Source organism: Dipodomys spectabilis, unplaced genomic scaffold (assembly GCF_019054845.1).
Source record: "Dipodomys spectabilis isolate Male_0828 unplaced genomic scaffold, ASM1905484v1 ptg000302l, whole genome shotgun sequence".
Lineage (NCBI taxonomy): Eukaryota > Metazoa > Chordata > Mammalia > Rodentia > Heteromyidae > Dipodomys > Dipodomys spectabilis.
The window spans coordinates 29,830-251,398 of NW_024870979.1; the positions used below are offsets into that span (position 1 = coordinate 29,830).

Sequence of the window (221,569 nt, forward strand, 5' to 3'; positions counted from 1 at the left end):
CTGGGCCTGGGCGCTGTCCCTCAGCTCTTCAGCTCAAGGCTAGCGCTCTACCCCTTGAGCCACAGCGCCACTTCCGGCTTTTTTTCTTTTTGCTTATGTGGTGCTGAGGAATCAAACCCAGGGCCTCAGGCATACAAGGCAAGCGCTCTACCACTGAGCCACCTTCCCAGCCCCCTATAGTAACAATTTTTTAATACACTCAAAAACAATAAACAAGGTTGAGATCTGGAAGACCATAGATCAAAATCAGCCCAGGTAGAAAAGTCTGCAGGATTCCATCTCCAAAATACCCAGCAGAACACTGGGCTACAGGCAAGTCTCAAGTAGTAGAGCACTAGCCAAACAAGCAAGCTCGGCTGGATTTTAGTGTCTGCCTGGACGTGAAGAGTCCAAATAAGGAAAGAATCGAAGACGGTGATTATCTGGGTGCTGGTGGCTCACACCTATAATCCTAGCTACTGAGGAGGCTGATATCTGAAAATCATAGTTCAAAGCCAGCCCAGGCAGGAAAGTCTGTGAAACTCGTATCTCCAATTAACCAGAAAATCAGAAGAGTCACCATGTGGCTCAAAGTGGAAGAGCACTAGCCTTAAGTGGGAAAAAAGCTCAGGGACAGTGCTCGGGCCCTGGGTTCAAGCCCCACAACTGACAACGAAAAGAAAGATGTTGCTGAACTATCAACCAATTCACTTTCATATCTCTTTCCTACTCTTCCATTCATTTGCTGAACATTGGGTTGAACACTTACTCTATGGCAAGGCTTGTGCAAAGAATTAAGAGTGTTAAAAGGTGAGTGGAAGAAACAGTATCTGCCCTCAAGAAGCTCAGAGCCCAGGGCAAGAGAAAAGCAAATCAAGTGAGCAGACAGCTGTAACACTGACATGAAGACAGGTTAGAAGCAGGCCTGCACACAGAGCATCAGGGAACAGGGCCATCATTCCTGCCAGGCATGTGTGGCCGCCCTGAGCCTGCTCGCTCTGCCAAGGCTTCAGAGAAAGACTGGAAACCTCCACCGCCCCAGGGGGCCACCACTGAGGTTAGAGCTCTGGTCCCTTTTTAGGCCTTCCTCCTAGGACTCTGCAAGATCGGGCTGAGAATCCTGGATGTAGGAGCTGGAAAAGATCATTTAGTCCTCACTTCCTTATTTTACTGATGAAGACACTCCCTTGGCCCTGTTTCTTTTCTTCATACCTCTATCCACCTGATCTGCCAACAAACCTGAGCTGCTTCATTAGGAAGTGAGTGGTAAACACATAATAATGGGCTGTTGAAGTTCTAGTCCAGTGTTGAGAGCTGGGGAATGACTTCATGTGTTTTTTCCTTCTAGGATCATTTATATTTTATTACAGAAAAAAAATTTAACAGCCTTTGATACAACAATAAAAAAAAAAAAAGAAAAGAAACCAAACACCTACTCCCAAAGGAGCACATGCCCCCAGGTGGAGAGTTTGGGTAAGGGCAGGAGAGTCCATGCTTCTCAAATTTCACTCTGGGAACACAGGCGGTGTCCTCTTGACCTCTGAATGAGGCTGGAGGTATGCGTGGGCCGGAGAGAAATAGCTGTGATAAAGAACAGACCCTGGAGAGACGACAGACAGGAGCCTTAGAACCCTCCACTCCTCTTTTCTAATATTGGCATTTGAAATCTGTTTACAAGTCATGTGAGGAATGTGGACCCTGATTGGGGTCATAAACCCTGTGAAGAATCAAATGACAGGCCCTCTGTCCCCCTGAGCTCTCGTGGAAGCTCCGGCTGGGATCAGCATCCACTGGGCTGGTTCACCAGGTTCCCGGTCCTCTGACCGGCCTTCGTACCCAGCACTGTATGCACTACAGGTCCTGACAAGGAGGCAGAGAGAAATCCAGTTCACATTCAATCCACGGGGCCCTGAGATGTGGATGTGGCCTGATCAACAGCAGCCCAAAGAAAGGAACACCTGTTGTGCGCTGTCTAGAAACAGCATAGATTAGGAAAATCGACGCCTGGAAATGCCAGCCCGTAATTTACAGATAAGCAGGAACTAATAAATAGCTTGGTTAAAAGTAAATAAACACTGCTTTCTTTGCTTGAAATGTCACACTCATTCATTAAGCTGCAACATTTAGTGTAAAGGGAAAAGGTGGGGGAAGGTAGCTCTTTTTCTCCCCTTGCCTGATTGCCCAAGTAATGAGCGCAGCTAGAGAGCTGAGCCGGGCAATCTGACGGAAAGGCATGGTCCTAGGGGATGGGAGACAGGAAAACGACTCCCCTGGACCCGTGATGCTTACCTGTCTGGAAGGGGTCACTGGCAGGTTCCAGCTGGTTTTTGTTTTTGTTTTTTGTTTTTTTTTGGTCGGTCGTGGGGCTTGAACTCTGGGCCTGGGCGCTGTCCCTCAGCTCTTCAGCTCAAGGCGAGTGCTCTACCACTTGAGCCACTGCACCACCTCCGGCTTTTTTCTTTTGCTTATGTGGTGCTGAGGAATTGAACCCAGGGCCTCATGAATGCAAGGCAAGCGCTCTACCACTGAGCCATCTTCCCACCCCCTCCATCTGTTTTTTTAAGGGGTGCTTAAACATCTATGTCAGAGTCACCCAAGGTTAATTGCAGACCAACTTTGAAATCCCTGCGCCCAACTGATAAAACTGTGCAAAACAAAAATGACTAAATATCCCAGATGTCTGAGGAAAGAGAACACTTACCCTAAGGTGTATTTGAGCCAAATCTGCTAACCTATCTTTAAAAACAAGAACAGTTCTATATGTCTCCGTCAGAGCACCCCGCTCTGCCTGTTGGAGAGTGGCTTTGGTTTCTGCTTGCTTGCTCAATGAATCTCTGCCACACTGCCTTACAATGGTGACTTGTCCAGAAATTTTACCCTACAATTGGAGTCAAGGACCTGGAACAAAATTCTGAATGGGTGAGGGAATGCTGTCCCTAACTGTGAAGGCAATCTTTAAGATGGCCTTGCTCAGAGAGCACACTAATTATTTGGGCATGTAGGCAAGGTCAGAGGGAGAAAGCTACTCTTTACTCCCCTTTTTTGTTATCAACGTTTTACTAAGTATTGCAGTTAATGAGTCAATGCCTACAGGCTCTCAATCAGGCTCAGCACCGTCACCTGTCAGTCTGACCAAGGTGAGTCCTGTTGCTAATAGGGACAAAGGCACGAGTGGGTCAGGACCATCCAGCCACCTCTTGCTCCCTGGGGGTGCACAAGACCAAACCGATGTCCCTGGAAGAAACTAAGGAGGCTCAGTCTCTTGAGGGGTGCAGGTGAGACCAGGCAAAACAAAACAGGTACTGGATTTTTTTTAACACAGTGGAGTCCAGGAAATGTTCACCCTCGCCACTTTCATTCCACACTGTACCAGAGCCCCAGATAGGGAAGTAAAGCAGGAGAGGAAGTGAAGGGATTCAGAGCATGCTGCCTCAAATGCACACTCATTATATTGACCTTAAGGCAACTGGGACCCACGCAGGAAAAACACTTCACCTCTCCTTCAACTATCTAAAATAAAGTATAGCCAGATGTGGTGGTTCATACCTGCCTCTACCAGAAAGGCAGAGATAGAAGGATCACTGCTTGAGACCAGCCCAGGCCAAAAATACCCCAAAATATTAGATCTGATCTTACACACACACACACACACACACACAAAGTTCGTCAAGGTGGTACATGTCTATAATCCTAGCTATGAGAAAGGCAGAGGGAGGAGGATGACAATTCAAGGCTAGCCTCAGGCAAAAAGAGACCATATCTGAAAAATATACAAAAATGACAAAGCATGGATAAAGTGATGCCTAGGAAACACAAGACCCTGTGTTCAAACCCCAGTAGTGCAAAATAGACAGATGATAGGGCATACGAGAGGGGGGGAGGGGAACGAAAGGAAGGAAGGAAGGAAGGAAGGAATGAAGGAATGAAGGAAGGAAGGAAGGAAGGAAGGAAGGAAGGGAGGGAGGGAGGGAGGGAAGGAGGGAGGGAGGGAGGGAAGAAGATAGGTAAATAAAGTATAACTTTTCCCTTTTGTAATGAAAATTTACATTTATAAAGGATATTTTCATTAGCAAAACTATCTGTATCAGGAAGAAAGCTAATGTGAGACTTTCATTCCCTGGAAGTCACTAACAGCAAGGCAGTCATGACTAACCTTGTATTTCTTCCCTCCTTTCCTAACTTACTTCTCCAACCCCCAGAACTCCAAGCCCCTATTCTGCTCAGTAACTCAGGATAATGTAGAAGCCTTAAGCATCTAGCTATTTCCTTGACTTTCATATTTTTATGGGATTCCCAGAAAATAACCACATGATTAAATAGTCTTTCTCTTATTAATCTGTCTTATGTCTAATTAATTCTTAATCTAGTCAGAATGGGTAGGAAGAAGCAATTTCTCCTTCCCTGGTGTAATAATTGTACAGGAAGAAGTAAAACCATATTTACTTGAAAGAGATCAAGGCTCATTATACTCAAACTGACATGTTGAAATGAAACCCCTCTGTACAACTAAAGATAACAAAAATAAACTTAGTAAAATACTGTATACTTGTAGATGACATAATTATAGACATAGAAACTATAAAGTAAATCAAAGTATAATTAGTAAATTCATCAAAGTCATGGCTGGAAATTCAATACAAAAACTCATCTGTGTTCCCATATACTATCCCAAAACATTGAAAATGGAAAAAATAATTACTATTTGTAACAGCAATTGAAGTATAGTTACCTAAAAATAAATCTGAAGGGGAAAAAATGCCTACCCTCTACATTGAAATTTGAAAAACATTTTTGAGAGAATAAATGAATTTTTGAGACAATAAATGAATAAAGAAATATTCCAATAAAAAGGAGGAAGAAGATTGGTGTTAGTGGCTCATGCCTGTAATCCTAGCTACTTAGAAGGCTGAGATCTGAGGACTGTGGTTCAAAGCCAGTCCGTGCAGGAAAGTCTGTGAGACTCTTATCTCCAATAAACCACCAGAAAACTGGAAGTGGCTCTGTGGTTCAAGTGGTAGAGCACTAACCTTGAGCTGAAGAGCTCAGGGACAGCACCCAGGCCCAGAGTTCAAGCCCCTGGAGTGACCAAAAAAAAAAAAAAAAAAAAAAAGGAAGGAGAAAAGGATGTGCATGGTGACAAAGTTTTTATTGTCATACCAAAACTCTTGAGACCACAGGCTTTCTGAAGTACAAGGGTTTAACCAACCAGAAAAAGGATCAGATTCTGGAACAAGTTTCCACAAACTACCAGCAGCAAGACTGGGTACCAATTGAGATACGTGCTAGAACAAAAATAAAAACTTTTTTTTTTTTACCTTTTTTTTTTTTGGGGGGGGGGGTCTGGTCGTGGGGCCTGAACTCTGGGCCTGGGCACTGTCCCTCAGCTCTTCAGCTCAAGGCTAGCGCTCTACCACTTGAGCCACAGCGCCACTTCTGGCTTTTTTCTTTTTGCTTATGTGGTGCTGAGGAATCGAACCCAAGGCCTCAGGCATGCAAGGCAAGCGCTCTACCACTGAGCCACCTTCCCAGCCCCAAAAATAAAAACATTTTTAGTAACACAAACTTGTAGTAAAAGGCATAAATTGTTAACATCAACTCTCCATTGGCCATAGACAAGGGCCAGATGCCACGAAATGGGCCACCCTAGATAGAAAAGCTGGCAACTTCCCTTCTCAATAGAGAGATGGACCTGGAAGTTGTTAGCCCAGGCCTGATGGGAAGCCTAACATACATAGCACCCAGGCAGAGACAGCAAGGCCCTACTTCACAACATCACCAGCAAAAAACAGGGCTGGAGAGGCATCTCTCAACATTTGAGCCACCTGTCTAGCAAGCACAAGGCCCTGAGTTCAAACTCTACTACCACCAAAAGGAAATGAAGAAAAATGTCTAAAGAGACAACACAAGCATCAGAATCTGGCTCAGATATAATATACATTTCATTGATGATAATAGAATTACTAGAGAGGGTTTTTTTTTTGTAAAGATGCTGTACGGGGTGGGGGGGGGGGGGCTACAGTTACATGAGTAAGGCAATGAGTACATTGCTTGTCAAACATTGCTACCCCCTCCTTTCCTTTAGAGAAGGTTTTAAAAATAACTGTGACCGATAGGCCTAGGGTAGTGAGGAAGGTTCATAACATGCAAGAATGGAAGAGAAATAAAAGCAAAGTTAGAACTCAAGGTGTAGTGGCTCCAACCTGTCAGGTCTGGCCAAAACTTATCCCATTACACCTATCAAAGAGATGAGTAGTGGTAAAGGGTGGGGGGGAAACACAGAGATGCATTTAATGCATATTGCCACAGGAATAAGGAGAGGAAACATTCAGCATGCAGGCTGGAAGGCCCGCTAAACCATTTCATACACTACTGGGCAGACGCGCCTGCTTCTCTCAGACCCCATCCACTGCCGAAGGCCCTTCTGCCTATATTGATAACTCTGTGTAGCCTCTGAATAATGTGGCCTTTGGCAGAAAAGAGGATCCCCAGCCCTGGAAGGAAGAATTGGGGCAGGAGCAAGCAGTATGTGTAATTAAGTAGTGCAGGTGAAAGGGGTGACACAGTTGGTCATCCTCTCAGGATTGGCTTTGTCACCGGAAGAAAGTCACTGATGCCTGGGGGATAGATCCCACTGGGTCACAAGGTATTTATCCATCAGGCCTGTGTTTTTCAGAACCCAAGGTGACTTCAGGGGAGAATGGCTCAAAGACAGAGGCAAATCCAGGTGCTGGCGGCTCACGCCTGTAATCCCAGCTACTCAGGAAGCTGAGATCTGAGGTCTCAGTTCAAAGCCAACCCCAAGCAGGAAAATCTATAAGACTCATCTAGAATTAACCACCAGAAAACCAGAAGTGATGCTGTGGCTCAAAGTGGTAGAGTGGTAGCCTTGAGCAAATAGAGCTCAGGGACAGCACTCAGGCCCTGAGTTCAAGCCCCACAAGTGACAAAAAAAAAAAAAAAAGTGCTCATCATATTTTCAGTTAACATGCAGGGCCAGGTGGAGAGTCAGTGCTTTTCCTTTTAAGCAAAAGCAGTTTCTAAGTACCAGTTATAAAAGAAGGAAATGCTAGAAGTAGAAAAATTAAAAGGAAAATGTCTTTATGAGATGAGCAGCAGACTAGACACACTCAAGAAGGAGCAGTGAGTGGTAAGCTATGTTGAGAGAGTCCTTCCAGGCCAAAACACAAAGGAAAAGGCAAACACAATTGAACAGGTCAGCCATGTAGCATGGCAATTACAAAGAGGCTAACATATACTTAACGGGAGTCTCAGAAATGGAATCAGATAAATAAGCAGAAGGAACACTCAGGAATCCTTGAGAGTTTCCTAGATTTAATGACGGGAAGATCAGATAATGCCGGACATGTCATACTCAAACCCTAGAAAACCAAAGACAAAGAGAACATCTTGAAAGAAGGCAGTAAACACATACTTTTTAGGCCTAGATTCTACATGTAGGGTAAAAATGGCATCTGACTTCAGAACAATGTAAACAAGGCAACAGTTAAAAAAAAAAAAAAGTTAAAACAAAAATCTCCACCATGCCAGAATTCTGTATTCAGTGAAACTGTCCTTAAAAAGTAAAGGAAAAATAAAGAGTGGCTCAGGTATGCAGAAACTAGGAGGATCTGTTGCAGAAAAAAATGGACAAATTTAAAACAAATAATAAAAAAGCATAATAACTAGAAAACAGTTTTCAAAAATATGAACATTTACTTTCAGTGTACATATTCTGAAAACGCCAATTAAAAGACAAGAGATCTAAGAATGGATTAGAAACAAAACTGAATATATGCTGTTTATAAGAACTTCTCTTTAAATATGAAGGCAGAGTGGGAGAAAAATCTGCCAGCTCTTTACTGGACAAAGTGATTTATATCCAAATTATATAAAGACCTCAAAAATTAAATACCAAAAAACCCCACAATGATTCAATTAATAAATGGGCAAAGGAATTAAACAGTTCTATAAAGAGTACAAATTACCTAAATAAAAATAAATGTTCAACATTCTTAGTCATAAAGGAAATATCTGAAAGGATATTGAGATTCCATCTCACCCTTGTCAGAATTGCTCTTATCAAGAAAACACTGTATCTGCCAGCTGCTCATGCCGAGAGTCCTAGCTATTTGGGTGTGATTGCAGTTCCAGGCCATTCCAGACAGAAAAGCTTCTAAGACCCATTTTCAATGGCAAGTTGGAAAAAGTGGTCCATGCCAGTTATTGCAGTTATGATAAGAAGCCTAACAGAGGTGTATCATGTCCAAGAACATACGAGAGAAGGAAGTGAGACCCTATCTCACAAATAACCAGAAACAAAACAGGGCTGGAGGCATGGCTCAGTGGTAAGAGCCTTGCCTAGCAAGTGCAAGCCAGAGTTCAAACCTCAGTACTGCCAAGAAAAAGAAAACTAACAACAGCAAATGCTGGCCAGAATAGGAAGGATGGAGAATCCTCTGATACCTCTGCATATATCTGAAGGAAGATAGCTTGACATACAATAGAGGTGCCTATGCAATCATGTTTATTACAGTACTACTTTCAAAAGCCAACATATGGAATCAGCCTAGGTGCTCATCAACAGATGAATGGATAAAGAAATATGGTATATATACACAATGGACTTCTATTTAGCCATTAAGAAGTGAAATTCTGTTGTGTGTAGGAAAATGAGTAGAACTAGAGATTATCATACTAAATGATAAACTCAGATAGACAAACATTTCATCTTTTCTCAAGAAAACATGTAGAATCTAGACCTAAAAATCAAATAATGACCTGAACGTAAAAGAAAGACTGTTCAGTGGAGGGAATCAGTAGGAGGGCAGATAACAAAAGGAGAGGGTGACAGGGAAGAGAGCATGACTGAGTTATGTTACATGCATGAAAGAATACAGAGTAATGAGCTGAGTGCTAGCAGTTCATGCTTACAATCTTTGCTTCTTGCAAGGCTGAGATCAGGAGGACTGTTGTTCAGGGCATACATGCAAAATCTCTTCTCAACCCATAGCTGGCCCAGTAGTACATATGTATCATTCCAAACTATGTAAGCAACTAAGACTGAACAATTATGGTTCCAGACCACCCCAGGCAGAAAAAAATCCCTAAGGCTCCATCTCCACAGAGAGAAGCTGGATGTTGCAGTATGCACCTGTAACCCCAGCAAAGACTGGATACCTAAAGTAGATGGATCACAACTCAAGCATGTATCCAAGAGGGAAGCAAGACCCTATCTCAAAGATAGCCATAAAAAAAAAAACCCAAGGCTAAAGGCATGACTCAAGTAGCAGAGTGCCTGCCCAGCAAGCTCAAGACCCTAAGTACTGCCAAGAAAATAATGAAATCCACTAAAAAAGTGTAAAAACAAAAAGGGGTACAACAGATAAAAAAGTCATAGAAGGGGTAAATATGATCACAGTGCATTATATGCATGTGAAAGGGTGGGCAAATACAGTCATAATAGTCAACATGGAGCTAGGTAACGGAAGGGATGGGTGGGTTGGGAGAGATGGGGAGAATGATAGAAGGGTAACATTGATCAAGACACACTGTACTCAAACCCATGTGTTGGACTGAAACCGCTTTGTATAACTACTTAAGATCATAAAAAATTAGGAGTGTTAATATTAACTCCTGGCAAATGTGTAAAGTAGCTGTAACTTTTGCAAACTGATACATTTGGTTAGCAAATGTTTACCTGTCATATGAGACAAAAACTCCTTTTTAAGTATATGCCCAAGAAAAAGCAGTGAGTTTACTTTCACCAGAAGACTATATGAATGTTCACAGCCATTTTATTTCACAGTGGCCCAAACCTAAAACAATCCAAGTATCCATCGATAGAACAGACTGTTGTATACTCATACAATAGACTATCAGCAATTAACAGTCTATAAACTAATGATGTATGCATTAACATGGATAAATCTAAAGACATTACGTTGAGTGAAAGAAAATAAGCAGAAAAAAGCACACTGCTTGATTGAGAGTAGATGAAGTATAAGAATGAACAAACATAATGCATAGCAATAGTAGTCTGAATAATAGTAACCTCTAGGTTACAAGAACTGACCTGGAAGAATTAGGTAAAAACTTGTGGTGATGGAAATGCTTCCTATATTGGCCTGGGGGCTGATTACTCATGAATTTCTATGTAGAAAGTTCACTTAGCTGTCAAGACTCCACTGAATAGTTTATTGGGTGTAAACTGTATCTCAGAATAATATTAGTAAAGGGAAAGGAAAAGAGAATGGAAATAAAATTAGTAAAATGAAAGGGAAAGAGAATGGAAAGAATTAAAGAACGGAGGGAGGGAAGAGGAAAATGGGACGGTCACCTTAATTTATACAAGTGTTAAATCTTTCAGAACTGTGCTTTTTCAAAAAAAAAAATATTATTCTAAGTTTAGAAACAAAATAACGAAATCATACATTGGACAGGCACAGACTGGGCGAATATATTCCCAGTGTATAGGTGTAACGAAAGATTGTCCTCCAGGACATAAATTGCGATCCTACCAATGGTAGGGAAATGGGAGGTGAACCAAGTTAAAAATGGACATTAGGCAGATGCGCATGGCTCCCGCCTGTAATCCTAGCTACTCAAGAGACTGAGATCTGAGGATCACAGTTTGAAGCCCACCCCAGGCAGGAAAGTCCATGAGACTCTTATCTCCAATGATGGAAAAAGCTAGAAGTGGCGCTGCAGCTCAAGCGGCAGGTAGAGTGCTAGCCTTGAGTAAAAGGAGCTCGGGGGACAGGGGCCAGGCCCGGAATTCAAGGCCTAAGGCCCGCACACTCACACACACTCACAGTCACGCGGGCATCAGACCTGAGCAATGTGCAGGGCAGGGAGGGAGGGAGGGAGGGGACGAGGCGCACGCGCGCGCACACACACACACACACACACACACACACACACACACACACACGGGCATTAGACCTCAACAACGTGCGGGGCAGGCAGGCACGGACGGAGGGGACCGAGGGGACCGAGGCTCGAGGTCACTCCGGGCTCCGTCCGCACCTTAGGGCTGCGGTGTCCGCCTGGGCAGACCCGGTAAGCCAGGCTAAGCCCCGACGCGCGGGAGACGCGGGGCCGGCTTTCCTGGGCTTTCCGGGGCTTTCCGGGGCGCTCCTCCGGGAGTCCCCGCCCAGCAGCTCCGGCCGGGGCCAGGTCTCCCTCCCCGGGGCTCGGCACCCCATCTCCCTCCGCCCGGACCCCCGCGTCCCCAGGGGGCTGTGTCTGCTCGAACGCGGGCCTCGGGAATCGGCGGGGAGGCCGAGGGACGAGCCTTCCGCCGAGACTCCATCCTCCTCCTTCGGGAGTAGGGCCGGTCCACCGCCGGCGGAAGCAGGTGTGGGGCGGGAGCGCCCGCCCACCGCGGTTGGTCCCGCCCACCAGTGCTGGCTCCACCCACCGCCGCTGGCCCCGCCCATCCACCTGTGCTCGGCTCTCCGCTCCCGTGCAGCTGGCTACCGGATACCCTCGCGCGGCCGGCATTTATACTGCACTATTTTGGTCGCGTGCCCTGATTGGTCGGCCGCGGTGATGTCATACTCGCGGGCCGGAGGGAAAGAGGGCGCTTCCGGTAAGTCAGCGGGGCGGCCATGCGGAACTACTGGCGGCCTCCAAAGGTGACCGGGTTTACTCCCACAGCCGCGGCGTGGCCTGTCGGGAGTAAGCGTTGTTACACTTTTAACACAAGGAGCCTTTGTGTCCCCGTGGGGCTCCAGATGCCAGAAACAGGTGCCACGCACCTTCCTAGAGGGGAACCGGAAGCCGCCTGAAGTGCTGGCCACTTGCCCTCTGCTTGTTGCTGACGCAGGCCTCTAGGCCTCCCGGGCCTCCTGGGCCGCACACGCCTGCCAGCTTCCACCCCCAAACGCGCTCCTCCCGCCTCCACCTGGATCTGCCCTGACTGCCTGTTGGTCAGGCAGCATCACTTCTTTTTAAACAAGATGTCTTAATGTCTCAGAGTGATAGACAGCTTTCGAACTTCGGTGAGCGTTATTGAACAAGTGCCAAGTGTGCGTCACCCAAAACCCTTACAACACTTAAAATGACAAGCACAAAGGGCCATTTGTATCCTCCTGAGAACAGGTTGGGCTTGCTTTGAAGTTACTTTGTCGGACAGAACAGCAACTTTGAGCCTATGTCTAGCTTTGACTTACTCCAATTTTAACCTATACTATTATATTTTTGAGTAAAAGTGCCAGGATGAAAATGACTATATTGTTTATATAAGTAAACACTATCTGCCAGGATGCACAAGTTGATCATTTGTGCCCATAAATAATTACACTTAAATCATCAGAAGTGCCAAACACTTGAGCTTATCAATCACCCACATACTGCATGCATAATCCCTCACCTGGGAATATGATAGGAGAAGTGTCAAGCACACTGACTTGTCACCTGGTTACCCATCACAAATCTCATTCAGGAGAATTGACAAAACAAAGGACCTCTGCCTCTGTCTCCAGGCTCCCCCTTAAGTTTCTCCTGCCCATGACACACACAAATTCTCTTCCATCCACACTTGGAACTAAAAACTCTGTACCTTGAACAGCTTTTCACCTTCAGTTAATAAAACTTATCTGTCTTCCTATAGAGACTTTTCTTACATCTTTTATTAGTTCTTTGCCTGTGCCTTCAGTATAGACCCTCTGAAGTCTGCAGCCTTTTTCACTTTCTTAGCCATTCATAGATGTGAGTAATCTGTGAGTGATATGAGAGTTAGCAAATATCAGGATAAAAGAACATACTTGTAGCTGGGAAGGTAGCTCAGTGGTAGAGCGTTTGACTTGCATGCATGAGGCCCTGGGTTCGATTCCTCAGCACCACATTAGTAAAAAGAAAAAATATGGAAGTGGCACTGTGGCTCAAGTGGTAGAGCGCTAGCCTTGAGCTGAAGAGCTGAAGAGACAGCACCCAGGTCCAGAGTTTAGGCCCCACGACCGGACCCAAAAAAAAAAAAATACTTGGTCAATAGCCCTAACAAGGAAATGCAATGATACTAAGAAAATTAAAATCAACAAAATGGATGTAACTTGTGGATTCAACAAATTCTGACATTATAGAAAGACACAAGCATGTCCATCTACGTTTCTGACAGCTTGATCATATCACCTCTGCTCCAAATTAGCTGAAAATTTAACTTGAAAAGGTTCTATTAATGTGTTTTGCTTCAGGCCAGGATATAGTTCAGTGCAAAGTATTTGCCTATCAAGTCCAACGTCCTGTGTTCAATCTCCAGTACCAAAAAAGAAAAGACAAAAAAATAGTTTAAAAAAAAAAAAGCCAAAGCTGGGTGCCGGTGGCTCATGCCTATAATCCTAGCTACTCAGGAGACTGAGATCTGAGGATCACGGTTCAAAGCCAGCCCGGGCAGGAAAGTCTGTGAGACTCTTATCTCCAATAAACTATTCAGAAAAAGCTGGACATAGTGCTGTGGCTCAAGTGGTAGAGTGCTGGCCTTGAGCACAAAGAGGCTCCAGGACAGTGCCAAAGCCCTGAGTTCAAGCCCCAGGAACAGCAAACAAAAAGAAAGAAAGAGAAAGAAGGAAGAAAAGAAAGGGTCTTCTTTCCTTGGACTCACAAATAGCACCCACAATCATAAAACCAGTAAAAATCCTGAGATTCTGGAGCTCAAAATCTTGAATATCATTTGTATTTTAGTGCAGAATATACATATTTTTTTCCAAAACTTTTAAAAGGTAAGTGTAAACAACACCAATAAAAATGAGCTTTTTAAAAAGTTCTTACCGTGTGCCAAGCACTGGAATTGCTTATCGGGCATTTAATTGAATCATTACAAAATGCTCAATGCTTAGATACTATTACTAATCCCATTTTGCAGGAAGGGAAACTCAGACCCAGAGAGCTTGCATAACTTCACATTAGCATTGACAATGCCAGAATGTCTAAAAAACAAGGTCATCTGGCTCTATGTACCTTAACTACGAAGCTCTGCAGTCTCTTCTTTTGTCTTACATTCTAATATCATTTATTTGTTTCCAAATACATCAAGTATACTGTATGAGTTCAAGGGTTTGATCCATTTGTCAAAGACTTTGCACCCTTTAAAACATTCTTCATATCTGCTGAATGGATACATTAAGACACCTTTGTTTCTTAAGCAGTTGGTAACTTGCCTACTATAAGAACAGCACAGTTCAAAGTACTATCATCATAATGAGTAACTGCTGTTTGTTTTCCTCAGAAAATGGCAAAGTATTCCAGAGCTCTCCTCACAATGACTCTGACTACAGAGGTTGCTTACTACCTGACCTTCTGTCCCAACATAGTGTTATTAGAATCCCAGAAAAATGCACAGAAAAGCAGCAGGGGAGGGGAATGGCCACACCAGACCAACCCATCCTTTTCTCGTGATCTTGTTCCCTTGTGTCTCCTTGCCTTACTCAGACTGGCCAAAAGGAGTTAAGAAAGATATTTGTCCTGCTGCTAGTTTAGGAAAAGATTTAGTAAAAGGGAATTGAAGGGTCCCTGGGTTCTTAACAATCTCTACTTTCCCAGAGAAACAAACTATATAAGACATGCAGAACAAAGTTTCAGAAAATATCCTAGATTCTGCTCAGTTCCCGAATTTGGAGGCAGAACTGTTTACAAAGTGGCCTCCCTTTGATTCACTTGGTTGATTAGGAACCAGGAAGCAAACTGATCATAACAAGGACTTTAAAACCTTTCTTTCTCACATTTTCCTGGGAGAGCTGGGCAAATGTCCTGATGCAAGTTACACATACAATGGCGACATTGCCACAGGAACTGCCTGGGCGTGAGGCAACCTGGATTGCATCCCAGCCCCCTGTCTGTCTGATGTTGTGTGGAATTCCAAGCCTCTCCCAATTGGTTTATTTGCAACCTACTTTGCTTCGAAGATTCAGTGAGATGCAAGAAGTGTTTGCATTCATAACATGCCAATAACCAAAAACATTGGTTCATTTATGTCCCTTCTCCTGAATGGTTAAAAAGAAAAACACTTGTCTTGATTATTAGATTCTTTTTTCTCTCTTAAAGAGATAAGTTCCTTGTACTAAGTTTCATAGTCAGGTAGCAATTTATAGTAAGACTTAGTTACCATCTATAATTTCATCCTTACTTAAATTTGTTGTTGGTGGTGGTGGTGGTAGTGGGGCTTGAACCGAGGGCCTGGGCACTGTCCCAAGCCTCTTTGTGTTCAAGGCTAGCACTCTACCACTAGAGCCACAGTGCCACTTCCAGTTTTCTGGTGATTAATTGGAGATTACACAGACTTTCTTGTCCAGGCTGGCTTCGAATGGTGATCCTCAGATCTCAGTCTCCTGAGTAGCCAGGATTATAGGCATGAGCCACCAGCACCTGGCCACTTTTAGAACACATTAATCTATACTTTGAAATTTATTAATCTTTCCTAAAACTTGTATGTGAAATTAACATGAAATATGTAATAAGTTATTAGCTTTAAAAACAGCAACATGAACTGAGCACAAAATGTAATAGATACCCAATATGGCCCAATACAATGGGTTTTTTTTTTGTTGTTGTTGTTGTTTTTAGTTGGTTGTGGGGCTTGAACTCAGGGCTTGGGCACTGTCCCTGAGCTGCTTTGTGCTCAAGGCTAGCACTCTACCTCTTGAGTCATAGCACCATTTCCGTTTTTGAGTGCCTAATTGGAGATAAGAGTCTCACAGGGACTTTTCTGCCTGGGATGGCTTCGAACCACAACGCCTGGCCAATATAATGGTTTCAATTTTCCTTTTAACTCCTGCCATTGCCAGGATGTGTTTGGTACAGATTATTTTTTGCTCCAATAAAAAACTAGTGTTGAAAACCTGCCTTCCTTGGGCTGGGAAGGTGGCTTAGTGGTAGAGTGCTTGCCTTGCATGCATGAGGCCCTGGGTTCGATTCCTCAGCACCACATAAGCAGAAAAGGCCGGAAGTGGCACTGTGGCTCAAGGGGTAGGGCGCTAGCCTTGAGCTGAAGAGCTGAGGGACAGCGCCCAGGCTCAGAGTTCAGGCCCCACAACTGGCAAAAAAAAAAAAAAAAACCTGCCTTCCTCAGTCTCTTTACTATTGTCCCAATGCAACATCTTCTGTCAACAAAATTGAGGACCCAAATAGTAGCTAGGAGTGAGAGCAAGTGAGCCCAGCCTCCACCCTGGAACCTGAGTCAACAGAAATCTACATTTTAAGTGGCCCATGTGAAGCATCCCTCCATCCCAGCTTCCACCAAGCCCTCCAGCCACCCTCATTCAACAGATAACTCTCGGTCTCTTTCTAGGTCCCAAACATACACAAATAAATGTGAGGGGGTGACAGTTCCTGCTATGGAAAGGAACCCAATTTAGTGGGGCTGAGGGATGAATAGGCAATCGATGCTCCTAAGTGTGTTCTGGGGTGAAAGGATGGAGAAGGTGACAGATTGTAGGTGACTGCAAGCCTAAGGGCTCAGGGACCCAGGGTGTAGGAGGATGAGACATTAATGACTTCAGGCCTACACGAAAAGGCATTTGGCCCCATTCTGAAGGCAGAGTGGAGCCAAGAATGGGTAAAGAGGTTATCAGGAAAGAGACTTCCTGTAGCCAGAGAACCAGTTGTACCATGGGGGGAGGGATCCTCCAAAATAGTTATACTGTCCCTAATACTTGCCACAAGGTATTTTACTATCTCTACATCCCCCAGGAGGTGAACTTCAGGTGAATTCATGGAGGTTTGAGGAAAATCACTCTAGGGAATTCATCTGTCATTGTTAAGTAGTAAAAAATGACCCCAATAGTCTGGAGGACAATTTCTGCATCAAATATATACAGTGTTCTACTACAGATACACGTGGCCAGCTGTCTCATAAGTGCACATTTGAGGATTTTCTTTTTACTGGCACTGCAAAATATAGGATGAGGCTCCTTACTGGCCCCTTGTCACAGGATCTATAGTATAGAATGCTAAAGTTATTAAAGGGACACTTCCTAACATAAACAGTATGGGTAATATCAAGGCAGGTTTCCTTCCAATGAATCAGGAGAGCATGAGAATTACATATGTGGAAAAAAATACCTAAAGATCAGTTCAGAGGTACAGCTGGGCCTAGGTAGACACTGGATACTATACTCCAAGAACAACTATCTCCTAAGAGTAACTGATTCAAAATCCATTAGAATGATATTCAGAAATAATCATAGCCATTCACTGTGCCTTCACTGGAGAATTTCAATTATTCCTTGACAGTAAAACTAAGAATCGGACCATAACCATCATTTGAACAAGAGGGCTCATCCTGGTAACATTTGACTGCAGAATCACAGAAATGCATGGCATATAAAGTAAAGCTGGATATGATAAACCATTCTATCTCCAGGAGGAGGAAACATTGGGAACATTCAGGTAGCCTTGGGAACAACCTTCTTCCAAAGTGTTGGGAGAAGTGAGCCTTGGCCAGGCTCACTCCACTTCTGATGACTGGGAGAGCCTAAAGTAGTGAGATCTCAGTAACAATGAACACACCTAGAACCAAAACCTTGGTGTGTAAAAATCATTCTCCATTAAAAGGAAACAAGGCTCCCTGACTCTGCAAATGGGTCAGGGGAAGTGAACATTATTTGGAATAGTTGTTGAGCTAAAAAGTCAGGAAACTCTAAAAAAAAAAAAAAATATGTCTTTGAGCCGGGCGCTGGTGGCTCACGCCTGTAATCCTAGCTACTCAGGAGGCTGAGATCTGAGGATCGCGGTTCAAAGCCAGCCCGGGCAGGAGAGACCGTGAGACTCCTATCTCCAATAAACCACCAGAAAACCGGAAGTGGCGCTGTAGCTCAAGTGGTAGAGTGCTTGCCTTGAGCTGAAGAGCTGAGGGACAGCGCCCAAGCCCAGAGTTCAAGCCTCACAACCGACAAAAAAAAAAAAAAAAAGTCAGGAAACTCTCCCTATAATGGCTATAAATCAAAAGGACACGGAAGACAACTTAGATGTGCTCCCACTGGCTAAATCTGGAATTATTTAAGTATCAGAATATATAATGTTAGGAGAAGATTATAAAACCATTGAATAAGAATCCATGAGTCCACACTGAGATAGGTAGATGATAGATAGATAGATAGATAGATAGGATATGTATATATGGAGATGATAGGTAGATAGAAAGATTGATAGCATTGACCTTCAGTAGCATATCAATCAATAAATGTAGATTGAATTATAGAATTAGAAAATCATCTCTTGGTAGCCATCAAAATAGCAGTTAGTTTAAGCAAGATAATTCAATGGTTGCTAAAACTATTAACTGAAGGTTTGATAAGGAATGGGATTCAAATGTTTTCAAAATTGTCCTAATTATTTAAAATGTCCTAATTGTTTAAAAATGAGAAAATAACTTAGTAAGGGAAGAACCTAACAGATACCACCTGATTCAAGTGATCAATGTTAACATTATTAGCCAGTTACAATGCAGTCACAGCCAAACCTGATTTGGACCACACAACTGGTCCCCCAAATGGCACAGCGATGGCATCAAGAAACTATAAGGCTATTGGTGAAAATAACACATAGTTTATCAAGAAGCCTAAGAAGGGCCTCAAGAATATCTAGCCATCAATGCCAGAGTCATGAGTTACCAAGACCTCATCAATTACAAAGAACTCAAACCCAATATCCACAAAGGCTTCCACTACAAGGTCAAGAGAAAAAACATGTCGATGCCCCAGTTACAAGACTGCCACGTCCCTAGTGTCTCAAGCTCTGCTCCAAGTCACCTCACCAAGGTCAGTTCAAACGCTCAGAGGTCAATTCAGCTCATCCTCCACGCATGCTACAGGGGTGCACAGCATGCTGCTCTGCCTCCACCTGTCTTCGCCCCTCATTTCCCTTTCAGTTGTCCTCAGTGGCCTGGAAACAGCCAACAGCAGGGATCACATACGACTCGTCCAGGGAGAACCCAGGCGGAGACCTCAATTGTTTCCATTTGCTTTGTTTATTGCATGGCAGGTTGTTGGCTAAACACACAAGGGACCTCAACTCAAAAACGCATCTATGGCTGGAGGCTGTAGCCCTTTTTGGGTAGGCAGCTAGGAGCCTCCCCACAATCTCACACCCCATCCCTCACTCCTTCCCCACCCCTCTCCCCCACTCCAGAAAAGGAGAGTCAGATGACATCTTGGATGGCCCTGACCTTGTCAGACTGGGACCTTCCTTGGGAAATTCTCAGGTAGGAGGGGCTCCTGGCTACTGTAAACCTTGCTCCCTGAGGCCACTGTAGAAGCAAAGTTCTCTCTGAGAGGCTCCTCGGAAGGATGTGGAACTCCCCAGGAGGCTCCCAGGGGCCCAGGAGAGACAGGGAGTAGGGTTCTGTGGCAGTGGGGAGGAGGAGGGAGGCCCCACGACACAGTGGGGGAGGGTGGCTTGTGTTTCTTCACATCTCCACTGGGAACATCTCTGAAGAAGCAAATCAAGAGTTCAAGGAGTTTCACGACCTAATAACAACACATAATGAATTCAAGTTTCCACGTACAGATCCATCTGAAATAAACACAGAGCATTGCCAACTGGCCCCAAGATTGTTTGCTTTGCCCTGATAAAGAGGAGGGGAAAAAACCCACAGGCATGAAACTGCCAGTAACTTTGGGAAGTAAATCACTGCTGTTTAGATTAAATCTGGCCGTGCCAGCCAGGCTCCTAGCCGCTCCTTGGGAGGCCCAGCCCAGCTGGTGCATGGCATTGCCTGATACCTTCTGGCCAATTTATCTCTGAAAGGGAAAAAAAAAGCAACTGTCCAATTTCACTGCCAGTGTCTCAGCGCCTCTATTCATACAGCTCTTACTTCCCATGGAGGATCAGGCTGGGACACAGGTATCAATGGGAGACTACTGAGCCTCTACCCTGAGTCTCATTCCACTTCCGCTTTTACTTACACTTCTTGCTGTATTTTGGCGGAATCTGGAGAGCTTGTCCTATGGACACATTTCCACTTGTTTGGAAGCTTTTTAAATAATTTTCCTAACTAAAACACTCTCCTCAAGTACCCTAGTCCTCTCCTGTCACCACCCACAGGCATGGGCAGTGAGGTTCTTTCCTCGGGGAACAAGGCCTTTCAGCCCTGTGCTCAGAGGCCTGGTGGCCTTTGTTTTCCATCCATGCCAATGTCATGCCATTACCAGACCTGTGGCTCCTTTGCTGAGGCTAAAGACACGGTGAAAGCATCCACAAGGATTGCGCGTGGAAAATGGGAGGGTGCTCAAGTACTCATTCTGCCCCTGTGGGAATAGGGTTATTCCTGATTTTCAGAGAGGGCTGAAAGTTAGTGAACTTCCTTGGTCTCCCAGCTACTGGCAAAGTGCAGTCTCCAAGGCTGACTTAACCCTCCAGCCTTCCTCTTCCCAAAAGTCCTTGGCCAGCTGATCCTGGACCTCGAATGGGGGACAGTGGCTTGCCACAGTGGGAATCATCAGGTCACCTCACTTCCTATCAGAAGGGATCTGGGGTGTCATCATTCCTCTTCCTACACGGACTTACCCCAGAACCCAGATCCATCTCTCCCTCAGGAAATCACTGTCCTGGTATCATGGGACCAAATCCCTCCCAACACCCCTCTGAAGTTCTTGCCACTCAAACACTGGCCCATGTCCCATGGCACTTCCTGGTGGAAACAGAGCATCTCAGAGCATCCGAAAACCCACACTTGAACACGATCCCTGGTGGCCCCCACACACCTGGGAGAAGTCTGAGTCTTCCGGTATACCTTGACCATTGAGTATCAAGTTTCCTGTCATTCTGGAGTTGTTTTTGTAGGGATGTTGTTGTTGCTGTTGTTGTTTAGGGGAGGGTAAGCGGAATGATGGTCTGCCTGAATCCCTAAGACAGCCCAAATTGCACACTTGGACTGTCTCCACTTAGAGTAGCCCTGGTGACTGAGGTTCTTGCCCCAGAGTGATTCACCACAGCCCTGTCAATGGTAGCGCAGGTGTCAGCATCACCCCCATGACTCCAGGGCCTGTTGGGTCCAATCTTCTCCAAGCCTTTCACTGAGGTCCAGAGGTGCATAGACCAACCCTTGTTTATGGACTTAGTGGGCTCAGCTGAGGTTCATAGAAGAAGTGGCACACTGATGTTTTTAATGTAAAAGAACCCAGACCCCACCCTGGAATTCTGCCCAGGGCTGCCTCTCACAGTTCGGGTGTCCCAAGTGCACGCAGAAGGCCCAGTGCACTGGGCAGCACAGCCTGGCTGAATCTAGAAGGAAGCCACCTCCTGCAGGCTCTGGAATTTCAGAGCCCCGCTTATAAAAGACTTTACAGGGAATCTCACGGTCATTGCCAGCCTCTCAGTCCCTGCCCCACCGTGCTTCCCCAGAGCTGTCTGTCACTGCCTCTTAAGTGGCTCTCTCCTTATTTAATCACCTGTTAACTGTGCACTGGCCCTTAAAGGAAAACCAGGTATTTGCTCTTTCTCACTTCCTGTGGGAAGGGCAGGGTCCACTGGACTGCTCTTCAGCAGTTGCTGTGACTCACTGTGGGCGGTGGGCCTTTTGCACTCAGGGGGGTGATGCGTGCCATCTTTGGACGCAGGTATGGGTCATTCCTCTGGGTCATTCCTCCAGATAAACAGGAGCTGTGAGAACACATGCTTGCTATGTAAAACCAAACAGTTCCAATGTGTGTGTGTATGTGTGTGTGTGTGTGTGTGTGTGTGTGTGTGTGTGTTGGAGGTGTGTGTGTGTGTGTGTGAGGTATGTGTAATTCTGCCTGCTTCCTCTCATTCCGTGGGAGCTGAGGACCCCTTCCATGCTCCAGCAGTGTGGGCAGGACCAAAGCTCAGAGTGTTCTGTCCCTAATGATTATTGGCTCCTCTCCCAGGGGGCAGCCCCTGCCCTGCAGGGAATGGGTTCTTAATGGGTGTTCCTGGCAGCAGAGCGTCTCATGGCTCCCTGTGAAGTCCATCCCCAGGCTTTCAGTCAAACGTGGGAGCAGCCTCTCTACAGGCCTGGTTCCAGGACAAAGGGAGTCCTCAATGCCACATTCGTTCTTCACCGACTCACTCACATGTCCAAGACTCTTGAACTTGATCCATATGATCCATCAATCCCAGCCCGGAGCCCAGTCAAGGAGAGGCCAGCTGGGGAGGACACTGGTTAGGTAGAGCTCTGCGTTAGGATTGCCGTGCCCTCTAGATCTCAGAGGCAGAGCCCATGGGGCTGTGAGTTCTGGAGTTGGCCCACCTAGGACCTGCCACAGACTTTCTCTAGAGGCCTGAGACAAGTTACTTGATTTCACCATGGTCTCCTGCTACAAATCTGCAATAGATGCAACAGCCTCGTAGGGTGGTTTCAAACCACAGAGGGAATGCTCACTGTAAAAAGCTTGGAACAGCAGCCAACACACAGAGACTTCAACGAGTGTCACCTGGGAACGCAAAGCAATGCGAGAGTGGAGCCAGGATGGGTTAAGGGATATACTTTGACCCTCTGAAATCCAGGAGGTAAGGTTCCTCCAAAGATTTTCCTACACTGTGGAAAGGAAATCACACCTGCATGTGTCTGACTTCCTGCTGTACAATACATTTTCAGATGATGGCCTAGGATGGTAGCAAAACCTTTACTGCTTCCGGAAACAGAATGGCTTTGGGGAAAATACCAAGCCTGTGAACTAGTAAGCCCAAGTACTTGCTTTTGTGGGACAAAAGGGGTGCTGGGGATTGAACACAGGGCCTCCAGCATGCTAGGCAACAGCTACAGCTCCAATCTAGTACTTCCTATTTTGAGAATTAATCCTATGATCCTAAAACAAAGAGAATATTATTAACAGTCTGAATTGACACCTGAGAGTTTCCATTGAAAACTACCCAAAACATATGCTTTTATGAAGGAAAGGAGGACTTTACATTTTGTACATATAGATTTCTGTCTCTGCTGTCTGCCTTCCTCTGTGTGTGTGTGTGTGTGTGTGTGTGTGCATGCGTGCACCTGTCAGCTGTACTAAGGCTTGAACTCAAGGCCTGAGCCCATCCCCTGGGCCTTTTACTCAAGGCTGGTGCTCTATCACTTGAGCACAGCTCCACTCCTGATGTTTTTTTGTTGAAGATAAGAATCTTTACAGACTTTCCTGTCCAGTATGGCTTGGAACCACGATCCTCAGTAGCTAGGATTACAGCTGGTGCCTGGCAATTGGTGTCTTTTGTAATACCTTTACACCAATCACTATACTACGTTCAGATCCCTATCTTGAGCCTACTTAAAATCCATCAGAAAATGCAATATTATGTTAATAATTTGTACATTTATTCACTGATACACTTCAAATTAAAATTTAATTGTAATCTAATTCTAATAAATGTCCATTCTAATTCAAATGTAGTTCAGATTCCTTACTTATTCTCCACTGTTGCCAAGTCCTATGTTAGATGGATGGAAGTTATAAAAAAAATCCTTTCTCAAAGGGGTTAACAGTGGTCAAGAGCATTGAATATTATGTTAAAAGTGATAAAAAGAAGAAATAGAGACTACAATGCAGCCTTACCTCAGGATTTGCTAAGAAGTTTGACATTATGAAATCCATTCTTATAACATCCCCAAATGTAAGCATGTTCTCAGGCCCAAAGTACTTTCACAACTCAATCTGGGTTATTCAGAGGTCTTGAGAGAAAGGCTATTTATCACACACAGACCACAGTCAGACAAGCAAAATAAAATAAATAAATAACAATTTTTTAAAAAACAAAAACAGCCAAGCAATCATTCAGACATCATCCGACATGAGAAATCATCTGGAAGCAGCTAGTCTTCTCAGGCAGGCAAATGATTTACAGAGGTAGCAACGTAAAAAAAAAAAAAAAAAAGTAGAATAGCATTCCCTCTCAAAAGCACTGTTTACTATAACACAAATCCTTGTGAACTCTTAAGTGCACTTTTCCTACCAAGAAAATAATCTGCTTTCCTTAAACAAAGCTTACTCTACTTCTTCAGAGGAAAGGAATTGTTGTCACATAAAACTCATTGCCTAGCAACCAAACAGCGACTCATCACACCTTTCTCCCAGCCACAGACACGCAGCCCCACCCACTTGCAGGCTTTTTCCTCTTGACTTACAAAGTACAGGGTTCTTTTCTTAGGGCCTGTGGTTGGCATTGCTGGATTTTAAGATTTCATTTTAAAACACCAATCAATGGGCGCTGCCCATGACATGCTCAGCATTTCATCGCCTAGTCACAGACTCTGGAAAAGTCAGGGCATAAAAAGAGGGAGGACATCTGGGCAGGATCTCCTTTCCTATCCCAAGTAGTGTAGCTGCTGCACTCCTTTGTCTCCTATGAGCATGGCTTCCACACTTCTATAAAATGGAGTCATGTGACCTAGTACTTACTTTTTATTTATCATTATTAGTCATGGGGCTTGAACTCAGATCCTGGGCACAGTCCCTAAGCTTTTTTGTTCAAAACTAGGGCTCTACCACTTTGAGCAATAGTTCCACTACTGGTTTTCTGGGTGGCTAATTGGAGATAAGAGTCTCATGGACTTTCCTGCCCAGGCTGGCTTTGAACTGCAATCCCCAGATCTCAGCCTCCTGAGTAGCTAAGATTATAGGCGTGAGCCACCGGCACCTGTCACACTTCCTTTTCAGAATCAAAACTCATTGGTAAAACCCCAACTTCTCCTCAATGCCAGATTCTTTCATTGCCTGGTGCCTCTGAACCATGAGTTACCCGGTGCACTTTCAAATGTTGTGTGTAACAGAACCATTGGACACTGTGTTTGGAAGAGAGTTGCTAACCAACATTCTATAGAACAGAGTGTATTTAGAGATATGACTCACAGATAAATTGCTTCACCCCACGGACCTCAAACTGGGTGTGCCATTTGCTGCCAATTGACTCAGGAATTAACCCTTCAAGGTATGGGAAATTCCACTTACCTCTCTCTCCGCAGTCTCAAACATTCCTTAGGTGCCACAAGGGTAACCCCAGGAGAAGAGTAGCAGCCAGGAAAGATGGCGCTACACAGGCTGACTACCTTAGCTCAGGACAACATTCACTGCACTTCCATGGGTTTCAGCCCTCAAGAACACTGCGACAAGTATTAGTAGTTCAGCAATTAAATCTAAAGTCAGGAGTATATCTTTCATCTCTAGTGATCCAGGCACTTTTATATTCAACAAGAGCTCAATATTCCTTGATATTAAACATGTCATCCCATTCCATTCGACTTATTACTTTTTTTTCCTTTTTTACAGTGCTGAAAATAGAGCCCAGGGCTTTATACATGTTAGGCAAGCACTTTACTATGAGTCTTCACTTCCAGTTCCTGCTACCCTTGTAAAAACAACATGTGACTTTCCTTGTTAGCTTTCCAAAGTCATAGAGCCCTTATGTTAGACAAAGGGCTGAATAAGAGGGAGAGATCTGTAGGCCCACATCTGTGTATGTACACGTTCCTACTAAGTGTACAAAAATGTCCTCGTGCAAATAAGCAGTGACATCAATTTAAATGCATTGAGCATCAGTCATAAGGACACACTCCCCTAATTGCTTCGTGATTTGGTGATTTGTCATTTTCTTCTACTCTTCTTTTCCTTTCGTTCAGATCACTTTTCACTGGAGTGCAATGACTCATGACAATAGTAAAGGCAAAAATATTCCATCTTGACTCTGAATGTTGTATAGTATGAATACTGCTCACTGAGGGCTGACGATTTCTGTAAGAATTAGGAAGAATCTGGAGTCAAAAGCCAGGCTGAAGGATGAGGAGAGGTCTAAGGATCAGTTCATTTCTCCACCACAGAAGCACCCTGCTGTGGTTTTGGTGGTGTCTCTATGACCCATGATGGGGTGAGACTCCCCCCCCAGGACAGAGGGGCTCAGATCCAATAGGAGACTTTCCCTGAAGATCTCTTATTCTGTACCTATCAGTTATTCTCATGTCTCTTTTCCATAAAGTGTAGAACTCTAACAGTCCCTATTTCTAGGGGCTTGTACAAATTTAAAAAGATATCACTGACTGGGGACATAGCTTTGTGGTAGAGTAGCTGCCTGGCTATCTATAGAGAGGTCCTGGGTTCAATCCCCAGCACCAAAAAAAAATAATAGTTATAATGATTTTAGAATATGGCTTGTACTCTGAAAGAATTGCTCATTAATAATTATTATTTCACAGCTTGGAATTATCAAGTAAACTCTTAACTTTGTGAATGGAAATGTTGGCCAGTTTGGCTAGTATTTGAATATGCTAGAGCCACTGTAACAAAATCCCACAGACTGGATAGCTGCATAAAAGTCTGAGATCAAGGTGTCAGCCAGGCTGGTATATTCTGGGGTCTCTGCCAGGCTTGTAGATGGCCATCTTCCCCGCTGTGGGGTCACACGGTCTTCCCTCTTCTGTTATCTATGTCCACACATTCTCTTCTTACAAGCACACTAGCTAGCCTGGAATAGAGCCTGCCCTGATGACCCTGTTATAACTTAAGCCTCAATTTGCTGGCCTTATTTTCAAGATGCAGTCACATTCTGAGGTCTAGGTCTGGTGCTTCAGTGTATGACGTTTTTTCCCTAGGTGAGAGATATAATTCAACCTATAACAGTTTGGAAAGCCTATCTACTTTGGTTAGACCTTTTCTAGAAAATGAGATAATCTCTGAGGAGACTAGGAAAAGGAATTCTCCAAACTCTCTGCCTATTGTCACTCCATTTTCCGGGGTGTGTGGCACAGGAGGGAACTAGCTGGCACCTAGCACAGCTGCCCTGTTATTAAGCAAGTTCCTCTACCTCTAGATGCTGCCATGCGCACAGTACCGCATGCTATCAGCTGAATTGTGCTCCCCAAATGTGTAAGTCAAAGCCCCAGAACTTTCAGGTATGATCTATTTGGAGACAGCCTTTATAGAGGTAATGAAGTTCAACATGAGGTTATTAGGGTGAGCTCTGATCCAGTAAGGCTCATGTCAGAAAAGGGCAAATGTAGCCCCAGAAATACACTTAGAGGAACTGGATGTAAAAACACAGGAAGATGTCCATAAGCTCTAAGGCAAAGGAAAGCCTGGAAAAGATCCCTTTTCTCAGCCCTCAAGAACTTTTACACCTTGATCTGGCACTTCTAGCCTCTTCAATGGTAAGAAAATTAATTTCTGCTTTTCCAGCTATCCGATCTGTGGTGCTTGGTTACAGTATCCCCAAAAAACAAATCTTTATTTCTTTGACAGTCATTTAATCGACGACTATAGTATGCTAGGCCTGAAGGTGCAGTGAGGAATAAGATACATCTCTCACCTTTAAGAAGAGTGCAGGCTTTGGGAGTGAGCTCTTTGGAGGAAATAATTACATTAAAAGTTGTTGGAAAAACAAAGGAGGCAACAATGCTGGATAAGAAATGCACTCATTTCCTTACTCGTTTAATTGTAAACTCTCTGCACAGTATTTTCACAATAAAAAAACTTAATTTAAAAAAAAGTTGTTGGAGTTCAATGTGGCTGTTGCTTCGTTTCTTTGAAGGTAGGACATATGCTTTTGGGTTTTGCTTTAATTGTGTGGCAAAGTACTGCATTTTGCTAAGGAGGAACCATTCTTCCCAGGGTGGGGAGGATTCTCAAACTCTCTCAACCCTCCCACCTGACTACCAAGGTCCCCTGATTCTCCATCCCATCTAATGACGCCCCATACCCCCTCTTAGATGAGAGAGCTGGCTGGAAGACAAATCAGATCTTGCCACAGCCCAGTCCCTGTTCAGCCCTCTCTGGCTGAACCAAAGCTTCCCGTTTCCCAAGGAAAAATCAAATCCTTCAGTGACTCTTGCCTTGTGTTCACCTGTCTCCTCCACACCAAGCTTCTTCTACCACTAGAGACTTGTGAAGCTCCTCTTCCCTCCTCTCTGCGCCGGCTTCATCTACCACCCTCCAGATTTCATTTATTCACCATCTCTTCCAGAGAGCTTTCTTAGAGTGCCCTTAAGTACCCAGCTTAGGGAAAATCTCCCTCAGTGTTCTCGTACAGCATCTACATCTTACAGCGTGTGAAATTTTTCACATATTTGTTTACTTCTTTAATGACTCTAAGCTCCGTGAAGACAGGCTTAGATTCACTCACTATGATATCCTTACTGCTTGGGTACACAGAAAAAGTTGAACATTTGAATCACTGAATAGAAACATGAATGAAACAACCCTGAGCCCAAGATATTCCACCCTGCAAAACAGTTACAGTATTTGAAAAACAGTGACATATCAGTGAACGCAGGCGAGGTCAATGCATACTTGAGTACGATTATAGAAAAAAATTGTACAGTTGCTTATCATTATGAAGATTTTCATAAACATATTAAATTTCTCTATCGCTCTCTAAATACATGTCCTGAATATTTACTTTGAATTTTTACCACTAAAAATCCTCTCGTTCAAGATCTTTGAATACTCCTATTCCTTTTTTTAAATAACCAGAAACGAATCAAGCAGTGACAAGCTACCAGATGTCATTGCTAGACTAAGGATTTTCTAGACTTTCCAGGTTTTATTTAAATTAATTGAATGCTGAATGAAGCTGAAGGAACTGTAGGGCAAAGGTGCACTTTCCATGAGGTCTGTAATTGACCTATCAAACATTCAATGTGCTGAAGTGGTATAAAGAGGATTATGAGTCCAGAGGCCCAGCCTTGGAAGAGGCTGTAATCTGCCCCGGCACAGGTAAGTGCAAACAAATACTAACAGGGCAACAAGATAAGTTAGCAGAGGAATGTGCAAAATGCTATCAGCTTCCCACAGCCAAAGGAAAATAGAAGACTTACACAAGTATCTCAGCCTCCCACCTTTTAGTAAGCATTAACACCTGGAGAAGGAAATACACCAGATAGAACCAGACCTAATCACAACAACTGTCCATTAGCAGGACAAGTAATTTCATTGAGATCATTCTTGACTCTTTAGACAGAGTGAGCTAGCAAGCTTATGCTGTCAGCTTTGGAGAGAAAAATCACTTCTTTTGTTCTTATTTTTTCTTCTGTTTTTGATGCATTTTTAAATGGGTCTCCTCATGGCTTTTTCGTACAGGTATACATTGTACTTGGATCATATTCATCCCGCAACCGCTCTGCTTCTCCTACACACATGGTTCCATTCTTCTTCCCAAAGAGACCCTCTTCTACTTTTTTTTTTTTTTTTTGTAGTGGGGCTTGAACTCTGAGCCTGGGCGCTATCCCTCAGCTCTTCAGCTCAAGGCGAGCACTCTACCACTTGAGCCACAGCACCACTTCCGGCTTTTTTCTGTATATGTGGTGCTGAGGAATCGAACCCAGGGCCTCAGGCATGCGAGGCAAGCGCTCTACCACTGAGCCACCTTCCCAGCTCCCTCTCCTACTTTCTTGTCCTTTCAGTCTGGGTTTCCCCATATGAGAGAAAACATTCAAAGTTTGTCTTTTCCCATTTGATTTATTTCACTTAACATGATGATCTCCAGTTTCATCCATTCTTCTGAAAAGGATATCGTTTTATTCTTCTTTATGTGCAGCTACAGAGCATTTTCTTCATTCATTCATCAGTGTCGCGCCTTTAGCTGATTCCACAGCAAGGCTATGCTGTGGCTAGTGCTGCAGTAAGCACGGCTGCTCCGACGTCTCCATGAACATCCTTCTGGTGCGCGTCCATCATCTCCTCTGCTCTTCTCATGACCTTCCTTGCGCTTGTCCTGTCTGTGCCTCCTGGACTGTAATTCTTGTTTCACTTTGTGGGTGATCTTTTGGCACTATGTTCACTCAGGCCCCCTATACCATCTCACTTTTGAATGAATACTCTTTCTTTTTTTAGGCCAATTCTAGGACTTGAACTTTGGGTCTGGGTACTGTCCCTGAGCTTCTTTTGCTCAAGCTAGTGCTCTACCACTTGAGTCTCAGCTCCATGTTGGCTTTTTCTGTAATTAATTGGAGATAAGAGCCTTTTTGAACTTTCCTATCCAGGCTGGCTTCAAATCATGATCCTCAGATCTCAGCCTCCTGAGTAGCTAAGATGACGGGCATGAGCCACCAGTACCTGGCTGATTTCTATTCTTTCAATTACCAAAAAATTGCAGAATTTTGAGTGGTAATTGGGCAGTCAGCATCCTAAGTTCACGGCTCAACTTTTCACTTACATTTGAGGCATATATGATGTAGTTAGGTAAACAACGTAGAAATCCAGGTAAGAAATATCAATGTTAACCACTGTATGCTGATGCTATTTGAGCTAAAAGTCTGATGTTTCATTAACTGCTTTTCTTCTGACCTCATTTAGGAAAATTGTTCTGTGAAGTTGAACTGTCTATTGCTAAAATACTTTTTAATCCATTAATTTCTGAAACAAGAGGTAAAACTATAATAAAGTATCTACTTCCATCCTTTTGTGTTTTATGTCATTACTTAATAAAACAATGTTTCTACGAAAAGTCAGCTATGGAGGTGGACCTGTAGGGTGAAAGAGAATGTCTCTGGTCACAATGTGTGTGCCTTTGGACCTCAACAGTGAATCCTTGGCTAATCATCTGCAGAGTTATATGATAAGGCAACTGATGATTTATTCATTCATTCATCATTCACTTAATTAATGCTTACTGAATGCTTTCTGAACTGTCCTGGGCCTGAGGGAAAGAACAGAGAACACAGCCCACGGAGTACTCTGGTTTTGACTTTGTACTTGTCCCTCTTCTGTCTGCTTCCATGGGTGAGTGTTCTAGAAAACAACACATAACCATAAATACATGAGCAAATCAGAGGCATGCTTGTAGAATTAAGTGTGGGAAAGACACTGAAGTCAAGAAGGAGTTGAAGCAGATGAGAGTTCTGTTGTAAACAGAATGAGTGAAGAAGGGTCTGAGGAAATCACTGCTAAGTAGAGGTCTGAGAGGTGAGGAATGGAGCCCATAAATGTCTCAGGGAGGAGTCTTGCAAGCAGGAGAACAAAGCCAAGGCCCTGGCCCTAGAGAGGACCCATGACCTGATGTCTAGAAACTTTCCTTCCTATTTTAATCACGCTAGAAGCAACATGTCTACATTCATTGTAGGAGACATCAACCATTTCTCAACTTTGGAGTAGCTTCTTGCTTCTTCACAGTTATGAAAACTCAGTCTGCATTTGTTAGTCTGGAAACTTTTTGTGTGTTTATTTTCTACTCTTTGATACTTTCTAGTAGCTGGAGCGGGGGTGGGGGAGTTAGGGCAAAAAGCTAATGAGAAAGAAAATTTGTTGGGTGGCATCTTGAAAAGACTTTTAAAAACTAAGAGTCATGGGGCTGGGAAGGTGGCTCAGTGGTAGAGCGCTTGCCTTGCATGCATGAGGCCTTGGGTTCGATTCCTCAGCACCACATAAGCAAAAAGAAAAAAAGCCGGAAGTGGTGCTGTGGCTCAAGTGGTAGAGCGCTAGCCTTGAGCTGAAGAGCTGAGGGACAGCGCCCAGGCCCAGAGTTCAGGCCCCACGACTGGACCCAAAAAACAACAACAACAACAACAAAAAAAAACTAAGAGTCAGCCAGGCGCTGGTGGCTCAAACCTGTAATCCTAACTACTCAGGAGGCGAGATATGAGGATCGTGGTTCAAAGCCAGCCCATGCAGGAAAGTCCATGAGACTCTCATCTCCAATTAATCGCAGAAAAAGCTGGAAGTGGCACTGTAGCGCAAGAACTCAGGGACAGCACCCAGGCCCAGAGTTCAAGCCCCAGGACTGGCAAAAAAAAAGTCAGAGTCATTTGACCAAGACCTTTCAACTTTGCCCTTCCCCCTCTTCTTAGCTGGGGTTAAGAAAGACAGAATGATAAAAATGAGGTGGGGTTAATCAAAGCACACGTTATAGATACGCATGTAAATATTACAATGGAACCCCTTAGTTTGTCAAGAAAAATCTTAATAAAAATAAAACAACAGCTTAATTTTATCATCATATACCCTAACAATACAAGCAATATTAGAAAAATGAAATTTTTAAAGAATTAATTTAGTTGTCTAAGTTACCTTCTTTTAATATTATCAAACCTTCATATCTATATAACACAAACTTATATATGTACACACAATAAATATACATATATGGATGCACACATGTACATATATATTTTCATATATGGATATGTATATTTATAAATACACATATACCTAAATATATATGAATACATGTTTATAATTGTTATATATTTCTGATAAATTGAAGGTTTTATTACTAACCTACATAATTTCTTTTGTTACTTGTGACAATTTTTTTGCTTAAAGTCTATGTCCTCTGACAAGTGTATGCCACATTCCAGCCCTAGTTTTGTACAGGTCATTTCTGAGATAGGGGCTCGCTTCCTGCTCAAGTGCACAGCTGGACTGTGAACTGCCTGTTATCTACTTCTCAATACCACACACCACCATGCTCCACTATTGGTTAGAAGGAGTTGCAGGGGTACACCCTAGCCGACCTCCAACACAGTTCTCTGGGTCTCAACCTCCAAAGCAGCAAGGATTATAGGAATGAGCCACTGGCACCCAGCACCAGCTCTCTTTTGGTTACCATTTGCATGATGTGGCCTTTCTATCCTTTCACTTACATTCTGTGTGAAAGTCTTACAGATAGCATCTTGTTGGACCTACCCATTTGTTTTCACCCATTCACCTGTCTTTGATTTCACCCATTCTTTGATTGAGGAGTTCAATCAATTTACAGGTAAAGTCATTACTAATGGAAGGATTTGTCTTTGCCATTTTGTTCACTTTTTTTCTGAGCTTTGTAGTTATTTGGTTCTTCATTATTTCTCCTGCTGCATTCCTTTGTGTTCTGTTGATTTCCTTTGTGGTGACATGTTTTGATTTATTCTCATTTCCTTTTCTGTATCCTCTGCAGGTATTTTCTTTCTGATTGTCCTCTGGATTACACGGAACATTTTATAACAGTCTCTGTTTAACTGATAACTACTTAACTTCAGTTTCATACAAAAGCTCTGCTCCTTTAATCCCCATGCTCACTCTGTGTCACAACATGTTACAAATGACATGTTTTGCTATTTTATGTCCATTAACAGTTTGATAGTTACAGCTGTTCTTAATGCTTTTAGCTTCTAAATGCTAAATCACAAATAAAAGTGATTTGCATGCTACCATTGTAGAATGATAATGTTTTGGATTTGGCTATCATTTTTGCTCTTGGCGGAACCTTTCATGTTGCTATGAAAGAGGGAAGATAGATGTTTTCCTCTTCATTTTTGCAGTGCTCAAAGTCCTGATAATTCAGCAATCTTGAAGACTTCTTGTTGTTGTCTTTACATATATAAATAATCCTTCCCTCTAAGCTGCATCATTTTTGAGGGGCCTTGGGCTCTTCCTGGGTTTTGTTCCCATAACTTGAGGTCAAGTCTCTGAACCTAGCAAAGACAAATCCCAACCTTCGTGTATTTAAAAAAAATCCTAACAGTTGAGAGTCTTGAATAAATTACTCTCTTCTCAGCTCAAGGCTCTCTTCAATCACCCCAGAAGCCTGTCAAAATGCAACATCTCTGAAGGTCCACTGACAGCATGCACGTGGCTGGACTGCGACAGGCAATCCCCTCGGGAATTCTGAAGAGGAAGATTACTGAGTCTGAGGTTTGAGAGCAACTTGGCAAGATAGGGACACTCCGTCTCAAAAGAGGGAAGGGAGGGAGGGAAGGAGGGAGGGAGGGAGGGAGGGAGGGAGGGAAGGAGGGAGGGAGGGAGGGAGGAAGTAGAGGCCTGGAACCATGGTGATTTTTTTTTTTTTTTTTTTTTTGCTGGTCATGGGGCCTGTACTTTGGGCCTAGGCGCTGTCCCTCAGCTCTTCAGCTCAAGGCTAGCACTCTATCACTTGAGCCACAGCGCCACTTCTGGCTTTTTTTTTCTGCTTATGTGGTGCTGAGGAATCCAACCCAGGGCCTCATGCATGCAAGGCAAGCACTCTACCACTGAGCCACCTTCCCAGCCCCCATGGTGATTTTTTAAATCACTTTACCTCTTAGAAAGATCCCAGACTGGAAAGTCCCTCGTCTAACGCACCCTATGTGACTCAAATAGAAACCTAACGTACAAAGCATGATGCAATTGCACTATACAATGAGGGAATTTATGAATGATTTTTTTCTTTTTAGTTTACTTCAGACCACAATGTTATAAATAAGCATAAAGGCTTGGTGTTGAAAATATATTGAGGTGGTTTTCTAATATGACGTCGGGTCCTCCTAAAATATCACCATGGGGTTACAAGTTTTATAGGTGTGGGCAACTCCCAATGGTGCTCTCTCAGCCCTGGCTGCCATCCAAGCTACAGGTGAAGTTTTAGGTACTTTCTACTGCACATTAAAAGCTCACCATAGCTCCTACATTTGCCATGTAGCATATTGGTGAAATTATAGGATAGCTTTTGCCAATAATTATCTGGGTTTCTGAACTTAAATTTCAGCATTTTTACAACATTATGTTCAAGTTGTATAGCTCACCAGATAGGATCATTCCATGTCATGCATTGCGGTTACCTTACCTGAGTAAATGCAAAAGCAATAAATAAATAAATACAGTATAAGAAAGGAAAACAGAGTCTTACAGTATTGGCCAGCTAGTTTTGGTAGTTGTTATTTGTACTTATGGAGGGTTTTTTCTTTCTTTCTTTCTTTCTTCCTTTCTTTCTTTTTTTTTGGTTGGTTGTGGAGCTTGAACTAAGGGCCTGGCCACTGTCCCTGAACTTTTCCTCTCAAATCCAGAGCTCTACCACTTTAAGCCACAGAATTATTTCCAGTTTCCTGGTGGTTAATTGGAGATAAGAGCCTAAGAATTTCCTGCCCAGGATGGCTTTCAAATGCAATCCTCAGATCTCAGTCTCCTGAGTATCTACAATTACAGGCATGAGCCATTGGAACCCAGGCCAAGCTAGTCTTGGCCTCCTGGGCTGAAAAGATCCTCCTGTCTTAGCCTCCAAATATCTGTGACTACTGCAGGATAGAAAGTGAATGTAGCCATGAACACATGCACTGGGGCCCTGTGCACTAGTTGGAGCTTGGTTACCAGGAATTTCTTCCCTTCTTATCCTGCTCCCACAGCAAGAGAACTTCTGGCACTCTATTTACTGCCTCCAAGAATGTGAGCTCTTTATTCTTTGACCTCACACTGTGTACCGGTCTCTTGGGTTATCTATGTGCATCTACTTCTGAGCCATCACTGCTAGAGAAGAAAACTTAGATTTAACAGGAAACTGCCTGTGTCTGGCTGTGGGTCTCCATGACCACTGATGTCTGGTTCTTACATGTGTGGTTCCTGGATGAAATTCCATCACCGTCTTGAAACTCTGCTTCCTACTCTGGTAGTCTCCTTGCAACACAGTTTCCCAATAAACCTCAAGGGGTTGAATGGTTTCTAGGGTAGAAGAATTCATCTTGCTCAAGACCTAAGAAGAACATATGCCAAGTCAGAAACAAAGGAAAGGCGAAGAAAAGAAAGTCCTCAAAATAAAGGCCTGTCATTTGGGATGTTAAGGAAATGTAGAGGATGAAGTGTGCCACGTAAGACCTGCAGCAGATGAATGTGGAACCTTAGTTTCTTATTTCGAGTAGTAATTAGCAGGTATTTCTCACTCCTTGTATAAATGAAAAGCAAAGCCAAGCCATGGAAATGCTCTGCAGCCCTCAGTGTGTTCTGCAAATGTCTCTTCCGAGACAGGCAGCAATGGCACAAAATACTAACAAATGGCATTTTTGTAGTGTCTCTGATAGGACAGATTTTTATCACTCCACACATGACAAAACACTGGTCACTGAGGTCATCTAGATCAAAGGCAGAGTTCTGTTTCAGACACAGGTTTTTAATTCAAACTGCTGGTCAGTACCCGCCTGTCACCTTCTGTCTGCAAAATCTTGGTCTCCACAGAAAGCAGAAAGCCACAGGAGCATGATCTCCAGTTCTGTGTTTTCAGTCTAGCCTGAGATTTATTGAGTCAGAAGGATGCCTGGTTCCTCTACCTCGGACTCTCAGGCATGTATGCATGAGCATGCATTTACATGCACGTGCACACACGCACGCACACATACACACACATATACATTCTTGGCTTCACAGTACAGATACTAGGGTGCAAAGTCCCTGCTTGTTCCACAGGGCCAGCCAGGAACTGAGCTCTCCCTGCAGTCAGGGCAGGGATGGGACTGTCACAGAGTGACTTCTGCAATTCCCACAACTCTGGGGACAGGCTAGGTTCTCTGGGACTCCCCAGCCACTCTTCAATGGCTCAGCTGCAGCTGCCAATTACAGAGTGACTCCTCCTCATTTAGAGGGGGCAGTGACATATAGTTAGTTACTAAGTACGCTGTGATCAACATACAACATGAATAATAATAATTGCAATTTCCTTTTTTTTTTTTTTTATCGGTCGTGGGGCTTGAACTCTGGGCCTGGGCGCTGTTCCTCAGCTCTTCAGCTCAAGACGAGTGCTCTACCACTTGAGCTACAGCGCCACTTCCGGTTTTCTGGTGGTTTATTGGAGATAGGAGTCTCACGGTCTCTCCTGCCCGGGCTGGCTTTGAACCGCGATCCTCAGATCTCAGCCTCCTGAGTAGCTAGGATTACAGGTGTGAGCCACCAGCGCCCGGCTAATAATTGCAATTTCCTGAGCACTCATTGTATGGCTCAAATGGACTCTAATAAATATCACAATGATTCTGGGTATTGTAGTTATCTACAGATTGCTTAGAAGTCTTGCTCAAGTAGATACAAAAAAGTGATGCAAACCCCTATCTGTCTCACTTCAAAACCTCTGAGCTGTTGGTATGGTGAGAGGCAAAACATTGTATGCAGCTAACTCTAAAACCAGCTGCTGTGCGTTTCATTGTGTTGGAGTCCTCACCCCCAGTTCTTCAGAACATGGCTGTAGGTAGCAATCAGGCTCTTGCAGATGGAACTGATTAAGGTAAGATGAGGTCACGCTGGAGTAGAGTGGGTCTTCAATCCAACGGGACTGGTGTCCTTACAAAACATGAAGCGAGGCCAGGCACCAGTGCCTCACGCCTGTAATCCTAACTGCTCAGGAGGCTGAGATCTGAGGATTGTGTTTCAAAGCCATCCTGGGCAGGAAAGTCCATGAGACTCTTATCTCCAATTAAACACCAGAAAACTGGAAGTGGCGCTGTGGCTCAAGTGGCAGAACACTAGCCTTGAGCTGAAGAGCTCAGGGACAGTGCCCAGGCCCAGAGTTCAAGCCCCACAACTGACAGGGGAAAGAAAAGAACGAAGATAGAGGGGGAAGATGTAACACAGGCAGTGAATCGAGGGCTGCTGAGACATGCTTGGAACTTGGGGTCCACAAGACACTAGACAAAGCAAAGAAGGTGCTTCCTCTACAGTTTTCAGAGGGAACATAGCCCACGCTTATCCTTCATTCCAGAATTGTAGTTTCTCCAACTGTGAACTAATAAGTTTCTGTTGTCTCACCACCCCCACCCCCACCCCCACCAATTTGACACCTTCCCACAGAGGCCCTAGAACCAGATAGATTAGGAGCAATGAGCTGGGTTTTAGTAGAGGCCCACAGCAAGGGGGAGAGAGGCTCAAGTAGATGGGGGTGGGGGGAAGACCTAGAAAAGGAAAAAGAAGAGCTTGCCAGTTTAGTCCTTGTTCTTAAAGGGACAGCAGGATTGGAGAAGTGAAGGGTCCAGGTCTCAGGGGCTGGAGTGGCCATCCTGGCAGGAGAGAGGGAGAGGCCATGGGTCTGAAGTGGGAAGTATAAGAAGCAGAAGCAATGCTAGACCGTGCATGGACATGAACTCTCCACAGGAGATTCTGGGCAGGATTTGGGAGCTGGGTAGTTGTCAGGCTGTGTGCTCCTCAGCCTGGTTCAAGGAAGAAACCCTCCATTCATGTGGCCAGTCCTTCCCCTGGGCTAGACTTCTTCCCTGTCCTGGTGTCCTTCCCCATCCTGGAGGGCCGGGCCCCTGGCCAGCTCTCCACTATTTTGTGCCTTGCATAGAATTGGCATTGAGTAAAAATGAAGAATGCTTGGTTAAGAAAACAATGAGCAGGTTATTCTGTCAAGAATGACCAGGTTTAGGCTATGATATGAAAACAAGAAGCCACACTAAGCTAAAAAAACAACTACAGAATGGGAGCAGACTTTGCCAGCTGTATGTCTGACATAGGCCTACTACCCAGAATATACAAGGAGCTTAGAAAATGAAATCTCTAAAGACTCAATAACCCAATTAATAAGCAAGCAAAGAAGCTAAACAGAGGCTTTAGAGGCAAAACTAGCCAATAAACACATGAAGAATTGTTCAGCATCTCTGGCCATAAAGGAAATGCAAATCAAAACAACGTTGAGATTCCATTTCACCCCAGTAAGAATTGCTATCATCAAGAAAACAAACAACAATCAATACTGATGAGGATCTAAGAACAAAAGGAACCCTATTATACTGCTGGTGGAAATATAAACTAATGCAACAACTATGGACAGCAGTTTGGAGATTCCTCAAAAACCAAAAGATAGAACTACCTTTCTGATCCAGCAATAACACTCTTGGGCATTTATCTAACAGATTGCAAGTCAGAATACCATAAAGCCCCTTACACACCCATGTTCATTGTTACACTATTCACTATAGCCAAAGTATGGAAACAGCCCAGATGTCCTACAATGGATGAGTGGCTCAAGAAATAATATCTATCTAGATGTAAAATATCTACCTAGCTATCTAAAGAAATTTTACTTATCTACCAGGAAGAATAATATGTAATGTTTAGGGATGTGAAAAAAAATATTTTAAACAAGTATGTCAGACTCAGAAAGATAAATTGAAAGTTAGATCTAATTTATAAATATATACAGAACACACCTACAGGACCATACACATATATATGCAAACCCTGGGAGCAAAGCTCAGAAGGGGCAGGGAAGGATATGGTGTTACTCTTTGGAACAACTAACTCACCCTTTAACAAAATGAATACCTGGAAACCAAAGCCTGTTTTGTCACAGGGGAGTGGAGCACACGGGGAGAGGGAGAAGTGGATGGAGAGAGGAAGAATGGGCAAAGGCATAATATTCAATATGCATATGTGAAAAGGAGCCAGGCAACTTGAGAGGGTGGGTAGTGGCGCTGGGACAGGTGGGTATTGAGAACTATAGCAGAGCTGACATTGATCAACATGCATTGTACTCAAAAACTGATGTTGAACTGAAACTTCTTTGTTCAATTACTTAGGGTAATCCTTTTTTGCGTCTGTGTGTGCCAGTACTGAGTTCAGGGAATGGGTGTTCTACCCTAGCTTTTCTGCTTAAAGCTGGCACTCTACCACTCAAGCCACAACTCCGCTTCCAGCTTTTTGACAGGTAGTTAATTGGAGCTCAGAGTCTCATCGACTTTTCTGTCCAGGGTGGCAATCCTCAGATCTCAAACTCCTGAATAGCTAGGATTTTAGGCACAAGCTGCCAGCACCCAGCTATGAAGATCATTTTTTAAAAACGAAGCAAATGAGATTTTGCAAAGAAACAACACATAATGCCAAAGCTAGATGTCCCTGAGCCATGTCATGGTACTGGGCTCAGGTTGGGGCTGACAGGCATACCTCCATCCTGGAGCTACGGAAGCTGGAAAGCAGGCTGGGAAAATAGTGTAGGGGGTGAGGAAACAGACATGAGTGCGGATGTCAGGGATGAAACCCGAAGGTGTAGGTGGGAGGAGAGGAAAAGAGAGTGAGCCAGGCACCTGTTTGCCGGCTGAGTGGATTCTTAGGCACCTCCAGGAGTGACTTGACCCTATGGCCTGTCTGGGTAGAAGTCACAGTGAAACAAGAGCTGTCTTCTGGCTCTCGGAGCCACTAGGAATGTGGTAAAGGCAACTCTGCCTAGTTATTCACAGGACACATGGGTGAAGCCGTCATCTAGGCCAGGATCCCTGGCCCCTGGGTAACAAACAGGCCCCTCTCCTATACATAGCGGCTATCTTCTCTTTGTCAGTTGTCTAAGCTAAACAAGTTCCCAACCTTACTAACCCAGGAGAAATGAAATGACAACCTGACTTCTATCACAGAAAACATGCACTCTTTAAGGAACCCTTCACATTCAATCATCAATAAATAAGTACAACATTGAGACAAAAATTAAGCTAATTATATCTGATGGCACAGCCCTGAGTCAGACAACTGAGGCAGACCCTGGAGAAGAAGCACCAATGTCTTCAGGGAGCCATGGCCCAATGCCTGCCTTCAATTAACCCACAGGATTGCATCCAGTTCCTCAAGCCTGCCAGACAAGCCCTCACCACCCCAACCACACCTCAGTCCTTTTGTGTGCGGTTTGTTTTTGAGCTGGAGCCTCGGTCACTTTGCCTGAGCTGGCCTCCAGCAAACGTGAGATCCTCTTGCCTCTGCCTCCGGTGTTGCTGGGTTTAAGGCCTGCATGCGTCACTGTGTTGTCTCTGAGGAGTATCTTAAACTGGGAAAAAGGCAGAATGGCTGACGATGGACAGCCTGAGAGGAGACTGGATGGAAGGGCAGCAGGAGGCAAATTTAGATAGATCAGAAACAAGGCAGAGATCGCAGCTACCAAGAACATTGGGATAAAAAAACCCTCACCGGAAAAAAAAAAAAAAAAAACCCTCACCGGTGGAGAGCACCCTGGGGAGTCTTTTAAGAAGCAGCTTCCATTTGTTCCAGGCCTTGGGAGATAGCTATATGGCCCAGATGTAGCAATAAATGGGTGATCATGCTTTTGGACACAAGTGAATGAATGGAGCATATACTGCATTTTTGAAGGGTCCTAATAAATATCATTTCTCTTTCCAATTCTGAGACTAATGAGAGAAAACCCCAACACTTTATTGCTGACAAGGCAACCATTGGAGAAGGGAGCAAGCTATGAGCAAGCAGACAGCCCACACCTGCACGGGGGAAGTGGGTGGGTGTGCAACCTGGCCACCCTACACCAGGAGCATGCATTCCCCCAGGAGCATGTGGTAGAGGAAGTCTGCTGTGACATATGAGGCTGGAAGGGGACAAGCTGGAGACCCAGAGAAAGAGCACGCTACACCGGCCCAGGTGAGTCATTCTCCACTGAAGGGAAGAGAGAGGCTCAACCTCATGGGCTCTCTTCACCAGGAAAGAGATGGTGAGTTTCACCCTTCCAGGGAATCCCTCAGTTGCCAGTTCTAAAAAGCTGTGGCCGGGCTTTTTAGGCTGCAAAGGAAAAAGAAAGAGTGCAGCTAGAGTGCTAGCCTTGAGCTGAAGAGCTGAGGGACAGTGCCCAGGCCCAGAGTTCAGGCCCCACGACCGGACCCAAAAAAAAAAATAAATAAACTTCTAAAAAAAAAAAAAGAAAGAGTGCAGCTGAGATGGTAAGACTGGACAGTCCTGAGCTCCAGGAGATTCACCAGACCCAGTCCGTCAACATTCCTGTGGACTTTGCCTCCTCCCTGCCCCCCGCCCCCAGGTTCACACCGGCCCCAACCCAAGGAAGCAAAGAAAACTACTCAGATGACATGAGAAACGGCAAAACGACTTTTTGATTAGGAGTGCACTGCTTTACTCTATCTTTCTTCAAAAGAATTGCAAAACCAAAGGGAGCTGGAGAAAGGCTTGTGCCTGAGGTCCCAGCTTCGCTACAGGCAGAGGCAGGAACAGAAACACCTTTGCCACCAGATAGGTAGGCCTTAAAAGGAAGCCAGTGGCCCAGGATGATGGAAACTTAGTTTGTGGCTGTCATTCCACCAACTCGGAGCAGGTTTTGCAAAGGAGGATGGGACACACAGATGAGACTGGGTTATCCGTGTCTGGAAGCAGAATCCAGCTCTCCCAGCAAGGAAGCATGCAGAAAGATGGAGAAAGACACTGTACAGGGCACACTGTATACACAGCACAGATACACTGATACAAAGACACTGATACACAGCACAGATTGGGCCTGCCAGGAAGGAAGAGACCTGGGCCGGCTGCTCAGGGTTGTATACAACACATCTAAGGGGAAACAGCTTCCCCATCCCTTAAGTCCACGGCCTTCAGTTAACAGCAGTGACAATTCCCAAAACAGAAAGTGCAACCACAGACTTGCCTTTGTGTGTGCAGAGAACAGGAGAGCTTGTGTGGACAGGCCTTCAGCCAGTACACATGGCTCCTGCCAGCACCCCATTCACACGGGGACGGCCCCCTCCCATGCAAGCCCAGGGACTGCATCGCACCCAGCTCACAACAGATGCAAAAGCAGCAGCCGCACACACACCCTGCCTGTGGAGATGCCCGTCTGGCTTGCAGAGTATGTGGATAAAAAGAAAATGAACTCCTGGGCAATATTTAAGAGCTGGATGATTCTCAGTAGAAATCAGAATTTCAGGCTTTTCTGAAAAATGAGGTAGGTGGCAGGATGGGGGTCCATATTCCAGTTTGGAGGCAGCCCTCCCAGCCGCCCCAACTCTACAGGGTCCCTGGGTCCTTCCATGTGCGTGCTGTGCTGAGCATCCATGACCATTGCCCGGCCAGGTCTGAGGTGATTGCTAATCCTCATGGTTCACGGTGGAGCTGGGCCCAGTACCGGATCCTGAAGCTGCCGCCAGCTCCACCGCCCAACCATCCACGAATTTACACACTGCTTAATTTCCGGGGTCACCTGAGGACCTCGTTTGAGGAGCTGGCTTGGAGCTGTGGATTGGCACGGAGGCCACACTGATCTCATACAAATGCAAGGGAGGTCGGCTACACCCCAGGCAGCCAAAGGCCAAATTTCAATGAAGTGTAAACTTGAGGGGCTCCTCAGAGGTCATCACCTAAGGAAGGCAAAAGCTCAATAAAGACGTGCAGAGTGAAGGACGCAGAATGAAGGACGTGCAGAGTGAAGGACGCGGCGTGTGATTCAGCTGAGGGGGAAGCAATGCTCAAGATGTCATCAAGATGAGTTTATCCTGGTGGAGGTCCTTTTGATATTCAGCTAAGATTCAACCAGGTCACAGAACACTCATTATATGCTATGGAAATGTGTTTGCTCAGGTATTAAAAAAATATATATATATTTTACTTTTGCCAGGCACATGTGGCTCACACCTGTAATCCTAGATTCTTAGGAGGCTGAGGATGGAGGATCAAGGTTCAAAGCCAGCCCATGCAGAAAAGTCCATGAGACTCTTACCTCAATTAACTAGAAGGGGGAAAAAAAACAAACATAAGGAGAAAGGTGGCTAAAAAAAGAAAAGTGATAGCCGGGCGCTGGTGGCTCACGCCTGTAATCCTAGCTACTCAGGAGGCTGAGATCTGAGGATCGAGGTTCAAAGCCAGCCCGGGCAGAAGAGACCGTGAGACTCCTATCTCCAATAAACCACCAGAAAACCAGAAGTGGCGCTGTAGCTCAAGTGGTAGAGCGCTCGCCTTGAGCTGAAGAGCTGAGGGACAGCGCCCAGGCCCAGAGTTCAAGCCCCACGACCAACCCAAAAAAAAAAAAGATGATTAAAAAAAAAAAAGCCAAGTGAGAGTTCAAGGCCCTGAGTTCAAATCCCAGTGGCAGCAGGCACACACAACACAAATAGGATTTTATTCTTAATTTAAAACATTTTAAATATTAACTATCAATCTCTAAGTTTAGAAGTCAAATCTCCAGGACCCAAACATCTGAGTTCCCACCACAGTGAGAAGCCAGGGCTGCCCATTCCACTCCATACGACTCACTGGGCTCTACCATGTGTAAGGCTGCATTCTAGAGACTGACACAGGAACATGAACAAACACTGGCCTTTCTAGAGGGGAGGGGAGGGGACAGGAGAGGAGAAGAGGGAAGGGCCAGCACAGGGAAATTCATGACTTTTAAATAGTTCTTTATATTCCACAATTAAACACCTCAGTAATAACATCTTATGCAAGTGGATTCTTTTTCGTATAAAACATTAACCTTTGCATAAGCAAAGAGACAGCATCTTTAGAATAATGGTTGTTCCTGGGAGGACTGGTTTACTAGTTTATTACTGCTTTATTTCTTTTCTTAAAAATCTGAAGTGAGCCAGGTGCCAGTGACTCACATCTGTAATCCTAGCTACTCAGGAGGCTGAGATTTAAGAATAACACTTCAAAGCCAGCCTGGCAAGAAAGTCCTTAAGACTCTTATTTTCAATTAACCACCAAAAAGCCAGAAGTAGAGATGTGGCTCAAATGGTAGAGAGCTAGCCTAAATCTAAAAAGTTCAGGGACAGTGCCCAGGCCCTGAATTCAAGCCCCAGGACCACCACCACCACCACCACCACCACCACACACACACACACACACATAATATCTGAAGATAAGCCAGGTACGGCAATTCCCACCTGTAATCCTGGAGCTTAGGAAGTTGAAGCAAGAGGGTTGAGAAATCCAGACCAGCCTAGGCTACATAGCAAGATTCTGTCAAAAAGAAAGCAACTGGGGCTGGGAAGGTGGCTCAGTGGTAGGGTGCTTGCCTTGCATGCCTGAGGCCCTGGGTTTGATTCCTCAGCACCACATAAACAAAAAGAAAAAAAGCGGGAAGTGGCACTGTGGCTCAAGTGGTAGAGCGCTAGCCTTGAGCTAAAGACCTGAGGGACAGCGCCCAGGCCCAGAGTTCAGGCCCCAGGACCGGACCCAAAAAAAAAAAAAAAGCAACTGAAGATAATGGTACCACTTGTTAAATCAAGATAGTAGCTACATAGTTATCTACTGAATGACAGCTGGAGACTGAGAGCATACTAATTATTTTTTTAATTATAAGGTAATGCATTTGTGGTAGTGGAGAGCAGACATCCATCTTTTCCGGAAGACACTATCTCTAGGAGGTCAGTCTACTCCCTGAGCTGTACTTTGTTCCCTCAGGCTCCTGAGGAATGCACTCTGCATACATGACCCTGAGCTCTGCCTCTTGCAGTCCCTTTTCCCGCCACCCCCAGCTTCTGAGTCACAAGAGAACGGCTCATCACATTTGACAGAACTGCACTGAAAACGGAAATGGATGTCATTTAATGAATGAGTCTAGGAAGGTTCTAAATACAGACATAAATAATCATTACTATGATTCTGGGGTTGATGGTTTTTCAAAAGGCTGCAAATAAAAGACACCTTCCACTGAGGGGGGGGGACTCACAACTGTAATCCTCGCTACTCAGCAGACTGAAACCTGGAGGGTAACAGTTTGAGATCAGCATGGACAGAAACATCTGCTAGACTCCATCTCCAAAAGAAGTTGCAAAAGTCAGGCTGGAAGCATGGATCAAATATTAGAGTGCCCACCAAATAAGAAGTCAAAATCTGAGATCCTGAGTTCAAAACCCACTGCCAGCTTCTTTAAAGTATGTACTAATGATTAACCCATGGACTGCAGTACAATGTACAGAAAACTAACCAGAGTACCTAACTGGTAGTGTTCATTCACTTGCTTACTCAAGAACTATTACTTTTCTTTTTGCTTGTGTTTTGGGTTTTTTGTTTGTTTGTTTGTTTTGTTTTGTTTTTGTCAGTTGTGGAACCTGAACTCTGGGCCTGGGCGCTGTCCCTCAGCTCTCCAGCTCAAGACTAACACTCTACCACTTGAGCCACAGCACCACTTCCAGCTTTTTCTGCTCATGTGGTTGCTGAGTAATCAAACCCACGGGCCTCATGCATGCAAGGCAAGCACTCTACCACTGAGCCACCTTTCCAGCCCCTTTTTTGTTTTTGGTTTTTTGGGTTTCTTTTGAGACACAGTCTTTCCCTGTAGCCCCAGTTGGCTTGAAATTAGCTTTGAGCCCAGGCTGGCCCTAACTTGTTGCCTTCCTGCCTCTGTTTCCTAAGTGTCTGGGATTACAGGAGTATATTGCCATGCTCAGCTAAGAAATATTTCTTGAACATGTACTGTGCACGAAGCATGGTTTCAGTGTGAGCCCAGCAACAAGTAAGATATCTGGGTGCTTCAATCCTTGGGGAGAGCAAACAAGGAATACCGAAATAACTACAGAGGTGAAAGAGACCTAAGGTAGTGGATTAGGCAGGGGTGCAATGGGAAAAGGAGGCACCTCGGATGGACAGCTGGGAAGAGCTCCGGAAGGAAGAGGCTCATGGGCAAAGACCTGGAAGATAAGGAAAGGCCAGGCTCACAGAGCTGGGGCCATACCTTGTAGGCTGACAGATCATTGAACATGAGCGGAAATGGGGCTGACGTGTTCGCCAAATGGAACCTCAGGCAATGGGAGCTGAGTGGCAGCACTGGCACTGGGGTAAAGGGGTGACAAAGAGTAGATGCAGCTGGAGAAGGAGGTTGCTCTCAGGGCCAAGGCAGTCTGAGTCCAAATTCCCAGCAGTGTGAGAAAGACTCAGTCTGCTCTGTTCTGGAAATGAGGCTTTGAGATCGGCTGGACAGAATACCTGGGGTAGAGGGGAACGTGGGGATCACGGGAAAGAGAAATTAAGGTTGACTCTAGATCTACTGTCAAACCACAAGACGCATAGCAGGGCTGCGAAGGCGGGGAGGTTAGCCGCTTTCAAAACAAGGAGCAGAGGTCAGGGCTGGGCGGAACGGAGCCTTGGGTAGCCTTGAGGTGATCAGGAAGGAGAAGACAAAGGTAAAAGCTGGCTGGGCAGAGACCCAAGAGACCAGGGAGGAGACACAGGAGGCCAGAGGCCAGAACACAGCCACACTAATGTCAGGATGTGCCAAGGGGCGCCAGAAGATGTCCAAGACTGAAGCAGAGTCTGGCCCCTGCATTCAGCAGAGCAGAGGGAATAGAAATATTGACAAGGGAATTTTGAATCCTGGAATGGGACCAATCTACTTAATCACTTCTTCCATAAAATGAGGATAACAAAACCCAGGAGGCTTAAGATTCCTTCTACTTCATTCACTACATTTTGAAGCTAGGAAAAAAAAAACATTTTTTTCCACAAAAGAGAAAAGCAATTAAGAGATAGAAAAAAAATCTAAACAAAGGAAGCTATGCTTTTTTGGAGTTGTTAGTCAAACAAGTTGAGGGGTCATTAGTACTCTCTTACATAAAAAATTATTAAGAATAGTTATGCTAATTTTTAAATAAGCCAAGGAAACAATAGAACAGAACAGCCATGGCCCATATCCTCCTTAACATGTCCAAACTGTACCACGATATGCCCGTGAGGCCCCACTATGGTATACCCAAAGCTATACATACCATCTAAGTAGAAACAAGGGACACTCTCCCTAGCTCTCTGTCCTGTAGAATCTCTTTACAATTATTTCTAGACTGGAGACAGCTGAGTGGCAGCTACCAGGCTGTCTGAGAGCTCAGTGTTGATTGCCTTCTCTCCACCCTTCCAGAGTCACAAAGAACTGATCAAAGACATCAGGAATGTGCTCAAGGAACTTCCTAAAATTCCATGATATAGGTATTTCTTTGGAGCTCAGCCAAGAAAAGCTGACGGTAGTTTAAAATAAATGTTTCAGCTAGGCACTGGTGGCTCACACCTGTAATCCTAACTACTCAGGAGGCTGAGATCTGAGGATCAGGGTTTGAAGCCAACCTGGGAAATCTTATGTCCAATCTGAGAAACTCTCTGTCCAACAGGCAAAAAGCCAGAAGTAGAGATATGACTCAAGTGGTAGAGCATTAGCCTTGAGTCAAAGAGCTAAAAGGCTCTGAATTTAAGCCCTAGTGTACACACACACACACACAAATATTTCAGCTCCATCAATGAGCTGACCACAACAGACTACTACAGACTACTACTTTGCTAAGTGTCACCAAGACTGGTGAACCTCTCCAGCTGTCCTTGTCTCTGGCCCCAGATACAGGCCCCATGTGGACTCTTCTTCCAAGGTGAAATGCTGACATATGACTAGAACCCCTGGTCTTGTCAAGGACACCTCGCAAGCATATAGTTCCCTCCTGCATGTTGACTGTTCTTTCAAAGCCAGGGAGGCTGGAGATTGTCACACTATTTGTGGACATTTTGTCACTGCTTGAGATTATCCCGGCACCGGTGTGGAGACAGACAGGCTGGGGGCTGATCTGATAGATTGCACTGTATCGGTGGATGCCACTTCCTGTGCAGTGATGCTGTGTCTAAACTGAGATGGTGGCCCGGGGCAGCCCCTCTCAATGTGCTTCACCTTTGTGTCCGGAACTCCAAGCCAGGGGCCAGGAGCCCTTTGCCTGGTCTACGAAAAACTGAAACTCTGAAAGGAGTGAGTCAAGGTCAACCGTTAGACTAACAGGAGGACAGCAGCCAGCTCCCAGGCCTCTTCCATTCATCACCCTGCATTAGCAAAACCATGACTTTCATGTCAGGGAAAAGCTTGGCCAAAGAAGGGCGAAGAGAGCCTCAAGGTAAGCAGCGTGGAGCTCTTGTCACATCCTAGAGTCGTAAGTTCTGAAAAGCAGGTGTACATCTGTGGTTCTTTTTTTTTTTTTTTTGCCTCTTTTTATTGTCAAAGTGATGCATAGAGGGGTTACAGTTACACAAGTAAGGTAATAAGCACATTTCTTGTCACCAACCTTGTTACCCCTTCCCTCATTTTCCCCCTACTTTCCCTTCCCCCAACTCCCCCCCCCCAAGTTGTACAGATCATTTCCAACATACTGTGTTGTGTATGTCACTGTTGCATTGTTCCCCCGTGTCCTTTCTCTCACCATCTTGTTGTTCCCCTGCCTTTCCCTAATTCAAATAAATATATATACAATACCCAGGATACCAAAATCATATACAGTGGTAACAGGGATATACCCATAGGGGGAAGAACATACAAAAGAAAAAAAATCACATAGAACATTAAAAACAACAAAGTAAAACCTCTTGTGATCATGTCTACACATAGAGCTCCCTTATGACCCAGCAATCCCACTTCTGGGCATTTACCAAATGATCACATCTGCAGTTCTTAAGGACACAGATTCCAGGTGCTATTACCTAGGACTCCTTGAGCCATAATGTCGGGGGGAGGGGGTGGCTCTATGAGAGCTTAAGCCTCACAGAGCGTCTTAAAATCTTATAGACTTCCTTGAAATTTAGACCTTTTCTGGTGCTAGGCAGAGGGATTTAACTTCTATCTACGGCAGGTAAAAATAAGTGATCCTTGAAGAACTACATTTTTGCAGGGACAGATATGTGCCCTGCTTAGTAACATGTAATTATAACATGTAATGCTTATGGAAATTATGAAAGAATATATATGTGTGGGGCTGGGAAGGTGGCTCAGTGGTAGAGCGCTTGCCTTTCATGCATGAGGCCGGCCCTGGGTTCCATTCCTCAGCACCACATAAGCAGAAAAAGCCGGAAGTGGTGCTGTGGCTCAAGTGGTAGCATGCTAGCCTTGAGCTGAAGAGCTCAGGGACAGTGCCCAAGCCCTGAGTTCAGGCCTCCCAAGACCAAACATGTGTGTGTGTGTGTGTGTGTATGTGTGTGTGTGTGTGTGCACACGCGCGCGCATGTGTTTTACATGACAGTGAATACAGTGAAATATGTATGGTTATCTCCTCTGTGTAGATGAAGCACAGGAGACAAAGGTCATATGCTTGCTCTAAGTGATCCACTAGAAAATGCTAGCACCAGAATGCAGCCTTTGTCCAGTTTGCCTCTAAACGGTGCCATCTTTTAATTTTAACTACATAGGGTAAAATGGCCATGGGTCATTTTTTAGAATTCTTCTACAGGGTAAAGTTCAAAAATTCTCTAAAGTCTAGGGCCATTGCTACTTGGAACAGCATATGAAAAGAGAATATACTGGGCAGGATTTTTTTGTTGTTGTTGTTGGTTGTGGGGCCTGAACTGTGGGCCTGGGCCGCTGTCCCTCAGCTTTTCAGCTCAAGGGTAGCACTCTACCACTTGAGCCAACAGCACCACTTTCAGCTTTTTCTGCTTATGTGGTGCTAAGGAATGGAACACCCAGGGCCTCACGCATGAAAGGCCAAGCGCTCTACCACTGAGCCACCTTCCCAGCCCCTGAGCAGGATTTTAAAACATATATCACAGGCAGGTGCTACTGGCTCATGCCTATAATCCTAGCTACTCAGGAGGCTAAGATCTGAGGATTGTGCTTTGAAACCAGACTAGTCAGGAAATCTATAAGACTCTTATCTCCAAATTAACTACAAACACACACACACAAGCTAAAAGTAGAGCTGTAGCACAAGTGGTAGAGCACTAGCCTTGAGCACAAAAGCTCAGGGGCAGTGCTCAAGCCCAGAGTTCAAGGCCCAAGACTGGCAAAAAAAAAAAAAGAAAATAGATTGGAGATGTGCTCTATCAACAGAGTTGGAAGCCAACAGTGGCTCCAACTGGAGATAAAATAGTGGAGTGGGTGTGTCAGGAGGAATAAATCCAATCTGAAATGTTTTCCTTGCAGAAGACTTAAATATCTTCCATAGTTCCTTCCTATTGCACTTAAATAAATACCTACATGGGGGCGGGGCAGGGCAGGTTAATACATTGTACTTCAGACATAAGAAACAACTATTAAATGTACTCATTACCTTACATATGCCCTCTGTACATCATCTTTATAATAAAGGCAAATAAAAAATAAAAAGAACACAACTATGAACTTGCTTGTGTGTGTGTGTGTGTGTGTGTGTGCACGTGCTGGTACTAGAGCTTGAACTCAGGACCAAGGCTATCCCTCAGCTTTTCCAATCAAGCCTGACACTACCACTGGAACAAAATCTCTATTTCTGGCTTTTTTCCCCCTAGATAATTGGAGATAAGACTCTCACAGACTTTCTGTCTGAGCTGTTTAAACCCTGGTCCCCAGATCTGAGACTCCTGAGTAGCTAGGATTGATTACCTGCATGAGCCACCAATTCCTGAGAACTAGGAACCTTTCTTAGCCACTCACCACTTGCAAGAGCATGGTGAAAAGAAAAGAGTTTGTTGATACAAATGACCCTTTATTCCATGGGGTTTCTACATGAGTCAACAATGAATACCTTTTGTTTTGTAATTTTAACCAGGTGTTGGGAACACGAAGCTGACTACACAGCAGGGATTACAGGAAGGCAAATACTCAAGCTTTCTACAAACATGGTTCAAATTCAACTAAGCCCTTCATATGTCTGGATAGTTTGAAGATCCTGACAGTTATCCTTGACAAAAGGTAGAACAAGCACCAATATTTGTGACTAAGGAGAATGAATGATCATTCACAGATGATGTAGCCTGCTAGTATTATGCTCACCTTTGGTCCTCAGCTCCACCCAGACCTGCCCCCCCCTCCCATCCTGGAGTTCCCTCCATACAGCTGGCCCCTCCCTCTCTCCACCCAGACCCACCTGGACTCCCATCTACCTACTTCACTTCCTACCCCTCAGACCCTCCTGCTACCTGGATGGGGATGAAGGCCACGTGCTCCCCTCCCTCCTTGGGGGAAATATGGCTCCTCTAATAGACCTTCTAATAATCTTTCTCCTGTGCCTGCCTGCCTCTGCGTGGTCCCTTGGGATGCCTGTGTGGGATCCTCCTCTTTCATAGCCTATTTTTAATTGCTATAGAAAAATTAATAATACTAATTATACTGGCATATGTGAATGGTGCAAGGCAGGGTTTGCTGTGATAATTCCATGGTTGGATATAAGGTACTTTGACTAAAGTTCACTTTTCTGTTAAATTCCCTTTGACACCACTTCCTCCCATTCCTCATTTCCTGTTAAATACTTGGTTAGTTTTCTTAAGCTAACTTCATAATACCCTTTAATACCGTCACTCCACTCCCTTCCCCCAAAAAATAATTCCCCCTTTTAGCCCAAGTCTCATTACTATTCCTTCTCCTCCTCATCGTCAGTTTAAGTCTGGATTCTACTTATGAGTGAAAACATTGACTATGTGCTCTTTCCTTTCGCTAGTCCTGGGGCTTGAACTCGGGGCCTGGGCGCTGTCCCTGGGCCTCTTTGTGCTCAAGGCTATCAGGCTCTTGGCTTGAGCCACAGCAGCATTTCCGGCTTTTCCCGAGTACAGTGGTTTTTCTAAGTAGTTTATTGCAGAGAAGAGCCCCTCAAACTCTTCTCTCCGGGCGGGCTCCAGCTCTCAGCTACGGACGCGCCCAGCTCATATGTGCTTTGTTATAAAGTTGGGTTTATCTCCCTCCACACGATAAACACCTGCATTAGAATGAGAAGAAATGCTTGGGGAGAAGGGAAAGGATGCCATCGTTCAGAGAGACCCCACTGTGACGACGGGACAAAATGCCAGGGCCTGCAGCTGGGAGAGGTTACAGGTGCAGGTGTGTGTGGGGGGGGCCAAGAAGCCGTGGCAGGTTGCGCACCACTGTCCACTCAGAACCGTGCTCAGCTCAGCACTCCCCGTGCACAACTCCATTTAATGTATGCGGAAGATGCTACCAGTGTCTCCATCCTACACACTGGGGGCAGTGCCCGAGAGCACCGGTCACGCTCGGTACCGGGATAGAGTGCTTTTGTACTGTCACAGGCTTTTTACTCGGCTAATCCTGATTACAAGCAGCAAAACGAGTCAGCTTTACAGGCGAGGAAACTCAAAGACCAAAGGAACGAAGGCTCCCAGTTCCCTGCCGGGGACCGGAGGCCCAGCCTCAGCCCAGGCCCGTCACCGCACCCGCCCGGCGGGCGGGTCCGGGCTCTGGGCAGTGCCGCGCCCGCCCGCCCCGCTCCCGCGCGCCCCCGGGGGGCGGAAGCTGCGCCCCGCCCGGCCGGCGCCCCACCCACCACCCAGGTCTACCGGTCGCCCGGACACCGGTCGAAAAGGAAAGGAAGAAGCCCCCACGCCAACGACTTCCGTTTCCAGAATTTCAGAGGCCCACCCCACGGGGCACGTGCTCGTCGAGTCCCCGAGGCCGCGGCCCGCGCTTTCCCGGGACGGGCGGGGCGCGCGGGGCCACCGCGGTCCAGCACGGCTTCCAGGGCCCGGCCCTCCGCCCCAGCCCAAGGGCGACCCGGCAGCCACACCCCGAAACGTCCCGGCCACAGCCGGACGTCCGCCCGTGGGCCCAGGCTGATTTACGTTTCCGTGACTTCCCCGGGTGCGGTGCGGCCCCGACACCTGCAGAGCCCCCTGCCGGGGAGAGCGGGATCGGAAGTGGGGGAACATGGGTCCGGGGCCCCGCCGGGGGCCTCCGTGGGGACGCTCGGACGGCGGCCGCGCTGGCCGGGCCGCACGGACGGCACCGGCTGGCGCGCGCGCGGCCGGGGCGGGGTCCCGCGCGTTCCGGACGGGGAGGCCGGCTGAGACCCGACGGCACCGCCGCGCACCCCCGACCCGGCCCGGCCCCGCGCGCCTCCGCCGCCCCGCCCCGTCCCGCCCCGCCCCGCCCCGCCCCGCCCGGCCGACCCGGTGGGCGGTGACTCACCCGGCGCCGCCCGGCTGCTTCTTAAGCCGGCGCGCGGCGCTCGGCGGGGCGCGCGCCGGGCTTCGCTCTGCTTTGGGTTCGGCTTACGTCGGAGCGGCGGCTGTTGTGCAGAACCGAGCTTCCGGGGCGTCGAGGCGTCCCACCTGGAACCGAAGATGCCGAAGCCAGTAAGTGATCCGGGCGCGGGGCCCGGGCCGGGTTTCCCCGCCTGGGACTCACCGGCGCCAGGTGCGGGGCGGCTCGCGGCGGAGCTCGGACCGGGTCGGCGGGAGCCGAGGACACGCGACGGCGGTCCTTTAATTAGCATCCCCCCACTGGGGGTCCCCGGTCCTGTGTGGACACAGTGAAGGAGCAGACGGCCGCTCGCACGCCGGGTGCTGTGTGTGGTCGCTGTCGTGCCGGCCGGGGCAGCTTTAAAGTTTCTTTTCCCACAAGCGCAAACCGCAGGGGGACGGCGGAGCGAGCTCGGCGCCGCTTCGCGTGCCCGGCAGCGCACGCCTTCCCGGGGCGACGGAAGGGCACCGGGGAGAGGGGGGCGGTGACTCACCCTCCGGGGCCCGCAGCCGGGGCGCTGCCCCTCGGCTCCCCCCGCCCGGGCGGCCCGGCCTTGATCGCCGGGGAATGTGCTGGTGGCAGCGGGATCGCTATCTATGAAAGGGTTAGCAATAGACCTGAATTGCTGATGGGTCAGCCCGCGAGCGTGATGAGGAGGCCCTGGCCGTGCCCGGCCCCGCTGGGCCCAGACTGCTGTCCTGGCCGGGGAAGAGGGCGGGGGGGGGGGGGGGGGGGGGAGGGGGGTACGATTAGGAAGTGGCACTTCTTAGAAAGTTGTATGTGTGCCATCCACGCTGGTGAGCTGGTGTCTAGACACTAGCCAGAGGTTGCTATTGTTACTATTATTATTGAATTTTGAATTGCAAAGGAGAAAATATCAGGACTCCATAATATGTATATATATATATATATATATAATAAAAATATATGAGGCATGTCTAGTTTTTCAAGGCTGGCTCTTGATCAGTGCTTATGTGTTGTGGTGGTTTCTGTTAAATTTTGTGTGCTCTGAAGAGAGTTCTTCATTCGAAGTCTTGTTTTAGGCTAGGTTAAAGGAATTATTCGGTCACTAGGTTAAGAGAGAGCCAGTATAGTTTGAGGAATAAGTTATATCATCACAGAAAGGCCAGGCCGACTGTTTTGGTCCTACACAAAGTTTTTCTTGTTCATTTCAAAGGTTCATCCAAGCCCAGCAATGCCCGTGGTATAAAACTACCCTAAACTCAGTGCAGGCTGTGCACAAGATAGCCAAGAAATTCGTCTCCCTTGTGCCCTTGTGAATTCACCAGAAACTACAGAGCTCCGCTGTTAAGATAAAACACAGAAGGAAAAAAAGAAATCATGAGCCTATTTGCCATCACAGCCTTTCCTTTTCTCTTCTTCATCAACTGTAATCTTTTTTATTCCTTTTTTTCTGTTTTTGTTATACTAGTAAAGTATAACTTAGGTTAGCCATTTTGAGAGTACAGTTCAGTGTTGTTAACTAGACCTTAAACAACCCTCACCACATTGACTCCACACTAACTTCCCATTTCTCCATAGCAACTGCTATCCAACTCTGCCTTATGAATGGGCCACTCCACGGACCTCATGTGGGTGAATCTGAGGGGACTTAATTTTAGAAGACTTGGTCTTCAGGGTTCATTCATGTTTTGCCATGTTGCACTGTGTGTAGGAATTTGCTGTACATTTTTAAGGCTCTTATTCACTGTGGCAGCTATGTTTGAATTTCAGTTGGTTTTCAATGTCTTTTTTTTAAGTTGGTAAGGCGTAGGAGCTGTTTTCTGCAAACGTCTGACATGCAATGGCAGTTGTTGGGTTGAGGAAGGAGGGTAGCCATTGCCAGGTGTGTTTCAATGCCTTGGGAGACAAAATAACTTTTTGAAAGGGTATCTTAGGCATAGTATTGCAAGCTAGTTATTACAAAGGTACAGGTTTCAGACTTCCTTGAGAATTCTCCTCTTAGCTAAGCGGAGCCTGAGTGTTGGGGACAGAACACAAATCCTGTCAGAACCACGCCGTGGAGAACAGCCCAGCTGTCCAAGGCGGTTACCGAGGATCCAGTTTGCTGATTTGGTGTGGGCAGTTTGGGTTGGTTTGCTTTCCTGCCTCAATCAATGTTAAGTGACATCCGCCCAACGAGCCTGAAGAAGCGTCCTTTAAGCAAAGCGTCATTCATCCCCATTTAGCCCAAGCTAACAGTTTCTTTAGGGGCTTTGGTGGGATGGGGCATTGCACAGAATTAAGGGGCCATCACAAGTACAGCCCATTCCAGAGGGCTTTTGAGCTCCTCCCTGGTGACTGAGTTTCCTCGGCGAATCTGTAGGTGGCTTCTTCGTAGAATAATACTCAGGTGCTGTGCTTTCCCTAGAGTACCACTTGTGAAACAGATTAGCATCTATTCGTTCCGGGGGCTGGGAGGGGGGCAGGTCCTGGCTCGTGGGGTACTAGCAGCAGCTGGAGCCCTGGCCCAGGCTCCGGCAGAGGGAAGGCTGTGCTCCGGCCAGGTGGGGCCAGGAAGGGGCTGGGCCGGGCCGCGCCCGCGCGCCTGTCGTCTCGGTTTCCCATGGCTGCTTTGGGTCCCCATTCAGTGGGGCTGGTGGACTTCGAGGAGGGCAGCCAGGTGCCTTCCCAGCTCCTCTCCGGGACGCCCGCGCCGGGGCCGGGGCGCAGCTGAGACCCTGAGCCCCGCTGCGGGGCCCCACCCACCCACCTGGGGGCCGGTGTCTCCGGAGCTCCGCCCTCCGCTCCTTCCCCGCTGGCTTCTCCGGATTGGGGCCGGGCCGAGACAGGAGCAGGCCGCTGGCGGCCAGGAAGTGAAAGGTGTTGGTTGCCTTTCAAGCCAGGTCTCTGAGCAGCCCCAGGGGAAGGAGCGCGGGGCCTTCCCGGTTCTTGTCTGCCAGTGGTGTTTCTAATGTGCGAGGTTTATCTTCCACTGGGAAAATACTGTGTATGTGCTCTACCCTTTGCCAAATGTGAACGCCTTCTTCTTCAGCTGTTAAGGGGGGAAGGGGGATCCTGGAGATCAGACCCAGGAAACTAGACCAGTGCGCTACCACTGAGCAATGTCACTTCTGAGACAACCTGACCTCTTTGGGAAAACGTGCCCTTCCACTGAATATTATAATAGGGACAGCATTTACTGGCTACTCTGGTAGGTTTCTAGGCCCGCCTCCTTCGTTGAGGAGGACCCGGGGGATGCATTTCCACCCCAACCCCTCCTTCACCAAGGGCAGATGGTGAATTAAGTAGCTAAGATTTTGGCACTTGGGGGTGAGAAATGCTGGCTAGGGTTACTGATCTGCCATCACCAGGCTGTAAAGCATGATGAGTATTTATAGCCCACCCGATAGTTCCAGCGTTTAAGGGAGCACCTGTGAGAGGTGGGGGGGGGGTCCCCAAGTGGCAGGCACAGAAGTAGCCCTGGCATGGTGGAGTAGCACTGTTAGTCATCATGGAGGAGCCCTGGCATCATGGATCGGCCTGGTTGTGGCACACACGTTAGCCTAGTAAATGCAGCCTTGTGGCTCTGGAGGTTGATTGGAGGGGGTGGGAGCTGTTGGCAGGAGAGACTGCCAACAACTAAAGCCAAGACTAAGACTTGAAGGGAAGTATTGGGAGAGAGCAACTCCAAGTAAGTGTACGGGCTCTGCCTGGGAGGAAGTGGGAGGAGTCAGGGTTCTGCTTAGAAACCTGCATGTCTGTAGAGAAAATCAAGTCAGGCCCAGTCATACTCAGGCATTTTTATCTTAACTCAGAATTTGACCTTCTAGAAAGCAAATCAGATTTTCCTTTTGCAAACCTGTTCTCTGTAACATGAGAATGCACGGGAGCAGGAGGTGGCAAGACTACAGCCCAGCCAGTAGCCCTCTGAGTAGCGATGAACCACGGTGATGGCCTGGGCAGTGGAGGTCCAATTGAACAGCTTTGGTGGTAGATTGGATGCCCAGGACTGAGGACAGTACCCATGCTGCCTTCCTGTTTCTGGTTTGCATAAGTGACTGAATGGTAGAGCCACTACTGAGATAGAGTCCTGGAACAGGGCCAGCTGTCTGGGACAGGGGAGTCCAGTTCTGCATGCATTAATACATTTGTGGCTGGTGGATGTAAGAGGTGCCTGTCGTCTTCAATGTCCGGCTTCACCTCTACGATGCTATTACTGGTATGTGGATCGTGATGAGATTGGAAATGAGGAGATAGCAGGATTCTCAACCCCACAGAGACAAGGCTTGAGATGGAAGGGGCCACTGCCTCTGGCTTGAGTTTCTGCAGGGTGTGCCCTAGCTTTGATCAGTAGTGTGTCAAATTTTGGCTCTTGGCTTTATTTATTTATTTATTTTTCTGTTGGCTTGTTTTTGTTGGTGGTATTGTTTATGCCTGTAATGGGGTTCACACTCAGGGCATTACATTCTCATCTGGCTTTTTTTTTTTCTTTCCCAATGCTAGAGCTCTACCACTTCTGGCTTTTTGGTAGTTAAGTGGAGTCTCAATGGCTTTTCATGCTTGGGCTGGCTTTGAACCATGATCCTCAGATCCTCAGCCTCCTGAGTAGCTAGGATTACAGGTGTGAGCCTGATTTGGCTCTGCTTTTAAAGGGGAGAAAAGACGCCAGTCCTCATTCCTCACCTCTCTTCTGTTCCACACCAGTCTTCTTGTTAGTCACTGCTCTGAATGAGAATGTTGTAATTTCTAACAAAAGTTTCAGTAGCTTTGTTAATCTGTAGTTTAGTGGGTTATAATTCTTCTTTCATTTCCCTGGTTCTGGGATTAAACCCGTGACCTCATACTTCTTAGGCAAGTGCTTTACCACTTGAGCCACTTCCTCATCCCTCTTTTGAAAAATTTTTTTAAACTTAAGATTTTGTGTATCTTTGATAATTTGGCGATTCATAAAATGGTTCATCATTCCTACTTTCTCATATTACTTAGATGAGTCCAGTCTGTAATCTAAGACAATAAAGTTCAGTCTTCTCTCAAAATCAGGAATGCATATGAAGTTAGACCCTATGTTTTACTTCATTTGGTAGTAACTACATTGGGACTCTTCAGCTACTCTAATTATTTTTTAATATAAACATTATATGTGTGTGCTACCGCAAATTAAATACACTGAAAGGTAGCATTATTTCCCTCTTAATGTATATATCATCCATGCCTATTGACATAAGGAATGAATATTGTTATTCCAGAGTTTTGTTTTCTTTTGTTTTAAAGAATCAAAGAAGCCAGGCACTGATAATGCACATCTGCTAATTCTAGATACTTAGGAGGCTGAGATAGGAAAGCCAACTTGGACAGAAAAGTGTGTGAGACTCTTATCTCCAATTACCCAGCAAAAAAAAAAAGAGTTGTAGCTCATGTGGTAAAGCACCAGCCTTAAGCAAAAACGCCAAAGGAGGATGTGAGGCCTTAAATTCAAGCTCCAGTACACAGAGGGGGGGTGGGAGAGAGAGAGAGAACCATTGTGCTGTAATGTGACTTAGAAACTTTTTACTGAAATAAATTATTTATAATGTATATTTTTCCAACTAAACCCACAAAGGACCATGAAAGAATAATTTCATAATGTACTATTTGTGCCTGAGCAAGCCTTGTAGTGAATCTCAACTTGGGGAATAAAAATGCTAAGTAAACTAGGTTGAAGCGGTGCTCATCTCTGAAGACCAGCTTGTCTTTGCCTGCTGTGAATGCTGGTGCCCGCATGCTTTTCCCCTGGAGGTGTCCTACAGACTTTCAGTGTAACTTGTAGCTAAAACTTTTGAGTTTGTGTTTGCCGGTGGCCTTCACAGGAAATGCTTATATTGACCTTATCTCCGTGGATTCTCTGTGTGTTCTAGTTGTCACAATTCCTTTGTCACTCCTGGACTTCATTCTCCTGAGTCAAGCTTGGTCACACCCTGTGTGCTCCTTCCAGGACCTTGAACATCAGTAAAAATGGCGTCTACTTTAAGGAGTTCACAGTCTAAGGGAGTAAGTGAATGTGTAATCGAAGAACAGCAGTGTAGCAAGAGAGACACAGAAGCAGATGGAGTCCGCAGGACTGCCTGTTGGCAGAGAGCAGTCGAGACTCAGTGGGCTTCCCAGAGCAGAGGGCATTTCTGGCAGAAGTCTGTTCCATTTCCCTTTCTTCCTGAAGCCCTTTTTATTACCTGCAGATAAAATGGCAGTGCAGTTGCAAAGGGGGAGAAAAGCCTCCTTACTATAATTACCCTTTTAATCGAACAAACCTTAGAAGCAAATAAAAACATTCTGACTTTGGCCCAACTTTTATTGATAAAAGTAAGAGAGAAACCAGCACTGATGGCTCACATCTAAAATCCTTAGCTTCTTAGGAGCCTGAGATCTGAGGATTGCAGTTCAAAGCTAGCGGAAGCAGGAAAGATGATACTCTTCTATCTAATCAACCAGCAAAAAGCCAGAGGTGGTCAAGCACCAGTGGCTCACACCTGTAATCCTAGCTACTCAGAAAGGAGATTTGAGGATCACAGTGAATCCAGCCTGGGCAGGAAAGTTCATGAGACTCTTACCTCTAGTTAATCACTACAAAGCTGAAAGTGGAGCTATGGTTCAAGTGGTAGAACACTATCCTTGAGCAGAAAGCTCACAGACAGTTCCCAAACCCTGAGTTCAAGCCCCAGGACTAGCACAAAAAATAAAGGTGGGAGAGGAACAGATTATCCTCTGTTGGTCAGACTACACAAATCAGTACAGGTGTGTCAGACTTTGCCTGTCCTTTTGATAATTTTGAAGTCACTCTTGATGTAATTAATTTCACTTTGCATTTTTGCCCTAGAGAAAATCAATTTAGCATTGGCATCTCTGATAGTGTGAATAACTGTTCTCCCTTAAGAAAGGGGCCAGCAGCTACGGTTGTGGCTCAAGTAGTGAGTTCAAACCCCACTAATACCCAAAGGGCAGGAAAAGATGTAGAGGAAGAGGCAGGTATACTGTCATCTGCAGGGTAGCATGGCTGTGACCTGCTTTTCTAATGTCTACTTGATAAGAACATTTCTTTACATTTTTGAAGGATTGTTTTAAGGCAATACAATACAACAGACTTCAAGGAAGGGCTGGAAATATCTATTCTGTGCTTCTTTATAGGAAATTAAACAAACAAACTGCCAAATCCTGCTTTGAGAGTAAAGCAAATATTATTAAACTTTCATTGTAACCACATGCATATTTTATGGGTAGGCTAATATTTGGGAGGAAAGTCACCCTATTCGTTGTTTGTGTTGTTGGTTTTTTTTACGCCTGTTATCAAAGAGCAAAGACTCTGTTTTGTTAACCAGCGTGCTGAGAGCATCCGAATCCTGTCCTAGGATGTCTGTTATACGAATTGTCACCTTGCAGCGGACATGATTGGCACGGAGGTGGAGGTAATGTGTTTCATGAGCCTGGATTCTGTGGCTGTTCTTTGTTACATGGTGAAAGTGGCAGTATCTTGTGTCACACTTGCTAAGCCATCATCTAATGACAGATTTCTGGCATATGCTAAATGTAATTTGTACCTGTATTGAGCAGAGAGGAGATTGTTATATGAATGAATTGCTGTTTTTATCACTGAAAGTATACAGTCATATTTTGGCATACTAATATACCTGGATATAGACGATTGATAGATACATGCATAGATATATAGATACATAGGCACAGATACATGAGTTTCTGGGTGCTTTGTGTCTCAGTCTTGTGTTTTAGACCATCCATCTAATAATCAAGCCCATCAGCACCTACCCTTTGTCCTTTCTGTTAACTTTATAGAACATATCTCTGCCTATAGTTGTTTTATGCTTGTTTATTGTCCCCTGGCTTTCCTGGCTGCAAAGTAAGAGACTAGGTGGTTTAAAAAAATACAAGAAAAATGAAAGAAAGCGGGTGCTTGTGGCGCACTCCTATATTCAGCTACTGAGGAGACTGAGATCTAAGGACCCCGGTTTGAAGCCAGCCTGCACAGACAAATCTGAGAGACCCTTATCTCCAGTTAACCTGATGTGCTGGCCTTGATTTAAAAATCCAAACAAGAGCACAAGGCCAAGAGTGCGAGGCCCTGATTCAAGCCACCATATTGACATGTACACACAAATTATTATCTGTTTCTAGAACAAACTTTAAACACCCCCTGCCTCTCTGGGTGATCTCCGTGAGTTTTCAAACACTTTCTCGCACCAGTCTCCAAGAAGCTGATTTTGTGCCTGGTCCTGGTGTGTTCTACTTGCATCTACTGAGATCTAATCTGATTAAAAGCTTTGCCATCCCATGTTAGTCATTCTTGCCCTCCAACTTAGCTTAACGAAGTCATGCAGGAAGTAGGCTGTACCTCACTTTGTGTCCCTGGCTCTGACAGCCCTGCAGTGTGTAGAACGTCCCTTTGCAGGTTTGTAGGACCTGGGGTATAGCGGTGACCTCTAGGGCCTTTGAGGGGATTGGACTTGCTCCCCTGCACATAGTTGTCTCAACGGATGGCAGACCAGTTTCTAGCCAGCCAGCCTCCAGGCTTACTTCGAACCTTGATCATCAGATCTCAGCTTCCTGAGTAGTTAGGATTATAGACAAGAGCTACAGCTACAGTGGTAAATTAGTTTGAATGAGCCAACACAAACCCTTGTGTTGTAGGATGATCTTCTTCCTTGAACTTGTTTGTATGTAGATTTGGCAGGCAAGGTACAGGTGCCTGAGACTCTTGCATGGTCTTGTAGATGCTGTGGGGCAGGGAAGTTGGTTGGGTAATAGTCTGCCCATTGCTCAGTTGCTGCATTTGTAGGTATCTTGCACAGTATGTCGTAGAAGGAAGTCCAAACCCATCTCCATGCTCTTAAAGAGAAAACAAAACCCACATCAGAACTTGGAACATAAATGTTAGATTGAGATCTGCCTTTGTGAAATAATACATGACCATGTCTATTAACTTTCTCATTAGTGTGCTATATTATCTTCCTTAGATAATTGAGTATTTGCTGATGCAATGCATTGCTCTTTGAATGAGACTCTTTAGTGGAGCTCAGATGGAGAAGTACGGAGGGAAGATCTTATTAAGAACTTGGTTGGTCAGCCGGGCGCCGGTGGCTCACGCCTGTAATCCTAGCTACTCAGGAGGCTGAGATCTGAGGATCACGGTTCAAAGCCAGCCTGGGCAGGAAAGTCTGTGAGACTCTTTATTTCCAATAAACCACTAGAAAGCCGGAAGTGGTGCTGTGGTTCAAGTGGTAGAGCGCTCGCCTTGAGCTGAAGAGCACAGGGACAGCGCCCAGGCCCAGAGTTCAAGCCCCGCAACTGACATAAAAAAAAAGAATTTGGTTGGTCAAAGCAATATGCATGCCTTATAACTTGGATCTGAACAGATCAACTGTGAAAGGAAATTTTAAACAACAGGGAGGTGAATGAATATTGGCTGAGTTGTAGATGTCAAGGAAATGGTCGTGCTGGCAGTAGGGCCATGCGGGCCTACCTCTGTTAGTGCTGCCTGTGTGCTCACGAGTTCACGAGTGAGATATTAAACGACAGCCTTAAACCATGAAAGAGCTGTAAGAAGAAGAATGCAAGAGAGGAGTTGAGGTGGGCAGTTCAGGTACCTGTTGCTTTCTTTCTTGATTTTTGTGAGTTCAAATGCCCTACAGTAGAGTTTGCTTGTTGAAAGCATTTTACAAGCCAACTGGTACCCAGGGCCCGTGCCTGTAATCCTACCTATTTAGGAGGCTGTGATCCAAGGGATGGCAGTTCAAAGCCAGCCCAGGCAGTAAGACTTCATCTCCAATTAACCAACAAAACGCCAGAATGGAGGTGGTAAAGCACCAGCCATGAGCAAGAGCAAGAGCCCATGAGTTTCAGCTTCAGTACTGGCACACACAGAGAGAGAGAGAGAGACAGAGAGAGAGAGAAGCATATAAGCATATTACAGGCACACAAGCCAGAGATGCTTCCTTTGCACTTTATGAAATATACAGTGTTCGAGTGTGAGGGGCTTGGCAGGACACAGTCCCTGATCTGGGGAGCTTGTGCCCTCCCTGGGAAATAGTGAGGGGTTCTCCATGGGTCCCAGAACTGAAGAGTAGCACTGCAGAAGAGTGTTTTCCAAGCAAAGGAGTAGCCGATCTAATCCTACCTGGGCCATCACAAGGCAGTAGCCTAGGGATACTCCAGCTATTCCATTATTGCTCTATTCCTAAACTTGTGGGAATGGCAGGAGGTGCTGGGAGCCAACTGGGAACAGGCCATTGTTTTAATAGCAACTTTAGACTTGGAAATTAGTAAATTAGGAGCTATCTACTGAGTGGGGTCTTCGGCAGCCATTTTAGGAGGTCCCAGTGTGTACCATCAGTGACCTGAGCTGTGGCTGGGAGGGAGGGGAAGGGGGAAAGGGGAAGGGAAGGAAAATGCAGGAGTTGGAGTGGGGGTGGTCCTGGGGCTGTGAAGTGTACCCACCAAGTATTTATGTACATAATTACAATTTCCTCACCAGTGAAACAAATAGTACTTGATTGGAACAAAGTATAAATGGAAGAGTTCTTTAAAAATATATATATAACCAGTAACAGTGGTTTCAAAGTCATTTTGCTGGAGTTTGCTTATTCAAGTGAGTTTTGTAAGCTTATGAATTTAGTTTGGATTTTAACAAAATAATAAAGCTATTGTGGCCTTCCTCTAGTTATTTTTGATAGATGGCAAAAGGACTATGAGCAAATTCAAGTAAATCTTGTCTAAGCTCCTTGTAGGAGAAATGTTTAATATTACAGAATATCCCTGCTCACATGATCTTCACTGGATTTATCTCCGAGATAGCACTAGATTTAAGTATGACTTATTTTCTGTGTGGCTCAAACAACAGGTTAGCACTGGAATTCTGTTGTGTTGACATTTCCATTGTTTCTCCAGCTCTCAGCATCTCACTAGTCTGGACAAGACTTCTAAATTTACAAAGAAAATAGTGCACTCTGGGTGCATAATGAATTCAGTCTGCCTCCTTTAGTTTCCTATGTTTTGTGAGCCTGGAATTAAAAACCAACAAGGTGTGTAATAGCCGTCTTTGCCCTGTCCTTTATTTTTTTCTTGACAAGATCCTGAGTTTTGTGTATATAATCAACTCCACATTTGAGCGCACTGAGTTGGTAGGGAGCCTGTGGGGCATACCTAGTAAACCTAGTCACATGATCAAGACACAACTTTATTAGATAAAGAGAAAGTGACCTTGAGGGGAAAACTCTTGTCTGCTCTGAGGTGGGGAGAGGAAGATGTAGGTTGTTTATGTTTCTGGAAAGGGTAGCTTTTGCAGGTATTCTTTATATTCTTTCTCCTTTCTGAGGAAGAGTATTGTCTAAGAATAATTCAAGTTAAGTTTCCGGATTGAGTTTGCAAAGGCAGTGGATGTCATTTCTAATGTGGAAGAAGTTTCATGGAAAAAGAAGGCTGAAAGCAGGTGTAAGTAGAGGGGCAGGTCAGGAAATATTGACCCAGGGTGAATTTGCCGCACAGACATGGCCCGTGGGGTGACCTCAGGAGTGATCTTGGGGTGAGTCTGGGCGAGCACTGAGGTGCAGCTTCTCCCCGCTTCTGGCAGCAGTGTCTAACCTGGGACCTGCAGCTTCTCCCCGCTTCTGGCAGGAGTGTCTAACCTGGGACCAGGCGTGGAGGGCTCAGCACCTCAGAAGGCCGGGTGTTAAGGGGGAGGGATCCGACTCTTTTTAATGTGAATGCTCAGAAAGTTCCTTCTTCTAGGGAGGTGATTTTCTCGGATCATAGTGAGTACAAACAGGACCGGTTGGGCTGCTTTTTGTGGTGTTCATTAAGCAACCTTGGCTGACTGACAAGAAGCAGTGGGTAGGGGGCAAGAACCAGCTTACTGTCAGGCAGAAAGGAGCTCTTGAGAAGGACGTGAGACCCTCCGGCATGCGCTGAGGTGAGGGGACAGCGTTTGTCTATTTGGACTCACAGGTACATCTATGAAAGAAAAGTTCACATCTTTTTTACTCTGGAATTTAGAAATACCAACTTTTTCAGTTCAGTTGTTTAAAACAGCCCAAGAAAAAAATCTTAAGAATAGCATTGAGAGTTACACGTGTAAATACTTTTGATTAGCAGAAATGGAGAAAGTTGTACAAACATTTCTGAGCCTCAGTTTCCTCATTCATTGAAAAGTGGGTTGGTAAGCTGGGCGCTGTAATCCTAGCTACTCAGGAGGCTGAGACCTGAGGATCACAGTTCAAAGCCAGCCCAGGCAGGGAAGTCTGTGAGACTCTAATCTCCAATGAGCCATCAGAAAAACCAGAAGTGGCACTGTGGCTCAAGTGGTAGAGTGCTAGCCTTGAGCTGAAGAGCTGAGGGACAGCGCCCAGACCCAGAGTTCAAGCCCTACAACCGACAAAAAAAAAAGTGGGTTTGCCAGGTGCCTGTGGCTTATACTACAGCTACTGGGGAAGCTGAGCTCTGGGGATTGAGCTTCAAAGCCAGTTTGGGTAGAAAATTCCATGAATCTTTTTATTTCAACTAACCAGCAAAAAGCTGGAAGTGGGAGGTGTTCTCAAGTGGTAGAGCACCCTTGGCTATGAATGAAAAAAGCTGAATAAGACTCAAGTTCTGCCGGGCGCTGGTGGCTCATGCCTGTAATCCTAGCTACTCAGGAGGCTGAGATCTGAGGATCGCGGTTCAAAGCCAGCCCGGGCAGGAGAGACCGTGAGACTCCTATCTCCAATAAACCACCAGAAAACCAGAAGTGGCGCTGTAGCTCAAGTGGTAGAGTGCTCGCCTTGAGCTGAAGAGCTGAGGGACAGCGCCCAGGCCCAGAGTTCAAGCCCCACGACCGACAAAAAAAAAAAAAAGACTCAAGTTCTGAGTTCAAGCCCCCAATAGTCTCCCTCTCTCTGTCTCTGTCTCTGTCTCTGTCTCTCTCTCTCTCTCTCTCTCTCTCTCTCTCTCTCTCTCTCTCTCTCTCTCACACACACACACACACACACACACACACACTTACCAGGTGAGGCTTACCTACTGCTTGAGAGATTGAGACAGGAGGATCAGGAGTTTGAGACCAGCTTGTGCAACTCTGGTCTCACAAAAGAAGACTGTCAGACCAGGACAACCTTATCCAAAGCAGTACCCATTTGGAGGCACCTACAAATAGTTCTACCTGGTCACTGCTTTGGTTCTATTTAAAATACATTTAGGTAGCAAATCTGACAGTGTAGATAGACCACAGCTGGTTGTTCCCTGTGATGAACGCACGTGTAGGCCTTCGGCTCTACATCTTAGCCTCGCCGAGAACTGGGGGTTAGAGTGGCAAACGGAGTTGGGAAGAGGAAGTGGTTGGAGTCCCGTGTCAGTTTTCATTGTGAAGTTTCTTACAGTACTGTGTACTCTCTATAACATGAAATTAGTACCAGGAAACTGGACTGGACAGGCCCACCCCAGGCCAAGGATAAAATGTATGGATTGTTTTGCTTTATTTTTATTCATTTTATTTTATTTCATAATTAAATCATTTATTAAATTATTTAATAAATGATTAATTTAATAAATTAATGGGAGATAAGAGTCTCATGAAGTTTTCACCTGGGCTAGCTACCAACCGTGATCCTCAGATCTCAGCCTCCTTGAATAGCTGGGATTACAGGCATGAGCCATTAGCACTGGGCTCTGGTTGCTGTGCTTTAGAGGAAGGAAAAAAAAAAAAACTTGTCAGTTAACCAGTATTCAGAATGCAGTTATGAGGCATTTGTAAATAATTGGATATAAATGTGAATCTTGCAAAAATACATTCCCCCGCAAAATTTCCAATGAACATTTGTGGAATTTGGTGACCTTACTTTTTGCCAGTCCTGCTGGCTCTGAACAATTTGAGACAGTGACTGTTCAAAGTTTCCTTTCAATGAAAGTTTATACTATTTCCTAAACCTACAGAAAGGACCGTACTTGAGGTGAACTGAGAGGCTCTAGTTACAGCCAAGTAGTTTTTCAAGGAGTTAAAGTTAGAGAAATCGCTTTTCATTAGTGATTAGCACCTGGGCAAATACTAACCACAGTGCTTTTAAACACATCCTTCTCAAGAAGGAAGTGAGGAGTTGGGGGTAACAGGCAGGATTGGCTTTTAATCCAGAAGGCTCTAAATTGTGGTGGGTTGATTTAGATTTGTGTGTGTATGTGCCCAGCTGGCTTTGAACCCACGATCCTCAGATCTCAGCCTCCTGAGCAGTTAGGATTATAGCTATGAGCCTCTGTTTGGAGATGTTGCTCATTTAGTGAAAAGTTGGCTGAATTTCTGTGTTACTCATCTTTTCTGTGTGATTTCCATCAACATCTTTAGCACAGCAGTTCTTATTTTGGCTCTTTCTAAAAAGAATAACATATAACTGGAGGCATTAAAATGAAATGTTTAGCTCTACACTTACTAGAAACCGTAATAATGTAAAACTTGGTCAGTGGAGTTCAAGTACCCCCTGTTTTATGTAATGTAGTGTCTTATATTAACAGTCATTAGGTTGTAATTTTTCACATGTAGCTTTTGAAAGTTACCGTTTGTTTGGGAGTAGTAGATAAACAGTGGTTATCTTTTAAGAATTCAACCATTGCTCTTATAGATCCTCAGAAGGAAGGGCTGGTAAGAGGGAGGAAGAAGAGCAACAAAAACAAAGCCAACCCACAAAGAGTCTACCTGCCAGCGGGTGAGAGTCTTCATTTCTGGACCCGGCCGGTTATGGTTTGCTGAGTTATTGGTAATGTGTTGCAGAAGCTGGTGATTCGTTAGCCAGCCTTGGTGGAAAAGGACCACTGTGTGTCCTAAGACCCTGTGATGGCTGAAACGTTGTTGGCAGAGATGTGGTTTGTGTCTTCCTCCAAGGTTACATGGAATCAGGATACAGAGGATACTAAAATTGCCCTTCTGGTGTGGGTTTGGTGAAGGAAAGCCATCTTCAAGAGCGATGTGTGGGAATTCGAGACACCCGAGTCATTTTCCAGCGGCGGATCTTACTAGCAGCTGTGAGTGCCTTGGTCTACACAGCAGGAGCTGGGACTTTCTCCATCTTGGCTATGCTAGTCGCTCTCCCTTCAGCACTAGACTTGGGAGATGTAAATTGATAGACCTTTTCCAATGGCTGCGTCCTGACCAAGTCCAGGAAACGGTGTTAATCAGCTCTCCGTGCTCCGGCGTGAGCCTCAGAGGTCTGGAGGAGCTCTGGGAGCCGGAGCCTGCCATGTTTAAATGGTGGGGAGAGGGTGGGAGGCCTCCTAATGCCCAGCGTTATCAGACATGATGGATGACCCATGTCCTTTGGCAGCAGGAACCAGGTGTGTGTGTGTGTGTGTGTGTGTGTGTGTGTGTGTTTGTGTCTGTCTATCTGTCTGTCTGTCTGTGTGTCTCAGAGGGTGTGTGTTAGCCAAGGTGGGAGAGGGGGGAGCATTGAGCCAAACAAGTCTAAGATAGGAAGGAGGTGTTCAGATAAAGAAAAAAGTGTTAATTCAGTTGGGTTTCTGTGGCGGTGTGCTGGCAGGGTTGTGGTTAAGTGGGGAATGCAGACTAAGTAGGTCCCCTGGGCTATCTGAGGAGGGGCGGGGTCTGCAGGGAGGGTACTGGGAGTTCCTGGCTGTCACCCCTGCTTTGGTGGAGCTGCTCACTCAGGGCCATGATTGCTGCCCTCCTCCCACCCCTGCCTGGTAGCCGAGATGGAGGCCCTGGGTCACAGGTGCCTCGCTGCTGGCTCCTCAGGCTTTTGCTTGGAGGCCGATACTGCCTTCCTAAGGAGATGAAGAGCTTTGAACAGAAACCCAACTTGACTACTAAGTTTTGAGGTTTTGAAAATTACCCTCATTTTCATGTTGGTTTCACCCTAAAGATTTGTTGTTGTTGTTTATTCAAACTAGACTATCTAGGCTCATATGTTTTTCTGCTGTATCTATCTGCACCAAAGCAACAGGGAGCAAGTTAATAAAATATGTAACCCAATGTCCATGAAGTGGCAGAGCAAGGCATATACATCCGCGCGGTGGAATACTATTTGGTAGAGAATGGAGTCAAGAGCTTATTTAAGCTGCAATGTGAATGAACTTTGAAAAAGTACTAAATGATAGAAGCCAGTCCATGAAAGACCCACATACTGTAAGATTCCAATTATATGAAATACTTAGTATAGGCAAATCCGTAGAGCCAGAAAATATTGGTTGCCAGGGCTTGAGGAATTAAGAATAATGGGAAATGGCTGCTAGTAGGCACCACATTTCCCTTGGGGGCGATGAAATGTTCTAAAACTTGCAAGATATGGTGGCATATGCTTACAATCCCAGCACAAAGAAGGCAGAGGCAAGAGGATCAGGAATGCAAGGTCAGCCTGAGCTCCATAGAATGACCCTGCTTCAAAAACAACAGATTGAAATAACAACAACAAAAACCTACTCTAAAACTGTACAGAACTGTATAGGTTGCATAATCCTGTGATGTACCAAAAACCTCTGAGTTGTCCAGTTGCCAATAAATGAATTTTATGATATGTAAATTTTATTTCCATAAAGCTGTTATAATAAACAGCACTAGTAACTCCGCATGAAAATGAAACTTCTGTATTGTCTCTAGTCAGTTGAATGAGCCAAAACAGCATCTGAAAAGAGCTTTTTGTGATTGTGTAGCTCTCTCTTTTGTGAGAGAACATTACTACATCCACTTCCTAATCAGAGCAGTACGTAAGCATTCAAAAGATCTTATCCAAATATTTGAAAGCTGTTAAAAGTTGCTGAAGTGGCACCTTCGGAAGAAGGCTGGAATGTTGGAAAACAGCATTGGCTTTTCAAATGATAAAAGAAGGTCATGCTCTTGGTATAATCTCAGCTGATTGGATAGGTCTACAAAGACCAAGTTTTGCTTGAATACAGGTGTGATAAAACAGGTATGATAACATAGGAGTGAACCTCTTATCACTGAATCCACTGCCAGAAATTCAAACACTCAAATGCTGCCATTCATATTTCCCTTTCTACCCTGATCCTTGAGTATGGAAGAAAGCCACTACAACCGCCCCCCCCCACCTTTTTAAGCTACTAAAGTTAAATCAGGTTCTCTAAGGGTCTCAGTCACTTCGTGCCAGTTTGGATCTTGGATTAGTTCCTTCTCTCTGATCTTTTATTAAACTTTGCATTTACTCTGTGAAAATGGGAATGTACAAGAAGTCTGAAAGTGAGTTCAAATTCTTTCAGGAGAAAAGACATTTCTAGAGGAAAACCTTAATGACTACATTTATTTACCAAAAATGAAAAAGCAAACAAAAATAATGGAAGGTGAGCCAAAAGATAGCAGTCGCACAGGAAATCTAATAGTTCATTTGTCAGCTTAGTCTTTGTTTCTCAGATTCTTAGAACCATGTTAGACACTTCAACTGAAGATTCAGAAGTCATTCACCAAAGTGTATTCTGGACAATCCTGCTTCTTTGGGGTGTTCTGTGGAGAACCCTCCATGGGCAGAAGAGCCTGTGAAGCCCAGACTGGTCCATCTGCTGTCAGCCAGTGTTCATCGACGTAGCAAACCCAGGAGAAGGCTTTACATAAGAAAAAAGAGCACTGGATTGGAGGTGCCACTCAGTTGGTAGAGTGCTAGCCAGTGAATGAGGGAGGGTCTGGTGAGTTTGGTTAGAAAATGAAACCAAACCTTGATATATGGCCACAGATCTCCTCTCCCCCATAAATCTGTCCTCTTCCCATAAATGTCCTCACCTGCACAGCCACTGCTGGGAGGGCACTGGAAGCCACACACGGTCATTTTTAGAAGTTGTAGACTATTCCGCTTGGGAGATCCTCATTGCCCCGATGGCTTCTGGCCACTTCGTTTATGTCTGCAAGGGTGGGATGGGGTGGGAGCCGAGAAGGAGGGCTGGTTGTCCTCAACAGCCCAGTGCCTGGCCAAAGAGGACACTGGGTTTATTCTGCTTGAACAGGATGAACTGTTAACGAGTTGACTCAAAAAGCAAAACAAAATCGGATTGGGTTTTAAAGACTTCAGTTCTGGCAGTGTCAGGAGAGCTCAGCCGCTGCTGTCTTCATCTGTACCAGGAGATTTGTCCATCTGGGACATGGAGAACAGGCGTGAGCTCTTTGTCCAGAATCCTGGCTGGCCCCGATCCTCCCCCTCCGTCACGTGCACCCCTGAGTAGGCCGCCCCCCCCCCCCCCCGCACCAGCCCCAGCCTTGCACCCAGCTTTTCAGAACCGGAAGGAAGCTACACCCTCTTTTCTGCAGATCAGGTGACAGAGGCCAGCGGCAGGGAGTGTCACCCACTTAGTGTCTGTACTAAAGTACAGACCCCATTTTTACAACCCAGGTCTTCTGCCCGCCATGTTCTAGCCTCTGTTCCACTGACTCTTACCTTTGGCTTGTGCTCAGAAGCACTTGATAACTCAGAAAGACGGATTCTGGACTGAGGCCAGACACGCCAGCGTTTGCAGAGCTGCTCTGTTGAAGCCTGTCTGCCTTGGCTCCCTGGTGGCCATCTTCTGAGCAGGAGATCCCATTGCCCTGGGTGCACAGTGCACAGTGTCTACACCTCCTGGTGTGCAGTTGGTGTTTGTAGACTGAAGGAGCCTGGGGCTTGGGCCTGTGGAACATTCAGGAGCAGGTATTAAGGCCTTCTGTAGTTTTGAGCTCAGCAAAGCTAGAGTAAGAACCACAGATAACATGTATTTAAGATTTGTAAGAAAGGGGTGGGTAGACTCAGTATAATCAGATTTCCATTAACTTCATTAACTAAGGCAAAGGTAGATTTATGTGTTAAGTCCTTAAATATGCTTATGTTGTTGCCTGGTGCAAATACCTATGAAATGAGTCATTTTCAATAGTTTTTTGTGTTATGCACAATTTTGCTTGTTTTACTGACCAAGTTGTTTACGTTTTGTTGTTGTTGTTGTTTTAGAAATAAAATTCAAGTTTGTCTCTATTTTTGTTGACTCTTTTTTTCCCTTTAAACATAGACCAGTAGCATATTCTTTTTTTATTCATATTTTTTAATATTATTACTATTTTTTTTAACATGAGAAACTCACCTTTCCCGCTGGTGGGGTGTGAGGGGGAACTCAGCTAGACTGGGGCCAGAAAAAAAAAGTAGGAGCCTTTTTGACTTAAATATCATCAGTATGAAAAATACACATGAAGCTGGGAGCTGGTGGCTCACGCCTGTAATCCAGCTATTCAGGAGGCTGAGACCTGAGGATCACAGTTCAAAGCCAGCCCGGGCAGGAAAGTCCGTGAGACTCTTATCTCCAATAAAACCACTAGAAAACCGGAAGTGGAACTGTGGCTCAAGTGGTAGAGTGCTCGCCTTGAGCTGAAGAGCTGAGGGACAGCGACCAAGCCCAGAGTTCAGGCCCCATGACCGGCCCTCCCCCCCCCCCCCCCCCCCAAAAAAAATACACATGAGCTCATTAGACCCTTGTTTATTTATTTATTTATATATTTTTTGGGTCCGGTCGTGGGGCCTGAACTTTGGGCCTGGGCACTGTCCCTCAGCTCTTCAGCTCAAGGCTAGTGCTCTACCACTTGAGCCACAGTGCTACTTCCGGTTTTTTTTTCTTTTTGCTTATGTGGTGCTGAGGAATTGAACCCAGGGCCTCATGCATGCAAGGCAAGTGCTCTACCACTGAGCCACCTTCCCAGCCCTCGTTTATTTTTTGTTTTTTATTTTTTGAGGGGTTCAGGTATCTTCAGTTTTCCTGGCTTGGATCCAAGGCAAGTCATTCCAAAACTCTGATTGTATATAGCTGTAGAAAAACTCCATTATCATGCTATGGAGTACTACTTACCTGAACTTACAAACTTCCATTATCAGTAGTATAGTATGGTTATATCTAGTTCCTTACGTGTTTTCACACTGTAATTCCAGCTGTGACCTCATGTCTCAGCTTCAAATGGGCAGAGACTGGAAGGGAGACAAGAATCATTAAATTACCCTTAGCACCATCACGAAGGTGGTTGCATTATGGGGGGGAGGGGGGCGAAGAAATGAGCAAAATGAAACTTATCCTCACTATTACTTCCCCCAAACCGGTGTTGTCAGTATTGTTAGCAGTCCTGCAGTGTGCACTGCCATTCTTAGGGTAGAGTTTAAGTGACGAAAACTGTAGTGTGCTGGCTGCTTTCAGAACAGGCAGCTTGCTAATGGCCAGCATTGTTGCCTCCAACCTTAGCTTGTGTCTTGGATTTGTAGGCTGGTATTTATGAAGCTGGTAGACTTGGGTCCTTTGTGGGACCATCCTTATGCATCAGAAACATGAAGTCTTGTTTTATTTGTGGCTCTGTTTTATGTTTGTTTTTAATGGTTTTGGGGTTTTAAAATCAGGCCCTGGCACCTGCCGGGGAGATGCTCTACCACCTGAGCCAGAAGCTCAGCTCAGTTTGTGACATTGTTCCAAATGCAAGCGCCAGCTTGCATTCAAGTCTCTGAGTCCTTCCTTCCTTCCTTCCTTCCTTCCTTCCTTCCTTCCTTCCTTCCTTCCTTCCTTCCTTCCTTTCTTTCTTTTTTTCTTTCTCTCTCTCTCCCTCCCTCCCTCCCTCCTTCCCTCTCTCCCTCCCTCCTTCCCTCTCTCTCTCTCCTCCTTCCTTCCTTTCTTCCTTCTTCTTTCTTTCTTTCTTTCTTCTCTTTCTTTCTTTCTTTCTTTCTTTCTTTCTTTCTTTCTTTCTTTCTTTCTTTCTTTCTTTCTTTCTTTCTTCTTTCTTTCTTTCTTTCTTTCTTTCTTTCTTTCTTTCTCCATGGAATCATAACACCAAAATATTAAAAAGGAGAGTTGAGATTCAGATGTGTTTCCTTATTTGTTAAAACTTGATTTAACCCTTGTGTTGTATGTGTGTTGATAAATTTTTTTTTTTATTTCCCTCCGCTCCCCTTCCTGTTGATAAAATTTTTGTGGAATGATCAGCCCAACTAAAACTTGGCAAAAATCACTTGCCATGTTACTGCTGCTGTTTGGATTAAGTGCTTACGGTAAAAGTGGATTGATTTCCACTTCTCTGCGGACCTTAATTTTTAAGAAGTGTGCTGAGTGGCTGCTGTCAACCTCAGTAAAACCACGCATTGTATTTTATTGCTTGTTTTCTTCAGAGTTGTGTGAACTTTTTTTTAACGTCCTGGGGATTTAACTCAGGGGCATAAGCTTGCTAGGCAAATGCTCTTCCACTTAAGCCAAACATTTGTCCTTTTGGCTTTCAGTTTTGGATCGGAGGTCATGCACTTTTACCCAGACAGGCCTCAGATCTCAATCCTCCTACTTTTCTACCTCCCAGTGACTAGAATTACAGGTGTGAACCACCCATCCATCTTGGTTGTTTGTTTGTTTGGTTTGGTTTTTTGTTGGTACTGGAATTTGAACTCAAGGCCTCATGAGTAAGCACTCTGCCACTTGAGCCACACTCTCAGCCCTTTTTGCTTTTTTCAGATAGGGTCTTATGTTTGACCTAGGGCTGGCCTCTGACCAGGATCCTCCTACTTAACTAGCTTGGATTATAGCTATGTGCTCCCATGCCTGGCCAAGTTGTGTGAACTTGGAGTCAAATAGGAACCCAATTCAGAACCTTAAGCTAATATATTTTTCTTCCTTATTAATGTGCTTTATCAAGCTTGGAAAATGTTTACTATTGTCTTCTCATGATACTTAACTGGCTTTGGAGGTATTGTTTCGCTGTCCTAAATTTGGAAGTGATGGAGATGCATTCTAAACTCTTCTTGGCATTGAGTCTGGTCTTTCCTGTTTATTTTAACCAGGCAGTGGCTTGCAGATCAGTTAATGTGGTTCTTTCTGTTTCTCAGTGGGTGAAGAAAGACATGCCCCTCTGCCTGGCCCTGACACGCCCCCTCCCCCCCCCCCCCCCCCAACCTCCTGACGAGCCTGACGTGCCTGAGTGCTGTCTCCTTGTTGGTTTCTGTGCGTGTGTTATTGGAACTGGACTTGTTACAGAAATACTTGACTGGAACTGGCTGGCTTTCCCATCTAATACATGCCCTTAGAGACATCATTAAAAGAGGTCCTTGTTTGAACTTAGGCTTCATAAGATCTACTTTATTGAACTAAAAAAATAAATAAATAAAAAATAACCCCAAACTTGCTAGCAGGAAATGAAAGAAACGAGAGTTTGATATTTTAATATGATTAAAAACCTTAAAACATGTCTACTCATTTTTCAGTAAACCTCAATGTTTACCATGTGAACTTGGGGAAAAGACTTTTTGTTTATAAAATATCCAGAAAATGGGCTGGGAAAATGGCTCAGTGGTAGATCGCTTGCCTTGCATGCCCGAGGCCCTGGGTTCGATTCCTCAGCACCACATAAGCAAAAAGAAAAAAAGCCAGAAGTGGCGCTGTGGCTCAAGTGGTAGAGCACTAGCCTTGAGCTGAAGAGCTGAGGGACAGCGCCCAGGCCCAGAGTTCAGGCCCCACAACTGGACAACAACAACAAAAAAAAAAATCCAGAAAATATTGCCTTTGCTATTTAGTAGTAATGCTAGCCAGTAAGCTGTTAAGGTACCTGGAAGTATCTCTGTTTCTGCAGTCTCTTTTTTTTTTTTTTTAAGCAGTGCTGGGGTTTGAACTCAGGGCCTGGGCATTATCCCTTAGCTTTTCCACTCACCACTTGGGCCACAGCTCCACAACTAGCTTTTTGCTTGTTCATTAATGAGCAGAATTCCACAGACCTTCTTGCCTGGGCTGACTTTAAACGGCAGTCCTCAGATCCAACCTCCTGAGTAGGAAGGATTACAGATGTGAGCCACCAGCCCCAACACCTGACTCTTGTTACTGCAATCTTGCATGTTGGGAGAAATGTTTCAGAAAGGCTTATTCTGTTGCTGAGGTGGAAATGGACACGTGTGTGTGTGTGTGTGTGTGTGTGTGTGTGTGTGTTGACTCTAACTGGTCCTGGGGCCTCAGTGAGCCTGTGTGTGTGTGTGTGTGTGTGTGTGTGTGTGTGTGTGTGTGTGTGTGTGTTGACTCTAACTGGTCCTGGGGCCTCAGTGAGCCTGTGTGTGTGTGTGTGTGTGTGTGTGTGTGTGTGTGTGTGTGTGTGTGTGTGTGTGTGTGTGTGTGTGTGTGTGTGTGGTGTGACTCTGACTGGTCCTGGGGCCTCTGTGAGCCAGCAGTAGACACCGCCTGTCTGTCTTCATGACATCTCTACCCATGTAGTAGGGTCCAAGCTGATGTCTTTCCAGCTCTGACCATTTCCCCTGTTCAGTGATGGAAGCCAGCATCTCTTGATTTTAAGTGTTGGACAAGCTGCTGTGTGTCTGGTGTTTTCCTTGGGATAGGTCTGAGTGGTTTGCATGTGCTTTTGTCAGTTCTGGGTTTTCTCAAGTGGGAAATTTGAAAACTGCTTCAAAATCAGTTTTGCCTGTTTTTGTTGTGTGTTGGAGGGGATTGTTTGTGTTTTTTAAATTTTGGACATAAGAAACCTTGTTAAGGGGCTCCCATATCCTCAGATTGTAGATCACCTTAGCTCCTGTGACCCTTCCATCCTAATGCTACTTCTGTTGTACCTTCTCTTGTCTAGATGGATCCTGCATATTTGCATTGCTTGAAAGTGTACCATTTTGCTTTCCACTTCTTTTAACTTGAGAAGCAATTTACCTCATTTCCATGGTCTATAATTACCATTTAAAATAATACCTTTACTATATCTAGAATAATGTAGCTGTACCTAATGATAGATTTTATAATAACAGTTTCATAATATCCCATCCCTTGTGTCTGAGGCCATTGGGCCGACATTCCTCTGACATTTGGATGGTTTCTAAGGGTGTCCAGACCATGGAACATTTGCCTGGTCCTCTCTCCTCCACTTTCTGTCTCAGTGTAAACTACACCCCATCGGCCTCACCTCACATCGTGAGGGTCAGGAGATAGTGTGTGGAAAAACACGAGACACTTGTCAGACAAAATTTTTTTCTTGTTAAAGAAAAGGCTCCTAGCCCTACGTGTGAGAGCCCTTTATTAAAGCAAAGAGGTCACGCATTTGACCTTGGCTCTGTGTGCTTGTTCAGTCAGGGCGTGTGGAAGGTGGCTTATGACTGGTCTGGGCGTGGGTGTGGAAGGGGATCCCCAGCTGCCATGCTCCTGCGGAAGTCGAGGTCATCAGAGCAAAGAATGTGATGTGTTCTGTTCTGTCTTGCAGATCAATGTTCGAGTTACCACCATGGATGCCGAGCTGGAGTTTGCCATCCAGCCAAATACCACCGGAAAGCAGCTTTTTGATCAGGTTGGTCTCTACGCCTTGAGAGAGGGAAACTTTTGTGCAGCCTCCAAATCATTGTTTGCTGAGTGACCTTGATTTGCCCACTTGATGCAATAGATGACAAAAAATCATCTTTGGAAAGGAGAAAATGGCATTCGTGATAGCATTACAGAACACTTTAAAGGACGGATATTTTTGTTAAATATTAAGATACTTGGTTTGTTTCCTAGCAGCAACTGTTCCAGACATAGTCATTTCTAATGGCTCAGTCTTCCTGAAACAAGCTGGGACAGAAAGCCATTCCTGACAGATTTTATAGCTTTGGGTCACAAGTTGGCAAACTTTTTTCTGTAAAAGGCCATACAGTAAAAATTTTTAGGCTTGTAGGCCATGCAGTGTAGGTTGTAACTGTATAATCTTGCCATTGTAGTATTGAAAGCATCCAGAAACTTGTGAATGAATGAACAGGGCCTAGTTCCAGTAACACTATAGAGGGACAATGACCTCCCTCCTCCCCCACCCTTCACCATCTAAAAAATAGAAACCATTCTTATCTTACAAATAGTCAGCAGACCAGATTGGACCAACTCATCATTCCTGGATGTCTCTGCTTTATTTAAAAACCATCTCTGTGGTTCAGCTTTGCTATCCCAAGCACCACAAGGAGGGCGTGCCATTGCCTAGCAGACAACCCTGGAAAGACTCCAGAGGCATTGGGCTCTCTAGTCTCTCCTGTTTATATTTTTATTTGTGTGTTTATGCTTGAATTCAGAGTCTGGACACTGTTCTAAAGCTTTTTGGCTCAAGGCTGGCACTGTACCACTTGAGTCACAGCTCCTCTCCTGGTAGTTTGGTGGTTAATTGAAGATAAGTCATCATACCTGGATCCTCAGATCTCAATCTCCTCTCAAGCAAACACTGGAAATGGTCAGCCAAGCCTGTAGCCCAGTGTGCTGCAGAATACTGGTTTCAAGTGAGACGGTTCACCAGCATGTTTTTTGTTTTGTCAGTCCTGGGGCTTGAACTCTGGGCCTGGGCACTGTCCCTTAGCTCTTCAGCTTTAGGCGAGCGCTCTGCCGTTTGAGCCACAGAGCCACTTCCAGTTTTCTGGTGGTTCATTGGAGATGAGTTTCATGAACTTTCCTGCCTGGGCTGGCTTTGAACCGTGATCCTCAGATCTCAGCCTCCTCAGTAGGTAGGATTACAAGCGTGAGCCACTGGCGCCCGCCACCAACATGTTTTAAATGAGGGAGTGATGCCCTAGCTCTCACTCCGTAGTTGGTTTTAGAAAACCCAGACTTCCCTCTGGCCTTTTTGTTCCTCTGCCCACCTTCATTGACTCGGAGACTTGAGACTGTGGCAAGGGAAGTAGCACAATGCTCTGTGCTAGCCCGCAGCTTGGTGACTGGCAGACCCCATCATGCAGGGCCTCACTGAGGTTAACAGCATGGCCCACGCCACTGGAGTGACCTGGTGATGGCAGGCAGGTGCCTCTGCGCGCCTGCCCCTCCTGCCTGGAATGGCAGAGGTTGAATGAGAACACCGGGCCACCACGAATTCTCCGATGCATTTCCATGCAACAACTCCAGGCTGTGAGCAGGACCTACTTTACTAGGATAAGTGTGTTCTGCTCAGGGGCAGGAGTCCAGGAGGCAGAGGAATTTCAAAGCACTTGAACCAGAGCCTGCTTCCCTGAGAATCCTGCTGGCTGCAGCTGTGCCTGCACTCAACCCCCACGCCCCATGTGAAGGGCTGGGAGGGCAACCAGGGGTTCAGAGTCTCCAGGTGCCTTCATCTGGTCTTAATCCAATCTCCATCTCCTCCAGAAAGGGAGCACCCGGTATGCAGGGCAGCTTTTGCAGCCAAGCCGTGGTGCCAGGGTGTGACCAGGGTGCCAGGGCGCACCCTGAGCTGGTCCTGCAGGATGGCCGTGGTCCGGGCAGCCAGACAGTCACTCCTCTTTAGAGGTTGTCCCTGGGTCTGCCTCACATAGCAAGACTAAAGACATGTACTGCTGAATCTGAGGAGCAGATATGTACTGCCTGGGCTGGCTTTGAACCGTGATCCTCAGATCTCAGCCTCCTCAGTAGGTAGGATTACAGGCGTGAGCCTGTACATATGAGGCTGAATTGAGGTCTTTCCTAAGTGACAGTCCCAGACAAGTTGCGTGGAGCCCGCTGGGTGTTGTATGGCGCAGTGGCCTGTGCAGTGGCCTGGCTTCCGGCATTGGCTCTGGACCCCAGGCTGGCAGGTCCCCCAGCCATCCTCCCAGACAGCACAACCGTTCCCTGTGAGTGAGCGGTAGGAGGAGCATTCTGAAAGCAGAGAAAGAAACCGCAGGACACGAGGAACAACTAGACCGGAGTGGTAGAGAGACGTGGTGGGCCAGGCTCTCCCAGGTTGTCTTTTCAGGGCCAAGTGGGAGAAGCTCTGGCAGCCATTCTCCCGCCTCAGCCTGCCCATCCTCTTAGTGCCTCAGCGCCAGGCCCTGCCCACCCCGCGGAAGCCCCCAGTGCCACCACTCAGGACTCCAGGCGGGAGGCCCCCTGAAAGGTATCTTGGCAGCCAGCTGCCACATAGGGGCTGGACGAAATTACCACCAGGCCTCCGGCTCAGCCATGGAAGAGATGGTAGCTGGTGCTCAAGGTCAGGTAGAGCCGATGTCCTCTGTCTTGTTCTTCTAGTCCTGTCACCCAGACCTCTGGAGATGGATCTGAGTGTTTCGCCCCCTCTCCCCCACTATGAATAGGCCTGAAAGCAATGATAAGGGGCGTTGTGTGGGAATGTGGGGTTTCCCCCAAAGGGAGGGTCTATGGGATGTTTTTGGAATGCATTGATGAAAGGATGGTTGTTTTAATTCCAGTGTGTCATTTTGAGGTTACCATGGTGATAGAAATAAGGCTCAGTAACAGATAGGGAGGATCATTTCATGGGAAGTAGATTTCTCTAGTGAAGATGTGTACTAGGATAGAGTGCCGGGGTTGGCTTCCCACTGAGAGCGTGGGGGTCCAGAATGGTTCTGGATGCTGAGATTGGTTCCGGCATAGAGCAGATGCAGGAGGGAACCCAATGGTCAGTAGGTGCTGAAGGGCAATGGAGAGGGTGGTCATCTGGGCGGGAGCTCTTACCGGCTCCTTCAGGACTAGGCTGAGGCTATGGGTGGACCTGAGGGGGAGGACCTGATTAGAGTGAGCACCTGTTCATTTATGCACGCGGGCCTTAATTGCACACTTTTTGACGGCCTCAGATGACAAGGGGCAGGTTGGCAGGAAAGAGGAAATAAGCAGGATCGGGTAGACCTGGTCTTGGCTCTCTCCATGCTCGGCTGCCATAAACACAAACAACCCGGGAGCAGAACACTGTGCACGGCTGAATTTCCTTTCTTCCCGTGAGGAAGAATCTTAGGTGTAGTCCATTCTCCCTGTTGGGGTGGAGGAGTGGAAGGAGAGGTTGAACAAATCGACCGTAGGCACTTAATAAAAAGGTGCTCAAGAGCATTCGTTAGAATCTGCCCCTGTGGACGGCGAAACGGTCTAGGCCAGGTGTTTATTGAAGATTGCAGGGTTTACCTTAAGCAAATACCTCTCGTGTGGTTTCTTGTGTTCAGCCCTCTTGCTCCTTCAACATGGTATTTGAAGGATAGTCATGGTTAAACATTTTCTAGAGGATTTACATTATATGCCTTGGGATTTAGAATGGTGTGTCCAAGCTGGAGGACTCACTTCATGTTCTGCATATCCAACTGTTGCTGTTTATTTCCAAGACATTCATGAGAACAGCCCGCAACAGGTGTTCTAGGGAATGCACCACAGGACACAACCCTGTGTGGTGGTTGTGAAGTCCTTGCTGTTGGGTAGACCGGGGATCCTACCACAGCTCTCCCAGAATTTCAGTTCCAGAGGCCTACATGGCTCTGTTGTATCTGTAGCCAAGCAGCCAATCCCTGCTTCCTGCCCTCCTTCCAGGAACCACTACTTCCCTGCTCCTAAGTCCCATTCCTGATTGCCAGTGGTCTTTGAGGCTCTGGTGACAGCAGAGAGCTCAGGCATTGCACCGATCACTTCTGGCCACTTCCCACATGGGCATTTCTGATGAATGACACACACCTGTGCACACGGATTGCAGCTGGAACGGGTCCCACAGTTCCGTGCTTTGCATTCAGACTTTGGAGGAGTAGGAGAAAGAGTTAACAAGATTTAAAGATAGTGATGAATGCCTTTGCATGGATGACAACTTTGTGTGGCTCAAAGGCCACAGGAGACAGGGCAGGACAGGCATAGCTAGCTGCTACAGAGCTTTTCTGGGGACAGCATGGCTGCCGGTGGCTGTCCCGTTTCTCATGCCAGGGCCTCTGTCTCCCACAGGTGGTTAAGACCATTGGTCTCCGGGAAGTGTGGTACTTTGGCCTCCAGTATACAGACAATAAAGGATTTCCTACCTGGTTGAAACTTGATAAAAAGGTAAGGCGGGGTTAACTATTTACAGGCTATTAATTGGAGTTTCTCTGCCCAGAGCACTTTTAACTCTTTTGTCTTTTTGGTTCCTTTTTATTTGTGTAAAAGTTTTTACAGGCCCGAGGGCTGCAGGTTTCCAGTAAGCCAGGACAAGGGCTGGAAATTGGATCCTGGCCTTCCTCCCTGCTCCCCCCTTGTTGGGTGATGGTTAACAGCCTCCCTTTTAGTTGACCTTCGTTTTGTGGGGTTTTTTCCAGTGAGATTAATCTTAGAAACCATGAATCACCCTCTGTGTTGTAAGAACCTGTTATTGCTTTGTTTGAATATGTGATAGATTATCTTCCAATTCCAAAGATTGAGTAATTCCACTAACAATTATAAAGAGATGCCATCAGCTGAACATATGCTCTTCCTATTCCTTTGAAAACTGCTTTTTCTCCACCTGGCCCCACCCTGTCCCACCTTTCTGCAATGTCTTGAGGATCTGGAGGAAGTGTGGCTCAGTCCCAGAGCCTGGGGCCAGGCTGACAAGTGGGCAGTTCCAGGATTGCTAGACGTAGGAGAGGAGCACCTGCAGATCTGAGTTCTGTGGGACTGACAGGATCGTCTGTGGACAAGGGCTGGGAAGGATAGCGTGGCCCGTGGTATAGCTTTCCCATGGAGTGTGGTTGCACAGTAGTGCTTCTGACTGACCTTTTTTTAAAAAAAAAAATCCTGAGTGCTAAAATGATGAACTTGAGAACAAACACTATGAACTTCAGAACGGACACCTGTCTTCTGAAATCCGTGCTGAGGACCCCTCGTGAGTCACTCACCAGCAGTCTGTAATGACAGCTGGCTTGTGTCACACAGGTATCTGCTCAGGAGGTCAGGAAAGAGAACCCTGTCCAGTTCAAGTTCAGGGCCAAGTTCTACCCCGAGGACGTGTCTGAGGAACTCATCCAGGACATCACCCAGAAGCTGTTCTTCCTGCAAGTGAAGGAGGGGATCCTCAGCGATGAGATCTACTGCCCCCCAGAGACAGCCGTGCTCCTGGGCTCCTACGCTGTGCAGGCCAAGTTTGGCGACTATAACAAAGAAATGCACAAGTCTGGATATCTCAGCTCGGAGAGGCTGATCCCTCAGAGGTGAGCAGAGGTGACCTGGCCCAAGTGAGCACGGGCATCATCCCTTGTGGGAGAGGGCTGTGGAAGGGAGAGCCTGACAGGAAGTGGGGGACACTCAAGGTCAGGTGCTCCTTTAGGCTGGGGGTTCTGTTCCTGCCCTGAGGGCTCTGGACCTCAGAAGTATTGAGCCCCAGCCTCCTCCACGCACTGCTATTCCTCAGAGGACCAGTGCATTTCTCTGTGGGACCAGACAGGTGACTCAGTCACTGGCTTCTCATGACCTCCATGCCTGGCTCTGTGTCTCCCTCCTTCAATCCAGAGTCATGGACCAGCACAAGCTCACCAGGGACCAGTGGGAAGACCGGATCCAGGTGTGGCACTCGGAACACCGTGGCATGCTCAAGTGAGTGATGGCCAGAAAAGGCCTGCGTTCTTCTCCGAGCACCCCACGTAGTGCTAGCCTGAGGCCTGAGATGAGGTACCCCCAGCCTAGCCCCAAGTGGCGGGGCGGTGGCTCCTTTGTGGGTGGGGAAGGATTTGGTTTGGCTAGAAGCCACTGAACCTTCAGGTCCAAAGAGCTCCATCCCTTTGCTTAAGAGGAGAGAACGTCTTGGCGATTGCTTGTCTGTGAAGGCGTGGTCAAAGTTTCACTGTCTGGGGACTGGAGCGTTGCTCACCATCACGCTGTGCTTCATCTTCCTTCCCTAGAGATAATGCTATGCTGGAGTACTTGAAGATTGCTCAGGACCTGGAAATGTATGGAATCAACTACTTTGAGATCAAAAACAAGAAAGGGACAGACCTCTGGCTTGGTGTTGATGCCCTGGGACTAAATATTTACGAGAAAGACGATAAGTGAGTTGAAGTTTCTCTTTCTCTTTAGCTGGTGGAGCAGCAGACCTGGAAATGGACAAAAATGGCAGTGATTGCTGGGGGTGGGGACGATTAAGATATATATATATATATTAATTTTTTATTTATTTGTTGTTGGTCGTGGGGCTTGAACTCTGGGCCTGGGCACTGTCACTGAGCTTTTTTGTTCAAGAATAGCACTCTACCACTTTGAGCCACAGTGCCACTTCTGGGTTTCTGGTGGGGTTAATTGGGCTTAATTTCCTGCCCAGATTGGCTTTAAAACATGATCTTCAGCTCTCAGCCTCCTGAGTAGCTAGGATTACAGGCGTGAGCTATACCCCGCTATATATTTTATTAAATACTTTATTGTTTTTATAAAGGTGATGTACAGAAGGGTTAGCATTTCATAAGTCAGGTAATGAGTATATTTCTTCTTGTACAAGGTCAACGCTTCCTTCTTACTCTCCCAGTTACAGGTGTACGGATTGTTAAGGCTCTTGGACTGTGCTGTAGCCATCTTGGTGGGTGGCCCAGAGGTGAACTCTGTCAGCTACTGATACCCTAGTCTGCTTAGGCACAGGAAACCTGGAGGGAGGGCTGGTGGGACAGACAGCAACCTTGGGACCCTTGGAGAAGTGGGGAGAGTCACATCTGGAGAAGACTCCCTCCTTCCCACTGAGGCCCCCACCCCGGCTGCCATAGGCCTCAGCCTATACCTGGCTCCTTCCCAAGCAGACCCCGGACTCCTGGCTAGTGCTAACCATCCAGCCAAGACTATTTCTAGATGATACAGCCCGCTTGTATGAACAATTAGCTAAATCTCCTGAGCTTACACAAGGTATCTAATTGCTTCGCGGGAATTGCATTATTTGTCAGTCATGGTCAGTTGAGTGCAGAGCAGTTTGTAGAGGAGCCTCTGGCGCAGGGAGCTGCCGATGCTGTGGTCACTGAGCTGCTGCCTGCCTGTGCCTTCTGTCTACCAGGAAACCCATCTGCCTCCGTGAGGACAAGTTTCCTCAGAGGAAAAGCCTGGATTTTCTGTGCTCCCAGATGGTGTCCCTGACTTAAGCAGTAGACACCAGTGTGGACATGCTGGCCTGTAATCCCAGCATTCGGGAGCCAGAGGCAGGTGAATAGCAAGTCCTAGGCCAACATGGTCCACGGGGCAAGACCTAGCTCAAAACAAACCAAGAAAAGAGGGCAGTAGACACCACCTCCCAGGCAGGACAAGGAGCCTTGGGCCCCTGCTGTGAGTGTCTCTGAGCTTTACCCGCCCTGCAGCCCAGCCATGGCTCAGGGACAGGCAGTAACCAGCAAGGATCTCAATGCCCAGCCCTGCGGACTGTACATGGTGCCCAGCTGCCTAGACTCCTGGGATGTACCTGAGCCTGTGACAGGCAGTGTGTGTGTGTGTGTGTGTGTGTGTGTGTGTGAGTGAGTGTGGGTACTGGGGCTTGACTTTGTCATTCACATCTGGTGCTCTTCCTTGAGCCACAGCTCCACTTCTAGCTTTTTGGTGATGAATGGGAAATAAGAGTCTCATAGACATTTCTGCCCACACTGGCTTCAAACCGTGATCCCTACATCTCAGCCTTCCCAGTGGCCAGGAGTAGCTAGGATTACAGGCATGAGTCACCAACACCTGGCTGTGGCTCTCATCCGGATCCCCACCCTGGCCTGGTGCTGTCTCTTTAAGTGACACTCCTGTCTCCTCACTCTGTTCCAGATGTCTCTTGCCTCAGCTCCCCATGCCTCACATTCATCATAAAACCTCCTCTGCATTTGGGGGCGGGGGGTGGGGGGTGCTGCGGCTGCAGCTGCCTCTGACGCAGGATATGCACATAAAGAATCTGCTGCGCCACAGCAGTATGCCACGGTGGACAGAATCACGCAGCACCAAGTGACGTGCTTGTCAGGGTGTCGCAGCAGTGTGGCAGAGGTAGGTGACCCGCTGAGGGCTTGCAGCCTGCGCCTTCTGCCTTCAGTGTGCCAGAATTTGGTAGAGAACCCAAACAGTCTTACGTAAAGGAACCAGCCTCCAATCCTTCCTGAAGACCCCTGCTTTGGAGGAAGGGGTGGGCAGCTGCAGGTATGGGGTGTCTGAGAGCACCCTGTGTCCTCCTGAGAACTGTGTGGGAAACCTCCTCAGTCTTTGAACTCCTGAATGGCTGGATTTTGTAACTGAGCCACAGCCTCGACCGTCCAAACAGGTTTTTCCAGCTGCAAGGAACAGCCCTAAGGCAGGCCTTGCTGATGTCAGCCTGCAACTGCTCCAACCCACGGAACTGCGCAGCATTTCACCAAGTAAAATCGGAGCTCGGAGCCCCTTGCTCCCACCACCCCAACCCAGCACGCCCCTGCCAGCTCCCACCTCCCCAGTCTTCACCCCACAGACAGCGCAGGGCCCTGGATAGCTCCACATCTGGGCTCCCTCCTTCCATTCCCAGTCACACCCTCTCTTCAAAGGAAAAGCCCTCAGGTGGACATTTAATCAGCTGTCAGCCCCCCCTCCCTCTGCAGAGATATGGACCATGTGATTTGAGGCATAAGCAGGAGATTGTTCTGGAGGCCTGTGGACCCCAGCGCTCTCTAAATGGTCTGGGTGTTGAGTTGCTCTTTTTACCAGTAGAACTAATGGTGAGAATTAGATAGTCTTAATACATTGTTCATGGAGGAAATCTGATCCATCGAGTGTGTAAATTGAGCTATAGGAGACGCCATGCTCCACAAATAAACCACCACATCTTGATCGTGTCCTCTTTGGAATTCACCAGGCTGTGACTGGAAGATTCTCCTGGGCTCTCCTTTCATGAAGTATATTCCCATTCTGCCAGAGTACACAGGACTCTAAGCATTTGACTCCACCCCCTCCCCCATCCTCTTCCTCCTCCACTCTTTCCTCTTCCCTCCTCCTGCCCTCCTCCCCCCTCCTCCTGGAGGTAGACAGGTGAGCATGCACAGGCAAAGAGAGGAAGTCCAGTGCAGCTGTACTGCAATTCTACCTGATACTCTCTGCCCAGACAGAAACTAAAAAAATGGCCGTTCCGGAAGCCAGCCAGGGTTATGAGCTCTACCCCTTTAAGAGAGGTAATGCTGGGGAGCTTGGGGCCAATGAGGACTAAACCTATTGCTGGTAGACCGGGAGGTACTCAGACCAGTACTCAGGAAAGTACTCAACACAGCACTTGCTGAATCACATCTCTTAACTCCATATCACTGTAGCTCTCCAGCTTCTTATTAGCACACTGCAGAGTAAATTGTGGCACCGGCATGCTTTCCCTGAAAGGAGAGCACAGAGCTTACTTCTGCTCAGTAAATGTTGAGGTAAAATTTAAATACGATGAAATATGATTGTTAAAGCTACAAGGATTCACACTTTTTTGCGGGGAGGGTGGCCTAGCAAGGACACTTCAGGAATAAGTCCTAGGTAGACCATGTGCATCCGGGTGGTGTATACAGTCTCTAAAAAGAGGAAGGGGGCCCTTGTACTTTCATTTTCCACCTATAGTTAAAAATTAGTAGGAGTTTAGCTACTCAGGAGGCTGAGATCTGAGGATTGCAGTTCAAAGCCAGCCCAGGCAGAAAAGTATCCATAAGACTTTTATTTCCAATTAACCACTCAAAAACCAGAAGTGGCACTGTGGCTCAAGTGGTAGAGCACTAGTGTTGAACACAAAGAGGCTCAAAGACAGTGCCCAGGTTCTGTGTTCAAGCCCCACAACCAACAACAAAAAAAAAGGAAAAAATTAATTAGTGGAAGTTCTCTAATCAGAAGTGAGTTGTAGCTTTCATGTTTAGCTCTCATTTTTTGATTCTGCAATTATGCCTATGAGTGGCTATGGATTTTTATGAGGTTTTAAAGACAGCTGACTCCCGCCTCTGATCCTGGCTACTGTGCACAAATTCAGATCCAGAGGACCACAATTCAAAGTTAACTTGGGCAAAAACGTCCTCCAGACGTAATCTGCAAAAATCTAGGCTGGAGGTATGGTTCACGTAGTAGAACACAAGCCAAGCAAGTGCAAGGCCCTGAGTTCAAACCCTGGTAATGGTGGGAGAAGGGTTGGGGTGGGGGGAGTCACACTTCCCAGACATACCAGGAAATGGGCTAGAAACTGATGTACCCAACCCTTGAAAGAAAGATGCCTGTTAATCTTAGAAGTCCACGTTCAGGCCAGAAACTGTTTGGAGAGGTCTTCTAATGCCAAGAACCAGAGTCCAGAGCCTGACCTCCTGAAGCTTTGGGAGTTGCAGCTGGTGTGGCCATGTTTGTGGCTGTGGATTGAGCAGTGATCACTTGGTCCATAGCATCGCCCTGGGAGGCCGGAGGCCAGTGTGCCAAGCAGCAGCGGGCTCCAGGGTTCCTCACACAGCCTTTCTGTGTGAGGGAGACGTGAGCCGCAGAGCCCTGCGTGATCAGGCCACAGCCTGTGTTCCTTCCAGGGGCCCTGGGACCTGCCAGCAAAGCCTCTAAAAAGTCCGTATTCCATCCATGAAGAGAAAATAACTGAACCAACGCCCTGTGTGTTGGATCGCCAGGAAACGTGTCAGTCAGCTGTGTCTTCCAGGCATTTAGTGCGCATGTCAGGACAGAGCTGCAGAAGAGGCTTTGACAGGCCAGCTGGTCTGGCCAGTGTCCCGCGTGCCTCCTGCAGGCAGATGGTGGCTGCTGGACCCTCTGCAGCCACCGGGCAGGCTGAGGCCTTTTGCGGCCTGGTGGTTACCATAGCCAGACCGTCCCTACCCATCAAGCTTCCTTTCAACCTGCTAGTCCGCAACAGGTCCCTGCCCCCTCCTGCTGTGTCCTGTGGGAGGTGACACGTGGCTCTGCTTGGATGGTGGTGTGGGGGTCTCTCCTTGCTTCCAGAGCACTCTTGTCCCCATTGATGGGGGTGGAGTGGGGAGAATCTGGTTCGCAAGAGGTCAGCAGGGCCACAGGGTGACCACCGAGGTATCCAAACACTTTATGCCTGAAGCCATAAAGTGGAGACTTAGCACCGTCCCAGCCCTGAGGCGGTGGGGACTATTTAACAATAGGTTAGCATTCATTCTTTATACAAATTGAGTTCATAGAAACTTGCAAATCTCAGTCAGAACAACGGAGGACATATATTTATATGAATCTAACCATCCCAAACTCCCCTTCTTTTTTTACCCTCAGGTTGACCCCAAAGATCGGCTTTCCCTGGAGTGAAATCAGGAACATCTCCTTCAATGACAAAAAGTTCGTCATTAAGCCCATTGACAAGAAGGCACCTGTAAGTTCACGTGGATTCCCCACGGCGGTTCCCTAGGCCGGGGCTTCCTGTCCATACAGCTAAATCAGTTAATGGAAGAACAAATAGTCAGACTCCTCTGTGCTGAGCGGCACCCGCAGTCGGTCACTGAGGGCCAGCTCGCTGGCCGCTGCCTCAGGAGGTCTTTGTGGAGACCAGGTGTCTACAGAAAGCTAGGTGTGGTAACCGGAGATTGCATATGGGGAAAAGCGCATCCTAAGTCACTGGCCTTGGCCAATGGCAAGCATTGCTGCCCCCATGGCCCGCCTGGCTTAGAGAATGTCTGTGTGGAGAGCCAGCCGGTGCCAGCCTCGCTCCACTCCCCTCGCGGAGAGCAGTGAGGCCTGCCAGTCTGGGAAAGCAGAATTTGACTTTTTTGGGGGGGCGGGGGAAGGGGTAGTGCTGATACTGGAGCTTGAAATCAGAGTCTGGCCGCTCTCCCTTAGCGTTTCCAATCAAAGCTAGCACTTCACTGCTTGAGCCATGCCTCCACTTCCAGCTTTTTACTGGCTAACTGGAAATGAGTCTCACAGACTTTCTTGCCCAGGCTGGCTTTGAACTGAGATCCCCAGATCTCAGCCTCCTGAGAGTACAGGTGTAAGTCATGGGTGCTTGGCTCCAAATTTGACTTTGAATTTAACCCTAGTTAAGAAAAGTCCCACCCGGCGCTGGTGGCTCACACCTGTAATCCTAGCTACTCAGGAGGCTGAGATCTGAGGATCACGATTTAAAGCCAGCCCAGGCAGGAAAGTCCGAGAGACTCTTATCTCCAATAAACCACCAGAAAACCAGAAGTGGAGCTGTGGCTCAAGTGGTAGAGCGCTTGCCTTTAGCTGAAGAGCTGAGGGACAGCACCCAGGCCCAGAGTTCAAGCCCCACAACCAACCAAAAAGGAAAGTCCCACACATATCCTGAGCATGGCTGGCCCCCACAGCTCCCTCTGGGCCCCCAGCCCTACTTTCTCTCTGGTTCACTGTGCCCCTGACACGGGCATTCCCTGGTCTGTCCACATGGGAAGAGGAGCCTCATACACAGGAGACTGGCAGCTAGAAAAGGACATAAAGATTGTTGCAAGCTGCAAAGACCAGTGCATTATGGGAATTTATTTCACTCTTATTTTGTCAGCATGTGAACTTTTAGCTGATATTTGGGATGTATACATGACTGTAACGTGGTCAGAAGCAAAATTGGACCTTAAAGCCTGCCCTGAATGTTACCAGAATTCCAGACATAGTGTCCCATTGCCTCCTGGCTCCCCTCCTTGGGCTAAGAGAGGCAGACAGGGCTGTGCCCACACCTGGGCGGGTGAGGCCCCTTGGGACAGGGCCCCACTTGGCATGGTCGCCCCACTTGGAATGCCACATGGTATTGCTGTTTAATGAACCCCTCCTCACGGAGGGGTCCTCCTGGCATCATTTTAAATCAGCAGGTCTTGCTTTTACTGTTCTTTTATGAAAGCGTTTTCTTCTTTATTGAAATGTGTCCTGCTGTTCGTAAACTCCAGACGATGCTCCATGTGTTGAGGCACCGTTCTTTAAAATTAACCTCATATTTAGCACAGACCCTGCAGCTCCATGGAAACGGTTCACATGCTGCAGCCCGGCCAGCTGAGGGTCCTGGCATGCCAGGTTCCACGGGCAGTGGGGTTGGCATGGTTAGAAGGCACGAACTCTGAAGTAGGTGGGTGTGCTCTCCAGTGTGATGCTACTAACTTTAGTTTCTGGAAATTTAGCTGATAGGGAATATAAATCTTTCTGGGCTGGAGAGAGAGAAAGAGAGAGAGAGAGAGAGAGTGAGTGTGTGTGTGTGTGTGTGTGTGTGTGTCCTGGTGTGTAAAGCTTTAGCTTCTGACCTGCTAAGAATACTTAATTACAAATTCCAGCAGGCGATGACAGTTGCTGTGTCCTGCAGCAGGCCTGTGGGAGACGTAGAAGAGCACGGGCCACTGCCAGCTGCCTCCTGGCGCCTGACAGTGAGGATGCACACAGGGCGCAGACAGGCACGAGTGTACATTCCAGTGTAGGCACCGAATGAAAGCCAGGCAGATAGGAAGCTTCCTGGTGGTAACTCTCACCAGGCTGGTAGGATAAACAGCAAAGCAAGCTAAGCGGTTGAGGAGATGGGAAGAAGTGGGTGATGGGTTCGCGCCGGTCAGTCAGGAGCCCTCACATGACACAGCATCTGTGTGGGGGCAGGAAGGCAACTGGCACTCTCCACACCACACCAGGGCTGCCAGTGGCTCTGCCTGCCCCCCGCTTTCCCTGGAAGCAGGAAACTGTGTGTGTGTGCGTGCATGCGTGTGTGCGTGTGCGCACACATGTCTGCTGGTACTGGACCTTGAACTCAAGATCTGGGTGCTGTCCCTTAGCTGTTTCACTCTGGGCTGGTGCTCTAACACTTGGGCCACACCTCCACCACACCTTCTGGCTTCTATTTTGGTAGTTAAGAGATAAGAGTCTTAGAGACTTCCCTGCTCAGGCTGGTTTTGAACCACGATCCTCAAGTCTCAGCCTCCTGAATAACTAGGATTACAGGTGTGAGCCACCAGCTCCTGGCAAGCTTAAACTTTCATATAAAAGATAAAAAGGAGAACCTGGTGGTGGAGGGCACAAGGGAGGTGTGGGAGATACTTTATCTGGTGCAGCCTTATGGAAAGCACCAGGGTCCGGGTGTCTTCTGCAGAAAACTCACAGAATCTGCCCTAGTGGAGCTGGGATGCTCCTTTGAAAGTCAGCTTCTCACAGTCACACAGCAGTTTGGGGCCTTTTTTTTTTTTTTTGGTCAATCATGGGTCTTGAACTCTGGGCCTGGGCGCTGTCCCTCAGCTCTTCAGCTCAAGGCGAGCACTCTACCACTTGAGCCACAGCACCGCTTCCATTTTTCTAGTGATTTATTAAAGACTCACAGCCCGGGCTGGCTTTAAACCACAATCCTCAGATCTCAGCCTCCTGAGTAGCTAGGATTACAAGCGCGAGCCACCAGCGCCCAGCTGGGGCCGTTTGTTCACCTCCAGTCCCACGGCCGTCACAGCCTGCCCGGGTGACCCGTGAAGGCTGAGGCAGCCACCCTGGCCTTCCGAACATTCTGAAGCAGTGGCCCGCTTAATCACTTGTGGAGTGTTGGAAGGTTTTGGCCAGCCTTCCGCCCAGCTACATCCTTCAGAGCAGCCTTCTCCAGGCCCATCTCGGGGATCCCTGCCTAGACAGTGGAGACAGGCCCTGTGGGGAGCTTCTGGAAGTCATGCTAAGACTTCTATCAGATGGTAAGGGTCATGGCTTACTCTCTCTGGACCTTCCCTGGTTTACATGTTTAAGACACAGGTTGCCCACCAGTGTGGAAATGCTGCCTGCGCCCGGTCTCTTCATATTGTGGCTTTGCATAGTTTGGGGATTTGGACTAAGACATTTTTGTGAAGTGTTTTCTTTTTCTTTCATTTTGTGCCTTCCCTGGGGCTTGAACTCAGGGCCTGAGCACTGTCCCTGAGCTCTTGTGCTCAAGCAGCACTCTACCACTTGAGCCAGAGCTCCGCTTTTGGCTTTGTGCTGGCTGATTGGAGATAGGAGTCTCAAAGATCCTCCTGAGCAGGCTGGCTTTGGACTGCAGTGGTCAGATCTCCGCCTCCTCAGTGGCTGCGATTCCAGGCGCGAGCCACCAGCTCCCAGCCTCTTTGTGAGTTTTGATTTTTTTTTTTTTTTTGGGGTCCGGTCGTGGGGCCTGAACTCTGGGCCCTGGGCGCTGTCCCTCAGCTCTTCAGCTCAAGGCTAGCGCTCTACCACTTGAGCCACAGCGCCACTTCCAGCTTTTTTTTTTCTTTTTGCTTATGTGGTGCTGAGGAATCGAACCCAGGGCCTCATGCAAGCAAGGCAAGCGCTCTACCACTGAGCCAACTTCCCAGCCCGTGAGTTTTGATTTTTAACGTGAAGTTAGAACGTGGCCCCTTTCAAAGGCAGAGGAAGCCATGTCTCCACTGTCCCCTTCCCCTGCTCAGCAGCCGTTCCCAGTTCTCTGTGCTGCTTTCCGGTAGTGTATAGGGATGTGTCTCCAGGCAGAGGTAGGAAGATGCTCAGGTTAGCCTGCACTTCCAACCCTTGGCCCTTTCTGATTGATTTTTTGTTCTACTCAACATTTCTTTGCAAATCCCTGTGCGTCAGAATGGAACCTCATTGGGCCGTGTGCCTCTGAAGCCGTAATACAAGCTTATTTTCTCTTGTGTAATAAGAGATAGGTGGGTAATAAAAATTCCTTTTTCTCCCAGCTCTGCAGACTCCTCCCTGGGAAACCTGATGACTTAATAACCAGTGTGTGAATCCAGAGGGGAGCCCCACCCAGGAAGTTCAGGGGTTCCAGCCTTGGCCTCGGCCTCCCACCCCGGGCTTCTGGAACTGATGAAAGACTGGGGAGCTTCACAGGCTCCCCGGGGCGTGTGGCCTGACTGGTTGAGCGGGCTGTGCTCTGGAGGCCTCTGACTGACACGGCCGTGGGGTGGGAGGCTGCGGCTTTGCTCGGTCCCCTTTCCCTGGCGCACACGGTCAGGATCTGCACACACTGGGGCGCCGCCACGGTCAGGAGGAAGCTCATGCGTCAGGGGCATTTCCACATGCCAGTCGTCCTTCTGTCCCTCAAGTGAACTGTGGCAAGGACGAGGCGCTGGGAGCCCCATGGTCTATAACCCTTGCCCTAAATGCAGGCCACAGGGTCCCTGAGAACTTTCCTCTCAGGAGGAAAGCCTCTTCTGGTATCAGGTCCATGAGGGGCCACTTGGCATGCCTTGTTGTCTGGGCCGCCATTCAGGTCCTAGGTGTCACCGCTGTGTGGTGACTGACACAGAGGCTGGGCCATGGAGTGAGAGGCTTCAGAGCCTGGAGCTCGGGCACAGCAGCGGTCATCGCTGCCGCCCAGCACCCACAAATAGTGGGCATTGGTTTGGGCTTAGAAAGGTAAAGCTTTACCTGCTCTCATGGAACGAGACAACAGAAGACGGTGCTGTAGTGACATGTGTGCTCACAGTAGCCGCCACCTTGGCCTGGGAGAGCAGGCAGGGGCAGGGCTGCAGTCCTTGCACAAGGATACTCGCAGGAGAAGGGCGCTGGCAGGTAGGAGAGGGTCCGCTCAGACGCACACGTGGTCAGCACCTGGGTGCTGCAAGGCCAAGACATGAGCTGGGCTCAGGAATCCGAAGCATTCAGGGTCAAGGTGGTGATCTGGCCCTGTGCTCATCGCCATACAGGAGGGGAAGGTTCTAGCTGAGGAGAAGCTAAGTTAGTCCATGCCAGAATGGGTGTGGAGGGCAGAGACCCTGGCTGGAGAGGACAAACACGCCCTGGGTTTCCCAAGGCGGATTGATGGCTCTCCTCAGAAGAGCCAGTCTGTGATTGGGTGTGTGTAACACGAGGAGCTTACACCACCCGCCAGACTGGCACACCCTGCCACTCACAGGCCACACGCAGGCATGTGCATGCTGGCCCCTGCGCCCTGCACACCAGACACACTCCCTCTGCATCTCCCAGCACTCCGGCTCACAAGAAGGGGTGTTTCCCGCCCCTGGCCCCTGCCATGTGTCCTTTTAGAAAGGTCTAGTAGAACCTGGGCATGTATAGCCTGGGGAAGGAGGCTGGGTCTGAGGCGTCGAGTTCTCTTTGGCAGGACTTCGTGTTCTATGCGCCCCGCCTGAGGATCAACAAGCGAATCCTGCAGCTGTGCATGGGGAACCACGAGCTGTACATGCGCCGCCGGAAGCCGGACACCATCGAGGTGCAGCAGATGAAGGCGCAGGCGCGGGAGGAGAAGCACCAGAAGCAGCTGGAACGGTGAGTGGCCCGGTGCGGGGCGCCATGGCCTGCTGTGCCCAGCAGTGCCCTGAGGTGCCCTGACGTAGCTGTGCTGTTCCCGGTCGGACGGGCCTCTCACCAGGCCTCCAGACCCGGGGCATCAGTGTTCTTAGGGTGTTGCTCTGAGCCTGGGCCGTGTCTGGCAGAGGCCACCCCAGAACACCACTCAGCTCCCAGCATGACCGAGACATGGCACGCCGGCAGCCCCCACGGGAAATGCCCACTGCACCTGCCCAAGCCTAACCTCCCTGTGCCTCTGTCTCCTCTCTGTACCAGGCAACAGCTGGAAACGGAGAAGAAGAGGAGAGAAACTGTGGAAAGGGAGAAGGAGCAGATGCTGCGGGAGAAGGAGGAGCTGATGCTGCGGCTGCAGGACTATGAGCAGAAGACCAAGAAAGCTGAGAAAGGTCAGGAACTGACTGTCGCCGCACCGTGGGGTTGCTGTGGGGTTGGCATTTCTGTCCCACCAAAGGTCAGGCAGGCCGGCAGCCAGGGAGGGCGTCCTTCCAGAGTGCATGTGTCTGTTTAACACAGCACCCCAAAACAGAGGCGTACAAAAGAGAATAAGAGGAAATGATCAATGATTTGGGTTCAAAAATAATTCTTGAGTTTGGCACCAGGACTCCTAGCCACTCAGAGGACTGAGATCTGAGGATCTCAGTTCAAAGCCAGCCTGAGCAGGAAAGTCTGTGAGACTTAATCTCCAATGAACCCAAGTAAGAGCAGGAAGTGGAGCTGTGGCTCAAGTGGTAATACACTGGCCTTGGGCAGAAAAGCTAAGGGACAGCTGAGTTCAAGTCCCAGTATTGGCGTGTGCACACACACGCGCACACACACAAAGTCATTTTCCCCTTTATTTACTTCTATGCAGATTATTTGCAATTTTCCCACCTTTTGAAATAAGTGCCAAAGTACCACCATCATCCCAATGAGAACATTAAGATTTAGCAAGGGGGAGTTGTCAACCTGTAGTCGGTCCGCAGGGAGCAGCCGAGCTGTGTCTCCAGTCAGCTTGACTCAACTCCCTGGCCAGACCTCACTGCCCATCGACAGCTGCCCACAACCCAGCTGTTCCTCCAGCCAGTCTGGGTCATGTGATCAGCCTGCCCTTGAGGGGCTCTCATTGTAGCTAGATTGCTGTCTGCTAGAGCCTGGGAAGAGCCTGGCAAGGCCTGTGTTCTAGGCAGCGCCCCGGTGATATGGGAGCCAAGGTCAGACCTGGCCGGTGAAGGGATGTCTGACCAGTTCCACGCAGCAGTTTCTAGCCATCTTGAGGAAGTTGTCATGGAAGCACAAGGACTCCCGAGGGGAGGCTCTTGGTCCAGCGAGTGTGGTTCTCCTGCCTCCCCTGGGGTGGGGACAGAAAGCCAGGACTGTGAGTCCCTGGCCCGGGCTCGAACCGTTCACTCTGGCCTCCCCTTCTGCACAGAACTCTCGGACCAGATCGAGAGAGCCCTGCAGCTGGAGGAGGAGAGGAAGCGAGCGCAGGAGGATGCGGAGCGGCTGGAGGCCGACCGGGTTGCCGCACTGCGTGCCAAGGAGGAGTTGGAGAGACAGGCGCAGGATCAGATAAAGAGCCAGGAGCAGCTGGTGAGGATTGCCTGGGTTTCAAGACGCTGAATTATGGAGAGACTGACTCTGGGGATGGAAGAGGCGACACCTGCCTTGCCGTGGCTTCCTCTGCCCCTGAAAGCGGATCTGCTGCAGGCGATGGCAGCTGCAGGGCAAGGGGCTGGGGCCTCGTCCGCAGCCCGTCCGAGGTGGCCACAGGTGTCCAACAACCCTCGGTGACCGTGGGCGGCCCGGATGGAACCCGATGGCCCTCAGTGGGGGAGGGGCTGGCTTAGCTCGCCACAGGAAGGCCGTTGGCAGACACTGGAGAATTCTCATTCACAAATAGACTGCCTCAAGCGTTCTAGAAACCAATTTTGCTTTGTCTTTTCTTCCCAGGCCGCAGAACTGGCGGAGTACACCGCCAAGATCGCGCTCCTGGAGGAGGCGCGGAGGCGCAAGGAGGACGAGGTGGAGGAATGGCAGCACCGGGTGAGTGTGCGCCTCGCGGAGGCCCCGGGTCCGAGGGCACCGCTGGGACTGCCCCTCCGCGCGGGCTGGGGGCTTCACAGCCCTTCCTGATGCCAGCTGACCTCGCGCAGTAGAAATCGCCGAGGAATAGGCCCAGCCTCGTACTCTTGCGTGGGATTAGCAGCCGAACAAAGACCTGCTTATTCCTTCCCACCACCTGAGCGTTGGGCCAGGATCGGAAACTTGTTCGACATCCAGTCTCCTGTGCCCCCGTAGCAGGGTTGAGGTGGCTGAAGTAAGACCTGGCAGTTGGAATTTGCTACACAGGACCTTGCACGACTCCATACGGGTGCCAGGCTGGGCCTGGTGTTGAACAGTGTGGCGGAAAGGGGCGCACTTCTGAGCCCTGTCTCTTTACTGCAAAACAGCTGTCTCCAGCTCGAGAGCCCACCCTGTGAACAAAAGACCATGTGTGCGGCCCCCAGGCAGATTTGATCAGCTGTAGCTGTAGTCAGGATGTTCCCTCCCTGTGGTTCTGCCTGCCCCGCAGGACGGCCGGGAAGCAGCAGGTCACATCATGGACCCCATAAGCCCTCCCCCACACTCCCTACTGCCTGTGTCCTCTGCCTCTGGGGTCCCTGCCAGGTGCTGCTCCTTCATTGTCTTCCACCACATTTCCCAGGCCCCATTCCGGCTCACCAACCTGTGATAAGCAGATGAGGCGCAGCTCTCTCCGTACTGCTGGCGGGGGTGGTGGGATGGGCCTGTGCCCTGGGTCGCTGCAGGACAGATTCACGGCAACAGATAAGGAGGTGCCTGAAGTCCAGTCGCTCGGGGAGAGAGGAGGCCCACACCCAGTGCTCCTGTGCCTCTGCGGGTGCTCATAATGGGGGGTTGGGTTCCTTTCTTGCTAGGCAGGCCTGAGTTGGGCCACACGCCCACCCCCTTTGGGCCTCTGTTTTTATTTTGTTTTATAATATGGATAAAGTCTCATGCTTTTCCACAGTCCAGCCTCAGACCCCAGTCCTCCGACCTATAACCTCCCACGTAGCTGGGCGCACTGGTGTCTCGCCACACCCAGCTTCTTTGTTGAGATCCAATCTTGTTAACTTTTTGCCCAGCAGGCCTCAAATGTCCACCCCCCGAGCAGCTGAGATTACAGACATCAGCCATAACACCCAGCTCTCCCATTGTTAGCATATGTCAGGATTCTATGCAGATGAAAGGGGGAAAGGCGACCCGAAGAGATGTCCAATCTCTGCCATGTGTTTGCCATGTGCCGTGGACGGCAGGGGGGAGCTCAGCCTGTGGGACTCCCCCGAGTTGCTTCTGAACCCCTTGCTCCTCCGAGGGGACCCCACCTCGTAAGTGTCTACCCCTCTCCCACCATGCAAGAGCTGTGGGGAGGAGCTCGCCTGTTATGTCATTTGCTCCCCAAAGGCCAAAGAAGCCCAGGACGACCTGGTGAAGACCAAGGAGGAGCTGCACCTGGTGATGACCGCGCCGCCGCCACCGCCGCCCCCGGCCTACGAGCCGGTGAGCTACCCTGCCAGTTACCACGTGCAGGAGAACCTGCAGGAGGAGGGCGCCGAGACTACCGGCTACAGCGCCGAGCTGTCCAGCGAGGGCATCCTCGATGACCGCAACGAGGAGAAGCGCATCACCGAGGCCGAAAAGAACGAGCGCGTGCAGCGGCAGCTGCTGGTAAGCGAGGCAGCCCGGTCCCCCCGGCCCCGGCCCTCCGGCCCCTCCAGCCCCCACGTCCCTGACCCTGGCTGCTTCCCACCCACAGACCCTGAGCAACGAGCTGTCCCAGGCCAGAGATGAGAACAAGAGGACCCACAACGACCTCATCCATAACGAGAACATGCGGCAGGGCCGGGACAAGTACAAGACCCTGCGGCAGATCCGGCAGGGCAACACCAAGCAGCGCATCGACGAGTTCGAGGCCATGTAACGGCCGGGGCCTGAGCCAGAGGCCCCAGGCTTTAGCGTAATTCAATCTAGAAACCCCTCCGTGTGTCCCGGGGCCCTCCAGGGGAAGTGTTCAGGGCCAGGAGCCCTGAAGTCCCCGGCTTGCTTTCCCCCACTTGTATCATAGTGCCAAAGAGGCCTGATTTGTCTTATTGTTTTCGTTGGGGTTTTTGTTTTTGAGTTATTGAATCCCTGCCTGTTCTCTACTTGGAGCAGGGCAAATGGAATTAAGTTGCCTGTAAAATTCTGCGTCGCCTCTGTTGGTCCATGTGACCCAAGTTTCTGTATCATTAAAGAAAACCACGTCGTGGCTTCCCTCTGTGCCATACTGCCTCTGGTTCTGAGACGAGCTCAAGCCCCTGTGCCCTTGGTTTCCAGGAAAGGTCCATCTGCATGTTTCTGCGGGGAGGGAGAAAGTTATTTTGGAAATCTGAGCCTATACCACTCCTCCACACAATGATTCCCTTCTTCCAGCATCCGCTGCAGCAGTTCGAGTCTGCAGTGGTCATTCACAGAGAACGGTACAGGACTCTTGATACACTGCGATGTTAGTCTTCTTCATAGAATATATCGTTGGGCTTCTATACCTAACTCATTCATGATCAGCTCTAGGACATAGTATTTATATATAAGGGTTTGTAACATTAGTTTTTAAAAGGGAAAGTTTTGTTCTGTATATTTTGTTACCTTTTACAGAATAAAAATTACATATTAAAAATAAAAACACAAAAACACATGTGACCATGGCACCGGCTCTGGAGTAAGAGCGGAAAGCCACAGCCTGCTGGAATCACAGCTGTACAAATTGTTTCTTTTACTGTTCTTTGTACATATAACCACACGCGTCCAATACCTAAGCTGCTTGTTCGAAAAATGCTGTTGCTAGATGATTCCGACTCCAGCCATGAAGGGACTCTGACCTGCTTCCATTCGTCCACACTCCTGAAGGACTATCAAACAGCTGCTCTCCCGAGCCCAGCTCCTTCCCCCTGCTACCCTGTGCGGCCTTCCCAGTCTGCGGGCGAACGCCAGCCTGCAGGTGTACACAATAAAAGCTCTCCTAGGCACCGCAGCCCAGGGTGTCTGCTTGTGTGGGGGTGGGGTGCCAAGGACTTACCAAGGGTTCTCTGCAGGGCCCCCAAGTCTGAACATTTATTGAAATCTGACCGTTTCCCCGTAACCCACCCAAGTCTCATCTGTGTGATGCTCTGGTCCTTGCGTATACAGATGTGGTGTGGACGGCGTTCTAGGCTCCTGGGGTCTTGTCCAGCAATGGCCCCTCAGTGCCACCAGCGCGCACCCCAGCACGGCAGCCTGGAGCTTCGCCTCAGTGCAGGGTGAGGGTCATGTCTGTCCATAAATTGGGGCTGGAAAGCACTTTCTGCCACCGAAGCTTTGTCTGAGAACACGTGCCCGCATCGTCAGCTGCACCTGCCTCTGTGATGTTACAGACAAATGAGCGTGGGGGTGGGGAGGACCAAGAAAAGTCTTCCTTCTGACTGGAAGCTGTATAATAAAGCTGACCACAGATGACTGAGAGTGACCCCACCACAGCCCCGCTGATAGGAAGTACACGGCATTTCTGAGGTCTGGGGGGGAGGGGAGTCAGCACCCAGGGCCAAGGCTGTGGGCAGAGGGGTCACAACAGGATTCTGTAGGGGGTGGTGCTTGGTCAAGCTTCCTTCCAGAAACTTCACAGTCTTGTTTAGCAATTCTCAGTGGGAGGCCGGCGGCCTGTGCACAGGTGTGGGGGATGTGGCAGTGTGGGAGCTGCTGGCTGCTGGGGCAGAGTCTCCCCACAAGCAGAGGGCTAACCCCCCTCCCAGCAGACCCCGTGAGCCACACTGAATAGTCCTTTCTGATTTGTCATTTGTTTGGGGTAAGGTATTTTCCTTTCAGAAAATAATCCTCTTAATGGTTGACACCAGCCACAAAATTAGATTCTGTGCTTGCCCACTTTAAGGCCTAAAACTTTCACTGCTTTAACAGATGTAAATCTGATTTAAATTGCCCACATACTTGGCTGTATTACCGTTCTGTTGCCGAGTTAAACCTGCATCTCGGGATTCCCATTTAGGGCAGTTTAGGCAATTTCAAAGCTAATGAAGTCACTGCCACCGTAGACTGATTTTTCTCTCTTCTCATGACTGCAATGAACAGCAAAGCTGTGGCCCGTTACTGGATAAGCACTGGGGACTCAAGCACGTACCTGAGCCCAGTCTGGCTCTGCCCAGCAGGCGGTCGCTCATCCCAAACAGGGCCTGGTCCCAGACAGTCAGCTCCAAGCTGGACTGCCTCAGCTGAGCCGGGGTTACGCCACTGAACACAAAGGAGTGCTTCCACTGCGGGCAGGCCTGCTTCTTGAGCACTGGTGACCTCAGCCGCAGTTTCTGTTGGTCCGGCAGAGTGAGGCAGCTGAAGAAGGGACACAGGAAGCTCTGAGCTCCGTGTCCAGCAAGCAGCCTCCCCCCTTCCCCAGTAAGACCCATGACCCAGCGTGGACACGTCCGACTTAAAGTGAACGCTCTAAACCAGCCTGGAAAGCTCAAGGTCTGGCCTCGGGCCCTCACAGAATTTCTCTGAATTTAGGTCAGCGATGAAGGCTGCTGGCATCCTCAGTCTCTCCTTCCCACCCATTGGTGATAGAACCCATGAGGTGGGCACTGCCCGGGGACCGGGGCTCTATAGACTTGGGATCTCATTTTGTTCCCTTCTCCTGAGGCAAATACATTCTGAAAGCCCAACTCTCCCAAGGCCTGACACAGAAACAACAAGGTTAGGACACAGGCTTCTGTGGGGATGAGGTAGGCCATGACTTGACATTCTGTCAGCCACTGGTGGTCTGCTCGTCAGTATAACTATTGGTGCTTGCTTTTCCGTCGGAGAAACCAACACACTCGTAACCTATAGTAACTAAGAATGAAATGTGGAGCCAGGCGCTGCGGGCTCACGCCTGTAACGCTAGCTACACAGGAGGCTGCGACCTGAGAAGGGAGGTTCGAAGTCAACCTGGACAGGAAAGGGTGAGATTCTTATCTCCACTAAATTACCCAAAAAGCAGAAGTGGAGCTGTGGCTTGAAGTGGTAGAGCAAAAGGTCAGGGACAGCACCTAGGCACTAAGTTCAAGACCCAGCACCAGACGGAAAACAATGTGGAGCCATCACAGAGTGGTTTGTCCAATTAAGTGAGGAAATACTGACTTGAACCCACTATTCTTTCATACTTGATTTCAAAACTGATCGATATAAAATAAGAACTGGTACGATCTGAGTTTCTGGTTAAATGTAATGACTATATCCCATGAATTCTTGGATACTGGACTTTCATAGGAGAGCTACAGTAAGATGAAAATTTAAATGCCCTGTACTTTCTGGTATTTCCTACAGGTTCTGGGACTGGAGTACAGAATCAGTAAACCGTATTACCTCTACTAACACTTACCCCTTAACAAATGAGTTTAAGCTCCCATCTGAGCGCACAGGTAAATTCTTGGCTCCCAGAACCACCAAGCAGAGTTGACCATCAAGGGTCAGCTGATCTGTCCCTGGAAGGAAAGACAGAGCTTCCGTCAAATGCATTTCTCCTGATACCTTGAGCGGGTAGTACCAGCTCCTCAAAGCCGGCCATTCTGCCGGATGATGGTATGGCCTCCACCCCAAGAGCAGGGGGAAGGGGTACACGGGTCCTGCCCATGCACTGCCTGCTAAGTGGTCAGCGTGATACCCAGGTCAAGGTTTCTAAAGCCCTAGGAAGGCAGGAGCTGCAGAGAGGGCTGGGAGGGAGGGAAGATGGAGAAGCTTTAGTCTGGTTGAAACCAATGGTTCTGGAAATGAAGAACCTCAGCCTGCTGCCACAGAAGGACAGATAGACATGGCCACGGGTGCTGGCTGCTGGTGGCCTGTGAGATGAGAAGCAGAATTTCCTCTGTTTGCCAGTAGCAAGTCACTGAGCAATGCAGCGGAGCCGTGAGCTCTCCCATCTCCCCTCTCTGTCCTCAGGTTCATGTGCGTCACATTAGCTAAGCCTCTGTCTACGGTGCTCATGTCACATTAGCTAAGCCTCTGTCTACGTGCTCGAGGCTCTGTCCTTTCTCACTCAGCCGGCTAGTCCCCTCTGAGCCCTGGGATCCAGTAGCTTGCGAAGCCCTGGTGGTTTCTGAAAAGCCAATGCCCCCCATGCGACACACACTGGCGTTTCCCTTCTGGCTGTCCAATCTGCCACTTGAGGGAAGGCAGAGGGAGTCTAGGAGCCAGTGTCTTTACAGTGTGTGAAGTGGGCGTGAAGGCCTTGGCTGCCATGGTCCCTCACATAGTGGTTTGGGGACATACACCACCCCCTTTCCAGGCTGCTTCTCCATCACCATGTGAGTTCCTGGGGCACCCAGGATCTGCAGGTGGTGGGAAGGAAATGCTAGGAAGTCCTACAAACCTGTGCCCACCTCTATGCCTGCCTGCCTGCTTGCCTGCCAGGCTTTGGGAACCGAACCATGACCCAGACAAGTGCTCAGCCGGCCTGAGGTCACCTACCTTCCTGAGCCTCTTGGGGCTTTCTAGGCCCCGCAGGAAGGACCAATTTAGCCCGGACAGCAAGTTCTCCATTATTCTGAGGAACATTGTCTTCGCATTTCTCACCCTGTGGGAAAGAGGCAGACTTCAGAGGCGGGATCCCGCCCCTCTTCACCCCTACCTCCAAGCCATCCAAGAACCTCCTTGCTATTCTGGTTGCCTCAGCCGTGTCCATATACCGCCCCCCCCCCCCGCTTCCCCTGCAAAAGCTCTCGGGCCTGCAGAGCCTGGGGTGAGGCGGGTATGGGTGTGACACACAGTCCTTCTCCATCCTTGGACTTATCTCGGCATGCTCACCACCCCCTGTAAGCCACCGCTGACAGGGGCCAAGAAGCAGGCCGATGAGAGCAAGCCAGCCCTAAGGAAAGCTGTGCACAGATCTGAAAACAGTAAATAAGATCTGGCTTCCCCACCCTCCACCACCCCCCCCCCCCCCCGCCCACCTCAGCCATTCCATCCAGGTCATTAGGGACTCGTGCCAAGGTTCACGGTGAGCACTGGAGTTACAGAGCTCACAGATTGTGCCCCAGCCCAGGACTGGACACTGAGCTCTCCCGGCTGTGGGTGTCTGGCAGCACCTTGTCCTGACCCCCTGCTGAGCCCCCCCACCCCACCCCGAGGCAGCTTCTCTGGTCATGAGTCATTTTGCCCACATGTAAAGAAGAGCCCAGGGAAAGATGACCCTGAAATCCAGCCAATCTTTCACCCCAGGATGGGCACAGCAGGCTGAGAAGGATCCACGCACAGTGGCCTATGGCTCTAGCATAAGGAGAAGCTCTTGGTGATCACAAAGGGCCCTGGTTCCTCAGGAGCCACGCAGGCTGGCCTGTGTCCACGCTGAAGCGTTTCTGCCTGGTCTGAGATGCCCATTGAGATACAGCCTCTGCCATCCTGCGAATCTGGAAATCAGATGCCAGCGCCACAATCCTCTGCTGTCAGAGCCCTGGGGTGCAGGGCCTGTGAGCCACACCGCATTCAGTGTTGAGCCCTGATTTCTTAGCTGGCCCGGGGAGGGACACTGTTGAGATTGGCACACTCTGCTTCCGACCTGCTTGCCTTAGGAAGCTCTCTAGAGGAGGCCCCATCGGACAAGCCTGCTGGTGAACTGTGTAAGCCCAGGCCCACACCGGATGCTGCCCACAGAGGTGTTGCAGCAGGAGAGTGACTTTCACAGGAAGGCTAGCCTCACAGACATCACCTTGGCCCAGAGGGAATACCAGCAGAAGGCCCGCGTCGCGCTGTCCTCAAAGTCCCACGTGGCCAAAGGAACGATCACTTCGCCAAGGAATGCCCTCCGAGCCAGAGCGCCTAAGTGCCACACGGACACCTGCAGCTTCCGGGTGGCCAGCTGGGAAAGGTCTATGTGATACTGCAGGAACAGAGCGGAGGTGCTGAGTGGCGGCCTCTGGCCCTGCTCCCCGGGCTGACAGGGGCAGTGCCCCCCACCCCCACCCCATCCCCAGAGCTGGCTGCAGCTTGGCATGGTATGGCCAAGCTGCCTGGAGTCGGGGAGGGCGGAGGAAAAGGGTGTGCCCTCTGCCCTCTGCCCAAATTCACCAGGACCCCCACCCACAGCCCGGTTCTGTTCCCCTCCTAGGACCCACTTCTCAGTACAAGGATGGAAGCCCTAAGATCTGAACTTGCACCTGGCCCAAACCATCCCCAGCCAGCGCCATCCTAAAGTAGTAAAAGCTAGGTTTAAAAAACATAATAACGTTTGTTTGTATCTACATGTGTCCTGCTGGTACATGGGCTTGAACTGAAAGACTGAGCACTGTCCCTTAGCTTGTTGCTCAAGGCTGGCACTCTACCACTTGAGCCACACCCTCACTTCTGGCTTTTTGGTGGTTAATTACAGACAAAAACCTCCCAGACTTTTTCTTCCCAAGCTGGTTTTGGACCTCCATCTTCGGATCTCAGCCTCCTGAGTAGCTAGGATTACAAGTGTGAGCCACCGGAGCCTGGATGTTCTGTAAGAGTCTTGAGGACCTGTCTGCCTGAGGCTGCCTGCAACCTCAATCCTCCCACACCCAGCTTCCACAGTAGCCAGGATTGCAGGCATGAGTGCACAGTGCCCCACTCAGAAAACTTTTGATGATCGATTTTGTGACCTTCAACTTTCTTGTGCACTTTTCTCAAAACTGACTGGAGACTGCTGTCATAGCTCATCATTTCCCAGTCTTCCCTGATGCCCGAGGTGGCAAAGCCTGGGGAAATGTGAACGGCTGGTTTGTGCAAGGCTTTCAAATGACCGACTGGCTCCCTCACCCCCATCTTTTCCATCCAGTTCAAGTCTGGCCTGTGTGGAGATGCTCTGAATATGGACTAGAGCCATGATTCTTTCAAACTTCCTTGCAAGAGTTTTCCAGGACTACAAACTACTCACAACAGGCTGAAGAAAACCCACGGGCAAAAACAATTGTGGGTGAACAAATGCAGCCGTGGTCCTCACTAAACACTACATTGAAAGTGAACTTCCAACTTATAGGTGAGGAGGGAAAAACTGAGAGAGAAAAGGGAAGGGGTGTCACTGTCCTAAAAGACACGCACTCATCACCTGAGCTATGGACCTGCAGCCCCTCTGTCCACCAGCTTTATAACAATAAAAAAATTAATTGTGATTTCCTTGAGCTTCTGTGTGCAACTGAAATTAGATAGCTGGGGTGTGGTTCAAGTGCTAGAGCATCGGCCTCCCAAGTGCAAAGCCCCGGTTTCAAACCACAGAAACCAAAGGAAAAAATTCCTCAGAAATATGTGCATATGGTTAAAAAACACACTTTTAAAATTATATAATTAGGGCTGGGAAGGTGGCTCAGTGGTAGGGTGCTTGCCTTGCATGCAAGAGGCCCTGGGTTCGATTCCTTAGCGCCACACAGGCAGAAAAAGCCTAAAGTGCTGCTGTGGCTCAAGTGGTAGAGTGCTCGCCTTGAGCTGAAGAGCTGAGGGACAGCGCCCAGGCCCAGAGTTCAAGCTTCACAATCGACCAAAAAAGAAATTTATATAATTAAGTTTGTCTAAAATAGCCTTTAGAAACCTCTGTCTAGCATAAAAATACCTCATTAAATATTTAATGATGGAACTGGAGGTATGGCTCATCTAGCAGAGCACCAGCCTTGAATGAAAATGCTGGCTGAGCCCCAGCCCAAAAAAAGTATGATGAGTAATTTTAGGTAGCAACTTAAAATGTGTGAGGTGACATCGCTTTAAATTTTCTCCTAGTGGGCACGTGGCTTGGCAAATAGCCACATGACTGGCCTAGGATGGCTTGCCTGTGTGTGGCCCGGCTGCAGCCAGCAGCATGGACAGACGGACGTGTGCAAAAGAGGTAACAGAGCCTCTCAGGCCCCAGCCACACCTGCTGAGTCAGAGCTCATAACTTAAAGAAACAATCCCAGAGGCTTCCCCGGGGGCCGCCCGGGGGCCCGGCTTCCAGTGAGGCTGCTGCAGTCCCAGCTCTGGTCGGTAAGCGAGGATTCCAATGCCTGCCTCAGTATACAGACAGCCCTTGGCAACAGCAGGGACCCAGGAAACAAACAATGGCTATTATTATTTAATGAACTTGGGCTCTGTGCCAGCTGCCCAGATGGCCCCTGGCTGCCAGTTCACAGACACCCCTACTTGCCAAGGAAGACAAACAAAGCTCTCTCTTCTTGCCAGCAGCAGACAGCAGAGCTTGTGGAATACCTAGTTCTGGCTGAGGCCCCCAGGGCTGGGCTGCACGTCTGGCTGGGGTTCCCACAGCCAGCTCTGTGCCCAGGCCCAGTCTCCCTACCCCAAATCAGAGCAGAAGGCCTGGGCTCTGCCCTAAACCTAGTCAGATTTCTTAGCATCAAAGAACACGGGGGGGAAAAAGTCCTTCATAAAAAAAAAAAAAAGTTTTCCTTCATATGTGGAAGTTAGATCTAAATGATAAACATATGAAAATATATGCAGAATCATAATTAACAACATAAAAACCAAGAAGGATCACGTGTTGTTGGGAGAAAAGGTCAAGAGGAGCGGGGCACAGGAATGGGGAGAGGAAGGGTAGGCAATGCTCAATGTACATAGGTGAAAATGAAACCAGGTAAATCGAGGGGATGGCTAGAGGTGGGAGAGATGGGGAAAAAGACAAAAGCGCTGACCCTGATCAAGATGGTTGCACTCACAAGCTGAAACCACTTTGAGCCAGTTACCAATGGCTCACATCTATAATCCTAGCTACTCAGGAGGCTGAGGTCTGAGGATCACGGTTCAAAGCCATTCCAGTCAGGAAAGTCCTAAAGACTCTTATCTATAATTAACCAAAACAATATCAGGAAGAGGAGTTGTGGCTCAAGTAGTAGAGCACCGGCCTTGAACAAAAAACCCAAACGAGAATGTAAGGACCTTGAGTTCAAGCCCCAGGGCTGGCATGCATGCGCGCAGGCGCGCGCACACACACACATATACACACACGCGCACACACACACACATGCGTGCGCGCGTGCGTGCGCGCGCAAAAAAAAAAATTACTAGAGTTTTTCCAGTACTGCAACCATAAGCCCTTGTACTGAGACCAAAAGTCAGTGGTTTCATCTTTGGGGATTCCCACCTGACATGATTCAGATACTTCATCATTTGACCCTTGCTTGCAACAAGCAAAGCCAACTCTTGAGCCACGCTGTTTCCGGGTGTTAGGCTGAGACTCAGAGGCAGCCCAGGCTCATTTTTGTCATTTCCATTTGCTCAGAAACCATTTCTCAAAAGCCATTCTCCTCCAGTGGAGCCTGCGCTGTCCCTGTACAGAGGCCTATTTGCTGGCACCAGCCGCTGCTAGGCAGAGCCGTGGAGAAGCATACAGGCGTCTGCACTTACAGGATGTGGAAGAGCCTTGTTGAACCCGGACCCTGTGCCCAGCTGGGTTGGGAGGACTCAGCTCAGGAATAGGTGCCCAGCAAGTACCTTCAAGGTCTCCTCAAAGGTTGGGTCTGTGGTATTCTTTTGGACTCCAGTCTTGCGTTTTCCCCGGGAAGATCTGTCGGGCAGTAGATAGGTTTTCACATACCTAGGGGGCAGATGCAGGAGGACAAACTCAGAGCTCAGCATGGGGTAGCCAGAGTTGAGGGGGCAGAACGCACATCAGCGTTTTCTGCACTCTGCTTCCCACTGGGCCCAGCGACGCTTGTGCTGGTGGGCGGCTTCTGCTTCACACAGCTCTGCCAGAGGCTGGCTATGTGACCTCCCAGAATATTTCTGCCTCTCCTGCCCTTTGATGAAAACGAGGGAAGAGAGTCCTCAGTCTGCCGGGATGGCCGGGCCAAGGACCCAGCTCCCTTCTCCCTCTCCACTGATCACTGCCCTCTAGCACCCCAAAATAACGAGGAAATGGAAAGCTCAGGGAACCTCAGAATCGCCCCCTCCTGACTTTGGAGGGTCCTGAGTTTTGCTGCTGTTCTGTTTTGTTTCAGGACCTTCACTTTAGCCTCATCTTTTTTTTGCTTTACGTTTTTTCTCGCTCTCTCCCTATAATAGAATTTTACATTTCTAGCTAGGCCAGGCTAGACACGATCCTCCAGTCTATGCTTGACACATAACTGGGGGGGCATGCACCGCATCCAAGCCTCACACTGGTTGAGATGAGGTCTCTCAAAATTTTTCCCCTGGCTGGTCTTAAACTGTGACCCTCCCTGAGCTCCTCTCCCAAGTAGCTGAGATTACAGGAGTCAGCCATCACATCTGACAGCCTCTTACTTTTGAACTTTGATGTAAATAACATCATTCATATGTGTTCTTCTATTACTTGTTTTTTTTCCTGAATATAATACTGAAAGTCATTCACAATGCTGTAGGTAGCCTCATTGATTTATAATCCTGTATATTATTCTACTACATGAGTATCACAATTTATTATCTTCCCTTTTTGCCTTTTTTTTTTTGCTTTTTGCCTTTTAGGTGTTAAGTTTTTGCAATTACAAGCAACTCTGCTTATGATGACTATCCTACATTCTAGTTGTAGCTGAGCAAGAGTTTCTCCAGGCATAAAACCGAGAATGAGAGGGTGTGTGCTTGTTATGTAATGTACAGAGCCAGAGAACTTGAACTCAGGACCTTGCACATACTATGTAAGTATGTGACCACTAAGCTACACCCCCAAGCAGTACATGCCCTTTCAACTCTGCTAGATCATGCTAAGTGACTAATATAGTATGAGACTACTCAAGTTTTCTATTTCATCTCATATCAGCTCAGTTAATTTATGCTTTTTTAAAAAAGTATCCACATAGAACTGGAGTTGTGGCAGAATGTCAGCTATGAGTGAAAAAGGGTCTAGGAACAAAGAAAGTTGATATGAGCAACAACCTATTGCTTTACCCACCATTGCTCTTTAGCTTGGCAATGAAAAAAAAATGTAATGATGAGGTCCTTGCCTTAAAGCTATATGCAGAATATTCAATGCCAGTTCTGATTTGAAAGGAGCTTATTGTTTGTTTGCTTACTTGTGGCACTGGGGCTTTGAACTCATGGCCTCCCCTTAACAGGCAGATATTCCATAACTTTAGCCATTCTCCCAGTCGAGAGGGGGGAGGGGAGGGGGAGGGGAGGGGGAAGGGGGTAAAGGGGGGAACTCTCTTAGGAGAAACTAGAAAATGTATTCACCACTTTCTGATGGCACTGGAGTTCCATAGACACACAAAAGAGGCTGTCGTGTTAGTTTATTTTCCCTTTTTTGAAATGCAAGCTTTAACGGCGGAGCCTTGCAGTGCTCAGCACATAGTCTAACTCTGGAGGAAAAGGCCAGCAGAGATGGGTGGGAAAGAAGAATGTTCACAAATATGCTACTGTCAAATTCTCTATAAGAAAAGTCATCATAAATGATCAAAAATAAGGAATAGCTGGGATGGATAGCCAATGGAGAACTTTTTCAAATCTATTTAAAATAAGTGCTTTGGGGCTGGGAAGGTGGCTCAGTGGTAGAGGGATTGCTTTGCATGCCTGAGGCCCTGGGTTCGATTTCTCAGCAACATATAAGCAAAAAGAAGAAAGCCAGAAGTGGTGCTGTGGCTCAAGTGGTAGAGCACTAGCCTTGAGCTGAAGAGCTGAGGGACAGTGCCCAGGCCCAGAGTTCAGGCCCCATGACTGGACCCCCCCCAAAAAAGGGGAATATAAATATAAAATGTGTGGTTGGGTATTCATGGTTCATGCTTGTAATCCTAGTTACTCAGGAGGCTATGATCAGAGGACCACAGTTCAAAGCCAGCCTGAGAAGGAAAGTCTACAACATTCTTATCTCCAATAAACTACTCAGAAAAAGCTGGAAGTGGCACTGTGGCTCAATGGTAGAGCGCTAGTATTAAACAAAAGAAGTTCAGAGACAGTGTCCAGACCCTGAGTACAAGCCCCAAACAAGCACACACACACACACACACACACACACACACACACACGCACGCACACAAAAGGTGCACATCTCTGTTAGTGATCAGGGAAATGGATATTTAAATACTATTTAAATAGTGATGATATTTCATATCAGTCGGGGAATTATTTAGTCTATGAATTATATATGAGGCAAGATTTTAATGTTGTTATTCCTTTTTTTTTTTATTTTATTTTGTTGGTCATAGGGCTAGAACTCTGGGCCTGGGTCAGCTCTTCAGCTCAAGGCTAGCACTCTACCACTTGAGCCACAGCACCACTTCCAGCTTTTTCTGTTTATGTGGTGCTGAGGAATTGAACCCAGGGCTTCAAGCTTGGGAGGCACGCACGCACTCTACCACTGAGCCACCTTCCCATCCCTAATGTTGTTTATCCTGTATGGAAGTCTTTCAACTTTCCAACACCATTTATTGAAGCCTACCTTTCCCACCGGCACCCCCACCCCACCCCCGAGTACTGGCTAGTAATAGCCCCTTGATAGATTAAATGTTTATGTTCCACTAAAATTCACAAGTTGAAACTAAAGCCCCAGTGTGAGGGTCTTTGGCGGGAGCTCTGGGGGTGATTCGGCCTGAGTTCAGACTTCAGGAATGGGATGAGTCATCGGAGAGCAACCCCGCACTTTCTTCCATGTGATGACAGAAACCAATGGGCATCCGGAAACCAGGAGCTAGCCCTCAACAAACACCAAACCTGCCAGCACCTCCCATGTGCCAGCACCCACAACTGTGAGAAATTAATCTCTGTAATTTAAACCCACAGACTTACGTTACAGTGACCAAATGGTCTAAGATAACCCTTGACCAATCAACTCCCATAAATACTAAGCTCTAGCTGGGCTTCTGATTCTGTTCTGTCTCCCAGTGTGTGGACAGCACAGCTTTACTGATATTCCTTAAAGCAAGTCTTTTATGATCATCTTAGATATTCTTGGACTTTCCCTTTTCCATATAAAACTTGAGAAATCTGTACATAGATCATCTTGTACTAAAACTTTTTGAAAAGAGACAAAACTTACGGATTGCATTTTCTCTTCTTTTCCTCCCCATAAGCAAGATTCTTGCAGGTCCTGATGCATATTTCTAAAGAATGGGTTTTAAAGCAATAACGCACGGCAAATTCTATTTCTCCAGTGACATTGACATTGTCAAAATTACCCATCTCCGTGCAAGTGCTGTTGATGCTAATTAAGCTTCCCTAGAACCAAAATGACAGATATAATAATTATTACTTCACAGTACATTTTTTGGCAGTTCTGATTTCAAGGTATCAAATATATCACAGTTCACACAGAGCATGCGTCCTCCCCATAATGCACCAGCTTGTGCTTTGCCAAAGTAAGGGGCCACCTGTTCTAACTTAAAGAGATGAGGTCTCCTGAGAAGACCTTGTCACATGAGGGTCATGGCCTAGCAACAAAGGCTGTCCAAGCCCACTTGTTCACACGAATCACTGGCAATGAGTCAAACTATCCTGTGCAGTTCTACAAAACCTGCGTCAGGACCAGACTGCATCCCTGTCAGGACATGAGGCCCCCACCAGGTGTGGAGCCACTGGCCGACACTGGAAATCACACAGACCTCAATTCCCATGCCAGCTCATTAGCTCTGTCAAAGTCTTACTGGGGAAAGTAATCCTTGTCCCTCAGGGTGGTGGCCAGGACAGAGTGAGGCTTGTGATGTGTGCAGAGGTCACACTAAATTGTGTTTCAATTTTTATGGGTACCTAAAAATAAAACAAGGAAACTGCCATCGTAAACCGAGGCCCTTCGAGCTTCGAGGATGGGTAGAGATGAGTAACACCAGATGTCTGTGCTGAAGGATAAAATAAACCACCTTATCACTATTAAATTTGCTCTCACAACTGATACCATTTGCATGAGATCAATCTCAGTGCTGATTTTACAGAACAGAGAAGCCTAATTGGTTTCAAATTCCTAACTAGACCTGCCACACTACAAAACACCAAGGGAAGAAGCTGAGAAAGTCTCTGGCCAAGTTTCAGAACTGCTAAAGAGAGAGAGAGAGGCAGAGAGAGAGAGAGGCAGAGATAAAGAGAAAGAGAGGCAGAGAGAATGAGCAAGAGAAAGAGAGGGGGGAGGGAGAGAGAGAGAAGAGGGAGAGAAAGAGAGAGGCAGAGAGACAGAGAGGCAAAACCAGACCAACAACTCCTCAGAAATCCTAGAACCTGAATGCAGCCAGCCACCCCACACCCAGTTAACTGCTGGTTCTGAAAATTGTCATCTGCCAATGACATATGACTGCTTTAAAAATGTGTACACAGTGAAAACCACACAGGAAGCTGAGACAGCATGAATGAGGAAGGTAGGCACGTGATTGGCAGAAGTAAGCTGTGGGGGCGGGGAGGGGAGGATAATGAGGGGGATGAATGGAGATCCGAAGAATTCCCATCATTAAAACAGCACTCAGCCAGGCACAACTACTCAGGAGGCCGAGATCTGAGAAACTCTGGCCTGACAGACAAATCCATGAGACATTTTATCTCCTATTAAATTGTAAAAAGCAGGAAGTGGAGGTATGATTAAAGAGGCTGACCAAAAAAGCAGAGCAAAACAACACAAAGCACTCATCTTGGGACTTCACATTGAACTGTGTTCTACCAACTTCTCTGCCAAGAATAAGTTGAAAGTTGAATTAAACAACCAAAGTGCTCCAAGACATTGTGGAGCTACCAAGACAACCAGAATGCTAGGGTCCAAGATGCTAACGAGAAGAAAAGCAATCGAGGTCCTTCTGGTGCTCTGAGCACCTTCTCCCACAGGCATTTGTGCAAGGAGCCAGGCAGGCAAGTCCACAAGACTCTTCATTCCAATTAAGTGCACGCTCACACATGCACGCTCACACATGCACGCACACACACACACACACACCCCAGAACTGGTAGAGAACTAGGAACAGCACCTCAATGCTGAGTTCAAGCTTCAGGACCACCACAAATAAATAAATAAATATTGAAGTTGGTGAAATGAAGAACTCTACAAATTAATTTAGGATCATACATAGCTGATTTGAACACAGGAAGATAAGTCAATAGAAAATACCTAGAGTGGGGGCTGGGAAGGTGTCTCAGTGGTAGAGCGCTTGCCTTGCATGCTCAAGGCCCTGGGTTCGATTCCTCAGCACCACATAAGAAAAAAGCCGGAAGTGGCACTGTGGCTCAAGTGGTAGAGCACTAGCCTTGAGCTGAAGAGCTGAGGGACAGTGCCCAAGCTCAGAGTTCAGGCCCCACGACCGGACCCAAAAAAAAAAAAGAAAAAAAGAAAATACCTAGAGTGAAGCTGGGCACTGGTGGCTCACGCCTGTAATCCTAGGTACTAAGGAAGCTGAGATCTGAGGATCAGGATTCAAAGCCAGCCTGGGCAGGAAAGTCCGTGAGATTCTTACCTTCAATAAACCACCAGAAAACCAGAAGTGGCACTGTGGCTGAAGTGGTAGAGCACTCTTCTCGAGCTGAAGAGCTAAAGAGCTAAGGGACAGTGTCCAGGCCCAGAGTTCAAGCCCCACGACTGACACCCTTCCCCCAAAAAAACCTTAGAGTGAAAAGAAAATACACAGAAAATATCTAAGTGAGAAAACAAGGTGAATAGAAAAGTGTGAAAAATATACTGTACATAAAGAAAAAGTATAATATACATTTGAAAAATCATAAAGAATAAAAATGGGGCAGTGATGTATTTAAAGAGATCAGAGCTAAGAATTTTGCAAAAACTAACAATGACAATAAACCTCAGGTTGAAGAGTGAAAAACATTTTTATAACATGGAATGACACATAGGCCATCAGAGTAAAATTACAGAAAATCAAAGGCAGGGGCTGGGAAGGTGGCTCAGTGGTAGAGCGCTTGCTTTGCATGCATGAGGCCCTGGGTTCAATTCCTCAGCACCATGTAAGAAAAAAGAAAAAAGCCGGAAGTGGTTCAAAAGCTGGAAGTGTGGCTCAAGTGGTAGAGCACTAGCTTTGAGCTGAAGAGCTGAGGGACAGCACCCAGGCCCAGAGTTCAGGCCCCACGACCGGACTCCCCCCCCCAAAAAAAATCAAAGGCAGAGAAATATTAATGGCAGAGTGGGGGGAAGATACATTACCTTTGACAGAAGAAGACATACTACCTACTGCTCAAGAGAAGTGGCAAAAACCAGAAAGATCTGACAAATCCCAAAGCAATCACTGGAAGAGGGAATGGAGGCAGACCATAGATCAGGAAAAAAATAGGTAACACGAAAAGTAGAAAGCAAGTAGGTAAGACAGATTTAACCCAAAATATATCAGAAATTACTTTAAAAATACAAGTATTTCATAATGATAAAGGAGTCAACCCACTTGAAAGCATGAACGAAGCATAAATATAGGAAAAACTGACAAATAGTCATTTTTATATACTCTTCTTATAAGTAAAACAGATAAATTTGTTAGTAAAGGTATAATTGACTTTAAATAATACAACACACCTGACTTCATGCTCATTATAAAATATTCCTCACAGCAAATGAAGACTTATAGGCACTCTAACAAAAAAAAAAATTGCCACAAGGACATAAAACAAGTCTCAGGGTTGTTACATGGATTAAAACAATAATGTAGATGAAATTCTGAGCACATTGCCTACCTGACCCAGAAGCATTTTAAGGAGGTAACTACTATCGGTTTGTTGTTTTTCTTGTTTGTTTGTTCATTTCGCCAGTCCTGGGGCTTGACCTCAGGGCCTCAGCCCTGTCCCTGAGCTTCTTTCACTCAAGGCTAGCATTCTTAATACTTTGAGTCACAGCACCATTTTCGGCTTTTTCTGAATAGTTGATAAGAGTTTCATGGACTTTCCTGCCTGAGCTGACTTCAAACCACAATCCTCAGGTCTCAGCCTGCTGAGTAGAGAGGATTACAGGTGTTAGCCACCTGTAGTAGCCACTACTATCATTATTAATAGTATTCGTATTGATGATAACATGTATGTACATGATGGTACTTGAGTTCCACAAACTGAAAATGAGAGGCTAACTTTGTTACTCCCCACACTGACAGATAAGGAAACTAGAACTCAGTGGGTTAAGTCACTTGGCTGAAGTTACAGAGGGTTAGGACAACCATCCAAGACTCATGACTTAATAACATTGACCCTCTAGGTACAAGGAAGCTCAATCCTTCATGCCATCATCTCTACATTATTTTAAATCAAGATACTTTAAGTGCTCATTTATTAACTTCATAAACATTTCTAGAAGACTTCCTAGGAACCAGACACTGAACAAGGTGTTGGAGGAAACATGGAAAGCAGAAACTCCCAGTCCCTAATCCCCTGGAGTTTAGTCTAATGGACGAGATGGATCTTGCTAGACAAAAATCCAGCTAGAGAAGTAGGGACAAAAACAAAGGCAACCTTGAAAATAGGAAGAAAAAGAGTAGATTCTGAAGGGATGAGAGGTCAGCAGTGTTGGATGCTGGGAAAAGGTCAGGTGAAAGGAGGTCAAAAGTCATGACTGGACTCTGTGATGTGAAGGTCACTGGTGGAGGGTGAAGGGGTGAGACCCCCATCAGCAGGGTGGGCTGATATATGAATGGAAGAAAAAACAAAGGTATGACAAGTGACAAAGGACTCTGGAAAGTTTGGCCAAAGAAGGAAGGGGAAAAAAGGTAGCTGGGGAAGAATGGACAGTTATCCAAAATATTAGAAACCAGGATACAATAAAGCCACCAGTACAACCATGTTCATTGCAGTACTATTCATCACAGTCAGGCTATGGGATCTGCCTCGATGCCCTTCTGTGGATAAATGGATCTAGAAAATGTGGTATGTATACACAATGGAATTTTATTCATCCATTAGAAATGATACTGTACCATTTGTAAAGAAATGGAAAGACCTGGAAAAGTTATATTAGGTAAAGTAGGCCCAGAGAGATAAAGAATATGTGTTCTCCCTTGTGTGGAAGCTGGATTTACCCTGTCAACTTATAAGTAAGTGTGTTGAGTTCTTATGTGTGGAAGCCGGATCTACCCTGTCAACTTATAAGTAAGTGTGTTGAGTTCTTATGTGTGGGAGCCAGATTTACCCTATTAACTTATAAGTAAGTGTGTTGAGAGGTATGCAAACATTTACAAGTACATTAACTGACATACAGTAGATTCAAGAGATCTCAAATAATGGAATTCCTTAGGCAAAATCAAAGTTCAGCAAAATAAAACACCAGGAAATGGGTATTTGAAAGGGGGTGAGGTGAGATCTAGGGGAAAGAGATGGACAAATGAAGAGAAGAGCTGGGGCAGGGGGATGCAGTCAAGAATCCAATGTAGCCAGGCACCAGTGGCTCACGCCTGTAATCCTAGCTACTCAGGAGGCTGAGATCTGAGGATCACGGTTCAAAGCCAGCCTGGGCAAGAAACTCCATGAGACTCTTATCTCCAATTAACCACCAGAAAATCGGAAATGGCACTGTGGCTCAAGTGGTAGAGCACTTGCCTTGAACTGAAGAGCTTAGTGGGTCAGCGCCCAGGCCCAGAGTTCAAGATCCACAACCAACAAAAAAAAAAAAAAAAGAATCCAATGTATATCCTACAAAATTAAGAAGAGGGAGGGAAGAGGTGGGGATGGGATGGATGAGAAGATAATTATATTCATAAACTGCTTTGTTAAATGGCAACTCCTTTGTACAACTACTTAAAGATAATTATAACAAGAGAGACTTTCACGTGTTTGAGGCCGAGAGAAGGATTCAGCTGAGTAAAGGCTGAATATATGAGACGCGAGAGGAAAGGCAAGAGAATAAGGCACCAAGAGAGCAAGCGAGGACAGGATCCAATGCTCAGAAAGGAAAGTGGATGGGAACAAAGGTGGAGGGAGAGGCGAAAGGGCAGAGATGAGGCAGGTCGGGAGAGGCTGACCCAGTGGAGGTGATGCCCCTGGGAACCCTGGGAGCTCTGAGCCTGCGGAGACCACCGCCCTCCCCTTCCTCAACACCCTGGGGAAGTGGGATGAGCCCCCATGACCCTAGAGCAGACCCACACAGGGGCAGGGGACCCTCCCCATGTGGTGAGGTGGGCAGTGACCCAACCAGATGCCAGAACCTGAGACCCCCCCAAAGGAGGGGGACCCCTCCCGTAAGCACTATAAGTGGGCCCCGCTTCTCACTCTCTTACACTGAAGAGCCTGTTGATTCTCTTCCTCCTTTTCCTCCTCTTCCTCCCCCTCTTCTTCTTTCTTCTCCTCCTTTCTTCCTCCTCCTCTTCACCCTCCTGTTCCCCGTTCTCTTCCCCTCCCCCCAAGCATGTGGACAAGCCCTCAGATGGCAGCCCTCCCTGCTTGGAGAGCTGGTTGGGAGCCTGTACCACTCAGCAGTAGCTGAGAGGCTTTCTTCCCTCACTTCCCCTGTCTCCTTCCACGTTCAAAGAAGCTTTGCCTCTGCTCCCACTTGCCCTGCCTGGGAATTCTACATGTGGAGGGACAAAAGGGCCCCACACTCTTAGACAGCCTCAAGGTCAATTTTGGAATTAGGAGGATAAGGAATTCCAACCTGCCATTTTCCCTTTCTCTCCTGCTCCCTTTGCTGGCTGCAGTAAGAAAGGAAAGTTCCTTGTGGACGAGGGGTGTTTGCAAAGGCTGGAGAAGCTGTGGACTGGTGACGGAGAAGGATAGACCTGAGCCCCAGCATGTGGATGGCAGGGCTGAGGATCAGGCTGTGTGCCTGGCTCCTGGGAGCACAGTGGTTGGGGAGAGGGGTGAAGGTGCACAGCGGGGCTCATCTGGGTTGACTCCCAGAATCCCAGAGCTTCCAGGAAGCGCTGCGGTGACAAACAGAGGTCAGGCCGCTGGCTGGAAACACACCCAGCGGCATCACCCGTCAGTGGCTGAGCTGGAGGGGCCTCTGCTCTTCCGGCCGCGCCTTTGGGCTCTCTTAAGTCCACGGTTCTGGGCGGTGGGAGAGGAAGGGCTCTGCCCTCGGAGGACAGGAGGAGAGCAGGGCTCACTCCTGTCAGCTGCCTTCCTCCTGAGGTAACTCCCAATTCCCGCAGCAGGACCCTGCAGTAGTTCCAGTCCCCTCCACCCAGAGCCAGCACAGGATCTTGGAGCACACTGAAAATACGGAGCCGACCCAGAGTCCGGCCTGGAAGAACGGCCCTGAACTCAGCCTGGCTGCCTTCTGTGAGCCAGGGGCTCTCTGGGTTTGAAGGAAAGTCAAACCCAGGCAAAAGCAGCCCCTGGGCAGGCTGGGTTCTGCTTGACCGTGAGCTGAAGGTTGCAAGGTCATTCCCTTTTAACACACGCAAAGCTCCATGCCTCCCATGTCACAAAAGCAGAAAACTGGGAGCTACCTGGAACCACAGCTATCCTTCCAAATAATAATGGTGACGAATGGAGAGGGGAAAGGTGGGAAAATGCAGTCATTATATTCAATGTACATAGGTGAAAATAAAGCCATGTGACTTGAAGGTATGGTTAGGGCTGGGAAAAATAGGGAAGAATGATGGAGTAGTAACGTGGAGCAAGATGCATTGTACTTACAAACATGTGTGTTGAATTAAAACTCCTTGATACGACTATTTAAAGGAATTTTAAAAACTAACAATAAGCTAGGCGCCAGCTACTCAGGAGGCTGAGATCTGAGATTCCCAGTTCGAAGCCAGCCCAGGCAGAAAAGTCCCCGTGAGACTCTTATCTCCAATTAACCACTTAAAAACCAGAAGTGGTGCTGTGGCTCAAGTAGTAGAGTGCTAGCTTTAACCACAAAGAGGTTCAGGGACAGCCCTGAGTTTAAGCCCCACAACCAACGATCGATCGATAGATAGATAGATAGATAGATAGATAGATAGATAGATAGATCGATCGATCTTGAGAAGAACACACAGAGCCATGAAAAACTGTTCACAATAAAGTGTGTCAAAACCAGCCTTGAAGTACAGTGAGGCTTTCTCCAGAAATACCATGTCTAAGTTCTACTGTCGTGTCCTAATTTCTCTCACAAGGCAACTGTCTATCCCTGTCCTTGCCTTTCAACCAAGTTTTATGTTTCTGGTTTGGCTAGTTTTGCTCTGAATGCTGGGAGTGAGACGCAGGGCTCTGGATTCGAGGCTGATGCCCTAATGCTGAGCTGTACCCCCAGCCCATCTGATATCCTCATGGCCACACGACCCATGTCAGGACTATTAGGACAAGACTCACGTGTCTCAAGCCTCCAGAAAATAAAGTGTTGGGTGTTGGACTCGAGGGAGGAGTCTCCTGCTTCAAAACAGGGCTGGTCGAGTGTTTCAGATCTTCTTGATGGAAAGGTTTCAGAATAGCTGGTGCACTGGCCTTCTGCAGAGGAAAGAGCAGAATTTCTATTACAGTCTACTTCCCCATCTGACTTCGCTCCAATATGGCAACTCTAGCCGGGCGCTGGTGGCTCACGCCTGTCATCCTAGCTACTCAGGAGGCTGAGAACTGAGGATCACAGTTCAAAGCCAGCCCGGGCAGGAAAGTCTGTGAGACTCTTATCTCCAATAAACCACCAGAAAACCGGAAGTGGTGCTGTGGCTGAAGTGGTAGAGTGCTCACCTTGAGCTGAAGAGCTGAGGGACAATGCCCAGAGTTTAAGCCTCACAACCGGCAAAAACAAAAAAAAAAGGTGACCCCAGCAGGCACTGACATGTAGAAAGGGAGATGTGAACCCACACACCCCTAGGGCTTGGAGGCAGACATCAACCAAACTTATATTCAAGAACATGATGGGTTAGATTAACTATCTATTCATAAAAGTCTTAATGATCATATTTTAGCCTTCACCATGATAATGGCCATTTCCTCTCAGCTCTAAAATGCTCATAAAAATGGGAGGAAAATCAAAATTTACTTGGCTAAGAGTCCGCACTGCTGTTGTGTGTACCCCTGGGCTTTCCAACTACCGGCCGTGTGGGATGATTTGAACTCAAATTTACATTAATTGAAATAAAATGAAACTCAGCTCCTCGGCTGCACCGACTCATCTCATCGGGTTCTTTCAGGAGCCTGGTGCTGTGTCCGGCCGGGCCTGGCTCAGGAGGCGGGCAGAGGACGGAGATGAGACTCGCTACTTACTGCAGAGCGTGTGCACAGGTGCAGCAAGGCTTGGGCTCTCTCACACCTCGCCTAAAGGACAGTCTGGTCATCTTGAGTGGAGCCCACGGCTGCTGGGGGCTGCAGAGGTCCTGGCAGCTGACCAGAGTAACCATGACACCTGTCTAGACTGGCCACTTTGAATTCTCACCCTCTTTTCCATGGGCCTCAGAATAAGTGACTGTTAAGGTGTTTCTATGAAAGGAAAAGGACATCTACAGAGGAAACAGTCTGGAAGGCTCTGGAAAGACACAAAGGTGGTCAGGGCAGAGGCACCAGAGGACTTGGGGTACCCTGGAGGTGACATTGACGGCCGTGTCTGACTGGCTCCGTCTCTCCGTCTGGCTCACATCTGGCCTGGGGCACGTGGCTAGAAGGTGCTTCTCAGAAGTCACATCGTTCTGGGACTTGGAGAGTTCTAGAAGGCAAATAAGGGGGTGATAGCTGGGAGCTGAGCACGGCTGAGACCAAGGGGAGCCCTCTTCTGAATTCCCCGCCACCCGCGGGCCCCGTGGCTGGCAGGACCAGGCGGCGCAGGCTCAGGGTGCGGGTCCCCTGTGGGACAAGGAGACCACACAGGGTCTCGTGCTTTTAATCAACTTTTTAACTTCAGGTTAGAGATCTACCCTTTGCGCCACATCTCTACTTCCAGCCTTTTGTGGGTTTAATGGGAAATAAAAGGTCTCACGGATTTTCCTGTTCAGGTTCGCTTTGAACCCTGATCCTCATATCTCATCCTCCTGATAGGATTATGAGTGTGAGCCACCAGAGCCCAGCGAAAGCACCACATCTGGCTGCGAGACCTCAGGGATCCCAAGGCCCGCGTGCTGAGAGGCTTCCGTGAGGGACGGAGGCTCCAGGCCAGCCCTGTGTCTGGCTGAGACACTGCCACACGAACCTCTGTGCGATTGTGAGCTCTTGGGCCTGCCCAGCCTGGCAGCGGGGCTGTGCGCCTCCTCCTACGAATCCCTGACGTGCTTCCCCCGACAGTCACACAGCCCTGCCCCTCACGGCCGTCATCCAGAAACCTCTCCGGAATCTTTCTCTGACAGCAGCTAGAAAGGACTCACATCTGTCTTCAGCCTCCGCCAGGCTTAGACAGGCTGTGATGGGCTCTCGTTTCTGACTCTGGGGGAGACAGCATCCCTGACACATCTACTCAGGGCCTACTCCAAGGCCTGTGCCCATCTGGCCCCTATTCAAGTTCATAGCTAAAGGACCAGGGAGAACTTTCCTAAGTAATTTTGGTTCTGACATGCAGACGTGTGTCTGGGTACAATTAGGGAGAGAGAGAGAGAAAGGAACAGAAAGTAAGTTGGCTCGTTAAGAAGCAATGTCACTGGGCACAGGTGGCTCACAGTGGTCATCCTAGACACTCAGGAGGCTGAGATCTGAGGATTGTGGTTCAAAGCCAGCCTGGGCAGGAAAGTCCATGAGATTCTTATGTCCAATTAACCGCCAAAAAGCCAGAAGTAGAGTTGTGGCTCAAGTGGCAGAATGCCAGCCTCGAGTGAAAAAGCTCAGGGACAGCACCCAGGCCCTGCACCAGCAACAGGACGAGCACACAAACACAACACACAAAACAACAATGTCCTCTTGCTCTGCTGAGGCCCTCTCTGCTGCCTCTCCTACACGTGTGGGGCTGCAATCGCCTGTCTTCTTCCTCACTGCCCTGGGCGCCATCTGCAGCCAGCCGCGGCCATTCTTGGCCAGCTCTCTCAATCCTGGGAGACCAAGACCTTCCTGCACGAGGATCACTGGTCCTGGAATGGCCTAAGACCCTCTCCGCCAGTCCTCCCCACCCCCGCTTCCCCACGCAAGAAAATAGAAGACTTACTCAAAACCTGAGGAAACTGAAACTAGCACTAGTGCAGGGCCTCGTGCCCCTCCCGGGCGGCACGTGCCGCCCCTGCCTCTGGAGCACAGCTCCCAGGCTTCAGTTGACTTCCCTTGCCTGACGGAGATGCCGCTCTGCTTCTGGAGATCTCCAGCCACGTTCCACCCATGGCTGAGCGCTAGCTGTCCACACAGGTACTGGGCAGATGTGCAGAAGAGGCTGCAGGCTATCCCTTAAGTGCACCTTCGTGCACCCCTGTGTGTGTTCAGGGCCACGGGCCCAGGAAGGCAGTGCGCAGTGTGACCCCAGTGTCCCCTGCCTTTCTGACTGATCTCTGGGGCTGAGGGATCTCAGGGTGGGATGACTCCAAGGCACTGGCTCCACAGTATTCATGCAAGTGGGAAAGTCACACAGTGACTTGGATTGGAGGCGGGGCTGAGCATCTAGGAAGATGCAGAGAAACTCGGACTGGAACCAGGCTGTGGTGGGAAAGAGCCAGCTGCGCTGCATGACCCTGACATGGGCCACGACCCTGACAGGGACCGCAGGGAGGGAGGGGTGGATGGAGGACACTGTGACAGACAGGCCCAAGCCACACCCCCTGCTGAGAGACCGGACAGGCACTCACTGCTGCTGCTTAGCAGAAGAGCGGGGCTTGGATTTCAATTGTCCTCTTGTGACAGGGCTTGAATAGAATACAGACGACTAATTAAAATCAAACCTTGAGATTGTCTCAGAGCCAATACAGCAATGAGACCATCCACAGACACCTGCAGGGAAAAGGGTGAGAAACAGAAGCTCGGAGAGGAGAAATGGGTGCCCAGGATCCCTGGCTGCTTTTTATTATTTATATATCACATATGTATACATAGCATATATATGTATATATAGCATATTTGTATATATATGTTTATATTTCCCCGTAGGGCTTTTATTGATATGATAATTACATAAATGTTACTGATCCATCTTAAAATAGATCTCCCTAGAAAAAATTATATGTATATGCAGAAAAAATTACACAAAATTAATGCCTAAAGTTCAGATAATTAAGAATATCACTACATTAAAACACTATTTTGTTTAGGCTTTGGTAGAGATGACACAAGTAACATTAGTTTTAGAATAAGACTAATTGCTTAAATTACAGCAGTCTTCTATCTAATAGATATGCTTTTTTAGCTAACAAAATCTCTGCAGTTTAAATTATCTTTTGCCATTTAGAACAAAATTTCACAAATGACTGCAGAAACTCTAGCGATGTGCCCGCTACGCTGGCACAGGCCTACAATCTTCACATTTGGAAGGCTGAGACAGGAGGACCTCAAATTAGAGGTTGGCCTTGGCTACAAAATGAGACCCTGGAAGGAGAGAGAGACAGAGACAGAACAGAGACAAAGAGAATAGTGATGATGCATGCTAAGCTTTTCGTTCTATAAAATCTAAGATGCAATAAATTAAGCTACTGTTTAAGGACATTGTCTAAACGCCCGGCTAGCCTGATATCTTAGGCAGCATGAGAGAAATCTGTCCTCTGGGATTTGCATATTAATAGAAGGAGGAGGGAAAACACATCTCTGAGCAGAAAAGACACTGCAGCGAGCGCTGTGATTATTTGGATGTGCAGATGTCCTGCAAACAGAAGGACAGACATTGTACCAGGGAGGAGAAGAGAATGGACCAGAGCCCAACAGATATTGGGCTCCATGGAGCTCAAAATGTTCTGATTTCGGATGCACTGCAGTGTGTCTTTATGTTTTGTTGTTGGGCCTCTCGAGTCTAAATCTGCCAAGCTCCTTTGTTTGTGCTGCTCAGCTGGGCAGGTACAGGCAAGAGGAGGAGGAATCCAGCCAGTTGCAGGGCTGAACCGACATCCTCTCCCCCACAATGACCCAGAGGCTGCTCTGAGGGTGAAGACAGAGCAGCCTGGCTGCTGTGCTTCCCTGGGTCTCCAGGGACAGTCTGGCCCGAGGCCCCCTGGCTGCCCACACGGCTGGGAAGAACACCACTTACTTTTCATGTGGGTGGTAACAGACAGAAACAAATTTTCCACCGACTTATTAAATCCTCTAAACTGACCAAGTTCATGTAACTGAAACAGAAACAGGAGAGAGAACAAGTTAAACCACCTGCATTTGTCCCTTAGTCCCCAGGCTGCCCCTGCGGGTGTGGTGCTCAGGCTGTGCGAGTGTGAACGAATACAAGCGTCTCTACAGGCGGAGACAGCACAGCCCCCCAAGAGGGGGCGTCCTCTTCCTTCCTCTCTGCGTTTGGGCATCTTCTTTAAAGGGGGAGCACTATCAATGAGCTGTTCACAGATAACAACTGCCTCTTAGAGGTGAAAGGTTATACTCACATAAATTACTTGTTTAACCTTTTTACTTGTTTAACAGGTAAATTACTTGTTTAACCCATCCTGACTCCACAGACAAGAGTGCCAACATGGGCAGAAGGCAGATGACATGGGGCAGAGGGTGGGATAAAGCACAAGATGACCAGGGTGGAGATAGGAAACTCCATCTCCCACAGCAGGAAAAGAAACAACAGAAGGAGATCACTTCTTTCTCCAAGTCTCATTTGACCATGCATCCAACACTCCATCCATCTGCACATCTACTGTCCATCCATCCAACCACATGCTGACCACCCAACTATCCACCCACCCACGGCCAGTCCACTTACCCAGTATCTATCTACCATCCATCATTCACCATCCACCCATTATCAACCATCTACCCATCATTCACCATCCACCCATTATCAACCATCTGCCCATCATTCACCATCTATCCATCTGCTGTCCACTTATCCATAGATGATGACTAATCAACTACCCATCCACACGTTTTCTATCCATTTATCCATTACCCATCCACTGTCTATCTATCCACCCACAGTTACTTTGACCATCCACCTATCCATTCTCCCCTACACTGTCAATCCATCCAATATCCATCCAACCATCCATCTATCCCTCATCTGACACTGTCCATCTAGCTACTCAATAAATATGTCTCAAACACACCACCAGCTTTAGAGATTTTAAAATATCAAGGAGAAACTAGAGCAAGTAGGTCACCCCTGAGCCTCAGCTGGAAATTTAACACCTGGCACTTTACAGTTTCCAAGTACTCATGAGGAAATTGTTGTTTGACTTGTCACAATAGCCTCAAGAGACAAGGCAGACAAAATGAACTCTTTCCACCATTCAGGTTGGAAAAACAGGTGGCTCTTCCAAGACTGCACAGTTAATTTCTTTGGTCAGTAACGGTGATGTTCTACTTTATACAAGGACTCAAAAACACACAGAAGACACATCATCATTCCCAAGAGCACCCACACTCACACACACCTATATGCAACCTGTAAGGCTCTGCATACCTGCCTGCCAATCCAGACATTCAAGGCACATGAAGAGTTGAGAACCAGAGCTGATGACAGGAGTGAGGGGAAGAGGGCAGAAGATGGCCAGCTGACAATGCTCGCAGTACATTGCCACAGCCCAAGAGTGGAAGTGCTTCCCAATCTCCAACTGCGCCTTTGCTCTCTGCCTCCCGGGGAGTAAAAGTTAGATTCCTGGGCTCCGAGGCTGTTCGCCCAACTCTGTAACGTCCTTCCTCCCTTCCCTCCCTGGCTTCCCACCCAGAGGTGCACAAACAGACATGTTACCCTGCCAGGGTTGCCACAGCACTGGTTCTCACTGAGAGGTGGTGGAGTTGGAGGAACCACAGAAATTTTACTGCCAAAGAGAAACATAGGGGTAAGAAATGGGAACTAGGTAAGATACTAGTTTACAAATATACAGCTGTATCATTGTTATATTTCATCACATGCTGAAAAAGTAGTACCTGGAAGACGCTATTGATGATACTTTTATAAACCCATAGTAATCAGATATGTGAATTATTGCCAGCGTCAGGGCTGGTGGGCTTCAGCATTTTGGGCAGAGAGATGTTCACATCTCTCAGACCAATATTCGATACCAGAAATGTAGACCCTACAAATACCTAAGGTATTGGACACTGCGTAAGGTGTCAGAGATATTAATGATTAATAAATGATTGATTTAGAATGTCATAGAATTGCATACAAAAATAATGTCTCTCCTGGTGCCAGTGGCCTACACCTTTCATCCCAGCTACTCAGGGGGCTGAGATCTGAGGATCAAGGTTCAAAGTCAGACTGGGCAGAACAGTTTGTGTCTTAATCACCAAAAAAAGCCAGAAGTGGAACTGTGGCTCTAGTAGTAGAGCTCCAGCCTTGAATGAAAAGCTTGAATGAAAGGGACAGCACCCACACCCTGAGTTCAAACCCTAGGACTGACACAAAGAAAATTTCATTTCCTTAGAACATTTCAGGAAAATTTGAGAAACAAAATAGAACATGGAGTGAGAAAAATACTGGTAAGTAGAAAGTTTCTTATGAGACTCTGCAACCATCTCTGAATCTCTTGCAGGTGATTTAGCCCTTTAAAAAAAAAAAGAAAAGAAAAGAAGAAAAGAAAAAGAAAGAAGTTACATTCCAAAGCGCTGAGTTCTGTGAACCATAGATTGGTGAGTTCTTTCAGGGCGTCCTCTGGGCTCGGAGAGCCGGACGCCCCGTCCTTGCTAACACTCACCTCAGCCTCTGATAAGATCGCAGGAGCTTTGCCCCGACTGTCTCCCGTGTACCTGGAGGACAGATGGATAAAGGTCACTTCCCAGTGAGATCGAATCTGAGGTGACTCAAATACATGAAGCAGTCAGCGAAAATCATGTTCCCAGATCGCTTGTGACTAAAATAGAGATATTTCAGGGTGATAGAAATACTCAAAACTTAAGATTTTGGGCTCTCTATTTCCTGAAAATCACTGGTTTGTACGCTTAAGTGATAAATTATGAACAAATTCCACTAACCCTGTTGTTTATGTAATACAATATACACACAGAGATGACAAGGGTTAGAAATTACTATTAGGCTTTATTTTTAATCATTAAAAGTTGATGTGAGATTAAACCTGAGTAATTTGAACAAATCTCCAGGCTTTGATTCATCCTTTGGAAACATTTCATAATTCGCATGAATATGTTCTTCTAAATGCTCCTTGTGATGAAGATTAAAACAATCTCTTTAAAAATGTAATCAGCTTATTTCTACTTGACGTGGCTAATCATTTCCTAAATCAGACAGCACCTGACACATGACCCTTTTAGTTTCAAGGATAGAGGTTTGTTTGCAGTAGTTTTAAGACCTTGGAAATAAAACCCTGCCTGTCCTCAGTTCTTGAGCCCACAGGGTTTTCCTAGCCTGCACACAGCAGAGGCCAGGGCTCCTGCTCAAACAAGCTTCCAGAAGCCCAGACCCTGCCCTGGACACAGCCTGACTTACTAAGCCAACACGCGATGGGTAGGCTCGCTCTTGCTTCATCTGCCTAGGTTTTGCTTCATTCCACAGAAAGACCTAGTATTAGCATCATTTCCAAAGGACATTGGAGAGTATGACAATGAGCAGGCTATGGGGGAAGGGTGCACACCTAGCAGGAAGCCCCTGAGATCAGGCCCCAAAGCCCACTGCCCAGGGCAGCCCTGGTCCTCAGCCCTTCCCCACGCTGGCCTCAGGACAGGAAGCCTGGACACCCTGTCTGACACTGTGAGTCTACCTGCCTGAAGATGCATTTTCAGGGCTTCACAAGGGGGTCTCCTTGATTCTGAAGCCTCACCCCTTTCACACACACACACACACACACACACACACACACACACACACACACACACACACACACACACACACACAAATACTTCTCTAAGGCAGAAAAAAGGCCTCACCCAAAGCTGCGAGCTAAACTAGTAGAACAAGCTGAGAGGCAAGAAGACAGCGTTACAAAAAGTCAAGAGTCCCAGTGCACCCCAGTCCTGGGGTCAAGACAAAGGAAAGACAGTGAATTCTGGGGGCGAGCCCTGGGGTCTGGCTCCACGGGATCTCACGGGGCTTTGTTGTCATTTTTGTCCTGGACTGCCACAGCAGTGTCCCCTGAGACACAGCCATGGAAACCCGACCCTGCCGCGGCCCCGCCCTTCGCCCTTCGGGGCTCCCCACTGCCCTCTTGCTGCTGGAGCCCAGGCCCCACGTGGCGTGGCGCCCACAGGTCCTGCCCGCGCTCTCCACGCCCTGGTGGCCTTTGCCCTTTCCACCCCAGAGACACCAAATTGCTTCGTATTATCTCACTCACCTGGGTGTTACCTGGCCTCTGCTCCATAATTAATGTCTTCCCCACCTCTCCTCCTCCTCCATCCCCTCTCCCTCTCCCGAATTCCTACTTCAGGCCCCCATCTCAGACCCTCCACTAGAAAACCCCACCTGGTGCCTCCCCCTCCCCCATCCTCCTTCCTTCCTCCCTGCCTTTGACCCCTACAGGTGACCTTGCTGTTGCATGGCTCTTTGCTGCCCCCTTCTGGCTTGGCAGGCTGGGAGCGGTTCTTTCTGAAAAAGGCCACACAGAAAATGGCCCCACTCCTCCAAGGTCAAGGAGCGGCCTGGCTGGGCTCTGATCAGACTCTGCAGACTCTGCCATTTAACGTATCGGATATGTCTCAGATATAAATCGTTCACAACCATTTAAAATGCAAACACAAACACAAAATATTCATTCTTAGGTCACAAGATAAGAAAGGAAGCTGGGTGCTGGTGCACTTGCCTGTAATCTTAGCTACTTATGAAGCTGAGATCCAAGGATTGTGGTTCAAAGCCAGCCCAGGCAGGAAAGCCCACCTTAGCTCCAGCTAACCACCCCAAAGCTGGACATGGAGGTGGGATTCATGTGCTGGCCTTGAGCAGAAAAGCCAAGCAAGAGCACAAGGCCCCAAGTTCATACCCTAGTTCCTAGCACCAAAAAAAAGACATGAAGACAGGAAGTGGGGCATGGTGGTCCCCAGGGCTGAGTTTTGTTGAGAATCACCGGGCGAGGCTGGTCCTGTGGACACGCTGAGCTCTGTGAGCCCGTGAATCTCTGCTGTTTGAAGCCATGAACTAGCAAAGGTTCTTGCCATGTGTTGCTCACCCCAGCAAGCTACAACAGAGCCCCTCTGCAATGAACCCCAACCTTCCCATCCAGGGACACCTGCACGCCATCCTGGGGCCTGGTCGTGAGCCTCTCAGGTGCCCTGTGCCCCCTCCCCCTCCTCCCCACCCAGAGTTTCCTCCACCCACTCCCCTTCCCCAGTGCCTTCAAGGGGCTGTTCGCAGGGTCCCGGCCTGTCCTCACCACAGAATCATGTGGTGACCGAACACACTCACACCGACTGGACTGCAGGCAGCTGCGTGTCCGGCTCCCTTCTGCTCCCCTCCCTGGATGTGACACCTCTGAGGTTGTGGGCCACAACATCTATGTGTCACAGTGTCCTCCCTACCCAGAAGAGGGCTTGGCTAAAACAACACTGATAGTAATTAATACTATTTTTGTATATGTGCATGACCTGAACTCAGGGCCTCACACTCTCGTGGCTTTTGCATTCATGAGTGGTGCTCTACCACGTAAGCCATATCTCCAGTCTGGCATTTTGCTGATTAATGAAGATTCAGAGTCTCTTTCCATTTTCTATGTAGACTAGCTTTGAACTGCAATCCTCAGATCTCAGCCTCCTGAGGAGCTGGGATTACAGGCATGAGCCACCCATACCTGGCTAGCAACCAACAACAGTAAGCACAGCCTCATTTAAGCCATTCCACCAAGGCTGAGTTCTCTACGACTTAGCTCATATGCCACTTCATTTGTTCACATTAAGTGACTGTAATACACACAGGCTCTTCCACAGAGATAAGGATAAGAGAAACACAAGCTCTGCTCAAGGCTGGAGGTGGAAGAAGGTGCCACTCAAACCACTGAAGGGAGAGAGCAATCAACAGCTGGGCTTTTGTTCAAACCCAATCCAAATCACTAGACAGCTTCACATCATTTTTGCATCTAAAGACACAGGCACAGATCCACACAGTAGCTCTATGCCTGCAATACCAGTTAAAAGAGAGGCATAGGTAAGAAGGTCCTTTTTTCTTTAAAATAGTTTTTGTTATTCTTTTCCATTCCATTTTAATTATCTTTGGTGCCAAAACTGTGGCCCCCTTCTTGCTCCCTCACCTCTCTCTTCCCCTTCATCCTTTCCTCCCTTTCTCTCTCTTTTTTTTTCTTCCTTGGCACTAGTGCTTGAGCTCAGAGCCTTACACTCTTGCTCAGCTTTCTCGCTCAAGATTGGCACTCTACCACTTGAGCCACGCCTCTGCTTCTGGCATTTTGCTGGCTACTTGCAGGGAGATGAGTCTTGGATTTGTGTTCCATGCTGGTTCTGACCTGAGCATCTACCTCTGCCTCCTAAGTCACTAGGATTAGAGGCATGAGACACTGGTGCTCAGCTCAGAGTGCATTTTCAGTCTATTTTAGCCCTGGGAGACGTTCTGTGCTAACTCAGCCCTGAGGCTGAGCCCAGAGCTTGAGCTGAAAGACAACAGAGTGCTTGCTCCACTTAGAATACACAGTTCCTATTCCAGGAGGGAAAAAATGAACAAGGACAGATTTATAACCTGTATTCCTCATGCCCTGGCCTTCCCACGCCAGGCAGCCCTGGCTGCAGGCAGGGAAGTACCGTGTGGCCACCCCAGGGGCATCTCTCCAGGAGCTCTGTGGAAGGGGTGCAGTGCCTCTCTGGTCCTCTTTGGGAGCTGGGAGCTGAGAAAGGCTGCAGGGCTCACATCATGGAGCAGCCAGAGAGGTGTAGGTGGCCAGGACCCCAGGGGCAGCCCCTAAGGACCAGGCCTCCACCTGGGAGAGGAGTGAGCCTCCCTCTCTGTGCATGCCCATCAACCAGTTCTGGTGAGCACCGTGGCCACCGGGACTTTGCATAGCCATGGACACTGACTCTGCCCACTGCAATCCAAGATGGGCTCTCAAGTTCCTCCCTTCAGGGGCAACTTAAAGAAACTAATTGAAAATATAAATTAACAAGATAATAGTAGCTGTAAAGCTCCCCAGACTTAGAAGAGATGGACATCCAGCAGTGTAAAACCCAAAGAGGTTTTTCTGAAAGGCATTGTTTAGACCAAGCTGACTAAAGTTAAAGACAAACAGTTCTAAAAGCAGAATTTAAGAATGCCAAGTCACACACTAAGGAACTCCCTTGCAGGCCAGGAGAAAATAGGTTGGTAAAGTCAAAGTATCAAAAGAAAAAAATGCTATTCAAACATTCTATACCCAGCAAAACTATCCTTCCAAAATGGGGAAAAAAAACAAAAACAAAAACAAAAAACAAAGCCTTTCTTAGACAGGCAGGAACTAAGGGAATTCATCACCACAGATAGACCTTATGAAAAACACTTAAGGGAGGCCTATAAAGAACAGACTTATGCACTTCTACCAGACCAGCTAGGCAAGAGAGAGAAACAAAAGGGAAGGAAGAAGCTGAACTATCCCTCTTTACAAAGAATTGGATGTTAAAGCTAAAAATTCCATAAACACACACACAGACACACACCTTATTAGAATGAATTCAGTAAAGTTGCAGGAAATAAAGTCAATATACAAAGAACTCTACGCTGAGAACAATAAAACATGGGTGAAAGAAATAAGAAAACACGGAAGTGGCACTGTAGCTCAAGTGGTAGAGTGCTCGCCTTGAGCTGAAGAGCTGAGGGACAGCGCCCAGGCCCAGAGTTCAAGCCCCACGACCGAAAAAAAAAAAAAAAAAAAAAGAAAAGAAATAAGAAAACACATGCAAAATGAAGGGCTTCACACACTCGTGAACTGGAAGAATGAATACTATTATCTTTCCTGCAAAGCAAGCCACAGATTCAACGCCATTCCTACTAAAATACAGCAACGGTCTTCACAGAAAGAGAAAACAAAATCCTAAAACTTGTACAGAACACAATAGACTCTGAACAGCCAAAGCAACAATGAACAAAACAAACCAAGATGAAGACATCACAACACTTGACAAGTCTAACAGTAACACAGACAATCCGGTCTTGGCATAAAAACATACAGATCAATAAAGCAGCAGAGAGAACCTAGAAATAAATCTGTACATTTATAGCCATCTAATTTTAATAGTGGCACCAAGACTATATGCTGGAGACAAAACTTCTTTAAATAAAAGATGCAGGGAAATCCCACACACAGAAGAAGGAAACTAGACTCCTGCCTCTCACCAAATGAGAAAAGTGAACCCAATATGGTTCAATGACTTAAATGTTATACTTGAAACTAAGAAACTACTAGAAGAAAACAGAGAAAATGAAATATTAGTCTGGACAAAGATTTTTTTTTTGCATATCACCCCTAAAGCACAGGTAACAAAAGCAAAAGGAAAAAAGAAAAGTGGGATCATATTGATTACAATGTTTCTTCATAGCATACTAAATAATCAGCAGAGTTCAAATACAACCTACAGAATGGGAGCCCTGTGTCCTCAGCAACTTGACTTCATTTCATTCACGAGGCTGAGTGTCCTCAAAATTCCTGTGATCTGATGGGCTATACCATGCTGCCCATATAAGAAGATAAAACTCTGAAAAATTGGCCCTGGAAGGGGGCAAAGTTATTTTCCATCATAATAATCATCATCATAGATAATGATCCTAGGTAGGTGTACCATGGATCACTGAGAGAATGAGTGGGAGCTATGTTAAGATTTGGTCTTCCTAGATTGTTTTATTTCCCCAATAATTACTGGTAGGGTGAAAGCCTGAGTAACTGGCTTGCATGATGCATTTAACCGTGTTTAAACCTGAAAGGTGTTAGTACTGAAAACTGTCAGCTGTCTGATTTTTAAGCTTGAATAGCTGGCAATAAAACTGTAAAAGAAAAAGAGAGAAAGGAAGGAAGGGAGGGAGGAAGGAATGGAGGGAGGGAGGGAGGGAGAGGAATGGCGAAAAAGAAAAAGTAAAATATGTGCATTTATTGTAATGAACCAACAGAGGGCACAATATTATATCCTTAGCAGGTGCCAAAAAAAATGAACATTTCTAGTTCCAGTTTTCTAGTTATTAGAAACCTAAAATAACACACAGCATAACTGCTCATTAATCTGACTTCCTCATCTATAGTTCTCCAATTTAGAGTGCATTTTAAAACACTCCTAGAGGGACCTGTTGGACATTGCCTCGTGGACTGTCCACGCCTTGCGGAGTCAAGGCCTCTGAGTGCAAGCCCGGGAAGGTTTGGGGCTTCCTGACACTTGGGGGTCCTGCGAAGGTCCAGTGCAGCACAGAGAAACTCCCACTACAGCATATAAAGAAAATGCATAATTAAGCTCCTTAGAAAAAAAAAATCCAGTATATAATCAGTAAAATAATCAGTAGATTATTTTGTGCCCTCTCCTTGCAAAGTGGAAACTCCTCGGGCTCATTTTTGCTTTTTCTCAAATGTTTATAATGGTTGGGAAATTAACACAGTAAACAGTGCCACAATGAAGCGTTCTATCAGTGTAATCCTTACTACTCTGGAGTCTGAGATCTGAGGATCAAAATTCAAAGTCAGCCTGGGCAGGAAAGTCTACGAGACTCTTACCTCCAGTTAACCAGCAAAAGGCCAGAAGTGGAGGTGTGATTCAGTTGGTAGAGTTTCAGTCTTGAGCAGAAAAAGCCAAACAAGAGTACAAGAGCAAGCCCTAGTACTGACACATACATATAAAAATAGTGCCACAATTAATGTCTATGATTCTTTCCTGAATTATTATTTATCTCTGTCTACTTTCAGGGAGATTCTGGAAACATTTATCTACAATAGCACATATCTAGGAGGACTATTAAAAGAGAAATAGGAGAAGCAATAAAAAGGAAGTTGACAAGTGGTAGAGCGCTGGCCTTGAGCTGAAGAGCTGAGGGACAGCGCCAGGCCCAGAGCTCAGGCCCCACGACCAGACCCAAAAAAAAAAAAAAAAGTTGAGTGATGAGAACAGAATGGCTGCTGGGATTACTTCAATCAACATTAAGCTCCTCTCCAGGAGAAGGGTCTCGCTTGGCGTGTGTAGCGTAGTCACTCAGTGTAAACCTGACCAGCGCTCCTGCCAGGGAGCCCTGAAAAGAGGTAGCAACGTGCTTGCCTCTATCTGCTGTCTGGGCGCCATGTTTTCTTCCAGATTTCAAATGAGCTTGGCTGAGAAGCGTCAGGTCCCGCTCCCCCACCCCATCAGAGGAGTCAGGAAAACCATCCAGGGGAGAATCTCACACCAGCCAAATCTGCAGCTCAACCGCCAGCGCTGTCCCTAAAGACGAGGCTCACACACACACTGACTAAGGTAGGGGCTTGATACAGCATCACGCGATGACTTCCAGGATGCTGAAACCCGTGCTTGTGGAAGGGGGGGGTCCTGAGAGGGGTGGGCAGACAAATGGGGAGAGGAAGCTGGGCGAGTGCTGTCCTGATATTCAATGTACATATGTGAAAATGGAGCCCGGTAACTTGAGGGGAGGGGGGGTTGGGGGAGGTGGGGGAGAACGTGGAAGGAGTGACGTGGATCAAGATGCATGTCATTTAAAACAGTAACAATAAAGACAGACCTCTTGTGTCCATATCTTGGGGTTCATTTCACTTAGCATCAACTTATATAGTCATCTGTACATGGTTTTTTGAGCTGTTCAGCTCATCTGATAAGATTATCCTATATGGATGCTAATTATTGCAAATAAGGGAAACCATGGGACCTAAATTTCTTTGGGACTGGGTAACTTCACTTAATATGATTTTTTCCAAGTCTTTCCATTTCCTAACAAATCGGGTGACACAAACTGACATGCTGCGTTGGACCTTCTTGCACAACTACTTCAAGATAACAGAATAATGATAACAAAGAAGATAGAAAGAAATGGTAAGGACCATCAAACACAAGGCTTTCCTTACCACCAGCTGATTTGGGGATAAGGTTAAATGGTCTATTTCTCTATTTTAACTATGACTAGCAAATGTGTTTCAAGTCACCCCATTTCCTCTGAGTCAGCCTGAGTTGTTTTTTGTGTTTGTTTGGTTTGGTTTTGTCTTTCATGGGGACTGAACTCTGGTACTGGGCGCTGTCCCTCAGCTCTTCACCTCAAGATAGCGCTCTACCCTTTGCACCACAGCGCCACTTCCAGCTTTTTCTGCTTATGTGGTGCTGAGGAATCGAACCCAGAGCCTCATACATACAAGGCAAGCGCTTCACCCCTGAGCCACCTTCCCAGGCCCTCCGCCTTTGTTTCCTCATCCTCTCCCATTAGGGATGAGGAGAGCCACCCCCTGGCGTGCTGCCTCCTCTTCAGGGTGACACAGCCGTGTCTGGGGTTTGTCATGCTTCCACACAGGCATCTGGGCGACCAAAGCACCATCTGTTCTCTCTATGGTTTAGTCTCAGCTTCCGATCACTTCGCCACGTCATGCTCAGACGTGAGTACCATAGCATATAACTTGTTAAGTTTAAAATTCCAAGGCCTTCACAGTTTAATCATGACCTGAAGGAACCGATGTTAGCCAATCGGCTTGTCTCTTGTTCTGCTTCCCAGTTCTCACCTTACAAAACCAACTGTCCTGCTCTTCGCAGGGAGGCAGAGTCTCATTTGATTTGTGTGGAGGAAGCTACCCCAAGTCCCAGATCACAGTGAAAGCCAATTAAATCTAGGATTAAATGTGTTGTCTAAATTCATCTTTTGACAATTCTAAGCCCATAAGGCATTTTAAAAATAAAGCCTCAGCACCAAATACATTAAAACTAGGAATCACATTACTTTTGTAAAGGTTTTAAGAGCACTTACCTTCAGTTGGAAATTTCTTGGCTCGTTCCTCGAAGAACCACTCTCCAGTTTTTATTTTCACATTTCTGAGAAGCAAGCAGAAAAGAAGCCTCAGACAGAGGCTTTGTATTTGGTTCCAAGAGATGTGGAGGTTATATCACAAAATACTAGTCTTACACAGGACCAAACTTTTCTGCACAGATTCCCCAAAGTTCCAGAGTCTCCTGGGCCAGCATATTTTACCCTGCACACAACGCATATATGTGAATGCAAGCCTATTGGTAGATGCTTGTACCCAAAATATCAAGTTTTAATATTCCTGAATAAATACAAAAAGCAAAAACAAAGTTGTCACAAAATGACCAATTTACCACATTCACAGTGGAAACCAAGGGCATGAGGGAAAAGCTCAGATTTCCCTCAGAAAATGACCTTTAAGTTAATTTTAGTTTGTGTTTGCCAGAATATTTACCACGAGCCAACAGAGCAGACCAAACTGAGCTGGCTCGTGGGAGGACCTTGAGCCTGGAGTCTGGGGCTGATCTTCTGCGATGGAGATCCGAGGATGGGGCCCGAGGGGACCTGACTCAAAGCCTAGGCACGCACAGGGCCCTTCATAACCGGAAACCGAGGCACCCGTGTGTTTCACTCCCCATGGTTTCTACATTTCTACATCTCCAAGAACCTCAAAAAAATGTAAACTTCTTAATGTCCTTTTAGGATATCAAAGGGAAATTTCCACAAATATTATAAACTGTACCCTTAAAATAGTGTACCATATGAAAGCCGGGCCACTGGTGGCTCATGCTTGAAATCCTAGCCACATTGGAGGCTGAGAGGTGAGAATCACAGTTCAAAGCCAGCTTGGGCAGGAAAGCCTGTGAGACTCTTAGCTCTAATTAATCACAGAAAAATCTGGAAGTGGTGCTGTGGCTCAAGTGGTAGAGCATTAGCTTTGAGCAAAAAGTTGCTTAGGGACAGTGCCCAAGCCCAGAGTTTGAGCCCCAGGACCAGCAAAAAAAAAATAGTGTACCATAGGAACCACAGGTGCTTGTCCTGAGTAAAGCCCTGGGTTTAATCCCTAGTGAAAACAATCAGCCAATGTTTAGCGACATTAACTGCAAAAACACCAGACAAAGCAGCTTGCAAAGCTGAAAGCAACGTGACTTGTCTGTACGCGTTTGCCCAGCTGCTAGGTAAATCCCGGTTAAATGTCCTTCTCTGGTGGTTCCTGTCTGTAATCCTAGCTAATCAGGATGCTGACTTCCGAGGATCAAGATTCACAGCAAGCCCAGGCAGAAAGCTCCATGAGACTCCTATCTCCAGTTAACCAGCAAAGAGCCAGAAGTGGAAGTATGGCTCAAGTGATTGATCACTGTCTTGAGTGAAAAAGCCAAGTGAGAGCTAGAGGCCTGGAGTTCAAGGCCCAGTACCAGCACCAAATAAGCAAGACCTGTGTGCAATATAGTTGAAAACCTCATTACTCCAGCTAATCCTGCAGCGAAGATAGCAAGCTGCGAGACAGCTTCCAGGAGAATAAAATCGTGAGGTTTGTCATAAGGTCAGCTGATCTGATTTCAATGTTCTTACAGGAAATAAAAAGACTGATTGATGAGATAAGCTCCTAGGCTATGAGAGGAATCAGAGGATCAAGATGAAGATAGAGAGATGTTTATCAAACTTCTAACAACACTTCTTGCAAAATATTAACTGTCCCCCTCTACACAGCCTCAGAAAAACAGCAGGCATCCCCTCTGACACATCTGTGCCAGCACAGCCCCAGGGGCTGCGGCCGAGAGTGAATGGATATCTTCCCCCTACCAGCATGTTAAAGAGGGATCCAAGATGCATGGCGTCCAGGGCAGAGTGTAATGTATGCCACGCCCTCCAGGGACATAGAGCTGGGGGTTGGGCACCCAGACACCAAGCAGAACTGTACTGAGAGGAGAAGCAGGGGTTCAGAGAGGGGCTCACCCTGGTGAGCTCGCAGCCCATAGTAAGCATTAAAATGATATGGATAAAACATTGTATAGGACAGAACACTAAGGCCCCTGAGCCATCTGCAGTCCAGTGGTCGCAAGATAGAGGCCGTGATTCTCAGTGTGGAACATCTAACTAGGCAATGAGCTAAAGGACAACTCAATGCAACCTTGTTTAAGGCCCTGACTCAGAAAATGGGCAGGGCCCCATGTATCAACCTATAGATCTAAGCTGAGGCCATGAGAAAGACACAGGGCAGGAAACACAGCCCTACCCTGGAGGCTGGGGAGACGAGCCAAGAGCACCTGGCAACAGACCATCTGCAGGATACACCTAATGGGCAGGACTCAAGGAGCCGCCACTCAGCCAGCATCACTATGGCAACCAGAGGGAACTCCCAAGAAGTAGCCCATGTTCACAGACATGGCAGACCTGCTTCTGTGAAAAAGAACCAGAAAGATCTTAAGAAAAATGCAGGCCAGCATGAAGAAATGGGACAGAATAAAGAAAGATTTAAGAAACCATCCACACCGAAGCAGTGAATTCTGTGTTGCCACAGTGAAGGGGAAAACAGTCTGGAAGGTTCAGAGTGAGCAAAGAAAAAAAGCCATGAAATAATAAGGGAGAAGGCAGTACAAACAGAGGCCAAGGCCAGCTCGCTCATGCACAGTTCTTCGCTAAGCAGCCAGGACAAGTGACACTCAAGAATAACTGGATGTAACTGAAGAAGATGTTAGGCAAACTCAAGGGGCTGAACGATCTGCTCCAAGTAATTTTCTTTATTTCATAAAGATCAGTGTGACGTGACTTCTCCCACACAGATATTAGAAACTGTTTTTAATGACAGTAACACAGTAGTGCATAAAATCCAGATGATAAAAAATTTAAAAATAGTCTTAGATGACTCTATGTAATACCAAATTTCAAAAGACAAGGATGTATTTGTTGAATTTCTTTTCTTTTTGGAAATGCTGGAATTTGAACCCAAAGCCTTGAGTTTGCTAGGCTAGTGCTCAACCACTCAAGCCATTCCTCTAGCCCTGTTTCAAGACAGGATCACATGATCTTTTCTGCCTAAGCTGGCCTTCATCCACAATTCATCCTTGACTTTCAGCTAAGATTACAGGCATGAGCCACTGGATTGGCTCTCTATTGAATTTCTTAATTAAACGTTGGGACCTAGGACTAAAAACAAACTCAGTGAGGTTATTATTGCAGGGAAAGCCACTGGAAAGGGCTCACAAATAACACAATGGCTCCAAAAGCATGGCATCCATGTGGCCTTGTCAGGAAAATATCCTGCAGGAGGTATTTTCATTAATTGAGAAATAAATTGCAGTCAAGAAATTATAGGCTGAGAAATCATGGATCGGCAATAAGCCCTGGAGTTGGCTAAAATGTAGAGTTAGTTTAATAAATTAATTTCTATTAATAAATATAAAACAAAACAGGTATTAAAATGTGGCAGGAGATGCCCTATAACATGGCAGGTGCAAAGGGTAAGATTGGCCAAATGGATGCAATCAGGAATCCAATATTGTCACTAGGACTGCCACACATCAGACTCTTCCCTGCGCCCCTCCAAGGGCCATGTGTACACTGCTTGTGTTTTACCAGGGACCCAGAACCCCACCCAGGCTCCCACAGCCAATCACCACTCAGGAGCTGTCTCTAACATCCACTTGCCTGTCTCTGTTCTTCCAAAGCAGCCAGCTATCTCCACCTGACAAATGCCATCAGTGCAGAACTCCTCAGCTGATTTACACACTCAGCTGACACCTTGGATTCCTTTTGGGATTCTTGCTTGCCAAACCCAATGGCTTGTCTCCATTCATTCACTGGATAAAGAAATTCCCTAACATCGTCCACAGCTCCAACACATAAAGAGCTATAGAACCAAGTCTCCTAATCTCTCTTTGCCAAACACACTCCTGGCCTCACCCCTAACGCAAAATGGAGGTAAAGATTTTCTTCCTCTGAGCAGGCTCCTTGCCTGACCAGGCCCAACCACATCCCAAGATTTCAGCCATGACTTTCCAAAGCAGTTAGGAAGCCCAAGTGGAAGTATGGCTCAAGTGGTAGAGTGCCAGCCTTGAGCAAAAAAGCCAACTGAATGGTCCTGAGTTCAAGCTCCAGTACCTGATCAAAACCAAACTAAAACAAGGGAGAAGCAAAGGTATCATAAGCAGCATCAATATCCTTCACTAGGTCCCAGAATATAAGAGGGAAGAAGTCTAAACTTCCTTGTTGGGTTCTCAAATTGTATGGTGGCCAAGAGGGGCCAAAGCTAGAGAGAAGGCAAGCATGGTGAAGAGACAGAAAGCATACGTTGTTATAGACTAAACTCTCTCCCCACACAGCTTCCGGTGTTAATTCACTCACAGTAGCCATTGCAATTGCCTTAAGCATTTTGAAAAACATCCTTATTTCAAAATAAGGAAGCTGGGGCTTTAAAAATGATCCTCAGTGTACTTAGAAGGTCAAGTTACAACCCCACTGCCCTCCCACACAGAGCCCTTGAGGTGGGGATTGCAACAGCCCAGCTTCCTTGGAGATTGCTTCCGCCCCTTCTCCTGTTTTGATGTTTACTTTACAGTTAACTCTTAGGCGAAGAAGGCAACTAGGGAATAACTTAAGGCCTTTATGGTATGGTTTCTCATGAGATTTCAAATCTAGGCAGTTGATAGAATAGGGAAAAAAAGTCTGCAGACCTTTCTAGAAATAGTTTAGAATCATGATCAGCTCTCTGGAGAGTCCTGGCCGGCATCAGCGCTATGTGGTCAGGGCAGCTCACGCTACTGCTTTGGTCTTTGCTCTCAAGCTTACCAAGGTCTGAAGGGCACAGGCTCCAGAAAACCAGAGAAACAAGGGTAACCGATCCGTCACTGCAGCGAAACGAAGGACAGAGAGAGCAGGCACAGCCACTTTTCTGGCTGAACAAATGAACTGCAGTAAGCCCTTCAAAGGGGCAGGAACCTACGTGGATGAATGCCAAGGTCTCCAAGAAAGCAGCCCTCCAGGGTTTGGAGGAGAGGTGCCAGCACCAGACCTGCAGGGGGAACCTCTCCATCCTGCCCCTGAGCCCTGACACCTCTCCAGCAACACTGAGAAGCTGCTTCCAGGTCTCCGAGAATCGATTCCCAAGTCAAATGTGCCTTGTGTTCTTCCTCCCTTCTGCTAAGTTCTGTGATGGTCTCCTCCATGTACACTCCCCCCCCCCCAACCAACAGAAATCTACCACCATTCTTGCTTTGAACAATGAGCATTCAAGTCAAATATGTGCCTTCGTTTCAAACTCAGTACTTTGAAGACATCAGTTCTGTGTTTAAATGAGTTTAACAATTTCACCACTGAAAGGTTCAAAGAAATGTCAGTTTGGTAAATGGAAGGTGTCATTTCTGCACTGAGTGTTCAGCTTAGGCCGGCTGTGTTTGGCTTCCTACCTCCTGGCCTCCAGCCCTGCACTTTTACTGAAGCAGGTATATGAAGGTCTAAGAAAACCAAGGCATTGGTTAAGAGACCCACATGAACCTACATTCCAGAGTTAAGTGCATCATCAGCCATTACAAAGCAGGAAACTGAAACATGCTTTTATATACTAAAAATTATTTAGAAAAAAAATAAAAGGAAGAAAGGGAACTCTACCTTAGGCACTTGATCAGATTTGAGGAGAGCTGGCTTTGTCAAAAATTTTCTAAGAGAGCTGGGCGCTGGTGGTTCATGCCTGTAATCCTAGCTACTCAGGAGGCTGAGATCTGCAATCACCATTCAAAGCCAGCCTGGGCAGGAAAGTCCATGAGACTCTTCTCTCCAATAAACCACACCCGCCAAATTGAAGTGGAGCTGTGGCTCAAATGGTAGAGCTGTAGCCTTGAACACAAGTTGCTCAAGGACAGTGCCTAGGTCCTGAGTTCAAGCCATAGAATTCACATTCACACACACACACACACACACACACTGAGTTTTCTAACAGATACCTAGAAACTGCTTTTGCTGGAAAACACTGACTTCTTTACTTGGGCTATGAATTAAATAGGAACAAGATAAAGACTCAGCATCCCAGCCTTTGCAATGAGGTTTGTTCTCTCTCCAATCTCTCTCTCCTGTCTCTCCTCTGTCTCTGTCTCTCTCTGTCTCTCTCCTGTCTATCTCTTTCTTGTCTGTCTCTGTTTCTGTCTCCCTGTCTCTCCCCCACCCTTCCCTCCCACCTCCTTACCCCTGTAACCACCCTGGGCTCCAGGAAGGAGAGAACCATCTAGAAATACCTTCACAAAGGAAAGAAAGCAGAGCCTGCACAGTGCCGAGCAGCTGCCAGGCAGCAATGACTCTCGGTGGTAACCAGGCCCTGCCAGGCAGACCTGGGATAGGCCGGCCCCAGACGGCCTGTGCCCGCTCCTCTCGCCGCTGGAGCATCTGTGACAGGGACTGATGGATGATTACGCCTCTCTCCCCTTGCTCCGCCATCTCCTTTCAGTCAAACGGAAGGCTCTGAGTGTGGACACAGCAGCACACTTCCGCTTCCACCTGCCACATGCCGGAAGTGGGGCAAACCCCTCACCTGGCCAGCGCACCTCCCCTGGGCCCCCTGGGGTGAGTGGAGGCCCGGTCCCCCAAGCCTTCACCTGTGCTCCAGGCACACGGTGCACCCCCAGACGCTCAGCTGTTCCCCACATGGTGCACCCCAGACGCTCACCTGTCCTCCAGACACACGGTGCACCCCCAGACCCTCACCTGTCCTCCAGACACATGGTGCACCCCCAGACCCTCACCTGTCCTCCAGGCACACGGTGCACCCCAGACCCTCACCTGTCCTCCACACGGTGCACCCCCAGACGCTCACCTGTCCTCCAGGCACACGGTGCACCCCCAGACGCTCACCTGTCCTCCAGGCACACGGTGCACCCCCAGACGCTCACCTGTCCTCCAGGCACACGGTGCACCCCCAGACTCTCACCTGTCCTCGAAGCACACGGTGCACCTCCAGGCCTGTGACGCCCGTGGGAACACGCGGCACGCGGCGCACACGCGGTGGCTGCAGCCCTGGCACGCGGCCCCGCGGTCCCGCAGCAGCCCCAGCGCGCGTGCGCACCGCGCGCAGCGCCTGCCCCGCTCCTCTGCGCTCAGGCCGGCCGCCCCGCTCCACCGCAGGCTCTGCAGGCGCGTCTTCAGTTTCCTGTGACCAGGGAACGGAAGGAGATGCGGTTGGATGGTGTGCTGGCCCAGGCCCACCACGGCGAGGCGGGGTCCCCTGGTCCCCACCCCGGGGGACCTGGCTGGCTCCAGTGTGTGCAGAGTGAGCTGCTCTTCTGTTCTGGGTTCTTCCCTTGTGCCCAGGAACAGTGAGAAGAGGAGGAGGAGGGGGAGGAGGAGGGGGAGGAAGGGGAGAGGAGGGGGAGGGGGAGGAGGGGGAGGAGGAGGAGGAAGGGAGGAGGGGGAGGGGGAGGGGGGAGGAGGGCAGCCCAGGGAGCACCCAGCCCGACGCAGGCACAGAAGATCCCCAGATCCCCAGATCCGCAGATCCGCAGCTCCGCAGCTACAGCGCACACCCCGCCGCTGCCCGGAGACACCCAGTCGAATTCTGTATTATAGTTTCTCATGGAAGAGAAGACACAAACACACTTCAAGTAATTTGGAATAACAAGGAAAGGGGGTTTTATGGGTTGTTTTCTTTTGCTTTGTGTTTAGAAAAACAAGATCGTATCTTCCAAAGGATCAGAAAATGTCCTCTGGCGTTGCTCAAGCCTTGGTTGTCCACATTTTTATTTTATGCGAGTTGTATTTTTGTTGGCAGATTCTGAAAGCGTTCTGCAAAACCAAACACATCCCGTTTGGTTGGTTTGTTGTTGGGTGCTGACAATGCTGGGCCTTTCACTCACCGCACAAGTGAGCTACAGCCTCACTCCATCCACTTCTTGAAACTCGTCTTTTCCATAGCAGAGGCTGGTGGCTCACATCTGTAATCCTAGTTACTCAGGAGGCTGAGATCTGAGGATCAAAATTCAAATCCAGCTCGGGCAGAAAAGTCCACGAGACTCTTATCTCCAATAAATCACCAAAAATGCTGGAAATGGAACCGTGGCTCAAGTGGTACAAAGCCAGCATTGAGCAAAAAAGCTAAGTAAGAGCATGAGGCCCTGAATGCAGTCATAATGTTCAAAACAGCTCATGAAACTAGGAAAACCACCAAGCTGCATTGTACTTATAAAGTGACATGCAAATGGTAACCTCTTTGTACAACTAAAGATAATTTTAAAAATAAAATAAATAGGGCTGGGAATGTGGCTTAGTGGTAGAGTGCTCGCCTAGCATGCATGAAGCCCTAGGTTCAATTCCTCAGTACCACATATACAGAAAAAGCCAGAAGTGGTGCCATGGCTCAAGTGGTAGAGTGCTGGCCTTGAGCAAAAGAAGCTCCCTGAGTTCAAGCCCCAGGACTGGCAAAAAAAAATATTATTATTGTTAATAAAATAAATAAATTTAACAACAAAAACAGACTGTGAGCTCAAGCCCCAGAATCGGCATGAATAAAAAAGGCAAATATGGGACTTGCCAGCTAACTACAGATTAAGCCTAGCACTGCCTTCAAGCGTTCACACACCAGCTAGCAGGAAAGAAAGTCCTATTGGCAAAGCAGTGAGAGAACGGGCTGAGCAGGTTCACGTGTTGTGTTTTTCCCTCATGCCAAAGGGGAAGGAAAGGTGAGCAAAGAAGAAAGACAGCAGTGGTGTTTCTAAGCCACCTTCTGGGCATTGAGATACCCCCAAAGGAAGGGCAGGAAAACTTAGAGCCCCAGGTCTTGACCCCCTTGTTGGGGGGCAGGGGAGCAGGAGGAGAACGGGACACCTCCAAAAGCCTGAGGGTTTCCCTCCAATTCCTCTCCCAAAGTGAGCAAATAGACAAACACACAAAAGCTGCCAATGAATGCAAGTAACAAGGGCAGGCTCCCTTCTTCCAGTCTTCTGAGTTTAGCTCTACTGCAGAAATAATTCCCACCCCAAGTCTCCATTCAGACCCTTCTCAGTCCAAAGCCAGCAGTGAGCAGAGGTAACAGCCAGCAAGCAGTGAAGAAGCCAAAATGCAGCCGCTCCAGAGAAAAAGCCACATCCCGTAGATCGGTACCTGCAGTGTACCCCGCTGAGGACAGCTCAGCCCACTGAAGAGGAGTGGGGGACAGCACACCTCTGAAGACAGCTTACCGCGTCCGCTCCTCCTCCATGCTCTGAACAGCCTGGTCTCGATAGAGGACTTGGAGAATGACCTCGCGCTCTAACTCCTTCAGGGACTCCAGATCTACCCAGTGGGCCATTTTTTTCCACCCACGTGGGAAGTGTTTCAGGGCCCTGCAGTCGAGCCCCAGTGCAGCTGGAACCCTGGGTCCTGGAAAGAGCCTCCCTCCGATTTCACTGGTGCCCGCGCTTGCTGTGGTTGCTTTGATTTCACTGGTGCCCGCGCGCTTGCTGTGGTTGCTTTGATCTCACTGGTGCCCGCGCGCTTGCTGTGGTTGTTTTTCCCCTTCTGCCGGTGTCACGCTCCTCCGGAGGAGCGGGCTAGCCGCGGTGCTCTGTCCTCAGAAGGCCTTTGCTTTCCGGCTCTGCCACCGCCTCTCACATCGGCCTGAGGCAAGAGTATATCTTTTCCTGAGATTTTGCCAGAGATCGTTACAAATCATGCATGGCTTCTAGCAGATAATTCCTGTGAAGCGGAAGTCATCGCCACATGGAAGAACTTCAGAAGTAGCAGAAAGAATGCTTGGCAATGCCTCCTTGAAAAAGCCTCCAGGTGAGCCCAGCATGGTTAAAAGCCCAACCTGATTAATACCTGCAGGAGAGAAATAAAATAGTATCAGTTTTCCCAGCTTGAGAACTTCACAGCTTTACAGAGATTAAAACAAACTGGTCTACAAGGTTAAATCTTTTTTTTTTTTTTTGGGGGGGGGTCCGGTCGTGGGGTCTGAACTCGGCCTGGGCGCTGTCCCTCAGCTCTTCAACTCAAGGCTAGCACTCTACCATTTGAGCCACAGCGCCATTTCTGACTTTTTTTTCCTGCTTATGTGGTGCTGAGGAATCGAACCCAGAGCCTCAAGCATGCAAGGCAAGCGCTCTACCACTGAGCCACCTTCCCAGCCCCTACACAGTTAAATCTTTACCTTTTCTTTGGTGATGATAATGTAAGTTTTTAAATTTCATAAAGGAAGGTTTGTTATATTCAAAACTTCCAAAAACATCTAAAACATGGATTTTCTTTTTTGATGTTGTTTGTTTTGTACCAGTACTGGGGTTTGAGCTCAGGGCTTGGGTACTGTCTCTGAGCTTTTAAGGTTAGCATTCTACCACTTAAGACACAGCTCTACTTCTGGCTTTTTAGTGATTACTTGGAGATAAAAGTTTCACTGACCTTTCCTGCCTGAGCTGGCTTCAAAGCATGATCCTCAAATTCCAGCCTCCAGAGTAGCAAGGATTACAGGCATAATCTAAAACATTACCGCTTTACCCCCAATTAGCCAGCCCTGAGCAAAAAGATAAATGAGAAAGAGAAGCCTTGAGTTCAAACCCGCACACTAGCACGTACAACACACACACACACACACAATTCTGTGTGATCAGGGATGTATGAAATAAGATCTGGGAGTAATCTAAAGATTTCCCTAGGGCTGGGAAGGTGGCTTAGTGGTAGAGCGCTTGCCTTGCATGCCTGAGGCCCTGGGTTCAATTCCTCAGCACCACATAAGCAAAAAGAAAAAAGCTGGAAGTGGCACTGTGGCTCAAGCGGTAGAGCGCTAGCCTTGAGCTGAAGAGCTGAGGGACAGCGCCCAGGCCCAGAGTTCAGGCCCCATGACCGGACCCAAAAAAAAAAAAAAAAAAAGATTTCCCTAGTTTCAAAATGCTATCCGTGTGAACAGTATTTTGAGATACACACAACACATAATACAGTGTGAAAATATCTGTGCTTTCTATTATGGACCAAATTGTAAGTCCTGCTCATTCTACTAGGTTTTTGCCATAATCTAAGGAAACGCTAAATTCTGGTTAAAAGCTAATGAACATAATCATGTACTATTTCCCCACCTAAATGCACGGGCCTGCCTTCTAAGGACTGAGGCTTAAGTGATTCCATATTTATTGGTTTATCTATCATAAGATAAAGCTGTGATATATTGCTTGCTCTAATTACAGAGATTCTGTGAACAGGAAAACTCAGAGTTCTGGAAAGGGATGACTTAGCATCTAGTCTCCAGTAAAATGCACTGAAGTTCCTACTCTCCAAAGACTTCCTGCAAAGACAGCCAGGAGCCAGGAGCCAGGAGCCTGAGCTCTGACCAGGGGGCCAGCACCTCTTGGTGCCACCAGGGGCAAAGTCTGGTGCCCTTTGATTCCAGTGTCCAGCTGAGCATGCAGGGCTTCATTTCCTGAGGCTCTGAGGTTCTGGCAAAGTGGAAAACAATCAAAGACAGCCAAGTCAAGTGGTCAGGAGCAAGTTTTCCATCTTTTCACTGCCTTTTAAACTTCACCCTCAGTTCTTCTTGTTCTCTTATTTCTACTCTACTAAACACACTTCTGGGTCACAAGCTATTGGCCATTTAAAGACTCTCAGGTACTTTGAATGAAGTCCTCCAAACATGGGTTGTGAGCCCTGTGGCTTTCTCTTCCTGTGGCTGTTGGAATTCTGGTCTCCAGCTCTTCATGAAGCTGGGTACGGTAAGAGTGATCCTGGGCTGATAATATCCGCACAGAGTGCTTCAACCAGAGGAACCTGGGAATCCTCCAAAGCTTGCTCATCAGATGTCTGGGCTTTCTGCATTCCAGAAACACAGGCTCCAACTGTCATGACAAAACACCCCTCAACACTCCCTCACTCCAGCCTATGGGCCAAGGAAGTGCCCTTTCCAGACAGAAGTGGGAGCTCAAGCTCCCCCTTGTGGACACAAACTTCCACTTACTGAAAAAAGAAATGAGTTTATTTTCCAGAACCATCCAGTCATCCAGCAAATATTTACTGAGCGCTTTTCAAGTGCCAGGCCTTGTTCTGTGTGCTTAGGGCATGGCACATGGCTTGACCAACTGTTTTGTTTTTTGTACTCTAATCTACTCCTAACAAAAATATACAGTAAAAGCACACAGAAATGGAAAAGTCAGAGAGACTCAGCTGTGGGAAAGAAAAGGGGGCAGATGGTTCTACCAGGAAGCTGGAGGGAAACAGTCACTATGCTTGAGCATTAAATAAATTCTGACTTCCTAGTAGCCACGGAGAAACAATCACAATGAAAAATCAAGATATACATAAAAATTGCAGAGCTTCTGCAGGGCAAATGACATAGCTAGCAAGATCAATAGAAAGCCCACGGATTGGGAGAAGATCTTTACTAGCCATACAACGGACAAGGGTCTCATATCTAAAATATACTTGGAACTCAAAAAATTAAACCCCCCAACAACAAATCCTCAAAGAAACAACTGCCCAATAAATAAGTGGGCTAAAGACTTAAAGAGAAACTTCTCTGATGAAGAAAGAAGGATGGCCAATAGACACATGAAGAAATGTTCAACATCCCTAGCCATAAAAGAAATGCAAATCAAAACAACATTGAGATATCACCTCACTCCAGTTAGAACGGCAAAAATCAAGAACTCTAACAACAACAGATGCTGGAGGGGCTGTGGACAGAAAGGAACCTTACTTCATTGTTGGTGGGAATGTAAACTTGTTCAACCACTTTGGAAAGCAGTATGGAGGTTCCTCAAAAGACTTCACATAGAACTCCCCTATGACCCAGCAATCCCACTTTTGGGCATTTACCCTAATGTTTACAAACAAGACCACACTAAAGCTACCAGCACAACTATGTTTATTGCAGCATTATTTACCAGAGCTAAGATATGGAACCAACCCAGATGCCCCTCAGTAGATGAATGGATCAAGAAAATGTGGTATATATACACAATGGAATTCTATGCCTCCATCAGAAAGAATGACATTGCCCCATTTGTTAGGAAATGGAAAAACTTGGAAAAAATTATATTAAGTGAAGTAAGCCAGGCCCAAAGAAATGTAGGTCCCACGGTTTCCCTTATTTGTAATATATAGTATATGTATGAGTCAAGCGGAAAAGGTCAGATAATGTGATGTCAGGAAAATGAACCCTTAGATGTGTATTTTAATGTTTTTTTCTTTCATGCATGTGTTTCTAACACATTTATAAGATTATCTCTTTGTTGCTTTGTATGTCCCTCCCCCACAGTATAACCCCTGCTTTCACTATATTTGATGTCAGTATAACTTGTGGAGGAGATGGGGGAAAACCAGTTGTTTAAGGATACAGGTGGACCTGTTGCAACAATGAGAAGTACAAGTTGTCATGTCCAAAACGAGCTTTACAACGTTGGTGCGGGGGGGGGGGGGGTGTGTGAAGGGGGGGAAGGAGAAGGATTGGGATTGGGGGGGGGAGGCTGGGAAGGGATGTGAAGGGTAAACAAAGGAGGAGGCTGCAATGCTTGGTAAGAAATGTACGCATTATCCTGCCCATGTAACTGTAACTCCTCTGTACAGTATGTTCACAAATAAAATTAAATTAAATTTAAAAAAAAAAAAAGATATACATAGTTGACAGTAAGAAATACAGCGCACCCTCAAGGTAGGAGGACTAAGAAAAATGTGCTCCCGGAATCACTACTGAACTGATTACAACGTAAAGCTAAGGAGATAGCATAAAATGGATTCATAAGGAGGTAAGATGGCAGGCTCACAACATGACCTGCTACAGAGCCCAGGCGGGCCTGCTTGTCATCAGTCTGCCTATTCTTCTCTTCCAGATGGCTCTCATAGCCATCTGAAGCTTGCTTCAACATCAAGTGGCTGGATGATAGAATGTCCACCCTTCTGTGGCCATTCCAGGGTGGACATCCCACAGGAACACAGAAAACCCACCCCTCCACCAGATCCTGGGCATAGTAATGAAGACATGCATGATCACATTCTGAAAAACCAAATGGGAAGAAAAAAATCATTTTGAGCGAGGAACCATGACAGAACAACTTAGCAACGTCTTCTGCACTGCTCAGCACTGCCAGCACCCTCGTGGACAGTATCACAGACGGTGTGAGAAAGCAAATCTTCCAAAAGACAGCTGATATCGAGGTTCTAAGAAGAGTCAGAGAGAGAAAGAGATAATCCTGTGCTTCATTTGTGACTTGAGAAAATGCAACCTGGTGTACTCACTATTAGGGTACGTAGTAAAGTAATAAAAAAAAGTCTTTTCATAAACTGCAAAAATAACTTATGATTCACTGAATGCATCTCAGATATTGATCAGGGAGTTTTCTGGTCTTCCAAGCCGATATAAGGCCAAAGCTTAGAAAACTTGAAGTATGAGTCTTCCAAATCCTTCCAGCTATGGTTACTCTTTTTTTTTTTTTTAATTAATCTTTTTTTGGGGGGGAGGGGGTCTGGTTGTGGGGCTTGAACTCTGGGCCTGGGCACTGTCCCTCAGCTCTTCAGCTCAAGGCGAGCGTTCTACCACTTGAGCCACAGCGCCACTTCCGGCTTTTTTCTTTTTGCTTATGTGGTGCTGAGGAATCGAACCCAGGGCCTCATGCATGCAAGGAAGTGCTCTACCACTGAGCCACCTTCCCAGCCCCCTACATTAATCTCTTTTTGTTGTTTATGTGGTACCAAGGAATCGAACCCAGGGCCTCACACATGCAAGGCAAGCACTCTTCCACTAAGCCACAGTCCTAGTCCCACTGTGGTTACTCTTGATCATTAGACACTTCAATTCTAATCTCCCCCAACATTCAGCCAAACCACTGATTTAGATCTTCACTTCTATAGGTCTTGAGACACTCAAGGGAATAAGGACTGGATAACAATTTACTTACATCTTAAATCTAAAAAAAAATAAAATTAGTGCCAGTACTGGGCTTGAACTCATGGCCTGGGCACTTGAGCTTTTTTTCTCAAGATAGGCACTCTACCACTTGAGCCACAGCTCCACTTCCAGCTTCTTGGTGGTTAACTGAAGGAAAGTGTTTCATAAGCTTTCCTCCCCAGGCTGGCTTTGAACCACCCTCCCCAGATCTCAGTCTGTGCATAAGCCACTGGTACCTGTTTCCAAAGCTATTTTTTTCTCTTTGATAATATTTATAATCTCACTCATTCAGCAGATTCTTACATCTTGTTCATGATCCAGGCCCTGGGTTCAAGAACTGCCCTCCCACACAGAGACTTACGGGTCAATTTCCTTGGCCCTTGAACTTTCAAATTTGTGGCTGCTTCTGCATTCTACCACTTGTCCTGTCAGCCTAATCTCAATCAACAGTTAAAAAGAACTTAGCCGGGCTGGGAAGGTGGCTCAGTGGTAGAGCGCTCGCCTTGAGCTGAAGAGCTGAGGGACAGCGCCCAGGCCCAGAGTTCAGGCCCCACGACCAACCAAAAAAAAAAAAAAAGAACTTAGCCCCGGTATTGGAGGCTCCCACTTAAGCTCCTCGCTCCCCAGGAGGTCGGGCTCCTGAGGCTCATGGTTGAAGGTTCACCGTGTGGGGAGGGCAGAAAGGACCAGTGGGACCAGGAGAAACTTCCTGGAGGGGAGAGACGGCGACTTTGCCAGGAGGTGGAAAGAGCCGCGCGTCTGCCAGCACGCGGCCAATCCGCTGGTGTCCGCACGTCCTCTCTCCTCTTGGTGACTAAAGCGGCTCCGCTTACGTAAACGCACGCAGCTGTTACGTAAACGCACGCAGCTGTTAGTAAACGCACGCAGCTGTTTTCCCAGTGATGGTTTTGAACGGCGCCCTTCCCAGCGCAGCTCCTGGAGCTACGGCACAGCGCGCTCTCCGTGGCCTGCCCGGAAGCCTTGACCTGGGCCTTGAGATCTGTCTGGCTGGTGGCAAAGTAACCAGAAAGGTAAAGGAGGAGAAAAGGAAAAGGCGAGTGAGAAAGGGAGGGATTCTCTCTGCAGATGAATCGTGTTCTCTGTGCGCAGGCAGCCGTGGGGGGAAGGACGGAGCCTCCCCCCTCCCCGCTGGGGCCCCGCTGCAGAAGCCACCAGCACCCCGCGTTCACAGGAAATGACGGAGCGCCCTCCGCGTGGCCCTCACCACAGCCATTTCCTCGAGAAGCCTCTCCATGTTGGCAGCCACAGCCTCTGCCTCACACAGGGGAGAAGCTGAGCGCTGCACTGGCCTTGGACCTCTACCCCGAAATGTCATCCTTTTGCTTTTGCCTGGCCAGATTCTTAATGGAAGATGACACCCACAGAAAATAACACCCCCCAAGATAGACAAAGAACACCTCCTGTCTCTCCTTCCTACCCACAGGAAGCCTGGGAGGGGCACTATTCACGGGCTTCAAAGATACGTGTTACCAAGAGGAAGTAAAGGAAGGTGGACTTTCCAGAAAGCCTGAGAAGTCCCAGCTTTGCCTCCTTCCGGTGCCAGGCCCCGGCCCATGCCCATGTGTGTCAAGTTGGTCTTTCCAAGTGCGCACATGTAACATTCACATCCAAACACACGTGTGGGCGTGCACCGTGAAGCCCGGAGAGGCTGGAGAGCCCGCACTCAAGGGAAGTCTGTGTTCCTTGTTATTTGGGGGGACTCTGGACGGTAACCGTGTCTCCCCTCGGTCAAGGCGCATTGTACTTATAAACTGACCTGGTACAACTTCGTACAACTACTTAAAAATAATTTTGAAAATATGACTTTTGAAAAAGCAAAGAGAAACCGTGATTTTCTCAGCTTAAACCTGACCTCTTCTTCTGGAGGACAAAATGATCATTGATATTAATAGGGACTAGTCATAACTGTTCTTATGTTCAACATTGGTCCAACAACTACTATTTATTAAGTACCTTCTCTGGCCAGCTTCTCTGTTTCTGTTTCAGGCATGGAAGTTGAAAGGTTACAATCGCCAAGTATTTTGGCTGAATAATTTTTTTCTACACCAATTCTAATTTTGTAATAGATCTTTAGTACCTATTGTGTACTTTCATCTGTTTCTCTCTTACCAAAATGTGTGGTAAAGACATTTCATGAAAGGAATTTTAATTTCAACTCTAGTTAATTTCTTTACCCTCAAATTATATTCCACCTCCAACCTAGAGATTATAGGTGATCCAAACATTCGGAGTTAGTGCAGTTGGTTCATGCCAATGACAAAACCATCAAGTAATAGTCTAAACAATTCACACCAATGGAGCCTGGAGGTGCATGCCTGTAATCCCAGCATCTGGGAGGCAAAGGCAGAAAGACTTAGGTTTGAAGCCAACTTATTACAGAGCAAGATTCTGTTTTAAATAAATAGCTATATTGCTGTTAAGTAGTGTTTTTGTGTTTTTTTTTTTTTTAATGAATCCTAAAGTAGCCTCCTCCATATAATTTAAACAATTCTGACTAGTTTGGGGGTTTGTTTCATTTGGATTTGCAGGGACGAGGGTTTGAATCAAAGCCTCACGCTTGCTGAGCCTACTTGCTGCCCTTGCATGTCAGCCAAAATTCCAGCCCAGCTTTTTGTAGGTTGGAGATGGAATCTCTCAGAACTTTCTGCCCAGTCAAACTTCAAAGTTTGATCCTCCAGATCTCAGTCTCTTTATTAGCTAGGATTATAACTGAGAGCCACTGGTACACAGCAATTTCTACATTTTAAATGTATTTATCCTGTAAACTGACAAGTCATCTTTTGTCCAATTTATTATGAATTTACTTCCTACCTTTTCCAAGTTTCCAGTTTAAGGAAAGTTACGATAGCTGTCATCTCAGCCGGCCCCGTGGCCCACGCCTGTCATCCTAGCGACTCAGGAGGCTGAGATCTGAGGAGGGTGGTTTGAAACTGGCCAGGGCAGGAAAGTTCATGAGACTCGAATCTCCAATTAAGCACTAGAAAACTGGAAGTGGCGCTGGGGCTCAAAGTGGCAGAGTGCTCACCTTGAGAGAAGAAGTTCAGGGACAGCGCTCAGGCCCTACGTCCAAGCCCCATGACCAACAACAAAAATAAAAACTTTTCACATGTACCTGCCCCATCCCGGCTGACCTCGATCCTTCATCCTACCTCCTCGTGCTTCAAGAGACCCGAGTCGGCTGAGGGGAGGAGAAGTTGCTTCCTCTTCACAGTGTAGCTGGCCGGCTTCTCACTCCTTCCTGTCGGGCGCCGGCAGAAGCAGTGCCTGTGGCCACTGAGTGCCACTGAGTGCTCCTCCCACGTCACCAAGGATCGGGCAGAAGAACCACCCCCAAACCACACCGGGAGCCCGGCCGAGAGCCGGGAGAAACCAAGTTCATCAGATCACAGCCAGTGTTCAGGGGGGACAGCATCTCCCGGCTGCGCGGTACCTGTGTGGTCCGCGCCCTTCAAGTGGATCTGATGGAGTACTTCCTACCCTGCCCGACCCCCCCCCCCCCCCCCCCCAGCACAGCCATCCTCAAGGGGCGGACACCTCTAAAGAACATCTGCTGACTCAGAAGCCATTCATCACCAGCCTGCCATGGGGTTTTCTGAGTTCATTTTGTTGGTTTTTGTGTGTGTATGACGGATAGCGTGCGCACAGAATACAAATCCTAAGCCCAGGGCAGTGGCGTGACTCCCAAGCCTGCGTTAAGTGCGGCCGCCTCTGTCTTAGCAGCTTTCAGAGATGAGATCTTTCAGAGGTGATTACACTGCGAGGTGTATGCCATGACGGTGGCTTCCTTAGGCAACGATGAGTTTGTCCCCTCCCCCTCCCCTCCCCCTCCCCCTCCCCCTCCCCTCCCCCTCCCCTCCCCTCCCCCTCCCCCTCCCCTTTCCCTTCTCCTCTGCCCTCCCGAGCTTCCCCTTCCCTTGATGCCTTCCTCTAGATTAGAACACAGCAGACGCCTGCACTGGACGCTCCAAGGTCAAGGCACTTCCTGGACCTTGGGCTTCCAGTTTCCAGGACAGCGAGGAACAGCTGTCTGTTCTCTTTGACATTCCCAGTCGGTGTCTCCTGTTAGAGACACACATGGACAATGACATCCGACTTGGTGAATGCTGTAAGGTGCCCACACCACAGCCCATCCAGAAACAGGACATGAACGGCATCCCCCAAGCCCCTCCCTTCTCCCAGCCCACCTTCCTCCCTGCAGGTGCCTGTTCCCGCGACAGCGGCCATTCTATTTCCTGCGTTTACACTTCATCCAAATGAAATCACCGGTACAACCTCTTCCAGGCCGGCGTTTGCTCAGCATTGCCTGCGGACACACCGCTGCGTGGAGTTGTCGTTCATTCTCATTTCTGTGTTGCATTGCTATATATTATTTCTCATCTATAAATTATTTCTCTATCATGCTGTTAATAGCAGTTTCTGTGGTTGCTCTGGAGTTGCTCAGGATGAGTATCTGTCCATTGGTTGTGTGTGCGGTGAGACTCTGGCTCCCAGGCTGTGACCACGTGACTCTTCTCACACTCCTGCCAGACACAAGCGCCCGCTGCTCCCCATCCTGCCCACGCTCGCTCCCGTCTGCCTTTCTCATCCATCCCAGTGGGTGCAGAATGGCCCCGCATTAGGGTTTGATACATGGTCCCCTGATGTTTACTGAGGCGGAGCGTTCTGAACATTTTATAGTGAAACACCCACCCTGTCCCCGGGCCCAACTTTACAGCAGAGGCCCCTGGAATTTTACAATGAATGCCATCAGGAGCTTATGAAAAGAGAAAATACACCGTGAAAGCAAATCATTGAACTGTGATGTCCTGCTTTACAACCCACCTGGATCACAAATCCCCTAACTTTCACTTCTGTTTAAATTAAGAGATAGTCAGCACCAGAGCTGTCTCCTCATCTTGGTGGGGCCCTAACCTCCCCCCCCACTAAGCATAAGTAAATTTTCCGGTGTCTGCCTTTAAAAACCTCGATTAACTTGCCCTCAGGGACAAGAGATCAACAGTAGGTGTGTGTGTGTGTGTGTGTGTGTGTGTGTGTGTGTGTGTGTGTGTGTGTGTGTGTGTGTGTGTGTGTGTGTATGTGTTTCAGTTGGCTCATCTGCCTTTTTCCTATTGATTTGTAGAAGTTCTTTGCATATTCAGGATTTGAGTCCTTCTCAGGTACATATATTACAGATTCCTTTGTTCTGTGGGCAGGCTTTCTCATTCCCTAATGGGCTCTTTGGGGGTTTCAGACTCACTCCTGAGGGTGAACTAATGTGTATTCAAATTGAAAAAAGCATGTTATTTTTGCCCAGTCATCTGATGGCTGGAATTAAGGTACTCTGCGTGGCTCTCACTACACCTCTCAGAACCCTTCCAGCCTTGGCTTCTTCATCTGTCCACCGGGTCACATGGTAATCGATTAAGCTCATTTCTGAAATTTCATTCTTCCATGTCCTGGGCATAATGTCCAGAAATGGTGAATTACACCCGTGGGGGAGGGGGTAGGAGATTGGGGGAGGGACCTGGAGTGGGAAAGCTCAGAGGATAGGCTGTGGGAAGAGACAGGGCTGAGTGGCCTTACCCAAATCCCTCAGGGTCTCTGAGACCTTTCCTAGTGAGGGCCCGAGGTTTCCTCCTCGTGTTACCGTTTGATCAATTCATCCACAAATGTTTATTGTGTATCTGTTATGTATCACACACAGTGCCCATGGTTGAGGATTTCTCGAAAGAAATGCTCAGGAAAGAGGAACTGGTATTTACTTGGTAGCAACGTTCTAGGTGTAAAGCATGAGATGCTAAGCCAATTGGAATACTTGGAAGGAAATGTTTCCGGAATGAGAATCATGATCTCCAAGGCAGGTGTGTCCCTGTGCTCCAGCTGCTGCGAAAATGCCACAGAAACACCCTCTTCATGCGGTTCTGGAGACTGGAAGCCCATGGTCTGGCTGGATGTGGGCTGGGTTGGATAGGTCTTTCTCCTCCATTTGTAGACAGCCATCTTCTTTCTGTGTCTTCACATGGTAGTTTCTTTGTGCCCCTCTGTGTCCTGAACTTCCTTTCTTTCTTTTTTATTAGTTTGAATTCGAGGCTTGATGCTTGCTAGACAGGCTCTACCACTCAAACCATGCCTCTTGCCCTTTTTTGCTTATTTTGGAAATTGGATCTTGCTTTATACTCAGGGATGGCCTAGACCCAAATCCTCTATGTTTCTTGCAGAGTGGGGGTGATAGATGTACATCACTAAACTCAGCCTTTTCTGTTGGGATGAAGGTATTGAGAATTTTTTCCCTATGCTGGCCTGATCTCTTCATCTCTGGCTCCTGAGCAGATGGGATTACAGGCATGAGCTATCTGCACCCAGCTCTAAACTCCTCCTCTTATAAGGACACAAATGTACTGACTTCAGGCCCACACATGTGACTTCATTTTACCTTGATTAGCAAAGGTCTTTCCTCCAAATAAAGTCACATTCTGTAGTATAAATTCAGGGGCTAACATAATTCAGATAACAACTGAAGACAGAGTAAGAAAATATTAGAACTTCTACAGTTCAGAGTCTGGGCTGAGGCCGAGGGCTACTGTGGACAGCAAGCTGAGAGGCTGGCAAAGACTGGCGTCACTGGGGACAGAACTTGAGCAGGTGTCAAGCAGATCAAACTGAAAGCCAGGGGACAATTGGGGCTGCTGGAGATTAGGCTAGTCAGCAGCGGAGCAGCGGCACGTGGGGCTGGTCACTGTCACGGACATCTCGATGGAGTCCTAGGGGACCCTTCAGAACGCCACGGGGGCGGGGGAGGGGGCGGAGCAGGTGGAGTTTCCTGCACCTGTCAGGTGTCCCGGCTGTGGCGGCTCAGGTGTGGCCAGACACGGGTTGATGAGCCCCAGGCAGAAGTGACTTGTGCTGGAGGTAGCATGTTCTCAGGGAATGCTCAGGCAACCACTCCTCCATGGACCCTTCCACTGTCCACCGAGGACCCCAGAGAGCCCGTCCATCAGCGTGGACCCCTGTGCAGAAGACACAGGACAGAGCCATAGCGGGTCTTGCAGGGAGACCCATCAATCTCAGCTATTGCCACCCACTGTGAGTCTGGGGTCATTTGCTTCTGCAGCTGACCTAGTCCATTCTGACTGATGTGTAGGTGTTTCTCTCACATGCACAGAACTCATCATGAAAAGATTTAAAAACCACTGCAGCATGGATATTAGTGCTCTAGTGGCTATTAAGTCATTTCATTGTTGGAACCTATAAAGGGATCACAAAGGACAGAGCAGCCGCTCTCTCCAGATGTTTCAGAGGCATGAGCTATTTCTGTACAGCTGTGGAAGACCCCACAGAAGCATTTCTTAGCTCCTCTCCTTAGCGTGTAATTTCTCCGCACAGGATTCTCACTGTAGATGTGTCAGCCAGAAATACGTTTCCTCTCCCTTTACACTTGACAAACCTCACACTACTCTTCCTAGATCTCTACATCAATAACACAGCAGCCATTTGGGAAGGTTGTAAAAGAAGGCAAAGACATTAAAAAATGGTTCTCATGCCCCACACTCTTCTATTCCAGATGTTCACTTAGCATCTGTTTACTCTTGCTTTGCACTTAATTCTAAGACCCTCAGGTAGTGAAGTCAACCCACAAAGTAGCAGAAGGACACGAGGAGGAAGTTTAAAAGTCAGGGTTCAAGATGACGGTGAGGCTGAAGTCCTGGCATCAGACAGGCAGAAGAGGCCTAAAGGGATCTCAGACAGATCTGGGAATGGCAGAACAAAAGAATGTCGGAATTTGAATCGTGTAGACTGAGGCCCAAGCCTGAAACGCTGAAACAGGTTAACCGAAGCCAGATAACACAAAGAAAATCAACAGGTAAAATAGAGTTCAGAATCTGACCCCACTGATGTCCTTGCTCAGGCGCTGTGCAGGGCAGAGCAGCCTTGGGTGCGCGCGCGTGCGCACGTAATCCACTCCATGGTTTTCTCCATCTAGGTGGAGGCCACACTGGAGAAATCATCCCTTCAAACAATACACGTTAACTGTGCACCTACTGTGCGCGGCCCCATGTCAGGGACAGGCACCCAACAGAGAATAAAAAGTTCCTTCCTGCACAGAACGCCGAGTATGGACGAAGACACTCCATCAACGGGCGCCACAAAGAAAGCCACCAGTGCGGAAAGGCTGGCGGACAGGCAGGCCTCTAGTAGAGATGCTGAGCCAGGGCCTTGCAAGCCCGGGAGCGAGTCGTGGAGCCCAGCGCTGGGAGCGCGGCCGGGGCCAGGGCAGAGGACAGCCCGGGAGGGCTCCAGTGGCCCGGGGGGAGCGCCCCGCGGTGGAGCCGCAGGCCGTGCGGGCCCCGGAGCTCATCCTCCCCGGCCCTGGGCCCGACCGCCCCGCGTCCCGGAGGCCGGCGGTGGAGAGGTGGCCGGGAGCGGGAGGCTCCCGATCCAAGTGCCCGGGGAGCCGGAGCACGGGCCCCGACGTGCAGACAAGTCCGGGCCCGGCTCGGTCCGGCGTCAGCGGGCCCGCGGCCACGGCATTCTATTAAAGCATAATACTGACCATCCACCCCGCACGACTCGCTTTCCAGACTGCAATGCTTCGAGGAAGGCCGGTGCTGAGGCCCCTGCGTGGGCCCTTCCCCGCCGGGACCCAACCCCAGTCCCCCGGGCGGCGCGCGCCACGCCTCGACAGTCAGCGGGCGGTTTGTTGTTTCGGGTCGCGCAGGCCACGCCTCCCCTCGGGCCCGCGGCCACGCCCCCCGTCCGGGCCCGCGGCCGAGGTTGGCTCTGAGGCGCGGTTCAGCGCACCGCTGCGTTGACGCCCGTGAGCAGCGGGGCGCCGAGGGGCGGGCTCGAGGGCGGGGCCGTGTGGGCGGGGAGAGGGCGGGGCCTACGCGCGCCTGCGCAGTCCGCTCTGCTCGGGGCGGCGGAAGCAAGGCGCTGGAGTGAAGATGGAAGACTTCCAGGCTTCGGAGGAGGTAACCGCCCGGCGGGCGGGCGGCCGGGGGTGGGGGGGAGCGGACGGCCCCGAGCGTGGGGGCGCGGCCCTGCCCGGGGACCTCGGACTGCGGTGGTCCTCGCCGGACTCTCTAAAGACCGCCGGGCCGGGCCGCGGGGCTCTGCGGCGGCTGCCCGCGGGGAGGGCGGCGGCCGGGGCTCGGCTCCTCCCGCGCCGGATCGCAGAACCGCGCCCCCGACCCCCGACCCGGAGGCCTGCGGGGAGCGCGCCCGGACCGCGGCCCCGGGCTCGGCTCCTCCCGCCCGACCCCCTCCGCCGGTGGCGGGGGGGTGTGTGTGTGTGACACCACCCCGCCCCTTGTTCGGTGGAGCCGCCGGGGGTCCCCGCCCCGGGGTGCGGAGCCGGGGGGCCGGGGGGCCCCGTGCAGGCCGCCGGCCCTGCCCGCGGGCGGACCCGCGGCTGCCTTTGTCTCGGCTCCGCTCTGGGTCCCCGCCCCCGGCGCCGGGCGCCCTCCACCGCCCGGCCGGGCAGCGGGCCGAAAAGCCCCGAGCCCCGCGCTGCCGTGCGGCCCGGAGCGTGTGCGGGGCGGAAGGAGGCTCGGTAGCCCGGGCCGGGGCCTCGGCGCCGGCTCCTTTCCACAGCCGCCTGGGCCGGGTCCGGTCGCGGCGGTGTGGAGCGCCGGGCGCCGCGGGAGGAGCTCCTCCCCACCGGCCCGCAGCGGGGCGCCGCGAGGCCGAAACTTCCTGGAAGGAAGCCGTGACGAGGCCGAGCTCACGGCCCCCACCGCCGCGGAGCCCCGCTCTGCGCCGCCGAGCCCGGCCCCGGCCAGGCCCGCGCCCTCGGTCATCGTTGGCGTGGAAGCTGGCACCGTCCGGGGGTCCGGTCGGGCCGCTGGTGTCCGCCGTCAGGGCTCTGCCTTGCCCGCGCGGGCCCACCGGGGATCGTGGTGGAACCTGCGCGGATCCTTTCAACTTCCACAAGTGAGATCGTCTCTGACTGCGCCCAGCTGCGTTTTTCTTTTTCTCGTTTTGACTAATCTCGTGCTGCGGGTCCTGGAGCTGGACCCTGGCGTCTGGGAGCCGTCGCTGAGCTCTCGTGGCCCAGGCTAGCACTCCGCCACCGCCCAGGTTTGGTTCTGTGTGCGTGTGCGTGACTTCCTGTGACGGGCAGGTGGCTTTGGGCAGAGCAGCGCATGGACAGCGGCCTGGCAGGAAGGAAGACCTGCCGTGCGGGCGGCCTGCCCTCAGCTCACCAGGGGGCATTCACTGCGCACCCCAGGGGCCAGCTGAGTCCATGCCACCTCAGCAGCCACAGCTTGGTCTCGCTAAGCACCGTGACCCAGGGCATTTTCAGCAGGAGACCCAGGGCATCTTCAGGGTAAACTTGCATGTGTACCAGCCTACACACACAAGACTTGCTGCCTGCTGGCCAAAGTAGCCTGAAACAGCATGAGGAAACCTGCTCCAGAAATAGCATAAACCTTGAAATTTTGACTAATAATGGCAAAAAGAAGACTTAAGTTTTGAGCCTTCTAGTCACTTTACACCAGAGAGGAGAAGCTACAACTTTCAAATGGACTCCTTAAGAGGGCCGGGCCTCCCGGAGCCACCACGCCACCTCACCGCCCGCCCAGCCGCCCAGCGAGGGCGCACAATGTCCTGACCTCCTCAAGTAATATTAGATTGCTTAAGCAAATTCACATAGTTTATACACAACACACAACGCATTTGAGTATCTCACTAACCATCGGTACTAGGTAATGATCTTAACAGTGTAAGGAGAGACAGAATTAGGGAAGTCTTAGCCAGGTGCTGGTAGCCAATGCCTGTAATCCTAGCTACTCTGGAGGCTGAGATCTGAAGACCACAGTTCCAAGTCAGTCCAGAAAGAGAAGTCCATGAGACTCTTCTATTCAATGAACTAAAAAAGTTGGAAATAGAGCTGTGTGGCTCAAGTGGTAGAATGCTAGTCTTGAGCAAAAAAGCTCAGGGACAGCACCCAGACCCTGAGTTCACACCTCAGGACCAGCACCAAAAAGAGAAAACTGATAATAATTAAGGGAAATTTTTGGTTATAGTATGACTTACACAAAATAGCTTTAAATGATCTGCATGTGTCATGGTCTGAGATTGCATTCAGTTCTGTGTTGTTCGGTGGCTGCGGAAGTATTTCTGAATTTCATAATCTTCAGAAAACTGAGGATTACTTAGGTGATTTCTAAAAATCTTTTTGTTGTTTTTATTTTTGGTGGCACTGGGGTCTGAACTCGGCCTTGCGAAGCTGGCACTACCACTTGAGCTAAATCTCCAGCCCACTTTCTTACCAGCCCTGGGAGCTGTCCCTGAGCCTCTTTGTGCTCAAGGCTAGCGCTCCACCACTTACAGCTTTTTGAGTAGTTTATTGGAGGTAAGCGTCTCACCGACTTTTCTGTCTGGGAAACCATAATCCTCAGATCTCCGCCTCCTGAGTAGCTAGGATTACAGGCGTGAGCCACTGGCACCTGGCTAATTTCATTTCTAAATTATGTACATTGCCTGTTTGCTTTTCTTCTTGCCATGGAAGCAGTTCTAAACAAGTCACTTATCTCCTTCCTTGCAGACTTCTTTTGTGGTTGACGAAGTGAGCAACATTGTCAAAGAGGTAAGAGACAGTATGCTTGCTGGTCAAGTGTTGACAGCGCACGGGAGTGAGACTGCTATACTACTACACTATATGTCTTCAGTTAACTTGGCAACTTTTATTCTTTGTTGTTGGGTCATTAAAGTATCTTGTGTGGTGCTAGATTCAGAATTTGATTGTTCTTTAGTTATCTGAAATCTGAAAAAAATTGGGGAATGTGTACAGAAAAAAAATTCATGTTCTTAAAAACTATCTCAGAATAGTTCCAGCAATTGAGCTATATATGTTTCAGCATTTCAGTTAGCATTTTTACTTCATGACTATGTAGATAAGAATGACTCCCATATTAAATAATGTGAAGTCAGATAGGAAATTTCATGTGGCATTATTACTGAAAGTTTCCACACTATATTCTGCAACTAGCCTAGAGACTCACGACATACAATGTACTCAATGAAGCTGAGCACGAGGAGAGTTGTACATCTGGTAGGATCTGGTGATGCGGTTTGAAACTGTTCAGTGTCCTTATGGATCATAAAAACTCCCCTTAGCTGAAAGACCAGAGGGAGATTTGTTCTTCTTTGACTCAGAAGGCATATAATAAGCAGGGTGTGGCTCATTTAAATAATACGAGCTTCATGGGAGAGGGAAGCTGAGATAGGAGGATGGCGGTTTGAGGCCAGCCTAGACTCTCTCAGAAACAAAATACAAAAAAAAAAAAAAAAAATACGAACAAAAGAGCTGGGGTTGTGGCTCCAGTGGTACAGTGTTTGTGTGCCTAGTGTGCCACAGGCCTTGGTTTATTCCCCAGATGCAGGAAATGTGCATAAGAGGGCGCCCTGGGGTGCTGGCCTTCGTGGAGGTTACACAGCGGGGGCGGAAGGGCACGGAGCACATACTCACTGACTGTTAGCCTGCCTTTGCTGTGTGGCCAGGCCGCAGACAGGGCACTATGGGAGCACTGAAGGGGGAAGATGACCCTGGGAGGAGTTGGTAGCAGACAAGGACGACACCACTGTGGGCTGTAGACAGCACGTGCAGAGGCCCTGTGGTGGCAAGCATGAAGTATGTGGGGAGTTGCAGGACCAGCACAAAGTACTGTACAGAGAGCCGGGCATTTCTCGGACAGAAATGAAGCCAGAGGTCTTCCCTGCCAAGGCAAGGCTGGCCTGGATGCCCACAGCAACACTCACTGTCATGAGATGATCTGGCCTGAAGGGTGTGTGAGGATCCTTATGTAATAATGCAAGCTATCCTTATAGTGTCAGTTATGATGGGCACAAATTATGGCATCACGCTGGAATGACAGCTCCAGCCTCTTCTGTGAAGCGTCCAAAAGCAGAATGATTGTCTTTTGTTATAGATTGTTCACCATCAGACCCTCGGCAGGCTAGGTCACAGGAACCGGTGGGGTACAGGAGAGGTGGGCTGGGTCGTTTGCATCCAGTTTTGCCTTGGTTACCAGGTGGCAGGTACAACCGACAAACTCATCACCAACCTCCTGGGAAGCATGAGCAACAGTAATGTCCCATAACTTGTATCACCAGCCTTTGCAGCTTGTTTGCCCTGGTAGTAGTTCGGTCTGTACTCAAGCTACTTTTGTTTAGTTTGGGTAGACATAATTTAAGTGGATGCAAAACTGGAGGGCCATTTTCCTCTCTGAAAAAGTGAATTTCCACATGCACAGGGAGGGTTGCAGAGTTGGCTGTGAACAATGCACGTCCCTCTTGGACAACACCAGGATCTAAAAGGTACCTTGGAGTCTCTAAAGCAAGAATGCTGGGTCCAGAGACTGCAGCGTCCTCAGCCAGGCGGGGCGGACATGCAGGGCATGAGGAGGAAGGTCTGGAGGTGGAAATTCCTCCACCCAGCCATCACACCCTCCACAAGCAGCTCAGGCCCTGGACTCCTGTGTTCTCTGCCCATCTCAGGACAGATCGCAACTCTGAGAACTTCCAGTTTTAAGTAATAAATTGTCTTGAAAATGCAGTATTTGGCTCTGGCACAAGAGTAGAAAAAAAATGGTTCAAAGCCAAACAGGCATCCGTGCAAGAGGGGTACTGCCAGGGAAAGAGCAAAGTCACTTGGTGGGAATCTCACGGCAGCGAGCTTAGCCGGAGCAGGCGGTGAGCTGTGCCTCCCACATCGCAGAGCACAGCACAGGAAGAGGGACGCTGAAAATGAGGACATTTCATCAAAACTTTCAAAATGTCAAGGAGAGAAGGGCTGGGAAGGTGGCTCAGTGGTAGAGCGCTTGCCTTGCATGCCTGAGGCCCTGGGTTTGATTCCTCAGCACCACATAAGCAGAAAAAGCCAGAAGTGGTGCTGTGGCTCAAGCAGTAGAGTGCTAGCGTTGAGCTGAATCAGAACTGAGGGGTAGCACCCAGGCCCAGAGTTCAGGCCCCACAACTGCACCCCCCCCCCCCCCAAAAAAAAGAAAAAAAACCACAAAATGTCAAGGAGAGAACTGCACTCATGTTGTAACATTCCCAGAAACATGGCTTAGAAAAAGAAAAACATTTGAGTACGAGACTGCATGGATAGATTCCTATGTTGTCAGTTGTGCAAATAGCCAGCAATTCATCTAACACATACTGTTAGGTATATACTAGTATATATAAATACAACATATACTTATAATAGATATAGATATAATAGATATAAACTATAATATATACTGCTAGTATTAGATAAAAACATCTATTAGCCAGGTGCCATAGGCTCATGCCTGAATCCTAGCTACTCAGGAGGCTGAGCTCTGAGGATCATGGTTTGAAGCTAGCATGGGCAGAAAAGTTGCCATGAGACTCTTATCTCCAATAAGCATTCAAAAACCAGAAGTGGGAAGTGGCGCTGTAGCTCAAGTGGTAGAGCGCTCGCCTTGAGTTGAAGAGCTGAGGGACAACGCCCAGGCCCAGAGTTCAAGCCCCAAACAAAACAAAAAACTATATAGAGCACTCAGAACCTCGGCAATTTAAAACATTATTGGAAGTGGCGCTGTAGCTCAAGTGGTAGAGTGCTGACCTTGAGTTGAAGAGCTGAGGGACAGCGCCCAGGCCCAGAGTTCAAGCCCCATGACTGACCAAAAAAAAAAAAAAAACCCAGAAGTGGCACTGTGGCCTAAGTGGTAGTAGAGCTGTAGCCTTGAGGACAAAGAGGTTCAGGGACTGTGCCCAGGCCCTGAGTTCATGCCCCACACTGACAAAAAATAAGTAAGTGGGCACTGGTGGCTCACACCTGTAATCCTAGCTACTCAGGAGGCTGAGATCTGAGGATCGAGGTTCAAAGCCAAGCCCAGGCAGGAAAATCCATGAGACTCTTATCTCCAGTTAAACACCAGAAAACCAGAGGTGGTACTGTGGCTCAAGTGGTAGAGTGCTAGCCTTGAGATGAGCTGAGGAACAGTGCCCAGGCCCAGAGTTCTAGCCCCATGACTGACCAAAAACAAAAAACAAATCTACTATATCATATATATATATATATATATATGTATGTGTGTATGTATGTGCATATATATATCTATATATATATAGATATAGATATATATATAGATATATATATGAATGAAAGGATGCTGGCCTCTGGTGGCTCATGTTTGTAATCCTAACCATCTAGGAGGCCGAGATCTGAGGATCAGTTTGAAGCCTGCCCCCAAAAGAAAGTCCATGAGACTCTTATCTCCAGTTCACCACTAAAAAGCAAGAAGTAGAGTTGTGGCTCAAGTGGTAGAACACTAGCCTTGAACAAAAACACTTAGGGACATAGTCCAGGCCCTTAGTTCAAGCCCTAGGAGTGGCATGCACATATAGAATAAAAGGGGGTACAGGGGCACTTGGCAAGGTAAAATATTTTCTAGCCTCAGTAAAAGTGTTGTTTATCTCTAGATTAAAACGGCAGTGAACATCAAGACCCAGTTGTTAGGTCAAAATGTTAAACACATTTGACAGACCCTTACATAAGTTCCAGGATCTTCTAGCCAGCATGTAGCTTACTCAAGTGCAATAGAATCTGTTAAACAGTACTGTGAAGGCGTTCATGATCAAGTGTGAACTCGCATCTTCCATGTTTCCTGTTGTCAGTGCCTCTGGCGGGCGGTTGGGTATGGACTGGAAGGGGCTGTGCATGTGCTGGTTGTGCCCTGTGTGCTTTTTTTCCAGGCCATTGAAAGCGCCATCGGTGGTAATGCCTACCAGCACAGCAAGGTCAATCAGTGGACCACAAATGTTGTAGAACAAACTTTAAGCCAACTCACCAAGCTGGGGAAGCCATTCAAATACATTGGTAATGGATTTTTGTTTCTGGTGGTTCTTTAAATACTAGCCCCAAATGTGTCAGGTACCAGAAGGCCATTTGATAACTCCAGGAGGTCCCTTATGTGGTGTGCATTACCACACACAGGGCTGTGTGGCTGCAGTGCGCTCACCAGGCAGGACTGTACAGGATCTGACTGGAGGCCCTGGGTAAAGAGGGGAGGGTGGAATTTGCCAGCAGATGAGATAAGGAGCCCCTACCTCATCATTTTTATTAGGAATGTCAGCCTTGTGGTCTATAGACATACCTTAGGCATGGGCAGTGTGAATTGTATGCTACTTGGATTCCTCTGATTACATTTTGTTTCAATTTAAGTGACTTGTGTCATTATGCAAAAGAATGGCGCTGGATTACACACAGCAAGTTCCTGCTTCTGGGACAGCTCCACTGACGGTATGCTTTCCGTGCTCCCCACCACGGGCCCAACCATCTTGTCATTGCATGTTTGTAAAGTCTGGTGGTGTGGTACACCTTGTTCTTGTCTTCAGTGACCTTCCTGGACCATGCTGATAGCTAGTGTTTTATGTAACAGATGCTTGAATGCATTGTGTCTCCAAGTGCACCTTCTAAAAGTTCCTTGACCTCTTAGGGCACACTAAGAAAGAGCAAGTCCTCATAAGAGCTATGGACTGGCATGTTGGCTTGGTATAGAGATGAGGTTCCTCATTTTATTGCTGATCTGTCTCCCCTGTACCCCCAGGAAGCTGCACCGTGCGATGGGAGAACAAGACGATGTACTGCATCGTCAGTGCCTTTGGGCTGTCCATCTGACCCCCGCGTCCAGCCTGGGCTTCCCATGTCGCGTCTCTACTCCATCTTCTAACCACCAGCTGTGAATTCAGTGAACACCTTCCTCCTCTTCACGTGTGTTGTGGCAGTCTTCAAACATGTAGAGAAATAAACCAAATGACTGTCCAGTTAGACAGTAATTCTCTGTAGTATGCAGCCCGTATTGCCACGTCTTAACCCTGTATTTCTTTTCAAAGGTGCTAAAAACTGAAATCTGCTAGTGGGAAACTTTCTCTTTCTGAAATGATTCAAATACACTAATTTTCCATACTTTATACTTTTGTTAGTATAATAAATTATTCAAATTTAAACTTTGTGTTGGTCTTCAAAGCCTGTAGAGTATCACAAATGATTCTGCCCAGTTCCTTCTGAATCCATAAAACACAAGTAGTTGAATCCAGTCAAGTTCAGTTCTTCTGTGCTGCCCTCGAGAGGCATGGAAGCCCTGGCCGCATCAACAATAGGGAAGAGAGTGGCCAGACCAGGTCCTGCCAGACCTCGCTCTGCGGCTTCGGCCTGCTTCTCACAGTGACGGGACGGCAGCCATGGTTGTGAGCCTTGCAGGTGAGAAGTGCGGAGATCTGATCTCCCATCCCGTCATTGTGGTCTTCCTGTACTGATGCCTCAGCTGGCACCATGGCATAAGGAGTGAGGCAGAAACAAGAGGGAAGAGCCTAGAATCTCTTAGGGATGTGATACAAACGAATGCCTTCATGCAAAAAAGTTTCACCTCTGCATAGTCCTGTCCAGGACGACGATTTGCTGACTGCCTCATGGGGCAGGGCCCTGACCTCTTGGCCGAGCACCCTACCCTTCTTTTCCTCCTGGAAGTTTATGGGACAGCAAGTGAGCAAGCTGGAAGCTCTAGCACACGTGGTCCAAGGCTGCGACTCTAATGTTTAGTCCTGTGTTACTTGGAGCAATCACAAATCGTTTCAGTACTTTATGGCTTACGAAATGCTTTCACAGTGGTTCACTTTATTTGTATAACAAGCATACAGTTGTTTGAAAAAGAAAGGAACATCTGCTGTGCCCTGAGCACCTCAATGAGACACCCCACTTCCACTGTGCACCTGAGTTTCCCGGGGGCCTCTCAGTGCTCTGCAGTGAGTGCAGGGGTGCCCTATGCAGCCAAAAAGTCATGAGAGCAGCCATGGCACAGCAGAGGTGACGAACTCGGGTCCCACCTACGTCCAAGCAGGTCTCCAGGGACTGCCTGTCTCAGGCCAGGCCTCTCAGTTGGCCTGACAAGGCAGACAAGGGACAAATAACAGAAGGGCTTTGAGGAGGGCCACATGGAGCCCTCACACAACAGGCCCCTCTGTGGAGCTCAACTAGTCACTCAGAGCTGTGTGGAGCCACCAACTCAGACTCCCACCAAGCCACACCTAACATCTCTGTGCCTTTGTATGTATAATGGCGATACCAACTGTCACTGTTCTGAAGAACAGATGAGCATAAAGGGCCATGCCCCCAAACCAAGGTAACATCAGATTAAAGTCACGCAGCCCTGGGCAGTGGGGAGGTGGACTCAAAGACTAGTCCTCTGGGGTCCCTATGGGACTCGCCCAGGCAGCATGTGCTGTCAATATGGTGCCATAGAGCTGCCAAAATGAACAGCCCACTCGTCTCCACAGACCGATGAGGCCACACGAATGCTGCGGGCAAAGGGCAAACGAGAGCGCGCGTACAAGCGCTGGATGTCTGACACTTAGCATTTACTGGAAAGGGAGTAAGAGAATGAAGTTACATTTTGCATAGGAGATGAAGCCCATGGACTCAGTTCCCTTCTCGCGGTGCTGTTGGGAAGGGTGCAGTAGGTAAGGCCTACCTGCAGTCAGTAGGTCACTTGAGTTGTCCTTGGGAGCCAGCTCATGCCCTGGCCCCTTCTTGTCTCGCCACTTTCTGGCCACCATGAGATGAGCGACTTAGTTCAGTGCTGCTTTTGCTGCCAGGATGTTGCACCTCCCCAAGGCCCACAGCACGAACCGGCTCATGAGCCCTCCATACCACGGACAACATAAAGCTCCCGTCCTTTACAGGGTCCTCTCGGGTTTGTGTCACAGTGACAACAGATCTGACACAGAAGCATTGCTTGCTATAAATAAACATTTATTTACTTCCTCCTGATTGATTACAACAGCCACCTTCAAGGCGTGCTGTCCTCCAGTTCCATACTAATGCATAATGCGAGCTCTCCTTCTGAGCATAAAGCTTGTTTTACAAAGATTTAATCTTTTTGTAAAAAGGCAGTTTTCAGTAGCAAAATCCCTCTATTTCATAGGACAGAATTACACTTCCCAATACATCCAAACATCACATCAAGATAAATTGTTCATCAAGATGTCACAGATAAAGTGATTTCCTTTTGGCCTGGGGAGCAGATTTCTGCCCCCTCCCCATCCAACCTGTAAGGCAACTGGCTTCTCAAACCTCAAACCCATAAATGCTTTAATGTCTTTAGTCTACCCTAATGTTCAGAAGTCCCTCTTAGTTTTCCCTTTAATGGGTGCCTGTTTTTCCTGTGAAGAAGATTTAGGAAATAAGTTGCTGGCTACATTGTAACTTATTTATCACAGCTGGGCCTTTTATAAATAGTTCATGAAATACTTATAACCTTTCCATTTAGTGCACTGAGTTTACATCATGTGTCTGAATTTGCTACGATCTGTAATTATGTACAATGACCATCTTCCAAGCCTTGAAAACTATATACATTATTTATACACACACACACATGCACGCACGCCTGTGCATGCACACGCGCACGCACATACACACACACACACATATCCTCTAGGCTTTTAGATGGGGCTTAAAGGCACCACTTCACTGTTGTAATGATTTAATAATAAATCAAGCAGAGCGATTATCCACATGGATAGTGAAGCACTCCCTAGGGAAGCTATGCAGTGTCTCTGTTCATCTTCCAGGTCCCCCATGACTGGACCAATATTAAAACTATCCCAAAGTTGATGCAAATCAAGCCATTACCATGAAAGAACTAAAGCCAGCCCTTCGAGTTTATAATTAAAGGTTGCAAAATTTAGACTAAAAGCCAAACAATTTTCTTGTTTTGGTAGACTTTCTGCCAGTTTCTGACAGACATTAAATGTTTTTACCTACTAGCTATGGCACATATTCTACAGCTAAATGCCATGTATTGTAAGCAAATTTTTACATACAGTATATATTGTGTTTCTACATGAAACTCTGAAGACAAATTAAAAACACATGATTTAATAAAGAACTATTTCCCCTTAAGTACTTTCTCTGAAATATTTTTGTTTCCAACAAAAAATACTCCTATATTTTTCATTTCATTGGTGCCAGGAAGAATCAAAATATAAAGACATTAGCAATCAGTTTATGAGTACATTATCCAAGACAGACAGGTTTTCAAAAGTGCTAGTCTATGGCTAAATGCCTCACCTATCTTACACGTAGTGATAAATAGCATCTGAATCATAGACAACTTTTATAATGATTAAAACATATAAACTATATTACATATTAGAATATGCCATTCAGTACAAGTCAGTCTTCATCAGTGTACATAAAACTAAGTTGGAGTAATCTTATTAGAAGTTCAAAAGTTTGGTAACAGAAAAACTTTTTCAGTATCAGTATCTCCACGTACGTGAAATCAAAGTCATCACAGCATTGCAAATTTAAAAGTCATGTAAACTTGAGCTACCCTTGCTGTATAGTTGTTTTCATTCATATTTACAAGGTTTTCTAAATGATGTCAGTGGAATCCGTATTGAAGCACAGGATCAAACAGTACAAGTCGGGAAGTCACAATGTCAGTCTCCCCAAGCCTGTCTAGGTCTTGGTGGGCACCAGGTGAGGCAGTGGAAACAGCAGCTCTAAGTGGTCATCTGAGCGCTGGTGCAGAGATGAGTACAACCTCACCAAGATGGCAGCAGAAAGGAGGACGGGTTGCCACATGTCAGCCAGCATTGCTGCGCGTGGTAGGGAGCAACAGGACACAGCCACACCCGACTCTGTCCCGAACTGATAGAAGAACCGAGCTGTCAGCAATGGGGTGTTAAGAGCCCCAAGCAACACACTTGGCTCACTTGACCACAGCAGGGCTCGCCACAGGCGGGAATGACTCCAAACAAGCTACCTGGACCTCAGGCTTGAAATGTCTTTCTCTTCAAATAGTTTTCAAATCTGAAACTGAAAACCTTTTTGGCTATAAAGCAATGTTTCATGGGGTTCACATGGAGGGGTCCCGTTCCCCAGCCCATGCACAGACACCCGGACAGCACCATGGCACAAGACCTCGCCCAGGGCTGGCAATGTATAAAGTAGCTTTCCTGTCTTGTCAGCTCCCAACCAATCAGAACTCATGGCCCTTCGCTTCTACTCCAGTAGTGGGGTCGGGCCGGCATATGACGAGTTACAGGAGTCACACCAACATGGCTCACCACACTGCACTACTGACCTGGCTCCAAAGGCCTGGACGCCAGCCCTGGGGAAGGACCGCCGCCTGGACCACAGACAAGGCTGCCCTTGCAGTGGTACCACGAGGAAGGGAAGGAGGCAAGGGAGAATTTTTCAAAAAAGAAAACAAAATACGTAATTCTTTCTTCTAAAAAATAGTAATTTCTCACACTAAAAACATGCTCTTTCTCACTGGACAGCTTCCACCTCTTCATCAGCCTCTCTCCTCAAATAATGCAGCCACCCTGATGATGTTGCTTGGCTCCACATTAAAATCTGCTCTGTTTTGGTTTTTCTTTTAAGAATATGTAAACAAATAAAGAACAGGAAACCTTTGCTTATGAGAAGTGTGAACATACGCAGGTGGCGGGCTGGGCTGCAGTGGCTGAGGAGAGGCCTCGGCCTCAGCCTCCCCCCACTGCCAGGGCTCAGTCACTGTCCGACTCCTCCTTGTACTTGGCACGAATGGCCTGGCCGTTCTGCAGGGGCATTTCTTCACAGTCGCTCCTGTGGTAATGAGACCGCTCTGGGGATTCCTTCACACTCACCACTGTTCTCAAAGACTTCACCTTACAGCTCCCTGGGGAGCATCCCACCCCAAGATGTAAGACCAGAGAGAAGTTCTCCTGTGGTCACTACGCGCCGTGAGCGTCCTGCACAAGAGTGTCACTACACACCACGAGCATCTTGCACAACAGATTACCACTACACCTAGTCACTACACACGGTGAATATCCTGCACAACAGATTACCACTACACACCGTGAGCATCCTGTACAACAAAGTACCACTACACCTAGTCACTACACACGAGTGTCCTGCACACAGAGTACCACTACACCTAATCACTACATGCTGTGAGCATCCTGCACAACAGAGTACCACTACATGTAGTCAGTATACACCGTGAGCATCCTGCACAACAGAGTACCACTACATCTAGTCACTACATGCCGTGAGCATCCTGCACAATAGAGTACCACTACACTTAGTTACTACACACCGTGAGCATCCTGCACAACAGAGTACCACTACATGTAGTCACTACACACCGTGAGCATCCTGCACAAGAGTACCACTACACCTATCCACTACAGCCTTGAGTGTCCTGCACTCACTGTACCACTACATGCCTTGAGCATCCTGCAGAGTACCACTACACTTAGTTACTACACGCCAGGAGCATCCTGCACAACAGAGTACTACACCTAGTCACTACACACCGTGAGCATCCTGCACAACAGAGTACTACTACACTTAGTTACTACACGCCAGGAGCATCCTGCACAACAGAGTACTACACCTAGTCACTACACACCGTGAGCATCCTGCACAACAGAGTACTACTACACTTAGTTACTACACGCCAGGAGCATCCTGCACAACAGAGTACTACACCTAGTCACTACACACCGTGAGCATCCTGCACAACAGAGTACTACTACACCTAGTCACTACACACCGTGAGCATCCTGCACAACAGAGTACTACTACACCTAGTCATTATACACCGTGAGCATCCTGCACAACAGAATACCATTACACCTAGTCACTACACACTGTGAGCATCCTGCACAACAGAGCACCATTACACCTAGTCACTACACGCTGTGAGCATCCTGCACAACAGAGTACCACTACATGTAGTCACTACATACCGTGAGCATCCTGCACAACAGAGTACCACTACACCTAGTCACTACACACCATGAACATCCTACAGAGTACCATTACACTTAGTCACTATAACACACCGTGAGCATCCTGCACAAGAGTACCATTACACCTAGTCACTACACACCGTGAGCATCCTGCACAACAGAGCACCATTACACCTAGTCACTACATGCCGTGAGCATCCTGCACAACAGAGTACCATTACACCTAGTCACTATACACTGTGAGCATCCTGCACAACAGAGTACCACTACATGTAGTCACTACATACCGTGAGCATCCTGCACAACGGAGTACCACTACATGTAGTCACTACATACCGTGAGAGCATCCTGCACGACAGAGTACCACTACACCTAGTCACTACACACCATGAACGTCCTACAGAGTACCATTACACTTAGTCACTACACACCGTGAGCATCCTGCACAACAGAGTACCACTACACTTAGTTACTACACACCGTGAGCATCCTCTGCACAACAGAGTACCACTACACCTAGTCACTACATACCGTGAGCATCCTGCACAACAGAGCACATTACACCTAGTCACTACACGCCGTGAGCATCCTGCACAACAGAGTACCATTACACCTAGTCACTACACACTGTGAGCATCCTGCACAACAGAGTACCACTACATGTAGTCACTACACACCGTGAGCATCCTGCACAACAGAGTACCACCACACCTAGTCACTATATACCATGAGCATCCTGCACAACAGAGTACCACTACACCTAGTCACCACACACTGTGGGTGTTATGCACACAGAGTACCACTACATCTAGTAACTACAAGCTGAGTACCGCTGTACTTAGTCACTACATGCTGTTGGTGTTTTGCACAATAAAGTACCACTACATTTGGGCCTGAACCATGAGAAACTGAATGCTGTGGATCTCCAGAACCTCCCCACACCCAGCCCAGGTAATGGTCTTCTAGTGGCATGGGTCCAGTACTTGTATGGAGCCAGGCCACAGTGCTCCTGGGGACATGACTTACCCGTAAATCACTTCATCGTCGGAGTCATTCAGCATAGAAAATGCAGGATTATCCTTCAGCTGAGACTCTGAAACCAACAGAAGCCTTTCTAACATTTTTAGCCAAGACAGAAGCCCAGAAACTATGTGTTTGTCTGTGTGCACCTGAACAGGTCACCTCATGCATCTACCCGGGCACTGTGCACACCGGAAGAGACGCCTGTAGGAATCAGCAGGGAACCACAGCGAAGGCCCCATAGCAGCAAGACATAAGTGGGGCCCCCCGAGGCCTGGCTCACCCGGGCTCTCTGTAATGAGGCTGTTCCTTTGTCACAGGTGCGCAGGAGGAGGAAGGCTGAGCACTGTTTCCTGTCAGACACACTTGGTCCCTCACTCCCATTCCTCCTGTGAGGCTCTTATTCTGGAGAGGCTCTGTTTTTTACAGTTTGGGCTCCCCTTTGCATGGTTATGACATTTTATTTCATATGACTGGTGGGCATGATGCTTGTGCTAAGACCCACTAACCAAACAAACTTGGTTATCACATGCTACAATGCATTTTCCAGGTGTAGTGCACCTGTGCTGTGATCAAGACTCCACAGTCTTGGTTTAACTGCCTGGTATCTCTGTGCCCAAAGAGAAGGCACCAAAAGCCAGTGCCTGGCATCTGTGGAGAACCGCTAGTGGGCTCTGAACCAACACAGGCTTCTGTTTCAGCTGCCTAGCCAGCAACCTAGAGCCCGGGTAACTTACCATACAGAGCATTCTTTGATGGAGAATACACAAAGGCCAAAGTGTAGAGATAAAAGTTCAGCAATCCATAGAAAGATAAGAACTCAGCTGGTGATGCCAGTCAAGGGAGGAATGAGGTTTCTGACACATCCACTGGTGCCTCTGCCTCCCCCCAACCACCAGCAGTCCTTTCTAGTGCTAACACAGAACCGCTAGAGTCCGCAGCCTGGACACCAGGATGCCAGAGTTCAAGCCCACTGCTGGAGGTTGCAGCAGCCTTCCAGGCTCACAGGAGATACAGGTGAACTGTGACCTTTCTTCTCTGTGGACGTGGGCTGCCAAAACCACCTCACACCACACAGCAAAGGGAGAAGGGGCAGGAGGCTCATGAGTTGCAGGACAGCCTACGTTATATAGCGAGACCCTGTCTCAAATAAATAAACAAACAACAAAACCCTGAAATAAACTCAAAGCAATCCTTCACCTCTGAGCTGCAAACCTCTGTGAGATTTGACAAAAGTGTGGTAAGCAATTCAGTCACAAAGATCTGAAAAATTGTGCAAGAGTTCTAGAGACATCGTGGCTCAAAATTCAAGGCACCCCGCATGAGGAGGGAGAGGGCGGCAGCCCCTGAATGGGACAGGGAGCCTGGGAGGAGCAAGCTGCTGATTGGCCTTGAGTAGCCTGAGGATGGAGGATGCCCCTTCTTCTGTCCACAGACTCAACCTGCCACTTTGTCTGGGGTACATGAGGATGCTGCTGGAAGGGGGATGTGAATCAGCTCGATGCTCTGCCAGGGGAGATGCAGCTCTGGACTGACCCTCATGTCACTCAGCTGCACGGTCCTGCCCCACTGAAGGAAAGCAGTGCGGGGCGGGGGTGGGGGGTGCTCCAAGCATGGAAGTCCTGTCTGGCTCCAGGCTGTGCCCCACAGTGACTCAGCGCAGTGTGCTCCAGCTTCCTACCCTCAGAGTGGGCTGACAGAGCTGGCAGGAGGCCAGAAGCCAGGCCAAGAGTCCCTTTTTAGCACGGATAGAGTGATGAGGCCCCGAGGCTAGCAGAGCCCAGGTCACGGGAGCCGATCTGTGTCCTGCAGCATCCACACCCTAAGGTGCTACCAGCGCCCCCAAACCCCTGCTGCCGGTGAGAAGGATATAGTTCTGGTAGTGAGTGGACAGTTCTGCTACAAAGTTGTCTTCTAAAACTTGTGCTCCAAACCTCAAATAAAGGATGACAATGCTGGAAAAAGGAGAGGGCAGAGATAGTTGTCAAAGTGCACAGTGGCATTATCGTCACCTCACTGTTGGCACTCTGTTAGCGCCTGGTCTAGCCACTCACACTTCTCTGAGACTGCTGTTCCAGGGCCCTCGTGCTGGGGGGAGGGCTGGCTCCCTGCTGGCTGGAGGATGGGGTGAGCCGACTTGAGGCATAAGCGCCATGGTGGCCCATCCGAGCCTGGTGCAAGCTTGGCATGTTCTCCTCCTTCCTCTCTTCCTGGTGCATACTTCAGAGGTCAGTCTCCAGAGGGGGGCACTGCTCAGTTGCACCCCCTCCAGGCCACAGCGGCCCACCCAGCAATGAAAGCCACTCCCCACTTGCTCAGCCCCCACACCTGCCACCACACTCTCTGAAGAGTCCCTCTGCACCAGGACCCGCTTCCCATCCGTCCTGTGGGTCAGGCTCCCCCTGAAGCCCCAAGCTGCAAGATGACCTGGACCCCTCCTCCCTACAGACACCTCCCATGGCCATAGGACTGGCCAATAAAAATGAAAGGTAGCCCCCTTCTCCTCTGCATGAGCCCCAAGATGCATGGTACAGAGATTAGACCATGCTCTTCTGGTGGCCTGCTCCCCCCCCTCCCCCGCCCCCACCCCTGTAGGCCTCTGCTGATGGAGCTCACGCCCACATCCACAACTCCTATGCCTCCTACTCAGAGCTGTTCCCGCCAAGCTGGCCCAGCCCTGCGGCCACTGCCTCCACTGTCCTGGGCATGGCACCTTGCTCTCACTGGGGCACAGGGCTACTTGTTTACTTGGTTCCACTGTCCTCCATGGGCTGGGTGATGGGATGGGATGCTGTGTGTAGAGAGTATTAGTGTGTGAATGGGGCAGTTTGAGTGTGGGTGTGTTAGTGTGGAAGGAGGCATGTGTGAGGTATTAGTGCAGATGAAGGGGGTATGGCTAGTATGTTCCTGTGTCATATGTAAGGGTGTGTTAAGTGTGTGAGTGGGTGTTACTGTGAGGGTGTGTGATAGTGTGAGGATATGCCAATGTGTGTGAGGGTGTGTATTAGTGCATATGTTGGTGTGAGATCTGTGTTGGGGGGGTGCGATGGTGTGAAGGGGTTGTGGTATCTGGTGTGGGTGAGGGGCTATGCTGGTGTGAGTAAAGGTGTGTTGGTGTGGGCTGGGGGCTGTGTGTGTGTGAGTGGGTATGGAAAAGGGCCAGAGGCTTCCACACCTCAGAGAGAAGAGACTGATGGACACATTTAAACACACATGCGTGTTCTCCCGTGAACTCAGACACTGATTGAAATTCGGGTTCACTCTGAATTCACACTCAGAGTGCGAATCCTCGCTCTCAATGAGGCTGCGGCCCCAGAGCCACTCTGCCAAACCTGGCCAAGGGCCAGGAGGCTGGAGGCCTGTGCTCCATCTAGGAAGAGGCCACATCTGCTCATCTGCCATCCACACAAGGAAAAGAGACATGTGATAATTAGATCTCCTCTCCATCTGGGGTTTGATTTTAGATGGAGACAAACTCAACAACCGGTTACCTGGGATGGAGTTAAATAACTCCCGCCTAGGGGCCTTGGTGCATAGCTCACAGCTCCCTCCCTGGCCTGCAGCTACCCACCATTTCCCCAACTTCCACGGCACTAAGTCACACACAGGCGCTGGTCCTCAGAATACCAAAAGGTCCGGTGAACCTCGTGCCGCCTGGCATGCCCTAATTCTCTGGTGCTCATGACAAGTACCAGAGCAACGCAGACAAGGGCTTGGCACACAACACAAGCCCGCATCCTCTGGGCACCCTTCATACTCAGCTGCCCCATCTTGGGGCTCAGGATCTGTGATTGGAGGAATGGGGCCAAAGTACCCTAAATGAGCTCCACACAAGAGTGACTGGATACTCAGGACAGTGACAATGCAGTGTTACTAGGTTCTAGAAATAAAATCTTACCTAATGACAAGCACTACAAAGGTCAACGCAGTCAAAAACTTTAACCTGAGATCTGAAAAAAAAAGTACCTCTGTGAGCAAATTTCCTTCTCATCTCAGATCTTAAGAACAAAAGCAAGCCCTCCCTTAGGACTCTCGGCTCTGCTTGACCCCAGGGTCAAGCTGCTCAGCCAGCAGCTTGTCTTGACTAAGGATGAGCATGCGGCCCCAGAAGGCCCCAGGCAGTGTTCACTGCTGGGCAGGAGCTGGACCACTGGCTTCCACACAACGGCTCCCTCGCAAGGGCCAATCACCACGGGGCCTCCTGCGGCTCCCTGAAGAGCCCTGGCTTGGGAGAATCCAGCTACCACCCGTGGGGTTCCTGCAGTACACTCACCCACATAAGGCATGTGCCGGAGCTCAGAACATGCCCGCACTATCAAGAACAAGAGGTATAAGATGTACACAGCTGCCACCACCATGAAGAAGACTTTCATGCCCTGGAATCAACAAGATGGATACTTGGGTAAGGGCAGGCCTTGGGGTCATCTCCTCTAGTACCCCCAAAGGGAGCTCCCCTGCAAAGACTAGAAGGGACCGCAGACAGAACCAGGAGGGGCTCCCCGAGCACAGGCTGCCCACCCAAGGGTATCGCCAGCCCAGTGGACCAATAAGGCGATCCTCCTCAGCACTGTGCCCACTGCCGGCTGCCCAGGGCCTGGGGTCAGAGTGTTGAGCACCTGTAGGTGGCCAAAGCTTCTCTCTCCCTGGCTGGGGCCCAGGCCCTGCCCCAACAGTGAAGAAGAGGCCTGTGCCTAACGGGCCCCACGTGGGGCTGAGCTATGCAGTGCTAGGCAAGTCTCAGTTGCCCCAGACCTGGGTTCCATCTGCAAGAAGAGGGTGTGCGAAGGACACCACAGGTTCACAGGCAGCACTGCTACAAGCTGACGCAGGAAAGCCACCTCTAAGGGCAACGGCCAAGCAGCCCTGGCCAAGGCCAGTCCCCTGCAAGGGTGAGTGCTCTCCGTGCTGAGCCCTCCTTCAATCCTACCCTGACGTAGGTGCGCCTCCACTCCTCTTCTCTCTTCCTGTACCAGAATCCCTCTCCTTCTCTGTCCCAGCACTTCCACCAGAGAGTATGTGTCTTGACTGGTAGTCAAGACACAGTTTTTGTGTGCATGCATATATGTGTACTAGTCATGAGTTTTCATGCTCAAGGCTAACGCTCTGTCATTTGAGTCACAATTTCACCTCCAGCATTTTGCTGGTTAATGAGAAATATGAGTCTCACAGACTTTCCTGCCCAGGCTGACTGTGAACTGCAATCTTCAGACCTCAGCCTCCTGAGTAGCTAGGATTACAGGCATGAGCCACTGGTGCCAGGCAAGACAGTTTTAAGACTTTATTTTTTTTATTTTATTTTTTTGTGTGGTTGTGGGGCTTGAACTCCGGGGCCTGGGTGCTGTCCCTCAACTCTTTAGCTCAAGGCTAGCACTTTACCACTTGAGACACAGAGCCACTTCTGGCTTTTTTTCTGTTTATGTGGTACTGAGGAATCGAACCTAGGACCTCAGACATGCAAGGCAAGCACTCTACCACTGAGCCACCTTCCCAGCCCTAAAACTTTATTTTTTGTATTGCTCAAAACACTTTCCCCAAATTTTCTACCTTTGAATTCTCTGTACTTCTGCTCAGCCATTTAGCAAAACCATATCAACAGCACAATTTAAGTTACAAAATTCAGTCATTTCATAAAATGGAACCTAAAAAAAATTCTCAGGCTTCATTAACAGTTCTTACCTGAAAATTTCCGGTGTCAACTCGGTACTGGTACATGGGGTCATGTAATTCATTAGCTCTTTAAAAAGATGTTTAAAACACAAATTAATTACAAGCTTTACATTTTACACTTTTCTCACTCCACATTTTAATAGTACTTGCTACCAACAATGAAAGATTTTAAAAAAGCAAGTAAAGCAGGCCAGAGAGACAAAGGATGCATGTTCTCCCTTATATGTGGAGGTACATTTAGCTTATAAATGCCATCTGTAAATACATTAGATGGTATGCGAATGTATACAAATGTATTAACTGAAATATAGCAGATTCAAGGGAGAATTCAAACAATGTAATTTCTTAGAAAGACAAAATCAAAGATTAACAAAACACCAGGAAATGGGTACTCAAAAGGGGCAGGGTGGGGTCAAGGGGAATGGGGTTGGCGAATGAAATGGAGAAGAGGGAGAGAACACAGTCAAGAGTCCCAAAAATCCCACATATATCCTACAAAATTCCAAAGAGGAAGGGAAGGGGTAGGGAAGGGGTAGGGAAGGGAGGGATGGGTAAGAATGTTGATAGGGGTGACATTAATTAAGATAATATTAAAATAAAAATAAAAAATATATTAATATTAAAAGAAAAAAAGTCCTAAAAAAGGGCAATTATAAATTTCACATTTCACAGTGAAAAACACCCAATACTAATCTTCCCTATTCTTAATCAGTATTGTAGAACTTCAGTGCTTTTTTTTCTTAGAAAAATCCCAATCACCATTCTTTTAAGAGTTGTTTTATTTTGATTAGTTTATATTATATATACTGCGGGGGGGGGGGGGGGGGGGGAAGAGGGTGAAGAAGGAAGGGGGGATTTCATTGTCACATCTACATCTCCACATCCTTATACTGTAGTAAGAGTTGTTTTATTTTTATTGGCTTATATTATATATACTGCGGGGGAAGGGGGAGCAGGAAGGGGGATTTCATTGTCACATCTCCACATCCCTAGACTGTAGTTAGAGTTGTTCTGCTGGCACACCTGGGCACAGCTGAGCAGCCAGGAAGGCAGGGATGGGAGGTGAAGTAGAAGAGGGCCAGGTCCTATCAGCACGGGGCCACTGACAGATGAGGTATCCAGCCAGAAAGCACTCTACAGGAGTACCCCTAGGACAGGTCGCCTGGAGGCTGTGACACAGGCTCTATGGCAGTGCCCATTCTGATAAGAATAAACCTTGTTGCTCATGCTGAGGATCAGGAGCCCAGGAGAACCAGATCTGCTGAACAGTCCTGGGCGTCAGCTGAACATCATCTCTCTACAGGAGAAATGAAAGTCCACTGTGGTGTTTTTCATGTGCCATCTTAAGACTAGGAGAGCACTGTGCTCTCTCCAAGCCACTCCAGCAAAACTGACTTCCTCAGTTCCAGTCCCCTGACTTCCTGTAGCACAGATGCTTCCTTTCCTCCTGGATGAGGTCACATACAGAGTGAGGTCTGGTCTGTCCACCCGTCATGCTTTGTAGGACAGTTTCACATGGAAAAGAAGTACTCACGTTTGCCATATTCCCAGTGTCACAGAAGCCAGCCACAGTAGTCCAACAATGAGGAATTTTGGCAAATAGAAAGTTAAACACTTCCTTTCTCCCTAAAAAGAAAAAAAAGAAATACAGAAAACAAGTTCTTACAAAGCATTCACTCTAGCAGTCTATCAGATCAGAGATTCCACACCACTGTTATCAAAGGTGCACTCTGCTGGTCCAGTGTGAGGCCGAGGAAGGCTTGAAGGCTACGCTCACTTAGACTGCCGTCAGGATTCAGAGTCCAGGGAGGACCTTCTACAGCTTACCTGAACTCGTATTCCATGGTATGCACACAGCCAGAAGAGCAGCAAGGCACACAGAAACAAAGACTGGAAGAAGTCATCCAGCATCCCTGGGAACCAGCTGTTCACCAGAAAGGAGAGGGGGAAGAATGGGTCTGGAAGGCAAAGGACAGACATGATGAGAGCAGGGCTGCCAGCGCCCAGCACAGAGCCCCACACTCCCACGCGCTCTGAGCTCTCCAGGCAGAGGTAGCGAACCAAAGGCTGTTTTGTTTTCCAAATGCCCAAAGGCCACTGCACACACACTGCCCTGAGTCATCTCCTCACGCAAGAGGTGGCCTGGAAACTCTAAACATGGAGTTCAGGCAGCAAATGCCTTCTGGAGCAGAGACAGCCATGCCAGCACCTTCAGCCAAGTCCCAGGACTGCTGCATCTGCAGCTCATCCAAGTTTTAACTACGGAAGCACTGCTGTTTGTTAAAGACCCAGGCATCTGCCACAACCTGTGTAACATGATGCCCGCGGAGCAGGAACCTGCCACCACCCGCTTGTCCAGGGCTCCCATGAGCTCTTCCGGCATCAGGCCAGACCACCTCTGGGATGCTGGCCAGTTTTAAAGCAGAGAGGGGAAAGTTTCAGAGAAAAGTGGCACCTACCGTTGTATAGCAGCAGCAGTGGCAGGAGGACAGACATCCACTTCTGCTCAATGCCCCAGTCTCTCATGGAAAATTTGCGCAGGGAATGTGCAAACAGGCACTGCAAAGCAAACAGACTCAGACCCCTCACCTCCTGGACCCCAGCAGGGTCACTGGGTTCCATTAGTGGCCGGGCTAGATCTGCTGGGTTAAGTCCTGGCTGAACTAACTACTGGGGTCCTGGAGGTGGTCAGGACAACCATGATGAGATGAGATGGGTGAGCGCTGCCTAGGGCCAGAGATAAGGTGGGGCCCAGCCGGCCATAAACCCTCTACAAGCAGAATGACACCCATCCCTCTCACCTCCCCCTGGTCAGGCTGCTGTCAGGCCTGAGAGCAGATGGCACTCCCAGAACTCCTCAGGGTACAGGAACATCTGTGGACGCAGGAGGCCACGTGCTCCAGTGGACAGCTCTTACAGAGAGGGGTACCGGCTTCCAAGGACAGTGCTGGTGCCAAAAGTCAGAGGCTGAGTTTATTCTCAAATTCTTCCCTGGTGAAGATGTGTGGGTCCTGGAAGAACCTCCTGAAGCTGTTTTCAAACTCTATACATGTACCATGTTTAGGCCTGAAATTTGGGGGATAGGTTGTTTTTCTATAAGCCAACACAAACCAATGGTTTTCTAGGCAGTCTGGCTACCCTGCTTCTTGTCCACTTCCCTAGTCTAAGTTCTGTGCAAGGGTCAGGCCCAGTTCCTTCTGTTAGGAATGCCTCAGGGCCACAAGTACCAGACCTTGGGCCCCAGAAGAGTGCAGAAAAATCCCAGGCAGAAGACAGTCCTCAAGAAACAATGTGGACTTCCAACAGACCAGCCATGAATGCCGGCAGCCCCATAACCGGTACAATTCCTAGAGGAACCCTGGGAGTCTCTGGGACCCCAGGCTCAGCATGGGACAACCAGCCCAGCTCCTGACCAATTCCAGGGCCGTGTCTTGCTTCCTGCCACATACCGCTCACAAGCTCACTATGTGCCACGCTCTCCTCTACTGGGGAGTCTCTCAAGTAGCCAGGGTGCCTAGATGGCAGTACAGGAGCCATCACCACAAAGAAGAGACACATCTAAATATCACACCTTCTCCAGCAGCCTCAGGAGAGCCTCTGGAGAGGGCACAATCCCCCTTAGATGGTCCTCAGCCACTGAACACACCACACTCCCTTGGTGTCCAATTTCTAAATCTCCTTCTTCACAGATGGGCTTTCCTGGCACCCTCTGTTTGTAGGGATATTCCCCAAACCAATGCAATCTTCAGGTCCCAAACAAACCAAAAGCTTGCATTTCTAAAACCATTTCTCTGCAGCCTATTTCTGAAGGGCCCAAACTCTGAGATTCCTAAACATAAAGACCCAAGAGAGTGCCGTTCCAGAGCAGGTCCCTCACACAGGGCAGAATCCCTTTCACACAGGTGAAATGGAGGTTTTATCGCACCACGATGACATTGTATTTAAAAGTTAGTGACCTGCCACACTACTCCTTACTGAAGGACTGTGCACCACTTTTTATACCACAGCATCTTGGCATACGCAGACTGTTTAGGGAAAAGGGATAGACCACTGGATGGCATGTCTCCATGTCTTAGTGTCTAGACAGACGGGGACACTCATAACTGCACACACTAGCTCTGCCCTGACTTGGCCTTGGGTGCGGGGTGCCAGGCCCTTGATACTCACGGTGACGATGAAGGTGAGCACCACAAACACAAAGCGGAACCAGATCTCCAGCTTAGAAAAGGCAGGGTCATAGGTCTTCCACTGAAAAGATAGGTGGAGGATGATGAAAGATGTGCAGATGAAAGAAGTCACCAGATGACTGGTAATGGTCCTGTCTAGATGTGAGGCTAGAGGAGCTTGAAAGGCTTTCCCTTGTACTAGCCCACAGGTCGCCAAATTCTACCACAGTACTTTCATGTAAGCTGGGCACTAGTGGCTCATGCCTGTAATTCTGGCTGTTCAAGAGGCTGAGATGTGAACAATCAAAGTTTGAAGCCAACCCGAGTAAAAGAGTCCTCTAGACTCCATCTCCCAAATAATGAGCAAAACATAGGGCTAGAAGTATGAGTCAAGTGGTAGAGTACCAGCCTCGCAAGTGACTACAGTGTGCGTGAGGACCTGTGGTCGAGTCCTGACACTGTCAAAATAAATAAATAAACAAGCAAAACAACAGAGATGTACTGCCAATAACTGAAAAGAGTCAGGTAAATTATTCTATAATCATAGCAAGGGCACTTGGATTTTTAAGTCTCTTCATTAGTGAAAAGTCGACTTCTCATTAAAAGAAATAATGTGTGTGTATTTAGTACTGGGGTTTGAACTTATTAGGGCCTCAATGCAGGCTAGGCAAGCAATGAACTACATCTTCACCCTTTTGTTTTTTATTGTTTTTGATGTTTATAGACCATTGTTTCAATTAATTCTGTATAATGCAACTCCAGGCTACTTTCTCCCAAAGTTGACACCATAGCTAAAGTTTCTAAAAATTCACATGTGTGCATATATATATATATATATATATACACACACACCAATAATAGCGGTACGTTATATGCCAATAGCAGCGACAGTTCTTCCAGCTACTGAAGCCATCTGTGCAAAGTTATAAAGCAGGTAACAGACATTTTACACTTACTGAATGTTGTTTTGGAATGTGGCCTTGCTAAGTTTGGCCTTGAACTTGTGATCCACCTGCCTTGTAGCCTCCTAAGTAGCTAGAATCACCGATGCATACAACCATGCCCAGCAAAGTAAATATATTTTATAAAATACAAAAGTATAAGTTACATTTTCTTTAAAAACGTATAGAGATGGTCAGATCTCAGGAGGCTGAGATCTGAAGATCACAGTTAAAAGTCAGCCTGGGCAGGAAAGTCCATGACATGCTTATTTCCAATAAACCACCAGGAAAAAGTGGCACTATAGCTCAAGTGATAGCCTTGAGCTGAAGAGCTGAGGGACAGCGTCCAAGCCCTGAGTTCAAGTCCCATGATCGACCCCCCCCCCCAAAAAAAAAAATCGGTAAGAAGAGCAATGCTCAAGTGGCAGAGCAAAAAAGCTAAGGGACCATACACAGCCCCAGTACTGGCATAAAAAAATATAGAGTGCGCAAGAGGACTAGTAGAGGTGTGGATGAGGACGGAGATGCCAATGAGTTTGCTGCTGTGCATGCGGAGCAGCAGGAGCAATGGATTAAGACACCACTAGACTATGAAGACACAGCTGGAAACCACCAAGAACAGAGGTGAGGGCAACAAAGCCAGGCAGAGCCTCAGGACGCAGGGGAACACCCCAAGTGGACGCAGGGGAACACCCCAAGTGGACGCAGGGGAACACCCCAAGCGGCCTCACAAATGCGCTCGGAGTCCCTGAATTTGAGGAGGGGAGAAGAGGACAGAAAAAGTATTCTAAGAAATGGCCAAATTTTTTCCAAAATTTAATGAAAAACCCAGGAACCTCAATGAACTCCAAGCACAAAGAGCATGGAGAAGTACACAAATCAAATCTGTCAAAAAAGTAACCAAGGAAAATGTTAGAAGGTGTAAAGAGAGAACAATGGTTCAGAGGGCAAAGACAGGAACAAAGATAAGGATGACAGGTTTTTTTGTTTTCTCTGTCAGAAAGATGCAAGCCAAAAGGCGGTGGTCAACATTTAAGTACTATGAGTTTAAACCATGATGCAACTCTTGGGAGACTGAAAAGCTTGACAGACTGAAAGCCTGACTCTGCTGATTATGGACAGGATGGCTCACAGCACCACTGGTAGGGATGTAGGATATGGTGTAAACTGCCAGCTTCTTCACCATACACCCAACCACCCTGCGACTCATGCTGACCCAAGGCCCGTAAGAATGATGCCCATACCAAGACCTAGTCACAAATGTCCACAGGGCTTCTATGTAAAAACCCCAAATGGAAACAACCAAATACCCATCACAGACAAATGAAAATCAACAGTACTATATCCACATGATGGAATATTAGTCAGGAACAAAAAAGGAATGGACTAAGGATATACTCAACCTTATCAATCAGCCTCAAAAGAATTTCACTGAAAGAATCTCAACATATTTAATAAGTATGTATTATTGTGTTACTCCATTAGTTTAAGTTCTAAAAAATGCAAACGAATCTGCAATGAACTAGTATAGTGGTGGCCTGGGGACGAGAAGGGACAGAGGAAGTGGAAAAAAGATGTCCAGGGCTGACAGGAGTGCTCCCCATGTTGATTATGAGACCAGTTCCTCAGCTCTGATGTCATATGAAATGGGTCACATCTAATATTTTAAATATGTGTACTTCCCCCTGTGATCAGAATACTTCAATAAAGTTGCCAGACAAAGTTGCTTACAAAGGGGTTAGCAGGAAGTGAATTGTGAAGTCAGAACCTCAGCTCCATACCCCAGCCCTACAATCCCAAAAATCTCACTAAGTCTCAGTTTCTCTCTACAAAGTGGGGATGCTGTTACCAACTTCACAGAAGTACAATGACATCTGTATGGCACAGAATAAACGAACGAGTAAGTCTAAAATGTTAACTATCATGATTGCCGTTAGGCTTATATGTCATGACAGGACCGTGTCCTTCACAGATGATCATGGTGACATGGGGAAGAGAGAGGGGGAAGTGGGGGGCCAGGAGTGTCTACCTCAATGACTTGGCTAATGAGAAGAACAGGAAACACAGGAAACAGATGATGTAGTGTGACTGTAAGCCCAGGAGGGGGCAGTGCTGAGGTAAGCACAATACTCATAGCAAACACCATGTGCATGTCTTAGTAGACTAGCCTTAATCTAAGGCACAATCCGGAAGAGAAGGAGGGAACCAGGAACGTGGACTGCTTTAGTCTCACCCCTAGTCCAAGATCATGGCTGAGAAAAAGAGAGGAGACGAGGCATTTGGAGCTGGCTGGTGTCACTCAGGTTCATCCCCGAGTACACTTCATTAGGGGAGAATGCCCAGATTGCTGGTGTGCGGAGAAGGTGCTGCAGACACTCAGGAGAAATGGCAGGCAGAAATCAGGTGCTGTGTGTTGTGCCAGAAGCACAACACAGGCACAGGCAAGGTAGCACTGCTTTAACCCCAGGAGGGAGCGAGCATCCCCTCCCCCCCTCCCGGTGAGGCAGCACCCATCCTTCCTCACTGCCCCCTGCCAATCACAGCTCAAAAATATCACAAGGAAAATTCCATCAACAAACAACTCACAAGTTTTAGTTCATGCACTATTCTCACACTGTCTACTCTTTCTTGTCCAGGGCATGAACCATCCCTTTACCTGTGAGTCCACACTATTGTATGTGTGTGTTTACATACATGTATCACTTATCATATATATATATAAAACATATCACATATACTATGATGTGGATACGCTATATACTATATGGTATGATATATAATATATACATATGAAACAACCCAAACACCTGACACTGGTGAGTGGATAAACCAAATGTGACCTGTCCATCCAATGAACTATTACTCAACAAAATAAACAGATAAAGAGTGGTCTGCTAACCACCAACAAGGTAGAAGAACCTTGCAAACATCGTGCTAAGTGAAAACAGTCAGTCACAAAAGACCACATTATATAATTCCATTTCCATGAAATGTCCTGAACCGCCAAGTCCAGAGATGCAGAGAGTAGATGACGGGCAGGGACTGTGAGGAGGAAAGTGGGAAGTGACAGCTGAAGGTTTCTTCTGAGAGATGACTGCTCTGAATTAAGGCCAAGGTGCTGGTTACACAATGGCGAGCATACAAGAAGTCACTGAACTGCACAGGTTAGCAGGCAGGTTTCATGACACATGATTATCAATGAAGTGCTTTTTTTGGGGTCAGTCGTGGAGCTTGAACTCTGGGCACTGTCCCTCAACTCTTCAGCTCAAGGCTAGTGCTCTACCACTTGAGACATAGCGCCACTTCTGGTTTTCTGGTGGTTAATGGGAGATAAGTCTCATGGACTTTCCTGCCCAGTCTGGCTTTGAACCAGGATCCTCAGATCTCAGCCTCCTCAGTAGCTAGGATTACTGGTGCCCAGCCAGTGAAGTGTTTTTAAATATCTATTATTAATTTCATTACTGACATAAAAAAAACTGAGGCTCAACAGTCAAACCAATATAAACTGATGGAGCCAGGCTCTGTCCAACCCAAGTCACCCCACCAGTGGTACCGGCTTAGAAGGAGTGGAAGGATAGTGAACAGACTTCAAGTGGACAAGGGATTGCTCTATTTTAAATGTCAGGGCGCCTAAGATTTCTCCCATTTCTATGCTGTCTTATATACTTTTCTTAGTTCCACATACTGAGGAAACTGTGGTTTTACTGTGATAAATAACCTTGCTAAAGGCCATGGTATGTTTCTATCACTCAACAAAGGAACCATGGGACCAGGGAGGGGCACAGGACAGTACTCACTGTAAAGTTCATCTCCTTGATGGGAAGCTTCAGGCGCTCGAACCCCACGGACACCGTATATTGTGTGTAATTCAAGTAGCCCAGGTGAGCCACAATAATCTCTGTGCATTTCTGCAAACACAAGGAAGAGCCATGTCTTTCTTCAAAGCATGACAGAAGACCCTCCCACACGTAAGAGACACATTTGGACAACAGCAGCAGAATTTGTCATCTCCAGGGAGCTTGCCAAAAGTCCATAAAAATCAGATGCCAGATAAAAGGTTCCTAGAAAGTACCAAATGGGTATTTTTGGAACTACAATATATGACTTAAAGTAATTAAAATTGTCCTGCTTTGGATGAGTGAAAATGATATAGTACCTAAATAAAAAAAGACAACCAGGCAACAAGACAGACCTGCCATTTCTACAAACATAGTAACTGCAAGTTACAACGCAGGAGAATGGATGGTGTGGCCTGACTTGTCCTCCTGGGTCCATACTTGCAACTGTCATAACTATACTCACAGCGGGACCACACTTTATCAGATAGTGTTCAACCACCATTCCCTCTGCAGAGCGGCTACCCCACCCAGCATCAAAACCAAGGGGCCTCAAGGTATCCCAGGCTGTGAATGCTGAAAGGTCTGCTAGTTGTCTCGCTCTGTTCTGCAGAATCAGGAAGCTTATTGTCTCCCATCTCCTCTTTGTGGCCGTCCTCTTCAGAAGTGGTGAGAATAAGGCCCACTCTGGGGTGTGGCTCTACAAGGGCCAGCCCCCAGGCAGTAGGTCAAAGATCTGGTCCAGCCCTGCCTCTCAGGCCAACATGCCCTGAATGTCACTCCATCATCCAAGCAGACACATGCTTCCTGTGCCACAACAGTCCAGCCACAGCCTAGAATCTCTGTGGCTTTCGGAGTGGCACCTATTCTTGCTGTGGCTCTGAACAGAACAATCAGTCCTCTAGTAGATCAGAAGATCCTCAAGACAGGGAAGAAAATAGACTTGGCTTTTACATAAGAAGCCTCAAAAACATGATTGGAGGGATGAGGGCCTGCTTTCCCCTGGCACTGTTCATCTAAGGGACAGGAGGGAAAGCAGGGGGATGGTGCAGGGTCTAAAGAGGTATGAGGCCCCAGGTCTCAGACATGAAGGTCAACTGGCCACCGGGTCTGCACCAGGCCCTCTGCACTAGGTGGGGCAGGACTGGCTGGAGCTCTCTGGCTATCACTCACTCCTTTCCCACCTCCAACATCAGCACAAGCCACCTGCTATAGTTTATCCCATCTGGCTGTGCTTCCTTTCCACCAGGGCAGCTCCACCCATCTGAGTTGGCCCCTGTCCTCTCGGCCTGTGTGTGTCCATGTTCCCATCATGACTACATCCCCTACCTGTCTGTCAGCAGCTGCAATCACCTGCAGCTAAGGCCTCAAGGGGCCAGGAGCTGAGGTTCAACATCAGTACACACACTGCCAACCAGAGAAGTACTTCTCCCACAGCGAGAATCTGTCTCGGTGCCCCACGGGAAGTTCTAATGAACCAATGTGACAGCTCAGGGTGTACACACTATTTATTACACTCAAAAACACCACAGCAAAACCACCTAAGGATTTGTGGGTCCCAAGCCTGTGCTGTAACTCTGCCTCAATACAGTGTATCTAGGAAAAAAGACCACAGCACCCTCACCTACAAGGGCAGACAACCCTGCTACCCAAGGCTGAGGTGTTTTCCATTACATCAACTAATAATAGTAATAATAATAATAATAATACTATGAAGGTGGTAAACCTATCTTTACAGAAAACCATAAAAGGTGTGGCTCAAGTAGCAGAGTACCTGTCTCACAAGTATAAGGCCTTACATTCAAACCCCAGTACTGCTCCTGCAAAAATTAATGCCAAGTTTTCTTACGCCAGGCCAATGCTCCTTACAGGGCTAGGGAGAAAGTTGAATGGAGTGGTGGCATGGCATGAACTGAGGCAAAAGCCCAACCAAGAGCAGGAAGGAAGCACAGAGATGCTCTGCCAGCCACTGGGTAGCCTGGCTCTCGTGAAGCTGAGTTTTTAGCTGAGGTCACCGTCTTCCTGAGGACTTCTATTTTCCTTTTGGTGGCATTTGAACTCAGGGACTTACACTTGCTACAGAGATGACTGACAACTTGAGCCACGCCCTCTGCCTTTTCTTTTTCTTTTGCTTTAGTTATTTTTTGGATAGGTCTCTTGCTTTTCCCTATAGTCAGCCTCAGGCCTTGATTCACCTACCTGGCACCTCCCATGAAGCTTGGATTACAGGCATGATCTCCGTTTTTTGGCATTTTTTTTTCACCCGAGTTAGCTTTGAACTATAATCCTTCCAATCCCTGTCTCCTGAATAGTTCTGATAGCAGGTGTGAACCACCACATGCAGCCTAAACTGAGTTTTAAAAATGAAAGTCTGAATAATGGGAGCACCACCACCCCACCAGGGCGAACCAGGACAACTAGTCACAGAAGCTATGGGAGAACTGTCATGGAGCAGCTGTGCGTCCTGCACCTCCTCTGAGCAGCAGCAGCAGCCGCCGCCGCTGCCACAGGGTGTGAACTCAAGTGTGCATGGAGGTGAACGTGGCTGCCTCTTGCCTAGGGAATGGGAGAAGGCCCGCTGCTGGACTGTGGTCCTTTCTGTTACATGTTTCCCTCCTGCCACTCGGCAGGAGTGACCAAGCAGCCTTCACACGGGACGGAGGGCATACGTGGATGTCTCACCCCCTCCCGGGAAAGTTAGGGAGGTGGAATCTCCCTTTGCAGACGAGGACAACCCATTCCAGAAACTTCAACTCATGTGGGTGTCAAGAGGAAGGCAGGGTGGGGGCCAGTTACTTCTGGAGCCTTCTCTGATGCCAGCCTGTTAGTGAAGCCACTGCTGTCCCAGCTCTGCTGGAGAGCGCTGCACTGTGCACACAGCTCACCTGTCCAATGGCTAGGACTCTAGTGACTGGAGAAGGTGCCAGCCCATGCATAGTCTTCCACCATGAGAAGCAGGCTGTTCTGCCCACTGTAGCCGCGAGGCAGATGCATCATAGTCAGGCCAGGAGCTTCAGCACAAGGGCATACTTAGTATCTGTGCCATCCTGGGCAAGGGCTCCATATCACATGGGTTATTTCTAATACTAAGTTATCCTGTGGCTCCTGTGAGGAATCACTGAGCACGACATGGTGTAGATGTGGAAAGGCAATGCACCATGCAGCTCTGCCATCCCAGGTCTAATCTCCCATCAAATGCACTACTGTTCTTGATGCTTCCCAAGTGCCCTGTGTTACAGTCCTCAAGTGGCTCCTTCTGTCACGGGAGAAAGTTCCCAGTCTCTAGATTCTGGGTGTGAATTTAAGCTCCCTGGCCACCAGAATTCTGTCCAACAGCCACACACTGCAGCCTGAAGTCCATACCCAAAAATTAGGCCCCTGGCCTGAGAGGTCTGGACATTTGGGCTCCATCTCAGAAGGGTCAGGGCATTGGTCACCCAACAGAAACAACCCAGAGCCTCATGACAGGACCTGAACATGAGCAGTAGCAACCCTTCTCTGGGAGGCAACACCCACCACATCCGCCAACAGATACTTCAAGCTATAGGCTGCCTGTATGCCCAGGTGTTAAGGGGCAAGTGCCCACTTGCATAGTCAGGGTCTGTGTCTGTGCATGTGCAGGAGCTGAAAAAACTTCTAAAGTTAGGAGAATTTCTTTAGGATCACTCCATTTTTCTTTCACTTTATTTATTTTTGGTGCTGTCCTAAGGCCTGAACTCAGGGCCTGGATGCTATCCCTAAACTTCTGTGCTCAGAGTTAATGCTACCATTTGAGCCATGGCTGCACTTCTGGCGTTTTGGAGAAAATTGGAAATAAGAGTCTCACAGACTTTCCTGCTCAGGCTGGCTTCAAACCACCATCTCAGATCCCTGTCTCCTGAGTAGCTAGGATTATAGTGTAAGCCCAACTATTTTTCTTACAGAACAATTTTTTGAAGGCTCTACCTTTTTTGAAGGAATCTGCTTCCTATGATGGAGAAATAGAGTGCATAGCACACTGTGACAGTATTTGTAACTGGTCAAAACACTCACCCCTCCTGCACCGCAGGTGAGGGTCCTTGTCCGATTGTGAACCTTGTTATGAACGTATGTTGTGGTTCCATCTTGAGCCACACCATTGACTTTCACGGTCATGGGAAAACTGGTCTGAACAGAAGTTTCTATGAAAGAAAAATTCAGGATCAGAGACCACCCCAGGCACCTCCCATGGGCAAAGATCCTGTGGCTGAACCTGGCCTCGGAGCCAGGAACACATGGGCCATGCACCTCCTGAGCTGGCTTACCGCCCCATGTTGGAAAAGCCCACCAAAAGCTTCTCCATTAACACCTATGCCCCACATTACTGATGGACCTATGTTAAAACCTACAGTTCAGTGCTATTTAATTTTTATTAAATTTTATATCAAACAAATAATTTCTATTTTTCTGATTACAATTTATTTTTCTAATTATATTCTAATTGTAAATGAAGAGTTCAAAAATATAAAGATGGCCCTAAACACAATCCTACAGGTAACTGTAATTAACATTTTGTGTCTATGTCCCATGACACTTTCCAAATATACAAATATATAATGACAAAATATTTATTTTTGGCAGTACTGGAATTTGAACTCAGGGCCTTGCTACCGCCTAGCAAGCACTTTACCACTTGAACCATAGCCCACTGACTGTGTGTGTGTGTGTGTGTGTGTGTGTGTGTGTGTGTGTGTGTGTCTGTGTGTGTGTGTGTGTGTGTCTGTGTTGTGACTAGAATTTGGAACTCAGGTACCCTGAACATTTCTTTTTTTTCTTTTCAGCTGATTCTGGGCCTTGAACTCTGAACCCAGAAATTGTCCCTCGGCTTCTTTTGCTCAAGGCTAGCACTCTACCACTTGAGCAACAGCACCACTTCCAGCTTTTTCTGTAGATTAATTGGAGATAAGAGTCTCATGGACTTTCCTGCCTGAGCTGGCTTCAAATAGTAATCCTCAGATCTCACACTCCTGAGTAGCTCAGCAGCCTTGAACTCTTCAAGCTTTTTCTGCTCAAGGCTAGTGTTCTACCACTACTTCCAGTTTCTTTGGTGATTAACTAGAAATAAAGAATCTCATAGACTTTTCTGCTCATACTGGCTTCAAACTGAGATCCTCAGATGTCTTCCTCCTGGGTAGCCAGGATTACCGAGCCTCTGGTACTCAGCAACTCAGTGTGGCTTTTTAAATTTATTTTTTGCCTAGACTGGCCTTGGACCTCTACCTGCTGAGTAGCTGAAATTACATGAAAAATGGTGCCATTTTTCATGCTCAGAAGCTAATCATGATTCCTTAGACATTAGGGCAGGGTTTCTCAGCCCTCAACCGTTAATGAATGATCTGGGTTTGGGAAGTGCTGTTGAGGCTATCCTATGTCTTGTAAGATGTTATGTGACACCCCTGGCTGCTACTTGTAGATGCCAGTTATACTCCCTCACCCTAGTGACAAGCAGGTGTGCCCGAGGAGTAGAGCACCACTTCAGAGTATCAGCACACAACCCTCTGCAGCTTCTTAGCTCAGCTGGCCCTTCCTGCAAGAGGTGCTCCCTCACATTGTCAACTAAAGCGATGGGCTTCCTGCTACACTTAGCTTTTCAAGTCCTTGCTTCCTCTTAAATATGACAGCTTATACCAGAAAAATCATCCCCAAATATCAGGCTGCTTACCTTTTGATTGTTCCAACTCAACCACACACGTCAGCCACAGCTGTTGATTATATGTAGACAGAGGCTTTGAGCGTATTTGAATGGGCTCTAGCTGAAAAAGGAAAAAAAAATTCCATAATCCATGTAACCTTTTTACTGAGTCTACCAAATAGCTCATAACTCTTTTACCTTTCCCTTTTGGTAGTTCAGTGTGAATGCACAGCCTCTCTCCCTTTTGTTCTGCTGGCTTTCTCAGCTGGCGTACTGCCATTTGAGCCATGACACCTACTCAGAAAGGGAGCCTAGCAGACTTTTCTGCTCTTGCTGGCCTCAAACCACAATCCTCTGGATCCTAGCCTCTTGAGAAACTAGGATTACAGGTATAAGCCACGTGTGCCTAGCTCCAAATAGCTCATCTTAACATAAAAAATTTACATTTAGCAAAAGAGACCTCAGCGTTGGCTCTGAAACAGAAGCACGTGAACTATTCTTTCCAGAAGAGAGGGCAAGCTTCCAGCTGCAATTCATTTCTTTTTTTTTTTTTTTTTTTGGGGGGGGGGGGGGTTGGTCATGGTGCTTGAACTCTGGGCCTGGGTGTTGTCCCTCAGCCCTTCAGCTCAAGGCTAGCACTCTACCACTTGAGCCACAGCGCCACTTCGGGCTTTTTTTGCTTATGTGGTGCTGAGGAATTGAACCCATGGCCTCATTCATGCAAGGCAAGCTCTCTACCACTGAGCCACCTTCCCAGCCCTGCAATTCATTTCTATGTATCCAAACTCTCAGGAGGCCATTGTCACCACTTGGGATGATATACCTACTTAAGTGCCAAGAAAAAAGTTATCTTCAAGAAGGAAAGGGAAAAAGCAGAACAATGATGAAATGTGATGAGAATGATGATGAGACACTTCCGTGTGTCTCAATACTTCGTTAGCCTCAGTAGGCCAGATCCCTTTGACATCTTTTATTTAGGGCTTTATTAGTCTTAAAGTCCCTGGAGAGAAAAAGGACTATGCTACCAATGATTCTTATGCCTTGTCTTCCAAAAGACGTGCTATTGGTGTCTCCTAGCAATGGGACGGTGAGGGTTGGTTACGGCGAGGGTTGGTTACGGCAATCACCTGCAGTTGCAAAGAAAAGCACTACCTTTGATTCTGCATCTGAATGCTGGGTGAGGGACCACACGCATCCCAAAAAGCCACAGGAGAAATGAAATCTTCCAGAGAATAGGATACAGTCTCTTTGAAGGGAGGATGGTGTCTTGGCTGCAAGTCAGTTCAATTGTCCAAAAGAGATTTATACTGACAGAAATGAAAAACCAAGTACTGCTACTGTGGAGAAAAGCCACGTTGCAATCTCCAATTCAGACCACCAGCCCAAATGTTAAAGATAAAAGAAAGCTAAGAAAATGTGAAGACTAGCCAGAGAAGAGCGTCTTTCAAACTAGAGCAGCAAGGGCTGGGAGCTGGCCTAGTGGGACAGGCCTGCCCTGCCTGAGGGCACGTGCTGGGCAGCACCAAAAACAGTAAGAAAGAGCTGCATGATTTAGGACAATTTTCTTCTTTTGTTCTTTTGGGGTAGTGGGGAGCAGAGAGAAGGGGCCTGGGGTAGGCAGGCTGCACCCTATGATGCTGAGCTGCTGTCATGCAGGATGGCTGCACCCTGCACATGGATAAGGACTGTGTTTGACCAAAAATCTGCAACAGGAAGGACCTCTGTTTCCTCTAAAGATGGTAAAGAACCAGGCACTTAGAAGAAGGAAGAGATGCTCGTTTAAACAGAGCTCATGGGAGGAATGCCAACAATCAATAAAAAAGACTGTTGCTATTAGAAGATGACACCGAGACCAAGTCTGCACTTGGATAAATATGGGAAGAAAGGGTCAGATACCTAAATAATCATTGTTAGAACTCTTGTCTACTAGGACTTCTGCCTGGAAGGAGCCAGGATGAGTTCATTGTCCTTTGGAGTTGGACTGGGTTTCCCTAGGAAGTGATACCAGCACATTCCTGAGTACAAAAGTACTTAGGACCTTAGAAAAGGTAATTTCATTAGACAAGAACAGCTGCCTGCTGTGAGCCTCTGCAGAGCAAGCACAGTCTGCTGCCCAGCCCCTCCAAGCAGGACCACCTCTGCGGCTCCACAGATCCTTCTGATAATGCCACTTACACCCAAGCCTTACCTTTTTGCTATTGTTTTGTGAAAAATTAGCTGCAGAAGTCTGGATCACTTTGGGTCCTAAAGTCCAGCAAAGGAGAGAAGGGGAAAGTGGGTTACAACGCTAGTCACAACTTATTTTTTCAAATGCCAATAAAAACTCATGCATTATACAAAGATTATCTTATTTATTACCTGGTCTTTCTTTAGAGAGTGTACGTATATAGGAAAAACACACAAACTCTTACTGTGTATCACAACTTCCCGACATGGGTCAAGGTAGAATCTTACACATACACACTGAGGCATACATATGCACACATGTGCGCACACACATGCTCTCTCTCACACACACAGGCAGAACTGGGATTCTCACGGAAAACCTCTCACACTTTCAGTGAGGGCTCTCTATAGTGCATGGTCCTGAGGGAACATTTCTATATGGATATTCCTACATATTTTGTAAAGTGTAAGGCGAGGCATGGTGGTGCAGGCCTGGACTTGGGAGGCTGAAGCAGAAGAATTCCAAGTTCAAGCTCCATTCACTGTATCAAGACTTTCACGTGGCCCAGTTTCCCCTCTAATAGCAGAGACTAGATGGAAATGTTTGCATGAGTGGACATGATGTAATCCCTGTACTTGGGAGATAGAGACAAGAGAATCACAAACTCAAGGCCAGCCTGAGCATGACAGTAAGCTCTAGACTAACCTTAACTACACAGAAGGATCAAGTCTTTAAAAACAAGCCGGGCGCTGGTGGCTCACGCATGTAAACCTAGCTCAGAAGGTTGAGAACTGAGGATCAAGTGCAAAGCCAGCCCAGGCAGGAAAGTCCGTGCGATTCTTATCTCCAATTAACCACTAAAAACTGGAAGTGGCTCTGTGGCTCAAAAGTGGTAGAACGCTAGTCTTGTGTTGAAAAAGCTCATGGACCGTGCCCAGGTCCTAAGTTCAAGCCCTACGACTGACCCCCCCCAAAAAAAGTATTAAACAACAACAAAAATGGGGGGTGATGATAAAAAGAGTGACAGATGCATCGTATTCATAAACTGATTTACTATACAACTCCTTTGGACAACTACTTAAAGATAATAAAAATGTAATTTTTTACAAAGGAAGAAATGTTTGGATGGCCGATGAAGGACAGATGATCAAGGTCACTAGCATAGCCAAACTGACCTGAGACCCCAGCTGCTGCCAGGGTCCTGCTCACTGCACACCCCCCCAAGAACAGAGCCGGAACCCCCTGACCACTCCAGCCCTGTGGCTCATGGAGAAGGCAGACTTCCTCTATCCTGGAGCCCTAAGCGGGAGGAAGGGGTGCCGCTGAGCTGGCTGAGAAGTCACACACCAGTGTGGCTGTATGTGGTAAAATGACCAAATGATCACAAACAGAACATTAAGCCAGGCGCAATGGCTCACAATGTAATTCCAGTTACTCAGGAAGTGGAGATTATAGAGACCTTATTTGAAAAATGAACTAAAGCAAAAATTAAAAAATGCCTTTCTAGCATGTGTGCAGCTCGGCGTTCCAAACCTGTTCTCACCTCTGATTCCAACGAGGACAGTCAGGCCAAAGCAGATGAAGAAGACGACAAACACGAGGACAAAGTGGCGCTTGGAGAGTGTGTAGAGCCGCATGGGGGCCAGCCTGAAGAGCAGAAACCGGGAGGGAATGAGGGACAGACAGGGAGACACCTGGGCCCGCATGCACCATGTCCTGCCCGAGGCCAGTCATGCCCCCACAGCCCTCACCTCAGAAATGGACCTGCTTCAAAACTGTGTGAGCACCCTTGACAATCCATGGTGAGTTCTGCAGGGAGTGAACCATTCCTGTGTGTTCTGGGCTGGGCCCTGCCACTCCGTCTATACCCAGCCCTCGTGGCAACAGAAGGTGCTATGCTCTATGCCCACCAGACCCGTGTCACACCATGGTGGTGGCCCAACTTTTCTTCCCACCTCACCTCCACTCACAGAGCCTGACTCAATCATGCTCAAGTGCACGGCTGCAGTTGCGCCTGAGCCCAGCACACAGAGGCCCTCCCCTGCCCAGCAGCCTGGGCCAGAGCAGCCCGCTTGCCACAACACGCAGCAGCAGCAGCAATGCTGAGGCCACACAGGCCCAGTACCCTCCCCTCAGAAGAATACGCAGGCAAGGAATCCTGCCTGGCCAAGGCTTTGCAGCCCACATGCTGTGCCTTCCCAAGTGAACAAGGTGTCACAGACACCCAAGTGAGGTCCGCACACAGCTGTGCCAGCGACACCTGTGCCCTAAAGAGGTGCTCCCGCCTGAGGGAGGCGCTGGCCTCGCCTTGCTTGGCTATAGGCCTCTGTAGCCCCAGCTCTTCCTGCTCTTGGGAGCCAGGGTGGCAGCAGGAATCTGACTCTTACACCCGGATGTAGGTGTGGCCCCACACCTCTGGAAAGGTTGTTGATTTCCTTTCCACTGTGTGACTAGGATTGCAGCCACAGGGCGGAAGTCAGCAATGGGCTGGACAGACTTGGGACGAAGGTGAGGGCCAGAAGCCACCACGGCTCTGACGTGGCTCTGCAGAGACACTGGGGCACACTCAGCCAGTGGACCTTGAGACCCATGTCAGCAGGCCCATCAAATGACAGTCCCGCCGAAGCATCCAGTGTCCTTGCACCCTGCTCCATGAGAAGGGACACTAGGGAGTGAGGGACTGGTCCCCAGGCAGATGAGGGCCCAGAGGGCTTTATGTGTCAGAGCTGGACACGGCCTCTGGGATGAGGCCACCTTCAGTTTACACTGAGGGGCTAGCTGAGGTTGAAAGGTGAAAGACCTGCCCAGGCATCACAGCCTTGCCCAGAGCAGCACTTGCTACACCCTGGAGGGAATTCTGGGAAGTAGGCCCTAGCCCCTTACTTCTCTTCTGGGAAAGTCCTGTGGAATACAACCCGGCAAGAGATGGGCCTCCCCTTTATCCCTTCTCTGAGACAACGTACCCAGTCTATTACTCTCTTTGCACAATGTGTTTTAATCCATTTTTAATACTCTAAAGAAGGGCAGATTTCCAGGCAAGTGCAAAGGACACTACCATGATGACAAAACGTATATGACGCTAAATGTACTAGCATTGCACAGATGAGGGTGGCAGCTTTGACCAATGAGCCAGGTGACGTGAGGCGCTGACACCAAGGGAGGCTGATAAGCAATGTGTATCCAAACCTTCGCTGTCTTTGCCATTCTCCTCTGAAAGTTAAGTTGAAGAAATTGCACTGAGCTAGTCATGAGTTTTTCCATTATACTATTCTCAGAGTGACCTGCCACCCCAAGCAGGTCTGTCCAGAGACAGAGCAGCTCCCCAAGCAGACACTAAGCAGGAAAAACAGGATATTACATTTCAAATTGTTTTTTTTTTTTTGGGTCCGGTCGTGGGACCTGAACTCTGGGTCTGGGCGCTGTCCCTCAGCTCTTCAGCTCAAGGCTAGCACTCTACTACTTGAGCCACACTGCCACTTCCGGCTTTTTGCTTTTTGCTTATGTGGTGCTGAGGAATCGAACCCAGGGCCTCAGGCATGCAAGGCAAGCGCTCTACCACTGAGCCACCTTCCCAGCCCTCAAATTGTTCTTTAAAATACATCATTGACATCTTAGCATCAGAATTCTTAGCAGATAACAAGGGAGGCTGAATAAGGAGACATTTAAAAATGGATAAAGCCTGGTATAGCAGTGCATGCCTATAATTCCAGCTGCTTAGGAGAAAAAAAGCAGATAGATCACAAGTTCCAGGCCAGCCCAGGCAAGTCACCATGGGACTCTATCTCAAAGATAAATTATGAACCAAAAGGCTAGGGCCATGGCTGGAGAGAGGCAGAGTGTTTATTCGACATGTATGAGGTCCTGGGTTTAATCTCCAGTAACTAAAGTAAAAAAAAGGCGTGCCAGCAAAGGTCAAATAGAAGCACCATTGTACTCCTGGGAAGGCTTCCCTTTCCTTTAAACTTCTACTTTAACCCAATATTGGAAAATGTCCCAGCTCAACAACCAAGTCAGTAGAAAGAAGGCTTGGCATACACAGCCAGCACCATGCTGGCCCTGCTGTATGGAGAGGGTAAGCACCAGGCTGGCCTTCCACTGTCCTCATGTCCTAACAAGCAGCAACGTTCTCAGACGCCCGATCTGGGAGGCTGAGGTCTCTTCCAGCCTGCAGAACCATGACGGGCTGCGAAGAGCACCCAGACAGAATGCTTCTAGTCACCCCCTCACCTAAAAGCCTTGAACTTGGGACAGCTAACAAACCTCTCACTATGGATGATAAATCGAATGTCTAGAACCACTGCTCAAAGTCAAAACATGAAAATATAAGGACATGGGCTGGGAAGGTGCTTCAGTGGTAGAGCGCATGCCTTGCATGCCAGAGGCCCTGGGTTTGATTCCTCAGCACCACACATAAGCAAAAAGAAAAAAGCCGGAAGTGGTGCTGTGCCTCAAGTGGTAGAGCGCTAGCCTTGAGCTGAAGAGCTGAGGGACAGCGCCCAGGCCCAGAGTTCAGGCCCCATGACCGGACCCCCCCCCCCAAAAAAAAAAAGAAAAAGAAAACATAAGGACAAAGAAGTGAGAAGTTTTTGCTACAACTGGCCCAGCTGGGACCAGCTTGATGTCCAGGCCTAGGCATCATCCTGAACTAGGCACCACCGATGCTCCATCTCCTGTTCATCTCATGTTCAGGGGCTCTTAAGAACTAAGCTGGCCTGAGCTAAGGCCACGCTAGTCTGGGGGACCACAAGGGCCTGTCACCTTTGACCGGACCAACAGGAGGGCACTTCTGCAACCACTAGAGGCAAGGCTGTAATGCAGAAAACAGACGGAGCCTGTGGTTGTGAGACTTCTGGTCCCCCAGCCTGCTCTTCTTTACCCCTGTTCTGTGGCTATGCTCTTCTTGAAATTCATACCCCCAGATTCTAGACATCACCCACCACGGACTCTCTCCAAATGCTGGCTATCTGCTCCTCCTCTAACTAGCTTTCCTACCTTCAAAAACCCTCCACCAGCTCCTGGCCCAGGGCGATCCCACTCTGAAGCAGCATCCCACAAGGTTTTTCCTAAAATATGTGACACATAAGTCCTTCAGCACTTCATGGGCAATAAGTTCAAAACTGAACTCACTGCAAGACAGACTGGCACAAATGAAAACATCGCAGAAGCTCCCTTGTGTCAGTCCCACATCTTTGAGGATGAGGTGGCCCCAGCCTTCTTAGCTCTCTCCATTCCCACCATGCCAGCCAGGCCACCGACCCCTCACCTGCCTCCCATAGGCCCCAACCCCTCTGGGATAGGGCTAGGATGCATGCACAGACAGGTGGTCAGGTAGGGCTGGGGTGTCCTGCAGACAGAGTGCAGTGTGTGTGGCAGCCCAGTACACAGGAGACCTGGGCTCCATCCCAGTAACAAACATTAACCCAGTTAGGCAACTTGTCGAGATCACAAAGCTACTTAAGGGAAACAGTCAAATGTAACGTCCATCATGCGACCTGGTGGCCAGGGTCCTGTCAGACTCCAGCTCAGCTCAGCCCACTCACTCAGAGCTCTCCATCCAAATGTGTCCTACCTTCCTGCCTGTCGGGGCAGGCCACAGCTCCACCATCACTGTGTGGCTGAGCACCTGAAGACAGGTGTCCTCCGGTCTGATGCACCTGGCATGGCAAGAGCTGGCATTCAAAGTGCTTCTCAACTCAGTGGCAGTCAGCCACTTTGAAAGCTCTGGAGTTCCCACGAGTTGGAGGTGAGATGTAGGCAAAGGAAGGGACTCACTGCAACCCTCTCCACCCAGGCCAGGCCCCGCTGACCAGCTAGCCGTGTGGGGAGACTTCCACAACACTGCCAGCTCTCGCATTTTTTTAAGGGCCACACTCCCACCCCCTCTTTTTAAAAAACAAACAACAGGGCAGGCAGGCAAGCAAGCTATTTTCCATATAGAGTTTCACCCTTTGCCCAAGGCAGCTTCAGATCACAATCCTTCTAGTTATGCCTTTCATGTAGCTGGGACTTCAGGTATGAAACATTATTCTTGGTTAGTATGTTGAGATGAGATTCCTGAACTAGAACAATGATCCTCTCAATCTTGGCCTTCACAACAGTTTTGATTATAGGTATGAGTCACTAAACCTGGCTTTTAAAAAAAAGCAACTCTTGGCCCATGATGCTGGGATTGGTTTTTATTATTTTTCCCTTTGATTTTTTTATTAGCATGTATTAATTGTACAAAGGAGTTTCACTGTAGTATTTCCATACAAGCATAGGATACACTTTGATCGATATTCCCTATTCTCTTTCTTAACCCCCCTTTTAAGACAACTTTAATGAGTTTCATTATTCTTTTTTCATACATGTGTATAAAGTACTTTGGTCATATCCCCCCCACCCCTCACCTTCTTCCCTCTCCCAGCTTGTTTTACACTTGTATTGTTCATCTAATTTTTAGGTCTAAGTGTTGTCCTTGTTATCTTTTCACAATAGGCATCTACTAGGCACTGTCTAAAGCCCTGGCCCAGTTGGCACCCCAGGCCTGGAAGAGCTTATATACAATGAAGTATGTAACCCCCTGGACTCCCCAGGCTCCTAAACTAATCTCAGTTCCAGGGTGCTTTAAAACATCATGAGGCCCTGGGTTCAATTCCTCAGTACCACCATAAGCAGAAAAAGCTGCATGTGGCACTGTGGTTCAAGTGGTAGAGTGCTCACCTTGAGCTGAAGAGCTTGGGTATAGCACCCAGGCCCAGAGTTTAGACTCCTCGACCAAAAAAAAAAAAAAATCACAGACAAGCCGGGTGCCAGTGGCTCATGGCTGTCATCTTAGCTACTCAGGAGGCTGAGATCTGAGGATCACTGTTCAAAGCCAAACAATTATCTCCAGTAAACCATCAGAAAACTGGAAGTGGCGCTGTGTGGTTTAAGTGGTAGAGCGCTCTCCTTGAGCTGAAGAGCTCAGGGTTAGCGCCCAGGCCCAGAGTTCAAGCCCAATGACCAACAACAACAAAAAAATCTTGGACATTGTTTCTTAGGGGGGAAAAAAAGCCTTTATTGGAAAGCCAGGTCCCAAATCACAGCCATCTACTTGTGGAAGCCGCCTCCCTGCTCCCCGCTGCTACCACTTCCCACCGAATGGGAGAATCCAGGTGAGAACCCAGCCGCTGCCCTGGGGCGGCTCTCCACTCTCTCCTTCAAACACGGCTGCTGGCAGGGTTGCTCCCTGCCTCAGCCCTAAGGCATGAGCAGGCTCCCTCACCTCCAGTTCCTCATTAAACCACCCACTTGCCACGGCAAACCTACCTCCCCCAGCCTTGCCACTGCCCACCTGCTCACACCCAAACCTGGAGGTGCTGCAGAGCCTAGTGCGCATGCTGGCAGAGACTGCTAGCACCTGGTGCTGTGGACCTGAGCCTGGTAGTGTCCACCTCAACTTCCGGAGAGCTGAGGCCTGTCGACAGCCCCTGCGGGCCAAGCCCGCTAGTCTATCAAAACCAAAAGCTTCACAGGGCCTGCCACAGAGACACTATGCCACCCAGTGAGGAGCATCACTTCAGAGCACAGTACAGTCTTGAGCCATCCTCTAGAGGCAGGCACTGCCTTCCGGCTGCCCAGGGGAGGGGGAGCAATACCTCTCCTGCCTCTATGGCAGACCCCAATCTCCCCTCCACCCTGGGATTTTACCTTTGTGGTCCGTTGGCACCATCTCCACAGCCTCACAACCCAAGCTGCCCCACCCTACTGCCCGCTGAGCTACACACGTGAGCACCCCACGAGGATCACTCAACGTTCCTAGGTTTTCCTCTCACCCTGCCCTACTATGTGCATGCTGTGGTAAATGTGGCAATCTTCTCCCAGACATCTGTTTCTGCTGCCTATGGCTCTGGCTTTGTCCTCTGCATCTGAGGATGTGCAGGACATGTCACTTTAGGCCAATCACTGCAGTTCCCAGGCCGAGCTGGCTGCAAAGACCCATCCCATTAGCCTGTCTAAGTGCCTTAGACCCTGCACCACCACTAGGCACCCACTAAGCACTTCTCCCTCCTATGGGGCGCCTCAGCCCATAACAGCCCTGGAGAGAGGAGGGGGGGGGGGCAGGCCTTAGGCACCTCACTTCAGGGGAGTGACCACAAGATGAACAGGACTGGGCTGGGCAGAGACTATGAGCACGTACCTCAGGGTGCCAGCCTTAGCACCACTGGGGTCTTTACAGCACCCCAATGCCAGCTGGCTAGGCCTGAGCCATCATCCAAGAGGCAGGTTTGATCTCACCAGGCCATTAAGATGCTGGCTAAACCAGACTGAAAACACGTCAGTGTAAGCAGCTTGCTACTTGTTGAACGCATACCCAGTTTTTCCTTAAAATTCAGATCTGAACGGAGGAAAGGGACTAGGGATCTGTCTGCCTGCTCTCTCGTTTTAGCTAAGGTTTTGTTTTTTCACAACTGACATAAAAATAATCCGGGTGCTGGCTCGGTGCCTCTCATTTGGTTTCTTTCTTTCGGTTCTGCAACTGTGGCCCAGTGAAGCTCTCCCAGGGCCCCTCTGCAACAAAACAGATTAAGCAGAATACTTGCAGGGTTGTTGGGAATGTGAGCAAAATAGAAATAAAGTATCTAGAATAGAGCAGCACGAAGGTGGCAAGAACTCCATCAGGTTAGTTGTTCTTAGTAATAAATGAGCACTGTTGCGTATTTGTTTATTGACAATTTTAGGGCTTGATACTCAGATTATCAAGTTCTTTCTTGGCTTTTCCACTTAAGGCTCACCCTCTATCACTTTTGACTCTCTGCTGGTTAATTAGAGAGAAGACTCTCCCAGATTTGTCTGCCTGGGCTGGTTTTGTACCAGAACACTCAGATCTCAGCCTCCTGAATAGCTAGGATTATAGACAAGAGCCACTAGTACCCCGCACAAGATCTCATTCTGTAACCCAAGTTGGCCTCAAACTCCTAGGCTCAAGTGATCCTCCTGCATCTGCCTCCTGAAGCACTGGGACCACACCCTGCATCTGTATGTCTTATTTCCGAAACAGTTTTAGTCCTCTTTGCACAGAACCGCTAAAGACCCACTGTATAGGGCAGACGATGTGGCTCAAGTGGCAGAGCACCTGCCTGGCCCGTGAAGTCAGGGTTCAATGCCAGAAGGGAGGTGGGAGAGATCCAGAAAAATGGGGGTGGGAAAAAGCAGCCAGGAACTCAGTTTTAAACATGGCATTAACGAGTCACTTTAAGCTTTTTGGTTTTCAGTCATGCATCTCCTCAATAAGCACCAGAAGTTAGTAAAACCATAAAAGGAGGAGCAGCTCTCTTTGACCTTGCCCACTTGCCCAAATGGTTGGCAAAGTCAGGGACTTAGCAAAGATATCACAGAGTATAACAGCCTAGAAAAAAAAAAGCGAAAAGCCATTTACAAACACCTGGGAAAAAGACTCCTCTGGGTACAAAAAAAAATTTATTTCAAGAATGTACACCTGTCTTGAAGGGAACATCCGACAGAACTCATGCTTTGTGTAGAGGGAGATTGGACACTCCTGCCATTATGTCCCAAAACTTAGTAAGCGGCTGACCTTGAAAACTGGGCCCCATTGATAAGGCAGTGTGACTGCACCAATGAAGGAGCATACTAGTTGTCAGAGCATAGGGGAGCCTTCAGCCCAGGCTAAATTAGTCAAACCCCAACTCACCTTTCCCATTAATACTAGTGATGTCACAGCACTCGGGCACCTGTTATCAGATGTGCCGCACCTGGGTCTGGGCTGTGTACTATCTTTCCTTCCCTGTGCTCTGCTCAAAAGCTCTGGCATTCTCAAAGAGGATAGAGAGGCCAGAAACTCTAGGAAGGGCACTCTTTCTTTTGACAGCAATCCTTCTGCCTTTTTAAGTGAAGCAGGCTGGGCCTCACTTGTGCAGGGAGGTGCCAGGGCCAACACTTGCACTGGGGCCATGCCCAGCCCCTAAGTGGTATGTCTAGGCTGCCCCTGCTCCTTCCTCCCATTCCCTCCCCCGCCTTGCCTTCTCCAGAATTCTCCTCCTGCTCCTGTCCTTGTCACTTTCCTCATCCCCGACAGTACTCTGACTCTACCAGGACCCAAAGTCCGGGGCACACTCAAGATGAAGTCGGTAGTAGTATTTATGACTGCAGTAGCCAAAAACCTTTGCGGTTCCCAGGTCAGTGCGGCTCAGCAGGCTGACGACCTCCAGGAATGCCCCCCTCTTCTTGCCCAACAGAGCTGTGGGAACCCGCGCCCCCCACACCCGCAGAGCAAGAGACCCAGTGCCCCCACCTGTGAGCCACAGTCCTGCACGCAAACTGTCGTGATGACTTCCTGAGGGTCTAGTTCCCAGTCTTGTGGCAGGAGGAACGGGGGTGGGGAGGAGAGCAAACCCCTCGCACCCCCGGCCTCTCTCCCGGCTGGGGAGCCAGGCCCAAGCGGAGGAGTCCCCGTGGTGGCGTCCCCGCCGCAGGACCCTCGAGGCCGGAGGTGACACACCCACGTGAAGGCCGTCGCTGGAGCTGCGCGGAGGCGCCCCGGCCTTAAAACACCGGGTCTGGCGGCGGCAGGTGGGGTTTTCCTGCACGCGCCTGAAGAGCGGGGACGGGGATCCCGCTTCCGCGGTACTTCCCGACCCCGGAACCGCCGGGCGGCCTCGGAGCGCGCGCACTGCAGCCGGGGCCGTCGTCGAGCCTCCGGCGCGGGGACGCGGGCGACTGCGGCGTGAAAAGCGGGCTCCGGGGAGGGCGGGCGGCCCCGGGGCGCGCTCACCCGCCGGAGCCCCCGCGCCTCGCAGCGGGACGCGGGCCACAGGCCCAAGTCGGGGACCTCGGGTGGCCCCGGCCCAGCCCGGCCGTGCCGGCCCCGGCGTGCCCACGTCACCAAACGCCTCCCGGGAGCGCCGCCGGGCAGCGCCGCGCGCGCGGGCCGGGCGCCCGCCACGACCCCCCACCGGACCGCTCCGCCAGACCCACGTCAAGCCCCGCACGGCTGAGGAGCCCCGCGGCAGCGCGCCGGGAAGCCGGGGACCCCCGCAGAACCCCCCGCGCCGCCCGCCCCAGCACTCACGGTTCCATCTCGGCGTCCCCTCCCGGGCCTGGGCCCCGGCCCGCGCGCCCCGAGCCCTCCCGACGCCGCGCCTCAGGCAGCGCAGCCCGAGCGACGGCGGCCGCCGAACCGCGGGCCTCGGAAAGCGCAACAGCGCGCGACGCGCTGTCACGTGCGCGGAAGCGCGGCGAGGGGCGGGGCGAGTTGGCGAGGGGCGGGGCTGGAGGCGGGGCGACGGGGCTCAGCCTGGCCGCCCGCGCAGGAACGTGCGCACCCGCGCTGCGAATGCGTGCCCGGCCCCCGCTCCGAGGCGAATGGCGGGGGAGCGGGAGTCTTTGGCGAGTGAGTGCGGTGCTTCCTCTCCAAAGTGAGGCATTCATGCACAGGACTTTGACAGTCTTGAAAGTTTGCGTTGTGCTAAGGCGTGCACACGTCTCAGCGTGACTCCTTAACAACCTTGACAACCAATGCCCTCCTCTTTCTTGGCAGTCGCTGGCTTCTGGGATTAGCAATCAGGAAGTCTAGCCTTGGGCCCTGCATCACCAGTTCTGGTCTTTGGATCCTGTCAATTTACTGCTTGTCTCTTCCCTTTAGATTTCTGGAACCCAGGGGTTTCCTGGGAAACGATATTAAATGCTGAAACCAGGATGAATTAGTCACTCTGTGTGACCTTTCAGCCCAGAGCTAGCCTCACTCAGAGGTCGGGCAGAGATTGCTTTCTCTGCGTTGGGTACTATCCTTCTGCACCCCACAGATAAAGAGTGTGCATGCACGTGTGCTCTCTCTTTCTTTCACACACACACACACACACACACACACACACACACACACACACACACACAGCCCTCTTCCAGGCTGCCAAGCTTTCAATCATCTCTGCAGATGGGGCAGAGGACAGATAAAGGTTACACTCTTCAGACCCACAGAGCCAGGAGCACCTGCTAAGGAGGTTTAGAAGCAGGAGAGCTGAGAGTGTTCCGTGAGATGTGCAGATCAGCTTCCAAGTGCAGTGACTGATGCCAGCCAACACCCACTCCATTTATCTTCATTTGTTCTACGGACATGCCGCTGCTGCTTTGGGCCTAAATTCACAGCCTGTAGGCTGACTGGACTCTCAGGAAGATGTTCAGAGCCTGACTCCAGTGCCTGGGGGTGTGTCCTTGTTTGGATCTGAAAAACACGGTCTTTGCAGATGATCTAGTCAGTTGGTCAGTTTGTTTAACAGGGGGTTTGGGCACAGGGTCTTGCATTTGCTAGGCAGGCACTACTTCTTGAGCCACACCTTCCTGCCAAAGATCAAGTTAAGATGACACCATTAGGATCAAGGTGACTGTGAAAATGGGGAATTTCTTTTACAGAAAAAGCAGAGGTAGACTGCGGGGCAGGGACAGAGATGAGACAGGGGAAGATGTAGTGAAGACTCAGAGAGATGGAGGTCATCTACAAACCAGGGACACCTGAGGCTGCCAGAAACCAGGAGAGAGGCTGGGACACAGTCTCCATCGTGGAACACAGGGAGTGACAACTCCACCCCTTTAACATCTGAAACCCCTCTGGACTTTAAAATGGTGGGAAAGCGCATTTCTGTTGTTTTAGCCCTGGCTTATGGTCCTTTATCTGGTGGCCTAGCCCAGGATGCAGATGCTAGCCTTGATATTTCAGACATGAGGCACACTTCAAGCTCATGTGGCAAATGATGCTCTCTCAGAAGGCAGAGTGAGTCAGCGCTGGGTCTGATGAGGGCCAAAGTCCCAGGAGAGCAGACGTGGTACTCACACCTGCTCTGCTCTCCAGGAAATCAATCTTTTTCATTTTCCCTTCTTAAGCCCAGTGCAAGACACAGCTGTAAGAAGACAGAGTCAACAGCTCTACTCTCAAGTACACCAGACCCAATTAGGCTGGGACAGCCCTTCCCACTACTGAGGCTCTGGGGGCAATACCAACCCAGAGGACTGGCTAGAGGCATTTTGGGGGTGCTTTAGCACAGAGTAGCACAAGCTGGCAGCACCCAATAGTGAGTGGAAGGAAACACTATGAAAGAGGCCAGGTGGGTGCTATGGCACCTGGAAAGCCCCACAACCTGAGAAAGTGTGTTTCAGGCCTAATTACACGATGCCCCCTTTCAGAGGAAAGAAAACGCCATTCTGTAACATGTAGTGCCCACAATTCACACCAAGATTTTTCCAGGATTTGGTGCTATTCGCTTTGAATAAGTGAAGGATCCATTGAAATTTACATAGTAAAAGGAAGAGACCCTGTCAGAGGGGTAAGAACCAGAGAAAAGACTATCACTGAAGGCAAGCGGTTAAGAGTGCTCAAAGATCCCAGCTCAGAGTCAAATCCCGCAGGACTAACTAGTGTGAAGCCTTGGATTAGAGGTCACCAGTGACCTGATGGAGCGGGTTGCGTGTGGCGGCTGGAGGACTTCAGGCTGATGGGAGAAGGTGGGAGAGATGAAGAAACTGCACAACGCAACTTTTCTGGGTGCTCAGGAGGCAAAATCTCAGCAGGAGATACTCAGAGACCATTAGAGGCAACTCCCAAGAGGAGAGGCACTGGAGGGGGTGCTTATGGTTTGGGTGACATTGCTTAGCAAAAAAAAAAGGGGGGGGGATGGTCCTGTCAGATAGCAGCTGTTTCTCTTCGTGGACCACAGGGTTTCGCTAGCAGGTGTTGGTACCCTTTCGCAGAGTAGGCAAGCAAGCAGATCCTCAATGGTGTTGAAAACCCCACTTATTTGGCTTGGCCATGTGAGATTTGAGTTGACATCCAGAAGCTCTAAGCTAACAATCCTAGCTTGCTGTCAAGAAAAACAGGACACAGGAGTTGATGGGAAGGGTCCATATTTAACCCAGTACATGGCAAGGTGGAGGAAAAGTAGGACTGCAAGACTGGGGACGCTAGCATGGCTGCTTCTAAAGGAGGCTAGACTAAGGGAAGATGGACAAAAGCAATTGTAAGCAGTCAGGGAAGATTCAGATTGAGACATAAAACCAGTGAGAATAACTGATTTAGTAAGAGCCCAGAAGTGGAGTGGAGCTGCCTGTGCGACTAGGCGTAGCTGCGAGACGTGGATGTGTGTGGGTCCTCAGATCTTAGCCTCATGAGTAGCTAGGATTGCATGGGTGAGCCACCGGCACCGGCAGTTGTGTACTTTTTATGTTAATGGAATGTAGCTATATGGACTCTAGCATCTTTTGCTTTTCTTGTGTGTTATGTGCAGTTGTGAAAGGTTTAATTGATCGTTGTACAATATTTAACTATAGAAGAAGTCAATTGTTTCCATTCTACTGGCTGCTTTTGTTTTCTTAGCTGTTGCTATTTGGAGTTTGTTTCAGTACTAGGGTTTGAAATCAAGGCCTCAAGCTTTCTAGGCACAGGTGCTTTACCACTTAAACTACAACCCAAACTTTTTTTTTTTCTTTAAAAAGGGGCTATTTTTGTAGGTGCTAGTCTCAACTCTGATCCTCTCATTCTGCCTCTCCAGTAGCTGAGATCATAGGCATTTTAACCATGCCTCATTCTCTTGTTTAGAGGAAGTCTCAAGCCTTTTGCCTCAAATCATGATCCCTCTGATCTCTGTCTCCTGAGTTGGTAGGATTACAGGGGTATCCTCTGCACTTGACCTCTTGTATGTCATTTGGTGGGCATCTATGTGCATTTTTTTTTTTTTTTTGGTCAGTCATGGGGCTTGAACTTTGGGCCTGAGCACTGTCCCTCAGCTCTTCAGCTCCACAGCGCCTCTTCTGGTTTGCTGGTGGTTTATTGGAGATAAGAGTTTCATGGACTTTCCTGCCTGGGCTGGCTTTAAACTGCGATCCTCAGATCTCAGCCTCTTGAGTAGCTAGGATTACAGGTGTGAGTCACCAGCACCAAGTTTATATGTGCATTTTTTAGGGTACACACCTGAGAGGAAATGCTGGGTCATAAAAAACATGTATGTGGGGCTGGGAAGGTGGCTCAGTGGTAGAGTGTTTGCCTTGCATGAATAAGCCCCTGGGTTTGATTTCTCAGTACCACATAAGCAGAAAAAAGCTGAAATGGCACTGTGGCTCAAGTGGTAAAGCACTAGCCTTGAGCTGAAGAGCTGAGAGACAATGCTCAGGCCCAGAGTTCAGGCTCCACGGCTAGCAAACAAACAAACAAAAAACCATGTATGTGCATCTTCAGTAGATACTGCTAAATGGGTTTTTGATGGAAGTCATACCCATTTAACCCCATCTTCAGGGTATGAAGTTCCCAGATCAACATGTCTGTCTTCTTCACTGTTATTGTTTGATGGGGTTGTAAAGGACATTCAATGAATTTGGCTGTAGAATTCAAGTTATTCCTTCTCCTTTTGAGAGAATCATAGGAAAACAGCCATTTCTCTCTATGGATATGCATGAAAAGCAACAGTGCAGTACTTATTAGCAGTCAATGGCAGCAAATCACTACTAAGTTAAAAAGAAAGGTGAGAGATATCATTGGCACTGGACCAACAACAAGTTGATCCACTACTCTATTATTTAGGCTAGTTTGTTTTGGTAAGTTGTTGACTATGGCTGACAGCATCTTCTGTTATCTTCCCAAAAACTGTGCATCTCTTGGGGCTGGGAAGGTGGCTCAGTGGTAGAGCGCTTGCCTTGCATGCAAGAGGCCCTGGGTTCGATTCCTCAGCACCACATAAGCAAAAAGAAAAAAGCTGGATGAATGGATCAAGAAAATGTGCTATATATACACAATGGAATTCTATGCCTCCATCAGAAAGAATGACATTGCCCCATTTGTTAGGAAATGGAAAGACTTGGAAAAAATTATATTAAGTGAAGTAAGCCAAGCCCAAAGAAACATAGGTCCCATGGTTTCCCTTATTTGCAATATCTAGTATATATATATATATATATATATATATATATATATATATATATATATATATATATGAGTCAAGCAGAAAAGGTCAGATAAGGTGATGTTAGGAAAATGAACCCTAAGATATGTATTCAAATGTTTTTTTTCTTTCACGCATTTGTTTCTAACATATTATAAGATTATTTCTTTGTTGCTTTGTATGTCCCTCCCCCACAGTATAACCCCTGCTTTCACTGTATTTGATGTTGGTATAATTTGTGGAGGGGAAGGGGAAAAACAAGTCATTTAAATAAGGATACAGGTGGACCAGTTGCAACAATGAGAAGTACAAGTTGTCATGTCGAAAACGAACTTTACAACTTTGGTGGGGGGGGGGGAGGATTGGGTGGGGGGTGGAGGGAGGCTGGGAATGGATGGGAAGGGGAAACAAAGGAGGAGGCTACAATGCTTGATAAGAAATGTACTCATTATCTTGCCCATCTAATTGTAACCCCTCTGTACAGTATTTTCACAATAAAAAATAAAAAAAATTAAAAAAAAAAAGATTCACTTAGAAAAAAAAAAAAAGAAAGAAAAAAGCTGGAAGTGGCGCTGTGGCTCAAGTGGTAGAGTGCTAGCCTTGAGCTGAAGAGTTGAGGGACAGTGCCCAGGCCCAGAGTTCAGGCCCCACGACTGGACCAAAAAAAAAACAAACAACTTTGCATCTCATGTCCTTCTTGTAAAAGAAGTCTAATAAGCTTCTGTTAGCAGACAACAGCTACAGGCCTCATGTTTTTTCTTGCTTGCTTGCTTGCTTGCTTTTTTGGTTGTGGGGCTTGAACTTTGGGACTAGGAACTGTCCCTCAGCATTTCAGTTCAAGGCTAGCCCCTACCACTTGAGCCACAGTGCCACTTCCAGTTAATTCGGAGATGAGTCTCACAGACTTTCTTGTCTTTGAACCATGATTCTCAGATCTCAGCTCCTGAGTAGTTAGGATTACAGGCATGAGCCACCAGTACCCAACCAGGCCTCACTTTTCTAATATATAAATTGACCATTTGGTGAATTCAATGGTAAGAGAGATTGGAGAGGACTGAGCTGTACTCAGAAGCCAGGATTCCAGCTCCCTAGCCACTACATTTGCATCTTCCTCTCCAGTCAGGGTGTATAACTGTCATCACTGGTTTTGCTTGGTGGAAATGACTGCGAGTCTTGGGATGACCGTCCTGCAGATTTCCAGCATTGGCAGGTTAGGTAATGGCTAGACACATGACTGCGTCAGCATCGGAGGACTAGCCACCTTTTGAAAATGCATCATTAGCAGCAGTGTCCCTTGCCTTAGCCTGTGACAAGAACACTGTCAACTACGTGAAGTTAGTCCCTGGCCCTCTAGGAAGAAAAGGGCTGGTGCATTTTAGTCATAAATTATGGAAGAGGAAACAGCGATGGTGAGAAGGGCTGAATGAACAGTGTAGTAGCACGTTTGCCTTGCGGGGAGGCAGCTGAGGCAGCTGTGACTGTCAGCTCCCTAGCCTAAAACCCAAGAGCATTTCGCCCGGTGTAGAGGAAAGCCCCATTGATATACGGCCTACGTGGAGCATCTGAGAAGAGTTCAGTGACCTAAAACACAACCTTGCTATGAAAGTCTCTGTGATTCCGTCCAACTGCTCTGACTCCACAGAACACTGTAAAAAGCACCCTGCGGGCCGCTTGATCTCTGGGCAGGAGGCAGAATTCATTTTTCCAGCTGTGGTGAACCGGTCTTCCAGGATCTAACTCGGCTGATGAAGTTGCTTCTGAGCAAAAATTCACAAGCTTGCTGGAGAACAGGCAGGCAAATTGCTCTGGTCACATCCTCCCGGTGAGCGTTCCCTGCAAGTGTCTGGGCATCCATGTTCGTTGCCGTGGCTCACACTCCGCAGCCTGCCCAGCTCTCTAACCACCATGCTCCACATTCTCTTGGCTCCTGTCTGTCCCTTGATCAGACCACGTTTGTATGGCCTCAAAGACTTTGCCTTTCTCCTTCCTTTTCTTGACATTTCCTCTCCTCACTGTTTTATACCCTGCTCTGTAGTTATCAAACAAATGCCACCTCAAAGAGATTTCCTTGACCACCTGTTTGAGGTAGACCCACTAGCACCATGCCTCCAGGTTTACTAAATTGCTAGCATTCATCACAGTATGACCATTTGTCAGCAGAAGTCCCATGACAGCAGAGATCCTGTCTCTCTTGCTCAATGCTGTATCCCTCACATCTAGAATAATATCAGGAGCATAGGAGATGCCCAATAATAACTGAAATAGATACATGAGTAGTCGATAGCCCAGTCTAGATCAGCCAGTGGTACGACTTGGTTCTCTTCGATCTGTATTCATTGAGACAACTTTCTTATTCACCAGCCCCTTTGCCAAAGAAATGGGAGAGGGGATCGGAGTGGATGAAACTACAAGGAAAGGAAGTTGGAAGTATTCTTATCTCACCAACATAATCTGAAATTATCTATGGATTTCTTTACCTGTCAGGTCTCCCAGGAGGCTGCATTAGTCAGATTGTAGGGCCAATCCCAAATCTGCAGCCTATGACCTTGGCAATATAGTTCTTAAAAAGGTGCCAGGTGCTAGTGGCATACATCTGTAATTCTAGCTACTCAGGAGGCTGAGATCTGAGGATCACAGTTCAAAGCCAGCCAGGCAACAAAGTCTATGAGACTCTTATCTCCAATAAACCACTCAGAAAACTGGAACTGGTGCTGTGGCTCAAGTGGTAGAGCACTAGCCTTAAGCTAAAGAGCTGAGGGACAGTGCCCAGATCCAAAGATCAAGCCCCATGACTGACAAAAAAAAAAAAAAAGGTTGCCAGAGACCACCTCAAAATTAATGCCCCAATTTATAATTGGCAAAGGGGCTAAATAGACTTCTCAGAAGAATGGCCAATAAACACATGGGAAATGCTCAAATCCTGCCCATAAAGGAAATACAAATCAAAACAACATTGAGATCCTCTCACTCCAGTAAGATTGGCCAACCTGGAGAATACAAACAACAACAAATGCTGGTGGGGATGTGGGAAAAAGGAACCCTATTACACTGTTGGTAGTAATGTAAACTAGTACAACCACTCTGAAAGGTAATTTAGAGATTCCTCAAAAAACTAAACATAGGGCTGGGAAGGTGGCTCAGTGGTAGAGTGCTTGCCTTGCATGCATGAGGCCATGGGTTTGATTCCTCAGCACCACATAAGCAAAAAGAAAAAAAAAGCCAGAAGTGGCGCTGTGGCTCAAGTGGCAGAGCGCTAGCCTTGAGCTGAAGAGCTGAGGGACAGCGCCCAGGCCCAGAGTTTAGGCCCCACGACTGGACCAAAAAAAAAAAAAACTAAACATAGAACTACCTTATGATCCAGCCATACCACTATTGGGCATCTACCCAGATCACTACAAGTCAGGATACAGTAAAGACATCTGCACATCCATGTTCATTGCTGCACTATTCCCAATAGCCAAGTTATGGACACAGCCCAGATGCCCTATAGTAGATGAGTGGATCAAAAACTGTGTTACCTATTCACAAGGGAATTTTACTCATCCATTAGAAAGAACAATATTATGTCATTTTTAAGGAACTGAATGGACCTGGAAAAATTCTGTTCAGTGACTATCAGGAAAACATGTGTTGTTATTTTGGGGGGGGGGGGTAGAACAAAGAGGAGACATAAGAATGGAGGGAGGAGGGCTGGGAAGGTGGCTCAGTGGTAGAGCGCTTGCCTTGCATGCCAGAGGCCCTGGGTTCGATTCCTCAGCACCACATAAGCAAAAAGAAAAACGCCAGAAGTGGCACTGTGGCTCAAGTGGTAGAGCACTAGCCTTGAGCTGGAGGGCTGAGGGACAGCGCCCAGGCCCAGAGTTCAGGCCCCACGACCGGACCAAAAAAAAAAAAAAAGAATGGAGGGAGGAAGAGTGAGTAAATGAAGTCATTATATTCAATGCACACTATATACACTATGAAAAGACAAACTGTGAGCCGGTGGCTCACACCTGTAATCCTAGCTACTAAGGAGCTGAAATCTGAGGATCACGGTTCAAAGCCAGCCAGGGCAAGGAAAGTCCATGAGACTGCTATCTCCAATAAACCACTAGAAAACCGGAAGTGGTGCTGTGGGTCTAGTGGTAGAGCGCTAGCCTTGAGCTGAAGAGCTGAGGACAGCACCCAGGCCCAGAGTTCAAGCCCCACAACTGACAAAAAAAGAAGAAGAAGGAGGAGGAAGAGGAGGAGGAGGAGGAAGAGAAAAAGAAAGAGAAAAAGTGAACTGTGTAACTTGAGGTAGGGATGGGAAGGGAGAGATAAGGAGAATGAAGGAAGGGGTGCCATTGCCCAAGAAGCATTGCACTCACAACCTGACTTATGCAATCGTAGCCTCTTTGTACAACTCCTTAATAAAACCCTTAAAAAAATGGTCCCTGGTCAGGCTGTGATGGACGGCTGGTCTGCCTCTGGGGACGTTATTAGGCATTTGAGAATGCTTAATGATCGCATGACACATCTTCTGGGCACAGACGTGTACCTGCGAGCACACCCCTCACTTCAAAGATGGCAGGCATTACACGTGCCACTCCTGGGCAACTTCTCCACCTTCGCAAAGTGGGTTCTCGAGGCGCAGCTCTGGCCCTCGGCCTGGCCTGCCGGCAGGCTCTGAGAAGGGCCTTCTCAGGTCTCAGTGGAGTCAATCTAGGTCTAGGTCTAGACAGAGCCCGTTCTCCACACGACCCTGGCCAGGGGCCACTGGGCCTCAGAACTGCAGGGCAGCGCAGAGCAAAGGGCCGGAGACAGAGACCACCACCAACCAGCCCAGACCACCAGCCCAGCCGCTGGGCGCGTTCACACCAGGCCTCTGCACCTCTCCCTGCGGAACCCACAACTCACAAGGAGGCCTGGCCATGCTACTGCGAGGGGGTGGGGGACAGGCCCAAGGGGGAGAGTGAGCGAGGGAGGGGAGAATGAAGGAGGGAGAGGGGAGGGGGAGAGAGAGGGCCAGGCCGGGATGCCACCCGAGCCTAGGTGCTGGGGATGGAAAACAGCCTTGGGCCGGGCTGCCGGGATCTGCCCTGTACCTCCAGAGCGCACACGTAGCCGGCATCCTGGGCCTCAAGCCCTTCCCAGCGCACCCCAGCTCCACGTCCCCGGGATCGGGGTCCCCCTCCCCGGCTCAGAGCACCCCAGCTCCACGTCCTCGGGATCGGGTTCCCCCCCAGCTCAGAGCACCCCAGCTCCATGTCCCCGGGATCGGGGTCCCCCCCCCCGCACCCCAACTCCAGGTCCCCGGGATTGGGTCCCCCGGGCGGCGGGGAGCGCAGACGCAGCCCGGCCCGGCCAGCCGCGCCTACCTGTAGTAGCGGTCGTCCCTGAAAGGCGCGAAGTCGGCGCCCAGCTCCCGGTAGGCCTCCTGCAGCCGGCGGCACAGGTGCTGGAGTTCGCCGCAGAGCGGGGGTTCCAAGGTCGGGTACTCCGCGTCCATGGCCGCGCCGCGCCGCGCCGCGCCCCGCCGGGCGTCCCCGCCACCCGCCGCCCGCCCTTCCTGTCGCTAGCCGCCGTCCCCGCCCCTCTCCGCTGCCCGCGGGGACCCGGGAGCTGCCTGAACTGCGATCCGGGCGCGGGCCCGAGGGCGGTCGCGGGTGCGGGGGGGGGGGGGGGGGGGGGGAGGGAAGAGGGGAGGGGCGGGCGCCGGGGAGAGGGGCGGGGGGCTCCGGGAGGAGCGCGGGTGTCGGGGAGGGGATGGGCGTGGGGAGCCTGCCGAGCGCGCACGGACGTAGGGGGTGGGGGGCTCCGAGGGGGGCGCGGGTGCCGGGGGTGGGAAGGGGGCGTGGAGAGCCGGCCGAGCGCGCATGAGCGCAGGGGGGGTCGCGGGGGGGCGGGTCCCGGGGGGAGGGGGCGTGGGAAGCCGGCCGCGCGTGCGCGCGGGCGCAGGGAGGGGTCGCAGGGAGGCGGGGACTCGGGGGGGCGGGTCCCGGGGGAAGGGGGCGTGGGGAATCGGCGGAGCTTGCGCCTGGGCGCAGGGGAGGAAGGAGGGGGCGGGGGGAGCCCGAGCGGAGGGGGCGTGGGGAGTCGGCCGCGCGTGCGCGTGGTTGCAGGGGTGGGGTCGCAGGGAGGCAGGGCCTCGGGGGGCGGGTGCTGGGGGTGGGGAGGGGGCGTGGGGAGCCGCCGAGTTTGCGCGCGGGCGCAGGGGAGGGGTCGCGGTGGGGTGGGGCGGGGCGCTCGGGAGGCTGTGGGGGGAAGCGAGAGAGGGGAAGTCCAGCACAAAGTCGTCAGCCGCCCTGGCCAGAGCAGGTGTCCAGAAGGGTGAAGGGCGGGGGGGGGGGGGGGGGGGGAGGAGGAAGGGCCCGGGAGGGAGGGCCGGAGCCCCTTCTGGATGGGAAGGAAGGTCAAAGGCCTAGGCGGCCTCCCGGCTCAGCACCGCGGACAGCTCCCGCGCAGGCCCGGGCTTCTGGGGTGGCCCTTGGCCTCAGACAGGAACACAGTTAAGGCTTGAGCAGGGAGCTCACGCCTGGAACTCTAACTACCCAGGAGGCTGAAATAGAAGGATCAAGGTCGGAAGGCAGCCAGCGCAGAAAAGCCTTGGAGACTCTTAGTTCCAAATAATGAGCTGGAAGTGGAGCTGTGACTCAAGTGGTAGAGCGCCAGCCTTGAACAAAAACAGGATGGCTAGCGTCCAGGCGTTGAGTCCAAGCCCCAGTGCTGTCATTATAAAAACCAAAATCTTTCCTATTTAGACTAAACCTGTCACCCTGTCACGGTCATGTAACAAACTGAACTGTTAATGATAATTGAATAATATATCCAAGGAGGATATCTCTTCCCATCAAAAAATGGGTAATGGGAGTCTCATCCTGTAAGAGCTCAACACTGATGTATGGCGGGTAAAACTCACAAATAACTCATTCCCTGCGAGACTACTCAAAAAAAAAAATTACTCTTGGGACTGGGAAGGTGGCTCAGTGGTAGAATGCTTGCCTTGCATGCATGAGGCCCTGGGTTCAATTCCTCCACACCACATACACAGAAAAAGACAGAAGTGGCGCTGTAGTTCAAGTGGTAGAGCACTAGCCTTGAGCTGAAGAGCTCAGGGACAGTGCCCAGGCCCAGAGTTCAAGCCCTATGACCAACCCCCCCCCCAAAAAAAAAAAACTCTTGCAGATGTTCTCAATAAGTATGAAAGTCTACATTGCTACCTCTTATGCTACACACAACTAGAAATGAGATAAAGTATCACACATACACATTCATACAAGACTGTAAGTATTATGCACAACTGAACCATAGAGCGCATTATACTCTTGTCTTCTCTATACTTGTACTGTAAAATTAGTAACTGCCTTTTTGCTTTTCTTATTTAAACTCGCCTCCCCAACCAATTTTCTCTCTCCCTCCTTCCCTCCCTCCCTTTCTCTATCCTCTCTCTCTCTTTCTCTGTGGGTCTTGGAGCTTGAACTCTGGGCCTGGGAGCTCTTCAGCTCAAGGCTAGTGCTCTACCACTTGAGTTACAGCGCCACTTCCAGTTTTCTGAGTGGTTTATAAGAGTCTCATGGACTTTCCTGCCTGGGCTGGCTTTGAATCTCGATTCTCAGATCTCAGCCTCCTGAGTAGCTAGGATTACAGGCATGAGCCACTGGTGCCCAGCTTAGTCCCCTTCTTTAAGATATTGAGGTTCATGAGGCCACCTACCAATTTCCAGCTGGTGAGATAGTTCTCTGCTGGGTCATGTGTCCTGCTGTGTAATGGCTGCTCCCATGACAGCATATGGTAAGGCTCTGAGAAAGCTCCTCTCCTCCATGCTGGTAATTTTTCTCCTGGCTGTTTCATCTGGACCTCTTTCTTTCTTTATTGATGGACCAGCATCTTGAAAATGGGTGCATGAGCATGCAAATATTTTGAGCTCAGGAAGGTAGGAAAATGTCATTTTTGCTAATTTGGCTGGAAATATTTTTCCCTCTAATTTGAAAGTTGTCTTCATTCTCTTTGATTCTAGTAGTACTGCTCATCATAAATTCAATTCACACTATATAAATACTGTTTTTAGTCTGTTGTCTATCTGTGAAACTTTACTCCATCCATAGTGTGAAGCCATTTTCAGATT

The 221,569-nt window shown here is 48.2% G+C and overlaps 4 protein-coding genes across 8 annotated transcripts; 2 read left to right on the plus strand and 2 right to left on the minus strand.

The window, feature by feature from the left end:
- The first annotated feature begins 53,208 nt into the window (after positions 1-53,208).
- On the plus strand, positions 53,209-99,222 carry Ezr (ezrin). Of its 2 annotated transcripts, XM_042702065.1 has the most exons (13): positions 53,209-53,330; positions 77,333-77,416; positions 81,757-81,852; positions 82,699-82,973; positions 83,272-83,355; positions 83,661-83,807; positions 88,969-89,065; positions 94,727-94,890; positions 95,188-95,318; positions 96,341-96,501; positions 96,862-96,954; positions 98,374-98,637; positions 98,726-99,222. In XM_042702065.1, the coding sequence occupies exons 1-13, from the start codon at positions 53,319-53,321 to the stop codon at positions 98,888-98,890; spliced, it is 1,773 nt and encodes a 590-aa protein (XP_042557999.1). In that variant the 5' UTR covers positions 53,209-53,318; the 3' UTR covers positions 98,891-99,222. The 2 variants fall into 2 exon arrangements, with proteins under 2 accessions (XP_042557999.1, XP_042558000.1); XM_042702066.1 differs by lacking the exons at positions 53,209-53,330; positions 81,757-81,852; positions 82,699-82,973 and having other exon boundaries at positions 77,358-77,416.
- Sytl3 (synaptotagmin like 3) lies at positions 87,926-154,692 on the minus strand. 3 transcript variants are annotated; one of them, XM_042702063.1, is made up of 18 exons: positions 154,526-154,692; positions 145,690-146,311; positions 143,448-143,666; positions 136,535-136,599; positions 127,404-127,455; positions 126,455-126,524; positions 124,799-124,877; positions 121,242-121,366; positions 120,037-120,171; positions 111,890-112,068; positions 108,397-108,499; positions 104,672-104,842; positions 103,435-103,540; positions 102,350-102,452; positions 101,117-101,322; positions 100,208-100,344; positions 95,136-95,140; positions 87,926-87,937 (listed from the first exon to the last, which is right to left on the minus strand). In XM_042702063.1, the coding sequence occupies exons 2-16, from the start codon at positions 145,797-145,799 to the stop codon at positions 100,235-100,237; spliced, it is 1,833 nt and encodes a 610-aa protein (XP_042557997.1). In that variant the 5' UTR covers positions 145,800-146,311; positions 154,526-154,692; the 3' UTR covers positions 87,926-87,937; positions 95,136-95,140; positions 100,208-100,234. The 3 variants fall into 3 exon arrangements, with proteins under 3 accessions (XP_042557997.1, XP_042557996.1, XP_042557998.1); XM_042702062.1 differs by lacking the exons at positions 87,926-87,937; positions 95,136-95,140 and having other exon boundaries at positions 99,556-100,344; XM_042702064.1 differs by lacking the exons at positions 87,926-87,937; positions 95,136-95,140; positions 143,448-143,666; positions 145,690-146,311; positions 154,526-154,692 and adding an exon at positions 136,691-136,725 and having other exon boundaries at positions 99,556-100,344.
- A 5,549-nt stretch (positions 154,693-160,241) lies between these two features.
- Dynlt1 (dynein light chain Tctex-type 1) lies at positions 160,242-168,335 on the plus strand. Its single transcript, XM_042702069.1, has 5 exons — positions 160,242-160,324; positions 162,904-162,945; positions 167,082-167,205; positions 167,551-167,628; positions 167,936-168,335. The coding sequence occupies exons 1-5, from the start codon at positions 160,298-160,300 to the stop codon at positions 168,004-168,006; spliced, it is 342 nt and encodes a 113-aa protein (XP_042558003.1). The 5' UTR covers positions 160,242-160,297; the 3' UTR covers positions 168,007-168,335.
- Positions 168,336-170,119: 1,784 nt separating this feature from the next.
- Tmem181 (transmembrane protein 181) lies at positions 170,120-209,611 on the minus strand. Of its 2 annotated transcripts, none has more exons than XM_042702068.1 (17): positions 209,552-209,611; positions 199,128-199,231; positions 197,606-197,661; positions 195,448-195,538; positions 193,800-193,927; positions 189,729-189,839; positions 184,992-185,072; positions 183,284-183,383; positions 182,652-182,782; positions 182,359-182,450; positions 180,834-180,891; positions 179,431-179,533; positions 179,056-179,107; positions 177,030-177,112; positions 175,895-175,984; positions 175,164-175,230; positions 170,120-172,983 (listed from the first exon to the last, which is right to left on the minus strand). In XM_042702068.1, exons 2-17 carry the CDS (start codon positions 199,219-199,221, stop codon positions 172,905-172,907), a joined length of 1,416 nt encoding a protein of 471 aa, XP_042558002.1. In that variant the 5' UTR covers positions 199,222-199,231; positions 209,552-209,611; the 3' UTR covers positions 170,120-172,904. The 2 variants fall into 2 exon arrangements, with proteins under 2 accessions (XP_042558002.1, XP_042558001.1); XM_042702067.1 differs by lacking the exon at positions 209,552-209,611 and adding an exon at positions 208,635-208,717.
- Positions 209,612-221,569: the final 11,958 nt, after the last annotated feature.

Bases quoted from the DNA above. Each gene is read 5' to 3' on its own strand.
- Tmem181 (XM_042702067.1), bottom strand. The intron at 195,539-197,605 runs GTAAGGCTTGGG...TTCCTTTTTCAG, and splicing joins CACAAAACAATAGCAAAAAG to CTAGAGCCCATTCAAATACG. The intron at 182,783-183,283 runs GTAGGTGCCACT...TTTGCCTTCCAG, and splicing joins ACTGCTGCTGCTATACAACG to ACCCATTCTTCCCCCTCTCC.
- Dynlt1 (XM_042702069.1), top strand. From the start codon at position 160,298: ATGGAAGACTTCCAGGCTTCGGAGGAG. The intron at 167,206-167,550 runs GTAATGGATTTT...TTTCAATTTAAG, and splicing joins GAAGCCATTCAAATACATTG to TGACTTGTGTCATTATGCAA. The intron at 167,629-167,935 runs GTATGCTTTCCG...CTGTACCCCCAG, and splicing joins CTGGGACAGCTCCACTGACG to GAAGCTGCACCGTGCGATGG.
- Ezr (XM_042702065.1), top strand. The intron at 83,808-88,968 runs GTGAGTTGAAGT...TTTTACCCTCAG, and splicing joins ATTTACGAGAAAGACGATAA to GTTGACCCCAAAGATCGGCT. The intron at 89,066-94,726 runs GTAAGTTCACGT...TCTCTTTGGCAG, and splicing joins CCATTGACAAGAAGGCACCT to GACTTCGTGTTCTATGCGCC.
- Sytl3 (XM_042702063.1), bottom strand. From the start codon at position 145,799: ATGGCCCACTGGGTAGATCTGGAGTCCCTGAAGGAGTTAGAGCGCGAG. The intron at 126,525-127,403 runs GTGAGTGTTAGC...TCTCTTTGGCAG, and splicing joins CGATCTTATCAGAGGCTGAG to TAAAATTTCTGTGGTTCCTC. The intron at 121,367-124,798 runs GTAAGTGGTGTT...TTTGCCTTCTAG, and splicing joins TGTTACCACCCACATGAAAA to AACTCTCCAAGTCCCAGAAC.